We start from the raw sequence: 256,661 nt of genomic DNA, 5'->3' as shown, positions 1-256,661 counted from the left end.
GTCCTGGACAAGCCATTTTACCTTGCTGAGCCTCATTTTCTCAGTTGTAAAATGAAGATTAAAAAACAGGGTTTTAAACCCTAACTCAGGCACTTGTGCGTTTTAAGTTGTTTCAGTCATGTCTGACTTTGTGACCCTATGGACTGAAGCCCGCCAAGCTCCTCTGTCCAAGGGATTCTCCAGGCAACAATACTGCAATGGATAGGCATACCCTCCTCCAGGGGATCTTCCTACCCAGGCATTGAACCCGCGTCTCTTTATGTCTCCTATGTTGGTAGTTGGGTTCTTTACCACTAGTGCCCCCTGGGAAGCCCCCAAGCATTTGTACCACATAGACTTACTTTACCTTTTCCAGAAATGTCATGTAAATGTAATCATAGAGAATACATTCTTTGATATCTGGCTTATGTTTTTCCTCAGGTCATCCATGCTGTTATTATTTTTTATTTCTAAGTAGTATTTTTCTGTGTGGATATACCACAATTTATTTATCCCATTCACCTGTTATTGGATATTTTGGTAGTTTCTGGTTTGGTAGATTACTGTGAACAAAACTACAAGTCTGTGTATGTTTCATTTCTATCGGGTAAATATCTATCATGCTAGATGACTGCTGGGTCACATGATAAGGGTGGGTTTAACTTTAGAAGAAACTGTCAAACTTCTTTTCAAAGTGGTAGCACTATTTTTCATGCCCATCAGTAGCATATAAGGGTTCCATTTTTCCCACATCCTCACCAACGGTAGTTATTATTCATCATTTTAATTTCAAGAGCACAGTTTTAAAGTCAGACAAACTTTAGATTCTAGTTCTGCCACTTGCTACCCCTATAACCTTGAATAAATCATTGGTCTCATTGGGTCTCATTTTTAAAATGAGAATATTTTATTCTAATTTCATAATATTTATATTATGAAATATTAGAATATTAGATAATATAATATTAGAATTATATTATAATAATATATTATATAATATAATAATATTAGAATAATATTTATTCTAATTTCATACAATGAAATTTTATGTGGCAAGTGAAAATGAAAACTATGTGTTCAGACGTTTAGCACCTCTAATTACATTCACACTGCATTTACTCAGTATCAATTCTGAAGACTGGTTTGTCTGAGGTTCTAATTTCAGAGCTCTATCAAGATGTTTTTGTATAAAAATTACCTGAAATAAAGTGCAGCCTTATGCCATGAGCTCACCACAGTGGTCAGACAGAGGTATTGGGTTTGCCTCCACAACTGCCCCCAGGTAGAAAGGGGAGGAGACTATCCTCAAAATCAGGTGTAAAGACACCATTCTAGATCTTTCTCTCCAGCACTGGATAATAGGAAAATAATGGGACTTGGAGTCATTAGCCAATTTCTTAAACCTTCTGAGGCACAGACTCAGAAGGGCTTAAAATGGAGCTTATGATTCTTTACAACATCGTATTATTGTTGAAGATCAATATTCGACAAATTGTAAGTGCTATGCAAATGATAGTTTTACTTCCACTAGAGAGAGAAAAAAAAATCATATCCAGATAGGCACCTTCTTTAAACTAATCAAATGGCAATACAAATCCTCATCAACTCTTCTAGCCACACTGGAGATGGTGGATTTCTGTGCCAACGGGCAATTGAGGAAGATAACTACAGAGGGGCCAGTAACCTGGTATTTCCTATTGGCACCAGAGAGAGGGAAACTGGCCACCGGAGGCCAGACCAGAGAGGGGCAAAGGAGATATTGACCCTTGGCAATCTCAACTCAGTAGGGCTGGTGAGCTCCAGGAATCGCCATGTAAACAAGCTACCCAGTTGACTCTGATACACAGGTCTGGAAACTGCAGATAATAGTTCTCAAAAGGTGGTCCTCTGAAAAATAGCATCAGTACCACATGGGAACATACAAGAAATGCAAACTCTCAGGTTCTATCCCATCAAAAATTCTCGGAGTGGGGGGGTGGGGGCAGCAATCTGTGTTTTCAAAAGCCTTCCAGATAATTCTGATGAACATCCAAGTCTGAGAACCACCGTAGAAGATCAGTGACTATTGAAGTAAAGTGAAAGTTGCTCAGTCGTGCCTGACTCTTTGTGACCCCATGGACTACACAGTCCATGGAATTCTCCAGGCCGGAATACTGGAGAGGTAGCCGTTCCCTTCTCCAGGGGATCTTCCCAACCCAGGGATTGAACCCAGGTCTCCCACATTGCAGGCGGATTCTTTACCAGCTGAGCCATCAGGGAAGCCCAAGAATACTGGAGTGGGTAGCCTATCCCTTCTCCAGGGGATCTTCCCGACCCAGGAATCGAACTGGAGTCTCCTGTACTGCAGGCAGATTCTTTGCCTACTGTTACCAGGGAAGCTCACTGGGACTTTCCAATACAGAGGGGCTGAGGCCAGAGCAGGAGGAGCAGCAGGGGAATAGATCCCACGAAGAAAAGTCAGGAAGCATTGCTGGTTTCAGCCCAAATGGCTATGGTTACACATAGAACTCGGCCTGATCCAAAGAAACAAGGACTGACTGCACCCTACTCCACTCTGTCCCTCTGGGTCCTGCTCACTTGGGTAAAGAAGGTGGGCAGCTTCTGTCCTGGTAAGTAGAGAAAGGCTAGAGTCCCTAGGCTTTGCAGATCTTTTCTTCTGAATTTCAGTATAGTTTGGCACATTGATTGAGACAGGCTGCCAACGCCAGTGCATGAGACCCCAAACACTAGCTTTAAACGTGTTAGACTGTGATAACCAAGCTTTAAAAAAGCACTGGGGAAAAAAAAAAAAAAAAGGACTGGAAGGAAACATGCTGAATTCGAGATGAAAGGGTAGGCTAATCTTAAAATCACAATTCTGTTTTGTTCAGGTTTCTAACCCTAACCACCCTTCCTACAGCACACTCAGGAGGAGGCAGAAGGCCGGAGCCCCAATATGGAAGCAGAAAGCATTGCAGGGGTGTGCCACTGGCCCAGCTGAGCATGGGTTGGACTGAGTTCCCCAGTGTTCCAGGAGATGTTAACACATGTGCCAAGGGAAAAACAAAAAATGCTATTAAAAAAAAAAAAAAGTTTGGAAAACTCTGCTTTCTATAGCTCTCACCTAAATATTCACATTGCGTATTTGCACATTAAAGGTTCTGAGGACTCCTGTAACACAGGAACCTGTGTAGCTTCCTTTGATCCAGTATTTCCCATCTTTACTGAGCACAGACCCTGCTGTCTTGACACACTCAGAAGCATCCTAGGGAACGGTGTTCTGCAGACCGTCAGCTTGGGAAACAGCTCTACCAAAATCTGGCAGACATTCTTCCACTCCATCTCCTGCTTCTCTCACCGCAGTCCACTGGCCAGCTTGCCTTCCACAGTGGATTCAGACCAACCTAAGCACTTACACCCAGTTCTGTCTTGGACAGGAAGTCTAAAAACAGCCTCTGCCTAATGCAACCCTAGATAGTGTCTGTCTTGGTATTCTTGGTCTCTTGCGTAGACACTTTCTTTTTTCCAGACTGTTTGTTGCCAGACATGAATCACTGACAATTCTTCTTCAGAATTCTGGGCCTGGGTTCTGAAAACCCAGGCTCTCAGCTTGACCTGCCTCCTGCCCCAGCTCTTTCAGATCAGAGCCTGGCTTGCTGGGTGGTGCACCCTGACTGCTGCTCTCCACATCAGCTATCTCCTGGCATGACCTTGGACCTGCTCAGTTCTGTACCTGTGCCCTTCCCTCCAGAAGCATTCCTGCCCCTCCTCTGGGTGTTTCAGGTCCTCTTATTCAGATGCCAACTCAGCTCCCAGAGCACTTTGGGTAATTCTCAGGTGTTTTTCTAAAGAGTTGTATTTGGGGGTAATAAAATAAGGAATGACAGTTACTGGTAGTAAATCTGCCAGGACTTGGGTGGACTGCCCCCCCCAAGATACTCTGTTGGCTGGCGACACTGTGTATCCACAGCAAGTGACCCAAAAAGCACCAGAACTGGGGACAGACAATTTGAATTTTAGACCTAGAGCTGAGACCTTGAGCAAGTCTATTAACCTCTTTGAGCCTCAGTTGTCCCATCTATAAGATGAAAATAATAACACCTGTCCTGCCTACTTTAAAAGAAGGCGTCAGGAGGAATAAGATGAATAAAAGTCTCATGGGCTAATTGGAAGTGACCATTGCCATAACAATGGAAGGTGTTATTACCAGTGTTTTACAATTTAGCGTCTTTCTGCCCACATCATAGGCTCAGGATGGGAGCAAGGCGAAGGGGGCTATTGCCTTTTTTTTCCCCCCAAAGGTTGGCTTTATAAGCAGTTGTGAAGTGATAGTGACTTGCTGACCATTTCCCCATGTCCACCTCATTGAATTCAAAGCTTCAGTGAAGTGACCGTTCAGCCTGCTGCTTTGACACAGAAGCATGGCCATAAACAAATGGGATTGGTCACTGGACTCGGGGAGATTTGAGTTCCTGCTCTGGCTGGATAAGCACCATGCCCCAGAGGAGAATAAATGTGCCCTTCTCCATGGAGCAGGCCCTCCCTGCGAGGATAAAACCACAGGCTCACTGATGAGACTCCAGTAGAAGAGGCACCTGTGACCCCTTAGAGGAGACAATGAAACAGGGAGTGATGACACTTGGTCTGGAATCAGGGGACATGGATTTGCATTCCACCCTGCCACTTGGAGAAGGAAATGACAACCCACTCCAGTAATCTTGGCCTGGAAAATCCCATGGACAGAAGAGCCTGGTGGGCTACAGTCCATGGGGTCACAGAGAGTCAGACAAGACTGAACGACTAAGCACCTGACACTTACCAGCTCTGAGACCTCAGACATAGAGTGTAGTTTCTTTCACGCTTATCCTTTTTTTTAATACAGGTAATAGTGCCTACCACATAGGTTGAATGACAACACCATGAAACTACCAGAGCTCTACATGAGTACAAGCTAGAGGCAGAGGAGGAGGAGATGATGGAGTTGGTGTTGGAGAGGCAGAAGCAGAAGTGGCAGTGGTAGAAGTGAAGTGTTGGTGGGAACAGAAGTGATGGCTGTTGTGCACAGCTGGATTGGATTCCAGAGGAGAACTGGGTATGTGCAAAATCTCCAGAAGTTGTGGCTCAGATGGTAAAGCATCTGCCACCTGTGGGAGACCCAGGTTCAATCCCCGAGTCTGGAAGATCCCCTGGTGAAGGAAATGGCAACCCACTCCACTACTCTTGCCTGGAAAATTCCATGTACAGAGGAGCCTGGTAGGCTACAGTCCTTGGGGTCACAAAGAGTCAGACACGACTGAGCGACTTCACTTTCACAATGTCCAGTCTAGAAAGAGAGCCTCAAAGATCCTAGAACTCAGCCAAGACCCCTAACATGACCATGGGATCCTAGTGACTACATCCCTGGAATCCAGGAAGGCTTTGGTCACAAGGGGTGCTTGATGAGGCTGAGGACACAAACCTCTCCACTGTAGGGATGTTCCTGGGGGCCAGCAGTGTGAAGAGGGGAAATGCTTGCCTTCTCTTTCTGCCTGGTCCTGGCGCTAGACCACAGGGCTCAGGTCTGGCAGACAAGGCTGGGAACTACCTTCTTTTCGAATTCCAACCTACCGTCTTCTGCTTTCTGGTGAAGAAGACTTCAGCCTTTCTAATGACCTCTCAGTGAAGCCCAGGTGGGGATGTTAGATCAAATCAGTAGGTGACTGGCCAGCTTTTAGGAAGGATGAATACCTCTGCTCCAAGTGTGGCCCAAGGACCAAGAGGATCAGCATCATTTAGGAGTGTTAGAAGTGCAGAGTCTCAGGCACCACCTGGACCTACTGAATCAACATTTAAACTAGATTCTGGACTGAGTGATTTTTTTAGGGGGTGTCAGCTGGAGGCTAGGGGCGGGGTGATGCATGGAGAATCTACTTCTTTGCATTTTGCAGCTTATAGAGGCTACCTGTATTCCTTGGCTCCAGACTCCTTGCTGCATCTTCAAAGACAGCAATACAAGACTCAAAAAAAATTTCAGAAGTGCTCATTTAGTGAGCTATGTCTGGACTTAAGTCCTTCCTCAGTCTCTGGTGTCCTTTTTCACAGTATTCAATTAAATATTCATTCCTGTTAATGCAAGAGATACCCCGTATGCATCTACCTGGTACCAAGCGTTTACCAGACTCTGGAGATAGGGTGGGAAACAGCACCAGCATAGTACTGAAGAGGTCGTAGTGACATCTTCTAAAGGAATGGAAACCAAGGCCATGGTCAAAGCCAGTCCTCCAGGGCAGAGGCTTCCCTGGCTTCATTCTGGGAGACATCCAGAGCTCTGGACACTCACTGGAACGTATTCCCATGTGGACAATTCACCTTGCTGTGGACAGCAGAGCACAGGGCGTGTTTACGAGTGCAGGTGCTGGCCTCAGTACCTGGCATACAGTAGGGGCATACTATACACACAGAACCGAATTGCTCAATTCCAGCTGATCGCCTCTCCTCCCCCATCCTTCTCTCTCCTCCCCTTTGCTTTGTCCCCTCCTCTTCTCTTCTTTCTCCTCCTCCATAATTGTCCCCCTAAAGGTTTCCTTTCATGTGATTTTCCTCCCTACATCTTCCAAAAATCTCCATATTGCACTTTACCAATCTGTGTAGCAAAAACAGCTGGGGACCCAATGGCTCTCCAGAGTTTGTTTTAAGCCAGGATGACACACACACACGTCACGAACCCCTGACGCACAGCACTTAGGAACATTTATATTTTGTAATGTGACTCTTCCTTTTGAAGGCTCTTCAGCTCAAATGCATGGTTGGGGCAAGCCAATCACCCGCCCACAGGCGCCAGGATGCTGGGGTGCCTCAGCCACCCACTCCAGGAAGATTAGATGCAGCTGTAAGGCTCAGATATGCCAGGAGGCCTCGCCTCTCAATGACATTTTAAAGGGCCAAGGAACCACTCTGTTTTGACTAATAGCAGCAAATACAGCTCAAACTCAAGGGGAAACAGGAGGCACAGGTGGAACACAGAATAAGCAGGGCTGTTTGAAGAGAAATTCATTCCTGCAGAGAATGAAGTATCGGGTTGTTCCAAAGTGGTGGCACAGAGCAGATGGACTGTCCAAGTGCCCGAGGCCACACTCCACCCTGGCTCTCTCACCAACATGCAACCAGAGCTAGATAGACTCTGTGTCCACAATCCACATTGTGGGTGAGGCCCAGACCCCAGCCTTCCCTGTAATTGTGATGGATATTGTGTGACTCCATGCCCAGAGGACCGAACATGATCTCTAGGATAGAATATCCAGCATAGATTCCATCTTAGGAAAGAAAGAATGTTGCCTCTGGCTTTCCAAGGGAAGGAAATAGACTCTGTCTCCCCAACCTCCTGTTTACAGCAAAACTGACGCAGACGAGTTAAACTGTGTTTATGCAAGGCACTCACTCGGATTTGCAAAACACAAGGGGTTCAAGTCCCCTGTATGGGATGCAGGCTGGGACGGGGGAGCAGGGTACTTCACCCTCGTGACCTCCTTCACCCTCACGACTGCACCATTTGTGAGGTAGGCATGAGAAACCCATTTTAGAGATGAAAAAACTGAACCTCAGCGGATGAAGAGAAATTTCCTTGAAATTCCCAGATTAAAACCAGAGTTCAGAGCTGTTTGGCCCGATTCCAAAGTGCTTTCCTCTGCAACCCTCTTGGTTCCCCCCAGAAGCCTCCCCCAGGGAGGACAGTGTGGGGAGGTGGGGGGCGCATGAGTGAAGGCAGACTTGTCATTAAAGCTCGGAAAATCCATGACCTCCTTGGAAACTATCTAACTGATAATACCCCACGTCGTTTCCCAGCAATGGAATCTGGGCTCAGGCATTGACAGCCCCGCCTCCCCCTGCCCCCACACCTTTCCTGATCTGAAGCCAATCCCGGCAGGCATCCAGCCCTCTCAGCCCCCAGCCAGGACATTGACATCACCTTTCCAGGCGCACATCTGTTGCAACAGACACCCACATGTCCACTTACCTTCTCTTCTCTAACCATCCAGTCACCACTGAGTTCTTGGGTAGCTCTGCTTCTAGGCCTGGAGCACCCGCCTCCTCAGCTGGTCCCTGCTATGAGACCTTGCCCCGCCTCACCCAGCTCCAAACCTGATGGGTTTTTAGGTGGCTACCCCCCAACTCTTGCTTCCTTCTCCCCATGACCAAGAGACTCCCCTTTCTGTGTCCCACAGTTGGGCTCTAGCAAGCCCCATTGTATGTCAAAACCAGTTACTGATGTGGACACAGTAAGGTTTTGGCCACCTCTCTCAGAATCCAGCTCCACAAATGAGTGCCAACTTCCTCTCCACCCCTACCGCTAAGATCTCCGAATTCCTTCCAGCCCTGCCCACCTGAGCCACGACCTTCACAGGTGCAAACAGTAATGGTGATGTGCCTGCGAGGACTGGTGCATTATTTAGCATCAATGGGCAAAACATGGAGGCTGGAACGCTCACTGCCTGCCAGCAAACATGGAGTTGTGGGATTTAATTACAGCTCTGGGACAATTGATTTTTACCAACAACTTTTCATAAGATGATTTATTGATTTTAACATGACACATCTAACTCGGGCATGCCAGTCCCTGACCGCATGTAATATTGATATCCCATTCATCTTCCCGTCCCTGGAATGACAGAGCACTGGCAGGTAGAGATGTGAAACAGAAACCCGAAAGCCCAGAGACAGTGCTCGTGGTGCAACAGCCAACTGCACCCCTTCCAAGGGAAGTGATGCCCCACACTTCACCAGGGCAAGGAGCTGGAGGAGGATGGGTGACGAGAAGTGTGGGAAGTGCCAGGCACACTGTGAAATGTGGAGAATGCAAATTGCTCACTGACAGTGTTTGCTCATGCAAGGCAGCTATGAAGGTTACTGCCAAGTAATAGGGCAGAAATCAATAACTCACTAACAACCAGGCAGCCTAGAATCTTTGGCCGGTACCCAAGAGCACAAGTGAAAGTGGCCGAAGCCAGCATTGCTCTGGCCTGGCCCGCACATTAGGGCCTGGCGTCCCTAACCGGGCCTGCCTGTCCCAGCGGCTGCCCATCCTCCTTCGCAACGGAGTCCCGCCGGTTCCCTTACCTGTTATCTCTGGCTGCCAAGGTTCCTTCAGGATGGACCTCCTCTTCCCAGGAAGCAGCATGTACTCAACAGACACCTTAGTGGCTCTTCAAAGCCAACACCCCAAACAGGCCAGGACACACCTCACTAGCCTGCCCACCACTCTCACTGTAGCCCAGAGAGCCTGTCACCTCTTGCATCCAACCCTTATCACCTCTCACCTGAGCGCCTACGAGAGCAGTGTTTCTCGGAATCATCTAAAATTCAGATTGCTGCTAATTCAGTTAGCCTGAGGGAGTCCGAGAATTTGCCTTTCTAACAACTCCCAGGTGATCCTGATGCTGCTGGTCCCAGGACCACCTTTGGAGAGCCAACCACCGAGTTAGAGGAAGCCTGAGTGTCCTCTGAACCAGTCGAAGGCCCAGCAAAGGCTTTGTGCATGCGAGTATGTGCTCAGTCACTTCAGTTGTTTCTGACTCTTGCAAACCCGTGGACAGTAGCCCACCAGGCTCCTCTGTCCATGGGATTCTCCAAGCAAGAATACTGGATCGGGTTGACATTCCCTCCTCCAGGGGATCTTCCTGACCCAGGGATCGAACCCACGTCTCCTCCATTCGCAGGTGGATTCTTTACCACTGTGCCACCAGGGAAGCCCCAACTAGGGGCTTCACTATCTTGCAAAACTTGTCCTGAGCCCATGATGGAACTAGACAGAAAAACACGTCAACAGCCCTACTTTCCTGTTGAGTATAAGACTTCCTTCTCCCTGAGCGAGGCCTGGCTCTAATGTTGTCCTTGGGTTCCTGTTTGGGGGCAGTCAACAATTAAATGAGACCTTTATGGCACTTTAATAGCACAGTGTGTGGGATGGGCCCCGAGATAAACTTTTACTGAAGTCCAGGCAGCTGCAGATTACAGGTCCAGGCCTCCCATGAATTTACAAGGCTGGCAATGGACAGAGGCCAGACAGGCCTGGTGGGGTGGCCCTGCCTTCAAAAGGCAGGCTTTGAGGTTCCTCTTTGGGCTCGCCTGGAGGTGCTGCTGCCTTCTGAAGCTGGTCTCCAGGATTTCATTTATTTACAAAGCAAAGGAATGTGGAGCTGGTGCAGAGAGGTAGATGATTCAGCAGTCTTTCTGGCCTCCCCCTTCTAGGGAATAGACGGCTGGGCTAGGGGTGAAGGAATGCAGGCTCAGACCTGCTGAGTCCTAACTGAAGCACTAACTGATGTGTGACCTCAAGCAGCATCTCTACATCACTGAACAACTTATTTCTTCTGTCCAGGGGAAAAAATGTCTTGTCTAACTCATAAGGTCATGGCAAATGCATAATGATGTAGGACATTATTTTCATTATTATTGTTATTTTTCTTAGGATCTAATTCATAAGGTCATGGCAAATGCATAATGCTGCTGTAGGACATTATTTATTTTCATTAGTATTGTTGTTATTTTTTCTTGAGAGAGGATTATTTATCCCAAAGCAGTTTCTTCCCTGTTTTGGGACACTTTCCCGGCCCCTCCCTCTTATATATTTTTGCCGGTGGTATCTGTTTATTCGTCAAGCACTTGTTGAGCCCCTCCTCCTTAGCAAGCACTGCACCAAATACCAGAGCCCAAAAATGAAGCAGACAAGATTCTCAGCCTTAAAGAGCTCTCAGCCTAGCGGGAGTGATAGCAAGTGTCAAATAATCCATTCCAGTGAGACGTGCTGATACCAGGGAATGCAGAGGGCACTCCGAAACAGAGGTGAGGCCCAATATTCCTACCTAATATTTAGGCTTCCTTCTTCCTTGGTAACAACACTTCCAGTTTTTAGTACGCTATGCAGTCACCCAAATAAAGATTATAATTTTCATTCTCCCAGCAACTAGATTTGATAATGTAACTAAGTTCCAGCCAATGAGATATAATTACAAATGGTATGAGGATACTTCTAGCATGTGCAATTAGCATGTGCCCTTTTCCCATACCCCTTCCTTCATCCTGTTGCCTAGAATGCAGATATGATGGTTGGAACTCCAGCTGCAACTTAAAACCATGAGGATAGAGATGTCTTTGAGATGATAGAGCACTGAACTAGAAGGGGTCTGGTTCCCTAACAGTTTTGTGTACCAGTCCTGGGCTGCCTATCTCCAAAATTCATTCACGTGAGACAGAGTAAATAAACTATCTCATTTTAAAGCCACTATCATTTGGGGCTTTCTGATACATGCAGCTGAGCTTAATCCCAACTAATTCAAAGCTGGGTTGAATTAGTGGCCTGAGAACTTTTTACTTCATTCTATAGGCAATAATAAGCTACAGATAGTTTATAAGCTGTGGAGCAACTTGAGGTGGAAAGATAAAGGGAGAGATAAAGGGAGAAGATAAAGAAATGACCCAAGATATAAAGAGACTATGGAAATTTATTTCTGTTGATAGAAATGAGGAATTCTAATTTGAATGGACAGTAGGCGAGCATGGTTTTAGACTTGTGGTCTTTGAGGTGACTAATGATTCCATGTTAAAGAGTCCAAAAGGCAGCTGGGGTTGTAGATGCAAATCTTCAAAGAGAACTAAGGACTGAGCTTTAAGAATTCCTTGTATAAAAGAGCTGACATACTGCACCACAGATGAACTTTAAAAACATTGTGCTAAATGAGATAAGCCTGTCACAAAAGGACAAATACCATATAATTCCACCTGTATAAAGCACCAAAAGTAATCAAATTCATAGAGACACAAAGTAGCATGGTGGTTGCCAGGTGTTGGGAAGGTGAGCGGAGAAGGCAATGGCACCCCACTCCAGTACTCTTGCCTGGAAAATCCCATGGACGGAGGGGCCTGGTGGGCTGCAGTCATGGGGTCGCTAGGAGTCGGACACGACTGAGCGACTTCACTTTCACTTTTCACTTTCATGCATTGGAGAAGGAAATGGCAACCCGCTCCAGCGTTCTTGCCTGGAGAATCCCATGGACGGAGGGGCCTGGTGGGCTGCAGTCCATGGGGTTGCTAGGAGTCAGACACGACTGAGCGACTTCACTTTCACTTTTCACTTTCATGCATTGGAGAAGGAAATGGCAACCCGCTCCAGTGTTCTTGCCTGGAGAATCCCATGGACGGAGGGGCCTGGTGGGCTGCCGTCTATGGGGTCGCACAGAGTCGGACACGACTGAATCGACTTAGCAGCAGTAGCAGAAGCAGGGAAGGTGAGAATTGGGAGTCCATATTTAAAGGGGACAGAGTTTCAGTTTTACAAGGTGAAAAGACTTCTGAAGACAGATGGTGGTGATGGTTGTACAATATGAATATACGTAACACCGCTGAACTGAGCTACCCTGGTGGCTCAGTAGTAAAGAATCTGACTGCTAATGCAGGAGACTTGGGTTCAATCCCTGGATCAGGAAGATCCCCTGGAGAAGGAAATGGCAAACCGCTTCAGTATTCTTGCCTGAAAAATTCCATGGACAGAGGAGCCTGGTGGGCTACAGTCCATGGGGTTGTGAAGAGTCAGACACGACTGAGCAACTGAGCACATATGTAATATCACTGAACTGCTCACCTAAAATGGTCAGGATTGTAAATATAAAGATATATATAAATAAACAAAGGAAATATCTATTGACTTTTAAAAGTAATAGTCCAACCCCAAGAGTAGATGAAGTTTCCTAGAAAAGTGAGATAAAAGTGCTCACCGTTGAGGAACAGAAGAAGGAAGCTGATCTAAAGAGAGATAGTTGGTCTGAGAGATGGAAGGAGATGGAGGAAAGGCTTTGCATCACAAAAGGCAAAGAGGTAGAGAATTTGTGACATGATTCAGAAATTTTGGAAAGTGGCAATGCCAGGGGAAGAGAGAGAGAGGCTGTTCAGAAAAGTCTAACCAAATTGTTTGGTAACAAAAGAGTCTGAGTAAGCATTGCAGGCAAGACTGAAACTGCTGGTGGTGCCAATCTAAACTGGATATTTCAAAGCTGATCAAAGAAAATGTCATGTACAGCAAGACTGGGCTTGCATGAAGGGCAACCCAGGCACCCATTCCATTGTAATTATTTCCAAAGTCAAAGGGCTGCCTGCATGAAGTACAATGGAGAATCCATCCTATCAAAAGTCAGTTTCTGAGCCATGTTAGAGAAACCTGGGCTTCCTAGGTGGCTCACTGGGTAAAGAGTCCACCTGCAATGCAGGAGACGCAGGAGATGTGGGTTCGATCCCTGGGTCAGGAAGATCCCCTGGAGGAGGGCATGGCAACCCACTCCAGTATTATTGCCTGGAGAATCCCATGGACAGAAGCACCTGGAGGTCTACTACAATCCGTGTGGTCACAAAAAGTCGGACACAACTGAAGCGACTGAACATGCACGCACACGTGCTGAGAAGCCCAGAAAAGCAGGGTAAAATGCGCCAGCAGCATGCTGGGGGAAATGCCTAGGAAGAGGGAGAAAAATGGTCTCAGAGAGAAGAGGATTCTAGAAAAGTGTCTTCACTGTCCCTCCAATTTGAGTCAGTCAGGAGAGGTGACCTTTAACACTTGATCTATCTGTGATCGCTGTAAGAGTTAACTGAGACCAATGGGAGAAAAACTGAAAAACCCTTAAGGGCTGGTAACAGAATTCCCCTTAGGGCAGAAACTGTCCTCCCACAAGATAGTACCTTTGCTTTCAGACGGCAGGTGTGACCAGAGGCACAGGCTAGCAGGAGACAAACTTAAGAGGGAGAAAGTTAAACAGGGCTGCATCGGTGAGGGGATGGGAGTACAGAGTGGGGACCCGCAGGAATACGGAGTCACCAAAGGACTTCTGAAAATAGAGGCTCCTCATAATCCATTGTGTGCAACTCAGTAATGAAAACACACTCCTTCTGTCTCCTCAAACTTTATTCAGGTAGGAAAGTTTCGGTAAAAAGTAAGGAACAAAGGATGAATTCCCTGTTGGTACAAACACCAGGGTAGCAATAAAGGGAAAGGCCTACGGCCAGAGCAGAGAACAAGAACTCTTTGCAGACAGGAAGCTGGAACCAGAGGTCACCTTGAGAATGAGAGCAGGAGGCCTCCAGGCAACGTCTGGGGTAGATTACTGTGAAGGTCTGCCTTTGTGAACAGCTGTGCTGGAACTTGGGGCTATTGGAATAGCCAATCAATTTTGTAGTAATATACCACTTGTATCCTTATTCTGGCTCCATCCTGTCTCCTTCAGTTCAACATTGTTGTTCACTCACTCGTGTGGGACTCTTGGCGACCCCGTGGATTGCAGCACTCCAGGCTTCCCTGTCCTTGGCTACCAATTCAGCATAACAAGTTGCAAAGAGGAGGGGGTGGTTTACAATGTCACATGAAACCGAGAGAGCAAAGAAAAAGAGAACTAAGGAAAGGTCATCAGTTTTGATGACACTGGAAAGGAAATTTTCAGCAGAAGGTACCTGCCGTGGTATGGATTGTGGACTGCACCAAGGCAGCCCATCTGCAAGGCACCCTCCCCTCCTAGTCCTCACAGAGTAGATATTCATGACAATTCTCCACCCAAAGGGAGAAAAGTATCTCAAGGAATGGGTCCCACTCCCCGCTGTTTTGTTGACCGTGCCACAAGCAAGGCTTGCAGGATCTTTGCTCCCCAGCCAGAAATCAAACCGGGGCCCATGGCAGTGAAAGCACCAAGTCCTAACCACTGGACAGCCAGGGAATTTCAGGGTCCCTTTTCTTAAATGGCACAGGTGCCTAATGGGCCAGCAGAAGCCTTGGTGGGGACAGAAGGTAGATGGCACAAAGGTTATAAATGATCACTAGTGAAGAAATGAAAGCCGTGTATTCAGAACTCCTACGTGGGGATATATATTATTTATCTATAACTGCATAATCAACTACTCCAAAATTCAGCAGCTTAAAACAACAGATATTTATCATCTCAGTTATGTGAGTCAGGAAGCCAGGAGAGGCTCAGCTGAGTGGTTCTGGCTCAGGGTCTTCCGTAAACCTGCAGTGAAGCTGTTGGCTGGAGCTGAAGGATCCACTTAAGAGCTTTCTCGTGGGGAAGTTGGCAAGCTTCTGCTCTTCCAGTTGTTGGCCTGAGAGTCTCAGTTCCTCATTGCACCACATGGCCATTTCCATAGCGTTGCCCACAACATGGCTGTTTGCTTTCTCCAGTGTGAGTGATGCAAGAGAGAAGGATGGACAGAAGGGATGAGGAGAGGAGGGGAGGAGAGGGGAGACGAAGATGGGAGGAAAGTGTGGCTACATTTCTAATACAGAAACCATAGTCTTTTCATAACCTAATCTCAGAAGTGACATCCCATCCTTTTGCTCTATTCTGTTCTTAAAACAGGTCAGTAAGTCCAGCCCTCATTCAAAGAGAGGAGAGTAACCTAGAGTGTGAATACTGGGAGATGGAGACCACTGGAGACATCTTAGGGGAGGCCTGTCGGGATATCAAGGCTCAACCACTATTTCAGAGAGAAAGCAAAATCTCTCTCTCATCCTGGGGGTGAGATCATTAAGAGACAAACGGAAAAGTTCTAAGCTCACTCTCAGTGGAAACCAGCTTGTGCTGCAAGTTAGTGACATGGAACCTGAGTTGAGCCTGATGGCAGAAATCTTTGCCACTGGGCTGTCCCTTGGAAGGGACCTGGTCACTAGCCTTACAGGGATTTAAGCTTTGGTGCCCAAGCAAAGTTTTCTCTGCATCTACCTCACATGAATGTGAAGAAAGTTCGTGAATGCCAACAAAGGTTTCTAATCAGGAGAAACAGCCCATGCAAACATCTACAGAGGCATTCAAGAAAAATAAAGCACCTCACAGGCCAGCTTTGATTCTGTTTTCTGTGTGGGCAGACCTGTTATGCAGAAGCATAGAGGGAAGAAAAGGCTCATTAGATCTGCCAGTAACAGGCAACAATTGTTTCCCTCACCTTCACTATCAGGGGCCCTGTCCAGGCCACCTAGAAGGCTGGGCTTGAGGCTGCCAACTATGCTGGAGAATAAAAGTCCTATATGGAGAGCAGCCTCTTGTCTCATCCTGACTCACACCTTTGTGGGACTCTCTATGCTTTCTTTTAAACTTCTGGACACAGAGAAGCACAGGGATGAAAGAAAAGTCTTAACTTGGAACATACCATTAGATGACAGCCAGCTCTCCTGGATTCCTTTTTAGAAGTACCTGGAATTTCTGAACCACTCTGGAGTTGATTCAATTCACAATTATTTATTGAAGACCTGTTAAACGTGATGGGTCAGCTCCAGGCCATTGGCTGTCTTGGATGAAGTGGGTCAGGCACTAGAAGGTGGGTCAAGCTGGTGGGCATGGTGGCAAGAATTTGTCATGTCAGCAGTTACAGTTCAGGGGTCGGTTCATTGAGGAAGGAGATGTGTGTGGTAACCAGGAACCCAAACATCAAAGTCAAGGGCAGAGACTGACAGGAGATCAAAGGCCAGACACACATAAGACAGAATCTGGGTAAGAGAGCCAAGGCTAATGCTCAGCACTTCCAGGTGAACAGAGAAAACATGTATAGCCCTGGTCAGAGAGCAGAGAACAGGAGCCAGCATCCTTTCCTGGAAACAGGCTCCCTTCTGCCATGTTCAGCATCCTATCCATATCTGGCACAGTGATCCATTTAGGTGTTCAAGCCAGGCAGGAGAATACGGAGGTGTGGTCATCTGTGTGTGTGTGCTTAGTTGCCCAGTCATGTCTGGCTCTTTTCAACCCCAGATACTGTAGTTCACCAGGCTCCTCTGTCCATGGAATTCTCCAGGCAAGAATAGTGAAGTGTGTTGCCATTTCCTTCTCCAGGGAATCTTCCTGAGCCAGAGCTCGAACCCAGGTCTCCTGCATTGCAGACAGATTCTTTACCTTCTGAGCCACTAGGGAAGCCCAGTCATCTCTGTAGATACCTATAAGTCAAGGTTTGGGGTCTAAGATGGGCATCAGGAAACAAGCAGGGAAAATTGTCCAGACCCAGCAGCTAGGAAAGGCAGCTCAGGATCCAAAATAGGTGGGTAGGGCCACCTAAGAGCCCAGTCAAAGTATGAATGCTGATTCCAGGAAATTCTCAGGATTAATTATAGAATTAATTATTTTAAACAGGATTCTGCTGGACTGAGGACTGAAGCCACATCTGTCTTACGTATTGGGTATCACCAAGCTGGCACAGAGCCTGGCATGAAATACATGCTCAGTAAGTATGTGTGGAGGGAGCAACTGATCCCAGAGAAAAGAGGGATTTGCAAGGGTTGGAGCACAAGCCCAGGCCCCAGAGAGTCCTCACAGTCAGTGCAGAGGTAGAAAGGTTTTACTTCCAGGTTATAGGCAATGAGGTGAAGCCAAAGGAGCCCAGATTTCAGATTAAGAGCAAGGAATAAGGTGCCAATCTTCTATTTAATGTCCCTGTCACCCTCCTGGCTGTCCAGAATAGAGCAGAGGGTTTAAATGACAACAGCCATTCACCTTTCCCAGAGCCCAGTCTCCAGATAATGGACCTCCATAGGCAGAAACCAGGCTAACTCAACATGAGACTGTGAAATATTCCCTATACCCAAAACTAGGTTGGTGGCCTTGAGCAAGTCATTTAGCCTGTATCATAGCTTTAAACTCTTTCCTTATCTGTACTGAGCAGAAGCGTTTAAATTTGATGTAGTCCTGCTTGTCTGTTTTTGCTTTGGTTGCCTTTGCTTTTGGTGTCAAACTTTAAAAATCATTGCCAAGGATAATGCCAAGGAGCTTGATTTCTCTGAATTTTCTTCCTAGAGTTTTACAGTTTCAGTTCTTGTGTTCAAGTCTTTCATTCATTTTGAGTTGATTTTTGTATATGGTGGAAGATAATGGTCCAATTTCATTCTTTTGCATATGGTAGTCCATGTTTCCCCATTTATTTCAGAGACTATCCTTTTTGCATTGTGTATTCTTGGCCCCTTTGTTGAAAATTAATTGACCATATATACATGGTTATCCTTCTAGGCTGTCTATACTGGTCTATGTACCTATTTTTATTCTAGTACCACATTGCAGATGGTGACTGCAGCCATGAAATTAAAAGACGCTTACTCCTTGGAAGAAAAGTGATGACCAACCTAGATACCATATTGAAAAGCAGAGACATTACTTTGCCAACAAAGGTCCGTCTAGTCAAGGCTATGGTTTTTCCTGTGGTCATGTATGGATGTGAGAGCTGGACTGTGAAGAAAGCTGAGCACCGAAGAATTGATGCTTTTGAACTGTGGTGTTGGAGAAGACTCTTGAGAGTCCCTTGGACTGCAAGGAGATCCAACCAGTCCATTCTGAAGGAGATCAGCCCTGGGATTTCTTTGGAAGGAATGATGCTAAAGCTGAAACCCCAGTACTTTGGCCACCTCATGCGAAGAGTTGACTCATTGGAAAAGACCCTGATGCTGGGAGGGATTGGGGGCAGGAGGAGAAGGGGATGACAGAGGATGAGATGGCTGGATGGCATCACTGACTCGATGGACGTGAGTGTGAGTGAACTCTGGGAGTTGGTGATGGACAGGGAGGCCTGGCGTGCTGCGATTCATGGGGTCGCAAAGAGTTGGACACGACTGAGCGACTGAACTGAACTGAACTGAACCACACTGTTTTGATTACTATAGTTTTGTAATATAGCTTGAAATCAGGAAGTGTGATGCCTCCAACTTTGCTCCCCTTTTCTCAAGACTGCTTTGACTATTTGGGGGTTTTGTGTTTGCATAGATTTTAAAATTATTTTTTTCTACTTATAGGAAAAGTGCATTGGAATTTCTTTTTATTGTTTATTTTTACTTGGAGGATAATTGCTGTACAATGTTGTGCTGGTTTCTGCTGTACAGCAAGGTGAATGCCATAAGTATACATATATATCCTCCCTCTTGAGCCTCCCTCCCATCCCTCCCCCCAGTGGAATTTCTATAGAGGCTGCATTGAATCTGTAGATTGCTTTGGATAGTATGGATATTTTACCACTACTGATCCTTTCAGTCCATGAGCACAGAATATCTACAGGAAGCCATCACAAAATAAAAAGGCAACCTATGGAATAGGAGAAAATATTCACAGCCACATATCTGATAAGGGATTAATATCCAAAATATATAAGTAACTCATATAACTCAGCAAAAAAATAATAATAATAATAACAAATAAAAATGATCTGATTAGACATTTTTTCCCCAAAGAAGACATATAAATGGCCAACAGGTACATGAAAACACCCTCAACATCACTAGTCATCAGGAAAATGCAAATCAGAAAAAAAAAAAAAAAAACCACAATCATGCCGCACCTGTTAGGATGGCTGTTATCAAAAAGACAATAATACTGGCTAGGATGTAGAGAAAACACCTGAACACTGTTAGTGGAAATGTAAACTGGTACAGCCACAACAGAAAATAGTATGGCTGTTCCTCAAGAAATTAAAAATAGAACTACCATATGATCCAGCAATCCCACTTCTGGGTACATATACAAAGGAAATGAAACTATTATCTCTAAGAGATATCTGTATTTTCATGTTCATGGCAGTAATATTCACAATAATCAAGGAATTTAAACAACATAATGTCCATTGATGTATGAATGCATCAAGAAAATGTGATATAAAAATACAATGGAATATTATTCAGCCTTAAAAGAGAAGGAAATTCTATCACTTACAACAATGTTGGATAAAACTGGAGGAAATTATGCTATGTGAAATAAGCCAGACGGAGAAAGACAAATACTGCATGGTATCACTTACATGTAGAATCTTAAAAATAAAAAACATTTTTAAAAAAGATCAAAGTCATAGAAACAGGGAGTAGAAAAATGGTTGTCAGGGGCTGGGGGGAGGGGGGTAGAAATAGGGAGAAGTTGGTAAAATTGTATAAACTTTTAGTTACAAGATGAGTACAGTCTGAGGCTGTACTCTATGAAACATGGTGATGGTAGCTGATAACACTGTATGGTAGTTGATAACACTGTATTTGTGTAATTCAAACTTGCTAAGACAAGGGTGTGTTAACTAGACAGGGCAGAGCGGAGGAAGCCTTTCACAATGTACACGTGTTTCAAATCATCACATTATAACATTACATATCTTACCATTTTGTAACTTATACCTCAATAAATCTGAAAAATGAAAGAAAATTTTTTCCTCATCTGTAAAATTAAGGTATTCAACTAGAAGAAGACTCTGGTTTATTTTCTGATATTCTGTGATTCAATTTTTCTGGTTTTGAAGAGGACACGGGCCAGGATTGACCCACCATGAAAATTCAGGGTGGCTCATCAGCTACTAATGAGAACTGGAGTGGGTCTAGAGGAGACACCCGTACACACCCTCTGTGTTCCGTTTCCATGGAGTTTGGTTCTGGAACGCCGTGTCTGTGAAGAAGGTGAAGCATATTTCCTGTAGGCAGTTGCTTATGCTCCCTAAGCCCTCTGGGAAAGAGGCTGCATGACAAAGCTGAAAGCTTGTAGCCTTAAATATGAGAAGACCTGGATCCTGGTCCTGAACCGGGCGTGCAAGTCAGCAATTCATTCACACTCTTTGGGTCTCCATTTGCTCGTCTCTAATGGACAGAATGCCCACTCTGACAGCCTCACGAGACTGTGGAGAAAGTCCTCACCAAAACATTAAGTGCTAAAACAGGTGTATTGTTAGGAGAATCCTGTCAAATGGCTGGTGGGAAAGAATGAAGAATGTGTGAGGCAAAGAGTCCACAGTTTGGAGGCACAGAGGACTCCTTAAAGATTTGTACATTCTGGAAATTAAGATGAAGGCTGGACTTTGTGAGTCTGTCTGGTGAAAGGCAACGTGGCATAGCTGTCGAACCTGTAAAACTGGTGGATCTTGATTCCAACGTTGCCATTTATGAGCTGGGTGGCTGCAATAGTCACCTTTTTTGAGTCTCAGTTTTCTCATCTATAAAATGGGTATAATCTTTGGCCCTGCCTATTTCCCAAAGTCATCCCTTGATCAAATAAAATCGTTGTTTCTAAAAGTGTAGTTCACTAGAAAGGCCATCACATGCTGGGCATTGGTACTCCCGGGAGAGTCAGGCACTTAGCAGGAACTCTTAGTAATTAACCTTGCTGAGCACCCAGCAAGGCGGATCCAGGCTACGGCATCGGCTCCACCATGAGAGTAGATGGACGAGACAGACACTACACAAGACAGTTTGTGGGCAAGTATGAGACTTAATCTGCGTCCAAAACTTTCCCCTCCTCCCTAGCCTAGAGCCTTTCCCATCAGATTCACTCCCACGAAGCATATGCAGTTGAGAGAGAGCTCAGAGCCCAAGGGTGTCCAGGCAAAGGGCAAGTAGGGACTAGAATCCAACCTCAATTCCACCTGGCAGGGCCTGAGCCTGCCCAGAGGGAGGGACGTTTTTCTCTAATTCTCATGGACAGCCTGCCATATGCACCAGCTCATCCCTCCGCTGGAGGTTAGGAAACAAGTGATCAGGGTTTAAATGAACAAACATTCCCCTGAAATGTGAGTCACTCTTCCACTGCCTCCCTTTAGTAAACAGAACTCTGGAGAAATAAAATGCCAACTGGTGAATTCTGTGTGTGTGTGTGTGTAAACCTTAGTCCTGGAGGGTATGGCAGGAGAGGGTTGTATAATGAGACCCACCAAACCCAGTGTTGGCCCTGGGAGCTGGTAGATGTGGGCCACCGTGGGAGGAGTGAGCAGGGCAACATGGCACCCTAGGATATGGGGGGGTAGCTTGACCATCAGAAACTTGGCTGACCTCAGACTCTTGCTGAAGATCAGTGCTTCCAGGTTGGGCTGTGGGGGAATAACCACAGTGCGTGATATTACATGAGGGGTCCCAGGACTCCACCCTCTGACCTCTCAGGCGAGCCCTTAGCCTTCCGCCAAAGTGCATGCTAGAGCGTCTTCACCCCCTCTCCTCATTTTGGCAACATGGTAGACCTTGAGCACAGCAAGGTAGCCTCAATCCAACAGGAAGAAACAGTCAAGACCACTCCAAGGTCACTGCATCCACAAGGATTCTGGTGACTCCCTGCCCCTCCTTTCTCTCCAGATGAGACACCTTATTGTCTGGGGCGTGCCAGTCCTCCAGGGAGTTCTGGGAACTGGACTCTGGGCAAGACAATAAAGAGAGACGGTGGATTGTGCCATTGTGGGAAGGGAAGAACGTTTTCCTTCAGGGAGGGCAGCATAAAAGCGCAGGGTGTAGCTCCGTATGAACCTTGGCAGTGCAGCCTTGCAGCCAAGGGCACACTCACCTCATAGGCATGTCCAGCAGCTTTCTAGGCAAGCAGAAGGGCCACAGCAAAGGGTTTTTGCTTTGGTCTTCATTCCAACCCCTCCCCATGGAGTCCATCTTTCCTCACTTTTGGAGTCGAGAAACTTACCCATGGAGAAAAGGAAAAGGAAAAGAAAAAGGACTATCCAGGGCAAATTGCACACCTGCCCCCAAAGCTCCAGTTTTGAGGAATGGGAAGTAAAGGCTACTTATTATCAAAGACCTTGTTGGTATGGGAGAAGGCCTAGACATAAACACTTCAAGACATTTATTTATTAATTTATTTTTGGCTACGCTGGCTCTGCATTGCTTTCTCTAGTTGCGTCAAACCTGGGGCTACTCCCATTGCAGTGGCTTTTCTTGTCGTGGGGCACGGCTTCTAGGCGCACAGGCTTCAGTAGTTGCAGCCCGCGGGCTCAGTAGTTGTGGCTCTCGGGCCCTAGACCATGCAGGCTTCAGTAGTTGTGGCTCCCGGGCTCCAGAGCACCGGCTCAGTATTGTGACACATGGGTTTTGTGCTTTGCCGCATGTAGACTCTTCCTGGACCTGGGATCGAACCTGTGTCCCCTGAAATGGCAAGTGGATTCTTATCTACTATACCACCAGGGAAGATTCCTTCAATATTGATGCAAAATTGATCTGAAGGCCAAAGAATCACCTCTTTTCACAAATGGATATTATATTAATACAATAATGCAGTTGATTCTTCTAGCCCTTATTTACATCCCATTCACATTTCTCATACTGTTGTCTGTGCTTTTTGATATGTTTGAACATCCACAGAGCGTTAGGAGAAGCACTCAGCTATGTTCCCCCAGGTATCTCAGAGAGCAATGAATTTTCTTTTTTATCAGGCTTCCCCTTGGGGCTCTCATAATAGATCACTATGAAGAAGCCCACCCCTAAAATTTGTGGGGCCCAGCACAAGAATACAAATAGAGCCCCGTTTATGTAGATCTCCATTTATGTAGGTTTAATATTTAAAGGTTACAGATCAACCTAACAAATAAATAAATGTTATACCATCCTAACCAGGGCTTCCCAGATAGCGCTAGTGGTAAAGAACCTGCCTGCCAATTCAGATAGACGTGAGAGACTCAGGTTTAATCCCTGGGTTGGGAAGATCCCCTGGAGGAGGGCACAGAAACACACTCTAGTTTTCTGCCTGGAGAATCCCATGGACAGAGGAGCCTTGAAGGCTGCAGTTCACAGGGTCGCATAGAGTCTGACACTACTAAAGCCACTTAGCATACACGCACACCATCCTATCCTAATGAATACATGTCCACATTGACTCAGAAAGCCAGTTTCACATTTAGAACTCTTTTCCTCCTCAGAATTCAGCTACCAATGTAGAATTTACCCCCAAATGCTCAGACCTGGGCTCACGGACCTTTCTTCCCATCCCCCATCATCTGCCCATATCCTAGCCCGTATACACAAGCTCCCTCTACACACCCCACTATCAGCCTCCCATATGCCACCTTTTGTACAGACTGGCCATATTGGCTGTGACCTCTGCCTTTGGTAGGAAAAAACCTGGGAAAGAGACATGAAGAGGGCTGGAAACAGGCTCGGGATCATTTAGGCAGCAAATTCTAGGTACCATAGAGAATCTTTAGGTAGCCAGAGAAGGTTATAGAAGAGGTAAATGGGCTCAAGACAGTCACATTTCCTTAGTCCTACAGACTCCTTACCCATCTATACCCATAGAGAGAGGCACAGCTGAAAGAGGGTCATAGTGGGGGTCCTGTAAAGTCCAGGGTCCAGGGTAAGAGAGGGTATCTAAGGGCATTATTATTATGTAAAATCTGAATCCAGGAACTCAGTGCTCACCCAGATCACTCCCCATGACTTTGGGCAATCCCCTTCAACTCTCTGGACCCAATTTCTTCATTTATGGTTTGAACCAAGAATTTTTCAGTGCCTTTGCAGACGTCAAATCCTATGCATCCTCTCCAGAGTAAATTCCAGTAACACATGTGGAATACCTATCATGGGCCAGGTGAGTGCTTTTGTGTACATGGTCTTATTTAATCCATTATTACCTCACTGCACACCCACTTCACAACCAGACAAATTTCTGGAGCTGTGCCCAGGTCAACCCACTCCAGTACTCTTGCCTGGAAAATCCTATGAACAGAGGAGTCTGGTAGGCTGCAGTCCATGAGGTCACTAAGAGTCGCACATGACTGAGCCATTTCACTTTCCCTTTTCCCTTTCATGCATTGGAGAAGGAAATGGCAACCCGCTCCAGTATTCTTGCCTGGAGGATCCCAGGGCTGCCATCTATGGGATCGCACAGAGTGGGACACGACTGAAGTGACTTAGCAGCAGCAGCAGCAGCAGCACTCCAGGTCAAACATCCCAACGACTTTCAGAGATGGAACTAAAAATGATGCAATTCTAAGAGCATCCAGGAGGGAACCTAAGATTCAAACAAACCCACAGTACACCTACAGCAGCAACCATGAGGGGCTAGCAGAGAGGATACTATGAAACAGACCTGGGGGGAATGGGTGCCTCCTGCCTAGTCTACAGGTGGACAGCGAGCTGTTTAGGACTGTAGTGCAGACACAATTTCATACTCACAAAAGCAATTGAAAGTTCCTGGGTCATTCTATTTGTCTTTTTTTTTTTTTTTTTTTACTTTTTAATGGTGCCACAAGGCATAATGGGATCTTATTTCCCTGACCAGGGATCACACCCATACTCCCTACACTGGAAGCACATTCTTAACCACTGGACCACTGGGGAAGTTCCTCTATTTGCTCTTAAAGGGAGGTGTCTGGGGCAGGCAAAGAGAACAGCAGTGGAAGAAGGGAAGCTAAAATCAGAAGAGACATTAAAGTCAGTTCCAGGATTCTTGTGCTAAGACTTGAGGCAGGTCTGCAGATGTTTGGCAACAAGGTTTCCCATCGTTATTCTCTTTCCCTAAGATTCTCTAGCTTGTGAAACACCTCTGCCTGAATACCCCAGTTCTTGTGGTCAAGTTGACTCATGTACTTATTCTCCTTGGTTAGCTGGCCCTCCTCAGGTCACGACTATTTGACCTTGAGCGAGTATCTTCATTCTCCAGGCCTCAGTGTTCTCAACTGTAAAATGAGCCTTCAGAGGACTAAGAGATAGCACCTGTTACGTGCCTGGCATAGAGGATAAGCAGTCAGCAATTGTCAGATACTAGTATTATTATCCTTTCAAATGGGAGAGCAAGAAAAAGACAGAAGCCAGTTTTGAGCCGGTCAGCCCTGCTATCTTCCCTGAAGGACAGTGGGCCCCTTATTCCCCGAGGACATCGCTCTCTGGCCTGTCACATCAGGTGCAGGACAGCTGGTAGTCACACAGCAGAGTCGGTCAGCCAAGCACACCACACACCCGGGCCTTATCAATTATTGATGGAGTGTATAATGTCTTCTGAACACAATACACCTCTTCTTGAACGTGAGCCCGACCTTCTCTGACCCCAGAGGAGGGTGACAGCTTTCCATACCTCTTAAGCAGCTGTACATCTAGGGAAACTTGCCCTCGTCAGGTGCAAACATCTCAGAGTGTGTTATCTTTTCCATGGCAGGAGGGAAGCTCCCACTGCCTACTTTTAGGTTTTTCCTACTAGGGCAGCTCCCCAAGAAAGGAAGGGATGGAGATGAAAACTAATGTTGGAAGCATGTCTTCTGTGCCAAGCACCGTACAGAGGGCAGTGCATACATGGTCCAATTTAACCCAACAGGCCCCCTCTATAACATGGTTTGTAGTTGAAGGCAGTGTGATGCAAGAAGACTCACTGGGTAGCTCAAGCAAGACCATGACATTTATCCAGGGTGGAGCTGACATGTAGACTTCTGTCTAAGAGTGTGCTTCTGCTGAGAGTACTCAGGAAGTGAGGCCAGAGTCAGGAAGCCCCCAGGATCCAGGTGGATCTATTCCTGGGACCACTGCTCCAGCTCAGGCATGCCTGGCTGTGCAACCTTCCTCGAAGGCTGATCACAGAGTAAAGCCAAGTCAAGTAAGTTCTCTCTGTGCTTCCAGTGCAGGGCACTCGGGTTTGATCTCTGGGCAGGGAACTAAGAGCCCACATGCTGTGAAGCGTGCCCGAAACAAAACAATAAGACAAAACAACAACATCAAGAACTCCAAGTTCTACCAACTAGTGTTTACCAGGAGGGAGAAGGAAGCGGGTAGGCACACCGTAGGAGTAGAAGAGTAAGAGGTACAAACTATTAGGCATAAAATAAACTACAGGGACTTCCCTAGTGAGCCAGTGGTTAAGAATCCGGGCTTCCACTGCAGGGGGCAAGAGTTTGTTCCTTGGTTGGGGAGGTGAGATCCTGCATCCCATGCAGTGTGGCCAAAAATAAATAAAATAAACTACAAGGATATATTATACAACAGGGGAATATAGCCAATATCTTATGATAACTATAACTTTTAAAAATTGTGAATCACTATATTATACACGTATAACTTATATAATATTGTGCAGCAATAAACATTTACTTCTGCTTTATTGACTGTGCCAAAGCCTTTGACTGTGTGGATCACAATAAACTGTGGAAAGTTCTTCAAGAGATGGAAATACCAGACCACCTGACCTGCCTCCTGAGAAATCTATGCAGGTCAGGAAGCAACAGTTGGAACTGGACATGGAACAACAGACTGGTTCCAAATAGGAAAAGGAGTATGTCAAGGCTGTATATTGTCACCCTGCTTATTTAACTTATATGCAGAGCACATCATGAGACACGCTGGGCTGGATGAAGCACAAGCTGGAATCAAGATTGCCGGGAGAAATATCAATAACCTCAGATATGCAGATGACACCCTGGTGGCTCAGAAAGTAAAGCGTCTGTATACAATGCAGGAGACCCAGGGTTGGGAAGATGGATCCCTGGGTTGGGAAGATCACCTGGAGAAGGAAATGGAAATCCACTCCAGTACTATTGCCTGGAAAATCCCATGGACAGAGGAGCCTTGTAGGCTACAGTCCATAGGGTCACAAAGAGTCGGACACGACTGAGCAACTTCACTTTCATGCAGATGACACCACCTTTATGGCAGAAAGTGAAGAGGAACTAAAAAGCCTCTTGATGAAAGTGAAAGAGGAGAGTGAAAAAGTTGGCTTAAAACTCAACATTAAAAAAACTAAGATCATGGCATCTGGTCCCATCACTTCATGGCAAATAGGTGGGGAAACAGTGGAAACAGTGACAGACTATTTTGGGGGGCTCCAAAATCATTGCAGATGGTGACTACAGCCATGAAATTAAAAGACACTTGCTCCTTGGAAGAAAAGTTTAGACCAACCTAGATAGCATATTCAAAAGCAGAGACATTACTTTGCCAAAAAAGGTCCATCTAGTCAAAGCTATGGTTTTTCCAGTAGTCGTGTATGGATGTGAGAGTTGGACTATAAAGAAAGCTGAGTGCTGAAGAATTGATGCTTTTGAACTGTGGTGTTGGAGAAGACTCTTGAGAGTCCCTTGGACTGTAAGGAGATTCAGCCAGTCCATCCTAAAGGAAATCAGTCCTAAATATTAATTGGAAGGACTGATGTTGAAGCTGAAACTCCAATACTTTGGCTACCTGATGCGAAGAACTGACTCATTGGAAAGGACCCTGATGCTGGGAAAGATTGAAGGTGGGAGGAGAAGGAGACAACAGAGGATGAGATGGTTGGATGGCATCACCAATTCAATGGACATGAGTTTGAGTGAACTCCGGGAGTTGGTGATGGACAGGGAATCCTGGGGTGCTGCAGTCCACAGGGTTGCAAAGAGTCAGACACGACTGAGCGACTGAACTGCAGCAACTATATTTCAATTAAAAGAAAAAAAAAACTAAGTTCTATGGTTCCCTGTCAAGCAATCCCTGACCATGTCTCCTGACCTTCTGAACTGAACCTTGTTTTCAGATTCTTTGTAAATAAAATTCCATCTATTCTTTTAAAATCCTCATTGATAGTAGATATCTACTGAGGTGTCCCCTGTGATGGGGCCCTGCATAGGTTGGGGCAGGATGGGACAAAGGTGTGGCATATCCATTTCTCAGCACAACTTCAATCAGTATTTGCCTCAAGTTATTTATAATCGACTTACAAGTCATAGGGATTGTGCTGATAATCAATGGTATTTATAAAATGCATGAGAATTTAGAAATTGATTCCATATTAGGGCACCACTAAAGGAAGATTACACGTCTCCTGGGATCTTCATGACATCCTGTTGAAGTCATGGGGATTTTTATGAAAAAACCGAGTCAAAAAGTGTTCAATGACTGTCCCAGAGGTAGTGCTGCGCCAGGACTGGAACCCTGGTCTTTTTTTTTTCTTCCTTTCCTTTTTTTTCTTTGCTATGCCGTATGACATGTGGGATTTTGGTTCCCTAACTAGGGATGGAACCCAGGTCCCCTGCAGTGGAAGCGTGGAGTCTTAATCACTGGACCACCAGGGAAGTCCCCCAAGTCTGTCTTATAAATGATATTTAATATAAACCATCATTGTAGAGGGCTCTCCTGGTGCCTCAGATGGTGAAGAATCTGCCTGCAATGCAGGAGAACTAGGTTCGATCCCTGGGTTGGAAAGATCCCCTGAAGGAGGAACCCACTCTAGTATTCTTGCCCGGAGAATCTCCATGGACAGAGGAGCCTGGTGGGCAGCAGTTGATGGGGTCGCAAAGAGTCCGACACTACTGAGCGAATAAGCACAGCATAGCACATATTGTAGGGGCCAGCGATTTTAGAAATTAAACAGATAGTTGTTTTTAAAAAGACCGGGGCAAAACAGAGAAGTAAAGTGGAATGGCTTGACTCTGATCACACAGCTAGCCAGGATTTGAACCTACGCAACCTAGCTGCAGGGTCTGGTACTTAACCATCATATCTTCCTCTGTAACAATTTAATTTCTACACCAAGTTCCCTTCCACTGGGGAAGCAGAAACTACGTTCTGTCATTTTGTGATTTTTCTTCCCTTTTCTCTGAAGTGTGCGCAAGTTCTGGTGGCGGGGGTAGGGTGGGGGCAGGGTGGGGTTGGGGTTTGCCAAGTGCCAAAGGGGCATCTCATGCTGAGGTGGTCTGGGGCTGGCTGACCCTTCAGGGCCTCAGTCATCATGCCCCGTGTGGGTAGCCCTCACTGTCCACTGTCCCCAACTCCAGAGGGGTGCCATGCTCAGGGCAGGGAACTCACTCCCCTGTTCTCTGCCACGCTGGCCCTAGGAAGTTCTGTGAGGCAGGCCAAGGCGTAGTAGACCAAAGCTCACCACGTGGCCATCCCCTCTGTGGTCTGGTGACCTCCCCAGGGCTCCCCTGCAGGGCGCTGACAGTCTCTCATCCTCCCCTTCTCTTGCCCCCCAATTTCCTTATCTTGTGTTTCCCCCAACCTTTCTGTCTACACCTGTAGCCCCATCTGGCCTCCTAAAGGTAAATTTATGGGCCCCAAAGATGAGGGGAAAAAAAACCTTCCCTGGTAGCTCAGCTGGTAAAGAATCCGCTTGCAATGCAGGAGACCGCGGTTCAATTCCTGGGTCAGGATGATCTGCTGAAGAAGGGATAGGCTGTGCACTCGTATTCTTGGGCTTCCCTGGTGGCTCAGCTGGTAAAGAGTCCGCCTGCAATACAAGATACCTGGATTCGAGCCCTGGGTTGGGAAGGTCCCCTGGAGAAGGGAATGTCTACCCACTCCAGTATTCTGGCCTGGAGAATTTCAAGGACCATATAGTCCATGGGGTCATAAAGAGTCGGATGTGACTGAGCAACTTTCACTTTCACTTTCAAAGATGGGAAGGGGCTTCCTAGGTGGCGCTAGTGGTAAAGAACCCACCTGCCAAAGCAGGAAACATAAGACATGGGTTTGATCCCTGGATGAGGATGATCCCTTGGAGGAGGGCATGACAAACCACTCCAGTATTCTTGCCTAGAGAATTCCTATGGACAGAGGAGCCTGGTGGGCTAAAGTCCATGGGTTTGCAAAGAGTTGAGCATGGCTGAGCAACCAAGCACAGTGCACAGCACAGGTAATTATCTACATACATACACATATATATGGAGGAAGATCCAAGAGTAGATATAGTAAGGCTTCACAGTCTAACATGTATTTGAGCGTGATCTTACAGCAGGTAAACACTGATCAATCAAGAAGAGAGAAAAGGCAAGTATTCATATTTCCACCCAGTCAACCCAGGGATAATAACACCACCCTTCGCAGCGCCAGAGGAATTGAGGGGAGAAGGTGGTGAGTTGTTTCCTTCACACTCGAATTACAGTAAAGGCGAGACAATTAACTTCATTCATTCTTGAGCGCCTGCTATATGCCTGGTACTAGTACCTGATACCAGCACCTGGTACTGGGGATTCACCCAAGGGCAAAACTAACACACAAAACGTATAGCAGGTCCAGTGCCAGTAAGAGGCCACAAAGTCTAGCATTCCAGGTGGATGCCACGGCCATGCATCCTGAAGAGACATCAGCTCCCAGGCTGAGGGGTGGACACGAGGTCAGAGACAGAGGGGTCTTGGCAGAGAACCTGATCACAGTGAGCGCCCAGTAAATGCAGCTACTGATGGTCATTATGAGTCTTCCCCAGGCAGGAGCCATTGCTGTTTGGACTCCTGTGGGCATCTCCACTGTGGCCATGGGGCCAGACCAAGGAAGCCACATGCTCTACATCAGGCTTGGTGGCCCCGGGGACTGATGTCTCCAGTGTTGGCAATGCAGCCCCAGATGCTGGCTCTGGCACAAGCACTCCAGGCCCCTGAGCCTAGAGAGAAACCTGCTTCCCAGCACGACTCCCACATTCCTTCTGGGTGGAATGCCTTTATATGGCCAAGTCCCGTGGGCAGGGATTTAATTAACCCTTTACATCCCTTTGCAAAACTCCGCATGGGAGAACAATTCTTCCTCTATCCACTGAAAACGCTGATGCCAAGGGAATGTTTATATTTGGTGATTCTCCAGTCTCCTCTTTATGAGATCTTGCAGTGCCAGGTAATCAGGGCGGGGAATCTCTCTGAGCACCTCAGGGGCAGGACTGAGTCATTCCTGGGGGAGTGGTAAGAATTTGTTTAGTTGGTTTTGAGTTAGGCAAGAATGTTGCATGCCTACTGTGTGCAAAGCATGGTGTGAGATATACAAAGTTAGAAAAGATGTAACTCTTGATACAAGAGAGTAAATATATAGTGGTGAAAAAAGGGAACAAGTAATCTGGGTTTCCCTGGTGGCTCAGACGGTAGAGAATCTGCCTGCAATGCAGAAGACACAGGAGACTCGAGTTCAGTCAGGAAGATTCCCTGAAGGAGGAAATGGCAACCCACTCTAGTATTCTTGCCTGGACAATCCTACGGACAGAGGAGCCTGGAGGGCTACAGTCCCTGGGTCACAAAGAGTTGGACACGACTGAGGGACTAACACTACTTGCTACTACTAATCTGGAAGAAGCATGACCCTCCTAGACTATCCAGAGCTCAAAACCCCGAGTTTTAACACAGGGGTCTGACAGGAAAGGGAAAAGCCAGGGCAGCTATTTGATCCTCCCTCCCCGCACCCAAAGGGACTGGATAAGGTCAGTCTGTGAGAGAGGATCTCCACTTATCTGTGACGCACCCGCTGAACTGGCCTATGTAACCTGGCCACCTTATCAGAAGCCCTGTCTCGCAAGGCTAGTGAGGATCAGCACAGCAAGGAGGGTGGTGAGGTAGCTCCAGGTCCCCAAGAGGAAAATGAAAAAACTCAGGCTTCCACTAGACTGCAGAAGAGCCTTCTAGAAGGTCCTCTGGACACCAGGCACTCCCTACATCAACCTATGGCAGGTGTGATTTCCATTCTGAACTCTCTGAAGCCAGTAACCCATGTCCATATTGTCTGTCCCCTGCCCTAAACCTCCGGGAGGTTACGTTCTTACTGCCAAGCTCCTGTGTCAGCAACTCAGCCCAGCATCCCAAACCCCACCCCCGGCATCGACAGCAGGGACCCTTCCAGCCTCTCCCCAGTACTCAGGCTGCTCAGGCCACCTAGAACAGCCTCCCCTGCCTCCACCTGTTGAAATCCTGCCCCCTCCCTCAGGGTGACCTCAAATGCCCTTTCCCTCACAGAAGCTTCTCTGTTCCCCCAACCCCCACTTCCTGCCTGCCCTAACCCCACTCCTGAAACGCCCCTGCATGTCATACCTGCCTGGTGTCACGTGTCTCAGTCCAGCCAGGACGGGCCTCTCTTACTTCATTAACTTGGCAGCTCCTATCCCCTCCTTCTCCCTTCCCCAGAGCCCTTGCGGCAAAGGAGCTCTCTGTGCTCCTAGCTTCTCCATGATGTCTGCTGCCCCTGCTCCCCTGCATGAGCCATGCCTGCCCCGCCCTTACAAGGCGATGGTCAGGGCCACTGGAAGCCCGCTGGGGAGATCCTTTGTTGTTCGGCTTTGGCATTCATTCACATACAACCAAATTGCTATGAGGTCCTAATGGGCCCTTCCCACTCCTCCTTTCCTTGAAAATCTTGGTGTAGCATTTGGAATTTTTTTGCTTTAATTTTTGTTGGAGTAGAATTGATTTACAAAGTTGTATTAGTTTCTGCTGTCCAACAAAGTGAATCAGTTATACATATATATATATCTCCACTCTTTTTTAGATTCTTTTGCCATATAGGTCATTACAGAGTATTCAGTGGAGATCCTTGTGTTATCTATTAGTTACCTATTTTCTGTATAGTAGTATGTATATGTCAACCCCAATCTCCCAGTTTATTACTTCTTTCTGCTCTGGTAACCATAAGTTTGTTTTTCTACATCTGTGACGCTATTTTTGTTTTGTAAATAAGTTCATTCATATCATTTTTTTAGATTCCGTATATAAGCAATATCATATGATACTTGTCTTTCTCTATCAGACTTACTTCACTTAGTATGATAATTTCTAGTTGCATCCATGTAGCTGCAGATGACATTACTTCATTCTTTTTATGGCTGAGTAATATTCCATTGTATATACGCACCAAAAGAGAACTGACTAGAAAGCCTTTCTGTGCATTCTTTCAAAACTGACTTTTCACTCAGAATTTTCCACAGGAAAGAAGCCTACCCCAGAATCAAGGAAGCTTCATCTCTCCCAGCTTTCATGTGAGGCACCACCTCTGGTTCTCATCCTGCCTCTCTGATTATTCTGACTTCTCTTCCTGCAGCTCCTCAGTCCCTGTGGTCTCCAGCCCTCTTCCCTCCTTGATGGTGTCTCCCTCAGAGGATGGGCCCAGTGCTACAGCTCCTATGATCTCTTCGAAGTTGTTGACCTGAAAACTCCAGACCTCAAGTTCCTATGTCCCATAGCCCTCAGCATTGGTGCTTGTACATGCACTTAAAATCTTTGCAAATTTAAATCCCCAAGTGCAAACTCTACCCTCCTCCTGGACTTCTGCCAACACTACCTCCAAATGCAGGTAGGGCCTTCAAAACCCCACTCTGGCCCCAAAATGCTCAGTCACTCACAGAGATGGGAACTCTCAGAATTTACCCCTAATCTTCCCTTTCCCTCACCCACGTCTCTTTCCCCCTCCCACCCCCACCTTGCTGTGGTCACCCTTCCTTTTTTCAGGCCAATCCTCTAGCACCAGGCACCGATGGACCTTCCCTGGTTATCAGTCTTCTTGCTATGTCCCAGCCTCAGGCTTGGGTTCCCTCCTTCACCAAGACGGAGTAACAGACCCTCCTTCAGCCTGGTCCTGAGTCCACACACTGTTCCCTGTTCATAGAAGCCCCCACCAGCCTCGGGAACTTTCAGACAAATGCCATCTCTTGTTCAAGTTGCAAAGTCCAGGATCAGGTGTAACGCCTCTTGTCCCTCAGTGCCCACAGGCACTCACTCTTCTGCTGTAATGATTTGGGACTCTCCCTCTTTAGCTCCTTCATCCTTGTTTGTCATCCCGCTCAAACATACTAACCACGCTCCCTCTCCTAACAGGCTCCTGTAAGGTGTTGCCCCACTCCCATTCTAGAGTTCAGCACTTGGCTGTGAGTCTGCCTCCCACTACATGGTGAGGCTGGAGATGGGGCTCATCAATCCTGAACCCCTAATGTTGAGCAAAGGTCTCTTTATATCATATTCTGCTTAGTCACTCAGAGGAGTCACCAGGCTCCTCTCTGTCCATGGGAATTCTCCAGTCAAGAATACTGGAGTGGGTTGCCATGCCCTCCTCCAGGGGATCTTCTCAACCCAGAGATTTAACCCAGGTCTCCTGCACTGCAGGAAGATTCTTTACTATCTGAGCCACCAGGGAATAGGCGTTCCATAAATGAAGAATTGAATGAGTGCCTATCTGCCTTCCACGTGCAAAATCTGATGTGAAGTCCTAGGTGGACCCTGAACTTGCCCCCTGGGAATGGTTGGATATGGACATACAGAGGGATAACAGCAGCAGGACAGCAAGGGAGAGGTCCAGACTGAGTGCTGCTGGACTCCTGAGAAAGGAGAAGTGACCAGAGGCTGGAGCTTCAAAGGCATCTAGTAAAACAGGCAGACTTAGATAACTAGAAGAATGTGAGGTTAATGCAGGGAAGAGAATGGGGAACAGGAGAGAGGATTCGAGAGCCAAAATGGCACTTCGCTTATGTGAGCCACCAGGGAAGCCCACTTGGCTTATAAGAGACAGTAAGGAGACTTGTTTGGGGAGGACAGGTTGGAAAAGTGGGCTGGAGTTCAACTGCAGGGGCAGAAAAATACCATGCTAATAGCAATAACTTCAGTTCAGTTCAGTCGCTCAGTTGTGTCCGACTCTTTGCGACCCCATGAATCGCAGCATACCAGGCCTCCACGTCCATCACCAACTCCCAGAGTTCACTCAGACTCCTGTCCATCGAGTCAGTGATGCCATCCAGCCATCTCATCCTCTATCGTCCCCTTCTCCTCCTGCCCACAATCCCTCCCAACATCAGAGTCTTTTCCAATGAGTCAACTCTTTGCATGAGGTGCCTAAAGTATTGGAGTTTCAGCCTTAGCATCAGTCCTTCCAAAGAACACCCAAGACTGATCTCCTTCAGGATGGACTGGTTGGATCTCCTTGCTGGCCAAGGGACTCTCAAGAGTTTTCTCCAACACCACAGTGCAAAAGCATCAATTCTTCAGTGCTCAGCTTTCTTCACAGTCCAACTCTCACATCCATACATGACCACTGCGAAAACCATAGCCTTGACTAGACGGACCTTTGTTGGCAAAGTAATGTCTCTGCTTTTGAATATGCTATCTAGGCTGGTCATAACTTTTCTTCCAAGGAGTAAGCGTCTTTTAATTTCATGGCTGCTGTCACCATCTGCAGTGATTTTGGAGCCCCAAAAAATAAAGTCTGACACTGTTTCCACTGTTTCCCCATCTATTTCCCATGAAGTGATAGGACCGGATGCCATGATTTTGTTTTCTGAATGTTGAGCTTTAAGCCAACTTTTTCACTCTCCACTTTCACTTTCATCAAGAGGCTTTTTAGTTCCTCTTCACTTTCTGCCATAAGGGTGGTGTCATCTGCATATCTGAGGTTATTGATATTTCTCCTGGCAATCTTGATTCCAGCTTGTGTTTCTTCCAGTCCAGCGTTTCTCATGATGTACTCTGCATAGAAGTTAAATAAGCAGGATGACAGTATACAGCCTTGATGTACTCCTTTTCCTATTTGGAACCAGTCTGTTGTTCCATGTCCAGTTCTAACTGTTGCTTCCCGACCTGCATACAAATTCCTCAAGAGGCAGATGAGGTGGTCTGGTATTCCCATCTCTTTCAGAATTTTCCACAGTTTATTGTGATCCACACAGTCAAAGGCTTTGGCATAGTCAGTAAAGCAGAAATAGATGTTTTTCTGGAACTCTCTTGCTTTTTCCATGATCCAGTGGATGTTGGCAATTTGATCTCTGGTTCCTCTGCCTTTTCTAAAACCAGCTTGAACATCAGGAAGTTCATGGTTCATGTATTGCTGAAGCCTGGCTTGGAGAATTTTGAGCATTACTTTACTAGCGTGTGAGATGAATGCAATTGTGCGGTAGTTTAAGCATTCTTTGGCATTGCCTTTCTTTGGCATTGGAATGAAAACTGGCCTTTTCCAGTCCTGTGGTCACTGCTGAGTTTTCCAAATTTGCTGGCATATTGAGTGCAGCACTTTCACAGCATCATCTTTCAGGATTTGAAATAGCTCAACTGGAATTCCATCACCTCCACTAGCTTTGCTCATAGTGATGCTTCCTAAGGCCCACTTGGCTTCACATTCCAGGATGTCTGGCTCTAGGTCAGTGATCACACCATCATGATTATCTGGGTCATGAAGGTCTTTTTTGTACAGTTCTTCTGTGTATTCTTGCCACCTCTTCTTAATATCTTCTGCTTCTGTTAGGTCCATACCATTTCTGTCCTTTATCGAGCCCATCTTTGCATGAAATGTTCCCTTGGTATCTCTAATATTCTTGAAGAGATCTCTAGTCTTTCCCATTCTGTTGTTTTCCTCTATTTCTTTGCATTGATCGCTGAAGAAGGCTTTCTTATCTCTTCTTGCTATTCTTTGGAACTCTGCATTCAGATGCTTATATCTTTCCTTTTCTTCTTTGCTTTTCGCTTCTCTTCTTTTCACAGCTATTTGTAAGGCCTCCCCAGACAGCCATTTTGCTTTTTTGCATTTCTTTTCCATGGGGAAGGTCTTGATCCCTGTCTCCTGTACAATGTCAGTAACTTACTTAGCTAACTCTTTTTGAGCACCCACTGGATAGCAGACACTAATCTATGTTTGTTCATGAAATATCTTGCTTACTCTTTACAAACTTCTGAAGTAATTACTACGACTATGGCCATTTTACAGATGAGGAAACGAAGGCACAGTATGATTACATAATTTGTCCATCATAGGATGGTAATATTACAGTGTCAAGTGGTAGAGAAGGTTTGATGCCGTGTCTCACCCTCCTATCCATTATCCTCAGCAGCCTAAGGCTTGGTCTTTATCCTGAAGGAAGCAAGAAGATATTTTAAATGGGGGGTGGGGGTGGGGTGGGCAGGGAGAGGAGAGGGAGAAGAGTGTCACACATCCACTGGGGCTTGGGAAGTAATCATTCCACGAGCACCCTTTAGAGTTGATCTGAAAAGGAAATCCTGAAGTCTGAGGGGTTAATTCAGAGGAAGGGGACAAAATAGTGCTCTAGAAAGAGATCCTCAAATTTCATGAGAAAACATTCATTTGAAGTCTGTATCAGTACTTAAAAGGCAGCTTGGTCCTTTCTTAGGGACTCAATTTTCCCATTTGTAAATTGTTAGGGAGAGTTCGAGTCCCTTCCAGCTCTGAGGTTCTGTGGTTTTATAAATATGAGGATTTTTTTAATGTAAAGAGATGGCCACCTGAATTAATCCTTGGCATAGAATAGGGGCTTTCCAATTGGCTCAGTGGTAAAGAATCCACCTGTAATGCAAGAGACGTGAGTTCAATCCTTGGGTTGGCAAGATTCCCTAGAGAAGGAAATGTCAATCCACTCCAGTATTCTTGCCTGGGAAATCCCATGGACAGAGGAGCCTGGCAGGCTATAGTCCATGGGGTCACAAAAGAGTCAGATACGACTTAACAACTAAACAACAATGTAAAAGCAGCCAGTCCCCAGCTCCAGCCCCACACCCTTTATGGAGCCTTTCTGATATAGCCTCTAATTCATGTGCCCTTCTTGTCAGCACCCCACATAAGTCACTTAACGTGAACGGCCTCAAACCATTAGGGAACTTGGAGGGTTATGTCCTCAACCGAACCCATGGCCCCAGAGGTCAGCATAGTCTCATCTTAAACTTCCCTAGGCTCTTCCCTTAGCACCTAATTCTGTGCATATACACTACAGATATTCACTAAAGACATCCTGAATTTTGAATAACCTCCATGTGTGCAAGCCTAAGGTTATCTTGCCTGTTACTTACATCATGCACCAGGTAACCAGGACATATTCCTGTGATGGAGTTCTGACCTTGCCACAATCATAGACCCCTTCTCTGCACTCAAGACCCAGCAATGCTAATTTTGGCTGAGTGATTCTTGCTCTTTTTAGTGTCCCTTATCTATAAAATCAGACTAGGAATACCTACTTCATAACATAGTTCTGAGGATTAAATAAGACTGTATGTGTTAATGCATGTTGTAACAACGAAACGCTATCTAAATATAAAATAACGTAAATCATACAAGGCACTGAACCAGGTTTAAGCTCTGATTCCAAACTGGCCTAGCCATTTAATTTGGACTAGCCATTTTGTTTCTAGTCTCTTCCGTCCTCATATGCACTCTCTCCTTTGAAGCCCCCATCATCCTCTTGACCTGCCTTTTCCCACCCCTCCCCACTCCCAGGCTCTAGGGCTCAATTTCCTTCTCAGCCTTCAAGGACTGGCTTAAAATCCTAACGACCACTCAGGTCAGGATTCTTTTTTCTAGGTCAGTTTAGATGATTTACATTCTCCTGCAAATGGCTTCATCCTGATTATACATCCACCTTCCTCTCTAGACCAAGGGTCAGCAGACTTTTTCTGTAAAAGTCTTGATGATAATTATCTTGGACTTTGTGGGTTATGTGGTTGCAATGACCTGATTCCATGACTGTAGCCAGAAAGTCATCACAGATAATGTGTAACTGAATGGACTTGGAAGTAAGTAAGCTTTATTTACAAAACAGGCACAAGGCCAGAATTGACCCAAGGGCCATAGATTGCTCACCCTGCTCTAGACTGCCAGCTTCCTAAAGTACTGACAAGCTTTTCCTCTTCTCTCTGCATTCATGTTTAGCCTCAATGCCAAGCACAGAATTTAGCCCCAGGAGGTCTCAAATAATTTTTAAATGGATAAATAGCAGTAATAATAATAGCATCCTTTTACTGAAGCCTTATCAGATGCAAAATACTTGGAACTTTGTAAGAAAAGTATGGGAGTTGCCCTGGTGACTCAAATGGTATAGAATCTGCCTGTAGTGCAGGAGACCTGGGTTCGATCCCTGGGTTGGGAAGATCCCCTGTAGAAGGGAATGACAACCCACCCCAGTATTCCTGCCTGGAGAATTCCATGAACAGAGGAGCTTGGTGGGCTACAGCCCATGGGGTCACCAAGAGTTGGACACAACTGACCAACTAAAAAAAAAAAGGTATGTATTATTTCACTTTACAGATGAGGAAAATGAGAGATGAAGGACTTTGCCTGCAGAGCTGGCAAGCAACAAAGAATCACACCCAGGTGTGTGCAAATCAAACCCACCGGTGCCGTGCCGCGTGTGTGCAAATGTTAACTGCATTGCATCTGAGTGGTGCGGTTGAACTAGGTGTCATCTTGTTTTCCTGGCAAAGTTAGCCAAAGAATCTTCAAGTCCCAGCCTGGCTTCCCAGGCAGTCTCAGGCCGCTGCACTGTGGGGTGAACACCATCTGACTTGTTCTTTTGTCTCCTTCTCACTCACCCAGGGCCAGTCCCTCCATCTGCTCTGGCATGCACAACTCAGCCACAGGCACAGTGGGACCTCTCTGAGCATGAACACACCCTGCCTTGGGGGGTGGGGAGGAACTGGGCTGGTTGGTGCACCAAGAGCCTGGCCCCTCCCCCTGCCCATTCTCTCTCAGGAGCCCAGAGAAGAAGAACCATCGTGACGTCCTCCCAGCTGCTAAAGTGGGACCACCATCCCAGACTCTCCAAGAGACAGAGGGGATTTATAGGAGGGAGAGAGAATAGGAGATGGGGGTTAAGGGCCAGATCAGAGTTCAGCTACCTAACTTTGTGTTCCCCAGGCCTGTCTCAAATCAGCTTAGAATCCCAGGCCTTAAAAGGACAAAGATAGATAGGGAAGAAGCCGATCATTTTTAAGTAAATGATCTCCACGGTGTTCCTAGATTGAGAACAACGTGAAGAGTCCAGGTTGAAAGCAAGAGGTAGAAGCTGATACTCAGAAGCACACAACAGAATTTAATCTCTACACTTCCAGGAGCCACTATAGCATTGGCTCAAGCATGAGATTTTGGGAAAGTCCCTGAAGCAGTGGTCAGGTAGATTGGAGGAAACCAGCCAGGAAGCTGCCGTCTTGGGGGAGCTGTTCAGCAGCCCTGAAGCAGGGGATGCAGTGGGAATGGGGAAGTCCTGCCTTGTTCTTTGCTAGCGCTACCCATGCTCCCCACCTTCTCCTTCTCCTTCCTCTCATCTTTCATTCATTCGACAAGTATCACTTGAGCCCTACTATGTGCAGACACATGATAAACATGGATACACCTGTTCCGTTCTCTCTCTTCCCCGTCTTTTCCCTTTCTTTTCCTCCCTTCTTCATGCCTCACAATCTCTCTTTCCTTGCTTGCCTGACATCCTCTTTCATGCTACTTTTCCAGTTGGAATTCAGGAGTGAGAGCCTAGGGGCACCAGGGACAGGGGGCTGGCAGTCAGGGGGCTGCATGGATTTCCTGGAGGGAGACTGTGCACAGGGGGCCCTCGGAGCTCAAAGTGAGCATCATTGTGGTCTGGAGACCAAAAAATGGACCCAACCTCCCACCCACCCGGACTAAACATATACACCATGCACCTTACCCCATCATAAACCAGAAAAAGACAGGAGTACACTACCTCCGCCAAGGTGCACATCAGTGACCTCACTCCCTGCAGTGGGGTCACAAAACTCAACTAGTCAGGGTCCAACCAAAAAACAGAAAGCACTAAATACTTACCACAATAGGGATCTATTTAAGCACGAAATTAGTTACAGGAGTGACAGAGGAGCTGGTAAGTCTATCAGGGGATGATGAGGCAACCCTGAGCAGTTGGAAGCAACTATCACCCCCAAGGACCAGCGGGACCAGGAAAGAGAGAGGTAGCATTACCTGAGCCCAGGGACCTGCCAGAAACCAGAATAGTAGCAGGCCATCTGGCAGATACCCAAGACCCCAAAAGAGTCACTGCCAACAACGGCCCAGCTTCCCACCAACAACCTGGTCAGAAACCGCTGACACGAACCCTCTGGCGTCAGCCTCCCTGTGATTCAGAGCAAGCAAGAGATCTGGACATTAACGGGCTAGACTGGTTTGCCTTTGCATGTTCCCCTGCCGTGTACCTGTGCCAGGCCTCCGGAGGCCCACTTGGCTTTGCCTTTGATCCATAAGTTTGGGTCCCAAAGGTCTCTGATGTCTGGAGGCCAGACATCATCTGGGCTCCATTTCCCCACACCCTTGGGTCTTGCCTTCTGGATGTTCGAACTCACTTGTTTCCATCACATCTTCCTTCCTTTCTCCTTCCCTCCCTGCCTTCCTCCTATTCTGCCTCCATCTCTCTTCCTTCTTTCCAGTATCCCTCACTCACACATTTGGTGACATGTGGCTCACCACCTATGTGTCAGGCACTGTGCTGGGCACTGGCCACATGTTGGGGGATGAGAACTACTCCCTGCCCTCCAGGAGTTCACAGTCAAGGGGCAATTCCATCCATAACCCTCTGAAGCAAAGACAGGGGTGGTCAGTTCTGCCTGGGAACTGGTCAGGGAAGGTTCACAGAGATGCTAATGTTTAAGCTGATTCTCGAAGAACATTTCACAAGTAAGTAAGAAGAAGCAAGGCTTTCCAAGCAGAGGAAACAGCAGATTCAAGGATCTGGAAGCAAGAAAAAATTAAAATCCAATCCAGAGGATGTGATGGCGTGACAAAGGATGGGTAACATTTACTAGGCAGGGCTCATTGCTGAGTGGCCTTGTAGGCATACTTCTCTTGGGAGCTATCAAAGGATTTTAAACAAGAGAGGAAGCCTATGAGAACTGAACTCTAGAAAGAGTAATCTGTCTACAACATGGAGGAGGGACTGGGGTCAGACCTGAAGCTAGAAGACTGGGGAGAAAGCTGGTGTCCATGCAGGAGTCCAAGCAAGCCAGGCACGGTAAAACCAGCATCTCCCGGAGAAATCCACAAGGACCTCGTCATAGTCAAGGTCTGATTGTTTGAAAAGAAGGAAAAGAAAAGAGAAAGGAAGAAAAAGAAAACCTGCTTGGAGAAAGTCAAGCTTTTCTCCAGTAAATCAGTTGTCAGGGGTGCAGGTTGCTAAGCTACAGCCCACTCTAAAAGGAGCTTTGGGGGAGGGGGGTGTCATCAGTCAGGTTGCTCCCTCCTCCAGGCCCAGAGGAGGGGAAGGGGTCGCTCCACCTCCAGGAAGGACCCACAGGGTGCAAATGGCAGCAGTACAGCAGGCAGACGAGGCTGCAGGGCCTTGGGGCGTCTGACGTTCAAGCTGGGTGCGCATCTCATCAGCTACTCAGCATGGCTGCGGAGTGCAGGGCTCCAGGGCCAGTGAGCACAGCGCTATTTTGCTATGTAGGGTCACAAGCTTCCGTCTGTCTTCTAATCTGTTTTTAGGCCATGGAGGTATGGGTGTTTCTGCATCTCTCGTCTTGCAGGTTTGCCTGTGCAATCAAAGAGGCTTTCAAAAAAGAAAAAGTCAGTTTAATCATCCAATGATTTAACTACTATCACCTGTAGCTTCTTAAAATTCAGAGGATGGGGGTGGAGAGAGTGGAGGCTCAGTTTACTTTCCAATGTCTTAAATTGATGTATTTTCCCCTGGAATTCAAACGTGAAGCAACAAGGCCTGGGGTCTTGTAGGGGCTCCTCATGGGGTCTGGTCATACTGTGTGTGGCCTGCACATTCCTGAGACTTTGTTTCCCCATCCAGGCCCAGCACACATCAGCTTTGTGTTTATCAGGGGTGTTTTATTATTATTTATTTACTTATTTTTGGCTGTGCTGGGTCTTTGTTGCTATGCAGGCTACTCTCTAGTGGCGATGTGCGGGCTTCTCATTTCGGTGGCTTCTCCTGTTGCAGTGAACGGACTCTAGGCGCATAGGCTTCAGTAGTTGCGGCACATGGGCTCTGCAGTTGGAGTTCCCAGGCTCAAGAGCACAGCCTCAGCGGTTTTGGCACACAGGCTTAGTTGCTCTTCAGCATGCGGGGTCTTCCTAGATCGGGGATCGAACCCACGTCTCCTGCATTGGTAGGCAGATTCTCTACCACTGAGCCACCAGGGAAGCCCCCCATCTTTGTGTTTATAATAGTCACTCGGAGACAAAGTACTCTTAAAGGTCAATCACATCCTACCTCCCTCCTTCTCTGATTTCCAGATGTCCCCACATCAAATAATAAAACCACCTTGCCAGGGGTGTTGTAAGGACAGTGAGGCCATCAAGGTAAAGAGGACAACACAGAGCATTTACTTTTGATGACAAGACTGTCATCAAAAATCAAAAAGCATGAAATGATTCTGCTGCTTCTTCCCATTGCCTGTGGATCACTCACTGCTGTTTCCTGGCTTCCTGTCCACCCTGGGAAGTCATTTTTACCTCAATTTTTGAGATACCTTTGCTCACTCTTTGCTATTTTCTTTCCCTTTAGTTTCTACCTACTTCTAAGTTTCTAGTCCCTGTTTGCAGTTAGTGCCAGCACCTAGGCTTTTAGCTGGAGAACTGAAATACTGTTTCATTCCAAGGACCCATTCCAAGCCAAATATGGGATTGGGTAAAGCTGGTCTTTGACTTCTCTGACTTTGTATGCACCCTCTCTTTCCAGCCCCTGGTACCAAGTGTCCCTAGGTTCCCTAGGTTTTCTCTTCCTCTAACCAAAACTGATCTCTGGAAAGAATCTGAAATTCCTTCCCATTCATGTAAAAGCGATAGACAATCATTAATACTCTAAAGAATATATATATATATATATATAAGCAATGGCAACCCACTCCAGTACTCCTGCCTAGAAAATCCCATGAACAGAGAAGCCGGGCGGGCTACAGTCCATGGGGTCGCAAAGAGTCAGACACAACTGAGCAACTCACACACACACATATATATTTGGCTGTGCTGGGTCCTTGTTGCTGTGTGGGCTTCCTCTAGTTTCAAGCAGCAGGGGCTACTCTTTGTTGCAGTGCATGGGCTTCTCACTGGCTGGCTTCTCTTGTTTCAGAGCACGGGCTCTAGGCATGTGGGCTCAGTAGTCGTGGCACCCAGGTTTTAGTTGCTCCAAGGCATGTGGAATCCTGCCAGACCAGGGATCAAACCCATGTCCCTGCATTGGCAGGTGGCAGGTGGATTCTTATGCACTGTGCCACCAGGGAAGTCCGCAAGAGCATTTATATATTTTTATTTTATTATTTTTTTTTTTTGCCACTCTGCAAGGCATGTGGGATCTTAGTTCCCCAGTTAGGGATCGAACCGAGGTCCCCAGGATTAGAAGCACAGAATTTTAACAACTGGAAACCACCAGGAAGTTCCCAGCATTTATATTTTAATGACAATGAGAACCTTCTGCCAAACACTGAAATCTCCCTGCAGAATTTCAGTTTGGTGCGTCTCCAAAGTGTAGGGCCTTCCCTATACCATGCAGGTGGTTGGGACTCACCTATGCATCATTCAGGCCCTTGCAGTGTTTCTGGAATGTTTCCTTGCTTTGGGATCAGTATGTCACACCTATGACAGCTCTTATCTTTGTATCTTAAAGAGCTCTGGGAATGTTTAATTAATGCAAGATCTTCTGAAAAAGCAGACTTGCAGGCGGCAACCTCCAGCTACAACTGCAGTTCCTTTTATACTTTTATCCTTTTATACTTACACTTTTAGACTTAAGTCTCCATTAAGAACAAAATTCAAGGTTTCTAAAGCTCATGTCAGCCCTTGTTCTAGCAAAGAGGTAACATGCCTCGAGTGTTTTGGACATATTTTAGTTCCATTCCTAGCCAATTTCTAAAAACGTATTTCATTATTATTATTCCATTTGTATCAGGTACCGACCTCAGTATGCAGGTTCAAGTTCTAGCTCTGAACCCCAACTTCATGACCTTAGGCAAGTCCTTTGAGCTTTCTGTCTCAATTTCCTCATCTATAAAGTGAGATAATATTATAGTGCCTAATTCTGGGGATTGTTGTGAGCCTTAAATGAGATAATATCTGCAAAGTACCCACCCAGTTCCTAGTTCTTAGAGGCACTCAGTAGAAGTCGGTTCCTTTCTCTCTTCTTCCCCCACATCCCCACTCATTTGCTCCACAACGCTGTAGAGAAGTAAACAGAGAGATCCACTCAGGTTCATCCACACCATGTGGATGTACATTTGGTGATTAAAAACCTCAGACACACATCCTCTTTGTTTAAAGGCTTTTCAAGGAGGAATTTGTTAGGAGTTTGAGATTAAAATATACACCCTATTATATATTGGAGAAGGAAATGGCAACCCACTGCAGTATTCTTGCCTGGAAAATTCCATGGACAGAGGAACCTGGTGGGCTACAGTCCATGGGATTGCAAAGAGTCGGCCATTATATATAAAATAGATAACCAACAAGGACCCATGGTATACCACAGGGAACTATACTCATATCTTGTAATAAATAACCTATAATTGAAAAGACTCTAAAAAGGAATAAATATATGTGTGTGTATGTATGTATATATAAAACTGAATCACTTTGCTACACACTTGAAACTAAAACATTGAATATCAACTATATTTCAATTTTTTTTTAAAATGAGGTGTTTTGTTCTTTTTTTCGTTTTCTGGTTGTGCTAAGTCTTCATTGCAGCATGCAGCTCCCTTGTTGTGGAGCACAGGCTCCAGAGCATGAGGACTCAATAGTTGCGACAAGCGAGCTTAGTTGCCCCTTGGCATGAGGGATCTTAGTTGCCCCAGCCAGGGCTCAAACCCCTGTCCCCTGCATTGGAAGGCAGATTCTTAACCACTGGCAACCAGGGAAGTCCCCCCCAAAAAATTTTTTTAAGACTTTTCAAACACTCCTTTTTTACTTTTTCTCTCCTTTCCTAGAAAAGAGAAGAAAGAGTAGAAAGTGAACTGAAGAGAAAATTGTGGAAAGCTGTGCATGCTGATCATTAAGACACACCAAAATAAACAGATTGCTTTGAACAAAGAGATTATTTACAGTCTGCAAAGTAGAATTACCAACCTGGCCCAAGCTCCAATGTATTAGAAAGAAGCCAGCCAACTGTTTCCTCCTTTGGAAGCCCCATGACAATTAAACTGTCAGCTGGTATGGCTGGTATTCATCTGAAGGTTGCAATAACAAAATCTTGTCCAATTCGCTACGGCCTTCTTTAACCTGCTCTGGGTGCCTCCACTGTCCTAGATCCAGGTAGGTGGGGCAGGTGGATAACTGCAAATCACCAACATCTTTCTGATTTGGGATCAGAGCCAGGAGATCAAGGGCAGTGGTTAGATCTAAGAACAAATGTGAAGTTATGCTCAGGAGACAAAGCTGGAAGTTAAGAGACCAGGTCAGAAAATAGAATCACAAATTGTGGATGGATCCACCATGGGTGCTGAATAAATGGAACAGTCAGCATCAGATGACCCAAAAGTGCCAGGCACACAGCAGGAGCCAAATGCCAACCCTGAAACATGAAAGGAGTAGAGAGCAGAGACCAGGAAATAGCCAAAGGTGCAAACAAGTAGGAGAACAGGTTAAGGTCAGAACTCTGTGATCCCACTGCTAAATCCAAGAGTGAGTGACAGCAAGAACAGAGGCGAAGACCCAGGCTGAGGGCTGGTGCATTTCCACCAGAGCAGGACTGGAACACTCTGAGGGGAGGGACCCTCCCCTACCTTGGACACTGCCCTGTGCTCAGAGCCTGGAGCAGAGTTCAGCAAACCCACAATAAGAACTACATAAATCCTGGCCATTGACCAAATCAGCAGAAGCCAATGAGTGAGCAAGATGAGAAAGACTGGGAAGTCGACCAGATGGAAGGCACCGCACCTGAAATGGGCCTTTCTCTACCTGCCTTAGAGCACTGGTAGACAGCATCTTCAATGGGACACACCTCAGACCTTCCACTTTGGCTTCCTTAGTTCCCTGTGATTACCATAAAGAATTCTGACCAAGCTGGTGGCTTAAAACAGCAGAAAGTTATTATCACATGGTTCTGGAGGCCAAAAGTCCAAAACTGGTATCAATTGGCCAAAATCAAAGAGTCGGCGGGACCACATTCCTTCCAGAAACTCTAGGGGAAAATCTGTTCCTGGCTCTTCCAGCATCTGGGGGCTGTCGACATTACTTGTTTTATGGCTGCATTGCTCTAAGCTTTGCCTTTGGTTTTACATGACTTTCTGTGTCTGTATGTCTGTGTCTGTGTGTGTACAAAATTTCTCTCTGCTTCTGTCTTATAGGGGCACTTACAATACCATTAGGTTCCACTTGGATAATCCAGGATAATCTTGTCAACTCAAGATCCTTAATTAAATCACATCTGCCAAGACCACCCCCACCCTTTTTCTCTTACAAGGTAACACTTGCAGGTTCTAGGGATTAGGATCCAAAGCTTTGAGGGGCTTCTATTTTGCCCACACAGGGCCTAGGGCATCAGTGATTTGGACAAGATTCCAGGTTGCCCCTCCCTGGAGTGACTTCCCTGGGTGGCTCAGATGGTAAAGAATCTGCCTGCAATGCAGGAGACCTGGGTTTGATCCCTGGGTTGGGAAGATCCCCTACAGAAGGGAATAGCAACCTACTCCAGTATTCTTGCCTGGAGAATCCCGTGGATAGAGGAACCTGGCAGACTACAGTCCATCCCTGGAGTAGGTGGCAGGGCCAGCAGCAGAGCTGTCACCAGGGCAGAGACAAGACAAAGCAGGGCAGAGCAGGGACATGGGGGAGGCTGGTGCAGACCACCTGGCAACAGGCAGGGTGACCTCAGTGAGGCTGTGGGCCAGAGTACAGCTCAGCACCAGCGTCTGGGCAGGAGTGTGTTAATGGAAAACGTATTGAACACCTGGCCTGGGGAAGGAAGAGACCAAGGCCTAGCTGATTGCACTGCTTAGGTTCAGCGTATTGGTGGATGCTACTGGGAGCCTCAGGCCTGAGAGCCTGTGTCCAACCTCCCTAAACTGGGCCCAGCTGGTGAGTTCAATGAACAGGACCCAGTCCCTGGTGAGTTCACATCCTACTGGTGGAGGCAGGCACAGCTCCATCTTCCCAGGGCTGTCTTCCTCTGTGTCTCTTATAGGGAGGCTTGGCCTTGAATTGAGGCCCACCAAGATAATCCTGATGATCTCATCTCTAAATCCTTAACTTGATTACATTTGCAGGGATGCTTTTTCCAAATAAAGTCACACTCACAGTTTCTAGGATGTGGACATGTCTTTTAAGAGCTTCTCTGGTGGCTCAGACAGTAAAGAATCCGCCTGCAATGTGGGAGACCTGGGTTCGATCGCTGGGTCAGGGAGATCCTTTGGAGAAGGGAATGGCTACCCACTCCAGTATTCTTGCCTGGGAAATTCCATGGACAGAGGAGCCTAGTGGGGTACAGTCCATGGAGTCACAAAGAGTTGGACACAACTGAGCGACTAAGCACATAACTACATTCAACTCCACTTTCCCTGTCAAAATTTACCTGTCCTGTGGTTCATTCCTTAAGTCCCAATGTGATGTTAAATATTTTGAGCAAAAATTGTTAATAATTTAACGCATTACCTCTCTATTTCATCAGAGAAATCCTAGAAACTTAATGTCTGTCAAGAGACAAAGGCTCTCTAGGAACTTCAAGCTCTCTGACAAAGACAGGTCTGGGGAGTGGCTCTTTTATCAGCAGCCTTCTTATCAAATCACTGTTTACTGTGGATTTGCCCCAGTATCCCAATCACTGAAAATCTTGGGAGAGTTTGGAAATGCTGATTCCACCATTTCCTCTGCTAGCTTGTTAAATAAGGTTTACTTCTTTTTATTCCTAACCCTTCCCTTTCAAACCAGTAAATAGTAATTCTGCACGGTGCTAAGTAATTTACAAGTATCTTCTTTCCTGCTCAGAACATCTCTATGAGATCGAAACTATCAGTATTGCACATGTAGAAGAAGACTCTGCAACTTTGAGGATAAAAGGCAGAGCCCGGACCTGAACCTAGGCTCTCTCTTGCCCCAGATCCATAATGTTAACAATTCTCAACAGGAAACTCCTACAGACCTTAGAATGGTGTTGCTCTGGAAAATGGATTGTCAGAAGCATGATGGGAGTGGTCACGGGAGCCATGGTGGAGGGTGCTGGCTCTGTTTCCAGGAAGTCAGGATGAAGGAGAGTGATGGTAGACCCTTGGGGTCTGGAATGTGCATTTATTAGGACCACCATGACTGAGAGATCCCTTATTTTTAGTGGCATGGAACCTCAAATGGGCCAAGTTGAGAGGCACAAATGTGTGTGTGAAAGGATCAAACTGAATCCTTCTGCATGTTTACTTATGAGTATAGGGGGAGGGAAGAATGAGGAAGAAAATAGATTTGAGAAAACAAGTCTAATTTCTAGTGAGATGGGATGCCTTTAATACCTGTAAAGGTAATAGGTAGCTTTGTTGTGCCACCCCGAGCACGAAGAGACTTTGCCCCAGTGATGCTCTATCAGACTAAGCTGCCTTACCTCTCAGGAAGGAGGAAAATAGCATTTATTTGAACATGTAGATTTTTAGACCATTTTCCCAACATTATTTTACTTAATCCTAAAAATCATCCTCTGAGGAAGATGTTAACACCCTCAAGTTACATACGGGGCCCTCAGGCTCAGAGGGCCTTCATGGTTTGCCTAAGGTCACAGAGGACAAGGTCGCTTGCGGACAAGGCAAAGTGAAAGGTGGGCAAACAGCTGGGCAAGGCAAAGCCGTGACTCGTGCTCACATGTTCTAACTCCAGATTCGGAGTTCAGTCTTGCATTGTCACTCTAAGGTAAACCCTGGCGATACTCAGCCGCTTGTTCAGATGTGAAGAAGAAGCCGCATGCCTCACAGGAAGGTGGAATTAGGAAACCTGCAAAGACACAGCTAGTGTCCCTAACCTCACATGTCTCCTTATCACTCACCCAGACTTTGCCCACCTTTGCCTAGAAAACTCCTTGAACTTGAAGACTCACTTCAAATTGTCCCTTGGAAAGTTTCTAGATCCACCACCCTCTGGCTCCAGGTAGAACAACTATTCTTAGACCCATATAGATACGAGCTGTATGAATAGAGCACTTTGAATGTCTGCCTCTGCCAGTAAGATGTAAACTCGCCAGGGACTGGGTCCTATTCATTGTGGCCCACCTGGGCCCAGTCTAGGGAGATGGGGCACAGGCTCTCAGGTCTGAGGCTCCCAGAAGTTGTTGTGGTTAAGATTCCGTATTACCAATGCAGGGGGCCCAGGTTCCATCCCTGGTCAGGGAACTAGATCCCTCATGCTGCAACTAAGCCTATATGTGGCAACTAAGATCCAGCCCAGACGAATAAACAAATAAACAGAAATTTTAAAAAATAACAAGAGCTTATTATGGGCCAGGCATTGTGTTCAGCACTTTCCACACATCAATTTATTTTCGTCATCAAAGCAACTGCAGGAGGTAGGAGCCACTAGTAACCCCTTCCACAGACAAGAAAGCTACCACCAGTGGTAGAGCCAACCCCAAGCCCTGGGTTTTCGGGGGGTCCTGGACCAGTGTTACTTCCTCTGATCCATTTTGCCTCCTGCTCACACTAGCACACAGGCTATAATTTGACTTGGATGCAGTTCAGACTTCTGAAAGTTTTCTCTGTTGTCCCAAGTCTGGAGGACTTCCATCAAGTGTATGTGTGGAGCTTGCTTATTAGTTTCCAGAGAGTTCAAAACACCCACCGTGCTGAGAAGTATTCCACTGCCCAGACATTCACAAACACCCTGCCCACATTTTCAAAAGTCTCTCTACCTAGTCCAATCCACCCTCCTCCCCCTTCTCATTAGAAAAATTGAGAAAATTATAGGGTGTAATTAATATACCCCAAAACCCTGCAAAATATAAATTGTTGCAGCATTGATCATTACAACAATGATCATACAAAAAATAGGAAAGAAAATATTAAAGATTTCAGCAGATTTTTTATCCCAAGTCATTAAAAAAAAAAAAAAAAATCTTAATGAAGGCAGGTAGAGGAAAGAAAGCCAGGGAAGAAATACAATGAGATAGAAAGCAAGATTCTTCATATTCATAAATCCTGAATATCTGAATTGATTTATTTAGAATCAGTGGTAATTTGCACGCCCTCCTATGAAATGCTGAACAACTTAATTGAACCAGCAAGCCACACAAGATGGCCAACAGACAACAAACTGCTTTTGGAAGTGAATTAGGACTTCCTGCATTATTTTGGTTCTTTATGGGATTTTTGAGTAAAGAGAAGAGATGATTGGAAGGGTGAAAAAACTTGCCCATTATTGTCCACAGAAGTAGGATAATGAAAAGAGAACAGGACCAAAGCAGAAAACCTAGTTTCAGTCTTAGCTTTGACACTCATTTTCTATGTGAGCGTAGACAAAGCACTTGCCTTCCCTGGGCTTCAGTTTCTCATGTCTGCAGTTGATTTCTATGGTGCTTTCAAATTCCATAATGATATTTTAAAGTTATAGAATCACAACCGTGTTTTTTTGTTTTGCTCTGCTTTTGCTTTTCTCCTCACAGTTGCATAATCAAGTCAAAGACTGAGATGTGCTTGCTGCTGAACACACACATTTATCCAGAGGGCAAAGCCACACAGACATTTGATTAAAAATTTTCTGACAAAAGCTGTGTCTCACATCCAAATCCCAAGTTCAATAAAACTGCCTTGAGATGCCGGCCGGGGCAGCCTCTGCTAGGAGGAAGTCCATGGAGCCCTCTGAATTTCTTTCATTGCAACACTCCCAGAAAGTCAGCCCTGTCATTAGCCTGCAAAGTAAACACCATCCTCTGCAAAAGCCCGGTCAGAGTCACCTAGAGTCAACCTCGCTCTTTTAAAAAGAGAGCTTTCACCATTCATCACTCTACCAGGCCCTGCTTTAAAACATGAAAACAAGCATGGGGCTCCCCTAGGAAATCACCCTGGCCTTTCATCCAAAATCACGGAGGCTGTGGGTAGAACTCAGAATTACGTTTCACTGGCTGGTCCGGATCACAGTTTGTCTGGGAAGAAAAATCAACAGAGGGGAGAGAGAGGCAGGGTCCTGATGCTGGGGGTAAGAAAAGAGCCTCTCTGCTGTGATGCCATAGAGCTGTGCGTGGTATTAACACAGTCAGAACATTTTATCCAGAGTCTAGCATTTAGACTTATTAATAAGCATTTCTTTGAGGAATTTTTACCATATCATTTTGTTCTTGTTAATTCAGATTCTGCTTCATTACATTAAAGCTGCATCTTGTGTTATGTCTTGAATCCCCACTGAGCTAGAAAATTCTTCAAAGGCAAAGGAAGTTCCAATTCTTTGGTTTCCAAGCCCAGCAAAGAGCCCAGTGGTGAACTGAGCCGAGATAGGCAGACTGCCTGGGCCAGAATGCCAACTGCAGCTCTTCAATCTGCCCCCCAAGCCCTTCTCCCGCCAGTTTATCCCCATCCATTTCCGTGACTCACAACGCACTACTTCCTCACCCAGGTCTGAGAAGACTAAGGAGGGCATTGCAGAAAGCGCTATGAGGTTCCTACACAGCCCAGACTAGCCTATACTCCATCTTGGACTTTCTGAATAACGATTAATAATAATGATAGCTAACATTTATTGAGTACTTAATACGTGCAGGCATTGCCACGTGATTTCTTTTTGCCACACAACTCCTGACGACCATATGAAATAGCTACTTTTATCATCATCATTTTACAAATGAAAAAACTGAGGCCCAAGATACACACCTAAGAAACGGTGGACCTGGGATGCAGATCAGGCCTGTCTGACTTGAATCCTGTGTTTTATCATCTCAGATATATTGCTTCCGAAACTGGTTTGTATATGACTTAAGAGAAGAGATTCTTTTTTTTTTTTCTTTCCCTGAACCGTCACAGAACCTAGAGGAATTCTGAGCAGTAAATAGTAGACTCATGGTACATTCCTGGTAGCTGACTGATGGGAGACCCTTGCCCAGGGTAGTGAAATGCCAGAGACAAGAGTGACAGGAGGATAGACAGGGATCCTGCAGAGAGTCTGGAGAACTGCTTAAAGCCAGGCCAATTTAGGGTATGGTAATGTAGGCACAGAGACCCCTTGTAGGCAATACTCAGAAATTTCCAGAAAGCTCTGAGAAGGAAGATGGCTTTCTCTCCTCTGAGGAAGACTCTCCAAGGAATAATGAGGCATCCAGATCTACAGCTAGGGCATGGGGTGGCTACTGAACCAAACCTAATTCACAGTCCCCATCCATTGGTGGTTAGTAAGGAGCCAGTATTGATCTTTGCAAGCAACTGCTGATGGGCTATCCCAGCTGATATCCAGTTTAGAAAAAGTTAAGCGCTCGACAGTTTCTATGCTTTGGGTGGTGTGCAGAGTTTTTTTTCCTTTCCCTACACTAAAAATATAAACTTTAGTAGGGGACTTCCCTGGCAGTCCACAGGTTAGGACTCTGCACTTCCATGGCAAGGGGGCCAGGTTCAGACTCTGTTTAGGGAACTAAGATACCACAAGATGTATGTAGTAAAAAAAAAAAAAAATATATATATATATATATATATATATATATATATGTCAAGGAAACATATCGTTTAAAGAGTTTAGGATCTCAGATAGGTTCTAAAGGCCTTATTTCACCCATCGTTAATAGTACTGAGTTCAATGGTACATATCGGTTACAAAGAATCATGTTGGTATAAGAAAATACAATCTCAGTTCTTTATCAGCCTTTCAGGATCCCCTAGCCCTTGGAGTAAGGATTCAGGACAGGAGCTCTTCATTGGTTATGACTGATTTCTAGTCAAGAGAGGCCAAATATGATTATGACACACTGAATGAATGACGGTTTTACAGCTGATCGAACAGAGACAGATCATAAGAGGCTTGCCTCCTTATGTGGTCACACAGCACATGGTAATATAGGGATGCCAAATTCACAAGGACTTGCCCCTTAGGTACCATCCTCAGATTGGAAGCATTTACCTTACATAGACTCCACCTTTCTCTAGCCAGCATTGCATACCATGTTGACTCATCATTTTGAAAACTAGCTAATTGGCTGCTAAACTGCTTTAGTACCCAGTGCGAATTTTTAAGAAATAAAGTTCTTTACCATATCTCCTCTTAGCTATTTTTATTTTCTGATGAGTAATTACAAATATCCTCTAGAATCTTCTCATTTGCCTACCTAGAAGAAACTCAAAGTAACAAAACAGAAACCTGCTGGTTCAATCATATATAAGTAGCCCAGGAAACATGTTTATGAAAAAGGAAGAATCACAACGTTTAACATTAGAAAAAGTGGGAGAGAAAAAGCAGTACACATAGGAAGCACAGAATGAGATGATAGAAATAAATCCAAATATGTCAGTAACCACTAAATGTGAATGGACTAAACTGACCTATACTAGAGAAAGTATTAGATTGAAAAATATTATAAATCCAAATATATTTTAGAAGAGACTTATTAAACTGTAAGGATCCAAAAGGACAGAAAAAAGCATGAAAGAATATAGAGCTGTCAAATACTCACCAAAAAAAAAAAAAAGGTAATATGGTTATTATATCAGACAAATGAGTTTAAAACAAAAAAGTATTATTAGGGATAAAGTGAGTCACTACATTGTGATGTTAATTCATCAGGTAGGTGTAACAACTCTAAATGCATATGTACTTAAAGTTGACCTAGGAGGAATCATTGGAAATGTTCTTAAAGGATAAGTAGGAGTTCACCAGAAAGACAAGGGGAGAGGGCAGGGAGAAGAACATGCCAGAGAGAGGAAAGGTAAGGCACCAAAATGCAGAGAGGTAAGAAAATGTAGCATCGTATGGAGGTCTAACGCACTGGATAATTACACTGATGATATCTTTGTTTCTTTTACACTTTTATGTACCAGGAAGAACTAGACCAAGTTCCTCTTCAGCATAAAACCAAAGCCACTAGAAAAAGAATATTTACTTACACAGGGGCGAGAGGACTGAAAGAGTTATGGTTTCATTTTCTCTGGCAAGTCCTGCACTGCAGATTTGCAAAATCCCAGAGTAATTCGCTCTGGTGATGTCATTTTCACCCCGGATGATGACACATCTTAAACCGTCATGTGGCTGATACCCTCTGGCTGTCATGGAAAGGTCCAAACAAAACCAGCAGCATTGCTCAGCCTCAGAGTGCCAGCAGGCCTCCTTGGTTCCTCGCTTTCAAAATTACAACCTGACTTGCTACATGTAATAAAGAGGGTAAGAAAGGAGAAAGAAAAACAAGTGTGGAAACAATTTCATATTAATGTCATGACCTAATGCATCCATCTGATCTCAGTTGCCAAAGGAAGCAGAAGATCCAGTCTGACAAAAAAGATCCAGGATAGTTGCACAACGGGGTTCTGAGCTAGGATCATCTTTTATTTATTGTCAGTTTCTTTATATATTGTCAGTCAATCGCAAGGAAAACACCTCAAAGAGCAGCCCAAAAGTTTCACTAAGTAAGGCACACTTGACAAGGAATTGCTTTTTAAAATTTCAGATGATTTAGATAATTTGTGGCCTTTGAATTCAGACCCCATTTTTTGCTGATACTTTAAAGGAAGAAATTATCTAATATGTGATAGGAATTGGTGCTTATCTGGCTCAGTAAAGAATCTGACTGCAATGCGGGAGACATGGGCTAAGTCCCTGGGTCGGGAAGATCCCCTTGAGAAGAGAATGGCTACGCATTCCAGTATCAGTTCAGTTCAGTCTCTCAGTCGTGTCTGACTCTTTGCGACCCCATGAACCGCAGCACGCCAGGCCTCCCTGTCCATCACCAACTCACGGAGTTCACTCAAACTCATGTCCATCGAGTTGGTGATGCCACCCAGCCATCTCATCCTCATCCCCTTCTCCTGCCCTCAATCCCTCCCAGGTTCAGAGTCTTTTCCAATGAGTCATCTCTTCACATGAGGTGGCCAAAGTACTGGAGTTTCAGCTTTAGCATCAGTCCTTCCAATGAACACCCAGGACTGACCTTTAGAATGGACTGGTTGGATCTCCTTGCAGTCCAAGGGACTCTCAAGATTTTCTCCAACACCACAGTTCAAAAGCATCAATTCTTCAGCATTCAGCTTTCTTCACAGTCCAACTCTCACATCCATACATGACCACTGGAAAAACCATAGCCTTGACTAGACGGACCTTTGTCGGCAAAGTAATGTCTCTGCTTTTTAATATGTTATCTGCTGCTGCTAAGTCACTTCAGTCGTGTCCGACTCTGTGTGACCCCATAGATGGCAGCCCACCAGGCTCCCCCATCCCTGTGATCCTCCAGGCAAGAACACCGAAGTGGGTTGCCATTTCCTTCTCCAGTGCATGAAAGTGAAAAGCGAAAGTGAAGTTGCTCAGTCGTGTCCGACTCCTAGCAACCCCATGAACTGCAGCCTTCCAGGCTCCTCCGTCCATGGGATTTTTTTTTTTTTTTTAAGGACAAAGAAAACAATTTGAATAAACAGAAATACACACATAAGATTTTTAAGGAAAACATTTAAAACAAAAATATTGTCAAAGGATTTTCAAAATAAGAATTTGGTATTACAGAAAGAGATAGTTAAATGAAGTTAGCCATTTCTTAAAATGGCATCTATCTATCATCACTATTTATTTTCTTAAGCTCTATTTATTCCTTGTATATAGGTTTTTTAATATAAATATATTTATTTTAATTGGAAGTTAATAACTCTACAATATTGTATTGGTTTTGCCATACATGAGTGAACTCCGGGAGTTGGTGATGGACAGGGAGGCCTGGCGTGCTGAGATTCATGGGGTCGCAAAGAGTCAGATACGACTGAGCGACCGAACTGAACTGAACATGAATCCGCCACAGGTATACATGTGTTCCCCATTCCGAACCCCCCTCCCTCCTCCCTCCCTGTACCATCCCTCTGGGTCGTCCCAGTGCACCAGCCCCAAGCATACACACCAAGGAAACCAGAATTGAAAGAGACACATGTACCCCAATGTTCATCACAGCACTGTTTATAATAGCCAGAACACAGAAGCAACCCAGATGTCCATCAGCAGATGAATGGATAAGAAAGCTGTGGTACATATACACAATGGAGTATTACTCAGCCATTAAAAAGAATACATTTGAATCAGTTCTAATGAGGTGGATGAAACTGGAGCTGATTATACAGAGTGAAGTAAGCCAGAAAGAAAAGCACCAATACAGTATACTAACACACATATATGGAATTTAGAAAGATGGTAACAACAACCCTGTATGTGAGACAGCAAAAGAGACACAGATGTATAGACAGTCTTTTGGACATCCATGGGATTTTCCAGGCAGGAGTACTGGAGTGGGGTGCCATGCCTTCTCCGAATATGCTATCTAGGTTGGTCATAACTTTCCTTCCAAGGAGTAAGCATCTTTTAATTTCATGGCTGCAGTCACCATCTGCAGTGATTTTAGAGCCCAAAAAAAATAGTCTGACACTGTTTCCACTGTTTCCCCATCTATTTCCCATGAAGTGATGGGACCAGATACCATGATCTTTGTTTTCTGAATGTTGAGCTTTAAGCCAACTTTTTCACTCTCTACTTTCACTTTCATCAAGAGGCTTTTTAGTTCCTCTTCACTTTCTGCCATAAGGGCGGTGTCATCTGCATATCTGAGGTTATTGGTATTTCTCCCAGCAGTCTTGATTCCAGCTTGTGCGTCTTCCAGTCCAGCATTTCTCATGATGTACTCTGCATATAAGTTAAATAAGCAGGGTGACAATATACAGCCTTGACGAACTCCTTTTCCTATTTGGAACCAGTCTGTTGTTCCATGTCCAGTTCTAACTGTTGCTTCCGGATCTGCAAATAGGTTTCTCAAGAGGCAGGTCATGTGGTCTGGTATTCCCATCTCTTTCAGAATTTTCCACAGTTTATTGTGATCCACACAGTCAAAGGCTTTGGCATAGTCAATAAAGCAGAAATAGATGCTTTTTTGGAACTCTCTTCCTTTTTCCATGATCCAGCAGATGTTGGCAATTTGATCTCTGGTTCCTCTGCCTTTTCTAAAACCAGCTTGAACATCTGGAAGTTCATGATTCATGTATTGCTGAAGCCTGGCTTGGAGAATTATGAGCATTACTTTACTAGCATGAGAAGCAAAAAGCAAAGGAGAAAAGGAAAGATATAAGCATCTGAATGCAGAGTTCCAAAGAATAGCAAGAAGAGATAAGAAAGCCTTCTTCAGCGATCAATGCAAAGAAATAGAGGAAAACAACAGAATGGGAAAGACTAGAGATCTCTTCAAGAAAATTAGAGATACCAAGGGAACATTTCATGCAAAGATGGGCTCGATAAAGAACAGAAATGGTATGGACCTAACAGAAGCAGAAGATATTAAGAAGAGGTGGCAAGAATACGCAGAAGAACTGTACAAAAAAAGATCTTCACAACCAAGATAATCACGATGGTGTGATCACTCACCTAGAGCCAGACATCCTGGAATGTGAAGTCAAGTGGGCCTTAGAAAGCATCACTATGAGCAAAGCTAGTGGAGGTGATGGAATTCCAGTTGAGCTATTTCAAATCCTGAAAGATGATGCTGTAAAAGTGCTGCACTCAATATGCCAGCAAATTTGGAAAACTCAGCAGTGGCCACAGGACTGGAAAAGGTCAGTTTTCATTCCAATCCCAAAGAAAGGCAGTGCCAAAGAATGCTCAAATGACCGCACAATTGCACTCATCTCACACGCTAGTAAAGTAATGCTCAACATTCTCCAAGCCAGGCTTCAGCAATATGTGAACCGTGAACTTGAAGATGTTCAAGCTGGTTTTAGAAAAGGCAGAGGGACCAGAGATCAAATTGCCAACATCCGCTGGATCATGGAAAAAGGAAGAGAGTTCCAAAAAAGCATCTATTTCTGCTTTATTGACTATGCCAAAGCCTTTGACTGTGTGGATCACAATAAACTGTGGAAAATTCTGAAAGAGATGGGAATACCAGACCACATGACCTGCCTCTTGAGGAATTTGTATGCAGGTCAGGAAGCAACAGTTAGAACTGGACATGGAAAAACAGACTGGTTCCAAATAGGAAAAGGAGTACGTCAAGGCTGTATATTGTCACCCTGCTTATTTAACTTATATGCAGAGTACATCATGAGAAATGCTGGACTGGAAGACGCACAAGCTGGAATCAAGATTGCCGGGAGATATATCAATAACCTCAGATATGCAGATGACACCGCCCTTATGGCAGAAAGTGAAGAGGAACTAAAAAGCCTCTTGATGAAAGTGAAAGTAGAGAGTGAAAAAGTTGGCTTAAAGCTCAACATTCAGAAAATGAAGATCATGGTATCTGGTCCCATCACTTCATGGGAAATAGATGGGGAAACAGTGGAAACAGTGTCAGACTATTTTTTTGGGCTCCAAAATCACTGCAGATGGTGACTGCAGCCATGAAATTAAAAGACACTACTCCTTGGAAGGAAAGTTATGACCAACCTAGATAGCATATTCAAGACCAGAGACATTACTTTGCCAACAAAGGTTCATCTAGTCAAGGCTATGGTTTTTGCAGTGGTCATGTATGGATGTGAGAGTTGGACTGTGAAGAAGGCTGATCACCGAAGAATTGATGCTTTTGAACTGTGGTGTTGGAGAAGACTCTTGAGAGTCCCTTGGACTGCAAGGAGATCCAACCAGTCCATTCTAAAGGAGATCAGCCCTGGGATTTCTTTGGAAGGAGTGATACTAAAGCTGAAACTCCAGTACTTTGGCCACCTCATGTGAAGAGTTGACTCATTGGAAAAGACTCTGATGCTGGGAGGGATTGGGGGCATGAGGAGAAGGGACGACAGAGGATGGGATGGCTGGATGGCATCACTGACTCGATGGTCGTGGGTCTGGGTGAACTCCAGGAGTTGGTGATGGACAGGGAGGCCTGGCGTGCTGCGATTCATGGGGTCGCAAAGAGTCGGACACGACTGAGTGACTGAACTGAACTGAACTGAACTGAGGTGAGTGCAATTGTGCAGTCGTTTGAGCATTCTTTGGCATTGCCTTTCTTTGGGATTGGAACGAAAACTGACTTTTCCAGTCCTGTGGCCACTGCTGAGTTTTCCAAATTTGCTGGCATATTGAGTGCAGCACTTTCACAGCATCATCTTTCAGGATTTGAAATAGCTCAACTGGAATTCCATCACCTCCACTAGCTTTGCTCATAGTGATGCTTTCTAAGGCCCACTTGACTTCACATTCCAGGATGTCTGGCTCTAGGTGAGTGATCACATCATCGTGATTATCTTGGTTGTGAAGATCTTTTTTTGTACAGTTCTTCTGTGTATTCTTGCCACCTCTTCTTAATATCTTCTGCTTCTGTTAGGTCCATACCATTTCTGTTCTTTATCGAGCCCATCTTTGCATGAAATGTGACAGAATGTGTCGCATCTGACAGAATGTGGTCCACTGGAGAAGAGAATGGCAAACCACTTCAGTATTCTTGCCTTGAGAACCCCATGAACAGTATGAAAAGCAAAATAATAGGATACTGAAAGAGGGTCTCCCCAGGTTGGTAGGTACCCAATATGCTACTGGAGATCAGTGGAGAAATAACTCCAGAAAGAATGAAGGGATGGAGCCAAAGCAAAAACAATACCCAGTTGTGGATGTGACTGGTGATAGAAGCAAGGTCCGATGCTGTAAAGAGCAATATTGCATAGGAACCTGGAATGTTAGGTCAAGGCAATTTGGAAGTCGTCAAACAGGAGATGACAAGAGTGAATGTCAACATTCTAGGAATCAGCGAACTAAAATGGACTGGAATGGGTGAATTTAACTCAGATGACCATTATATCTACTACTGTGGGCAGGAATCCCTTAGGAGAAATGGAGTAGCCATCATGGTCAACAAAAGAGTCCGAAATGCAGTACTTGGATGCAATCTCAAAAACGACAGAATGATCTCCATTCGTTTCCAAGACAAACCATTCAATATCACAGTAATCCAAGCCTATGCCCCAACCAGTAATGCTGAAGAAGCTGAAGTTGAACGGTTCTATGAAGACCTACAAGACCTTTTAGAACTAACACCCAAAATAGATGTCCTTTTCATTATAGGGGACTGGAATGCAAAAGTAGGAAGTCAAGAAACACCTGGGGTAACAGGTAAATTTGGCCTTGGAATATGGAATGAAGCAGGGCAAAGGCTAATAGAGTTTTGCCAAGAGAACACACTGGTCATAGCAAACACCCTCTTCCAACAGCACAAGAGAAGACTCTACACATGGACATCACCAGATGGTCAACACCGAAATCAGATTGATTATATTCTTTGCAGCCAAAGATACAGAAGCTCTATACAGTCAGCAAAAACAAGACCGGGAATTGACTGTGGCTCAGATCATAAACTCCTTATTGCCAAATTCAGACTTAAATTTAAGAAAGTAGGGAAAACCACTAGATCATTCAGGTATGACCTAGATCAAATTCCTTATGATTATACAGAAGAAGTGAGAAATAGATTTAAGGGACTAGATCTGATAGACAGAGTACCTGATGAACTATGGATGGAGGTTCGTGACATTGTACAGGAGACCGGGATCAAAACCATCCCCATGGAAAAGAAATGCAAAAAAGCAAAATGGCTGTCTGAGGAGGCCTTACAAATAGCTGTGAAAAGAAGAGAAGCGAAAAGCAAAGGAGAAAAGGAAAGATACAAGCATCTGAATGCAGAGTTCCAAAGAATAGCAAGGAGAGATAAGAAAGCCTTCCTCAGATCAATGCAAAGAAATGGAGGAAAACAATAGAATGGGAAAGACTAGAGATTTCTTCAAGAAAATTAGAGATACCAAGGGAACATTTCATGCAAAGATGGGCTCGATAAAGGACAGAAATGGTACCCATTCCAGTTTGGCTACCCTTTAATGGCTACCCTGTTGCCTGGAGAATTCCACGGACAGAGAAGCCAGGCGGGCCACAGTCCATGGTTTCACAAAAGAATCAGACATGACTGAGTGATTAACACTTCCAAATATACATATATACCCATTTTTAACTTTGGTGATGAAAACTGGAAAATCAGAGGAGGAGGCAAGAGGGATGTGAGAAAGGATTATTTCTTTTCCTGGTTTCTTCTAAAATGTCCTTTTCTGCAAGGTAAATCTTGTTTTTCCTTTAATCATAGCAGAAAGCATTCTCCATATCAGAGAAAGTGAAGGGCAGGCCTTGAACTCTGTGCTCTATTTTCTCTCCAGCTATCCAGGTTTGTCCTCTGCCCTTCAAGGAGCTCTGTCCCTCTCTTCTCTTATTGATTCCTCCTTTCTTTGTTCATTCCTCAGTTTCTTTCTTGCCCAACACATAATGGGAGAACTTTTGCAACCTAGTACTTTATGTAGAGGCTGCTTTATTTCATTAATTTAGCAAGTGTTTATCAAGCACCTGCTGTCTGCCAGCACTGTTCTGGGTGCTGGAGATACCGCAATGAACAAAGCGGAAAAAAATCCTTTCTGTTACCAAGTTCCCTTAGGGGGCCGCCAGGGAAGGCAGCGCAGAGGAAGTGCTCTCTCAGCTGACATCTGAATCATGAAAAGGAGTGAACTCAGGGGAGCACACTTGGAAGAGGTTTCCAGCCAGAGGGACCAGACCCAGAAAAAACCGCTTTGAGAGGAGCATCAGTTCCATGCATTCCAGGAAAATGAAGGAATTCCATGAGCTATTCCTGGGATTCAGTCACCCACCCATGAAGGGCACTTGTAGCTGCTAGGTCACTGGACTAGAGCCATGTCAAGAGAGAAAGACACACCCTCTGCTCAAAGTGAGAAGTTCAGATTCTAAAGGGTGGCTTATAATTTCATTCCGAGCTATGGAGTTGGAGGTCAGGGTGGGGGATCCTGTGCTTCCAGAAAAGCAGTGTGATAGCTGTTGGCGATGGCAGAGTAGAAAGACTAGAGCCTGAGGAGCAGAGAGGGGAGGCCAGTGCAGCAGTCCGGTCTCCCAAGGTGGTGGCAAAGAACAAGAGAAAGATGAGGACTCTCTAAGAAAGGGAGAAGGGCGGGCACAGTGTCTTCCAGAGAAAATGTATCAGTTTGGATGAGGAAGAATGGGGGTTAGAAATATGAAACAAGGGAAATTAGCTTAGGACATTCTGCTCACAGAGTTTCAGAGTCGGATTAAAAGCAGTCTCAAGAGAGAGACCTAAACACCTGGGGGACCAATGGCCTGGAGCCAACACACAGATAGGTGTACTTACCTGTATACTTATCTGAGTCACACGTATAGTCACACACTCGTGCAGCCATCACAGGTGCCTTTTCATCGTGTGCCAGGTTGAGGGAAAGGAGCACAAATATTGGATTGGCCAAAAATTTTGTTCAGGTTTTTGTATAACTTCTTATGGAAAAACTCAAATGAGTTTTAGCCATCTCAATACCTTTTTTTATACAGAAGGCAGGAGGACCAGTTCATTCTTTCAGACTGCATCCTCAGTGCCTTTTAACCTGTGTTCCCCTTCAGTAAAACATGGAAGTCACAAGTGTGGGTGTGTGCTCAGTCGGTAAGTCATGTCCAATTCTTTGGGACCCCATGAACCGTAGCCACCAGACTTCTCTGTCCGTGGGATTTTCCAGGGAAGAACACAGGAGTTGGTTGCCATGTCCTCCTCCAGGGGATCTTCCAGACCCCAGGATGGAATGTACGTGTCTTATATCTCCTGCATTGGCAGGAGTGTTCTTTATCTGCTGAGACACAGTGGAAGCCCAAATGTCACACATTACCTCTCAAAGCTATTTGAAACTTCAAAGGAGAAATAGTAACCAGAAACAAACCAAGGTAATTTCAGAATGTTTCTTCAAGCTACATATATCCCCTCTGCCCAGATTTTGGTCTGCCCCTTTCTGATTTAGAGGCTTTCCATCAGGATCTCTGCTGAGTTGTTGAGACTGAAAGAGTGGCCACACCTGCACACCAGCCTCGGGCTGCGTTCATTAACACAAAAGAGAAAAGGAAAAGGCAACAACTTAGTGGACTGCCAAAGCTTGTCTTTAAAAATACGTAGATGGGTTGAGTCAGAGAAGGAGAAGGACCCTGGGGTAAAGAGAGAGCTTACCTGGCTTCAGAGAGCAAAGCTAGGACCAGGAACTAAAATTTTCAGGAAAAAAGTTTCCTGGAAAAAAAAAAAAAAAGATCTCACTAAAGATGCTAAAGATCAGAACTTTCTGACAGTAGATGAACTGCAGGTGGGCTGGGTTGCAAGCAGGAGCCTGCCCTGGGTCAAGGTCCCTTCCAACACTTTTGTTCTATTATTTGGTTTCTATCTTCACACCATGAGTGCAACACTGAGTGAGGGTGTTCACAAAGATTTTTGTTTTCTTTCTGTTCAGGAAGTCGATTAAAAAGAAATATCAGCTTCATTAGCCATTAGGGAAATACAAAGCAAAATCCCAATGAGACACCACTTACCACTCACTATGATGGTTATAACAAAAAAGATAGACCCTAATGAATGTTGATGAGTATTGTGTAGAAACCAGAACCTTCATGTATTACTGGTGGTGATCTTAGAGAAATAGCAGTGGGCGGTCCTGAACAGAGATCTTGGTTCCCTGCCCAGGACTTGAACCTGCGTAGCCTGTATGGAAAACCAAGAATCCTAGTCGCTAGACTACCAGGGGCTAGAAGCTAGAAGCAAAGTGGCCCTGGTCCTTGCCCCTGTTTGAAAGCAAGAATGTTTCAAGGAGGGAAAAACTGTTAAAACAGGTGTTGTTGTTCAGTTGCTAAGTCATGTCCGACTCTCTGCAACCCCTTCGACTGCATCACACCAGGCCTTCCTGTTCCTCACTATCTCCAGGAGTTTGCCCCAAGTTCATGTCCATTGAATCAGTGATGCCATCCAACAATCTCATCCTCTGTTGCCCTATTCTCCTTCTGTCCTCAATCTTTCCCAGCATCAGGGTCTTTTCCAATGAGTAAAAGCAGGTACAAAGTTTCTTATTAGAGATAGAGCACAAGAAATGGGAGCATATACAGAGAAAACAGTTTATTTAAGACAGAAGCAAGGCAGAAAAACACACCCCGAGAGAAAGGGCATGGGCGTCCTCTCTAATGAGGAGGAACACAGTAAAGAGGCAGTTAAATTATTTATATAAGACAGTTCTTCTGGGTATTTGTTTACCTTTCGCCAATTATCTCACTTCTCTTTTCACACCTGAGTGGTCCTGGAATCCTTCCCAACATGCATGTGCTACTTTTTGCTAAGATGGCTCCCACTGCAGAGGCCTGTGGCAGTATGTCCACACTTACTATGGGGTGGTACTCCCTACCTTTTTGACGCCCAAGGAGCCTTCCTGCACATGTACAGACTGGGAAGTGTTCTTTGACCTCGGGTGTGGTCATCTCATCTCTTTACTTCAGCTGAGCTCAGCTCCTGCCATTAACTTTGTCCTTGGAGTGTCTGGGGAAAACGAAACTTCAGTTTTACTCCACTTGACAAACATCAGCTGTCCGACCGAGAGGCCCATCTGTCTCCTACCTCAGTGGGAATGTAAGATGGTATAGCCTCTTTGGAAAACAGTCTGGCAATTCCTCAAAATGTTGAACATAGAGTTGTCATATGACTCAGCAATTTCATTCCTAGGTATATACTTAAGAGAAACGAAAACATAAGTCCACACAAAAACTTGTACATGAGTTTTCATAGCAGTATTATTCATAATAACTGAAAACAACTCAAATATACATTGGAAACAATTGAAATGCCCATCAACTGATGAATGGCTAAATAAAGTGTGGTATATACATATAATGGGATGTTATCCAGCAGCAAAAGGGAATGAAGTCTTGATACATGTTACAATGTCGGTGAACCTTGAAAACACTGTAAGTGAAAGAAGCCAGTCATGAAAGACCACATATTATAGGATGCCAGCTATGTGAAATGTCCAGAATAGGCTCATCCATAGAGACAGAAGACATAAGTTGATTAGTGGTTGTCTAGGTCTGGGGACAAGAAGGAAGGGTGAAGAATAGAGAGAGAGGAGTTGGAGAGGAAATAGGAAGTGACTGCTAATGGCTACACAGTTTCCTTTTGGAATAATGAAAATACTCTAAAGTTGATTGTGATGATGGTTGAGCAACTATGCAAATAAACAAACAAAAAAACCCTCACAGCTAACACAACATTGTAAATTAACTATTGTTGTTGTTGTTGTTTAGTCACTAAGTCATGACTAACTCTTTGTGACCACATGGACTGTAGCTCACCAGGCTTCCCTGTCCTTCACCATCTCCCAGAATTTGCTCAAACTCATGTCCATTGAGTCAGTCATGCCATCCAACCATCTCTTCCTCTGTCATCCTTAAACTGCCTTCAATCTTTCCCAGCATCAGGGTCTTTTCCAGTGAATTGGCTATTTGCATCAGGTGCCAAAGTATAGGAGCTTCAGCGTCAGTCCTTCCAATGAATACTCAGGGTTGATTTCCTTTAGGATTGACTGGTATGATCTCTTTGCTGTCCAAGGGACTCTCAAGAGTCTTCTCCAGTGCCACAATTCAAAAGCATCAGTTCGTGCTCAGCCTTCTTTATGGTCCAACTCTCACATCCGTACGTGACTATTGGAAAAACCATAGCTTTGACTATACAGATCTTTGTCAGCAAAGTAATGTCTCTGCATTTTAATACTCTGTCCAGGTTGATCATAGCTTTTCTTCCAAGGAGCAAGCTTTATACTTTAATTTAAAAAATCACATGACATTAAAGAAAGAAATTGATAAATTTTTAAAAATTGACAAGTACACAATGATAAAAATGTATAGTATGTGGATTATATTAATATCTCAATAAGACTGCTAAAAAAAAAAAAAAAAAACAAACAGAATGCTGTCACCAAGTTCAAAATGCAAATTGATTGATGTATCCCAGACCAGTTTAGATTTCACTGTCAATACATAGGGGGCAGTGGGAGAGATAGAAAGAGAGGATCAAGAGAGAAGGAAAGAAAGAAGGGGAAGAGGGTATAAAAGAAAAAGAAAAAAGAACTATTCTCACAGCACAATGGGAAGTAGATTTTTAGCATAAATATTATTTGTAATTTGCTAATTAAAGCAGGATCTTTATCATGTAAATATGTACTTCTGAATTCTGACACCAGAGGTATTTTTAAGATGACTCATTCTGAGTTTTCCCCTGAGACCCAAACAACAGAGCACTCTGAGCTGCACCTAGTGTTTAGCACATGTGCGCACACACACACATACATACAAACTTAATGAAAGACCGTCCCCAAGGAAAAGAAATGCAAAAAAGCAAAATGGCTGTCTGAGGAGGTCTTACAAATAGCTGTGAAAAGAAGGGAAGCGAAAAGTAAAGGAGAAAAGGAAAGATATACCCATTTGAATGCACAGTTACAAAGAATAGCAAGGAGAGATAAGAAAGCCTTCCTCAGATCAGAGCAAAGAAATACAGGGAAACAGCAGAATGGGAAAGACTAGAGATCTCTTCAAGCAAATTAGAGATACCAAGGGAACATTTCATGCAAAGATGGGCTCAGTAAAGAACAAAAATGATAGGGACCTAACAGAAGCAGAAGATATTAAAGGAAGTGGCAAGAATACACAGAAAAACTGTACAAAATAGATCTTCACCAGATAATCACAATGGTGTGATCACTCACCTAGAGCCAGACATCCTAGAATGTGAAGTCAAGTGGGCCTTGGGAAGCATCACTATGAGCAAAGCTAGTGGAGGTGATGGAATTCCAGTTGAGCTATTTCAAATCCTGAAAGATGATGCTGTGAAAGTGCTGCACTCAATATGCCAGCAAATTTGGAAAACTCAGCAGTGGCCACAGGACTGGAAAAGGTCAGTTTTCATTCCAATCCCAAAGAAAGGCAATGCCAAAGAATGCTCAAACGACCGCACAATTGTACTCATCTCACACGCTAGTAAAATAATGCTCATAATTCTCCAAGCCAGGCTTCAACAATATGTGAACTGTGAACTTCCAGATGTTCAAGCTGGTTTTAGAAAAGGCAGAGGAACCAGAGATCAAATTGCCAACATCCACTGGATCATCGAAAAAGCGAGACAGTTCCAGAAAAAAAATCTATTTCTGCTTTATTGATTATGCCAAAGCCTTTGACTGTGTGGATCACAATAAACTGTAGAAAATTCTGAAATAGATGGAAATACCAGACCACCTGACCTGCCTCTTGAGAAACCTGTATGCAGGTCAGGAAGCAACAGTTAGAACTGGACATGGAACAACAGACTGGTTCCAAATAGGAAAAGGAGTTTGTCAAGGCTGTATATTGTCACCCTGCTTATTTAACTTATATGCAGAGTACATCATGAGAAACACTGGATTGGAAGAAGCACAAGCTGGAATCAAGATTGCTTGGAGAAATATCAATAACCTCAGATATGCAAATGACACCACCCTTATGGCAGAAAGTGAAGAAGAAATAAAGAGCCTCTTGATGGAAGTGAAAGAGGAGAGTGAAAAAGTTGGCTTAAAGCTCAACATTCAGAAAATTAAGATCATGGCATCCGGTCCCATCACCTCATGGCAAATAGATGGGGAAACAGTGGAAACAGTGTCAGACTTTATTTTTCTGCACTCCAAAATCACTACAGATGGTGATTGCAGCCATGAAATTAAAAGACACTTACTCCTTGGAAGGAAAGTTATGACCGACCTAGACAGCATATTAAACAGCAGAGACATTACTTTGACAATAAAGGTCCGTCTAGTCAAGGCTATGGTTTTCGAAGTAGTCATGTATGGATGTGAGAGTTGGACTATAAAGAAAGCTGAGCGCCGAAGAATTGATGCTTTTGAACTGTGGTGTTGGAGAAGACTCTTGAGAGTCCCTTGGACTGCAAGGAGATCCAACCAGTCCATTCTAAAGGAGATCAGTCCTGGGTGTTCACTGGAAGGACTGATGTTGAAGCTGAAACTCCAATACTTTGGCCACCTCATTTGAAAAGCTGACTCATTTGAAAAGAACCTGATACTGGGAAAGATTGACGGAAGGAGGAGAAGGGGACGACAGAGGATGAGATGGTTGGATGGCATCACCAACTCGATGGACATGGGTTTGGGTGGACTCCGGGAGTTGGTGATGGACAGGGAGGCCTGGCGTGCTGCGGTTCATGGGGTCGTAAAGAGTCGGACACGACTGAGCAACTGAACTGAACTGAATTAAAGCAAGATCTCTATCATATAAATATGTACTTCTGAATTCTGACACCAGAGGTGTTTTTAAGATGATTTATTCTGAGTTTTCCCCTGATACCCAAACAACAGAGCACTCTGAGCTGCACCCAGTGTTTAGCACACACGCACGTGCACACACCCACACACACACTAATGAAGAAAGGCCTCTGCCCCCGACTCCCCAAGATCCATCACTTCATGCTGGCTCAGCGCAACCCATGATGCTAAACATTTCTCCTTGAAATAACACTATCCTGAACTCACGGGACCAGTTCTGTACCTCTTTTCCTCTCTGTCTTCTAAATAAAAAGTTTGTGTGTTGTTGCGCTGCCCATATTAGAAATAAAAACTACTTTGGGAAGATTTGAGTGTCAGAAGCTCTAAGAAAAGACGAATTAAGTTGTCAAACCCTTCTTTTCAGAATATGAATGCAATAGATTCTTGTATAATGAAGTATCATTATCCAGGGGTGCTGAGAATCCCTTTTCTTTCTCCTCTTTGTTTTCCGTCTCATAGTCCTGGAGGTACTTGAGAATTATATGACACTTGTAACAATTGTACAGGTGACTGAAAATATTTCACAGAAGCAAACCATTCATATTACTTTAAAAATGTAAATATGTAGATGTAGCTGCATTAAACATAATACTGATTCTTTATATTGATAACTAGATGGGTATGGACAGAGGAGCCTGGAAGGCTGCAGTCCATGGGGTCGATAGAGTCGGACACGACTGAGCGACTTCACTTTCACTTTTCACTTTCATGCATTGGAGAAGGAAATGGCAACCCACTCCAGTGTTCTTGCCTGGAGAATCCCAGGGATAGGGGAGCCTGGTGGGCTGCCATCTCTGGGGTCGCACAGAGTCGGACACAACTGAAGCGACTTAGCAGCAGCAGCAGCAGATGGATATTAAACACAAAGATTGCAATCATTTAAATTTATAAATATATTTATTAAGATTTAATAAAATATTCAGTTAAATTTAAAAGTTCAACTATATTTAAATAATTTTATTTAAAATGGTGTATTCATATATTATTTTCACATTTTGACTTTAATTTTAACAGATAATACAAATAGTTTAAAGCAGTCACTTTTTGAAAATATTCAAAGTAATTATAATTTAAAATGTACATTCATTTTAAATTACATTTTGATAACATGTACTCAAATTTTGAACATTTTGAATGAGATTGCACTTTATTTTTAATTTGTTATTACTGTCAGTTGAACACAAATTACATGAAAATCTTTAAGAACATAATTGGGAATTCCCTGGTGGTCTAATGGTTAGGATTCTGAGTTTTCACTGCCCTAGGCCTGGGTTTAATCCCTGGTAAGGGAACTAAGATCTCGCAAGCCATGCAACATGGCCTAAATAAATAAATAAACAAACAAATAAAATATGGCTCTATTTTTTATTTTTAAAACAAGAACATAGTAATTTTGCTGAAATCAAGAAAATGTTGCAAAATAAATGAATGATTTATGGATTACTTATGTCTTTTGTCACTCTTACAAAATGTCACTAGCTCATCCAAACTCCTTTATTAAACTGTTCCATCACAGCTCAGTTGGTAAAGAATCTGCCTGCAATGCAGGAGACCACGGTTCAATTCCTGGGTCCAAAAGATCCCCTGGAGAAGGGATAGGCTACCCACTCCAGTATTCTTGGGTTCCCCTTGTCGCTCAGCTGGTAAAGAATCTGCCTGCAATGTGGGAGACCTGGGTTCGATCCCTGGGTTGGGAAGATCCCCTAGAGAAGGGAAAGGCTACCCACTCCAGTATTCTGGGCTGGAGAATTCCACGGACTGCATAGAGTCAGACACGACTGAGCAACTTTCACTTTCACTTTACATGCCAAAGCAGACAAACAACATACATTTTTTAAACACCCACATTTGAAAATTCTTCTAGGTACAATCCACTGTAATGTATAGCCAGCAAAGCAACCATGACATCCCCTCATTTTCTTGGCTAAATTTAGGAGCATATATTTTCAGAACATGAAATTAAATTACACAGGTCATAGGACAAATGAATAGTATGCCATGTGTGGTTAATTACACTTAGTTCTAAAGAACAAAGTCATCCTAGCCTCTGTATAAATTTGTGTGTATAGTTATTTCATTTTGAAATGTCAAAGGGTTACTTGGTTTCAAGAGGAAAATGGATAAGCACAAAGATATTTATGTAATACTGGAAAAAAATATCCCTTAAGAGAATGTAATGTTTAATTCTTTATTGCTTTCTTTTGTCCTGTGGCTGGCTTATAAATATGCAATGCACAATTCTTTGTGCCACTGAAATTAAGGGTTCACAATATTTTTAGTCTTTTCAGAGAAAAGAACCAAATAATTAAGATACAGAAAAGATATGATTGTTTCCCAACAGTTACGAAATCTGATGAACCATTATAGTCATAAGATACACAGAATTACATTTAATCTTTTTCCATGAGATAACCTGTACTTTTAACTTCAAACCAGATGCTGTTTTCATCTACCCTTAATACTTCAGACTTCAAAAGGAAAACATTTCTGAAATACTTGAATCAAAGCCACTTGTCTGCCTAGTTTTTATTTCTACTGTAATTAAAGCAAGGAACTTAATTGTGAGTGGACTCATTCTAATACTCCAATAAGACAAAAATAAGCAAGCAATATTGTTAACAGCAATGATCGAAGTGACACCTCTGGGCAGTCTAGCAAATGCTTACCTGTGACTTGGAGTGTTCACCGGTTTTGAGGGAAATTCTGCTCTGCCATGTTCTGGGAGATCAGAGACAGTTTTCCTCTCAATATTTTTTTCCTCTGTTGCCCTAGGACTTATGTTCTAGCTTATTCCGGTTGGTTTAACAAGCATCACTGGACCCTTATTGTCAGACACTGTGCTGAATGTTAGGAATTCAAAGATAAAGACTACAGTCTTTGGGGTCAAAAAGCCCAATCTAGAGGATTCAGATAATGGGAATACTGTGTGATATGTATTCTCTGCTAGAGGCATGAGTATGGTCTAGCCCAACCTACAGATTTTGAGTCCAGAGGAGGGAATCATTTACTTCATCTGGATAACTCCTCTAGGGTCCATTCAAACTATAAAATGTATATGATTCTAGTTGATTTATATGTATATGATTCTAGGTTTCTTATTATTTCAGCTGAGGCATTTAACAGACCTTCTCCAGTGCTGACATCAAAATTGGTCTTACAGCCTCTTCCAGGCTTCTCTTAATGTTTTCCTTATGTTATTAACCTGCCTAAAACCCCACAGTTACTTTTTATCCAAAGAGGGCTGTTTTGAGAGTGCAGTACCCCTTCAGCCTGATTTGGTGGAGTAAATCTTTGTCATCTTACTCAAGTTACTTTCCACAGACTCAAACTTTAAAGACTTTACTTGTCTTTGATTCTTTTTAAATGAATACAAGTCTGAGACTTAACTCCTGTCTTCTATTTCGGAAAGGAGAGGCCTTAAATTGGTTCTATCCTGTGATTTGTTGGGCAGCTTCTTCCAGTGTCTGAGGCTGGTCACAGTCTCAGTTTCTTGGTTTGCATCATGCAAGTGCATAGGGTTTGCTGATTCAGGAATCATTCTGTTCTTTGTAGCCCTTCTGCTGGCCACTTCTAAACAAGTAGAACCATCTTCCAGCTTGAGTTGTAAAACTCACATTTTGTTTTGCTTTCTTGAGGAGTTTTCAAGAAGACCCAAGGTAAAATGAGATGAATTGTAAATCAGTGAATTTCAAATGGGAGTAAGGAGGGATAAGAGCTTTTTCAAACCACACAGCACCCCTCTGCCCATCCCTGTCCACTGCTGCAATCTGAGAAGAATGACTGCTGGAGAAAGTGATAATAGCAGATTAGAACCTGGAGGCCAAGTTTCCTTTACATTTCTGTCACCAGCTCCCCAGATGTTCTGTGATCCTAGTTTGCCTTCTGGTCAATAGACTAATCTGTTCATCTCTATATTTTGAATTCAAATAAATAAAAATTTTAAGTGAAATCTCAAAGAATGAAATATATATTGAAAAAGCTATCATAGAAAAAATATATGTACTTCGACTGTCTACTGTACTTAATCCCCAAAACAAATGGCAGAGTTGGTTGAATTGGGTTCATTCAGTAAGCCTCATTTCCCCCTCAAAGAAGCAGACATTCAGTTGTAGCTGGAGGATGCAGTTTCAGAATGATGCCATTCATTTCCTGGGATGCATTTTGAGGTGTGTTATCCAAACTCCAAGGGCATATATCCCTTTACCCAAGGGATAGTAGAATGCTGACAGGGCCCAGCAGAGCCAGGCAGTTACAGACCCACAGTGGGTGAGGGTGTAGCTTGGAGACCCTCATGAAAAGTCTCAGAGAGCCTTTGAATTTGGTACTCTCTACCAGTTACCTGAGTTCATCTCATTCCTGGCCAAAGGCATTTTTCTCCTTAGCTTTCTCTAAAAGTCTCACCTTGCCCTGCCTCCCTCTCCACTTTAGTTCTAAAAATCCTTGTTCTCCCTAGTGTTCTAAGAGACAATAGCTCTTGTCTGGCCCCTGAAATCCTTGTTCCTCTCTCGGACCTGCCTATCTTTATGGCTTTGTTGCTGTTCAGTCACTAAATCATGTCTGACTCTTTGAGACCCCATGTACTGCAGCACACCAGGCTTCCCTATCCTTCACTATCTCCTGGAGTTGTTCAAACTCTGTCTATTGAGTTTGTGATGCTACCCAAGCATTTTATCCTCTGACACCCTCTTCTCCTGTCCTCAATCTTTCCCAGCATCAGGATCCAATGAGTCGGCTCTTCACATCAAGTGTCTGACTATCTTTATGGCTAGCAAAATCTTATTTATTATCAGGCCATTCACAGAAAAGAAATGTGTCAACCCATGGTCTAAAGCAGCCATGGCTCCTCTGCAGGGATCCAGCAACACCATCACTCCTGGCCTCTCATCTTTCCCTTGTTCAACATCCCCTCAGGAAGTCATATGAGCTGTATTACTGTTGAACTTGGGAGAAGGAACAGAGCTTAGGTCAGCCCTTATTTCCACAGAGCCAGCCTGTCACAGCAGGATAAATTCTGGTCTATTCTCTGCTATGTAGTACAGGGCCAACAATCACTCTGCTCTAGAACTTTGTCTCAGGATAGACTCCAACTAACCCAAGCTCATAGAGACTGCTATATAGCCAGAATTCAAGCTTATTCCATTTTAGTGATAAATGTAATCAGCTAGCCAATGGCCCCTCACATCAGCAGATTGGGGCATTTGCTCCCTGTAGTCAGGGAGCAAAGTGATTTAAATTCTGTATTTACAGCATCACAACTGAACAGGGAGAAGTAGGGCAATGATCTATCAAAGGATACATTTGCCACAGAGACTAAAGAGCTCATATTCTTGGCCCAAGGCCCATTCTCTCCCAAAGAGTATTTGGGAAGCTGCTACCAACTTTGGTTCCCTAGGCTTTGGTTTTCTATGCTATAGGCTGACCGCACCTCTGCCCACCACCTCTGTTCATCCAGGTTTTCTCCAAACCATCAATTAATTTTACACTTGTTAAATTAACAGTTACTTTCTGGTGCTTGCTAACCTGAGATTACCCCCTAGGTCTCCTTGGCTGAATTTATAGGTGTTTCCAAAGTTTTCAGTTACATACTGATTATCTATCATCTTACTTCAATTGACTTACCACGATCTGTGTGTGTGTGTGTCTTACTCATTTAACTCCCAGAGGCAACCTCATTTCCTACTTCCAGGTTTCCTTGGAAGCCATTACTCCATTTACTGCCAACAAAGGCATTTTTGAGCTCTCTGGAAAGAAAGCTTCCAATGTAATTGTTTTATTATACTTTAAAACTTAACTACCTGAATTCAAGCACTTAAGCAGTTTTTGCTGATTTCATATTGTAATAACTTATTATAATATGAGCTAATGATGACAAATACCTTGTAAAGCCTCTCAGTATAACTCATCTGGTTTTTAACCACTGTTAGTCTTATGCCATAAACTCAGCACATCTCTGAGATCTCTGATTTGTTTCCAAAGAAGATGGATAAAAATATTTGACTCTTGAGCAAAGAAAAGCTAGCTGGATGCCTTCTACAATCAGAATCAGTCTCAGATCAGAAGCATCTACCCCCACTGTCTCCCTTTTTTTCCTCACTAAAAGGCACTGTAGCTTTAACAGTGAAAACATGATAGATTGTTCTTGACCTAATGGGTCTTGCATTCTAGTTGAGGGAGACAGACTATAAAAAAGAAAAAATAATAAATATGAAAAATAGCAGCACCTGGTAATTGCTACAGAAAACAAAACTGAATAATGTAATAGATGGAGGTCATCAGTTTAAGCTGAAACCTCAACAAAAAGTAGGAGCCAATTATAGGAAAATAAGGGTAAAGAACATTGCCAGAGAGGAGACCTGAGATAGGCCTGAAAGGAGAAACAGACTTGGTGAGTGAGGGAAGAGAAAGAAGGCTGGAGGGTGGCTGGTGAGGAGGAGAGTGGGAATCAGAATAAGACTTCCATCTAGAGCACAGAATGGGGAATGTGTCAAGGGCAAATACCGTGATAATTTCCTCAGTTAGAGGGACTGTGGAAACTGTAACTGCCTTACCCTGCCTTATGTTTTCACTCTATCTTAAAAATATGTAATAAACAAAATGTGGGTGTATAACATGGGTTTGTTCAGTCTCCATAGCATTATCTCTGGCCAAATTCATCTGTAAGTCTTCGTAAGATTTATCAGATGATACCCATGTTCCAAACAAATGAAATGATGTTTGAGAAGAGCAAAAGGGCAAGGATGTTAAAAATTCATCATCATGGCCCTCAAGATCTCAGCAGTCACAGGTGGTTAAAAACCAAGTGCAGAAAAGTAAGGCCCAAGTGAATGACTTGTTATGAATTGTTTCACTAAATTTGATGAAATTATTCCTTTGTGGAGGGATGGAGGTATCAGGATTCTGGGTCCCAGAATGTGTCTTCCAGCTCAGTGGGACCAAGGAAAGGATAAGTCAGGCCTCAAAATGTATGTTGGCCCTGAAGTTTGCAGGTTTGTAAACTCATTGTTCTCAGTTCATTTGTGAGAGAGCTGGCTCTGGGGAACTGATTCACATTAATCAGAGTTATAATAGACTAATTAATAAAGTATAATGCCATTTATTCATTACCTATGAGAGTTATAACTACCAACTGAAATTCATATATTTGGTCAGCACACACTCTTCCTGGTAGAAAAATCTATTTAAGAAATCAAATTAAAGTCAGATGGCTAAAAGTTAAATATGGAAGCTGAACAAATCGAGTTGGATATTTGGAAAGGCAATATTCATTAAGGAGTGTTTTTTCTTTACAAGGACATACAGTCCTAGCTGGGCAAATGATCTACTGTTCAGCTGGACAGGGAAGGCCAGTGTTGGAGAAACACTGGCAAATTTCTACTCCCAGTCTCTCTTTTTTTCTAGAACTGGGCCACTGATTCCCAGAGGGTGGTCTGAAGGCCACCTACAGAAAGTACTCCTTGGGTAGTTATTAAAAATGCATATTTCAGGCCCTGTCCCACACTTCTGAATCAGAATCTATAGTCTTGGGCTGGGAATACTGATTTCAATTATTTTTCTGTGGAACTGTAAGCACATCAAAGTTTTGAAAACCACTGCTAACTGCTAGGCTATACAGCCTTAGGTAAGTTAGTTACTTAACTTCTCCAAGACTTAGTTTATTTGTCTGTAAAACAGGGATAATAATAGGTCCTATCTTCCAGAGCTATTGCAGGGATCAAATGAGTCAAGATATGTAAAGCCCTTAGAACAGTGTCTGGCACCTAGTAAGCCCTTGGTACCCGCTTCCTGTCATCATTATTACCACGATTATTGTCATCACCTTCATTGTCATTATTTGGCTTGCCACATTCTTGTTTGCTTACCAGATTTTACTTTTTTTTAATTAAGCAAAGCCAAGTTTATTGGTTATTATTGGAAGGAAGACCATACCCTTGACAGAGTCTTAGAAACATCTCCCAGATTGTTTTTCAGTGATGACAGTTCAGGATTTCTGCTTCTTAAATGATGGAAAAGATGGTATCCTAAGCCACTTCTAAATCACGAATCAGTTCAGTTTAGTTCAGTCGCTCAGTTGTGTCCAACTCTTTGCGACCCCATGAATTGCAGCCTCCCTGTCCATCACCAACTCCTGGAGTTCACTCAGACTCATGTCCATCGAGTCAGTGATGCCATCCAGCCATCTCATCCTCTGTCGTCCCTTTCTCCTCCTGCCCCTAATCCCTCCCAGCATCAGAGTCTTTTCCAATGAGTCAACTCTTCGCATGAGGTGGCCACAGTATTGGAGTTTCAGCTTTAGCATCAGTCCTTCCAAAGAACACCCAGGACTGATCTCCTTTAGAATGGACTGGTTGGATCTCCTTGCAGTCCAAGGGACTCTCAAGAGTCTTCTCCAACACCACAGTGCAAAAGCATCAATTCTTCAAGCGCTCAGCTTTCTTCACAGTCCAACTCTCACATCCATATAGGACTACTGGAAAAGCCATAGCCTTGACTAGATGAACCTTTGTTGGCAAAGTAACGTCTCTGCTTTTGAATATGCTATCTGGGTTGGTCATAACCCTCCTTCCAAGGAGTAAGTGTCTTTTAATTTCATGGCTGCAATCACCATCTGCAGTGATTTTGGAGCCCCCCAAAATAAAGTCTGACACTGTTTCCACTGTTTCCCTATCTATTTCCCATGAAGTGATGGGACCAGATGCATCAGGGTGGATTTATTTTCCAGAAAGTTTCTAATGGCATCCACAGTATTTGAATTCAAGTTTATTTTGATCTCAGAATTTGGTACATCCTTGCCTCTGCTTTGAAAGTTAGGTTGCATCTTACTTGGGGCTAAAAGTTATCTGTCCACTGGCAACAGCAACATATCAAGTTATATAAAGTCATTTCTTTAAATGTTGTCACTTACCATGAATTACCCTCATCTTTACACCTTCCTTTACAAAATGAACACAATGTAGAAACAGAGTTCTCTCATCTAGAAATTGTTGAGTGAAATCTCTTACAGTATGGAGGTCTTAAAAATCTAAAAACAGAATCTAAGAATAGAACTATCATATGACTGAGCAATTCTACTCCTGGGCATATATCTGGAAAAGATGAAAACTCAAATCTAAAAGGATACATGTACCCTAATGTACATAGCAACATTATTTACAATAGCCCAAACAAAGAAACAACCCAAATGCCATCAACAGATGATTGGTTTAAGAAGATGCGGGATGTGTATGTGTGTACACACACACACACACACACACACACACACACACACACACACAATGGAATATTACTCAGACATAAAAAATAATGAACCATTGCCATTTGCAGCAACATGGTTGGACCTAGAGAATATCATTTTAATTGAAGTAAGACAGAGAAAGACAAATATTTATATGATATCACTTTTACGTGGAATCTAAAAAATAATACAAATAAATCTATATAAAATAGAAACAGACTCACAGACATAGAAGTCTGTTTACCTTATGGTTACCAAAGGGGAAGGAGTCGGGTAAATAAACTCAGAGTATGGAATTAAGAAGACTGCCATACATAAAATAGGTAAGCAACAAGGGTTTACTGCGTAACACAGGGAACAATATTCAATTTCTTGTAATAACCTATTATGGTTATTACAAGTGGCTTCCCTGGTGGCTCAGTGGTAAAGAATCTGCATGCCAATTCAGGTAGACACAGGAGACACAGGTTCAATCCCTGGGTCAGGAAGATATTCTGGAGGAAGAAATAGCAACCCACTCCAGTATTCTTGCCTGGGAAATCCCATGGACAGGGGAGCCTGGTAGGCTACAGTCTATGGGGTCACAAAAGAGTTGGACTTGACTCACTGACTAGACGACAACAACAGCAAAACTATAATGGAAAAATAATTTGAAAGAAAAAACAATGTACATATACAAAACTGACTCACTTTTCTGTATACCTGAAACCAGCACGGTCCTGTAAATCAACTATACTTCACTTTAAAAAGATAAAATAAAGTTGTTGAAAAATGAATACATTTTTGCTAAAACAAAAGCTGAGTCTAACCTGGTAAAGAAAAAGGGAAGGTATACTCTGGGTTTAGCCAGGGCTTAACTCCTCTGACTTCCTTTATGTCCAATCTGCTTCCCAGGGCTGGGTCTCTGCCATTGTAATCAGTAAAGATTCTCATCCTTCCCTCTCACTTTTACGCACCAGTAAACTGTGAGCCTACACTACCCACTGATCTGCAGTGGAGGGAACAGCCTGAGTTACTGATGACAAGCATGGGCTCAAACAGCTTGCTGAGAGCGAGCCATGCCTACCAGACTCGCAGTGCTCCACTTGGCTCTCCCCCATGTCACTCACGTGCTGGTTTCTGCTAAACATAGCCCAGTTCCCAGGTCACCAGCTGGCAAGGCTCTGAACTATTTTTAGTTGGGTCCAGGGCTCAGGGCACTAAATTGGGATAGGTAGCTGAGATACCGCTCTGGCTTTTAAAAATAATAACTTCTATTTTTCTCTTGTTACAATTTATCATGACTTCATTTTAGACTTTTTGGAAAATATTCCTGAGGAAAAGGTGAGAACATTGAAAACACGTAGCAAAAAGAGAAAAATTAAAATTTCCCTGATTTTAGGGCAATACTCTTCATTGAGGTGCTATATCTATACATAGTAAAGCATACTAATCTTAAATGTACATTTTCATTCATTATGTAAGTGTGTACTTCTCTAACCCAAACCCAGATCAACATTACAGATATTCCAGCATCCCAGAAAGTTCTCACTTGTTCCTCTGCAGTCAATGTCCCTATGCTTCACACATCTATAATTCCTATCTTTTATTGCTTTTGATTTATCTATTTTTGATTTTCATATAAATGGAATCATATAGTATATACTTTTTTTTTTTGGCCACACAGCACAGCTTATGCAATCTTAGTTCCCTGATCAGGGATCGAACCTGCACCCTCTGCATTGCAAGCACAGAGTCTTAACTACTGGACCACCAGGGAAGTCCCCATCATCATGGTTTTCTTTTATATCTCTCTATATATAGGAGAAGGGAATGGCAACCCACTCCAGTATTCTTGCCTGGAGAATTCATGGACAGAGGAGGCTGGCAGGGTATGGTCCATGGGTTGCAAAGATTTGGACACAACCGAACGACTAACACACACACACACACACACACACATAATTTTTACCTATTTATTTATTTTTGGCTATATTAAGTCTTCGCTGCTGCATGGACTTTTCTCTAGTTGCGGTGAGCTGGGGTCAGGGGGGCGGCGATCACAGCCTACTCTAGTTGCAACGCGTGGACTTCTCATTGCGGTGGCTTCTCTTGTCGTGGAGCATGGGCTCTAAGGTGCACAGTCTTCAGCAGCTTCGGCATGTGGGCTCAGCAGTTGTAGCTACCTGGCTCTAGAGCCCAAGCTCAATACTTGTGGCACAGGGGCTTAGTTGCTTTGCAGCATGTGATGTCTTCCCAGACCAAGGATCAAACCCATGTCTCCTGCATTGGCTGGCAGATTCTTTACCACTGAGCCATCAGGGAAGCCCTCATCATGGTTTTCATTTGCATTTCCCTAGTGATTAATGCAGAGAAGGCAATGGCACCCCACTCCAGTACTCCTGCCTGGAAAATCCCGTGGACGGAGGAGCCTGGTAGGCTGCAGTCCATGGGGTTGCTAGGAGTCGGACACGACTGAGCGACTTCACTTTCACTTTTCACTTTCCTGCATTGGAGAAGGAAATGGCAACCCACTCCAGTGTTCTTGCCTGGAGAATCCCAGGGATAGCGGAGCCTGGTGGGCTGCGGTCTATGGGGTCGCACAGAGTCGGACACGACTGAAGCGACTTAGCAGTAGCAGCAGCAGTGATTAATGATGCTGAGTACTTTTTCAGACACTTATTGGACATTTGAACAATCTCATCTGAAAAATGCTGGTTCAAATCTTTGGCCCATTTTAAAAATTGAGTTGTTCGCCTTTTTTCTTATTGGTTTATAGAATTCAAGCTATTTGTTGGATAGTTGGATATCTATCTATCTGTGTCTCTATCGATCTATTTCCTCTTGGTCTGTGACTTGCCCTTTCACAAAACTTATTAATTTTAAGGAAGTTAAATTTATCAGTCTTTTCTTTTATGATTGCTGCTGCTGTTGCTGCTAAGTCACTTCAGTCATGTCCGACTCTTAACGACCCCATGTACTGCAGCCTATCAGGCTCCTCCGTCCATGGGATTTTCCAGGCAAGAGTACTGGAGTGGGATGCGATTGTCTTCTCCACGTTTTATGATTACCTTTTCCATATCTTGTTTAAGAAATATTTGGGGAGGGGGGTTCAGGATGGGGAACATGTGTATACCTGTGGCAGATAGGTTTAAACCGATACAACAGTATATTCATATTCTTTTGACCTATGGAGATAATTACCAAATAAAATAGCTAAATATTAAATGTGTTTGCTCTTGAGGTGTAGGTCTTAAATTGTCAAGAAATAATTTTTAAAAGAATAGGCATTTCAGGGATAGGTCTTTTAACCAGTTTTATCTAATAACACATTTATTTCAAATAAATACTAATTTTAAAAGAAAAAAAAAAAAAGAAATATTTGACTGCCCTGCAGCCATGAAAATTTTCTCCCACGGTTTCTTCAGAAGCTTTATTGTTTTACCATTTAAATCTATGATTCAGCTGAAGTTAATTTTTTGTGTATGGTATGAAGTAGAGGTCAAAGCTCTCTTTTTTTTTTTAAATAAAACTATCCAATTCCTACAGAATTGTTTACTGAAAAGACCATTTTCCCCCACCGCATATGTGTAAGTCTTTTTCCGGACTCTACTCTCTTTGTCTATTCTTGCACCAATGCCACATTACAGTAATTCCTGTAATTTTATATCAAATATTTTAATTTGGTAGTTTGTGTTTTATTTGTTCAGCTGTGTCTGACTCTTTGTGAGCCCCCTCCCTGGACTGTAACCCATCAGGCTCCTCTGTCCATGGGATTCTCCAGGCAAGAATACTCAAGAGGTGTGCCATTCCCTTCTCCAGGGCATCTTCTCAACCCAGGTCTCATGCATTGCAGGCAGATTCTTTACCATCTGAGCCACCAGTGAAGCTCTTGGTAGTATAATCCCCAGCTTTGTTCTTTCTCTTCAAGGTTGTCTTATCTGTTTTAGATTCTTTGCATTTCTATATACATTTTAGAGACAGCTTGCCAATTTTAACCACCTCCTGAATGCCTTGAATCTATAGATTAATTTGGAGAAGACTGATATCTTATTCTCATTTTCTCAATTCATGAACATAATGCTGCTGCTGCTGCTAAGTCGCTTCAGTCGTGTCTGACTCTGTGCGACCCCACAGACGGCAGCCCACCAGGCTCCCCCATCCCTGGGATTCTCCAGGCAAGATCACTGGAGTGGGTTGCCATTTCCTTCTCCAATGCATGAAAGTGAAAAGTGAAATTGAAGTCGCTCAGTCGTGTCTGACTCTTAGCAACCCCATGGACTGCAGCCTACCAGGCTCCTCCGTCCATAGGATTCTCCAGGCAAGAGTACTGGAGTGAGGTGCCATTGCCTTGTCCGATGAACATAATACATAGATCCATTTATTTAGGTCTTCTTTAATTCTATCCTACTTTTATTTTAACTTAGAAAAAAATTATGCATAGGGTTTTCCCTCTGTGTGTGTGTGTGTCTGTTTTGTTCTCTTTTGATTTCCTTCTTATAGCTCTCAGACACCCATCAAAACATACACACACACAAAGTATAGTACATGGTCACTGGAAGGTGACTTCCATGTTTCTTCTCATGCTCTGAGTAGTTTAAACATTATATTTGAGTATCTCATGACTCAAGCAAAACCCATTCCACACAGGAATAGCTGGAATATTTTTTTAAACTAAAAAAATTTTATTCATTCAAGCTACAGGAGAAAATTTGGTCTTCAGTTCAGTTCAGTCGCTCAGTCATGTCTGACTCTTTATGATCCCATGAATCACAGCACACCAGGCCTCCCTGTCCATCACCAACTCCCGGAGTTCACTCAGACTCACGTCCATCAAGTCAGTGATGCCATCCAGCCATCTCATCCTCTGTCGTCCCCTTCTCCTCCCACCCCCAATCCCTCCCAGCATCAAAGTCTTTTCCAATGAGTCAACTCTTCACATGAGGTGGCCAAAGTACTGGAGTTTCAGCTTTAGCATCATTCCTTCCAAAGAAATCTCAGGGCTGATCTCCTTCAGAATGGACTGGTTGGATCTCCTTGCAGTCCAAGGGACTCTCAAGAGTCTTCTCCAACACCACAGTTCAAAAGCATCAATTCTTTGGTGCTCAGCTTTCTTCACACTCCAATTCTCACATCCATACATGGCCACAGGAAAAACCATAGCCTTGACTAGACGGACCTTTGTTGACAAAGTAATGTCTCTGGTCTTGAATATGCTACCTAGGTTGGTCATAACTTTCCTTCCAAGGAGTAAGCATCTTTTAATTTCATGGCTGCAATCACCATCTGCAGTGATTTTGGAGCCCCCAAAAATAAAGTCTGACACTGTTTCCCCTTCTATTTCCCATGAAGTGACAGGACCGGATGCCATGATCTTCGTTTTCTGAATGTTGAGCTTTAAGTCAACTTTTTCACTCTCCACTTTCACTTTCATCAAGAGGCTTTTTATTTCCTCTTCACTTTCTGCCATAAGGGTGGTGTCATCTGCATATCTGATGTTATTGATATTTCTCCCGGCAATCTTGATTCCAGCTTGTGCTTCTTCCAGCCCAGCGTTTCTCATGATGTACTCTGCATAGAAGTTAAATAAGCAGGGTGACAATATACAGCCTTGATGTACTCCTTTTCCTATTTGGAATCAGTCTTTTGTTCCAAATAGGAAATGTTGTTCCAAATAGAAAATAGTACTGTTTATAAGTATATTTAGTGACTTATAAATGTAGTAAGTCACTATATGGAAAAATGGAGAGGCTTGTTAAAAATGCAAATTAAAATGGCACTAGTGTATCACCATCTACCTATTATACTAGCAAAAATAAATGGAAGTTATAAAAGCCCAGTAACAGCTATACTATGGAAAAGTAAGGTATTTATTGGGTACATAATATTTTGCTACTCAAAAATGTCATTGTTTAATGAGTTTCCTAGAGTTGGGCATTTAAATTGTCACAGGACAAAATTTAATGAAGAGCAACCTGTGAATATGTATAAAAGAGCTGTAAAATTGTTTATCATTTTTACTGATGATGGAAATTAAAATTTAAAGTTTTTTAAAATATTAATAATAGTATTTTATTAATAAAAGCTTGGGCACAGTCCAAATCTTTCAATGAGGAAAAAATTAAATAAAAGAGGAAACAAAGTCTTAAAAAAAATAATTTACTTATATCTCTGTTCAACAAATGTTTAAGTAACTATTTGGAGGAGATAGAAGATTTAAGAAAATCTTTAAGACTAAATCCCTAGACTCATCCTTTAAGGAGCTCAAACTCAGGGAGACAGATGTAATAATTTTTAGATATATTAACTCTCAATATTCACGACAATCCTGTGAAGTGGATATTATTATTGTCCTGAAGCACAATGATGAAGTAACATGCTCAAGGTCATGGCATTCTAGTTTAGGGAAGTATCATCCTTTATTTAATTAATTTCTAATCATTAGGCCCAGCTGTTAAGTAACAGGGCTGGGATGAGGATGGAGGTTGGGTGGCTCCAGAAACTGAGCTCTGAACTCCTGCATCAAATACCTTGGTATTTTTATACAGAAATAATGGGAGGTAAGTATCAGTAGGTACGAAGTGCCTTGGAAGCACGAGGAATAAAACTGTGGACTCGGCAAGGGTGGAGGATGGAGAGTGGGGCCAAAGATGGGGGCAAGTCAGGGAGGAAAGTCTATGGAGAGGTCAGCAGAGGCAACATGGACAGTGCAAGACCAGCTCAGGTGTTTAGATTTTTATCCTGGAGATGTTGTGGCCTGAAAGATGTGAGAGCATAGGTTGGAGGATGGGGAGACCGGCTGGGAGGTTTCTGTAACTATCCCAGGGAAAGGAAAGGCACATCTGAACAGAGGCAAAGGAAGGAAAAGAACCAACTGTCCAGAGTTGTGGACTCCACCAAAACACAGAAGTGTATTAATGGAATATATAGGCTGGCGGGTAGGGAAAGGGGCCGAAGAGCACAAAATGACATATGTGGTACTGATCCCTTCTGAAAATGTGTAGGGACATGGCCTGAACTCCAAGGGTGCAAACAGAGGGAGAGAATGAGCCCAGACTGAGGGCTCAGCATTGTTCTGAACTAGGTTCTCTCTGAGTGTATACCTCATTCTGTGCTCCCAGCTCTACCAGGAAGGTGTCAGCATTACTATTTCACCGTCAAGGGGACTGAGAGCCCCAGGGTTTAGGTGGGCTGCCTGAGTGGTATGACTTGTCCACGGTGGAGACTGTGAAACCCCCAAATGCCTGCTCTTGCTACCATGGAACCCTCCTCATTCCAGGAGAAAACTTCATGATCCCTGAAGTTTGGATCAGGACAATTGAGGGAGAAATTCAAACTAGGAAAACAAGTGTGTGAAAGACTAGCTTGTAATCATCTTTGATTCATCCCTCTCCTTCATCCCCCTGTACTATCCTGCACCACCAACTTCTGTTAATCTCATCACCAAGGCAACTCTAGATGTTTCCTCCTCTCCACTCCCAGTCCCTGCTCAGCCCAATCCTGCCCAGGCCCATCTACTTGAAAGGCATTGTATACTACTCTCTCTCTGATCAAACATTTGGAGAAGGAACTCTTTAAGACTTTCAAATGACACTGCTTCCTAAATGGTCTTCCTGTTTCCGCTCTTATTTTCCCCACATTCTGAGCTCTGTTGTGTCTCTGTTCTCAGCCCTCCAGGACCTCCCATCACACTCAATATAATCCAGGGTCCCTGACAAGGCTCACTCTCTTGGGACCCTCTCTGCTTCTGACTCCTCCTCTCAACCTGTCAAGGCTGTTCTTTCTTCATCTGTGCCACGCACGTTGCCACCTCAGGGCCTTTACATGGTACTTCTCTTTGTTATAAATAATCAACTCTCACCAACCCACCCTGAATATTTACATGGACCCGCTCTCATTTTATTCAGATTGCTGCTCATTTATCACATTCTCAGAGATCCTCCCTGACCACCATCTCTAAAAAAACATTTTTCTTTATCCCCAGGCTCTTACTCTGCTTTATGTTTCTTTATGGCCCCTGAAAACTGAGAGTGAAGTTGCTCAGTCGTGTCTGACTCTTTTTGACTCCATGGACTGTAGCCTGCCAAACTCCTCCATCCATGGGATTTTTCAGGCAAGAATACTGGAGTGGGTTGCCATTTCCTTCTCCAGGGGATCTTCTTGACCCAGGGATTGAACCCCAGTCTCCCACACTGCAGGCCGACTCTTTACTGTCTGAGCCACCAGGGAATCCTTTTATAGCCCCTAGTACTACACATGTATGCGCATGTGTACTCCACATCCCAATCACTGTGCTTTGCCCAGGGGGTCCCTGGGCCAAGGCACCTTCAGTGTTAAACCCAGACAGTCCCAGGCAAATCAGGATGGATTGATCACCCTACACTTGCCCTACCAGAATATAAGCTTGACGAGGAAAAACTTTATTTTGTTCTCTGCTGGATTCCCAGCACATCATGCCTGGCACTGAGCAGGTTCTCAATAGTCGTTGAAGGAGAATATATGAACAGTTTCCTGTTTCAAATAGCTCTAGGTTTAAACTTTCCTGCCCAGCATTCTGGTTCCTCCTAGACTGCTCACCTTAATCACTCCACCCTATTTCCTATCACTCCCTGTGGACACTCTCTGCCCCAGGCACTCCAGTCTCTTTATACTTCTGCAAACTCCACCAGAAATGATCCCTTCCCCTGAAGAACCCTCCCTTGGCTCTCCTATCTGAACCAGCCTCTTTGATATGCTTTGTTTTATTTTTTGCAATCTATGCCAGTGGAAAATGGAGGATGGATGTCTGGGCCCCTATCAGAACTTCCTAGGGGATTGTTCCAAAATCTACTCCTCTCCTCCCAGTGCTGAGAATTATTAACAGATAGGACTTCCTAAGGAGAGGAATTTGAATTTGAAGTTTATTAGAATTTTAGTCTGTCCCTATGGTTGCAAAGAGTCGGACACGACTGAGCGACTGAACTGAACTGAACTGAATAAGGATATTGAATACTCTGGGAAGTCTTTGTTTTGTTGTACTCTTTTTCATCAATAAGAAATCATTGGTTTGCTGTTGTGTGGTGGTATTTCCAAGTGCTATGAATTACTCTAAGGCATTTGACTTTGGTCTTTTGCTTTTGGTTTGAGTATGGGGTAAATGGGCTTCCCTGGTGACTCAGGTAGTAAAGAATCTGCCTACAAGGCAGGAGACCCAGGTTTGATCCCTGAGTTGGGAAGATCCCTGGAGGAGGGAATGGCTACCCACTCCAGTATTCTTGCCTGAGAATCTCCACGGACAGAGGAGCCTGGAGGGCTACAGTCCATCAGGCAGCAAAGAGTTAGACATGACTGAGTGACTAACACTTTCACTTTCAAGGGGAAGAGGGGAAATCAAACACTGGTATTTTCAAAAAGCTCCTGATATGATTGACAACAAACCTACAGCACCTTGTTGTAAACCCCACAGCACTTCACAACTCAGCTCCAGCCCCTCGGCTGCACTTGTGTTATGGTCTTACCTGCCCTCTCCCATTCTAAAAGGCTCAGAATCTGAACCACATTCCCAAGACTGATCCTGGGGGCCTGGCGTAACATGTGGACAAATCAGGGTTGCATATGTGGGACTCTTGGTCTCGCTTGGGAGCCCTCTCAGGAGGATGAGTCGGTCATTTCCTGCCCTTCCCCAGCCACTGATGTGAATGGACCTCTCTTCCCTCTCTGGAATTCTCTGCACTACTGAAAAACCACTCACCTTCTGCCTACCCGCATTTCTGCTGTGAGTGAACTATCCCTGCCATCAAAGCAGATTACAGCCACTGCCAGGGCCCACCCCCTCCTCACCTTCTCTTCTCACAACCCTGTCCCAGAACCGGCCTACCGAACCAGCCCTGACCTCTAAGTTGTACTGCGTGGTTGTTCCAGCCAGGTCTTAGACGTCAGACCGAGATGGTGACTCAAGGTAAGCCAAAGTCTTTGAGCTTTCATTCCCACGTCTATACAGGGAAACATACTGACCTCACAGGATTTTTAGGGGGATTAAGTGTGATAATGTCAGTGAAAATTCCTAGCACAGGGTAGGAACCCACCCCCACCACCCCTCCCCGGAAGCCTTTTTTTCTGACAAAGGAGCAATGCCTGTCACCTGGACATGGGGACAGTGGTTCTCCCAGCCAGTCTGGGTTCTGTCCTAACAGAAACATCACTACTAGAAGTACCCCATTGTCACTAGAGTTTGGGATTACTCCAGCTTGCTCTCTGGATGGCTTGTTCAAACCTGCACTGGAGTGTGAGAGGCTTCTTTTGAGCAACTAGAGAGTCGTTCTTTGAGCTGGTGGCACTGTTACACCACACATGGGCAAAACAGAAAAGTGCTTGCTGATGGTTGAGCAGGCTGTCCTGGAAGACCAGGGGATGAAAAAGAGGATGAAAAAGAGGATGAGGATGGGGGTGGGGTGCAGGCTTCTAGGGATTCCAGTGCAGGAAAGAGGGAGGTGAAAAGAGCCAGTTCTTGCACAGCATGGTAGCTTTCAAGTAAAAATCAGGGGGAAGGGGAGGGAGTGGGGAAGGAGGCTGGGGCTGGAAGGAGTGTAAATGAAGAATTCTAAGTCTCCGTTCAAGTCCTAGTTTTGCTAAATGCAGTGCAGCCTTTTTAGATCTCAACTTCCTCAACCACAAAGTGAGTGAGATCGAAACAATTGTATCTTTTTAAAAAAGTTCCCAGCACATACATGTTCATGCCCTTATTTTTATCTTCTACCCTTACATTCTCTATCCTTTGGTTTGGAGCCAACTTCTCCCTAGTAACAAATCTCCAGAAGCCATGAACTATCTTCAGCATCCCCCCACCGCTTTATGAGATCAGAGGTACCAGAGCCTCCCTCACTCTCCATCTGCCACTCCAGCCTTTGTTTCACATTTGGGGCTCAGGTCTGCCTGTAAATTAGAACTAGAATTGCTTCATGCCTACTGCTTCGGATAGTGGAAAACACTGATAGATGTTTTCTGCCATGCCAAGTTAGAATACTCAATGGCTTTTCCCATAAACTTTGTTATACGTAATTGGTGGTTGGAGTCCATATTACCATGGATACTCTTCTACAGTTACATGAAGGATTAAATTGATTTTGCAGACGGATCTGGGATTTAACCATCACTTGTATCACAGTCTCTGTGGGAAAATATATTCTGTGTTCCAAACAATTGACCTTTTGGAGTTGATCCAGTTCCTAAGTTGGGGACAGCCTGTACCATATTATGTTACATTTTGGATTTCAGTCTTGTGTCCTAGAATCAAAGATTTGTTAGAGCTGGAAGAAGCTTTGGATATCTAATGGAACTAATTTTGTAGGTAATGAAGCCAAGATTCAGAAAGACAGAGAGATTTGTTTAAGGTTATTCAGCTACTTTGGTCTCCCACCTTCAAGCCAATGCCTTTCCCACTAGCCAAATCATTTTGTGGTCAGTTTCCCAAACAGCCATTAAACCACTTGAAAGTTGAGAAGATCATGCCTTCTTCAGTGCAGTATCAAATATACCAAATATTTCATAAATACTGAATGAATTCATTATTCACTTTGTTTTAGATGTCTATTTGCTGTAAGATGTCCTCAAATAACAACATGAGGGCATTTGAATTAAGAATGTATTAATAGTAGACTAGATTTGGTTTAAATCAAAATAACTCAAAAATAACTTAAAAAAAAAATCCCAAAACAAACAACCCTCAAAAATATTCTATTTAACTAGTGTTTCCTATATAAAAGGGTCTATTTAGTGTTGGATATCACTCCAATAACTATTTTTCACAGCTTACAGGCACATCTGGTTTTAGTTTTAGGAGATACATGCCATTAATTTTAATGTGGCCTTAAGGGAGGGCCACTACTTTATAACTACATTAAAAAACTTAATAACTCTTTGATTTATTTATGAAAGCCAACTGAAACAGAGACTAACATCATTTGGATACAATAAATGAGGTGAGCTACTGTCATTAGAAACAAAACATTTAAACTGTTTTACTTGTAACAATCTTTCCATTTGGTATGCTTTTCCTTACCAGCACACACAATGAGTTATTTCTTGAATATCCTTGAATGAGGAGAATGGGAGAGCCTGAAAGAGAAACTATGTTATATATGTAGATATCCTGGCTTTATTGTAACAAACTATGGCATGACCTAAATAGACAGCTGGTCCTGTAATCTAATTGCAAGAAGAAGAAAAAAGAGCCACAGATCAACTCTTCAAATATTAAATAGCTATCCTTTGTGATTGTTGCCCAACCGACTTTAGTTGTCTTAGAGTTAACTGTTCTATGCAGCCAGTTAACTCCATCAATTCATAGGCATTTACTTTGTGATCACAAAGGATATACCAGAGAGTTACTTTAAGAGACAGCACTCAACAGAGAGAGAGAGTTAGAAGTCAGGAAGGGGAAGGTTTGAGACCAAGGGTGGGGGAAGAGGCATTTGGTTATACCTGGCTTTATAATTTGGGGGGCTAAAATGACTGAGGACATGCCTTATGACTTAAATGATCACTTTGGTGCTTGATTATTCTCTCATATGGGTATTGAAATGAAACCAAAAGTAAATCCTAAGCAAAATTCTTGGTCCTGCCTGGGTGTACACTGAAGCTTGGCTCTGTATGGATAGAGGTAGCCTCCTACTGATATGTGTGTCCTGACCTGGTTTCTCAATATCCTTGAAGTAAGCTGACTACAAAAACCTGTGATATTTGACTACAGAATGGCTGCCCTCAAGGTATGTCTAGTAAAATTTAAAACTTACTGCCATTTAAGACTTATTCAAGACTTGATTGAGAGGAATCGTATTCATGGAAGGACAGTTTGATGAATGTTGATTCATTCATTTCTAAGCTATCTTGGATTAGTCAAGGCAACAAAAGTCTATATGTCATTATCACAACCTTCAAACTTTGCTACCTAAACCTACTCAGCTTCACACCATATTGGCTATTGACCAATATCAAGAGGCATATAAAATGTGCCTATGAAAGTCTGTGCTGTGTTTACTAAAAGGAATCATGAGGCTACTGCTCAATGTGTTCTAAAGTGCCTTCTTTGAGGGCAATCCACAGGGACATCTCTCTGGTTTCAGTACAGTGATAGCTGGGTTTCTCTGAGCACTGGTCTACCCCAGGCAAATAAGATCATGAGTTTATTGAGACCCTAAATCATGATTCCCCAAGTCCTATACAATCAGGAAGTCCAATTTCCCTCCACAGACATTTCTGGAATTACCCAAGGATATTAACATGCATGTTGTCACTCCTAAGCCCAGTGGCATGGTGGTAAAAATGTTGAACAACTAGTTTTCTAGTGGAAAGAAGCTCTGGATTTATAGCATGTACTGATTTCCTTGGTGTAAATATTCCTCCCACCTTGGCCAATATAATGTCACTGAAAGTAGAGTTGGAAAGTGATGCATAATAGCATTTCATTATATAGTATTTCCACCTTATGGATACATGTTAACAACTTTTAGGCTATACATAATAGTAAGATGTAGCAACATAAATAGAATGTGATGAATCTTGAGTAATTATTACCTTTGTCTGTGTTATATTTATTGTAAGTCTATATAATTTACTTTTTAAATAATGATTGTTTGACAACTAGCTTGCAAAATTCCCTGAAATTTTAACAACTGGGTCTGACACGCCATTATCTAAAGCCCTACTGGGTTGAGAGTCTAGCTAATGGTTTGCCCTTTAGTCTATTATTAATAGATTAACAATCCTGGTCTCACCAGGAGGAGGACCTTAGCCTCATCCTTTTTCTAAGTCTGGCCACATGTCCAGAAAGAAAGATAGGCAGTTTTCTGCATGCAATCAGGACTACTACCTGCTAGTCCCCTGCTCTAAAATCTGCTGGTCTCCAGGTTCAGGTGCTCTTCAGAGACCACCAAATATTGTTAGTGCTCCAACTGATGTCTCCTATACCACTGGCAGCTTTCTTGTGTCTCTAAGCTGCTGACTTCCCTAACTGGTGATCCCATTCTGCCCACAGGTCACTGCTCATACTCAGGCCAAGAAATTCGTCAGTGTCAGTATGTGCTAAATGAGGTTTCTGTCTCTTTGGGACTACCTACCCTTGATCCTCACAGTGGCTCCAACTGCCTCTATTGCTGCTGCTGCCGGCAGCACTCTCTTGTCTGGTCTCCAGATCTCCACCTCTTGCCTCTTCCTCTGTCCTCAATGTCTTGCCTACATTTTAAGGTCTAAATTAACTTTGAAAACTTAGATTTACATAAATGTGGCATGAAAAATCACTTAACAAAGTAGGATGAAATGGAAGTGAAGCATGATCAGTTTTATAAAATAGGCATTCATCTATCTCTTCCCTGCTTTAAGAAAGTTCACTTTATGCAACTTTGACTTTATGAAAGACTTACATGAGTATCTTTTCCTGCTAACTGAAAGAAATCTAAAGAGGACTTTCATTTTTACAAAAATGTGAGAAGCAAAAATAGTGTTTGCCCTTAGTTCTCCAGTGGGCTGTGATGGAGGCAGTGCTCACACCAGGCACCACCAAGCTCTTTCCCTAGGAACTATACTCAGCATCTCAGAATCAGGCTGCCACAACTTTGAATTGTGTCTGTGAGCATCTGTGCTTTATCTGATTTATTTTGTGTGTCTGTTAGCAAGATATGTCCTAGGGTAATTGCATAGGAATGCTCTACTTTCAGATAGCAGGGGAAACCCACTATATATGTATATATAGTAAATATATTTATAAAATAATTATATATTATATAAATAAGTATATATATATATATATATATATATATATATATATATATATATATTCAGAAGGGCTTCCTAGGTGGTGCTAGTAGTAAAGAAAACAAAAAACAACCTATCTGCCAATGCAAGAGACATAAGAGATGAAGGTTCGATCCCTGGGTTGGGAAGACCCCTTGGAGGAGAGCATGGCAACCCGCTCCAGTATTCTTGCCTGGAGAATCCCTATGAACAGAGGAGCCTGGTGGGCTACAGTCCATAGGGTTGCAAAGAGTCAGACATGATTGAAGCAACTGAGCACTCATGTGCATTCAGAAAGAAAACAGAAAATGGTTATCTATGGCTGGTGAAATTATAGGTGATTTTATATGCTTTCTTTCTTTTCCAAATTTCCTTTGACCTAAACTAACATGAGGCATAATGTAGTCTTTATTTACCTTATATGACATAGATATTCATATGATTTTCTTTAAAAAAAATTTCAGTTTACAGTGAGCTGTCCCAAAAGCTGCAGAAGTGTTTAGTAATATATATAGTATACACACTAGTCAAACTTCAAAATCTGAAGAAATCTGATTTTAATTCTCATGTAATATTTTTGGAGGGAGATCCCACAGGAAAGTTGGTTGGGCCACTGGTAATATAGCTCTTTCATTTCCATAATAGTCCCTTCTTACCCAGGATTCTAAGACACTAGAAAATCTGGTGATGGTAGGGGTGAAGGGCCATCTTCTACCTATAGGCAGTACTCAGAACCACTCTCCAAGCCCTTCTGACTTCCAGAACTCTGCTGAGACTGGACTCTCTCTGCCCTACTCCACTTGTAGTATTTTCTCTAAGGTGCTCACTTTCTCTCTGTATAATTCCGTTTACTTTGGGTGTTCCTTATCTGTTACATGTATCTGCATATATTGGACCTTAATTGAGGACAGTGTTCAAAGTTCTCTTTCATGGGGGTTCATTCAAAAAACTTAGATCATGACATCCTGTCCCATCACTTCATGGCAAATAGATGGGGAAACAATGGAAATAGTGACAGACTATATTTTCTTGGGCACCAAAATCACTGCAGACAGTGACTGCAGCCATGAAATTAAAAGACATTTGTTCCTTGGAAGAAAAGCTATGACCAACCTAGACAGCACATTAAAAAGCAGACACATTACTTTGCCAACAAAGGTCCGTACAGTCAAAGCTATGGATTTTCCAGGAGTCATGTATGGATGTGAGAGTTGGACCATAAAGAAGGCTGAGTGTCAAAGAATTGATGCTTTTGAACTGTGGTGTTGGGGAAGACTCTTGAGAGACCCTTGGACTGCAAGGAGATCCAACCAGTCAATCCTAAAGGAAATCAGGCCTGAATATTCACTGGAAGGACTGATGCTGAAGCTGAAGCTCCAATACTTTGGCCATCTGATGCAAAGAGTCAACTCACTGGAAAAGACCCTGATACTGGGAAAGATTGAAGGCAGGAGGAGAAGGGGATGACAGAGGATGAGATGGTTGGAGGGCATCACTGATTCAAGGGACATGAGTTTGAGCAACCTCTGGGAGATGGTGAAGGACAGGGAAACCTGGTGTCCATGGGGTCACAAAGAGTCAGACATGACTGGTCAACTTAACAACAATGGGTCCCATGAAAAGTGGAGGATAAAAAGACACTTATTTAAGTATTCTAAAGGATTGTTACTCTTACAGGCTTGTGGAGAGATCTGGGAAAGAGGCATCCAAGTCCATAATCAGGTCTACTCAAGTTCCAGATCCAGTTCAGCCAGAACACTTACTCCTCTTGCTGCTGACTGATTGCAATTTTCCCTGGTCACTAGAAAGCTTAGAACCATACTTGTGACCTATTCCTAGCAAACCAAAAGGACCTTATGCCATGCATTTTGCATACAATACTGCTGGTTTTACCATTATCTCTCCCTCAGCTTTCTTTTCTGCGATTATTCTCTGTACTTATTTTAATTGATCACATTGCACTTATTTATATAAGCTACTTTAAATCCCTTCTTCTAGAATAAAACAGGTATAAATTAATGTTCATTAATAAAGAGTTTGATGAGGATCCATTCCTTCACCCCTAAAGGCCCCAGGATGAACTGGCAGCAATAAGAGTCAATGAAAACTACTTTCGACAGGATCACTCTAATAGATTGTCACCTGGTCTGTGTTCACCACCAATGTACATGCTAAATCTTGAAATGGAGAGAGAGCTAGATAAAATGGGATTCAGTTCAGTTCAGTTCAGTCACTCAGTTGTGTCCGACTTTTTGTGACCCCATGAATTGCAGCACGCCAGGCCTCCCTGTCCATCACCAACTCCCGGAGTTCACTCAAACGCATGTGCATCGAGTCAGCGATGCCATCCAGCCATCTCATCCTTTGTCATCCCCTTCTCTTCCTGCCCCCAATCCCTCCCAGCATCAGAGTCTTTTCCAATGAGTCAACTCTTTGCATGAGGTGCCTAAAGTATTGGAGTTTCAGCCTTAGCATCAGTCCTTCCAAAGAACACCCAAGACTGATCTCCTTTAGGATGGACTGGTTGGATCTCCTTGCTGGCCAAGGGACTCTCAAGAGTTTTCTCCAACACCACAGTGCAAAAGCATCAATTCTTCAGCGCTCAGCTTTCTTCACAGTCCAACTCTCACATCCATACATGACCACTGCGAAAACCATAGCCTTGACTAGACGGACCTTTGTTGGCAAAGTAATGTCTCTGCTTTTGAATATGCTATCTAGGTTGGTCATAACTTTCCTTCCAAGGAGTAAGCGTCTTTTAATTTCATGGCTGCAGTCACCATCTGCAGTGATTTTGGAGCCCCCAAAAATAAAGTCTGACACTGTTTCCACTGTTTCTCCATCTATTTCCCATGAAGTGATGGGACTGGATGCCATGATCTTCGTTTTCTGAATGTTGAGCTTTAAGCCAACTTTTTCACTCTCCACTTTCACCTTCATCAAGAGGCTTTTTAGTTCCTCTTCACTTTCTGCCATAAGGGTGGTGTCATCTGCATATCTGAGGTTATTGATATTTCTCCTGGCAATCTTGATTCCAGCTTGTGTTTCTTCCAGTCCAGTGTTTCTCATGATGTACTCTGCATAGAAGTTAAATAAGCAGGGTGACAATATACAGCCTTGACGTACTCCTTTTCCTATTTGGAACCAGTCTGTTGTTCCATGTCCAGTTCTAACTGTTGCTTCCTGACCTGCATACAAATTTCTCAAGAGGCAGATCAGGTGGTCTTGTATTCCATCTCTTTCAGAATTTTCCACAGTTTATTGTGATCCACACAGTCAAAGGCTTTGGCATAGTCAATAAAGCAGAAATAGATGTTTTTCTGGAACTCTCTTGTTTTTTCCATGATCCAGCGGATGTTGGCAATTTGATGTCTGGTTCCTCTGCCTTTTCTAAAACCAGCTTGAACATCTGGAAGTTGATGATTAGGAAATCCTATCTCTATAAGTCATCTGAACCATCATAAAATTCTTGTTTGGACAATGCTTCACTCCCCTGCCACCCCCCCCCGCCCCCCCACCGCAAAAAAAAAAAAAACACCTATGATTTCTGTTCTCAACGTTTATGATACAGCACACACATTTTTAAGCATCTCAGATCACAGGGGGAGTATATCACAACTGTTGACAGTGCAGACACTGGTGCTAGATGCCTGAGTTTGAATCCCAGATCTGCCACTGAAATGGGGCTAGGTAGTTAATCATTCTGAGTTTCAATAAATCCCATCTACAAAGTAAAGACAATAATAGTACCTACCTCATAGGGCTGGTGTAAGGATTAAATAACACATGTTGTATAACATTTAAAACCGTGCCAGAGCACATACAGGGATCTCAAAAATGTTAGTTATTATTAGTGATATGAGAGTGGGGGGAGCACTGCCCTGAGCTTGAAACAGCATCTTAAGTTTCTGGACAAACACCTGAGGAATGATTAAAGACTTTGCCACTGACCACTTCTGAGAACAGGCCAAAAACTCTGGCTTATCTAAATCTTCTGTGTGGCTACTCTTCCCCCTGCTTTTCTAGAGGCAGAATTATGTGATGGAAAGAAAAGGCGGGCAACCAACCTTTCTGAGCCTCAGTGTTTCTTTGTCCCTCTCTTATACATTACCAGATGTGGCAGGAGCTGAAAGCACAAAGATAAACTGCGTTTACCGTGTAACTTCTCAGTCGACTTCCCTGCTGGCTCAGATAGTAAAGCATCTGCCTGCAATGTGGGAGACTTGGGTTCAATCCCTGGGTCGGGAAGATGCCCTGGAGAAGGAAATGGCAACCCACTCCAGTACTCTTGCCTGGAAAATTCCATGGACAGAAGAGCCTTGTAGGCTATAGTCCATGGGGTCGCAGAGTCGGACACGACTGAGCTACTTCACTCACTCTCAGTCGAGTGTAGGAGATAAATGCAAAATCACACGGTAGATGATTAAGCAATATAGTGAAGGTATTTTTCTTGTTGTTAAATGCACTGTGGAAAACAGTATCCACAGAATTTAAGACGTAAGGTATGTGAAAGAGATCTAAAGAAAGCAGACAGCGGGAACCATGTGAAATATTTTTATTGCTGACCCTCCCAAGGCCCACTTCATTTCATCCACGAACACTTAGCAACGAACCTTGTGGAACCGTTGGATTATAAAACCCTTTATTTGCAAAGTCAAACTTTTCCAGTAGAATAATCCCTTCTCGTTTTCCAAACGGACAAATCCAGCTTCAAACATGGGTAACAGCAGTCCACGTTTCCCGCTTACTGAGGAATTGCTTGTCAAATCAGGGACTGAAACGAAAAAAAGAAAAGCGAGGCGGGAACAGCCACAACCGCGTATGCGTAGCGCCGGAGCCTGGCCAGCTGGGAGGCGGGAAGGTCAGCACTGCCTACGCGCGCTCTGCGTAATGGGAGCTTCCCCAGCGCAGCAAACCCTGGGAGCCTCTGGGGCGCTTGCGCAGCCGCCGAGATTCAGCGCAGTGGAACTGGCGAGGAAGGGCGACGCACCTGCGCGAAGGGGGCGGTGCGGCGCGGCGGCGGTGGTGGCGGGAGAACCGAGTCCAGTGCGATTGCGCGAGGGCAGGGGGTGGGTGAGGCGGGGACGCGCGGGGAGTACGCCGTGCGCCTGCGCGGGGGGCTGCGTGGCGCGGTGGCGGGGCAGGGCGGTGTGGAGTGAGTGGCGCTGCGGGTGGGGCCGTCGGCGGCGCTGGTGAGCTTTGCGGAGTTGGGCGGTGCCGAGGAGGAGGAGGAGGAGGAGGAGGTGGCGGCGGCGGCGGCGGCGGCGGCTGGGTCTGACGCGGCCCGGTTCGTGGGGGGCTCCGCTTGTTTATTTATTTATTTATCGTGGGTGCCTCCGAGTGTGTGCGAGCTCCACTGCTAGGTGGGGAGGGGGTGGGGGGAGGGCCCGGGGGAAGGGGGAGTTGGAGTTGGGGTCGAAACGCCGCGTGACTTGTAGGTGAGGGCACGCCGAGCGGTCGCCGCAGACTCCGCCGCCGAGAAGCCCTTGTTCCCGCTGCCGGGAAGGAGCGTCTGGTGCCGACAAGATGGCGGACGGAGAGCTGAACGTGGACAGTCTTATTACCCGACTGCTGGAGGGTGAGTCGGGGCCCGGCGGGCCGCGGGGAGGGGACGCTTTCCCTTATCCCTCCTGGTCCCTCAGGCGCTGGAGCCCGAGGGAACACCCCCCCCCCAATCCCCCCACCCCCCCGACGCCCGCTTCCCTGCTTTTCCCGCCCCGAGGCGGCCGCCGAGGATGGGGGCGAAGAAGCTGGTGGGCCAGGGGAGCGGCCTCCGGGAGAGAGGCCGGGCGAGAGGTGCTGTCCCCGCGGGCGGGCAGTGCCCCGCGGACCTTCGGGGACCCGCACGGCGGCGCGCGGCCGGGGCGTGGGGTGACCCTTTCCAGAAGGAGGGGGTCGGGATGCGTGCTCCGATGCATTGTATGCCCGCGAATTGTATGTTTCTCCTCTGTTCTCTTTGTGCCTTGCCCTTGGCTGCCTCCCGATTCTTGTTCTGGGAGTGAAAAGAAACAAATTTTTTTTTAAATCTTTGTGGGAAAACTGATCGGTTCAGCAAATTTTACATGATCCTACAGGGCGAACTATTCAGGGAGAAGATAACACTAGCGAGAGTACCTCCCATGTCTAATTTAGCTTTGAAAAATAGTAAAACAGGTCTGACCGAGGCGAAGAAGCACGCCAGAAATAATGTAGACACACGTTTGCTGTGGGGATTAGTTTCCGGATTTGAGAATTTTAACAGGTTTGAGCAGGGTTTAATTTCTGCACAAACTTAGAAAAGGTCGATTGTAAAGCCTCTGTTGTGTTTAAAGGGTCTTTACAAGTCTTCGCAGCTTTTGAAGTTTCTGGGCCCTTCTGTTTTTATTGGATAGGTTTATGTTAGGGTTGGGGATTGAGGGATAAGGAAGAGATGGAGAGGCTAGGATATTACTCAAAGTCCATCGCGGTCTTCTGCCCGCGAATGCCTTTATCCCAACATTTGCGTCATCACTAACTGCTTTGTGAGTGTGTAGAAAACAAATTAACCCATTAAAAAAAAAAGATTTAGAGTCCTCTCTGTCGGAAACCGTGGCAGGATTACATAGACGTTGTTACTTGCTTTCGAATTTCCTGAAGATAATTGTTTTTCACAGTGAAACAGTATGTACTTACTGTGATGGAAAAGCATCATACAAGATTGTATGGTTGGGGGGCGGAAGGGAGGGCGCTAGTTCCTTTTTTTGGCCGAAGTGTCGGTATCTCATCAGTTTCTGTGTATACCGGTTGTGTAACAAACTACAGTAAATTTGCTGCAGATGTGAGACTGAATGTCTTTTAAGACTGAATAAGAAGCAAAGTTTTACCAGGAACTCTTACTTACTTTTTCCTTTACTATCAAGTTATTCCTGGGAGGCCCCCTGGTGCCTGCAGTCAGTGTTCACTGTTTAAGACTTGGTGGATTTTAACAGATGTGAACATCTTGCTGGGTGTGAGACATTTGCTTTAGGGGGGAATTTTTTTTTTTTTTTAATTTGTTGTTTGTTCTGAGAGGGAAATGTAGCTGTTTAAAATTTTTATTATCTTGTTAACTTTGGGAGAAGTTTATGCTCACCATGAACTTGGCTTGTAAATTTAAATATTTAAAAATCTGATGCTTGTATCCAACTTGTTCATTTTTATTTTCCATATACTTATTTATATACTTTATAGGCATAAGACAGAATAAACTTATGTATTTTTAAATGCTTGATGTGGGACGTCTTAAATCAGATGATTTTATGAAGTGATTGTTTCTGTGAATTTGAATTACATCAGTGTTCGGTTCTGGTTTTTGATGATCATTTTCCAGACATTTTCCCCTTTTAAATTAGCAAGAATTTATTGACCTGCTTTGTGCCAGTCACCAGGAGTGCAAAGACAAGACACTGTCTCTTCATTCAGGGAATTCCCAATTTAAACAAGTGATTTTCAAGCTTTTGCAGCCTGCTCTCTGTCAGTAAAGGGTACCATTACTTGCTCCTTAATCCTGGGAAGTATATTTAGTTTTGACAGTGCCTCCCTGGGATTCTTAAATTCTCCAGGCTCCTTTCTCCTTTGCAAAATCTAGACCTGTCCAAAGACATCCAAAACAGACTTGGATTTTCTAGTAAGTAGTTATTTTTAGTCTTGAAATAATTTTTTTTTTAGTTTCCAAATAAAAATTAATTGATTTTCAGTGACATTACATTTTAATTAAATTTAACTGAAATTCAAGTGAGGTTGCTTAGCAGAATAGCTGTAGTTAAATTTTTGGTTTGTCTTTAGTATTAAATGAAGGTACAGAACTTGATCAGCAATACTTGATCTCATTTTAAAGTGTTGATTGTAGTTCCATAACATAGTCTCGATTTTTTTTTCTTTTTATTACATCAAATTACCAGTCAGCTATAACACTTTTAGTATAAATTTTTATGAGTTGCTTTGTGTTTTCTTAGGTGGGCAAATCATGTGAATTGCCAAAGCACCATTTACATTTAATTTTTTTGTTGTTATTATTTAATGCAAAACAGTATACTGATTTATTGTTTGGACAGTGCATATTCCTCCAATATATTTTCTTGATTCAGTTTTACTTACTACAAAGCCAGAGATTCCTAACACTCAGCTGTAGTGACCCTGATACTACATTGTTGTGGGTTTATCATCGTGCTTTTGACTGGTTGTTTAAATTGAAGCTAGTTTCTGTGAGTATCCTGAGAAATCCACTAAAAGCTTTTTTACTTTGATGAGCAGTTCCAAAAGGACTTAGGATGGCAGTGGGAGTATAGAGAAATCACCTGGGGAGCTTTATTCAGACTGTCAATGTTGAGTTTACTTTGGAGGAGTTGAAATAGGATGAGTAGAATCTGCTTGTTTGGGAATCTGCTTCTGGGTGGTTAAGATTGTGCTAGCTTTGTTCCCAAATACAGACATGATCCAAGTGTTTAAAAACTGGGCTGTATCAGCTGATGATAACTAACATGTGCCCATTATATATTTGATTATGTATGTGTATCATGTACATTTAAAACTGAGTGTCTGGGATATGCTTTTCTGATTATAAAAATAAGCATTCTTATTCTTACAGGAAAGAATTTCTTATATGAAACAGTGAAGAATTAAAACCAGAGTCCTCCCCATAATTCCATGATCCAGAGATAACTTGTTGAAATTTCGATGCATTTTTCTTTCAGATACTTTACATCTTTAGAATATTGTTTATGTAGCTTTATGAGTTAATTTTTAAACGTTTTCTTACAGTTTTTTTTTTTTTTTTGCTTTGCTACAAAGCTAAACTTAATATTACAAGATAAATTGTAGACTGTTAGTATCATGTTAGTAGACTGTTAGCAAAAACTTAACAGAATATGATTGTGTTTGTATTTTTGGCCTGGTATTTATGAAAATCTTGGGATGTGTGTATTTTTGTTTATAAATCCGTTTTTCACTTAATCACAACCTATCAGATGTCTAAATTTGTGAAACTGCTGTGATTATTTTTAGTTAAGCTGGAAGACTAAGCAAATAGGAAGTTTATGTCTTTTGTGTCCTTTTGAACGTCAAGAAAAGGAATGGATTTGGAAAATGAAGATTAATGAAACCATATTAAAGCCCTACCCCCCACCCCTTTTTTTAAGCTTTATTGTTGTTTTTTTGGCTGCACCACACAGCTTGTGGAATATAAGTTCCCCAGCCAGGAATTGAATCCTGGTCCCCTGCAGTGAAAGCACTATGCCTCCAGTTACTGGATCGCCAGGGAATTCCCAAGTCTCTCCTTTCTCCTTTTTAAATAATAGTTTTATTGAGATACAGTTCGCATACCATGCAATTTCACCTTTTGAATTGTATAATTGAGTGGTTTGTAGTATATTCACAGAGTTGTGCAACCCATCAGTCACCACCATCAACATTAGAAAGTTCTCCCCATCATTCTCAAACACACCCCTGTTCCCATTAGCTGACAAGTCCCTTTTCCCTTCACTCCTCTCCAGCACTAGGTTATCCCTAATCTACTTCCTGTGGATTTTGCCTGTTCTGGACATTTCATGTGAATGAAATAATGCATTATGTGATCTCTTGTGATTGGCTTGTTTTTAATGTTTTGCAAGTTCATCTATATTGAAGCATGTGTCAGTATTTCGTTCCTTTTATGGCTAAACAGTATTTCATTGTATGACTGTACTACATTTTTATTTGTCTGTTTGTCACTTGATGGACATTTGAGTTGTTTCCTGCTTTGGGCTGTTGTGAAAAATACTGCTATGGATGTTTATGTACAAGTGTTTGTGTGGGCATATGTTTTCATTTCCCTTGGGTAATATAACTGGGAGTGGAATTCCTTTGTCAATGGGTAACTCTGTTTAACCTTTGGAGGAACTGCCAAACTGTTTAAAGCTTCTTTTCTGATTCAGTTGTTTAATTATGACCCAGCAGTCTAAAGGTTAGGCAGTTTTGAAGGAAGTGCTAGTTGATCTTGGCAACCTCAGCTTCTGCAGGGCAAGTGTTATGTGTAAACCCAAGGCCAGGTCTCTTGGAAAAAGCAGGTTGAGGAATAGGGGAGATAGGCTGAAGGTTGCTTTCTCTCCTCTTGCTTCTTTTTAGATGAAAAGCTGGAGAAGGCATAAAGATGGTTCATTGTTCAGAGATTGAGTATTTAAATGGTTTTCCTGTTAGTTCCAGGTGAGGGAAATTTTGACAGTTTGAAGAAGTAGTCCGGAGTGTTATTATTGTATTTGAATACAGGGCTTTTCTGATAAATGTTCAAATCCAAGATTAGGATTTATTGGGATTTAGAAATCTATTTACATTTGAGTCTAGAGACAGGATTATATTAAGATTTAGGATTAGTGAGGAAGATATTAAATTTTATCAAGTAATTTTTTTCCCTCTGATGTCTTATTATCCACATTTATTGTTTTGATAGAATATCTGTTCTAATATCCTATGTTCTCAAGCAACTCTAACAGGTAAAATAATGCAGCTGTTAAGAATGTCAAAATATTTAGAAATAATTAAAATCTCAGTTTCTGAAACAAAGGTTATCCTAGAAGTCTTGGGCTCTAGGGATGCAAGAAGAAATGGTTTGCAAATGTCAGTAGGCTTACTGTGGTGTGGTGGTGGAGGATATGGATTCACAGTTGAATCTTCTAGGATTTAATTTTGAGTCTATACAAATTTATACCCTTGGACAGCAATCACTGCTCTAGTGGCTAGAAGTAGTCATTTCAAGACTTACTGTTTCTGGGAAAATAGAGGATCAGTGAAGACAGGAAGCAGAGAGATGGAGGTTACAACTCTCCTTTCTTTTTGTAAACTCTCCACCTTCCCCCAAGATTGCATATGGTTACCTTTGAAGTCTTGGTTATTAGTAGGTGAAATGCAATTTTTTTTACACCTCATCCTCTGTAATACACTGCACCTCAGATTTTTCTCTGTTAGATAACATGAAAATGCTTTAATGGAAATTAAGTCCTTATTCTACAATTAGTGAGGTAGGAGGCTAAAAATGCAGAAATTCATTCTGAAGTTAAGTATATGTAAATAACCAGTAGGCACTAGCTTGATAGAGGAATTCAGTTCCTGGTCTAGGTGGGTATTTGCCATACATAGGGAAAATAGATAAAGGACAGGGGCAGTTGTCCTTTAATCTGCCTATCCACCTGTGTATAGCAGAGTGATTTATGAGGACATACATAACCTTCCTAATAATCACTGACCTCAGGGCCCTCCCTTCCCAGATTTTCCTGCTTCTGTGCAAAGACTAGGTTTATTTCATCATGAAAGAGTTTAAGCCTTGGGCTGTTCCTTAGACCATGCCTGAGTTTCCATCTTAGTCAATTACCAAACTATTGATAGAAACATTTTCTTGATTTGAGTGCTTGCCTTTTCGGAGAAGGCAATGGCACCCCACTCCAGTACTCTTGCCTGGAAAATCCCATGGACGGAGGAGCCTGGTGGGCTGCAGTCCATGGGGTCTCGAAGAGTCGGACACGACTGAGCGACTTCACTTTCACTTTTCACTTTCCTGCATTGGAGAAGGAAATGGCAACCCACTCCAGTGTTCTTGCCTGGAGAATCCCAGGGACGGGAAGCCTGGTGGGCTGCTGTCTATGGGGTCGCACAGAGTCAGACACGACTGAAGCGACGCAGCAGCAGCAGCAGCAGCTAACACCATTTTAACTTTTCCCTTAATCCTGCCACCTATTTTCAACATTTAAAGAAATCAAGTTACTTTTCCCCATAAAAGAAATTTAAAGTGAAAGTGAAGTGGCTCAGTCGTGTCGACTCTTTGCGGCCCCATGGACTATAAGCTTCCGTCCATGGCTCCTCCGTCCACGGGATTTTCAAGGCAAAAGTACTGGAGTGGGTTGCCATTTCCTTCTCCAGGGGATCTTACCAACCCATGGATTGAACCCATGTCTCTCACATTGTAGGCAAACAAATGCTTTTACCATCTGAGCTACCAGGGAAGTCCAAAGAAATTTAAGGACTTCTATTAATATAGCTTTCTCTAATGTTGTACTTAGCAGTTACGGCTCTTTTATTTTAAATGGAAAGCTGAGAAGAAAACTTTATAGATACTTTTAGGTTTTTCTGTGATATTTGAATATTTATCAAATAATTGAGCCAGAGTAGTGAAAGAAAATGACTAGGCTTCTGAGTGGAAGTGAAAGATCTAAGTTACATAATGACAGAGAGGAGGGTATTTTATGAACATCAGACCTTAGCTGCAATTGTTATGTGAATCCTAAATAAAATCAGGTGTACATTTGTTTACTCAAGGTGTATCTAAGTATTGGTACATGCTGATACTTGTTAAAGATACAGGTTCTACATGTGTTACAATTTCAGCTTATTCCCAGTTTCTTCTGTATTTCTGGGATGATAATAGGTACCTGCTTCATAATGTATCTATTTGTAACAATTAAACCGGTAAAACACTTTGAACATAATAAAAGCTCCGAAAATGTTAGTGTTCTTGTTTAGTGTAAACCTGAGCCAAGATAAGGTAAGAGAGGGCTTCTTAATGCTGGTGAGCCCTGGACCCTCTCCACAGTAATTTTTGAGAAGGTTTATTTCTAGTGAGGATCTAACAGACGTGCGTTGTTTGTTGCATACAGCCACGTATAGAACTGTGTGTGTGTGTAAAACATTTCTTTCCTATTACTGTTATTTGGCATTTATAATCTGGTTTGACATATTAATGTTGGTGCTGAGGGGGAGAGAGATTTTTAGGCAGAATAAAGTGGTGAAAGGTGATTTAAGGAGATTTGGTGTATGCTTTCTTTTGATTAGGGACTAGAGAGCAGTGGATTTCAAACTTTGAATCTTGAGACTACTTTATATTCATAAAAAGAACTGAGGACAAGAGTTTTCGTGTGAGTTGTTTATCAGTACTGTTAGAAATTAAAACTACGAATTTAAAATTTTGATAACCTGTTCATTTTATGTAAGTAGAGTTTGCTTTCTACAACAAAAATATTAGGGATCAGCACATTTCTTTAATGTCTAGCTTTGTAGAAGACAGAAGAATTCTCATACCTTCAGTTTGTTTTGATAACATTGTTTTGGTTGAAGTATCTGAAGAAAATCTGTACTTTTACAGATAAATCAGAAAAGGAGTATTTTAAAAGCATTTATAGATAATGGTGGATATTCTTTAATAGTATAATAGAAATTGACAAGTGGTAATTTCTTAAAGGTTAGTTGTAATGTGGAATCTGAAATGTTCTCTTACATCAAAATCCATTGATCTATCTTGCATTTTAAATGGATCTTACAAATGATTTTGTAACATGCCTTGGTTCTTTTAAAATCACTGGTTAAGGTGATTTATGCAGATGTTAAAAGTTGACACATTTTATACAACATTAAAGAATCACATTTGTTAATTTAGAACAAGGTATCAGATGAGTCCTTAAGTATGAAAAAGCTGTCAAATTCATGGTGCTGGATACAGAGTTTCCAAAATTTTAATTTTCACTAGCAACAAATGCTGTCAATTGTTTCATTTGAAATGACAGGCTCACTTTGTTCATTTTCAAGCATATCTGTTATATATCTTGAGTGAGTAACTATAGTTTGTTAGTTGTGCTTTCCAGCAAAAGAGATGTTCTGTGAAAGAAAAATTAGCTGGATCACTTTGGTACTTCAACAGTCACTCTAGAGCTTTTCTTGAAGACAGCCATTGTACTAGAATATGCAACAGGAAAGCTTCATGGATACTTTCCATTTCCTCATGCAGAATATTAGAAAGATGTATACTCAGTGGTGGAGATTTAATAAAATTCATCATTTTTACTGCTTAAGGGCATTTTAATTTGAAACTGGATCTTTCTGTTTCACTGTAAGCGCATGGCACTTCAGTGCCACTGACTTGGTTTCTGCTCAGGTGCCTGCATTTTAATCATCGTTTTCACCATGCATATGTCAATGCAGTAAAAAAGAGGATCACACTCTGAGAACCCACAGGCCTACAGCACTCCCTTCTAATCCTGAAATGTCTAGCCTGCCCCTGTATCTGTTAAGTTTTCTTCTTTACTCTTTTTTCATTATCTGTTTGTTTACTAGTGTACCTGAAATGATACAAGCAGTTCACAGACTCCTCTGAGAAATCGTGAAAGCCCTGGGCCTTCCCCGAAAAATATGCATGTTTATATACACAGTACTACAGACAGGGGGATTACAGAGCTCCTGAAGGCCATCTGTAGACTCAGATCATATTAATAATTACTATCAGGCAAACTTAAGATAAAATTATGGCAGCTGCCTAGTTCTTTCATTTAAAACCAAAATTCCACATTCTAGCCAATTGTAAAAATTTTACGTTTTTAAGTTAACTTTGCTGTTTAGTATGTAACCTTGATTGAATCATTTTAGTATTGTAGAAATTAAAATATTAAAGGTTAATGAAGATTACTAAGATTTCATGGGGCAAAAATAGTAATGGAATTATTCTCTTGACATTCTTTCTGTTTCAGAGAAGACAGTTATTAGTAAAAAACTTGCTGGAAAAAAATTGCATATTGTTATTGAAAATAAAATTTAGCATACACACAACACAGACATACATATCATGCACCATTTGTAATTTAAGAGACAAACCTGCATTGAAAAGACTTTTAAAAGAATTTGAAATATAGTGATTGAGTATAATTTTTTGCAGTCATGAGAAGGGACTTCTTTTAGGGGAGAAGACAACATTTTGTTTAATTGAGGTTCAGAGTTGGTGTTCTGTATCATCAAAGTCAATGGAAGTGTTTGTCTATTGTTGATCTATAATGAGATTTTATGTATTTTATCTTGGAAGCTGTCTTAACACAGATAGGTACTGCCAAAACTAGTATCAATCTACAAGCATATGGTTTTAGTTAAGTGATTTTAGTCATCACTTGGAAGGTATTTATAGGATTTTATTAGTCCTCTCTTGATATCTGCCTTTTAGCATGTCATTACATTACAGATTAATCAATTCCAGTAATAGGTTAGGTGGAAGCTTCTCACCTGCACAAATAAATGAATTTTGATATATTTTGCATTAGCACTAAGATCTGATGAATGCTGTTAGAACTGTGGTTTGAGCTTAGAAAATAGTATTCAGTGCAAAACTTATGAGGGAGTAAAAATCTCACTTGTTTTAACTTTTGACAACCCTGAAACTGTATAAAGCAACCTGACATTTGCTTGTGACCCAGGCAACGTTAGTTGTTAAAGTGACTTAATATAGTATATGTTTCACATACAAGGTTTTTTGTTTTGGGGGTTTTTTTGCATTTTAATTTTAGGTTTTAACTGAGAAATATTATTAGGTTTGTAGTAAAATCTAATTTATAAAACCTACTCTCTGTTTGATAGTAGTGATTGGGGGTTACTCTTCTCATTCAGAAAAATTTCAGTATCAGCCCTAAGCCTTAAAAAAATCAGTAAAACTTCATCACTACTGAACTGCTCTGTGCTAGGGCAAGTCAGGATATTCAGCTTTTGTTTCTCACAAACATTTGTGGACCCGACCATGGTTAGGTTTATGAGAACTAATGAAGTATACCATTGGTATCGCTGGTTCAACGGTGTGATTAGAATCTTTTTCCACTCAGTAACTGCACTATAAACTTTAAATACCTTCAATTTTTACAGGCTTTTTAAAATTATCCAACTAAGTCTTTTTCTGCTCCATGCATAGTTTTACCTGCATCATTGTTGTGGGTTTGTTTGTTTGGCTTCTTTGGAAAAAAATTTTTTTTTTAGGCCGCACAGTGTGGACTGTGGCATCTTAGTTCCCCCACCAGGGTTTGAACCATGTTGCTCCCCACTCCCTGCCGTGGAAGCGTGGAGTATTAACCACTGAACCTCCAGGGAAGTCCCTCTTTGAAAATATTCTTGTCTGTGGTTGTTCCACTCATACTGTTCATGGAGGCTAACTTTTCTGTCATTTCAAATTCAGTATTGGCTCCTCAAATAAGCAACAAATAAGTATTGGCAGTATCTGTGAATGCATTCATTAAGAGCCAATGAAACCACTCAAAATTGTTCGTTTTTTTAACTCATTATTGATGTTGCTTCCAACGTTGTCAACTCTTCAAGAGCTGTTTTTACAGAAAGACTTCAATAAATACATATAGTTTGGGGACATATTTCTTTGGCTTTTCCAAACAAACATGATTTAATTAAGTCACCATTAGTAAATGGCTTTCCTCACTTGCTAATACATGAATCAGTTGGAAACTTACTTTCATTGCAGCCTCATTTCTATTTTTGTGCAGAAATTCTGCTGTGATGAGATTCTGTTAAAATTTTTTTTTAAAGTTTTGTTACTTCCTGTGAGTTGGGAATGTTGTGACAAGTGCTCAGTTTCCTAATGTTAACACATATTTTATTCTTTTAGCTGGAAAGTCATAAATATAATGCCTGATAGTCTAATCCAGTAACAAAATAATCTACACTCCATTGTGCCTTAGACATTCACATTCCACTTTTCTTCCTTTAACATGATGAGTATGCACTAGTAATAAAATTAAAATAAAATGGCACTCAATACATTGTTGAGTTATAGCTGTATCTCTGCAATTTCTAGAACCTTGGGAAACAATGCAAAGCCATGAGGGTACCCCATGTACTCGCTGCTACAACTACTCAACTCTGCCATTGTAGCGTGAAAGTACCTGTAGGTATTGATAATAACTAAATGAATGAGAGTGGTTCTGTTCCAGTAAAATTTCATTTTTGAATGCTAACATTTGAATTTCATGTAACTTTTATGTGTCACAAAGTATTATTTTTTCCCACCTCCCCACCGTTATTAAAAATATATAAAGGACCAAATTTCACCTTGGACCTTAGTGTTTTCCCCCCTTTCTGTTGTAAACATGATTTTGCAGAAAGCTTGCTTTATCAGGAGTCAGGTACCTTGGTGCTCACACCCATGTTGCATGACTGATTCATTCACATAATGTATGGAGTTATGGCCCTTAATGTCTAGTCCTTGGCAAGGTATTTCTCAAAATTCTTTATAAAATCATATGAATTTCTAGTGTATACCCAATAATCATATTTTGTGTACTTACTATTTTCACTTGAGCAGAGGGTTTTGATCTTGAAGTACCAGTGAGTTCACCAGTCACTCCTAGAGGCATAGGGGAATAGACTCCAAATAAAAAGTGGCAGTCTTACTGGAGTAAAGAGGAGAGGTGGAAGTCTGGGGCAACTAAAGCAGTTGAAACTTAAGTCCTAAAGAGGAGAGAATCACATAGACTCTAACCTCAGAACCTGTAGTCGACTCCCGCTAAAGTCGAGGACTTCCCTGGTGGCTCAGACAGTAAAGCGTCTGCCTACAATGCGGGAGACCCAGGTTCAATCCCTGGGTCAGGAAGATCTCCTGGAGAAGGAAATGGCAACCCACTCCAGTATTCTTGCTTGGAAAATCCCGTGGGCAGAGGAGCCTGGTAGGCTACAGTCCATGGGGTCACAAAGAGTCAGACACAACTGAGCGACTCCACGTTCATGTTCTCCCTAAAGTCATTGACTTCTAAGATGCACACATGCAAGAGAAGATTCTAAGAAGTGCAGAAGAATCTGAGCAGAGATTACAGCGTTGTCCAGTACCTGCGTGGCAAAACTTGACGTTAAGACTTAATAAAGTAAGAGAGACTATATTGTACCCTGAGTTTTCTGTTGAGACCTCCATCATGGCCAAGATTGAGGGCAAAATGAAATAGACCTGCCCTCAAGAAAATGTGGGTGCATTATTGCCACACTTGCTGCTGCTAAAGGAAACAACCCTCTGTGGAGAAGATGTCATAAAAAACTACTACAGTTATTCATCCATAATCAAATATTTCTGTGAAATACTACAGGAATGCTAACATGATCAATTGACCAAAAAAAAGAAGAAAAAGTATAAATCCACCTTGTATAATTCATATATTAGAGATGTCACACAGACTTTAAGATAACTGATTTAATATGCTCAAGGTAAAGAGGAAAGGAAAAATTTCATCAGAGACCTGGAAACTTTATAACCAAAAAAATACGTTAACTAAAGTTAAGAATTTCGTAGTTGTGTTTACATACTTGCAAATTAAAAACAGCAGAATAGAGGAGTAGTAAACTAGGGGAAAATAGTTGAGTGGAAATTCTGCAGTGCTGAGAGAGAAAAAATAAAGGGGGAATACAGAAAGAAGGCAGCAGAAGACCATAGAAAAGTTTAACATGTCACCTTACACCTGTCAGAATGGCTGTTATCAAAAAGAGAACAAATAACAAGTGTCAGCAAGGGTATGGATGAAAGGAAATGCTGGTGCACTGTTGGGGGTGGGGGGTAAATTGATGCAGCCACTACAGAAAACAGAATGGAGGTTCCTCAAAATATTAAAAATAGAACTACTGTAGGATCCAGCAATTCCACTTCTGGGTATGTATCTAAAGAAAACAAAAATACTAATTTGGAAAAGATGCACCTTTATGTTGCAGCATTATTTACAATAGCCAAAATGTGGATAAGTGCCCTTTATCCAGTGAATGGATAAAGAAGATATGGTGTGTGTGTTTGTATTGTGGACTATTAGCCATAAAAAAGAATGAAATCGTATCATCAGTGACAACAGGAATGGACCTAGACAGTATTTTGCTAAGTGAAATAAGTCAGACAAACAAAGACAAATACTATATGATTTCACTTGCATGTGGAAGCTAAAAAAACAAAACAGGTGAACAAACGAAACAGAAACAGTCGTAGATAGAACAAACAGATGGTGCCAGGGAGTGGGGGCTAAGAGAAATAGATGAGGAGGGTTAAGAGGTACAAATCTCTCAGTTGAAAAATAAATGAGTCAGGAGTGTGAAATGTACAGTCTGCGGAATGCAGTCAGTACCTTTGTATGGTGACAGATGGAAACTAAACTTATGGTGATCATTTTGAAATGTATAGAAATATCGAATCACTCACTGTTGCACCAGCAACTAACAGTGTTGCAGGTCAAGTACACTTCAAAAACAAACTTACTTGTGGGAAACAAAGATCAGATTTGTGGTTACCAAAGGTGTGGTTACCAGAGGAGGGGAATTGATTGAAAGTAGTCAGAAGGTACAAACTTCCAGTTATGAGATACATACTGGGTATGTTATATACAACATGATAGTTATAATCAACACTGCTGTATGTTATATATGAAAACTGTTTAGACAGTGGATCCCAGGGAGTTGCCTGGCAGTCCAGGGCTTAGGACTCTGCACTTTCACTGCAGAGGCCCCGGTTCAGTCCCTAATGGGGGACCTAAGATCCCACAAGCTACATGCACAGCCATAAAAGAGAAAGAGTGGAACCTGGGAGTTCTTATCACAAGAGAAAAAAGCTTTTTTTCTGTTTTGTTTTGTTTCTATGTGAGATGATGGCTATTCACTAAACTTAATTGTGGTAATCATTTTGTGTTATTCTCCTTAAACGTATTCAGAGGTGTATGCCAATTATATCTCAATAGAACTGGGAAAAAAATTTTTTTAAGGGGGAGAAAAAGAATTTTGACCTTTATTCTATACCATACACAAAATTAAGGTAGATTATTGAATGAGTTAGGCTAAACAATAAAGTATCTAAAAGGTTTAAAAGTAAACATAAGGAAATACTTAGGAGAAGGCAAACATTTCTTGAACATGATGTAAGACACCAAAAAAAAAAAATTCAAGATGGATTTAAATACATTAAAGTATATCAGTTTTATCAAAGGCAGCAGTAAGAGAATGAAATTTTCTTGGGCCCCAAAATCACTGCAGATAGTGACTGCAGCCATGAAATTAAAAGACACTTTGGAAGAAAAGCTATGACCAACCTGGACAGCATATTAAAAAGCAGAGACATTGCCAATGAAGGTCCGCCTAGTTAAAGCTGTGTTTTTTTCAGTAGTCAGGTATGGATGTGAGAGTTGGACCATAAAGAAAGCTGAGCGCCAAAGAATGGATGCTTTTAAACTGTGATGTTGAAGAAGACTCTTGAGAGTCCCTTGGACAGCAAGAAGGTCCAACCAGTCCATCCTAAAGGAAATCAGTCCTGAATATTCATTGGAAGGACTGATGCTGAAGCTCAATACTTTGGCCAATACTTTGGCCACCTGATGCGAAGAACTGACTCATTGGAAAAGACCCTGATGCTGGGAAAGATTGAAGGCAGGAAAAGAAGGGGACAACAGAGGATGAGATGGTTGGATGGCATTACTGACTTGACGGACATGAGTTTGAGCAAGCTCCAGGAGTTGGTGGTGGACAGGGAAGCCTGGCGTGCTGCAGTCCATGGGGTCACCAAGAGTCTGACAGGACTAAGCAACTGAACTGAAACTGGGAGAAGATACTTACAATGTATCTGACAAAGAATTCATCTGGAATATGTAAAGAATTCCTACAGATCAGTTAAGTCCAGTTTTAAAGAATGAACAAAAGACTCAAAATGAACTTCACACAAAAAAAAGGATGTCCCAGTGGCCTATTGAGCATATGAAAAGGGTAATGCAAACCAAAATCTCACTGAATATCACTACACCCAACAAATTGACTAAAACTGGTGACAAAGAGGTAGAGCAGCATTGCTGGTGGGATTGTAAATTGGTTTAACCACTCTAGGAAACTGGTGGTATCTGCTTCTTAATAAAGCTAAGTCTTCCTGTGACCCAGTAGTCCTCCTGTTACATGTATACCAAGAGAAATGTACATGAATATTCAAAGCATTCATAATAGCCTCAAACAGGAAATGACCCAAATAGAGTATATAAATATATTTTGGTGTATTCGTATGAGAAAATACTTCAAATGGCTGCTAAATACAGCATGCATGAATCTCACGTGACAGTGAACAAGAGTGTATACTATTTATAAATTTATACTATAAATTTCTATTTAAAATTCAAAAACATTAGACTAATCTATGCTGAAAGAAATAAGAATAGTAACCTTGGGCATTATTATTGAATGGTTAGGGCTTAAGGGAGCCTTGGGCTGCTGGAAGTATTCTGTGTCTTGATCTGGGTGGTGGTTACCTAGGTGTATACATAAACCGTACTTTATATAATAGCTCAATTGATTTTTAAACATTAATAGTACAGTAGATATTTGCTGTAACAGAATTTTCACCTGGCTTGCATTTATTACCTACTGAAAATTTTTGGGGGGGAAATTTTTGACTAAAAAAATTTTTATGAGGTGGACTAGAAAGAGTATTGATTTTTTTTTTTTTTTGGTTTTTTGAATATTGAGTTTTAAGCCAGCTTTTTCTTTTTTTTTTTTCTAATTTTATTTTATTTTTAAACTTTACATAATTGTATTAGTTTTGCCAAATATCAAAATGAATCCGCCACAGGTATACATGTGTTCCCCATCCTGAACCCTCCTCCCTCCCCATACCATCCCTCTGGGCCGTCCCAGTGCACCAGCCCCAAGCATCCAGCATCGTGCATCGAACCTGGACTGGCAACTCGTTTCCTACATGATATTTTACATGTTTCATTGCCATTCTCCCAAATCTTCCCACCCTCTCCCTCTCCCACAGAGGCCATAAGACTGTTCTATACATCAGTGTCTCTTTTGCTGTCTCGTACACCGGGTTATTGTTACCATCTTTCTAAATTCCATATATATGCGTTAGTATTCTAAGAGTATTGATTTTTGAGTTTGAAGACCTTGTTCTGAATTCCTTTCTGCTGCTTTTTACTCCTGTAGTAATCTTGTGCAGATTATTTTAATCTCTTTCTGTTATTGTAGAATGTAGGTAGTAACTTCCCTTTTTAATTCTCGGGATACCAAAAGGATTAAATGAGATGATCGATGTGAAGTTGCTTTGCACTAAATTAATTATGCAGATATGTAGTATGTTCATAATTTAAAGACACTTGGGTCTAGATGCATAAACCCACATTCTGTAATTCCTCATGAATATTGTGATAGTGATCTAGTTCCCCCGTGTAACAGATTGCCTAGATTTATTCCCTTTTATCAGATAACTGAGAATTTTGAAGTGTTCTTGGAAGCCTTGGAGTCTGCACTGGTGGGAGCATGACTTTTACATTGAAAGACAGTGGGATTGCCCTGAGCAGTTTACCCTGTTCTCCCAATCATTTTGCTGATGTATCCTAAAATTTGGTCACGTGTCAGAAGCTTAACCCTTGGAAGAACCTTTAACTTCATCAACTTTTAGAAGTGATTGATTATGAAAGTCGCTGTTTTATTTGCCTGTGGAGGGTAGGGCAGCTATTACCAATTACAATTTTAAGAAAGTACTGATTGCAAGGTATCTCCTAACTTTTAGAGATATTAATTGGGAAAAAGCATGCAGTGAAATACAAGAAGTTTTGGTAAATTTTAGTTTCTGTGGATTAGCATGACTTAAAAGTTGAAGCATTTTTAGCCCTGTAAAAATGTTAGTTGAAGTGTACCTAACTGTAACTTAAATTACTTGCATGGGAGGCCAGAATTAAAGATGGAGCTTACAGAGGAAATAAAGCAAATTATGAGATAAAATATTCACCACTGGAATTTAGACACTTTAACACATCAAAGTGACCCACACTAGTCTTAATTTGCTTAATAATCATTGCCATCAAATTAAAACTAAATTTTGATAACCAAGAAGTGTTTTATTACTACAGAGTCACAGCAGAAATTGTGGAAACTTCTTTGAGAGCCCAAAGTATTTTGTTTGTATTGTCCATTGCTGTTATCTCTAAATAATTACCTTTAGGTGTGTGTTTGTCATCTGAAAGCCCCCAGAAACCTTTAATCCTTCAAGGAGAATACTTTTTACCTCCTAAAACTAAAATAGATAGGTATTTGATGTACTGATTGTAAAACCTTTTTTGTAATCATCATTTCCCACATTTACATTTTTGTACCAAGATTAATAATTGTTCCTATTGCAGGGCATTGAATCTAAGCTAGTATTTTAGATACTTAGAGGAAGATAAAAAGTTGTGTGTTTCTTCATCTTTAAAAAATTCACGTGTTTCAAGAAAGTAGGTAATTGAGAACTAGTACTTAAAAGGCTAAGTTTCCATAGTAAAAGCAGTTCTGATCATGGTTTGGATTTCAGAAATGGTCTTACTGTCATATTTGCTTAAAATACATTTCAACATTGTCTCTTTGTTATATTAGTATATTAATGGATTATATATATGAATAGGCTTTTGCAGGGTTAGAGGCTTTTTTTTTTTTTTTAAGCCTCTTTCAACCTGACAAAGGAATCCGCAATTTTTAGCAAGAAATGTATGGATTAAAATGTAAATGGGAAGTCATGGGTGTATATAAAAATGTAGTCTCTGTTTTCTTTAATAAATGCTGTCAAAGTAAGATTGGCAGCTCACAGTGTATTTAAAGAGAAGGAGCCAGTAGGGAAGGTAATAATGAGAGGAAATGATTAGAAGTTCAGTTCAGTAGGGCAAGGGCTTCCCTTGTGGCTCAGCTGGTAAAGAATCCACCTGCAATGTGGGAGATCTGGGTTTGATCCCTGGGTTGGGAAGTTCCCTTGGAGAAGGGAAAGGCTACCCACTCCAGAATTCTGGCCTGGAGAATTCCATGGATGACTGAGTGACTTTCACTTCATTTTCAATAGGGCAAATAAGGGAATTCTCCATGGACCGTTCCTCCCCACTCCATCCCAGAAGTTATTGGGAACCGTATTAATTAATGAGTTTTAATCACTTGAACTGCAAGGCCTCAAATTGACCACTGGAAAACAAAAAAGACCACATTTCCATGGTAGCAGCCTTATGGCAACCCACTCCAGTACTTCTGTTTGGAAAATCCCATGGACGGAGGAGCCTGGTGGGCTGCAGTCCATGGGGTCGAGAAGAGTCGGACATGACTAAGTGACTTCACTTTCACTTTTCACTTTCATGCACTGGAGAAGGAAATGGCAACCCACTCCAGTGTTCTTGCCTGGAGAATCCCAGGGACGGTGGAGCCTGGTGGGTTGCCGTCTATGGGGTCGCACAGAGTTGGACACGACTGAAGCGACTTAGCAGCAGCAGCAGCCTTAAGGAGCATTGGAAACCACCAACAGTGAAGATAGAGATAAGCCAAAGATCATAGAATAACCTACTGTTAGCCATGGAACACAACAGGGTATCTGATAGTTTGCTGCCTGTGTGAATCTTCTGATACTCAGAATATAGGCATGACTCCTTTTTTTAGAATTAATATTTTATGGATAAATTTTAGAAAACTGACCATTTTATTTACTGTTTACCAGTACGAGGATGTCGTCCAGGAAAGATTGTACAGATGACTGAAGCAGAAGTTCGGGGCTTATGTATCAAGTCTCGGGAGATCTTTCTCAGCCAGCCTATTCTTTTGGAATTGGAAGCACCACTGAAAATCTGTGGTATGTAAATGGGTAAAGTTGGCAACAATCTCTTTTGAATTCACTACACTGAAGATGAGTTAGAGAAAACATCTAAAAAGTTTTGTGAAAAAAAGGTTTGCTAGGTTTTATTACATACAATTGTAGAATTTGAGACTTTGAGAAAATGACAAGTTAGAGATGAGAAGAAAATGTTTGCTATATATACAGCAGATTAAAAGATTGCTGGTCACACTGTTACAAAGAGTTCTTAGAAATAAGAAAAAGACAATACAATTTAAAAAAATTGAGTGGGAGCAGATTGTAGAAGAGATTCAAATGACTAGTAAACATAAGATTCTCAGACTCACTTGTAATCAGTGAGATGCAACTTAAAAACAAATCTGGGACTCTGATGAAATTGGGGGGAAAAATGTCAAAAATTGTTATCTATTGTTATCAAGGATATGGATTCGAGTACACAGGTATAGAATTTTGGGGGTCGATATGGCCATATCCATGGTCTTCTAACTTAATTTTGATTGTTTTATTTTGAAGATTATATAACTATACAATTTGTATTTGATCTTTCAAATCTTACAGTGGCTTTTGGCCAGAGGCAAAAACTTAAACCTTAAGTTAACATTGTTGCAGTTGGAAAAACTGTTGGCACAGAAAAGCATTTTTCTATAGTTTATATACAGTAGGATGTGGTATGTATAATGTACTGACTTTTGGTTTGATAATGCAGTTTTTCTTTTAGTCGGAGAAGGCAATGGCACCCCACTCCAGTACTCTTGCCTGGAAAATCCATGGACAGAGGAGCCTGGTAGGCTGTAGTCCATGGGGTCGCTAAGAGTCGGGAACAACTGAGCGACTTCACTTTCACTTTTCACTTTCCTGCATTGGAGAAGGAAATGGCAACACACTCCAGTGTTCTTGCCTGGAGAATCCCAGGGACGGGGAAGCCTGGTGGGCTGTCGTCTCTGGGGTCGCACAGAGACAGACACGACTGAAGCGACGGCAGCAGCAGCAGTGTTTATCACATAGCTTTAATGAACTTAACCATCAGCTTTTGAAGAGATAGTTGAAATTGTGTGGAAATAATCAATCCCTTCTATGAATTAAATGAAGCAAATTAAAAGTCATCTTAAAATTTAAGTGACTCAATAGTCTCAACAAGATAGTCTTTACATGCTTTCGTACAGAAATAATTTGAAAGTAATAGAAGTTATTTATACTAAATATTTAGTTTTTGCTGTTTGCTCACTACTAGGCATGAAAAAAGTGAACCTAAGTTAAATTACCAGATAATGAATGTAACTGTATTAGTATATAACAAATTGCCCCCAAACTTTGTTATTTAACAACATTAATTTATCATGTCACAGTGTCTGTGGGGTAAAAATTCAGGCAGAGCTTAGTTGGATCCTCTGGTTTTGAGTCTCTCACAAGACTACAGTCAAGATGCCATTTGAACCTGTAATCATCTCAAAGCTCAATTGTGAAAGGATTCAGTTCCTTATGGGCCAGTGGACTGAAGACCTCAGTTCCTAAGGAGCTGTTGGCCCATGGCCTCCTTTAGTTCTTTATTAGGTTTGCTTCTCCATAAGGCAGCTTAATCATCGAGCATGAGAGATGGCAAGAGAAAGTGCAAGCAAGATGGGAAGCTACAATCTTTTGTAACCCAGTCTCCGAAGTGACAGCCCATCTCACTTTTGCTGTATCTTTTTCGTTAGAAGTAAGTCACTAGTTACAGCCCACATTCAGGAGAGAGGATTACATAAGGGTATAAACAGTGAGAATCATTTCATAGAAGCTGCTTTACCACAGTAACCATAAACTTTCTCAAACTGGCTTTTTCTGTTTTTAGGAGATATTCATGGACAGTATACAGATTTACTGCGATTATTTGAATATGGGGGTTTCCCCCCAGAAGCCAACTATCTTTTCTTAGGAGATTATGTGGACAGAGGAAAGCAGTCTTTGGAAACAATCTGCTTGCTATTGGCTTATAAAATCAAATACCCAGAAAACTTCTTTCTCTTAAGAGGAAACCATGAGTGTGCTAGCATCAATCGCATTTATGGATTCTATGATGAATGTAAGTAAAAATAAAAGCATTTCTTTTTAATTGGAAATTCTCTAATAGTTTTCCATTTCAGAAGAATTCTTTCAAGAGTTTTAAAAAATATGATCAAGCAGAAGCCCAAGAAGAGAGCCTTTCATGGAAGAGGAACCTGAAACTGGGAAACATGTTATTAGTTAAATAGGTTGCTTAGGACCTCTTCGGTCATGTTGTTTCAGGTTGGCTGCAGCTTACTCAGCTGAAAGGCCCTCTTATAATTAGTTTATGTAGTAAAAATATCCAAGTGGAGCAGAGGTCACTATAGATAGTAAGTAGCCTGTTTCTAGTCTCCATTAAGGTTTTAGTTTTCTTGTGATATGATAAAAACTCTTATTGAGCCTGTGTCACAAAAAAAATTGAGAAGTTCTATGAAATTATTTAAAATTTGAAGTTTATTAGAATTTTAATCTGTACCAATAAGGATGTTGCGTACTCTGGTCCTTATTTTGTTGTACTCTTTTTCATCAGTAGAAGTCACTGGTTTGCTGTTGTGTGGTGGTATTTCCGAGTGTTACAGATGACCCCGTTACATATCACTTTGGTCTTTTTGCTTTTTGTTAGGTTATGGAAGTGAATGGGCTTCCCTAGGTTGGGAAGATCCCCTGGAGAAGGGAATGGCATCCCGCTCCAGTATTCTTGCCTGGAGAGTTCCATGGATAGAGGAGCCTAGTGGGCTACAGTCCATGGGGTCGCAAAGAGTTGACGCGACTGAGCAACTAACTTAACAAGAGAGTGGATGAACATATGTTTGATTAATTAAAAGTTAGAACCAGTTAACAATGATGTTCAAATGGAATTTTATTTTTCAGTGCTGAATTCTCCATTAGAATCTATTTTTGCTTTTCTCCATGCTTAATTACAGTAGAACTATTAGAACCCCTCTCTCTTTGTTTCATGTAATCATTTATTTGACAAACTTTTGAGGATGTATTATATGCCAGGCACTATTCTAAATACTAGGAATGCAGCAGTGCTCAAGAGAGATAGATGATCTCTATTCTTACGGAGTTTAGATTCTAGTTGGAATGATTTTATATTGCATTTTTATTTCTAAGGTGTAGTGTATGGTTTCAGTTGTTTAAATCAGACCAGTAGACAGGAAGTGGATTGTAGTACACCAAGCTATAACCACTTTTCTGAAGCTATATCAGAAATAGAGGTGTATTATTAAAGGATAAAATATGGACTTGAATACTCTTAAGGATAGAGAAGAAATCAAATGAAATGTATGTGAGAGCAGCTTGTAAACACTTTCAGTTATGCTTGTTCATTGAGAGAAAGGTTATGGCATAAAAAGCAGAGGAAATGAGTGCTTTGTGTCTGTTATTCCTCCTCTTGGTTAGTTGCAACTTACTACCAAATTCAGAAAACTCAGTAACTCCAAAAAGGTAAACATGCATTTAAGACTGTCTTCATTGTAGTTCTTGATGTTAGATTACAGGAAAATTATAGCCTTTGTGTCTCTATTTATCCTTGCTGTGGTGCCAAGTAGAAATTTACTCAAAAGTTAAGCACCTGGAAATTCTCCTTTCTTGGCAACAAGTTTATACCATGTTACCAATGCATTAGAGTTGTACCAATGCATACCTCTCCAGAGGCACTCTTTTCACTTCTGCTTACTTATTTGGCTAGGTATTTAACATGTTGAACGGAAAAAATTAATAATCTGTTAGCTTGTTTAGAGTTGCTATATTATAGTGATCTTAAAAGGCAAAAATGTTTTATTTGTTTCATAAAACACCTGGCAAAATCTTTTTAGTCTTTGTAATTTTACTGAAGGTGCTGAATGTTTATTGTATGTATTACCAAGTGACATTCATTATAGAAAAAAACAAGTGCTAGGTGAAACATAAAGAAAATTGGAATCATGTATAAGTCTGTGGCTATTAGAATAACTAATGAGAACAGTTTTAGATTTGTTCTGTTTGTTTGTCCTTTTTTTAGGCAAACGAAGATTTAATATTAAGTTGTGGAAGACCTTCACTGATTGTTTCAACTGTCTGCCTATAGCTGCCATTGTGGATGAGAAGATCTTCTGTTGTCATGGAGGTAGACTAGTAAATCTGCTTTATGGGCTTTTCTTTTTTTCTTCCCTTATTTAGAAAGGGCCTGTGTTTATTGAGGTGCTGTGGGAAAACAAAGCAGTGCTTGTTTGAAAACTCAAGTGATTAAAACTGTTTTAAACATAGCCAACAATACCTTTTAATAACTAGAAATTTGTGGTGGTTTATACATAATGAAAATGCAGATTTAGTACTTGTCTTTAAAGAGTTTCATATATGAGGAGGATGACCAGAGTTTTGCTTGAAAAAAATGTCTTTCCTTTGCCTCAGTTTTGACAGGAAACTATCAGTGAAAATGCAAGGATCATGACTATTTTCTTGTCTCTATTAAATGCCTTTCATCAGAATTCACATATAATTGAGTTTAATATTCTCACATGCCAAGAGTTCTAGGCTTTATGTACTATGTCTGCATTAGTCCTAAAAGTAATAATAGAATGATAAATATATGACAGTTTATTTGAAAAACTAATATGTGTCTAGCAGTTGGCTGGATACCATGAAAAAATATAGGTAGTGTATGATCTGGCTATCTTGAAGCATTTTAAAACCTGTTGATAAAACATTTTCAAAACAGATAATTCAGTAATGAAAGGAATTTGTCAGAGTACTTGTTGACAGTAATTATAATGAAAAATCAGGAAAGGAGAGAATTGTTGGGCAAACATTTACGGAAGCTTGGGTTTTGGAGATGAAAAGGACGTGAGAGTCTTTCTAGTTGAAGGACTATGTGAGGGCTGGCCCAACTAAGATGTCAAATACATTTTGGAGAACAATGGGATCAGATTTTGGAGATGTGAGTACTGGGCAAAGGAGTTTGTTGAATGGTTTAATAACCATTTTGTACAGGGAGATAATTTAATGAAAATAGTTTTTCATCAGTGTGCAGGAAGAATTAAGGTAGAAAAATGCTAAAAGATAGATGCATGTGTCTTAGCCTGAGGTAATAAGATGTTTATTCTTAGAACATAATTTACTATGTTAGTTGAAACATTGTATAGGAAACACTAGACATTTAGGAAATGTTTAGGATTAAGTGGTAAGAAGTGGCCAGACTTCTTAGTAGGAAGGACTAGAATTGAGGTGCCTTCCTATGAAGAGCAAGGAGTGGTTGGAAAGAAAGAAAAGTGGTAGGATTTTTTCTTTGAAAAATCTTTTGAAATGAAAAGGACTTTTATTTCTCTGATAGGGAAGAATAGGGAAGACCTAATCATAATGTTCTTTTATGTCAAGGTGGGATTCTATTTAATAACCCAATGAACATTGAAAGGAATGCTTGAAAGTATCTTTAATTTCACATAGGGAATCTACTTTGATTAAATGCTTTTTATTTGGAGTGAAAATTTTTTAGATGTCAGTACTATGAGTCCTGTTTTCATTCATAGGACTGTCACCAGACCTGCAATCTATGGAGCAGATACGGAGAATTATGAGACCCACTGATGTCCCTGATACAGGTTAAGTATATAGAGAAGTTTAACCTTTAGTGTGTGTGTGGTCATACCATGCAGCATGCAAAATCTTAGTTCACCAACCAGGGATCAAACCTGTGCTCCCTACATTGGGAGCACCTGGGAAGTCCCTTAATCAATTTTTAATGTAAAATGTTGACATATATGAACTTTATTATATTTAATGAAGGTAGGACTGTATTGTGTAATAAATAGAGCTTTGTTTTAGTAGTCAATAAGCTAACTACAGATTACTTGGAATAATACAAAATATTTCACTCTCCACTAATTCCCCATAGTACAGAAGTTTTAGATTTTATTATAACTGTAATATGGTTCTATCAAACTTATTTTTTGCCTAAAATCTTGCCAGTTTTTGCTCAGTGTACTAAAGCATACTGAGAGCATAATGATATCACTCAGAATGCTACTCATACTAAACATCAACCATATAAACAGTTGTATAGATGCTCTTTTATCAGTAAGCCACTGACATATTGCAGTACATTGTCTCCTAACAGAGTACCACTGTTTTTGTGTGGATTATTTTTTTAAAAATGCATTTTGCCAGATTTTGACTGTAATTTAGAATATATTTGACTAAACCTAATAGAAGCTAGTACTTAAGTAATAATATTTATTTAAAATAAGGTACAATACAAATTTTAGGTGATTACATCTTGAGAGTTCCTGTTGATGGTATAGTTCAGGCATAAATCAGTTTCAAAGATGGCATGTTAAGTTTCTCTTTCCATAATATTTTAATGGGAATTTTTGAGATGCCATGAAATGGCCATTTTGAGCTTTCATATTGTCCGTCATATTTAGAAATTTATTTTCTAGAAACAATAGCCTAATGATTATAATACTTATTCATTAGGGCATGGATTATAAACATTAAACCTTGACTGTTGGATTCTTGTCTTGATTCCATTAAGGTTGAAGAATGCCACATTGTTGTTGCTACGATTATTTTATTTTGTATGCATCCAGGCGGTTGCATTTTCCAGATAGTCCCGAAAGCCAACTACATTTTAGTTATTTTGTCATATAAAAACCATAGAATAGTATCTTAACCTCCTCACTGCTCCTTTTGTGGAAACAGACTGGAAACTATGAGCATTATAGAGCTGTGTGTGTGTGTGTGTGTATTTAAAGAATCAGCTTCTGATTCTTTAGCAACCAGAAAGAGCTTGTAAATTGAGACCATCATAGTGGATTTGTTATACTGGTGGATTTCTTATGACAGGAGCTTAGGAAATGATGATAGAAATTAAGTGTACATTGCCACCATTTCTACAATATGTTTTAGGTACTTCACCTACCAAGATAAGCTATGCTACTGCTAAGTCACTTCAGTCGTGTCCAACTCTGTGTGATCCCATAGACGCCAGCCCACCAGGCTCCCCCGTCCCTGGGATTCTCCAGGCAAGAACACTGGAGTGGGTTGCCATTTCCTTCTCCAATGCAGGAAAGTGAAAAGTGAAAGTGAAGTCGCTCAGTCGTGTCCGACTTTTAGCGTCCCCATGGACTACAGCCTACCAGGCTTCTCTGTCCATGGGATTTTCCAAGCAAGAGTACTGGAGTGGGGTGCCATTGTCTTCTCCGAGATAAGCTATATTGTGACTCAAAATGAAGCGCTCCTTTTGTTATAAGCTATATTAGTATATGGGTTATCAAAAAAAATCTTTGACCCCAACTCATTCTAAAACAGTCTTCCCTTAGCATTTATTCATTGTACTTGAAGCTTAACCATTTCGTACTTCGGAGAAAGGGCAATGGCACCCCACTCCAGTACTCTTGCCTGGAAAATCCCATGAATGGAGGAACCTGGTAGGCTGTAGTCCATGGGGTCGCTAAGAGTCGGACACGACTGAGCGACTTCACTTTCACTTTTCACTTTCATGCATTGGAGAAGGAAATGGCAACCCACTCCAGTGTTCTTTGCCTGGAGAATCCCAGGGACAGGGGAGCCTGATGGGCTTCCATCTATGGGGTCGCACAGAGTTGGACACGACTGAAGCGACTTAGCAGTAGCAGTAGCAGGTTAATTCTTACCCTTTAAGGAGAGCTGCTATTCTCTCTTCTTTTGTTTTGACAATACCTTTCCAATACTTATTGCTCATTCCTTCTCTGCCTGCGTATTAGATGTTTGATTTCTCAGAGTAGATTTATTGGTCTTCTTAATTTACATTCCCAAGATGGTCTCAGTGGATGATGGAGATGTTGTTGTCGCTAAGTCATATCCGACTCTTTTTTTTCGACGTAATGAACTGCAGCATGCCAGGCTTCCCTGTTCTTCACTATCTCCTGGAGTTTCACTTCAATTGCTCAGTTGTGTCTGACTCTGTGACTCCATGGACTGCAGCACGCCAGGTCTCCCTGTCCATCACCAACTCCTGGAGTTTACTCAGACTCATGTCCATTGACTCAGTGATGCCATCCAACCATTTCATCTTCTGTCATGCCCTTTTCCTCCCACCTTCCAGTTTTTCCCAGCATCAGGGTCTTTTGAAATGAGTCAGTTCTTTGCATCGGGTGGCCAAAGTATTGGAGTTTCAGCTTCAGCATCAATCCTTCCAATGAATATTCAGGACTGATCTCCTTTAGGATGGACTGGTTGGATTTCCTTGCAGTCCAAGGGACTCTCACAAGTCTTCTCCAACACAGTAATTCAGAAGCATCAATTCTTTGACACTCAGCTTTCTTATAGTCCCAACTCTGACATCCATACATGACTACTGGTAAAACCATAGCTTTGACTAGACAGACCTTTGTTGGCAAAGTAATGTCTGTGCTTTTTAATATGCTGTCTAGGTTGGTCATAGCTTTTCCTCCAAGGAGGAAGCATCTTTTAATTGCATGGCTGCAGTCACCATCTGCAGTGATTTTGGAGCCCTAAAAAAATATAGTCTATCACTGTTTCCATTGTTTCCGCATCTATTTGCCATGAAGTGATGGGACCAGATGCCATGATCTTAGTTTTCTGAATGTTGAGCTTTAAGCCAACTTTTTCACTCTCCTCTTTCACTTTCATCAAGAGGCTCTTTAGTTCTTCACTTTCTGCCATAAGGGTGGTGTCATCTGCATACCTGAGGTTATTGATATTTCTCCCGGCAATCTTGATTCCAGCTTGTGTTCATCCTCATCCAGCCCAGCGTTTCTCATGCAGTTAAATGATCAGGGTGACAATATACACCCTTGACGTACTCCTATCCCTATCTGAAACCAGTCCTGTTCCATGTTGAGTTCTAACTGTTGCTTCCTGACCTGCATACAGATTTCTCAAGAGGCAGGTCAGGTGGTCTGGTATTACCCTGTCTTTAAGAATTTTCCAGAGTTTGTTGTGATCCACACAGTCAAAGACTTAGGCATAATCAATAAAGCAGAAGTAAATATTTTTCTGGAACTCTCTTGCTTTTTCAGTGATCCAATGGATGTTGGCAATTTGATCTCTTGTTCCTCTGCCTTTTCTAAATTCAGCTTGAACATCGGCAAGTTCAAGATTCATGTACTATTGAAGCCTGGCTTGGAGAATTTTGAGCATTGCTGTGCTAGTGTGATAGATGAGTGCAATTGTGCGGTAGTTTGGGCATTCTTTGGCATTGACTTTCTTTGGGATTGGAATGAAAACTGACCTTTTCCAGTCCTGTGGCCACTGCTGAGTTTTCCAAATTTGCTGGCATATTGAGTGCAGCATTTTGACAGCATCATCTTTTAGGATTTGAAAGTGCTCAACCTAAATTCCATCACCTCCACTAGCTTTGTTCATAGTGATGCTTCCTAAGGCCCACTTGACTTCACATTCCAGGAGTTTGCTCATACTCAGTGTCCATTGAGCCAGTGATGCCATCCAACCGTCTCATCCTCTGTCACCAATATTTAAATATTTTCAGTTCTATTTTTTTTTTTAAGCCTGAAAACTATAAAGTTAAGGATTTGATCTGATTTTGTTTCTCCATACTTTATTTAAATCTTCCAGGCTTTTGTAGAAAATATTTTCTTCCCTCAAATTGATCTATAGATCAGAAATAGTTACAATGAAATCTCAGTTGGATTCACAGAATTAGACAAACTGATTCAGAGGTTTATATATAGACGAACAAAGGATTAAAAGTAACCAAGACAGTCCTGAAGAAAATTAATGAGTGGGGATAGATCTACTAAATGGAAAGATTTATTTAAAAGCTCTGGTGTGTTGATGTCTCAGTGATAAAATAGATTAATGGAATAGATTATAGCACCAGAAGCAGGATTGGTAGCTCTGTAAGGAAAGGATGAAATTATTCAGGAAATGCTGCTGAATCAGTTGGTATCCATACAGAGAAACTATAGACAAAGATGAAGAGCCTTTTCCAATATCATGTTTAGAGCATTCTGTGCATATATTTCTTACCTGTTTAAAGGGCTGGGGAGTACTACCTTAAGCCAGGCAACATTGTATATGTGTGGTTACTTTAACAAAAAATGGCTGAGTTTTATAGGCCAGGATACTAGGGGGCAATGATTGGCAGTATTTATTAAAAGGTAGGAGGACAGGAGAAGAAATGTGATTTAGATATACTTTATTTTATAAATTCTGTCTTTTCATTGCTGTGTTTTTATCCTTTAAAGGTTTGCTCTGTGATTTGCTGTGGTCTGACCCAGATAAGGATGTGCAAGGGTGGGGAGAAAATGATCGTGGTGTTTCCTTCACTTTTGGAGCTGATGTAGTCAGTAAATTTCTGAATCGTCATGATTTAGACTTGATTTGTCGAGCTCATCAGGTATGAAATACAAAACTTTTGGATGTTTTGGTATTTATTAACTTCATCCAGGTCTATGCCATTTTTTTTTTTATTTTGAGAAAATCGAGATCTAAGGAAACTAATTATTACAAGGAAAACAGAAGAGGTAAATCATCAAATGCATTGTATGGATTTTGATAAGAACAAACCACACTCTAAAAAGACACTTTTAAGATCATTGGGAAGATTTGATTATAGACTGTGTGTTAGATACCAAGGAGTCATTGTTAATTGTTTTAGCTGCGATGAATTGTATTGTTATGTAAGAACGATGTCCATATTTTTCAGAAATGCATGCTCAAGTATGTAGTGGTAAGATGTTTTGTTTTAAAATACATCAGAAAAAGGAGCGGGGAGATAGATGAAATAAATGTAGAAAAGTCTTGGTAATTATTGAATCAGGGTGGTAAGTAAATATCCAGTCCTCATGCTCTCTAGAACATAACTGATTCAAAATACACTGAAAAGCATTTTTTAAAAATCCTTTTAAGCTGCTCTTACGTATTTTAAATTTGTAAATATTTAAAGATTCCTTGTTTATTAAGGTAAAATTTATTGTTATTTATATGCTATATATACTTACATAGTTTTTTTCTGCAGCTTTGTGCCCCATAAACCTTGACTGCTTCTACCTCTTTATGCGATCCTATGTGATAACACAGATGACAGGCTTCTCATTTTCTGTACATGTTGTATATCACATGCCCTTTTTTTCTGTTAAAATTTTCTGGTTCAGTTGAATGAAGTCATATCCCCAAATTCTTTGCTTTTGGCAAAGTTATCTTTTAATCAGTGAGCATTGTGTTTATATAAGATTTCTTGTTGTGTTGTTCGGTCGCTGAGTTGTGTCCAACTCTTTGATCCAGTGGACTCCAGCACACCAGGCTCCTCTGTCCTCCACTGTCTCCCAGAGTTTGCTCAGATTTATGTCCATTGAGTTGGTGATGCTGTCTAACCATCTCATTCTTTGCTTCTCTCTTCTTTTGCCTTCAATCTTCCCAGCATAAGTCTTTTCCAATGAGTCAACTCCTTGCATCAGTGCCCAAAATATTGGATGCTGGCTGAAGCTCCAATAAAGGAGCTTCCAAGGAATATTCAGGGTTGATTCCTTTAGGATTGACTGGTTTGATCTTCCAGGACTCTCGAGAGTCTTCTGTAGTACCACAATTCCAAAGCATCAGTTCTGCAGTGCTCAGCCTTCTCTGGAGAAGGAAATGGCAACCCACTCCAGTATTCTTGCCTGGAGAATCCCAGGGACGGAGGAGCCTGGTGGGCTGCTATCTATGGGGTCCCACAGAGTCGGACACCACTGAAGCGACTTAGCAGCAGCAGCAGCCACCTTCTCTGCTTTCTGATATTCTATCTAGGTTTGTCATCACTTTCCTTCCAAGGAGCAAGTGTGTTTTAACTTCATGGCTGCAGTAATTTTGGAGAAAATAAAATCTGTCGCTACTTCCACTTTTTCCCCTCCTATGTCCCATGCCGTGATGGATGCCATGGTCATTTTCTAGACACCTCCAAATCCTGTTCTGCTTATTTTCAAGCCTGTTATCTCTAAAATTAAGAGTCTTATGATGGGAAATAACACAGAGTTTCCTTTAAAAAAAAAAAAACAACCCTGTTCTTTTGGTAAATATGTGAATAAATAAACATATGAACAAGCAAACTAAGAACTTGTAAAAGGATGTACTGAATGCCAGGCAGTATGGTGAACTGGAGTCGATAATGTGGCCAAGGTTTTAACAGAAAAGTTTATTACCTAAATTTCACCATGAAGTAATAACAACAGGAACATGTGCCTGATATCTAGGTAGGAATTATATAAAAATGTGGATGGTTGTGGAAGTGCTTTCTCCAAGTATTGTAGGATAATTTTGCTTAATCATAGAATACATAAAAGACTTCAAAATGTATTTTTACCTGTTCTGTAAATAAATAGAAAATGTTTACATGTCATTGTCTACCTCTCAGAGTTGTAGATCTGAGAAACATAAATTGTTTAATTCACTGAGGAATTGACAACAGATTCTAGAAATCATTTTAAATCATTAAGGAAAAGAGTTATACACATAAAAATCTATCGGCAGCTAATTTGTAGTAGCACCATCTGTAAATTAAGCTCAGCTTAGTAAAGTTTTCAATGTTTGTAATACTAATAGGAAATTACAAAGTAGAAGAAGAAAAAATTCATAACATAATCTGTCTTTCATTGTCTGATTATTGTTCATTGAATTAAGGATTTTATATTTGGATCATAATGCCATTGTCTAAGAAGTATTTGGTGTCTCAACTCCCTTTAGACACTGTTCTAGGAGAATGGTAGTAGAACACTTGAAAATGGTATTTTTGAACTTCAGTAATCATAAGTTTATTTCATTTAAGCTAAATTCTTGCCTTTATAGAAAGGGAAAGCCAATTTTAATATTTTCTCAGGTAAGTTTAAGAATAAAAATCAGGCTTCCCAAACAAAATAGGGGTTTGTATTTTTTCAGGTCTTTGTCACATTTATCTTAATTAGTCCTGATGGTTGAAAATTTTAAAAGATACATAAATGTTTTTTCTTTTGACTTTTTCTCTGCCAGGTTGTGGAAGATGGATATGAATTCTTTGCTAAGCGACAACTGGTAACCCTGTTTTCAGCCCCAAATTACTGTGGCGAGTTTGATAATGCTGGTGGAATGATGAGTGTGGATGAAACTTTGATGTGTTCATTTCAGGTATGCTATATGTATACTTTTGTTTATTCTCGTTTGTTCTCTTTTTAAATATAAATTTTTAACAACTGGAAAATTGTTTTAATTGAAGTATAGTTGATTTACAATATTGAATTAGTTTCTGGTGTACAGCAAAGTGTTACATACCTATTCTTTTTAATATTCTTTTCCATTGTGATTTGTTGCAGTATATTGAATATAGTTCCTTGTGCTGTATAGTAAGACCTTGTTATTTATTTAATTTATATATAGTGGTTTGTATCCCAAACTCCTAATTTATCCCTTTCCTACTCTTTTTTCCCCTTTGGTAGCTATAAGTTAGCATCTAGAAATCTAATTTAAAACTATTGTCAGAAGAATTTTCTTTCAGATTTATTTTCTTTCCTTGAGGAAGTATAGGAAATCAGTTTAATTCAGAAGTAATTATCACTCTTGGACTCCCTGTAGATTTCTATTTTCATTCACAAATACTCTAGTCTTTGAGGTATATATCTCGTAATTAGAGTTTTAGGAATCCTAATTCATGTCATTCATTCTTGATGGCATGTGTTTACATTGGAAATTCCTGTATGAATCCTTACGTAGTGGCTTCGCTACTAAAAGAATGTGAATTCAGATTGTGTTTTCTTTTGCAAGATGCATGGATGGGACAGGCGTTGAGTAGAAAGAGTTTATGAATTCTGATGAAAATAATGTAGAATATTTACCTAGAAAAACCTTCCAAATAATCTTAAAGTATCCATTTGTGAATATAGAAACATTTACATTTAAAAGAGAGACCAGCTTTAGCATACTACTTAATCATTCTTGTTCATGGACTAAAATAACTTTTTGTCCTTGACACAATGTTTTTCTCTTAAAAAATGTAAGAGAGGTTTCCATTACTATCAGCTAATAACAATTGAATGCTAAATGTTTGATTTCTCATTCAGAATTTAAATGTAGTAACCATAACCAGGCCATATCCTTCAACAAATAGTTTGTTTTTTTGTTTGTGTGTTTTTTTGGTTTTTTTTTTGCTATAACCAAAGTGTTGCTGGGGATGTGGAGAAGTTGGAACCTTACATATTGATAGTGGGAATGGAAAATGGTTTGTCAGTTCTTGAAAAAGTTAAACATAAAAAGTTTCTGTATGACCCAGTATTTCCACTCCTAGGTATATACCTGAAAGAATTGAAAACAGTACTTAAGTACATGTATATATACATATTAATAGGAACATTATTTATAATAACCAAAGGTAGAAACAACCCAAATGTTCATCAGCTAAAGCATGAATAAACAAAATGTGGAGTATCCATAAAATGGCATATTGTTTGGCAATTAAAAGTAATAAAGTACTCATACGTGCTACATCAAAATCATTATCTCAGTGAAAGAAGCCAGTCACAATAGCACAAATTGTCTGGTTTCATTTATTTAAAATAGCCAGAAAAGACAGTTCAATAGAGGAAAGTAAAGTAGTGATTGCTTATAGAGTTGAAGGGGGTTAGGGCAGTCAATAATGGAAATAGTGAGTGAGTGAGTGCTTTTGGGAACAAGGTTTCTTCCTGGAGTGACAAACATGTTCTAATGTTAGATTATACCAGTGGTTTCATAGTTGTAAATATGTTAAAAGTTGTTGCCTTTTCTACATTGTAAATGGTGAACTTTATGATACGTAATATATATATAGCTTTTTAAAGTGAAAGGTCTGTACACACATAATAAATGAAGATTGAAGAATTTGTGACTAATTACCCTCTAAAGAAATAGAATTATGATGAGAACCTGGGTCTTTTGACTCTTAGTGTTTTTTCCTCATCACAGATATATACTAGTTTGAAAATTTTTATACTTAGATCTAAGGATTGAATAGTTGATGGGTTTTGTGTACTTGAGCTTTTGTCACTAAATTGTCAATGGAATGACCAATAATAGTAATATTCAGATATTCAGACATTTGTACTTTTTACTTATTTTTTGATACTTTTTAAATGTGAGAAATGATTGTAGAACTTTGCTATTTTTTTCCTACAATTTTACAATTGATGTCATTTATTGAGAAGCCTACTATGTAATAGTAATCTCTTTAAACTTATTGTAATTGAAAAAGGTAACGTTGTTATTAAATTATTTACTTTAAGATTTTGAAACCATCTGAAAAGAAAGCTAAGTACCAATATGGTGGACTGAATTCAGGACGTCCTGTCACTCCACCTCGAACAGCTAATCCACCGAAGAAAAGGTGAAGAAAGGAACTCTGTAAAGAAACCATCAGATTTGTTAAGGACATACTTCATAATCTTTAAGTGTGCACTGTAAAACCATCCAGCCATTTGACACCCTTTATGATGTCACACCTTTAACTTAAGGAGACGGGTAAAGGATCTTAAATTTTTTTCTAATAGAAAGATGTGCTACACTGTATTGTAATAAGTATACTCTGTTATAATATTCAACAAAGTTAAATCCAAATTCAGAATTACCCATTAAAGTTACATCTTCACGTATCACAGTTTTTAAAGCTGAAAAGCATCCCAGTTAAACTAGATGTGATAGTTAAACCAGATGAAAGCATGATGATCCATCTGTGTAATGTGGTTTTAGTGTTGCTTGGTTGTTTAATTATTTTGGACTTGTTTTGTTTTTGTTTGTTTGTTTTTGCTGAAATAATGGCAAATTCTTTAAATTTTTTCCCCAAACATTTTAAAAAGTGCAATGTGGGAAGATTTTTGAAGACATTCATCAACTATTAATTTTCCATTGCTTATTTACTTATGTACCTGTTTGATCTTACTAAGAAAATTTATGCCTCATTACAGTAAAAAGGAATTTAGAGATATTTTTTAAAATATGCAAACTGTCCAATCGAGTGATTTAATCAGTTTGGGCAACTGTTACAGCTGATAGTGAATATTTTGCTTCATACAGAAATTGCCACTGATTTGAGTTTGTGCACTCTAATTTTAACTTATTGATGCTCTATTGTGCAGTAGCATTTCATTTAACTTTAAGATAAGGCTCATTTAGTATACCCAACTAGTTGGTAATGTGATTATGTGGTACCTTGGCTTTAGGTTTTAATTCGCACGAAACACCTTTTTGGCATGCTTAACTTTCTGGTAACACCCTCACCTGCGTTGGTTTTGTTTTTTGGGGTTTTTTTTGTTCTTGTTTTTTGTTTTTAGATCCACAGAACATGAGAATCCTTTTTTGACAAGCCTTGGAAAGCTGACACTATTTTTTCTCCCTCTGTACGAAGGATGTATTTATATGAATGCTGGTCAGTGGGACATTTGTCAACCATGGATATTGGGTGCTTGACTGTCTAATATTGCCATGTGAATGTTGTATACGATTGTAAGGCTTATGTCACTAAAGATTTTTATTCTGATTTTTCATGATCGAAATTCATATGATATTGTATAGACATGCTTTGTAGTGAACTATAGTAGCAATAATTTCTGTACATGATCAAGGGTTTATTGCAGCCTTTCTTTTCCTGTTCTCTTTTTTTTAAGGGTAGTATTAACAAATGACAGGAGTAGAAGAGTCAACATAAAGAATTTAGGAGAACTTACAGGACACCGATTTGTAATTCTTTGGGTGCAACACTTTTGGATGTGATTCTAAAAGCTATTATTGAGCATTGTCAAATTTGTAAGCTTCATAGGGATGGACATCGTATTTATAAATGCCCTCCTATAAGTGCTACCATAGATGTGAAATTCTTGACCTTAATATCGTCTTTGAAAATGTAAATTGAGAATTCTATTAACTTAAATCTTAAGAATTGGCGTATTGTATTACTGCAGGAGATTTGATTTTCAGCGCAGTGCAAAGTTCAATCAAATGCATATGTCTTTTTCTTTTCTAATTCCATTTTGTTTTAAAGCACATTTTAAATGTAGTTTTCTCATTAGTAAAAGTTGTCTAATTGATATGAAGCCTGACTGGTTATTTTAGTCCTTGTTTTTCCTTTACAGTAAAACATGTAAACATTTTATTCAAATAGATTTTTAATATCTTTCATGATGAATTGGTTCTTTTTAAAAATTGTTCATATACTGCTTATGATATATTAGGTCAAACAGGCTTTTACCTAATGTGATTTTAATATCTTTCCAACTGAAGAGTAAGTTGAACAATTTTTAATAGAATTTTAGCTGTACTCTTAGTAGTCACAGTGTGAAGGGGGTCTAGAAAATAAGCCTTTGGGAGGAAACAGAGCAGTCTTTTATTAATCTTAGTCAAACACATTAATTTGAATCCTCTGTACTGAGTTTTTATAATAATTTAGTCAGGTTAATACTGAATAGTCACTAATTAAGCAATTTAATATTGGTCATTGAATTTGAAGAATGGAAATTATCACATTTTAAAATTATTCAGTCTTCAAACCACTTTTAACAGCTTCTTTTCATATACTGTGTTCATTACAAATATTATTTGCTTGGTAACACTGTTACTTGAAATAAATAAAACTTTGTTTTTTAGGAGAAGAGTATCTAAAATTCTAGTGTCACTAATTTCTATTGTTCTTCCCTGTCACTAATTTATGTCATTTTTCCTCTCTGAATTTTAATAATTTTCTATGTTCAAATTTATCTTTATTCTAAATGTCATGACATTCATAGTCACTGAACACACTAGGTAACTGTGATAATGTGATTGATCACATGGATTATGTTGGTCAGTTTCTATTCTTGAATGGAAAGAATCAACTACAAATATTTGAAGCTTTAGCATTCACTATTTTAATTTTGCCTAGGGACCAGTTTTAATCATGATCAACAAGACTGGTTTATTCAAAATGTTGGGTCAAAATACCTGCAAGCAGAATTTAAAGTTTAAAAAAAGTGACTAATTGGAAGTATAAGAGGTTATAGGCCTTTTAAAGAAATTCATCTGAGGGAAAATCAGGAGCATCATGAGATGTCTCTTAAGATGTCTCTTAAGAATATGTAAATGTATATTATTAATATATTGAGCCCAAGAACTTAAATATATCTCCATTTATAAGTTCAGATACATTCCTTTTTCTCTTTGGCAACTGTAACTTTTGAACCAAAAAAACCCCCAATTTTTTTTTTTCACATTCTAAAAAATGTGTTTAGATAAGAAGGAAAATAGGCAAGCTTACTCTACTCTTGTTACCGTGACTTAATCCACCTCTTCTGTTCCTTGTAAATCCATCTATGAATAAAAACTGTGCCTGAAAAGATACTTAACAGCCTCACTGTACCAGTTGCCTGACCTAGAAATACTGTGTCCCTCTTTGCTAATAGAGTTTAGTGTTTTATAACTTCCTTAAACAGCTAAAAAGTGGTTAAAAGGACTGTAAAGTGACAGCATACCTAGCAAAGTGAACAGTAGTTAAGATGTAAGTTGATTCCATGTAAGTACATACTTTAAAGCTTTATTATCTTTATTCTCTTTATAATGTTTCAACAAAAGTGAAATTTAGATGCAATGTAGAAATTTTGATCTCTTGTTGAAGTTTTACCTATACATTTGAATGCCAGAATTTCTAAATAAATCCATTGATCAGAAAATTTTTTTAAGTCAAAACTTACTTTCTTCAGCTACCACCTCTTCTTACATTGGTTGACTTATTAAATCATAACATTCTTTAATTTCTCATTGTTACTTTCTTTACAGGTGGTCAGTGTTGTATTAAACCTTATTTTTACATTGTTGTTTAGTTGCTTAGTCATGTTCAGCTCTCTGTGACCCTAAGGACACTAGTGCTCCAGGCTCTTCTGTCCATGGGATTTTCCAGGCAAGAATACTGGAGTGGGGTGCAATTTCCTTCTCCAGGGCATCTCTGCCCGCACCCCCCCACCCCCCCCACACGCACACACCGGGGATTGAACCCAGGTCTCCTTCATTGCAGTTGGATTCTTTACTGTCTGAGCCACCAGGGAAACATTTATTTTTTATTCTACTTTATTCTTAAGTAGCCATAAATCTTTGCTTTTTTTCTCTTAGGGATCTTTGCCAACTAATGTTACAAAATCTTATTTGTAACACATTATTTGGGGTATCAGTAGTGTGGAAGGTTATAAGTGTGTTGTGCGGTCTGTGTTGTACATATGTAAAACAGTGAGAATAAACTGCCTGAAGCTCATAGACTCAGCATTTCTTTGATACTATGTGCAAAAAGGTGGGAACCTAGATCTATCCCTAGAGGTTTTATTTTAAGCCTGGCCTGAGCTCACCAAGTAAGATATACATTAATTTTTGCAGCTTTCTAAATCTGAGTAATTCAGTGGATGTACAGGCCAAAAAATCTTCCTGAGAGAGCAGTAAGACTACAACTAAACATCTGAAATTATATTATTATACTAATTATTACTAGTTATTAAAATAGTGTCTTTTAGTATACTAATTTATAGTCTTATATAAACACGGAGTTTTGACAAAGTCACAAAGACGTAATATAGAGCAACAATAAAGTAGTCCAGAGAAGTCCTTAATACATGTAACAAGTTTAATTGGAATAACTTGTTATATGTAACAATAATAAATAATAATCTTAAATATTTCTTCGGAGGGGGAAGGGCAGAGGAAACAAAACTGGGGTGGTGTTGATATAAGGTAACCTTATATCAGGCTACCCTCCAATATGTAATTCTCAAACTGATACCGGCACCGTTTGAAAATGCATTCACTCACCAACAGGTTATTAACAAACTGACACCTATCCTACCATTCTTGTGCAAACATGAGCTCTGTCTCTATAGCTTTCAATATAATAAGGATTCCTGAAAAGGCAGGTGTGAGGGGTGGAGTCACCTTAATCATATTCTGGTAGAACTCAGGAAACTACTCAATACCTCAGAAAAACTTAATGTGAGGCCTAGGGCCCCATTCTTAGCACATGTATCTGTTACGCAGTATATGCCTTAAGTTTTAGAAACAAATCCCCATCTTCCAGGATAATTGCCCTCAGGTTTTGTAGCCCATCTTAGTTGGGGCTTGGTCATGCCACTGAAAATCAAATTATCTGCTGTACAGATCCATTAGTATGTTGGGCACTCCTACAAAAAGTTCTTTTTGGTCCTTAGAAGCCTTTGGGTCTAGATCAGTCTCATTGTATGTGACTAGAATGTAAACGCATACGGACCAGAGATTTTTGTCTCTTGTTCGCTGATGTGTTTACAGCTCCTTGTGTAGTGCCTGGCACATAGTACGGATGCAGATGTTGGTTTAATGAATGACAATTGAGTTTCAAAAATTACTCTTACTGGTTCTGTTTTGACACTGATCTTTTGGAGAAATTAGTCAAAAATAGTTCCAGTTTTTATCCTCATCTAAATGCCTTTTCTGTCTTACAAGAATGCTGGAATAGTCTCAGGAGAAAATTGATTTGGGTCTGTATGGCAAAAATAGTTTGTTGTCAGAACTATAATCCTTATTTGGTAAAACGTTGGTAAATAATGAGAAGTCAGTGTTCAGTTGGTTGAAGGAACATTTCTCAGCTAGTTGCTGACAGGCACATTGGGGAGATTGTCTCTTATTCAGTATCAAACTTTCCAATATCCTTATGGTTACTTTCTTGGCTCCCCTTTGCTGCATTTTATTTAGGTTTTATTTTATTGACCTTAAAATCATCTTTGTTGTGAGCCACTTCAAACATTTTTAGGAAAGTGATGTAGTTTTGTGTGACACTTTGTCTTTCAAAAGTCAACCTAGTAAATGAACACTTAAAACTGAACACTTAAAACCAGGAATCAAAACTTGAAAGTGGACAGTCTGTTGCCTCAATTTAACAAATAAGGATTATGTCATAAGTAGAAGCTAGAATGAGGAGAAATAAAAATAGATATTTTCATTACTGAACAGAAAAGTGAAGTACAGTGGATAAAACTGGAGAGAGGTTTTATCTTTTTGATTACTGCTCAATGCTAATACTTCTGAAGAGTTTTTAACCTCTACCATATAAAAGAGCAATTAGCCATACTTGGTCATAGAACAAAATTCCAGGAAGTGAATTTTGCCCAGCTTGTATCAGTGGCTGGCCCTTAAGATTAATCTTTGTCACACAAAGTCTGAAAACTTGATGTTGGTAAGATGTTGACAAGTGGAAACTCTTACATAAAATTAGTACATACAGCTCATTGGCAAATGAATTTAGTTAGCATTGATAATCCTGCTTAGTTGAAAATGTGCATACACCAAAAGCCCAACAGTTTCACTTTAAAGCATTTATAGGAAAACTCCATGTGTCCCCCATGGGGCATACATACATAAACAGAAGTAGTATTCAAAATATTTGACTTTAATACATGTGCACTGATCAGTCAACCAACTAATCAGAGCCTGTGCAAGCTATAAATAACTTAAGTGGCCTTACAGAGACAGCACAACAGATAACCAGGTCTGTGTATGGGAATACTCAGAGCAGTCATAGCAAAAAATAACCCAAATGACTTGACAGAGGCATTGATTATGGTATATTTATAGAACAATCTTATACAGAATGAAAATGATTCACTGTCATGCATTAGCATGTCTAAGTCTTAAAAGTATGGAGAATAAAGAGAATGTTTTCAAACAAGATTTATGTTTGGGAATATGGTAAATCTAAAAAAAATGGAATGGGGGAGTTCCCTGGCAGTCCAGTGGTTAGGCTTTCAGAGCCCCTGGGAGGAGGAGGCGTATGGAGTGGGAAAAACAGAAGTCACCTTTTCTAGGAAGTAAGGGAAGGGAGGAGGAGTATACAGAATCTCAACAGTATTGTGTTCTGTTCCTTGAGTCTTAGGTTTCATGCTTTTTTGGTGGGTAGTGGTTTCTTGACTGTTTATTTTATGCTTAGCTTGCATATATATTACTAATATTTTTGTACATATCAAATATTTCATTTTTAAAATTTATATGCAATCCCATTTATGTAAAAGATGCCTGGAGTTTGATTTAAAATGGGAGACATCCACCTCTACCTTTCACTTAAACACTGTGGAGCCGCTGTAAAACCTTAACTGGCCTGATGTCAATTTTGTTGTGTCTCAGGGAAAAGGCCCAAGGAAAGGGAGTGAGATGAGTGAATGGCTGGTTAGTGGAGCAATCAAAACATTTATAGATGGGCTTTTATGGGCTCCCTTTGTGGCACCTCAAAATAGTAACATCAAAGATCACTGATCATGGGTCACCATAACAATAATAATAATAATGAAAATGTTTGAAGTATTGCAAGAACTACCAAAATGTGACAGAGACATAATGTGAGAAAATGCTGCTGTTAAAGCCACGCTAACAGACTTGCACAGGTCTGTTAGGGTTGTCACAAACCTTCAATCTGTAAAAAAGAAAATATAGTATCTGCAAAGCAGCATGCCTGTAGTAGACATTCAGTATTCAGTAAACATACTGTACCCAAGGCTGGAAACTAGTAATCACAGAAAACCGTGATATCTTGGGGAAAAGGGAACCACCGGAGAAAGCGGGATGAGGCTTCAAGCAGTGTTTTTTCAAGAGACTCAGTATTTAAGGTTTTCACAGTTTGTTTCTTGGTTCATTCAAGAAAATATCCAACATGCTTAAAAAGAAAAATGAATTCCCAGATTGTATCCTCTTACATGTAGGTGGTTTTTGCCATCCTCTAAAAGGGTGAGAGCCCAAGAAAGAAGGGAACTAAATCGTTCTTCAGAGTTGCTGACTGAGGAAGTACTCAGTTTTGCTAGGAAGTACCATAAATAGGGGGCTTCCCAGGCTGCTCAGTGGTAAAGAATCTGCCTGCAGGAGATTCGGTTTCGATCCCTGGGTTCAGAAGATCCCCTGGAGTAGCAAATGGCAACCCACTCCAGTATTCTTGCATGGAGAGTACCATGGATAGAAGAGCCTGGTGGGCTGCAGTCCATGGGGTCACAAAAACTTGGACAGGACTGAGCTTGCATATACCACAAATAGGCAAGGCCAAATTTCTTTTTAAGTGTACATGAAATTAGAAGCAGTGGCTGACTTTATTTTTGGGGGCTCCAAAATCACTGCAGATGGTGGCTGCAGCCATGAAATTAAAAGATGCTTACTCCTTGAAAGGAAAGTTATGACCAACCTAGACAGCATATTTAAAAGCAGAGATCAGTCCTGGGTGTTCATTGGAAGGACTGATGCTGAAGCTGAAACTCCAGTACTTTGGCCACCTGATTCAAAGAGTCGACTCACTGGAACAGACCCTGATGCTGGGAGAGATTGAAGAAGAAGAGCGTGACAGAGGATGAGATGGATGGCATCCCCGACTCAATGGACATGAACTTGGGCAAATTCTGGGAGACAGGGACAGGGAAGCCTGGCGTGCTGCAGTCCATGGGGTTGCAATGAGTCAAGACACGAGTTCTCGACTGAATAACAACAACAATGGTGGTAGCTGAAAAAAGGTTCCTGTAGAAGTTAGAACAATAGATTTAACAGGATAGAAGAACATTACCCCTTCTCACAGTGAGCCACAGTATTCACACATTTTTCAGTTTAAGTTGCCTTTTCCTCTGTTTCTGTAATTATTTAACGTAGCAGCAATTTATAATTACTGCTGCAAAGTTCCTCTCTGATTCTTCGTCCTCCCACTACTGATGTCTCCATTTTTCGCGTACCTGCCAGTGTATAGGTTTGGTGTGGGGCAGAATTCCCGGCCCAGTGGTGCCTCTCTGTCTCGCTGGAGGGGAGATAAATGGCTCTAATCCAAGCCTGACTTTGAAATGTTCTCAGGGGAAAGGGGTTGTATTAGAAGGCACGAAGAGGCCTGGTAGGGTCCCGCCTTTTTACCAGGCCCTTTTCGGGAGGGGAAGCAAGTTCAGTTCAGTCTCAGTCGTGTCTGACTCTGCGACCCCATGAATTGCAGCACGCCAGCCCTCCCTGTCCATCACCAACTCCAGGAGTTCACTCAAACTCACGTTCATCGAGTCCGTGATGCCATCCAGCCATCTCATTCTCTGTCGTCCCCTTCCCCACCCCCACCCCCTGCCCCCAATCCCTCCCAGCATCAGAGTCTTTTCCAATGAGTCAACTCTTCGCATGAGGTGGCCACAGTATTGGAGTTTCAGCTTTAGCATCAGTCCTTCCAGTGAACACCCAGGACTGGTCTCCTTTAGGATGGACTGGTTGGATCTCCTTGCTGGCCAAGGGACTCTGAAGAGTCTTCTCCAACACCACAATTCAAAAGCATCAATTCTTCAGCGCTCAGCTTTCTTCACAGTCCAACTCACATCCATACATGACCACTGGAAAAACCATAGCCTTGACTAGACGGACCTTTGTTGGCAAAGCAATGTCTCTGCTTTCAATATGCTATTTAGGTTGGTCATAACTTTCCTTCCAAGGAGTAAGCATCTTAATTTCATGGCTGCAATCACCATCTGCAGTGATTTTGGAGCCCCCCCCCCCCAAAATAAAGTCTGACACTGTTTCCACTGTTTCCCCATCTATTTGCCATGAAGTGATGGGACCAGATGCCATGATCTTCGTTTTCTGAATGTTGAGCTTTAAGCCAACTTTTTCACTCTCCACTTCCACTTATCATCAAGAGGCTTTTTAGTTCCTCTTCACTTTCTGCCATAAGGGTGGTGTCATCTGCATATCTGAGGTTATTGATATTTCTCCCAGCAATCTTGATTCCAGCTTGTGCTTCTTCCAGCCCAGCGTTTCTCATGATATACTCTGCATATAAGTTAAATAAGCAGGGTGACAATATACAGCCTTCACGTACTCCTTTTCCTATTTGGAACCAGTCTGTTATTCCATGTCCAGTTTTAACTGTTGCTTCCTGACCTGCATACAGGTTTCTCAAAAGGCAGGTCAGGTGGTCTGGTATTCCCATCTCTCTCAGAATTTTCCACAGTTTATTGTGATCCACACAGTCAAAGGCTTTGGCATAGTCAATAAAGCAGAAGTAGATGTTTTTCTGGAACTCTCTTGCTTTTTCCATGATTCAGCGGATGTTGGCAATTTGATCTCTGGTTCCTCTGCCTTTTCTAAAACCAGCTTGAACATCTGGAAGTTCACGGTCAAGCAAGGAAAAGTAACGGTTAAAAGGTCGGCAGGCGTCGCGCGCAGCCTCGGGCTAGCCCCGCCTCAAGGGGCGGGCTCCGGGCGCTGATTGGCCTGCCTTGGCCTCGCTCGGGTTGGCGGGAGGTCTCGGGGCCCGCGGTGCGGCGGTGGAGCGAACTGCGAGTAACCGTCTGGAGCGTTCGGCGTCTGTGAAAGGCTGGCCGTCGGTCCGGCCCTCGCTCACCAGCCTCAGGTTTCTGCAGGTACCCTCCGCTCGCTCTCCGGCTTCGGGCCTCACCGGCGACTGTACAGTTTTGGTTGTGTCTGGTCCCTCCGTCCCCTCTTGCCTCCAACCGCGCCAGCCTAAATGTGTGAGGCTATGGCGGCGGCGGCGTCTCGACCCCTTCTTCAAACTTCAGCCCTTGAGTTTCCTCAGGTGCCGGTGGGGAGGCGGAGGCGTAGCGCTAGGACTGCGCAGAGCCGGGAGGAGCGGGATGGAGGACGACGGTGCAGTAGAGAGAGGAGGCAGGGCGCTCCCCTCGGCTGTGTTTGTTGGGGTTTGCCGCACTTTGCTCACCAGCTCAGCTGGTTGTGCTCACTAGTCGGCGGGGGAGAGGACAAAGGAGACGCGTCCCCAAGGGCTCAACGTGCCCTCTCAGCGCGCGCTCCCCCCTTCGGAAAGGAAGGCCTTTAGGAAAGAGCTCGCGCCTCCCCGCAGCCCGCCCTGCTTTATACAGCTGAGCGCGGGATAGCAGTGTTTTTAATTCATTCTGCCTCTTGTGTCCCATTAAACGCATCTTTTTTTTCCAGGAGCATCTGCACCAGAATCCTGAGACCTGAGTTGCTGTATCTCAGGGCTATGCCCTTAGCCCATTTATCAAAATTTACAAATGTCCTTTCCTAACATTTCCAGTAAAACTGTAGGCCAGCTAGCTTCAGTTAAAAAAAAAACAAAAAAAAAACCACTTTAGAAGTAATTGAGAGCCTGTCTCTTTACAAACTTTATTCTTTATCGTAAGCACATTAAAATGTACCTATGGTGCCTGTTACCAATAAAATTTTAACATTTAAATTACGTTATTAGTTGAGGTGAAATTTGGTTATCTGTCATATTGGGACTCTTTCCTTCAAAGACCTCTTCCTGTAAAAACGATACAGTAATAGTGCTGCCATAGGTTGAGTTTTTGCCAAACATTGAGCACTGTGCATTATGTATTATAACAATACCTGATAATAGGTAACTTTAAATGAATACTTACTATGTACCAGCTTCTAAAAAAAAAATAAGTGCTTTTATTATCTCAGTATCACAAGTGAGAAAAGGGAGACTCCCAGAAGTTAAATAACCTAAGATCATATCACTGGTGAGAATCAGGTTTTAATCCAGGTCTTTTGTCCAGTATTTTAACATTTATTCTCAGCCAGTTCTGTCCCTTTGACTTCAGTCATACTTTAAAATCCTGTCTTATATATAGTATGGAGATTCCTTTAAAAATTAGGAATAAACCACCATATGACCCAGCAATCCCTTTCCTAGACATATACCCTGAGGAAACCAAAATTGAAAAAGACACATGTACCCCAGTGTTCATTTACAATAGTTAGAACATGGAAGCAACCTAAATGTCCATTGACAGATGAATGGATAAAGAAGTTGTGGTACATATACATAAGGGAATATTACTCAGCCATAAAAAGGACTACATTTGAGTCAGTTCTAATGAGGTGGATGAACCTAGACCTTATTATAAAGAATGAAGTAAGTCAGAAAGAGAAAGATAAATATCGTATACTAATGCACATATGGAATCTAGAAAGTGGTACCAAAGAATTTATTTGCAGGGCAGCCATGGAGAAGCAGACATAGAGAACAAACTTACGGACACAGGGAGAGGAGAGGAGAGGAGAGGAGAGGGTGAGATGTATAGAGACAGTAACATGAAAACTTACATTATCATATGTAAAATAGCCAAAGGGAATTTGCTGTATGTCTCAGGAAACTCAAACAGGGCCTCTGTATCAACCTAGAGGGGTGAGAGGGATGGGATGGGGAGGGAGATGGGAGAGAGGTTCAAGAGGGAGGGGATATATGTATACCTATGGCTGATTCATATTGAGGTTTGACAGAAAACAAAAATCTGTAATTATCCTTCAATTAATAAATTTTTTAAAAGAATTATTAAAAAATTAGCCTCTGTCTTAAAAAAAATTCTCATTTGACTATTGCCATTCTCTTAGTATGTCTAAATGAAGAGCAAAAATTGAAGTTACCTAAGGTTGGAATTTGAACAAAAATTTATCGTTAATACCTTCTCTCCTTAAGCTCCTTCTCCATAACTCTTTTGCCAGTGTTTGCTTATTAATCTCAATGAATCTCTACTGGGGAATTTCCTTCTGTTTCTCTTTTCTCAATTTTTATATGAAGCAGAATAATGTAAAGTGTGGTCATTATTTTTTTTTATAGAAAATTTGCATTCTGTCATCATATATCCCAGGTTGTTTTAATAAAGCAACACTATCTTACGTTGCTTAACATTAAGTAAAAGTGATATTCTGGGAGAAGTGCTACAGTTATTCTGTTTTCTGGCACATCTGTCCCTCACTCCCTAAGCCTAGCCCTCACACCCCAATGTGAGAAGCATGACTAGTTTTTTCCATCTAGATTGTAAGGCTGCTCTTTCTTTGAGGGGAAAAAAAAAGATACAGATGAGGATCTAGGAAGAAAGAGGAGTGGAGAGGAGGGAAGCAAAGTAGAGGAGAAGGAATTATATATAAAAGTAATTGAATATAACTTACTCTGCCTGGTTCTTCATAATCTAGCCCTGTGCTGTCTAATATGGGTAGCTACTAGGCATATGTGCTTATTAAACAGTTGAAATGTGGCAGGTGCAACTGAAGAATTTTTACTTTACAATTAAATATTGAAGGAATATAAAATATTTTTCCCTTACCTCCTAGATCATTGTTTTGGCAAGACTACATTTCACTAACTGTTGCAAATTTTAGCATTCAAAATTGAGATATAAGTATAATACAAACCAGATTTCAAAGACTTAGTATAAAAGAAGAATGTAAAATGTATTCTTAGTTTTTATATTGATTACATGCCAAAATTATATTTTGGATATATTCAGTTACATAAAGTATATTTGTAAAATTAAATGACTTGCTTATTTGTGCTTTTTAAATGTGGCTTTAGAAATACAAAGTTATGTATGTGGCTTACTTTATATTGGACAATTCTGATCTAGACTCAGTATATCCAATTTTATTTTCCATTCCTTCCTTCAGCAGGGAAGTTTCTGAGGGTCAGGAAGGAGAATCTGTACCTAACTCACTGAACATTGAGGGAGGCACGACTGTCTGGGTCACTGTTAGTTATGGATTCAGAGATTCTCATTAGGGTCTTAAAGTAGTTTGCTGCTTTTGCTATTGATAACTGCATTTCCTAGTACCCTATAAATACTTTGATCATAAAAGTAATACTAGTAATTATGTGAACTAATTACCATCAAATGTAGTAGTGATTATGCATATCATTAAATACTGATGGATTAACTTTCAATTTTTATTAGACTAAAGCAGTTTACATTCATATACACTGGTAATCAGCCACTCAAATAGCATAGTCATACACTCACAACTTTAGAAATTAAAGTGATCAATTTATGAGAATCCCTCAATGCATGCATTTGTTTGCTAGAATTGTTTTTAACATTTCAAAAATATCAATAAACACTTGTTGAATCAGTGAGTTTTATAACATATCCAGGAATTAACCAGTTAGAAAATGTTTGTGTGTATGTGAATTGCTTTTTAACATAATAATGATATTGATAATAAATTAGTTCTCAAAGCAGTTTGCCTTATTCTATAAAAAATTTGAGATGACAGTAAACATATAAAATTATGTCAGTACAAGCAGAATAAAAATTATCAGGAAAAAAGAATACCACAAATAGATTATAAACTCAGTACAGTTTCTATAATTAACTTTAAAATTTGGTTTTTAGTTCCCTAGTAGTCAAAGCAAAATAGTATGCAGTATTTTATTATTTGGGAATAGAGGCATACTAGACCCAAAGGAAACATAGCTTTTCTTGAAGTGAACAAGAGTGTGATAAATAACTTTGTGTTTTATTTTTACAGGAATCGTGGGAAACCAAAATGAGACATAATCAGCTGTGTTGTGAGACACCACCTACTGTCACTGTACATGTAAAATCGGGGTCAAATAGATTGCATCAGCCTAAAAAACCCATTACCCTGAAGCGTCCTATTTTTAAAGATAGTTGGCCAGCATCTGAAAAAAATGCACATAATAGCAACAAGTCTAAACGCCCCAAAGGACCCTGTCTAGTTATACAGCGTCAGGAAATGACTGCTTTCTTTAAATTATTTGGTAGGTTTAAAATATTGTAATAGAGGTAATTATAAAGTACTTAAAATGAGAGAATGTAAGTTCTGTTTTATCATTTTCATGATAATCAAAAAGGATGCTGTTATTTTCTGTGTCAGATTTTCCATCTCCAACCAAATTTGTTTTTGCCTTAGTCTGTTGTGTTTTTTTTTCCCCCCACTGCTAGATTTTTGTTTGTTTTTGTTACTTTTAGAGTAGAAATTCTGACTCATCTAGCTTCTAGTCTACTTAATTCAAGTGTCAAATATAAATTCTGGGCAATTCAAGGTCATAGCATGAGTTTTGTTTGACCTAAAGTAAATACACAGAAAGTCTCAGGTGAGCTAACTGACTCGTGTCACTGAGCTGGAGGGGTTTCCCAGGACTCAGTGCTAAAACTGAGCAAACTGGCAAGGTTAGTCAACTTAGAGAAGTTTCAGTATAATCTCTGGGGAATATTATTAAAAATTAACTATGTTTTATCATAATGTTCATATAATAAAATTGAATTTTGTTCAGATCTTGAAACAGTGCTGCTTTGCTGATAATCTTAAAAATAACCAAAAAGAAACTTTGTAGTATTTCTCCTGGCCCAAGAAAGAGGACCTTTTTTTTTTTTTTTTTGAGGTAAGGTAGTAAGGTAGACAGAATAAAAGGTTGGATAGATAGATTCTGGTACTTATCTGTGGGACTGAATCAAGTAGCTATCACAGACTGGTAGATTGAGGTAACAACCTTCCTTGCTTATAAAGGAAAAGAGATGCATAAAAGAAGAGAGAGTTAGGGACAAGAGTATTTGCCCTTCTGAGAGGACAGAAGTCTTTAAAAAATGGGGGATGGGGGTTCCCTCTCTATTAAGAGTAGAGCAAAATTATTACCCAGAAACTTTTTTGTTATTCATAACTGAATGTGGGAAATAAGGGAAAATACATGGCTCTACCATTTTAGGTAATTTAAGAAATAGAAATGGAATTAACAAGGCAGAGATTAATTATTCTCAGAAAGTCGATACATATTGGAACTTTCCATTTATTTGACTACACTGATAATATTCCTAGGATGTAATAAAAAGTTATACTTAGTTATTTAACTAAAAATGAAGGGAGAAATGGAAAAAAGTGGATTTTTTTCCAAATTATTTTCTGACAGCTACACATATATTTTGGTATTATGTATTTGAGTCTTTGTTTGAAGTGAGTGTTTTTTACCTATTTTTTGGATGTTATTCTTTTTAACAGTACTTTTTTCTGTTGATCTTTTTGTCATAACACTGTCTTTCCAAAATTAAATGTTATAAATAACTAATGAATTTTAAATCTTCCTTACATAGACATTTTCATGTGTATTTGGATAATAGATAATTGGACAGAGATGAGATAAATATGAGGATAGAAAAAGAACCCAAAACTAAAAATACCCTATACCTAAAAGGAGAAAGTGGTTAAAAAAAAAAAAAAGATATTTAGAAAACAGAGTATTCATTGAGTCATTATTTCTTAATGACTGAGTTATTTTTTATCAGATTCCATTTCCACCTGTTAAAGATTTGTTTTGGAAATTAACAAAGAGCCCATCTAGAGCTACCCAAAACATTCCTAAAAGAGCTACTGGAATATTTAGTAAATCAAACACTTCTGGCATTCCCCCTCTAGTCTGGGCTATATATTAAAGCAAATCAGGTAGGAAGAAGCCAAAAAATAAAGTGGTAGTTTTCTGTACAGTGCTTGCAGTGGTAAACACACTAAAGAACCAAAAACTATACTTTGTACAATACCAGTCCAGCCATTTTGTGTGATTTATAAGCATTGTTTATAATCTCATGTAAAAATTAATTCTTCAAAAGGAAACCTGTTTTCAAAAGACAAGTCATAGCCTTCTTTTGTTGTAGATGACGATTTAATTCAGGATTTCTTGTGGATGGACTGCTGCTGTAAAATTGCAGACAAGGTAAATTTGATAACAGTATAATCATTAACTAGCATTTTTATGTTAATGGACTGTCTAATGAACCTTATAATGATTTTCTATCTTATTAATTAAGGTTAAGAAAAGAACTAACTTAACGTTGCTCCTTCAAAATGGAATCCTTATACGTTAGTATACAACATACATTTATTCCATCTATACTCAAGGAATTGTAAAGTATTATTGATTTAGGTTCATATGATCTTAAACCCATATTTGTTTGATTTAAAACAAGAATCAATATAGACGTAATATGTTTTTTGTTTGGTTGGTTGGGTGCTTTTGGTTTGGTTTTGCTTTTGATTCTTTTTTAATTGAAGTTCAGTTGATGTACAGTACAGGTGTACAATATGATTCACAATTTTTTTAAGTTATACTCCATTTATAGTTATAAAATATTTGCTGTATTAGGCTTAATATGTTTTGATCAGAATTGTTACCTTCTATAAGGTAATAACATCTGATAAAAGTGGTTGATTATACATTTTAATATTTTGTAGATAATTTAAATGAAACAAATCCCAATAATCTTGTAGAGTAAAATTAGTTTATCTTATTCTTTGTATAGGAATCAGTGTTTCATAAAAGAACATCATGATGCTGATTTATACAGTAGGGATTGTGATGTCTCTGTACTCTTTAGGTTTAGCCAAACAGTTAGAATTTCAGCTTTATAAATGTCATCTTAGACCAGTTAGTCATATCAGAAAATGCGACATGACTTCATATCACATTTAAGATAATGTGCCAACCAACAGAAAAGGGAATTAACAGACTACCTCATGATTAAATACCCATTAACTTAATATTGATGTAAACTCTCTTATTTTAAGCTTAAGATAACAAAAATAAAATTGGAGGTTTTCTTTTAAAGTTTGAAATTTTAATTTTATAAAATTTCAAACATGCGGTAGTACATTTAAAATTATAATAGAGATAATAGAACAAAGACCGTCTGTGTACCTAAGCTAAAACAGTGATTAACTCATTGCCATTCTTGTTTCTTCTCATTTCTGTCCCCAAAACTGGATTATTTTGAAGCAAACCCCAGACAGCCTAACATTTTATCCATAAATATTTAAAGATGTACTTCTAAAAAGTGAGATCTTTCTAAACATAAGCAGTGTCACTAATACCTTTAAAAATTAACAGTAATGCCTTAATATCAAATATCCAGTTCATGTGGACTTCTAAAGTTTAAATTTTAGTTTTAAGTGCCTTATCGGTAATTAAAGTTGTTGGACAGCAGGGGGCAGTGCCTCTAAAGTAACTAACCAGGAATAGTGTATCTTAACAAACTAGTATCGAGTCCTCTACTGAAAGTTACCTTGAAGAACTTGGAATCACCTTTGTGGTCAAACCTGCGAAGGTAGGATGAATTAGCTATTTTATGAAAGGGAGTCTAATATATTTGTATTGTAACTTGTTTTTAACTTGAACAGGCAGAACCTGGCATGGGTCCTAATAACAGGCTAGACATGTCTTCCTAGTAATACATTTAAAACACTTTTCCCAGTGAAAATAGAGCCATGTGATTCTAATTTTTGGTTAGAAGTTATTTTTTAAATTATTTTGAGTATGGATGTCTACAACTAACTCAAAGAGTTGAGGCAGGGAAAATTGTATATACACACACATCAAGCCAGTGTGGCAACAGAGTAACAGTTGATGAATCTTGGTAAAGGATGTATGGTTATTCACTTGATTATTATTTCAGCTTCTTTATATGTTTGAATAATAGAAAAAAAAATGCGTTTGGGGTTCAAAAGATATTGGCAAGAATAAAATTTAGGAGTTGATTCCAATTATGACTTAGTCATAAGTGATCCAGAACTATTTCTCACTGTTCATATGGATTAAAGGAAGCCAAAAAATAAGGACTCAAATAGGTATTTCTATAATAAGGATAAATAATGCTTTATTGTTTTAGCATAGAAAGACAGCTAGTTTAAAGCAGTTTTACTTATGAAAGCAAAACATTAATTTTAACTTTTAACTTTTTTCTCTATAGTATCTTTTGGCTATGACCTTTGTTTATTTCAAGAGAGCTAAATTTACTGTAAATGAGCATACCAGGATAAATTTCTTTATTGCTCTGTAAGTATGCTTTCTACTAAGTGGTAGTTTTTATGGTAGTTATTTATAAGTCGTGTCTGATTCTTTGTGACCCCATGGTCTATACAGTCCATGGAATTCTCCAGACCAGAATACTGGAGTGAGTAGCCTTTCCCTTCTCCAAGGTATATTCCCAACCCGGGGGTGGAACCCAGGTCTCCTGCATTGTGGGCTGTTTCCTTATCAGCTGAGCCACCAAGGAAGCCCAAGAATACTGGAGTGGGTAACCTTTCCCTTCTCCGGAGGATCTTCCTGACCCAGGAATTGAACCAGGGTCTCCTGCATTGCAGGCAGATTCTTTACCAACTGAGTTATCAGGGAAGCGCAATATATACAATACCTTATTTAAAATAGAGGCTGTTTAAACCCTGGTATATATCTTTGAATAGGCCTTCCTGTTTAAAAGCTGTATGTTTTTTTTTACTTTAATAGGATTTTCTTATGTTCTTTTCATTGATCTTATGCCTAAGATTTATTTTTTAATATTCCACTTGAGTTTGTATTGTACTTTTCACATTGTCATACTTTATATAGTGTTCCATATAAATTATCCCCAAAATTTCTTCTTTTGGACTTAGAGACTTGTCAAAAGCCAGAATATCCTCTTTGAAATTTAATATTTAGTAAAAATCATTATAACTATTGCCCTTTTAAGTTGAACAGTTTGTGGAAAATACTCTAGACAATCTCAGTATCAAAAGCCCAGTACCTGGATACAATGCTACAGTTTGAAATATATGAATATAATTTTAAGTACCTAACTAAGGAGCTACATATAAACATATTGAAGTTAAATATCACAGCAACTATTAGCAATGAAGAATTTAAAGTCTGCTTAATTCAGAATGCAATTCAAGAAATAGGACTAGAAGAAATTGATCTTTGCATGTTTTCAGGAGATACATTTCCCCATGCATAGGAAAAAGTGAACTCAGTATAAAATTTGATGATGATTGCTAAATTGGAGGAACATAATAGTATTTGCTAATTTAAGTATCATGTGCGAGACACCAGAAAAATGTTTTCTATAAACTCATTTAATTTTCCTATGAGATATATTTTTAAATTATCTCCATTTTACAGATAGGAAAAATAAAACTTAGGAAGATTAAGTGCTTTCCAAGATCACAAAAGTTAGTAAGCAGTGGAACTGGGACACAGATTTAGGTATGATTTGCCAGTGGCCACATCCAGCCATTTGACACTAAGCTGTATTGTTGTTAATGTGTCTTTTAGTATTATATCTGTATATTGATGCAATATCTATTTTGTAGTTTTTTTCTCACCTGAAAATTGAAAACAAGCCAAAATAAACTTTATTTAAATGTTACCACATGCCCAAAATTGGATTTGACCAGCTTTGTAAAATTATTACCAGCAGAGCACTTTGTTAGCTTACACTGTGTAGTAGCATGTCAGGTTTTATTGCATGTTGTATTATAAGCTTCATATTAAAAGTAACATGAATCATAATTTCCATTTTTATATCTAATTGTACTTTTGATATAACCCCACTTAATGTGAAGTAAAGTGATAGTCGCTCAGTTGTGTCCGACTCTTTGCAGTCCCATGGACTGTAGCCCACCAGGCTTCTCTATCCATGGAATTTTCCAGGCAAGAATACTGGAGTGGGTTGCCATTCCCTTCTCCAGGGGATCTTCCTGACCCAGGGATCAAACCTGTGTCTCCTGCATTACAGGCAGATTCTTTACAATCTGAGCCACAGGGGAAGCCCACCCAACTCAATAGTTCTCATTAAATATTTTCTCAGCCACGGTTCTATTTCAAGTTATTTTCTTTTTTTTTTGAATTTATTTATTTATTTATTATTTATTGACAGCTTTTTCAGCACTTTTTTTTTTTTATTTGATAAATTTAACGCCTTTTATTGCCATACCTCATTTTACTGTGCTTTGCTTTAGTGAACTTTATAGATACATGTTTTTGTTTTTTTTTCCTTGTTAATTTTCTGTTTAGTTGATCTATCCATAAGTGTGAGTGGGGTATTAAAGTCTCCCACTATTATTGTGTTATTGTTAATTTCTCCTTTCATACTTGTTAGGATTTGTCTTACATACTGCGGTGCTCCCATGTTGGGTGGATATATATTTATAATTGTTATATCTTCTTCTTGGATTGATCCTTTGATCATTATGTAGTGACCTTCTTTGTCTCTTTTCACAGCCTTTGTTTTAAAGTCTAATTTATCTGATACGAGTATTGTGACTCCTGCTTTCTTTTGGTCCCAATTTGCATGGAAAATCTTTTTCCACCCCTTCACTTTCAGTCTGTATGTGTCCCCTGTTTTGAGGTGGGTCTCTTGTAGACAACATATGTAGGGGTCTTGTTTTTGTATCCATTCAGCCAGTCTTTGTCTTTTGGTTGGGGCATTCAACCCATTTACGTTTAAGGTAATTACTAATAAGTATGATCCCGTTGCCATTTACTTTATTGTTTTGGGTTCGAGTTTATACACCATTTTTGTGTTTTCTGTCTAGAGAATATCCTTTAGTATTTGTTGGAGAGCTGGTTTGGTGGTGCGGAATTCTCTCAGCTTTTGCTTGTCTGAAAAGCTTTTGATTTCTCCTTCATACTTGAATGAGATCCTTGCTGGGTACAATAATCTGGGCTGTAGGTTTCAAGTTATTTTCTATGTATTCTTTTAACACACTGAACTTCTACTATTATTTTTCTATATTCTTTTTTAGTTATGTATTTTTTTCATGTTGCCTTTTCTACTTGACTATAAACTCCTTAAAGGCAAGGAATGTGTACCTTACTTTTTTTGCATACCTCAATGGCTAATGTAGAATTTCTTAAGTCTTTATTTGAATAAATATAATTAACCTTATGCAAAATAAATGGACTCTGCTCCAAGAAAAATCTATTTCAAATTAGAAGACAACTTACATGTGTAAGATACAGACATTTCATTGCATGGAGCCTGAAAAATTGTTAATGTAGAATGAAATCATAATGTGGTCCTATTGAAAAGTGAAAGTGAAGTTGCTCAGTCATGTCCAGCTCTTTGTGACCCTGTGGACTGTAGCCTAGCAGGGTCCTCTGTAACATAGTGCATTATCAGTTCAGTTTAGTTGCTCAGAAGTGTCCAACTCTTTGCAACCCCATGGACTTCAGCACGCCAGGCTTCCCTGTCCATCACCAACTCCCGGAGCTTGCTCAAAATCATGTCCGTGATGCCATCCAACCATTTCATCCTCTGTCAACCCCTTCTCCTACCCTCAATCTTTCCTAGCATCAGGGTGTTTTCCAGTGAGTCAGTTCTTCGCATCAGGTGACCAAAGTATTGGAGTTCCAGCTTCAACATCAGTCCTTCCAGTGCATATTCAGGACTGATTTCCTTTAGGATTGACTAGTTGGATCTCCTTGCTGTCCAAGGGACTCTCAAGAGTCTTCTCCAACACCACAGTTGAAAAGCATCAATTCTTCGGTGCTCAGCTTTTGTTATAGTCCAACTCTCACATCCATATGTGACTACTGGAAAAACCATAGCTTTGACTAGACGGACCTTTGTCTGTAAAGAAATGTCTCTGCTTTTTAATATGCTACTAGGTTTGGCATAGCTTTTCTTCCAAGGAGCAAGCATCTTTTAATCTCATGGATGCAGTCACCATCTGCAGTGATTTTGGAGCCCCCCCAAAATAAAGTCTGTCACTGTTTCCACTGTTTCCCCATCTATTTGCCATGAAGTGATGGGAATGGATGCCATGATTTTAGTTTTTTGAATGTTGAGTTTTAAGCCAGCTTTTTCACTCTCCTCTTTCACTTTCATCAGTTCTTTATGAAACTTTAGTTCTTTGCTTTCTGCTATAAGGGTGGTGTCATCTGCATATGTGAGGTCATTGATATTTCTCCCAGCTTGTTTTCATCCAGCTTGGCATTTCACAGGATGTACACTGCATATAAGTTAAATAAGCAGGGGGAACAATATAGAGCCTGACATACTCCTTTCCCAATTTGGAACCAGTCCATTGTCCCATGTTCAGTTCTAACTGTTGATTCTTGACCTGCATACAGATTTCTGAGGAGGCAGGTAAGGTGGTCTGGTGTTCCCATCTCTTTAAGAATTTTCCACAGTTTGTTGTGATCCACAGTCAAAGGCTTTGGTATAGATGTTTTTCTGGAACTCTCTTGCTTTTTCTATGATCCAATGGATGTTGGCAATTTGATCTCTGGTTCCTCTCCCTTTTCTAAATCCAGCTTGAACATCTGCAAGTTCAAGATTCACATACTGTTGAAGCCTGGCTTGGAGAATTTTGAGCATTGCTGTGCTAGCATGTGAGATGAGTGCAATTGTGTGGTAGTTTGAACATTCTTTGGCATTGCCTTTTTTGGGGATTGGAATGAAAACTGACCTTTTCCAGTCCTGTGGCCACTGCTGAGTTTTCCAAATTTGCTGGCATACTGAGTGTGTCACTCAATATGTGCATTATAGATTTTTCATAATCAGCAAGCATGAAAGGGGCCAACCTCTTCCAACTCTATCTACAGTTTACTAACAATTATTAGGGATACTAAAGTGAGAAATTACTTGATGTAATTTCACAAAGGACACAATTTGATTCAAATAACTGAGTTTAACAATGAAGTGCTTTATGATATTAATAATACACATATAATGTAAAATAATACTAAAATATATAATTATTTTAAGGGAGAATAAAAATATATAAGTACTCATATTAATGTAACTAAATATGAATGAGTACTTTTCAGGTGGCACCAGTGGTAAAGAACCTGCCTGCCAGTGCAGGAGATGCAAGAGACGTGAGTTCGATCCCTGGGTCAAGAAGATCCCCTCGAGGAGGGCATGGCAACCCACTCCAGTATTCTTACCTGGAAAATCCCATGAACAGAGGGGCCTGGTGGGCTACAGTCCATTGAGTCACAAAGAGTTGGACACAACTGAGACACACATACACATACACAAATATGAATATGTGCATGGTTAAAAAGACTACATAGGAGTGTATACAATTAAAAGTAAGTCTTCTCGTATCTCAAGATCTTGATCTCCCTCCTCAAGGATAATTAACGGTTTCATATGTATCTGTCTAGAAATAATTCTCTATATATGAACCAGTGTGTATGTTACTGGTATTCATACTGTGTATGAATAGAAATGTACTCACACTTCTGTGTGTGCTTTTAAAATTTTTTAACGTGAAATATCTACAGAAGAGTGACTGGAGTGTATATGTATGTGTGTGTGAAAGAATAAAAGCAAAACAAACATTCATGTACCCCTGACTTAAGAACAGAACATTACCAGAATCTTAGAAGCTCACAGCACAGTTTCCCAGTTAGAGCCTCTTCCTTCCACAAGTAATCATTTTTTTGCTTTCCTTTGTTTTATGTATATACCTCTAAATAATATATTATTTGGTTATTCCTATTTTGGGGCTGTACAATAAAAATTATATGTACGGTCTTCTGTAAATTCCTTCTTTTGCTTTATGATATTATTCTGAGGCTAATTTCTGTTGATATGTGTAGCTGTAGTTCACTTTCACTACAGAAAAAAATACTCTTGTTTCTTATATATTTGCATTTTTTCCCACCATCTTGTTTTGTACTTTGTAAATACTCCATTTTTTTTTTCCTGTTTCTTCTTTCCCCCCTACTTTTATCTTTTTTTTAATTGAGATTAAAATTTTTTTACCTTTGACACCTTTTTTCCTCTACTTCTTTGGAAATCTTACATTCTACACCTATTCTTTCAGCAATTACCCTAGTTATTTTTAATTACAAGACCCAACTTATGTTCTCTTATCTTACAATTCCATTAGTTCTACATGATGCTCTCTAAAAAGTCAGACATTATTATTGTTGTTTTATAAATTCAACATTTGTTTAGATTTGCCCACATATTTATGTATCTTTCATTACTGTTACTTCTTGTATCTCAAACCTTCCACTTGGGATCATTTGCCTGCCTTTCTGTTTGCCTTTAAGACCCCCTTTTATTGGGTGTTTGTTAATTACAGTATCTTCACACTTCACAGCCTGTTTCTGTTCATTTTGCCTTGTTTCCTTATATGTTTTATAAATCTTTTTATTACAAGTTGCCTTTTTTTCCCTTAGAAAATCATCTATGGAGCTTGCACTGTTACCAGTGAGAAATCTGCTTCATCCTTATCTCTATTCCTGTGTAATGTAATGTGTCTTATTTTTTTCTCTGACTGCTTTTAAGATTTTCTCTATATCACTGAAGTGAAGTGAAGTCACTCAGTTGTGTCCACCTCTTTGCGATCCCATGGACTGTAGTCTACCGGGCTTCTCTGTCCATGGGATTTTCTAGGCAAGAGTACCGGAGTGAGTTGCCGTTTCCTTCTCCACGGGATCTTCCTGACCCAGGGATCGAACCCAGGTCTCCTGCATTGCAGGCAGACACTTTACCCTCTGAGCCACCAGGGAAGCCCTCTATATCACTGGCCCTAAGCAATTAATTATGATATGCTTTGGTGTAATGTTCTATATGTTTTGTGCTTTGGAGTTTATTCAACTTCTTTGTGGGTTTATAGTTTTCATCAAATTTCAAAATTTTTCATTAATTATTTCTTCAGGTGTTTTTTTTTTTTGTCCACCCACCACCCTTTAGGGATTCCAATTTCACCTTTATTAAGCTACTTGAAGTTGTCTCACAGCTTACTGATGCTCTGTTCATTATTTTTGTTTTGTTTTCTCAGTGTGTTTCATTTTGGATAGTTTATATTGCTATGTCTTCAGTGCACAAATCTTTTCTTCTGTGACATTTAATCTGCTGTTACCCTCACTCAGTGTAATTTTCTTTGTACACAAAGTTTTCATCTCTAGAAGTATACTTTCAATGTGTCTACTTGTCTTTTTGAACATCTGGAATAATTGTAACTGTTTTAGTGTCTTTGTCTATTACTTCTACCATATATCAGTTTTGATTGGCTAATGATTCTTCTTCTTATCTGTCCTGTTTTCCTACTTCTGTGCATGCCTAATCCCCTCAGGTATTTGAGTGTAAAGAAAGACCATAAGAAAAGGTTAGAGGGAACACAGTGCCTAACATTCACCCATGGCTCAAATAGTGCCTGTTCGCACCAGCCAGACTGAAAAAACTTCCAGTTCACACTGAATAATTCAGTACTGAGTAGAGTACTTGGAAACATCTTGCCCTAATGGGGAGTAATTAGCCCCAAACTGAACATTGCTCCAGATCTATCTAACAAATCATGAAATCAAGACTTGAAAGGATCAGACTGTTTCAATAACTGCATACTAGAACAAAGCTCAAAATTTATAGGAATATAAAAATATCCAGAACTCAACAATGTAAAATTCATTGTATCTCTAATTTTTATATACATTTCTTTAATCATTCATAAGGCTTGAACATCTGTTATTGTGTTTATAAACAAGCTGGGTTTTTTGTATGTGCATAAACTCTCTTCCTGTCCTTTACCCATTTCTTTTTTGAGTTGTTGGTCTTCTTTTTTAGGTATCTCGCTAATACAGTTGAAGAAGATGAAGAAGAATCCAAATATGAAATTTTTCCATGGGCTTTAGGGAAAAACTGGAGAAAATTATTCCCTGACTTCTTAAAGTTAAGGGACCAACTCTGGGATAGAATTGACTATAGGGCTATTGTAAGCAGGCGATGCTGTGAGGAGGTAAGATTTTTAAATGCTTTATATATATAATCTCTGTCTTCTCTTTATGTAATTTTCCCTGTCTTGTTTTTTAATGTGCTTCTAATGCTTCATTTTTTTTGTAAATGAAGGGTAAACTGTTAACCTTGATGATTACCATGAGTACAACTTGTATATTAAAATGTTGATATTTTAAATTTATAGCACAATAATTAAAAAGTGTCATTTCTTTTTTTCTGAACAGACTACTTCCATAGAAAGTATTTTTTATTTTAGTGTATTTCTCTTCTCTAAAGGATCACCAATATATTAGGAAGAAATAGTGTGCACATTCCAAAGTACCTCAGGGTAATAACATTGGAGCTGAATAATAATTTCCACTAAATTATCAAAATTTCACATTCACAAGGTTGAAATATAAACAGTGTGGTATTAAAATTTAAATAAATTTAAATAAGCTTAAAAACTATACCTCTGTTCATATAGCATACATAAAGTAAGTTTCCTTGATGACAGATTCTATTAATGTAAAGCAGAAGGACACTAAATTAAAAGATCAGTTATTTTATCTGATGTTCTGGTTTTCAGTAAAGAAAGTTAATGTTTCAAACTAAAAATATTGGAGTAGAAAATTAATGGAAGGCAGTAACTAGTTCATGTAATTAATTAAGTTCATTAATATAAGCCAGAACTAGTTCAGAAAAGTTTGGGCAGATAATGCTGTAATTAAATGAAGTCATACCTAGTCATATCTAGGCCAGAGAAGCCAATTAATGGATTAGTATCTAACCTGAGAGAAGACTTTAGAAGTGTGTCACAGAACTCTGTCCAGAACTAATCTTGTTAATTATATTTATTAATGAGATGAAGTTATAGAAGTTATACATGGTTTTGGATTAAATTAGAATTGTTGAATATTGGGAGAAATGCAAAGATTCCGAAATAACTTAGAAGACTGTATAGCACATGATTATATTCAGTAGAAAAATATGAAAGGATGAGTATATATGACTACCTCTCTTCCATTAGTGGATCCTCATTAATGAATTTAAAGGACTCATTTCAATTACAGGGCATTGAAAAATTCCTGTCTTGTTATTTTTTGTCACTGCTTCCCCAGGTCAGGAGTGGGTAATTTGTGTACCTGTTGCCATCCTTGGTATAATGGTGCCCTTATTTGAGCACTTCGGTTTTATCAAAGTAAATGCTTCAAGCTCCATGGAACACTCAGCCAAGTGCATGGAGGAGGCACTGGAGGCAAGAGGTCAGGATAGGCAATGCTTACTCATGGTAGACTGCCCACCACTCCTAAAATAAAATGACTCACATTTTAACTGCAACAGTTTTATTCTGTTGGATCTGGAATTACCTTGGTTGCTGGCACCAGACTGTTAGAGAATGATGTGGCTTATAAAAGACTACAATGTTTTAGACACCTGAAAAGTCAGTTGTTGTAATGACTTTTTCACTGATTTTTCACTGACTTTTTCACTCATTTCATTGACACTGAAAATGTCAGTGGGATTTACAGAAAAGTTCAGTCTCTCAAGGCTTCAGCACTGAGAACTAACAGAGTCCTCCCCTAATTCCAGATTGGCATATCTAACTTCCTACTTCATATTTCATTATCTAGTAGATACCTCAGACTTAACATGCTGAAAAGTTTTTGATTCTCCCACACAGACCTCCACACTTGCTCCTCCTACAATCTTCCACATGTCAATAAACAGTAACTTCATCATTCTAGTTGTTGGCCAAAAACTGTCACCCTAGGGTTTTTTTTTTTTTTTTTTCAGATCTATATCTTAAAGAAATATCCAGCATCCCACCATTTCTCACCTTCTCCACCACTAAACCCTACTTTGTCATCTCTTGCCTCAACTATTTCCATGACGTTCCAAATAGACTCCCTCACAGTCTTTCTCTCCTATAGTTTATTCTTCACAGCAGCCAGAGTAAATCTTTTAGGAAATCAAATCATGTCTCCTCTACTCACAAACCTTCAGAGGTTTCTCATCTCACAGAGTAAAAGTCAACCTCCTTATCTTGCTCCACATGGTCTGCCAGCTCTCCTCCCTTATTTCATTGACTTTATCTCCCAGATTTGTTCACTTCACTTCAACGACACTGGCCTTCTAGCTATTCCTCAGATTTATCAAGGACCGTCCCACCTTGGAGTCTTTGCACTTGCCATTCCTATTATCTGGAATGCTTTCTCCCAGGTATTAGTTAGTATGCTTCACTTCCTCACTTCATGCAGAACTCTAAGTGTCACCTCAGAGAAATCATTCCTTACCCCTATATTGCATAGTATCTCCCTCAATGGAATAAAAATTGAAGAGTCCAGAAATTTATGTTCAATTGACTTTTGGCAAGGGTACCAAGAAAACTCAGTGGGGCAAGAATAATCTTTTTCAACAAATTGTGCTGAAGCAACTGGATGTCCACATGCAAAAGAAAGCACCTGGACCCCTGCTTCATATTATATATAAAAACTAACTCAAATGGATCAAAGACCTATATTTAAGAGCTAAAAACTATAAAATTCTTAAAACATAGGTGTTAAATCTTCATGACCTTGGATTAGGTTTCTTAGATGTAATAACCAGAAGCACAAGCAAGAATAGAAAATACAGATTAAAAAATTAGCATCATCAAAATTTAAAAATTTCGTTCTTCAAAGGGCACCATTAAAGTGAAGAGACAGCCCAGAAACTGGAAGAAAATCTTTGCAAATCATCTGTCTTATAAGGTACTTGTATCTAAAATATATAAACAGCTCTTAAAACTCAGAAATAAAGAGACAGACCAATGTTCTAAAGGGCAAAGGATCTAAATACACATTTCTTCAAAAAAGATATTCAGATGGGCAAAAAAGCACATGAATAGATGTTCAACAGCCATCAGAAAAATGTAAAATCAAAATCAAGGAGATATTTCTTTACATGCACTGCTGCTAAGTCACTCAGTCGTGTCTGACGCTGTGCGACCCCAAAGACAGCAGCCCACCAGGCTCCCCTGTCCCTGGGATTCTCCAGGCAAGAACACTAGAGTGGGTTGCCATTTCCTTCTCCAATGCAAGAAAGTGAAAAGTGAAAGTGAAGTCGCTGAGTCTTGTCCGACTCTTAGCGACCCCATGGACTGCGGCCCACCAGGCTCCTCCATCCATGGGATTTTCCAGGCAAGAGTACTGGAGTGGGGTGCCATTGCCTTGTGTGTTACATGCACTAGGAAGGCTATAATTAAAAAAAAAAAAAAAGACTGATAATAACAAATATTGACAAGGATGTGGAAAAATTGGAACTTTCACTTCTGGTGGGAATGTAAAATCATTTAGTTGCTTCGGAAAACAGTCTGGCAGTTCCTCAAAAAGCTAAACAGAGACCATATGACCCAGCAATTCCACTCTTAGTTTTATACTCTAAAAAAATGAAAATTATATTCACACAAAAACTTGTACATGGGGCTTTCCTGGTGGTCCAGTGGTTAAGAATCTACCTTACAATGTAAGGGATCCCAGTTTGATCCCTGGTCCAGGAAGATCCCACATGCCATGGAGCAACTAAGCTCGTGTGCCACAACTACTGAGCTTGCACTCTGCAGCCCAGGAGCAGCAACTACTGAAGCCCATGTGCCCTTAGAACCTGTACACTGCAACAAGAGAATCCACCACAACGAGAAGCCCATGCTCCACAACTAGAGAGTAGCTCCTGCTCACGGCAACTAGAGAAAGTATAGCAATGAAGACTCAGCACAGCCAAAAATAGATATTTTTTGAAAACTTCTACATGAATGTTTATAGCAAGCGGCTTTATTCATAATAGTCAATAGTTGTAAAAACAATTGAAATGTCCAGCAGTTAATGGATGATAGACAAAGTATCAATACAATGATATATTACTTGGCAATTAAAATGAATAAAGTATTGATACATGCTACAAAGTGGATGAATGCTGAAAACCTTATGCAAGTGAAAGAAGCCAGTCCTCAGAGAGCCACGTAGTTCATTTACATCAACTGTGAAGAATACATAAATACAAAATCATAGAAAGTGGTTGCCTGAGGCTGAAGGGAGGGGGGAATGGAGTGTGACTGCCTTCTCTATGAAGTGATGAAAATGTACTAAAATTGATTGTGGTAATCATTGTACTACCCTGAAGATATCAAAAGCCATTGAATTTTGTACTTTAAACCAGTGAATTGTATGATATCTGAGTTACATCTCAATAAAGCTGGTAAAATAGCAAGTAGTACGTCCCTCTATTACTCCCTACTCCTTTTCCTGGTTTTCCTCACAACACTTAGCCATTGTATAACACTCTATTTTACTTACTTATCTTGCTGATGTCTATTCCTCCTACTAGAATATAAATTCCAATAAGGTCTTTTTTTTTTTTTTTTGGCTGCATTGTGCAGGTTGCAGGATCTTAGTTCCCTCAACCAGGGATTGAACCTGAGCCCTCGGCAGTGAAAGTGTTGTGTCCTACTCACTGGACTGCCAGGGAAGTCCCCAAGAGGGTCTTTATTCTGTGCTTATTACGTGTACAGCATCTAGAACAGTGCCTGACTTGTAGTAGGTACTCAGTAAATACAACTGACTGACATAATCAAACTTAAAGCTTCCATTTCTTTTTCATACTTTCTTATCCATGAAAACCAACAAGGACTTCTACTGTATAACAAGGAAACTACATTCAGTATCTTGTAATAATCAACAATGGAAGATAATCTGAGAATGTATACAACTGCATCACTTTGCTGTACACCTGAAACATTGTGAATCAACTGCACTTCAATAAAAAAACATTAAAAATAAACAAGACTTTGGAACAATTCTTTACTGAGTAGCCTTGGCACTGACCCTTATCCAGATATCCAGATATATAATTTTTTTGGGGGGTGGGGGTGGGGATACATGCTAAGAAATTTAGTTAAGTGTTCTATGCATTTGTTATTAAGAGCCCAGTACTGGCACACTGCCAACCCATTTTTTAGTCACATATCTGAAAATAAATGCAAGTTACAATACTAGCTACAAACTGGCTTACAATAATTATACTATACATTTGCATTGTGCTTTACAAATTTATATTTTCATATAAATTAGCTTCTTATCCTCACAAAAGTACTTTTGAGGATTGTAGCATTCTCATTTTATAACTGATGAAACTGAGGACCACGGAGGTTGAAATTTACTCAAGATGATACACAGTTAAATGGCAGAACCAGAGCTTGACTTCACATCTGATGGTTTCCCAATGTTCTGTGTTCTCTGACATCTGTCATTTCATTAAGTGATGTTTCAAGTTTGGTAGTAGATAAAAGATCCACAATGAAAGTAATGTTAATACTTTCTGAGCACTGGTCTCAGTACTGCACATGTATTAACTCTCACAATTCTTACAGCTAACTAGGTAATCCAGATAAGGAAACAGGCACAGAGAGACTAACTAAATGACTTCTCCAAGTTCACACAATTAGAAAAGCAGCACACCAGTATTCAAACCTAGGCAGTCTAACTCGAGAGTCATTGCTTTTAACACCTTATATTATACTGCCACTTGAGATCATAGAGAAATAGAATGTATAGAGAGCAAAACAGCCAAATATTAAATTTTAAAAACGCCAAAGCCCACTTCCACCCCCCACCAAGAAATCACTAAAAATAACAGAAGAGTGAGATAAAGTAAAAAAAACTAGGATAATGTTTCTGATAGGTCAAGTGCTACCAATGCTTCAGAGAAGTCACTTTCATAGAATTGTAGAATTTGATAACTCTTAAGTGATCTATTTGCTTATATATAAAAGGCCTGTGGCTGAGAAAGTTAATGAAATTTACCTAAGGTAATAGGAACTAAATAGAATTAAGACCAAAATCTTGCTTTTTTGACTGCGGTACAGTTTTCTTTTTAACTCACTGTTGTTATCACTGTAACATTCTAGTGTGTGTGCAAAATATGGGTAGACCTCATATATATTTAAAAGAGTGCACTTGCATGCACTTCTCTGGTTTAGCATGTGGAGAGACTATGATGCCTAATTTATTGCAGAAAGAACAATATCAAATCTTCTATATTGTGCCCTTTGCTTCAGAGTTCCCTTTACTTCATAGTTTCCTCTGCTTTCTTCATTAGACTTTGCTGTAGGGTTCCTACAAAAGTTATATTGTTGAAGGCTAGTAATGTCAGTGGCCTCTTAATTTCTTATTTTCATCTATCATTAAGAAATATTTAATGACTGTGTACTGTTGTGGAGAAGGGAACTGGCTACCCACTCCAGTATTCTGGCCTGGAGAATTCCATGGACTGTATAGTCCATAGCGTCACAAAGAGTCAGACACAACTGAGCAACTTTCACTTTCACAGTTGTGGAGAGGGCATTTGAGAGAGAGATGTACAAGAAGCTGTTCCTGTCCGGAAGGGGTTACATGCATAAAAAGATGTATCTGAGTACTAACATTTATATGCTAAGTCCTAATATAGGATTAACAATAAAACAAAATTTGAAACCTGGAGTTTCTAGAAAGGTGGGATTTATGCCAGGCATTAAAGGAAAAGCAATGCTAGGACAAATAAAGGGAAAGGCCATTCCAGGTATGGGAAATAGAGAAATACTAAGGAAAAATTATAGATAAATTTGGAAGGAATAAGGAAAACTGACATTTTACTTCCTCACCTTGTGTATTTCTTAAACAAATTTTACATTGTCATAGAAATATATATGTTTACAGTTAACATCTTTATTTACTTCTGCCTTTTAAAAGATATATAACTTTAATTACATGTCTTTGGTTGAAAACTTTTTTCAAGGATTTAACAAGTAGATTATAAAATAAATCCAATCCTAAAGTACACTTTAAAAATTAGCATAGCTACATGGAACTCTGCTCAAGTTATATGGCACTGTGGATGGAAGGGGAGTTTGGGGGAGAATGGATACACATATATGGATGGCTGAGTCCCTTTGCTATTCACCTAAAACTATCACATTGTTAACTGGCTATACCCTAATACAAAATAAAAAGTTTAAAAGAAATGATCATAAAGTTAGCATAGCTAGTATTCTTTATTCATTGCCTTGAATGAGACAATAACCGCAAAAACCCTATTTTCTGAGGGATTCAGCTTTAACCGGGACTGGGGGTGGGAGATGCAGTTAAGGTTTTCATTCTTAACAACAAAAGCTTCTTTCCAAAACAATTTTATATGATCTCCCAAACTGAGGTTCTCCAAGCTGCTCTGTCTTCCCTTAGCCCCTCCTGTGATCCCCAGCATTGTCTGTGAAACCAAGGGCTCCTCAAACCAGTCTGAAAAATCACTTGACTAGGCAATTAATAAAGCACTGTCTATCTTTTTGAATTATAGTTTTGTCCAGAAACTTAAATGTTTTTTAAAAGCACTGTCTAGCTCTCAAATTCTACAATTCTAATTTACCTTGGGTCATTGATAACTGCAACTAAACATTTTTTTTGTGTTTAGAAGTAACATTCTAACATTCTGTTTTGAAGTTTTAGACACCATGAGGTCAGCAGGTAGGTACATTTCCCTAACTTGTCTTCTTAAATGACTGTCATTTGCTTTCATTGGCCAGATGTTTACTGTGTGATAAGGATTTTATACATATTTACCCTTCAGGACAATCCTATGAGGCAGATAGTATCCCTGGTTTTAGATATGAAGAAATTGAGGCTCCTAAAGGTTAAGTAACTAGCATCATACAACTAGCAAGTGGCAGAGCTAGGATAAGAAACTAAGTCTATCCCAACTCTAAAGGCAGTATCTTATCTAACACACTTTAGAGAACAATGTCTGACATGTAGTGCAGAATCTTCAGTACTTTCTAAATAATTCCTCATCTATTACTTGCAACAACCTGCTAAAATAGACAGTATTATTCTCCCCATACTACAGACAAGAAAACAGGAACAGAGAGGTTAAGCAACTTATCTGTGTTCTCATTTACCATATCTCTTGCTGTTATTGCAAACATGCTGATAAACATACGTAGGTGGAAACCTCAATTAAAAATATTCTCAACCCAGTACATTCCAAAGTTAAGAATGATGTATTATTTGGGGGGCATTATCTTTCCCAAACCTAGAATATCTGAGCAAAACCTGGAAAGTTGCTTCAGTTCTATTTCCTGTTAGAAATAATTCAAATATTCTACCAATTATCTTAAGGATCCAAGCAATGCATCACTTTATAGGTAATACTGCCCTATCTGGAGATACTTTTTTTTAAACATTTTTTTAGATCTAGTTTTAGAGATACTGTTCTTAAGTTATAATTTTTGTTCTTTAACTAAATTTTAAAATCTTATTAAAAATTCTAAAAGAAAGCTTTCCACTATAGGTTATGGCCATTGCTCCAACCCATTATATATGGCAACGAGAACGCTCTGTGCATCACAGTGGAGCTGTTAGAAACTACAACAGAGATGAAGTTCAACTGCCCCGGGGACCTAGTGCCACACCGGTAGATTGTTCACTATGTGGTAAAAAAGGAAGATATGTTAGACTGGGATTGTCTTCATCATCATCTTCATCCAGTGATACACTAGAGGTGGTGGAGAAACATTCTCAGGAATCACACAACTCATTCTCAGTGGACAAAATAGTTGATACTTCTCAAGCTTATAGCTATTCTCAAGGTATGATTTAGCAATATGGCAGATCTATGTGCCTTACTAATGAATTGAAGTTATCTATTGACCTGTAGTCCTTGTAGGCAGCGGTACGTAATAATTTTATACTATAACAATATGAGTTAAATTAGTATTGAAAAATTTCCCCTTTTCAGTTGCTACTTTTTGTTTTGGTATCTGTTTTGTGGTGGTTTACCTAAACTAAGATTTTTAACGTGACTTTTGTTAAAACCTAATTCACCATGGATCCCAAGTATTTTAAGAGCCTGAACCATTTTCTTTGAAGTGTTTATTTTATTCAAAGCAAGTTTTAAGAAGAAAATAAATTTACTTCTAATTTTACCATCCAGCTTTATCAGTGAGTAACTGGTTTCTTTTACACACTTTTAAAAACTAAAATAAAAGTAACATGTAACATTGTATTAGTTTTAGGTGGATGACATAATGATTTAATAGATGTTGCAAAATGATTAACACAATTGTAGTTAACATCCATCACCACACATAGTTTGTTTTTGTTTTTTTCTTGTGATTTTTAATTTTAGGATTTTCTTAGCAACTCTCAAATATGGGATTTTGTCAACTATAGTCACTGTGATGTACATTATATCCCCAGAACTTACTTATCTTATTAATCAGTCAGTTCAATCCTCAGTCGTGTCCGACTCTTTGCGACCGCATGGACTACAGCACGCCAGGCCTTCCTGTCAATCACCAACTCCCAGAGCTTACTCAAACTCATATCCATTGAGTCTGTGATGCCACCCAACCATCTGAACCTATGTCATCCCCTTCTCCTCCTGCCCTCAATCTTTCCCAGCATCAAGGTCTTTTCGAATGAGTCAGTTCTTTGCATCAAGTGGCCAAAATACGGGAGTTTCAGCTTCAACATCAGTCCTTCCAATGAATATTCAGGACTGATCTCCTTTAGGATGGACTGGTTGGATCTCCTTGCAGTCCAAGTGACTCTCAAAGAGTCTTGTCCAACACCACAGTTCAAAAGCATCAATTCTGCGTTCAGCTTTCTTCATAGCCCAACTCTCGCACCCATAAATGACTACTAGAAAAAACACTGACTAGACGGACCTTTGTTGGAAAAGTAATGTCTCTGCTTTTTAATATGCTGTCTAGGTTGGTCATAGCTTTCCTTCCAAGGAGCGTCTTTTAATTTCATGGCTGCAGTCACCATCTGCAGTGATTTTGGAGCCCCAAAAAATAAAGTCAGCCACTGTTTCCACATCTATTTGCCATAAGGTGATGGGACCGGATGCCATGATCTTTGTTTTCTGAATGTTGAGCTTTAAGCCAACTTTTTCACTCTCCTCTTTCACTTTCATCAGAGGCTCTTTGGTTCTTTGCTTTCTGCCATAAGGGTGGTATCATCTGCATACCTGAGGTTATTGCTGTTTCTCCCGGCAATCTTGATTCCAGCTTGTGCTTCATCCAGCGCAGCATTTCTCATAATGTACTCTGCATATAAGTTAAATAAGCAGGGTGACAATATACAGCCTTGACGTACTCCTTTCCCAATTTGGAACCAGTCTGTTGTTCCATGTCCAGTTCTAACTGTTGCTTCCTGACCTGCATACAGGTTTCTCAAGAGGCAGGTCAGGTGGTCTGGTATTCTCATCTCTTTCAGAATTTTCCAGTTTATTGTGATCCACACAGTCAAAGGATTTGGCATAGTCAACAAAGCAGAAATAGATGTTTTTCTGGAACTCTCTTGCCTTTTTGATGATCCAGCGGATGATGGCAATTTGATCTCTGGTTCCTCTGCCTTTCCTAAAATCAGCTTGAACAACTGGAAGTTCACGGTTCACACGGTTCAACCCAGGCTGAAGCCTGGGTTGGAGAATTTTGAGCATTACTTTACTAGCATGTGAGATGAGTGCAATTGTGTGGTAGTTTGAGCATTCTTTGGCATTGCCTTTCTTTGGGATTGGAATGAAAACTGACCTTTTCCAGTCCTATGGCCACGGCTGAGTTTTCCAAATTTGCTGGCATATTGAGTGCAGCACTTTCACAGCATCATCTTTTAGGATTTGAAATAGCTCAACTGGAATTCCATCACCTCCACTAGCTTTGCTAGTAGTGATGCTTCCCAAGGACCACTTGACTTCACATCCCAAGATGTCTGGGTCTAGGCGAGTGATCACACCATCATGGTTATCTGGGTCATGAAGATCTTTTTTGTATAGGTCTTCTGTGTATTCTTGCCACCTCTTCTTGATATCTTCTGCTTCTTTTAGGTCCATACCATTTCTGTCCTTTATTGAGCCCATCTTTGCATGAAATCTTCCTTTGTATCTCTAATTTCCTTCAAGAGATCTCTAGTCTTTCCCATTCTGTTGTTTTCCTCTATTTCTTTGCATTGGTCACTGAGGAAAGCTTTCTTATCTCTCCTTGCTATTCTTTGGAACTCTGCATTCAAATGGGTATATCTTTCCTTTTCTCCTTTGCTTTTCATTTCTCTTCATTTCACACCTATTTGTAAGTCCTCCTCAGATAGCCATTTTGCTTTTTTTGCATTTCTTTTTCTTGGGGATGGTCTTGATCCCTGTCTCCTGTACAGTGTCACGAACCTTTGTCCATAGTTCATCAGGCACTCTGTCTATCAGATCTAGTCCCTTAAATCTATTTCTCACTTCCACTGTATAATCGTAAGGGATTTGATTTAGGTCATACCTGAATGGTCCAGTTCATAGAGTGCCAACAAATATCTATATAGTCAATGCTATGGTCTTCCCAGTGGTCACATATGGTTGTGAGAGCTGGACCATAAAGAAGGCAGAATACCAAAAAATTGATGCTTTCGAACTGTGGTGCTAGAGAAGATTCCTGAAAGTCCCTTGGTTAGCAAGGAGACCAAACCAGTCGATCTTAAGGGAAGTAAACCGTGAATACTTGTTCAAAGGACTGATGCTGAAGCTGAATCTCCAGTTATTTTGGTTATCTGATGTGAATGGCTGATGTGAATGTCACTGGAAAAGTCCCTGATGCTGGGAAAGACTGAGGGCAGAAGGAGAAGAGGGTGTCAAAGGATGAGATGTGGATGGTATGTGGATGGCATCACCAATGCAATGGACATGAACTTGGGCAAGCTTCAGGAGATGGTGAGGGACAGGGAGGCCTGGTATTACAAAGCAATATTAATACAGTATGATATTTGTATAAAAACAGACACATAGATCAATGGAATAGAATGGAGAGCACAGAAATAAACCCACACATATGGTTAATTTATGACAAAGGAGTCAAAAACACATTGGGAAAAGACAGTCTCATCAATAAATGGAGTTGGAAAAACTAGATAGCCACATGTAAAAGAGTTTAAAACTGGACCAGTATCTTATACCATGCACAAAAATAAATGGATTTAAGACTTGAAACCACAAAACCCTAGAAGAAACAGAGGGTAAGGCCCTTGAAATTGGTTTTGGCAATTGCTTTTTGGATTTTATACCAAAAGCAAAGGCAACAAAAGCAAAAATAAAGAGTGGAATTCCATCAGACTAAAAAGCTCTCTATGGTATAGGAAATGATCAGCAAATGAAAAGGCAACCTACAGAATTGGAGAAAACATTTGCAAATCTTATATCTGATAAAGGGTTAATATCCAAAACACATAAAGAACTCATAAAACTCAACAGAAAAAAAATCCAATCAAAAGATGGGAAGAGGAAATGAACAGACATTTTTCAAAGACATACAAATGGCCAACAGGTACATGAAAAGGTGTTCAACATCACTAATTAGCAGGGAAATGCTAATTAAATCCACAATGAGCTAACCTCTCACACCCATTAGAATGGTGGTTAACAAGAAACAAATTTTCATAGGGATGTGGAGAAAAAGGAACCCTTGTGCACTGTTGGATACAGTCACTACAAAAAATAGTATACAAGTTTCTCAAAAAATTAAAAATAGAACTACCATATGATCCAGCAATTCCACCTCTGGGTATTATCTGAAGGAAACAAAACCAATATCTTGAAAAGATATCTGCATCTCCATGTTCATTGCAACATTATTTGCAATAATAATTGCAATAATTGCAATATAATAATAATTCCATTCCAAGGAATGAAATGGAAACAACCTAATTGTCCATCAATGGATGAATGGATAAAGAAAATAAAATGAGAATATTTTACACACACACATCTTTAAAAGAAGGATATCTACTATTTGTGACAACACGGATGGACCTTGAGGGCATTGTGCTAAGTAAAATAATAAATGAGATAGTGAAAGGCAAATACCATGTGATATATGTGGAATCAAAAAAAAGCCTAACTCATAGATACCCCATCAGGTGGTGGTTGCCAGAGGTGGTGAGGAAAGGGGCAAGGGGTGAAAATAGTGTAAAGTATAAACTTCCAGTAATAAGATAAATGACGGTGTCTTCCTGGCCCCTAGCTGACTGGGCCCCTTTTCCTGTAGTGCTCTTGAATCTGATATGGTGGGACAACTCACCCCCACCATGGGAATGAGCTCATGATAGAGTTTTGCCAAGAGAATGCAGTGGTCATAGCAAATACTCTCTTCCAATAACACAAAAGACCCTACACATGGATATCACCAGATGGTCAACACCAAAATCAGATTGATTATATTCTTTGCAGACAAAGGTGGAGAAACTCTATACAGTCAGTAAAAATAAGACTGAGAGCTGACTGTGCCTCAGATCATGAATTCCTTATTACCAAATTCAAACTTAAATTGAAGAAAGTAGGAAAAACCACTAGACCATTCAGGTATGACCTAAATAAAATCCCTTATGATTATACAGTGGAAGTGAGAAATAGATTTAAGGGACTAGATCTGATAGACTGCCTGATAAACTATGGATGAAGGTTCGTGACATTGTACAGGAGACAGGGATCAAGATCATCCCCAAGAAAAAGAAATGCAAAAAAAGCAAAATGGCTATCTGAGGCTTTACAAATAGCTGTGAAAAGAAGAGAAGCAAAGAGCAAAGGAGAAAAGGAAAGATATACCCATTTGAATGCAGAGTTCCAAAGAATAGCAAGGAGAGATAAGAAAGCTTTCCTCAGTGACCAGTGCAAAGAAATAGAGGAAAACAACAGAATGGGAAAGACTAGAGATCTCTTGAAGGAAATTAGAGATACAAAGGAAGATTTCATGCAAAGATGGGCTCAATAAAGGACAGAAATGGTATGGACCTAAAAGAAGCAGAAGATATCAAGAAGAGGTGGCAAGAATACACAGAAGACCTATACAAAAAAGATCTTCATGACCCAGATAACCATGATGGTGTGATCACTCGCCTAGACCCAGACATCTTGGGATGTGAAGTCAAGTGGTCCTTGGGAAGCATCACTACTAGCAAAGCTAGTGGAGGTGATGGAATTCCAGTTGAGCTATTTCAAATCCTAAAAGATGATGCTGTGAAAGTGCTGCACTCAATATGCCAGCAAATTTGGAAAACTCAGCCGTGGCCATAGGACTGGAAAAGGTCAGTTTTCATTCCAATCCCAAAGAAAGGCAATGCCAAAGAATGCTCAAACTACCACACAATTGCACTCATCTCACATGCTAGTAAAGTAATGCTCAAAATTCTCCAACCCAGGCTTCAGCCTGGGTTGAACCGTGTGAACCGTGAACTTCCAGTTGTTCAAGCTGATTTTAGGAAAGGCAGAGGAACCAGAGATCAAATTGCCATCATCCGCTGGATCATCAAAAAGGCAAGAGAGTTCCAGAAAAACATCTATTTCTGCTTTGTTGACTATGCCAAATCCTTTGACTGTGTGGATCACAATAAACTGGAAAATTCTGAAAGAGATGAGAATACCAGACCACCTGACCTGCCTCTTGAGAAACCTGTATGCAGGTCAGGAAGCAACAGTTAGAACTGGACATGGAACAACAGACTGGTTCCAAATAGGAAAAGGAATACGTCAAGGCTGTACACTGTCACCCGGCTTATTTAATTTCTATGCAGAGTACATCATGAGAAATGCTGCGCTGGATGAAGCACAAGCTGGAATCAAGATTGCCGGGAGAAATATCATTAACCTCAGATATGCAGATGACACCACCCTTATGGCAGAAAGCGAAGAAGAACTAAAGAGGTTCTTGATGAAAGTGAAAGAGGAGAGTGAAAAAGTTGGCTTAAAGCTCAACATTCAGAAAACAAAGATCATGGCATCTGGTCCCATCACTTCATGGCAAATAGATGTGGAAACAGTGGCTGACTTTATTTTTTGGGGCTCCAAAATCACTGCAGATGGTGACTGCAGCCATGAAATTAAAAGACACTTGCTCCTTGGAAGGAAAGTTAAAACCAACCTAGACAGCATATTGAAAAGCAGAAACATTACTTTGTCAACAAAGGTCCATCTAGTCAAGGCTTTTGACTGGTTTTTCCAGTAGTCATGTATGGATGTGAGATTTGAAATATAAAGAAAGCTGAGTGCAGAAGAATTGATGCTTTGAACTGTGGTGTTGGAGAAGACTCTTGCGAGTCCCTTAGACAGTCCATCCTAAAGGAGGTCAGTCCTGGGTTTTCATTGGAAGGACTGATGTTGAAGCCGAAACTCCAATACTTTGGCCACCTGATGCGAAGAGCTGACTCATTTGAAAAGACCCTGATGCTGAGAAAGATTGAGGGCAGGAGGAGAAGGGGATGACAGAGGATGAGATGGTTGGATGGCATCACAGACTGAATGGACATGAGTTTGGGTAAGCTCCGTGAGTTGGTGATGGACAGGGAGGCCTAGCGTGCTGCGGTTCATGGGGTTGCAAAGAGTCGCACACAACTGAGCAACTGAACTGAACTATGAACTGGAAATACATGGAGTCAACCACATTCTAATTTCCATTTAAATTATATTTATAAAGGTTGTTTTTCTCTGACATTTCCCAATTTGAAACAGAACAATATTCTAGCAGCAGTGATCCTTTTTACTCATAGTACTTTTGTCCCAGATTTTCACCCATCTGAAGATAGGACTGGCAATTTCTTATGGCTCATTATTTCAGAATTTCACCTATTTATTTTTACCACATCCTTATAGCAGTAGCTACTGAAGTTTTACTAAAAGAGAAACTAATCTTTTAAGACTCTTGAAGGTAGCGGGTCATGCCTGTCATTGTTCCCTTCCCTGCTCAGACGGTAAAGAATCTGCCTGCAATTTGCGAGACCTGGGTTTGATCCCTGGTTTGGGAAGATCTCCTGGAGAAGGGCATGGCAGCCCACTCTAGTATTCCTTCCTGGGACAGAGGAGCCATGTGACCCATGGGGGTCACAAAGTTGGACACAACTGAGCAACTAAAACTTTCATTTTCACTGGCCATAATAATCACTAAATATTTTGACTGATTCTTTAGTTCTTTTCCCTTGTAACATCTTCAAGCATAATTTTTATTCATTCACTCATATTGGAGGGTAAATAGTATCTACCATAGGCTAAATTATAAAATAAGAGTTGCCTCTAAGTATCCCTCTCCTCTCTCCCAGCTCTTTTTGCTTACACTCTTTTATCCTCATAACAGGTAAGATTTACTAGATGTTTAAAATGTTCCATGCAATATGCTGATCGTTTTACATTCATAACCTCACTTAATACTCACAGCCAAGCCTAAGGTAAATACTAGTATTTCCACTTTGTAGATAAGGAAGCAGAAGCTTAGAGAGGTTAAATACTTTCCCCAAGGTGATAAGAGTGACACTTGAACCCAGGTCTGAATCTACTACAGCCTGAATTCCAATGATGCTATACTGACCTCTTTGATGAAATCCTGCCTTCTGTGGTAAAACTAAGTTACCACAGAAGTCCTAGCTGACTGCCAAGGACTAAGGAGATGGTGAAAGCATTCAGAACAAAGTCCCTGATGGAAGGCTGTATGAACTAGAAGAGAATTCCAACCACAATTTGAACAAATATTTAAAGAAAGAGGAACAGAAGCACTTATATTTTATTCAAACTAGCCCCTCAGATATCAAGAGTAGTCACAATCTATGTTTTAGACGTTGATATTTCAACAGGAAATCAGAGTGCACCAAGGGAGGAAGAAGCTCTGCCAGTCAGCTTGCTTCAAGGAAAGGAAAAAAAAAAAAAACCAAACAGGTCTTTGAGGATTTTAGTTGAAAAGGGGGGCACTTGATTTAGGGCAATTGTAAATGGAATTGTGCTTTCATCTGTTTATAGATGAACACCCTGACACCTGGCTTAGGATATATAAGTCCTATATAGGAAGAAACAATTACTTTCTTATTTCTGTTTTGTTCTCAGTATTAACTCAAGGCTAATGTAAAACCTATTGTTTCAGGATGACAGAGGGTACAATACAAAGAAAAATTATTTTCTTTCTGGCTTAGTTCACTCTGTATAATAGGCTCCAGAGCCTATTAAAAAGAAATGTATTCTTTTTAATGGCTGAGTAATACTCCATTGTGTATATGTACCACAGCTTTCTTATCCATTCATCTGCTGATGGGCATCTAGGTTGCTTCCATGTCCTGGCTATTATAAACAGTGCTGCGATGAACATTGGGGTACACGTATCTCTTTCAATTCTGGTTTCCTCGGTGTGTATGCCCAGCAGTGGGATTGCTGGATCATAAGGCAGTTCTATTTCCAGTTTTTTAAGGAATCTCTACACTGTTCTCCACAGTGGCTGTACTAGTTTGCATTCCCACCAACAGTGTAAGAGGGTTCCCTTTTCTCCACACCCTCTCCAGCATTTATTGCTTGTAGACTTTTGACTGGCATGCAGCCATTCTGACTGGCATGAAATGGTACCACATTGTGGTTTTGATTTGCATTTCTCTGATAATGAGTGATGTTGAGCATCTTTTCATGTGTTTGTTAGCCATCTGTATGTCTTCTTTGGAGAAATGTCTATTTAGTTCTTTGGCCCATTTTTTGATTGGGTCATTTATTTTTCTGGAATTGAGCTGCAGGAGTTGCTTGTATATTTTTGAGATTAGTTGTTTGTCAGTTGCTTCATTTGCTATTATTTTCTCCCATTCCGAAGGCTGTCTTTTCACCTTGCCTATAGTTTCCTTTGTTATGCAGAAGCTTTTAATTTTAATTAGGTCCCATTTGTTTATTTTTGCTTTTATTTCCAATATTCTGGGAGGTGGGTCATAGAGGATCCCACTAATGCCTATATATGGAATTTAGAAAGATGGTAATACACAGAAGAACTGTACAAAAAAGATCTTCACGACCAAGATAATCATGATGATGTGATCACTGACCTACAGCCAGACATCCTGGAATGTGAAGTCAAGTGGGCCTTAGGAAGCATCACTACAAACAAAGCTAGTGGAGGTGATGGAATTCCAGTTGAGCTATTTCAAATCCTGGAAGATGATGCTGTGAAAGTGCTGCACTCAATATGCCAGCAAATTTGGAAAACTCAGCAGTGACCACAGGACTGGAAAAGGTCAGTTTTCATTCCAGTCCCAAAGAAAGGCAATGCCAAAGAATGCTCAAACTACTGCACAATTGCACTCATCTCACACGCTAGTAAAGTAATGCTCAAAATTCTCCAAGCCAGGCTTCAGCAATACATGAACTGTGAACTTCCTGATGTTCAAGCTGGTTTTAGAAAAGGCAGAGGAACCAGAGATCAAATTGCCAACATCCGCTGGATCATGGAAAAAGCAAGAGAGTTCCAGAAAAACATCTATTTCTGCTTTATTGACTATGCCAAAGCCTTTGACTGTGTGAATCACAATAAACTGTGGAAAATTCTGAAAGAGATGGGAATACCAGACCACCTGACCTGCCTCTTGAGAAATCTGTATGCAGGTCAGGAAGCAACAGTTAGAACTGGACATGGAACAACAGACTGGTTCCAAATAGGAAAAGGAGTATGTCAAGGCTGTACACTGTCACCCTGCTTATTTAACTTATATGCAGAGTACATCATGAGAAACGCTGGACTGGAAGAAGCACAAGCTGGAATCAAGATTGCTGGGAGAAATATCATTAACCTCAGATATGCAGATGACACCACCCTTATGGCAGAAAGTGAAGAGGAACTAAAAAGCCTCTTGGTGAAAGTGAAGAGTGAAAAAGTTGGCTTAAAGCTCAACATTCAGAAAACAAAGATCATGGCATCCTGTCCCATCACTTCATGGGAAACAGATGGAGAAACAGTGGAAACAGTGTCAGACTTTATTTTTTGGGGTTCCAAAATCACTGCAGATGGTGACTGCAGCCATGAAATTAAAAGACATTTACTCCTTGGAAGGAACGTTATGACCAACCTAGATAGCATATTCAAAAGAGACGTTACTTTGCCAATAAAGGTCCGTCTAGTCAAGGCTATGGTTTTTCCTGTGGTCGTGTATGGATGTGAGAGTTGGACTGTGAAGAAGGCTGAGCACCGAAGAATTGTTGCTTTTGAACTGTGGTGTTGGGGAAGACTCTTGAGAGTCCCTTGGATTGCAAGGAGATCCAACCAGTCCATTCTGAAGGAGATCAGCCCTGGGATTTCTTTGGAAGGAATGATGCTAAAGCTGAAACTCCAGTACTTTGGCCACCTCATGCGAAGAGTTGACTCATTGGAAAAGACTTTGATGCTGGGAGGGATTGTGGGCAGGAGGAGAAGGGGACAAGAGAGGATGAGATGGCTGGATGGCATCACCAACTCGATGGACATGAGTCTGAGTGAACTCCGGGAGTTGGTGATGGACAAGGAGGCCTGGTGTGCTGCGATTCATGGGGTCGCAAAGAGTCAGACAAGACTGAGCGACTGAACTGAACTGAACTGAACGATAACCCTGTATGCGAGACAGCAAAAGAGACACAGATGTATAGAACAGTCTTTTGGACTCTGTGGGAGAGGGAGAGGGTGGGATGATTTGGGAGAATGGCATTGAAACATGTATAATATCATATAAGAAACTAATCGCCAGTCTAGGTTCAATGCAGGATACAGGATGCTTGGGGCTGGTACACTGGGATGACCCAGAGGGATGGTACAGGGAGGGAGGTGGGAGGGGGGTTCAGGATGGGGAACATGTGTACACCCATGGCGGATTCATGTTGATGTATGGCAAAACCAATACAATATTGTAAAGTAATTAGCCTCCAATTAAAATAAATAAATTTAAATTAAAATTAAAAAAGAAAAATTATTGTTTATACATACATTTGACTAATAAACATTTATATTCATTTTCCCTCAGGTTTAACAAGAGAGTGAGCTAATTGGGGCTGGGGAGGTTTAAGGATAACATGATATTATCAAGACAGTGGTCATTCTCTTACTGCCTTAGCAGTTGTTGATGCCAGTAGTGGCCTCTATTCAGCGAAATTCTCTTCCTCCAGTTCACATAAGGTTATTGGAATCACCTAAGGTTTGTGGTTGCAGACAATTCATTCTCCAGGAGAGATACAAAGAACTGATGCTCTGCTCTGGGCTTTTATGCTAAAACTAGCAATAGATGGTATCCATGCTTCCATCCTTCTTTCAAATACAAGCAACTTCTTGCTTTTCAGGTTAAAATCATGTTTTTCTACCTTAACATTTTTTTTTCTCAAAACAATGTGTTCAAGAAACAAGTTTATGTAAACATTTATAACATTTATTAAGAATAAAATAGTTGATTTTGATAAGGTTGTGGGAGATAGATGAAGCTTTCTGTACAAATTTACATGCATCACAATCACCAATCATGTACTAAGCTACCTTATAAAGGTTTAAACAAATAATTTTTCCTCAAAAATAAATCCTTCTCATTTAACACTTGACTCCACCAAGAAATCCTGAAGTGGCACTATGATATTCATTTTACTGCTGAATAAACAAACTCAGAAAAGTCACAGTTGCATAGTAAAACAGCAACAACAAAAACACCAAGATGGAACCCAGTTTTATCTGAAGAGATAGTACATGTTTATACCAACTAAATTACCTATTTTAAGCCTATGGCACCTAGGCTAATCTATCTGAAACATGGGTACATATTATTATGTATTATCTGAGGACTCCCCAGAGTTTAGAGTGAAGTCAAGGGAAAGAAAGCAATACACCAGACCTTACTCCTGGGTCATGTAGACAGGCATGAGACATTCCAACTGCTATATAATCTAAAAGCAAATAATTTTCTCTCAAAAATAAATCATTGTCTGAATTTGCTTATTTACTTTTGTCATTACCACTGTTCTAGTCATCCCATTTTAAAATCCTTAGTGAAGGCATAATCAGGGCTTATAAATTACCAATGCTAATTATATAATCAACATTTACAAGCACAAAAGATTTCAAAATTAACTCTGCAGGGTAAGAGACATAGTGAAGGCTGTTCCAAGGAAGTAATTTATGAGCTGGGTGTTGACTGAATCCTGTTCAGCCCAGAGAAATAAGGGAAAGGGCTTCGGAACAGTGGATGAAAGTTTGAGTATATATAGCTTCTCTCCCTTTACATCCAGTGAACCACCAGCTTATCTGGTTCTTCCTTTACAATAATTTTTTAGATTCTCTCCTCTTCCACCATTCCTAGTTGTATATTACTTCTAATGACCTCATAGTTGTACACTATGTATTAGTATGAAATTTCCCATTTAATGGTTTTTCCTTCCTTTAAATACTCAGACACTGCTAACAGACTTTTAAAAAATACCTGCTTTTGCATAAACACGGAAACTGAAACTTAACTTTCCTACTGATTCTGAAGTAAGTTCAAAATCAAAGTTTTCCACAGTCCATGAGCTATATACTTACATTTCCCCCTAGAACAACCAAGTCAACATTGATGAAATAATACCTGCTCCAGTGTAGGCTTCAAAGCCATCAGCAAACTTTTACTGACCATTTACTGGGTAGAAAAGTCAGGACTTCTGGAAGTTACTAGGAAGACAGTTGTGAGTCAGTCACAGATCTTTAGGAGTATTTTATGGTAAAATGAGGGGCAGACATGAACCGAGAAAACTAACTTTAGAAGAGGGCATCTGTCCTACAAACTGAATTATAAAGATGCTTAGTATTCAATGAACAGATGGATAAAGGGCTTAAACTGGACTTTGATTAAATATACAAATAAATGTTTATTTTCTTCTGTAGTTTTGTTTTCAACTCATTATTAGAATCGACACTGTTAGGTCTTGTGCAGTTCAACGTCTACTGAGCAGTGTACCAAACCAATTATTCTACATGAAACAGGAGAAAGCACAACTTTTCTCTCTTCTTTAAGTCATCCCCTTCTCCAAAAAGTACAATTAGGGCCTGCGTTCAAAACAATAAATGAAGGACAGAATTTCACTAGCAGTTAAATAGAAGGGCAGAAGAATGGGGAGTATTCCATGATGGAATTTAAAAATGTATATTAGAACTTCTATACACCTGGAAATGTTATAAAAACTTTAAAGCCATTATTATTATATGAGTGTTCAGATACCACACAGAAATAGTATGAGAAGACTTCTCTGCTTGTGATTTAATCAGTTCTCTAAATGCAACCAAAGTGATTTTTTTTCAAAACACAGATCTAAGCATGTTACCCCTTACTTCACTAAATCCTTCAGTAGCACCCCATTTTTCTTGGGTTAGACCAACTCCATAACAGGTTTACAAGATCCTGCATGGCTTGACCCCTACCTTCTTTTCAGTCTCTTTCAGTCAACTGCAATATCACTGACCCTTTTTGTGCTCATTTCCCTTGCTGTAATTAACTCTGTAATTACCCTTCAGGTCTTGGCTCAGTTGTCACTTGCACAGGTAATTACTTTACCTGAGCAAAATCTCTATTGTATCCTGTACTTTGCTGAAGCATTTATAACAGTTCTGGTTTTATATTTGTGTGATTTTCTTTAATGTCCATCTCTATGATAAGGTGTAAAATCAAGGCAGAGATTTTAGACTAGATTTTTCCACATAATGAAAAGTATGTAAAATGTTTTTTAGGATATGTATATTAAGTAGTTCTAGCCTAAGAGATAAGTAGCATTTATCCTTACAGGCACTACTACTTCAAAACCTATAAAAATCTATATTTAAACAATAACCATGAGCTTATGTTTATCTGTAAAATATGGATAACCTCAAGGATGAGCAACACATATTAAATAGAAAGACATTATAAAGTCCTTAAGACATGTAAGGCACATGGTAAATGCTAAATGACTGGTGCCTATGAATAATAAAATCTAGTCCTAATTAGTTCATATTTATAAAGTGTATCTCTCCAAACTTTTTTTTAGCTGCATAATGCAGCTTATAAGATTTTAGTACCCTGACCAGGGATTAAACCTGGGCCATGGCAGTGAAAGTGCCAAGCTCTAACAACTGGACCACCAGGGAACTCCCCAAACATTTGACTTATATAACAACAGAATAATTCTGATGTTCTTTCAAACTGTTAAAATAATTCTGTGAAGGGCAAAAGAGATTCAAGAATTGTGACATCTTTTGTTACAATTTTAAAGATAGTGATATCATTATCAGTTTTTTTCTTTATTATTTACTATAGCCTAGACTTGTTATTTTTTAAGATACAAGCCATTAAGGTATATATTTAAAATACACAGATACATAAAATTTACCTCAAAATGCATATTTTATTTTGGTAGCCAATGACCATCAATCAAAGAAAGAAAAGAAAACTAATTTCATGAAGAAAGACAAATCTATGGAGTGGTTTACAGGAAGTGAAGAATGAAATGGCTCAACTAAACCAACTTGGAATCATTTACTACAAAATGCCAAACTGCAAGACAAGTGTCAAAATGGGACATTTAAGCAGTTTTGAAATGTTACATGTTTCTCCAGCTTTTATTACTTTTCAAAGTTACATGTAAAAGTTATACAAATCATAGTGATAGTTAAAAATACCAATCTATGAAAGTAGTGATTTTCAATAAAAAGTTCTATTTTGATACTTTTCAAGTCTTCAAATCAGTTGTTATCTGAGGTACTCAGTTAAGTTGTGGTTTGCACTTCCTCAACTTGACAAGAAAAGCTAAATTAAGGGGAGAAAAAGGTAAGGTGATTGCAATAATGAGAAGAAAACACCATATAATATAGCCTGAAAAAAACTACTCACCTGTATGACCGATTTGCCAGTGTATAGGTCTAGCAATATAGGGAAATGATCCATAGGGAAAATCAGAATGTGATTCTTCTGTTATAGAACAAAATACGTATTATAAGCTACATAAAATATTTGACAGTTGGTTTACAAAAGTGTTAAACAACAAATTACTGTCCCTTTCTTGTAAGTTTTTTCTCTCAGTTTTTTGTTTTAGTATAGTGTTTGTTTTGGAGCTATTCTGACAGTTATCTTACAGAAACAACTTGTCGAGGATTACATGATAAACTTTATATATGGTTTTATTACCAAATGAATAAGCTCATATCATAAATCTATAGATGACTGAAAACTTGTTTATAGTCTAAATAATGTGTACATACAATAAGGAACTAAATTTAGTTCTTGGAAAAATTCCAGCAGCATACTAGAAGTTGCATTTTGGAATTTTAGCTATTTGCATACCAAGTCCTATTGAATTCTTTCCCTTCAGTGATAATCACTGATCTAAATTTAAAACATTCTTTAGTGTATTTCATAAACCAACCCCCTTGTCACAAATATGAATATTTTAAGAAGTTCAATTCTTCAAAGGTATCAGAGTTTTACATAAAAGGCAGGAAAAGTCATGATTCTTTCTCTTAGAGATTTTAACTTAATAGAATAAATACATTTCAATTTCCATAGGATAAAATAATAAATTCCTGAGAAATACTTTTATAATGTATTGCTCATACACTCAGGAATATATTCTCCATTTATTATTGCAGACACATGCATAAAATAGAATTGAAGCTCACCATGGTCATCATATTGAAACATCTCACCTTCAATTCTAATTTTTTCTTGAGAGTGTGCTTGTAAGTCTGTGTTGATTTTAGGTTCTACTTTTTGAGCTAAAATTCCATTTTTCTGTCTTGCAAGGCAAACCAACCAATCTCTGACAATAACTTCACTTATCTTTTCACATGAGAGGGCAAGTTCACAGATGCGAATTCCATCTAAAAGTTCAATAACCTGTGTGATGCTTTCAAAAAAGTGAAAAAGTACTTTAAACTTCTACTACAGCAATAACTTTAAGTTCACTATACCTCTTATCCCAATTTAAATGCTATACTTAAATCAAGACAGGAGGAAAACAGTAACAATGCAAGTTAGGGCACAGAAGAGAATACTAAATAAAAAAATATAGATTACACTTTTAAAAACTTTTCTTCTAAATTGTCAGAAGAAATAGCCATCTTATATCACTGTTTATGTAAAGGATGATTTAACCAGAAATATAACTAAATTTGGGACATATGCTCTTTCATAACAGTTTTATGAGATAAAATATATATCTAACTCAGTTACAAAATGAACATTTTAGCCTAATATTTAAAACAAAAGTGTGTTTAAAATAACATTTAACTATGGCTGATTTATGCTGATATATGGCAGAAACCAACACAATATTGTAAAGCAATTATCCTCCAATTAAAAATAAATTAAAAAAAATAACATTACAAAAAAGAATAGTCACATTACTCACTTTGCTAGATATACAGCACATATACCACCCTGTTTAAGATTTGGGAATAAAACAGGCAAAGCAACTTGAGGATTCAACATATCCAAAGCTACCTATAGTGGGTAAAGAGAATCAGACTGAGTTTTGTTTAAATAAAGCATGTATTTTCTTTTCTTATTGTGGTGAAATGATACACTTTGGGAAAGCAGTTAAAATAGCCAGTTAAAGTATTTCACTTTTTAGAATACAGTACTGATGATGATCATTTTACTTCTCTCAAAAAGGCACATTTATTATTATACATTTTATCATAATTCTTGACTACATAAAAACTGTAATGCCAAGTCTTGTACTTGACAATATTGATAATACAGGAATCTTTAGCTACTTTTATACATACACATAAACACACACAGAGTTGCCCCTTGAACAACATGGATTTGAACTGCGCAGGTCCACTTACACAAGGATTTTTTCAATAGTAAACACTACAGAACTACACGATCTGCAGTTGGTTAAATCTGAAGATGTAGAACTCTTGGAATGGAACTATGGAGAGGTTCAGTCCTGACTGTAAGTTATACTCAGATTTCTGACTGCAAGCAGGATTGTTGCCTCTAAACTTTGTGTTGTTCAAAGGTCCACTGTATATATAAAATTTCAATGCTTTATTTTAGCCTTTTGCAATAGAAATTCACACTATCTCAAATATGTATTTTTATGTTCAAAAGAAAACTTCTGAATATTAGAGATTCTAAAATATAAGAATCATGTCCCTTATTTCTTTACTCTTCATTCAATTGCAGAATACAAGGCTATATACTCAAAAGATGTCAAATGAATACAATGAGTAAGTGAAATTTTCAAAAAAATTTCATTGAAAACAAAAATAAATAGCCAAAATAGAAAACAACTGACTTACTGATAACTCCAGAAATCTAATCTAGTTGGTACATCCTTAAATTTACTAAATTAGAAAGTATTCTGTTCACATTTTTTTTAAAATAATGGGTCATCATTCATTAATAATTTATTAACCAAATATTTATTGGGCAACTTCCATGTGCCAAGTATCTTGCTAAGTGGTAAAAATAAAATGGGAGCTTATGTTCTATTTTGTTTCATAGGAACTTATATTCTAATTAAGGGATAGGCATTAAACAAAAATTCAATAAATATGTAATTCAGAGAGTAATGAGTGACATGAACTACAAGATTATAAAGGAGAAATGAAGGATAGAGTGACAGGGCAAGGAAAGGAAGTGCTATTTTATACATAAGCTGGTCATGGAGAGACCTGAAGAAAGTGATTAAGCTCACCCTGTGGAAATTTAGGGGGGGAGTGTACTCCAGATGGAGAGAAGAGCAAATACAACTGCTCTGAGGCTGAAGCGTATTTGATGAGTCTGAGAAGGCCACTTTGGAAGGAATGATGCTAAAGCTGAAACTCCAGTACTTTGGCCAGCTCATGCGAAGAGTTGACTCATTGGAAAAGACTCTGATGCTAGGAGGGATTGGGGGCAGGAGGAGAAGGGGACGACAGAGGATGAGATGGCTGGATGGCATCATCGACTTGATGGACGTGAGTTTGAGTGAACTCCGGGAGTTGGTGATGGACAGGGAGGCCTGGCGTGCTGCGATTCATGGGGTCGCAAAGAGTCGGACACGACTGAGCAACTGAACTGAACTGAACTGAGAAGGCCACTATCGCTGCAGTGGGGACAAAAGTGGGAAAGTGGCAAGAGAAGAGTTCTCAGATGATGGGGATGTGGTGGAAATGGGGGAGGGAAAAATTATGCAGAATTTTACAGACTTTTAGCTTTATTCATGAAGAGAGAAGCCACTGGAGAGTTTTAGACATGGTCTGACTTTTTAAACTTTTTTGAGTGTGGTAAACATACCATAAAACTTGTCATTTCAACTGTATAATTCAGTGGCCTTACATATATTCTGACTTGGGCAAGGAAAGCCTTGCAATAGCAAATAGCATTGAATGTGATAAGACAGAGCCAATTAGAATTAGGATTGGCTGTGAGATATGAGAGAAGTAAGGATAAATTCAATGTTTTTAGCTTAAGCTACTGAAAGAATGGAGTAAATTTTCCTCATTTACTATTGAGGAAAATGACTAAGACAATGGGAAGAACAAGCTTGGGGAGAAATATTTGAAAATTCAGATTTAGACATGAGTTTAAGATGCCTATTAGATATCCAAGTAAAGATCTCAATGACTAATCAAGGGGCCAACACTGTAGACATAAATGGATTTCTTTGATTGTAGTCTTATTATATTATTGACAAGGACCAAAAGTCAGACTACCAAGCAGCCTGCCAATCCAAAGCTCTTATTTATACTCGGCCAACAATATTACCATTCATTAGCCACTCAAATCAGAAATTTAGAGTCATTATTTTCTTTACCTTGAATTCTCTTTTGAGAATCTGTAGGGTTATGATGCTTCTGTTTGGATTAAAATTACCCAGTCCTACAAATCTATCTCTCAGTATTTCTCAAATTCATCCTACTGCTAATGCATAGAAACCAAACTTATGGTTACCAAATGAGAAACAGGTGGGAGCGATGAAGTAGGAGTTTGGGATTGCCAGACACAAACAGATTAGACTACTGTATAACACAGGGAACTATATTCAATGTCTGTTGTTGTTCAGTAGCCCAGTTGTGTCCAACTCTGCAACTCCATGGACTGTAGCACACCAGGCTTCCCTGTCTCTCACCATCTCCCAAAGTTTGCCCAAGTTTATTCACTGAATCAGTGATGCCAACCCCCATCTCACCCTTTCTCACACTCTTCCTCTGCCTTCAATCTTTCCCAGCATCAGGGTCTTTTCCAGTGAGACAGCTTGTTTTGCATCAGGTGGCCAAAGGATTGGAGCTTCAGCTTCAGCATCAGTCCTTCCAATGAGTATTCAGGGTTGATTTCCTTTAAGATTGACTGGTTTGATCTCCTTGCTGTCCAAGAGATTCTCAATTGTCTTCTCCAGCACCACAGTTCAAAGACATCAATTCTTCGTCACTCAGTCTTCTTTATTGTCCAGCTCTCACATCCATACATGGCTACTGGAAAGACCATAGCCTCGATTATATGGACTTTTGTTGGCAAAGTGATCTCTTTGCTTTTTAATACACCATCTAGGTTTGTCATAGTTTTCTGGCCAAGAAGCAGTCATCTAATTTCATGGCTGCAGTCACCATCCACAGTGATTTTAGTGCCCAAGAAGAGGAAATCTATCACTGTTTCAAATTTTTCCCCTTCTATTTGCCATGGAGTGGTGGCACTGGATGCCATGATCTTAGTTTTTTTAATTTTGAGTTTTAAGCTGCCTTTTTCACTCTCCTCTTTCACCCTCATCAAAAGAATGAAGTTCCTCCTCATTTTCTGCCATTAAAGTGGTATCATCTGCATATCTGAGGTTGTTGATATCTCTCCGGAAATACTGATTCCAGGTTGTAACTCATTCAGCCTGGCATTTCACATGATGGACTCTGTATATAAGTTAAACAGGGTGACAATAAACAGCCTTGTCATGCTCCTTTCTCAATTTTGAACAAGTCAGTTTTTCCATATAAGATTCTTACTGTTGCTTCTTGACCCGCAGACAGGTAAGATGGTCTGGTATTCCCATCTCTCTAACAGTTTTCCAGTTTGTTGTGATCCACACAGTCAAAGGCTTTAGCATAGTCAATGAAACAGCAGTAGGTGTTTTTCTGGAATTCCCTTGCTTTTTCTATGATCCAGCAAATTTTGGCAATTTGATCTCTGGTTCCTCTGCCTTTTCTAAACCCAGCTGTGCCTCTGGAAGTTCTTGCTTCACATAACTTTGCAAGTTACAGTCCATGGGGTCGCAAAGAGTCGGATACAACTGAAGTGGCTGAGCATGGCACTCATGCCACAGGCACATTTATTAACAACTCTGGCACCTAATTCACTATATATCTCTGCCCTAAATCCCACCATGATATTAAAGGAAAATATTCCCCCCACTCTTAGAAATGGAAATGGGACAAATAACGAAGATCCTTTTCCATACAAAAGAAGTGTGGTCTTTGTTTTTTTTGTACTCAGTATTAGGTAATATCATAGGACCCACTTTAGAAAACTTACCGCATCAAATGTTAAAGATTGTATGTCTTCGGTTGCTCCTAAAATATCCTTATGAATAAAATCTACATTGTCTGGCCACTCTTCTACATGACTTATTTTCCATGAATCACGCCAGTGTCTATAATTCTTCATAGCCAGTTTGTGGTGGTCCTTTCGAATTTCAAAACTTATGACTCGTCCTTGTGATCCAACTTAATTTAAAAAAAAATTATGACAGTACATAGTATAAGTCAGTTTATTAAAAATGTCAAAAATTTATTTTTCAAAGATATTACATGGATGTGAAAAAATAATTCAAATGGTTCAAGGTTACAAAAGTCTCTATCCTATCCCAAATCCCCAGTCAGTCTCCCTCTTCAGAGGCAACCATATCACCACAGTTATTTACCCTTCCCAAGATAGTCGGTGCCTCTACAAGTGTGCAAGTATCTCTTTTTCTGTTTTTAACACAGGTTCCCATCATACATACTGTCCTTTCCCATCATACATACTTACCTTTCTTCTTATTTACCAATGGCATTTCAGTGATTAACAATCTATTGAATTTTTTAAAAGAGCTATTATGTTCCCTTGTACGGCTATGTTTTTTAACCAGTCACCTGCCAAAGAACATTTAGCTTGTTTCTCGTCTTAGCTATCACAAACAATATCGCAGTGACAATTATTTTGCCTAGGTCTTTGTAAACATAAGCCATTTATATATATAGGATAAAGTCCTAAAAATGGAATTGCTAACTCAAAGGATATGTGAATTTTTTTTACTTTGAAAATTATTACCAAATTGTTCTCCAAAAAGATGATACCAATTTACATTTGACCAATAATGTATTAAGAGTGCCTATTTCTCCATACTTCCTCCAACAGAGTTATCAAACTTTGTATCAACCTAAAAATTGCATACAGTTTATCACTGTAGTTTTAACTTGCATGTCTTTTGTTAGGATGAAGTTAGGCCTTTTGGATACTTAAAAATACTTGGGGCTTCCCTTGTGGCTCGGCTGGTAAAGAATCCGCCTGCAATGTGGGAGCCCTGGGTTCAATCCCCGTGTTGGGAAGATCCCATGGAGAAGGGAAAGGCTACTCACTCCAGTATTCTGGCCTGGAGAATTCCATGGACTGTATAGTCCCGCTGCTAAGTCACTTCAGTCGTGTCCGACTCTGTGTGATCCCATGGATGGCAGCCCACCAGGCTCCCCCATTCCTGGGATTCTCCAGGCAAGAACAATGGAGTGGGTTGCCATTTTCTTCTCCAATGCATGAAAGTGAAAAGTGAAAGTGAAGTCACTCAGTCGTGTCCGACCCTTAGCATGGACTGCAGCCTACCAGGATCCTCCGTCCATGGGATTTTCCAGGCAAGGGTACTGGAGTGGGGTGCCATTGCCTTCTCCCTGTATAGTCCATAGGGTCACAAACAGTCAAACAAGACTGAGCCACTTTCACTTCACTTTCAAAGATACTTGTATTTTTGTGTGTGTCTGAGAAACTTTCAAACTATCATAGTAACACTGCAGTTTCACAGAAAACTACTACATTTTAAATACAGCAATTAATTTTCTATCCTTCTCTATATGAGGTGATTTGATTTGGAGGCTGTCCCAGGTCAATCAGTCTATAGTTAAAATGAGTTTAAATTCCAGCACGTGTCTTTAAAAATGTAAGTCCAGCTGTAATTCATCATGTTCTCAAGGGATACAAATTAATGTTAATAGCAGCATAAGCTAACCGTTTAGAAAATTATGGAGCAAAAATATCCATCCTGAAGGTAAACAGCAATGGTTTCTTGATCATTCATAGGTTGGGATTATTCATGCTAAGTGACACTCCTCCAACACTATAGGTATTAGAAATATGGATACTCCTATCTCACAAACTTTTATAAATTCACTTTGTCAAATGCATTTAGGAATCAGTCACAGACTGTGAAGAAATGGCTGCCTTTAACTATGCACAGAAAAGAGTACAACAAAAGATGTGAGGAGCCCAAAATGAATTTCCTCACCCAGTATAAGCTGGATTATGTTTGTATGTGATGACATTAGGTAAAAAAACAAAAGGTTTAAGTTTAATTCAGTATATGTCTATCTGTAATCTTTATAAAATCTACCCTACACCTACATACACCTACATACATACATATAAAATCTACATACACCTACAACTGCTCTAACAATGTTTATTAGCTAAAAAAGAATGCACTAATAAAAACGTGAATGATCTTTTTAAAAAAAATTTATCCAAAGAGAGTGCTGTCTATTATTAGGTGAGAAAGGGAACAATGCAGAGGCAGTCAAACAAGCCAAAGCAACCTTGACAATCAGAGGAATTCAGTGGCCAGAAGGAGCAGTAATCAGCTACAACAACAGTAACCAGAATTCAAGTGGAGGTAACATGAACAGATATGTTTACTATATACCTCTTGATTTTTGACCTTCAAGCAGTACTTTAACCAACTGACAATTTTTAGAGACTTTCTCTAAGAAAGGAAAATTCTTCATGATCTAGTTTTAGTAATAGTTTAATTAATTTATTCATGAACAATGATAATTCTTTGCCTCTAGTAGTATATGACTCTTCCCCAGCAGCTGACAGCCCTTTTCCCCCTTCTATAGTTTCTGATACTGAGTATTCATTTGGCACTATTATCAACAAAAACATGTACACGTTTGTGTACATGTGTACATGTACACAAGAACGTTCAGAGGAGCACTGGAGCACTGTTTACAACATTCAACTCAACTGCCCATCAACAGCAGAACGGATAAACTGTGCTTTACTTATAAAATGGCAACTAAAATGAAATAACCACTGCTACATGCAGTGACTGAACCTCACAAACAGAATGTTGAATGAAAGTAACCTGATTCAAAAGAATACAGTACTAAAGGATTCCTTTTATGTAAGATTCAAAACAGGCAAAACTCATCAATGGTGATTAAAGTCAGAGTAGTGGTTACCTTCTACCTTTGGATAGGATAAGGACTGAGAGGGATTTGAGAAGGTTTCAATAGTACAATAATATTCCCTATCTTGATCTGAGTAATAACTACATGAGTGTGAGTGAGTGAGTGAAGTCATTCAGTCGTGTCCGACTCTTTGCGACCCCGTGGACTATAGCCCACCAGACTCCTCCGTCCATGGGATTCTCCAGGCAAGAATACTGGAGTGGGTTGCCACTTCCTTCTCCAGACATGAGTGTGGTCACTACATAAAAATTCACTGAGGTATACACTAATGATCTGTGCACTTTTCTGCAGCTGTGTTATGTTCTAATAAAAATTTCAGTTAAAAAAACAAAAAGCATGGAAGGGGCAAATAGAAAGCAGAGAGAGGGTTAGACAGAAAATGACTTGAATAAATGTACAAAATAGAAAAATCATTGCTTACATTTGATTTCAAGGAGAATGCTCTCTATCACAAAGTTACGTGAACATTTTCTGAAACATCTGTATCTATTTAACTTTCTGTTATTATGAACAGATTGAATGTTTTCTTTGTCATCTAAATTCAATTCATTTACCCTAGTCTCTTACCTGCTTTGGATAAAAATAAGCTCATTCCACCAGAGCCCGAGCCAGCTTCCAAAACAGTATCACCTGGGTGGATATTCATCATCGACAGTATCATATTTATATCCTATGATTGAAATACAGCAAGGGTGATTGTGTGGCCAATAAATACATACTAAGCACCTACTCCTTCAAATACCATGTTGGGCTTGGAGAAAAGTGGAGGGGGAAAAAAAGGATTAAACTTTGGCCCTTTCTACCAAAAGTTTATAGTTTACTTGACAAAATGAGAGATTGAGGAATCAACTAGCAAATACAGAAGGACTTAAGTATAATATTGAAATTACAGACAATAAGTAACATTGAGAGCTCTGAGAAAGAGAAATCAGCAGACTACCCTAGCTTAAAGACATAGAAAATGTAAGGAAACAGTCACAAGGTAGGGACAGCTTTCAACAAAAAAGAGGTAGAATAAAACACAGTTTGCTTATCTGAATCCAGGCTAAAGCATTTAAACTTAACATGGTAAGTAACTAGGATGTGTCACTGAGGTAATATAAATGGCACTTTATAAAGATTAATCTGTCAGGGCAATATAGGATGTACTAGAACTGAGAAAAATTAGAGGCAGAAAGACAAGTTAGGAAGTTATTACATAATCTGCATTAAATGATGAATTCTCATTTAGAATTAGGATACCAGGAACAGACAGGACATATTTGCCAAACTTTATAACTAAAGAATTGTTTTGTTAACAGGAATATCATGGATGATAGTAGTAATAGCTGTTTATTGCAACTTCACCAGGTGCCAGGCTTCTGTTAACTACGCAAACTGCTTTCAAATATTATCTTGTTTAATCAGAATAATAATGAGAAAATGGTCACCATTGCCATTATAAGGATGAGAAATCAGAAAGGTTAAGTAATTTGCCCAAAGTCACACAGCCAGGAATTAAGTGGGCAAGTAACACTGATGCTGAACTCCCAAACAGTTATAACAGTTGACTGTTATACTATTTGTTATAAATGCTATAGAGAGAAAAATGTAAATGTTAGCATTTATTTCATCATTCCCCCCAAGAGCAAACCTTTCGAAGTTGCTAATAAGTAACATATCAATTAAGTTTTTACTATCTTTTTCTTCTCTGGGAAAAGCTGCCGTGAAAATTCTAAAAAAAATAGGATCCTCTGTTGAATCACAAAAAAACTGTGTATTAAATATGGGTTTGGCTGCATAAGAAACTATTAATATTTAACAGGTACAGTGGTCCAGCTGAAAGCCAAAATGTATTTTCTGAAATGATGGACTAAGACTTGAAGCAAATGATGCATAGACACATAATACTTAAGGTGTACTCCTGAAAAAGTTTCAGTCACAAATTCAAAGTCTTTCAGACACACATATCCTTTCCCATTTGTCAGGCACATGGGAGCAGAGGTGGGAGGGGGCACAAATAATTTCACACAGGAGTGGGAGGCAGCTCCAGCAATCATTTCAATGAAATGCCCACGAGAAGCAGTTCTGTTTCCTTGGCTCTTTCATATAAGACATAGAAACACTTCATTATATATCACAATGTAATAATGATAGAAATAAATGCACGATAAACATAATGTGCTTAAACCAACCTGAAAACACTGCCTCCCACCCCGCCCCCAGTCTGTGGAAAAATTGCCTTCCATGAATCCGGTCCCTGGTGCCAAAAAGGTTGGGGACCATTGCTCTAGGACATATGGTCTATGTTGAGAGCAAGGACTATAGTTCACCACTATACGTCCCTAAAATAGTGCCCTGAATGTATAAAGTTGGTGGTTACTTGCTGAAGAAATAATGAATGATTCTTCATCTAGGACTGGAGGAAGAGTTGCTATAATTACAAATGAATATTCTACTCAAGGACAGTGACTATGATGAATGATTAAAATAATCCACTAGCAATAGATATAAGACTGTAACAAGGAATTGGTAGGTAATTTCCTTTAAAGAATATCCCTTTTATGTTTAGTGTCTAATTTTAGCTGTTTTAATACAAACATTTTTCCCTAATGATAAAAGCATTTTTTGTTGATAAAATATATTTTGGTCACCTGATGTGAAGAGTGGAATCATTGGGAAAAAATCCTAATGCTGGGAAAGATTGAGGGCAGGAGGAGAAGGGGGAAACAGAATGAGATGGTTGGATAGCATCACGGAATCAATGGACATGAGTTTGAGCAAACTAAGGGAGACAGTGAAGGGCAGGGAAGCCTGGCATGCTGCAGTCCGTGGAGTTGCAAGGAGTCGGCCACAGCTTAATGACTGAACAACAACCTCTAATAACTTACCTCATTAAGTATGATGCTTAAAATATCACCAGAGATATCACCCCAAGAGTTCAACATTCTCTTGAAGGCTGAACCTGCAAACTTAAGTATTATGGGGAATAAATGTACATTCTTATTAAATGCCTAGTAAGTCCACATCACTCCATAATAGTAAGTCATTTTACAGATCAGAGAATCAAGGCTCCCAAGTTAAAATTAAAATCTGGCTGTTTCTTCCTAGAATTAGAAATCAAAAATATGCAAAAGTTACAGCCATTGGTTTAAAAAAAAAGTGAGAATAGAAACTTGAAATATTCTGAGAGGTGCTTTAAGTACATTAATCAGGTCTGTAGTACTGCATCCGTTTTGCTCTTAGTAACTCCCATGGCATTACCTTAGGATACGTTATGGCAGGCCCTCTTTGCATCAGTAACACATAATCCTCCAATGCCGGCCTCCTCAGCATGAAGTGCTTACCAGAGGAACTCCTCAGAATCTGGCCGGGGAACTTACCCACGATCTCGCTGAACGGGACTGTCCCCCAATTACTATTTAAGTGTCCGGCGTTGCTCAACCTAAATAATTTTTTAAATTGTGTTTCTCTCTTCCCAGTCTCAGCTAAAATCAGCTCCCCAACCCGAAAAGGCACCACTCTGGAAGCGGACCAGGAAGAGGAGACGTGAAGGATTTCGTCCTTGGTGGCAGGCTGGACCAAGGCGGGCACTGAGGGACTCCTGGATCCCGGGTGTGCAGGATCCGACTGGCCCTGTTCTCCACTTGAGACCTCGCTCTCTTGAGGGGGTGACTCCTCTCGCGGAGTCGGGAGTCCGAGGCTTTCCAGAGACGACAGACATCTGGTCCCAAGTCCCCGGACGCGGGAAGGGACAGATGGAGGCGAGTCTGCGCCTGGGGCTTTCCTCTGTGCCGCCTCGCTCTCTCTTTCTTCATTTCCCGTGTCTCTAGGTGAGGCCTTAAAACACAGTAACCGGCCTCTCTCGAAGGACTCTCGCCCAAGGCGGCGCAGGAAGAGACAGGTCCTAAATCCTGGAAACCTCTGGAGGAGCCGCAGCGGTAGTAGGACCTGACCCACACACCTCGTTGACAGCATGACGATCCGCGCAGGCGCAGTCGCAGGCGAGTGACGGAAGGCCCGGCGAGGCTCCGCCTCTCGCTGCGCGTAGCAGTGACGCAGCCTCCCGCGGCTGGACAACTATTGAGCGGGAAGAGCTCGGCTACCGCGCCTGTCTCCAAAGGGCGCGAGGTGGCCGCCCGTCCTCGCTGACTAACTGTCCTATGAGTGTGTCCCTTTCCTGCGCGGGGGCGCGTTTTCCTCTTTGGAATGTGTTCAGACTAAACAATTGACCGCTGACACATCTCCACCAGCCTCGTCCGGGTACAAGAGGATTAACAGAGACACAAGCTGTCAAAGCGCTGTCTAAGCTGAAGTCTTGTATCAGAGTTAGCTCGCTAGTCATCAGGAACAGGAACGTCGCTCAGTAAAACTGGCCATGAGATGTGTTTTTACAGATTGCATTTGTACCTACCACCTGCTGACTGTCTTTCCTTTCCCCGCTGACCACCTCCTTCTTCCCCTGGTCTTAGAGAGTCCCTTTTGACTGGGCTCTGACCACTTGAATGTCCTCCCCAGGCCCTGGGAACAGCCACCCTAGATTACAATGATTGTATCCACCGTGTGCTCATTTAACAATTGTTTTCAATAACTATAATACTAAAAGTATTTTACCCTCCTCAAAACTAAGCAAAATTTTAGTGTCTTAAAATGGGAAAGTGAAAGTGAAATTCACTCATTCAGGTCTGACTCTTTGTGACCCCCATGGACTTCTGCATGGAATTCTGCAGGCCAGAATACTGGGGTAGGTAGCCTATCCCTTCTCCAGGGGATCTTCCCCACCCAGGAATGGAACTGGGGTCTTCTGCGTTGCAGGCGGAGTCTTTACCAACTGAGCTATCAGGGAAAGACCTTTGCTAAAACAGGAGTGGCAGAGTAGAGGGGTGTTACAGGCTACATTTCATTCCCCACACCGCCCCACCCCCCACCTCCAGCCCGCTAAATTCATGCACTGATGTCCTAACCTTAAGTACTTAAGAATGGGACTGTATTTGGAGACAGGGTCTTTAAAGAGGTAATTAACTTAAAATGCCATTAGAGTGAGCCCTAATCCAGTATGACTGCTGTCCTCCTAAGAAGAGATGAGGATCCAGATGGAACACCATGTGAAGACATAGGCCGAAAATGGCCATCTACAACCAAGCAGAGAAGACTCAGAGGAAACCAGACCTGCCAACACCTTGATGTTGGACTTCTAGCTTCCAGAACTGTGAGAAAATTAATTCAATTGTTTACGAAAAAAGAAAAAGAGAGATTGACTGTGCTTTCTAATTCTCTCTTGCTGAATCTCTTTAAAAATTTTTATTTCCAGGTTTTGGCACCCTCCCCCCTCCGTTTTTAAATAAAAATGAATTTAACCCTAAAAACTAAACAAAATTAATAACGGGGGGAAAGTTATCTATGGAGTCTCATAGACATTTGAGACTATGAGACAAACAAAACAAAATCTCATTTGACATTAAATATCACTAACTTGTTTGCTTAATATTAATTCAGTCGGTAAAAGTTCATTGAGGGTTCGGCATTACAAGGTACATCAGATATTTATTTCATATAAATTTATAACAATCCTGTGTCAGAAATAAGTATTCCAGTTTTACGCATAAGAAAACTGACCCAGGGAGATTAAATGATTTGGGCAATAGCCCACAGCTGACAAGTGGCATGACAGGGTTCCCTATCTAGGTCAGTCTGGTTCAGCAGTCCATGCTCTTTGTACTGTAACACCCCTTCTCAAAGACCAGTCAACAGTACAACTGAATTCAGAGCTAGCATGGGAATACGTTCAGAGAGCTACTAATTCAATTTAAATTTGAGAAAATAAGTCTTGTTATTACTTTCAAAGACATAAATCATTTTTAATCTGTGCTTTCTAAAACATCAACCATTGTAAACTCCATCATCAAGACTTCTCTCTTTTAATCCTAAACATGAAAAGACAAAACAGCCCTGCTCTTCCGTTCCCAACTGCACGTGTCACTTTTGGTTTCGATTTAAGAAAAGTTCTTTTTATTATCACTGCTAAATATGGGTCTGAGTTGGAACCTTCTGAATCTTAAGCCTTACAATTGTTTTAAAATTTATCATTCCTACTTTATTATCTCTTAAATGTTATTTAAGATATTTGGATGTTATTTCAGAAGGAGTAAGAATTAGAAGGTACATTGACAAAATATGGGAACTACATTTAAATACATAATTTCTGAAATTGTGAACAGTAAATAGCATTCCTTTCTTTCTGTTGTTTGAATAACAAATACAGTGATATAAATATTTTGTCCTACATACATCTAAAAGTACCAATATTGAGTATGTCTGCTCAGCCTCCAGCCGTTTCATCCCAATTCTAGTCAGTAAGAAGGGAGAAGCGGGAAGAAGGTCATGCCCTCTTTCTTTAAAAACACTTTGCTAAAAACACATATACATTTCACTCACCAGAACTTAATCGCATGGCCAGATCTAGCAGCAAGGAAAGCTGAGAAATTTAGTCTTTATTACAACTGAATATCAGCCTAAGAGGGAAATGGATTTGAAGGCAACTAGTCAGAGAAGGCAATGGCACCCCACTCCAGTACTCTTGCCTGGAAAATCCTATGGATGGAGGAGCCTGGTAGGCTGCAGTCCATGGGGTTGCTAAGAGTCGGGCACGACTGAGCAACTTCACTTTCACTTTTCACTTTCATGCATTGGAGAGGGAAATGGCAACCCATTCCAGTGTTCTTGCCTGGAGAATCCCAGGGACGGGGCACCCTGGTAGGCTGCCGTCTCTGGGGTCACACAGAGTCAGACACAACTGAAGCGACTTAGCAGCAGCATTTTCTCTCCCAGGTTCATGCTAGTGAAAAAGCTGGCTTAAAACTCAACATTCAGAAAACGAAGATTATGGAATCAAGGCCCATAAAGGAAATCAACCCTGAATATTCTTTGAAATAACCGATGCTGAAGCTAAAGCTCCAACTCTTTGCCACCTGATGGGAAGAACCAACTCATTGGAAAAGATCCTGATGCTGGGAAAGATTGAGGGCAGGGGAGAAAGGGACAACAGAGGATGAGATGGTTGGATGGCATCACCAACTCAATGGACATGAGTTTGAACAAGCTCTGGGAGATAGTGAACGAGAGGGACGCCTGGTGTGCTGCAGTCCATGGGGTTTGCAAAGAGTCAGACAACGACTTTGTGACTGAACGGCAACAGTGAAACAGTGAATGAATTAGGGACCAACTGTTTGATAACTGGTTAGCACTGACTTCCCATGTGAGGTTTGTGATCAATTTAAAGTAGATTAAGAGTCATAATGGAGAAGGAAATGGCACCCCACTCCAGTACTCTTGCCTGGAAAACCCCATGGACGGAGGAGCCTGGTGGGCTGCAGTCCATGGGGTTGCTAAGAGTCGGACATGACTGAGCGACTTCACTTTCCCTTTTCACTTTCATGCCTTGGAGAAGGAAATGGCAACCCACTCCAGTGTTCTTGCTTGGAGAATCCCAGGGACGGGGGAGCCTGGTGGGCTGCCGTCTATGGGGTCTCACAGAGTCGGACATGACTGAAGCGACTTAGCAGCAGCAAGAGGCATAATAAGGTGGTTGTGGCTTTCCTCTAGTCATCTTCAGTTGTTTGTGGGTGGAGAGTTAGATTTTACCAATTTTACCAGGCTTGTGTTGTTGTTTTGGCCCCACCTTGCAGCTTGTGGGATCTTCTTAATAGTTCCCTGACCATGGAGGCAATGCCGAATAATGTTCAAACTACTGAACAGTTGCACTCATCTCAGTCAATCAGTCAATTCAGTTGCTCAGTTGTGTCCGATTCTTTGTGACCCCGTGGACTGCAGCACGCCAGGCCTCCCTGTCCATCACTATCTCCTGAGTTTACTCAAACTCATGTGCATTGAGTCGGTGATGCCATCCAACATTCTCATCCTCTGTCATCGTCCCCTTCTTCTCCCACCTTGAATCTTTCCCAGCATCAGGGTCTTTTCCAACGAGTCAGTTCTTCGCATCCGGTGGCCAAAGTATTGGAGATTCAGCTTTAGCATCAGTCCTTCCAATGAATATTCAGGACTGATTTCCTTTAGGATGGACTGGTTGGATTTCCTTGCTGTCCAAAGGACTCTCAAAAGTCTTCTCCAACACCACAGTTCAAAAGCATCAATTCTTCGGTGCTCAGCTTTCTTTATAGTCCAGCTCTCACATCCATGCATGACTACTGGATAAACCATAGCTTTGACTGGACAGACCTTTGTTGGAAAAGTAATGTCTCTGCTTTTTAATATGCTGCCTAGATTGGTCATAACATTTCTTCCAAGGAGCAAGCGTCTTTTAATTACGTGCAGTCACCATCTGCAATGATTTTGGAGCCCAAGAAAAGAAAGTCTGTCACTGTTTCCATTATTTCCCCATCTATTTGCCATGAAGTGATGGGACCATTTGCCAAGATCTTAGTTTTCTGAATGTTGAGTTTTAAGTCAACTTTTTCACTCTCCTCTTTCACTTTCATCATAAGGGTGGTGTCATCTGCATATCTGAGGTTATTGATATTTCTCCCAGCAATCTTGATTCCAGCTTGTGCTGCAGCCAGTGTTAGTTCTATAAGGTTGTATGTCTTCACAGAACCATTCAACTTCAGCTTCTTCAGCATTACTGGTCGGGGTATAGACTTGGATTACTGTAATATTGAATGGTTTGCCTTGGAAACAAATAGAGATCATTCTGTCGTTTTTGAGATTGCATCCAAGTACTGCATTTTGAAATCTTTTGTTGACTCTGATGGCTACTCCATTTCTTCTAAGGGATTCTTGCCCACAGTAGTAGATATAATGGTCATCTGAGTTAAATTCACCCATTCCGGTCCATTTTAGTTCGCTTATTCCTAAAATGTCGGTGTTCACTCTTGACATCTCCTGTTTGACCACTTCCAATTTACCCTGATTCATGGACCTAACATTCCAGGTTTCTATGCAAGATTGCTCTTTACAACATCGGACTTCACTTCCATCACCAGTCACATCCACAGCTAGGTGTTGTTTTTGCTTTGGCTCCGTCTCTTCATTCTTTCTGGAGTTATTTCTCCACTGATCTTCAGTAGCATATTGGGGACCTACCAACCTGGAAAGTTCATCTTTCAGTGTCCTATCTTTTTGCCTTTTCATACTGTTCATGGGGTTCTTAGGGCAAGAATACTGAAGTGGTTTGCCATTCCCTTCTCCAGTGGACCCATTTTGTCAGAACTCTCCACCATGACCAGTCCATCTTGGGTGGTCCTACAAGGCATGGCTCACAGTTTCATTGAGTTAGAAGGCTGAGCGCTGAAGAATTGATGCTTTTGAACTGTGGTGTTGGAGAAGACTCTTGAGTGTCCCTTGGGCTGCAAGGAGATCCAACCAGTCCATTCTGAAGGAGATCAGCCCTGGGATTTCTTTGGAAGGAATGAGGCTAAAGCTGAAATTCCAGTACTTTGGCCACCTCATGCGAAGAGTTGACTCATTGGAAAGGACTCTGATGCTGGGAGGGATTGGGGGCAGGAGGAGAAGGGGACGACAGAGGATGAGATGGCTGGATGGCATCACTGACTCGATGGACGTGGGTCTGGGTGAACTCCGGGAGTTGGTGATGGACAGGGAGGCTTGGCGTGCTGCGATTCATGGGGTCGCAAAGAGTTGGACATGACTGAGCGACTGAACTGAACTGAACTGTGGTCCATATTATGAGATTGATTAGTTTTCTGTGATTGTGGTTTTCAGCCTGTCTGCCCTCTGATGGAGAAGGATAAGAGGCTTATGGAAGCTTCCTGATGGGAGAGACTGACTGAGGGGGAAACTGGTTCTTGTTCTTATGGGCGGGGCCATGCTGAGTAAATCTTTAATCCAATTTTTTGTTGATGGACAGGGTTGTATTTCCTCCCTGTTATTAGACCTGAGGCCAAACTATGGTGGAGGTAATGAAGAAGATAATGGAGACCTCCTTCAGAAGATCCCATGCGTGCACTGCTATACTCAGTGCCCCCAACCCTGCAGCAGGCCACCGCTGACCCACACCTCCGCCAGAGACTCCTGGACACCCACGGGCAAGTCTGAGTCAGTCTCTTGTGGGGTCATTGCTCCTTTCTCCTGGGTCCTGATGCACACAAGTTTCTGTTTGTGCCCTCCAAGAGTGTTTCCCCAATCCTGTGTAAGTTCTGATGGCTCTATGGTGGGGTTAAAGGCAACCTCCTCCAAGAGGGCTTATGCCATACCCAGGTCTACTGCACTCAGAGCCCCTGCCCCTCACCAGTCCACTGCTGACCGGTACCTCCTCAGGAGACACTCAAACACAGTTCTGTCTCAATCTCTGTGGGGTCTCTGGGTCCTGGTGTGTACAAGGTATGTTTGAGCCCTCAGAGCACGTCTGGCAGGTATGGGGTTTGATTCTAAATGTGATCTCACCCCTACTACTGTCTTGCACTCATCTCACAAGGTAGCAATGTAATGCTCAAAATTCTCCAAGCCAGGCTTCAACAGTATGTGAACTGAGAACTTCCAGATGTTTGAGCTGAATTTAGTAAAGGCAGAGGAACAAGAGATCAAATTGCCAAATCCGTTGGATCATAGAAAAAGCAAGAGAGTTCCAGAAAAACATCTTACTTCTGCTTCATTGACTATGCTAAAGCCTTTGACTCTGTGGATCACAACAAATTGTGGAAAATTCTTAAAGAGATGGGAATACTAGACCACCTTATTTGTCTCTTGAGAAATCTCTATGCAGGTCAAGAAGCAACAGTTAGAACCAAACATGGAACAACGGACTGGTTCCAAATTGGGAAAGGAATACATCAAGGCTGTATATTGTCACCTTGCTTATTTAACTTATATGCAGAGTACATCATGCGAAATGCTGAACTGGCTGCAGCACAAGCTGAAATCAAGATTCCAGGGAGAAATATCAGTAACTTCAGATATGCACATAACATCACCCTTATGGCAGAAAAGGAAGATGAACTAAAGAGCCTCTTGATGAAAGTGAAAGAGGAGAGTGAAAAAGTTGACTTAAAACTCAACATTCAGAAAACTAAGATCATGACATATGGTTCCATCACTTCATGGCAAATAGATGGGGAAACAATGGAAATAGTGACAGACTTTCTTTTTTTGGGCTCTAAAATCACTGCAGATGGTGACTGCAGCCATGAGATTAAAATATGTTTGCTCCTTTGAAGAAAAGCTATGCCAAAACTAGACAGCATATTAAAAAGCAGAGAGATTTCTTTACAGACAAAGGTCCATCTAGTCAAAGCTATGGTTTTTCCAGTAGTCATGTATGGATGTGAGAGTTAGACTATAAAGAAAGCTGAGTGCTGAAGAATTGATGCTTCTGAACTGTGGGGATGGAGAAGACTCTTGAGAGTCCTTTGGACAGTAAGGAGATCCAACTAGTCCATCCTAAAGGAAATCAGTCCTGAATATTCATTGGAAGGACTGATGCTGAAGCTGAATCTCCAATACTGGCCACCTGATGCGAAGAACTGACTTGTTGGAAAAGACTCTAATGCTGGGAAAAACTGAAGGTGGGAGGAGAAGGGGCCAACAGAGGATGAGATGGTTGGATGGCATCACTGACTTGATGGACGTGAGTTTGAGCAAGCTCCGGGAGTTGATGGTGGACAGGGATGCCTAGTGTGCTGCATTCCTTTGGGTCGCAAACAGTTGGACACGACTGAGGGACTGAACTGAACTGAACTGACCATGGAACTAGGGCCCCAACAGTAGAATTGTGGAATCCTAACCACTGGCCTGCCAGGGAACTCCCAGGCTTGTGATTTTACCAAGACTTTGATGAGGGAAAGAGGCAAGGGAGTCGAGGGTTGTAATGAGAGAATTTAGGATAAATTAAGAGGAAAGTGCAGCCATCAGGGAGGAGGTATGAGGGCTGGTGAAAAGACTATGCTATGCTATGCTATGCTACGTCACTTCAGTCATGTCCGACTCTGTGTGACCCCGTAGACGGCAGCCCACCAGGCTCCCCTGTCCCTGGGATTCTCTAGGCAAGAACACTGGAGTGGGTTGCCATTTCCTTCTCCAATGCATGAAAGTGAAAAGTGAAAGTGAAGTCACTCAGTCGTGTCCGACTCTTAGCGACCCCATGGACTGCAGCCTACCAGGCTCCTCCATCCATGGGATTTTCCAGGCAAGAGTACTAGAGTCGGGTGCCATTGCCTCAGGATGAATGAATTGTTGGTCTGGTCGGGTAGAAGGACCGGCTGAATGCTGGGAGTCAGAGGGAGTGAGCTGAAAAGATCGGAGTTGGTGGTATAGACTGGTGTGTGGAAACTGAGATTATGAAAGAGGTGCATTTATTGCATGGCAAGGTCTGGGACATGATAGTGGGAGTGAGTGGCTGGTGTGGCATAGAGATCATTGAAAGGGAGGAGGTCAAGGAATTGATATGCTTGGGTATCAGAGGGTCATCTATATAAACCCTACATACTCATTGGGTCTGGTTGTCTGTGCTCAAGCTTTTCCTCCATTGCCCAGCTCTACATGTCAATTTCTTATCAGAAAGATGTAGATGTTGATAGTTTCTACATCCTAAGGCTGTTGTGAGGACTAAATGAATTAATACACACTGAGCACCTAGAAGACTGCCTGATGTATAATTCGTGCAAAACAAGCTTTTATTTTCATTTATGACTAACAAGTCTGTAACTCTAGCTCAGACCTGTCTTTAAGAAGACTAGCACAAGCTCTTTTATAACAAAAATCCTAGAAATAGCTGTCTATACTTTTCTGCCCTTTCTCACCTCCCATTTCCCGCTCTATTTTCCGCAATGAGTTATTCCCCTACCTCTGTACTAAAAATGTTTTTGAAAAGCCAACAATGATCTTGATCTTGCCATTGATTCTCAGTCTTCATCTTACAGAATTTGACATGGTTTTGATTATGTCTTGCTTCTGAAATCCTTATAAAATTTTTGGTTTTCAGGGCATCTCATTCTCCAGGGCTTTAATCACTGTTAACCCTTCTTAATCTCCTTCGCTGGGTTCTCTTTCTGTTCCTGACAGGTTAGCACATTTTGGAGCTAAGCTTTTTTCTCTATTTATACTTACACTCTAGATGATCTGACCAGTCCTACAGTTTCAAATAGCATCTGAATACTAATGCATGCACAATTTATATCTGTGATTTCCTCATATATCTGACTCCCCACTGAGTAACTCTATTTGGATGTCTAATGGCCATCTCAGCCTTAACTGTCCAAAACAGAAGTCTTTATTTCCACTCCATCCAGACCCACTTCCCCAGTTCAGCTAATGGTTATTTATTCACCATTCACTTATCCTCTCAGGCCTTAGAGTCATCCTTCACTCTTCCTCATCCTTCATAATCAATCCATTTAGCAAGTCTTGTTGGCTCAACTTCAGGCTATATCTGAATCTGGACCATTTCTCACCACCACAATCCACCATCCTCCTTCTTTCTTGTCTCTTTGCTTTCATTCTTGCCGCTCTACTGTCTCCATGAAACATGCAGGAGGCCTTTTAAAATGTAGATCAGTTTATGTCATTCCAGATAATATAAAATGCAGATTTTACCATGACTCTTTCTACTTATAAAAGATTCAGAGTCTCCTATAGCCCTTGAGGGCAGTGGGTTTCTTTTGTTGTGTGTGTGTTTTTCCTGCTGATCAATAAATTCTGTGTGGCTGAATAGTACCTGACATTTCTTGAATCAGAAATTTGGTGAAATGTTATGGAGACATTAAAAACTGAACATTTGGTGCGGTAACATGGGATAAATCTTGACCAAAGAAGACTGAAAAGACTCTCCCTTTACTTTAATACTATTATGACTGAATAGATTATTAATGTGAGCAGGATTACAGATTTTAAGTGGATAAGGAAAAATGGAAAGTGTTGTCACAATCACGGAATTATAGCTGAACGCTTGTTTCAAACATCTCGTTCAATCATGTTATTTAAATTAAAACAAAAAACACCTTTTCCTTTTTTTTTTTAAGGCCAGAGTCCTGTCATTCTCCTCCACTCACTCGTCTCCAGAACAAATTAGCACTGAGCCCACCGGGCCACCGTCCATGGGTAGGCGGTCCAACGCTCGCTCGCATCTCGAAGAGATACTCCCTCTGCTCCCTGAACTCCCTCCGCCCCACTTCCTCCCTCCAGGCCCCGCCTCTCCCCGATGCGCCTGCGCAGGGCCGAACACGTGGCTGCCGCGGAGCAAGAGCAGCAATGGCGGCGGGTGGCGGTGGTGTTGCCGACCCCCTGTCCCCCGCGGGGGTCCCCTGCGCTTTCTCCCCGCAGAGCCAGGCCTATTTCGCTTTAGCGTCTGCCGATGGTCACCTGCGAGTGTGGGAGACAGCCAACAACCGGCTACACCAGGAGTACGTGCCTTCCGCGCACCTCAGCGGTACCTGCACCTGCCTGGCCTGGGCGCCAGCGAGGCTGCAGGCCAAGGTAAAGTGAGCAGAACGGCGCGGGGCGGGCACTCTCCCAGGCTCGGCATTATTGCCCCCCGGCCCGGCGGCGCGCGGTCTGGCATCGCGCGTTGCCCTCGGAGGCCCGGAGCGAGGAGGCACCGAGCGCAGTGGCGGCGCAGGGTGGGCCCACGCCGCCACCCCCGTGCGCGGCCTGTCCAGAGGGCAGAGAGAACGGGTGCGGCCAGATCCGACGGGCAGTGGACTTGAGCCCTACCGGTGGGCTCCGTGCTGTCTGGGCCTCTCGTCGCCGGGGCCGCCATATTCGCCGAGGCCCCAGGCCCCCCAGGGGCGGCTTCCTGCCGCCCGGCCGGTTCTCTTGGCTTGCGCTCTTCAGAACTGTGGGTTTTGACAGAGCCCCGCTTTGGGGCAGTACTATTCTCCGACCCTTACCGAGCTCATCGACTTTGCTTTGGGCAGTTAAAATGAACAAGTCTGTTTCCTTGCTTCCGGACACCCCCATCCACCGCCCCCCCCCCGCTTGGGTGCCGGCTCACCACGTGTTCTCTCCCACGTCTAGGATGTGAGACTCTTGAAAGTCCTAACTTTCCCAGCCTGGGTTCCATTCTTAGCCATTTGAACCTTCTTGCTTTTAAAATTTTAACATCTGCACGCCTCGCCCTTGATACATCCCCTTTTCCCCAAGTCTGAAGTCTGCATTAAGACATGGAGGTAAAGTGAAATTGTAGCTTAACGAACATGAGTCCAAGTGAAGTTTCTCTTAGACGGGGCTACTGCTGAGTTAGGGAAAGCTTTTCACTCTTAGGGACCCATCTCAGGTAAGATGCCATTCACTTTTGAGTCACTCGACTACGTCTGCACTAACTCAGACGCACGTGGGTACTGCACCTATAAGGTAGCCAGCCCGGATCAGTGCAGTATGATTTGAAAATGTCAGTATTGAGCTGTGTGGGGTTTAGCTAACACTCTGTTTCAACCTTAAAAAGTGTTTAAACACAAATGCACTAAAAAGGGGAAAAAAAACAACAACTGTTTGGTACAGATCTTAACTCCCTCTGACTATTCCAGGAAACTTTCCTCTAACTTTTTAGGTTGAACGTCGGGATATAACTAATTTGTTACACTTTGCATGAGTATGCTTAGATATTTTTCAGATATTAAGCTAGGTTTTTATACTTTCTAGATGAAGTAACTCCGATTGACTATTAAAGAAGCCGTATCAGTGCACAAAACTAGGACTTAAAAAAATCACAGTTGTCATCAAGATTACAGCACTTTGCATATTTCTCCTTTTCAGATTTCTGTGTTTGTGTTTTTTTTTTGAATGTATATTTTAAATTTTATATAATTTTTAAACTTTACGTAATTGTATTAGTTTTGCCAAATATCAAAATGAATCCACCACAGGTATACATATGTTCCCCATCCTGAACCCTCCTCCCTCCTCCCTCCCCATACCATCCCTCTGGGTGGTCCCAGTGCACTAGCCCCAAGCATCCAGTATCATGCATCGAACCTGGACTGGCAACTCGTTTCTTATATGATATTTTACATGTTTCAATGTCATTCTCTCAAATCTTCCCACCCTCTCCCTCTCCCACAGAGTCCATAAGACTGTTCTATACATCAGCTGTCTCGTACACCAGGTTATTTGTGTTTTTTAACAGTCTTGTAAATGATAATAGTTCCTATGGTGATAGGAAATGTGGAGCAATGATTAGATGCAAGGACCCAAACTAAACTCCTGGCCTCCCTATGGTGATAGGAAATGAGGAGCAATGATTAGATGCAAGGACCCAAACTAAACTCCTGGCCTCGAATCCAGGCTTGGTGTCTTTGTATTTGTGCCTCTAGTTCCTCATTTGTAAAATAGGAGTAATAGTGCTCACCTCAAGAGTGGTTGTGAAGGTTAGTATTACTTAATGATGCCTAAAACGTCTAGAGTAGTTCCTGGTGTGTAAGTGCCGCAAGTATTAATTGTTACTGTCTCTTATTTGCATGGTTAGTCCTGCACGGTAGATTAAAAACTAACTTTTTGCTTTGTTCAGGAAGAAGAACCAGGTTTTGGAAAATCAAGCGACTTGAAAAACACCAAAAATAGAACCAGGACTAGAATACCAGTGTTTAGAGCTCAGCTCTTCATTATGAGCAACAAATCGTTACTATTAGGCTGGCAGACATTTGTCACCCACTTGATTTTCTCTTGCCTTGCAATCATATGTCTGAAGAATAAAACTTTTACCTAGTCTTAAACTTACTGTTAAAATCAGTTTGGGATTGTTTATAGCACAATGATACGGTAGAAAAATGGGTTTGGTTTCATACCCATGAACCAAACTTGTTTTGTCACATTGAGCAAGTCACTTTACTTTTGGAGGCCTCCTTGAAAAAGAGTCAGGCTGCATTAAAAAAAGTTCTTACAGGCTTCAGTATCCATTTACTCGTATGCTCTCACTTTAGCCAGCTGACTCTATGAAATACCCTAAAGTCACATTTTTAAAAACTTGAGAGTCAGAACTAAGAACGTTTAACTGACTTCACCGAAGCCTTAATAACCAGTGAAGTAGTTGTGGCCATTAGAGTCGAGGGCATTGACTGCTGATCCAGTGCTCTTACTTGAACCTTAGATCTTGAGTCATAGAATTGCGAACTGGGAGCAATGTAGAGACATCCAGTGTTCATCTTGGGATTGTATTCTCGTGGAGCATCAATTTCACTTGAAAATTAGGAAGAGAAGCAATTTTCCTGTATTACACTTGCATGTGTACTTCGTAAAATTGTAAAGTCAGGTGATTTTTAAAGATAGTGGTTGCTGCAAATCTTCATTTTCTACCTTTGCTCCCAGGTCCCTGGGTTATGATCCTTGCCACTTAAGTTCTAACATGTTTTCATAAGCTTTTATTGTAGATTTATATTATTTTATAGGAGTATTCTCTGGCTTAGTAATTGGCAGTTTGCCACCCAAGGACAAATTTTGGTGACATTACACTTATTAGTGGAGAAAAACGATTTGGTGCTGGGTTTCTTGGGTGACAGGAGTTAAAGCAGTGGTTCATAAATTTTTAGAAAAATTAGACTGTTGCTGCTTGTTTTTGGTCACAAAATGATGATAATTCTTGGCATCTTTGTCACAGTGGTCTTTAGGACTTTTTTGTATGTATTATGTAGCTAAGCATTTTATTTCAGTGATGGAGCCTGGAGGAAGAGGACCGCAAATGATGATGAGGAACATGCAAGGAGACAGGTTGAATGACTGGGTGAACGCTTTTTTTAGAGTCTCAGGTTTATGTGTTTAAGGCTGAGATGTTAGATGATATGCCAGAGGCACACATTAAGTGGCTGAGCCACCTGCTATTTCATTGCTCCTTTAAGATCCAAACTTTTCAGTTTTTCCTTCCTTAACTGCTGATAAGTCCTGAAGAAACGGACTGGCTACCACAGTAAATGCATTTATGTTGCTTTGCTGTCACTGCAATTAAAATGACCCTGCATAGCTTAGTGCTTATTGAATGAAGCACATGGCATTTCAGGCTTTGGACAGGGCAGGCACAGTAGCATTAAGCATGTTTCTGGGAAAGACCTGAGCAACCCCAGTCCTAACCCTTAGAGAAGAAGCACAGTTTACTTATGTTACGATATAATGCTCTGTCCTAAGGTCTCTCCAGTGTTTAGACTTAAAAAGAGTAAGGTTTGTGTATTAGATCTTATTGGCAGAAATAAATTAAGATTTATTTTTGATGTACATACTGTATGTAATTACATGTAAAATGCACACATTTTATTCGTTGTTACCCATGAAATTTGAGCATTTGCCAGAGTAAGGGACAGCTAAAATAGGCCAAGAAATGGTGGCATAGGAGACCAATTGCAGAATGAAACTTGAAACTTTGCCATGATTTTCAGTGACTAGAGGTCAGTATTTCTCAAAAATAGGTTTTGAACTATTAGTGGATTGTGAAATAGATTTAGTGGATTGTGATAGCATTACAGAAATGGCATAGACAATGTAGAGTGTATTTTGCATAGTAAAGTTTAAGTTTTTTGGTGAAACTTGTTTCAGCTGTATACACACATGTTTTTATGAGTGTGTATGTATGTAAACTCTTCTTACTCTAGGATCTCAGCCTAAAAAGTCAGTGCTTAATTGATCAAAATCAGACTTCTCATCACCTGGTTGTGCTTTTTCTCTCTGTCTTCACATCTGTACCATGCCTTGCTTTTATGAATCATGCACATGCAGATTCTCACTCAGCCTTCCGATTGCCTTCTAGATCAAACACGGCTTTCTTGAGACTGTTGTTTGCATTTATTGCTTACCTCAGCCAGCCTTTCACATTGGCAAAGACTCTGTAGTCTAAGTAATAGACCCTGTCCTTTTGGTCTTCATTCCTGGTACCTTCTGGAGCTCAGATTTTCTTCTCTCTCTTTTTTTTTCCCCACGCTTCGTGTGGCTTGTTGGATGTTAGTTCCCTGACCAGGGATTGAACTGGAGTCCAGCAGTGAAAGTGCCAGAGTCCTCACCATGGAACCACCAGGAAATTCCCTGAAACTCAGATTTACTGATTACAGATAGATGAACTAAATTTTTAGCCTACCTTTTCCATTACTTTATATATTTACACATGTCATTAACATGCACATGACATGAAACAAAGCAGTATGACTAAGACATTAAAGAAGAAATAAAGACAATTCAGATATACTGTGTCTGTAATGCAAAGCAGAGTATGACTTGAGTCTTAAGAGAAAGAGGAGATTTTTGTGGAGAGAACATATTTGAGGTCGACCCTGAAGCATGGATCGAGTTGTTTTTTTTTTTAACCAAATTGAAATTTGAGATGGGTAGAAAAAGTTCTCTCCAAAAGGAGGGACAAGCCAATGGGAAAGTGTATTCGTGACTCTGGTGGCTCAGATGGTAAAGAATCTGCCTGCAGTGCAGCAGATCCGGGTTAGATCCCTGGGTTGAGAAGATCCCCTGGAGAAGGGAATGGCAACCCACTCAAGTATTCTTGCCCAGAGAACTCCATGGACAGAGGAGCCTGACAGACTACAGTACATGGGCTTGCAAAGAGTCGGACACAACTGAGCAACTAACACACATTCTTGACTAGGGAGTGTAATGTAAGGATGGAATTGGAAATGAGACTAGAAAAGGTGGGCTGGAGGGAAATTGTGGATGCTTTTGAATGCCAAACAGTTGTTTTTTTGATTTACTCTTCTCTGAGGAGTCATTGAAATTTTTGATCACAGAAATAATAGGTTCTAATAGAAAATGCCAACAGAAGTCTGTCATGATCTATAATCATTAGTCCCATTACACTCTTGATTTCAGAAGTATATAGTAATGGGGTTAAAATATTCAGTTCAGTTCAGTCGCTTAGTCGTGTCCGACTCTTTGCGACCCCGTGAATCACAGCATGCCTGGCCTCCCTGTCCATCACCAACTCCCGGAGTTCACTCAGACTCACGTCTGTCGAGTCGGTAATGCCATCCAGCCATCTCATCCTCTGTCATCCCCTTCTCCTGCCCCCAATCCCTCCCAGCATCAGAGTCTTTTCCAATGAGTGTGGCCAAAGTATTGGAGTTTCAGCCTCAGCATCAGTCCTTCCAATGAACACCCAGGATTGGTCTCCTTTAAGATGGACTTGTTGGATCTCCTTGCAGTCCAAGGGACTCGCAGGAGTCTTCTCCAGCACCACAGTTCAAACGCATCAATTTTTCAGCACTCAGCTTTCTTCATAGTCCAACTCTCACATCCATACATGACCACTGGAAAAACCATAGCCTTGACTAGACAGACCTTTGTTGGCAAAGTAATGTCTCTGTTTTTAAATATGCTATCTAGGTTGGTCATAACTTCCAAGGAGTAAGCATCTTTTAATTTCATGGCTGCAATCACCATCTGCAGTGATTTTGGAACCCCCAAGAATACTGACACTGTTTCCACTGTTTTCCAATCTATTTCCCATGAAGTGATGGGACCAGATACTATGATCTTTGTTTTATGAATGTTGAGCTTTAAGCCAACTTTTTCACTCTCCTCTTTCACTTTCATCAAGAGGCTTTTTAGTTCCTCCTCACTTTCTGCCATAAAGGTGGTGTCATCTGCATATCTGAGGTTAATGATATTTCTCCTGGCGTTTCTCATAATGTACTCTGCATAGAAGTTAAATAAGCAGGGTGACAATACACAGCCTTGACGTACTCCTTTTCCTATTTGGAACCAGTCTGTTGTTCCATGTCCAGTTCTAACTATTGCTTCCTGACCTGCATACAAATTTCTCAAGAGGCAGGTCAGGTGGTCTGGTATTCCCATCTCTTTCAGAATTTTCTACAGTTTATTGTGATCCACACAGTCAAAGGCTTTGGCATAATCAATAATAAAGCAGAAATAGATGTTTTTCTGGAACTCTTTTGCTTTTTTGATGATCCAGCGGATGTTGGCAATTTGATCTCTGGTTCCTCTGCATTTTCTAAGTCCAGCTTGAACATCTGGAAGTTCGTGGTTCACGTATTGCTGAAGCCTGGCTTGGAGAATTTTGAGCATTACTTTACTAGCGTGTGAGATGAGTGTAATTGTGCAGTAGTTTGAGCATTCTTTGGCATTGCCTTTCTTTGTGATTGAAGTGAAAACCGACCTTTTCCAGTCCTGTGGCCACTGCTGAGTTATCCAAATTTGCTGGCATATTGAGTGCAGCACTTTCACAGCATCATCTTTTAGGATTTGAAATAACTCAACTGGAATTCCATCACCTCCACTAGCTTTGTTCCTAGTGATGCTTCCTAAGGCCCACTTGACTTCACATTCCAGGATGTCTGGCTCTAGGTGAGTGATCACACCATCGTTAAAATATTAGGTTTCACTGAAACACACATTGGTTATATAAACTTATCTGGTTGCATGTGTTACTTGTTTGGACATACGCATCCTATTGAATGAGAAGTTAGTTTTTAAAAAGATCACCCAACTTGGAGAAAACTTATGTGAGTTGTTAGTTGTTTGAGGTTAACTAATTGGATTATTATTTAGGTTTAGACCAATGATCCTCAAAATTGGGCATAATTTCTGTAATATTCCTACCACTAGCCTTCGCTTGCTTCTCCCCAAAATGGAGATTTTGCTGATAGGTAAATGAGGGTTTTGAATGTTAATGTTTAATTTCTAAAATTTCTTTGTGCTTTAAAAAAAATAATTTATCTATTTTTGGCTGTGCTGGGCCTTTGTTACTGCCCAGGCTTTTCTCTGGTTGTGGTGCGTGGGCTTCTCATTGGGGTGACTTCTCTTGTTGTGGAGCACAGGCTCTAGGGCATGCCGACTTCAGTAGCTGGGGCTCTGGGGCTCTGGAGCACAGGCTCAGTACTTGGGGCCACAGGCTTTAGTTGCGCTGTGGCATGTGAGAGCTTCCTGGGCCAGGGATTGAACCTGTGTCTCCTGCATTGGTAGCCGGATTCTTTACCACTGAGCCACCAGGGAAGCCCTCTTTGTGCTTTTTAATGCAGATGCATATCTACAGAAAAACATACACATATTTGGATCAGCCCATGTTCCACACGTTAGAAACCTCAGTGTAGGTAATTTTAGTTTGATTTAAGGAAAACCAAGAATAGAAGAAATACTTTCTAGAATCTTTCAGAGAAGAGTTTTCTGATGAGGTAGTATTAGGTTGGTACACTTTCCCCTGCTTCCCTTGCCTGAAATTGGTGTCTGTGTTCATAACCTTACGCAGAAGCCACATTTGCCCTCTGGGATCATTCAGAGGTGCCTTTAGAAATTCATGTAACTGAAGGTGGAGCTTGGGACAGTTCTTGATTGAGTTTAGTGTTCAGTCAAATTAAATGTTACTGATGAGACCATCAGACTTAGACTTTGACTCTTAATTTTAACTTCTCTTTTGGGTTTATTAATGTAATACATTTCTCAAGACTTGTAAAATGTGCATTATTTTTTCCATATTTAAAGATATCTTATTTTTTGTTAAATCTTTCAATTTTTTGTTGACTTAGTATGTCCAGTGAATCAAATTCTTCAAATGTAACATCTCTGTAGGATAACTAAGAGGAGAAAAAGAGGAAAATGCCTTATAAATCTCTTCCTTGATAGTCTGTGTACTGCTAACATCAGTTTTCTTGGTGGTTTTTTGGGTTGGGCAGATTTTATGTATCGTGAACTGCTTTTTATGTGCTGTAGAGCAAAGATCTTGCAGTATTGAAAAAAAAAGTTATCTTTTTATGGTTTTGGTCTGTTTTACATGAAAAGAATGGATTTCTCAGAATTTATGTTAAAACATAGGCTAACAAGCTTTAATTTTAAAAAATTATAAATATATGGAAGAAAAGTTACAAAATTATAAATTATTATTTGGCATTATAAACTCTAAAATAGTACTCTGAAGTTGTACGCACTGGTTGTCTTCTTGATGGACAGATAGAAGCTGTTAGTTTCATTTTTTTTTTTTTACTTTCATTTTTTGAAGTAAGTCAAAGAAGGCTTGGACTCTTTGACACTAATCACAAACACAGCATGGAACTTTCAGATTGACCCTTAATCAGTCACTGGAGCAACTTCTCTGATGTGTGCTTTGCGCTTCTCTGAGAGTTCAACTATTTTTTGACTCAAATTGAAGTAATTGTATGTTTATAAATGTAAAAATATTTGAATCCCATTTCCTGAAAATGAAGCCACAAGGCAAGGAAAGATTTTGTGGGTAAAGGGGAAAGTATTGGCTGCTTGTATATGGATCTGTAATCTTTTTGCTTCGGAGTGGAGACTTCGCTTGGACTTGTTGGGAATGGTTGGTTTCTGAGAAGTCGAAAACAGGCTGCTTGGAGCCCTTAGAACCCTACCAAGAGCATTCTAAGTTCTCCTATTTCAGAGGTAGGAGACAGGGACAGGTATTAGAAGTTCTTCCTGTGGAGTGATTATACTCTAAGTAGTGAAAAAGAAATCATCTGAGAGCAAATCCCATCTCCACTTTAAAAAAACATTTTTTAGAAGCAGGCACATTTCATTTGTGGGCTCAAGGGCATTTGCATTTATGCATTAATGATGGTTCAGTGTTTGAAATAATAAAATAAAAAATTGTCTTTTTTTCCCCCCAGGAAGGTCCACAGAGGAAAAAAAGGAAATCAGAAGCTATAGTAACAAGTAACCAGGCTGACTTGTTGGCTCTTGGTACAGCAGTTGGTAGTATTTTATTATACAGTACAGTAAAAGGAGAATTACACAGTAAATTGATAGTAAGTACCTATCTGTATGTGTGTTTTATGTAAAAGAGTGATGTTGGGAAACTGATTATGAAAAACAAAGCAGTTCAGGATATGCTATAGGATCTGTAGTATAAGGGCATTTTCTGCCCCTTCCATATTTAAAATTTTGAACAGTAATATTTGATAATAGCTGTGCTAGGTAACCTTGTCACTATTATAGGTCAGAATATGAAGAGTGTGAAGAACTGTTGCGTAGGCTTAAAATAAGAAAGGATAAGAAGAATTCTGGGTATCGCAGACAGTAGCTGAAGGAAGGAGCACACCACGTCCAGGGCTCGGGAACAAGGGAAGCTGTGAGATTGTTGCTGAAACTCAGACCTTTGTGAAGCAGATGTTGCTCTCTGTACAGATGATGTCTGTCGAGGGAGATTGGCCCTATGGACTTGAGGTCCAGACTTCTGGGAGGAGGGAGTGGGCCCTAGCTGGCTGCTGGTATCTTTGAAAGGAGCTGATGAGACAGGTTCTCCAAGTGTTGAAAAAACTGCATCTTAAGTTCAGCTGCTGCTGAAAGGATTGCTCCTGCTGGGTTGAAGAAACGCTGGGGTGATGCAAACTGGGAGACAGGAAGGTAATAAGTCCCTTGGTCTGGAGCCCACTAATGATCCCACTAGCAAAGCAGAAATGGGGTTTGCAGAGCCCCAGCCCCAGCATCCAGAGCAGAGAGATGTGGGCTTGGTGCTGCCAGACAGTAACTTAATTGGCATGATTTGTTTCAGACTGTTACCTATTACAGTATGCTTTTGATGTTCACTTAATTTCTATCTGTATATAGGAATGCTTTCTGTATTTATAAATAAAAGACTGTTTTCTCTTTTAAGTAACATCTATCCATAGTAATTTGGAATACCTGAAGTTAGGGAAAAAAATTGTACCTAAATTTTAAAAATTAATTTATTTTAATTGGAGGCTAATTATTTACAGTATTATAGTGGTTTTTCCATACATTGACATGAATCAGCCATGGGTGTTCATGTGTCACCCATCCTGAACCACCCCCCCCCACGTACCTAAATTTATCAATGAGAGATCCTCTGTTGATAGTTTTAGTCAGTCTATTTTGTATCCTGATACTTCCCATTATATTACAGCTTGAGTAATTTTTATATTTGTTCAGACCTAGTTGCCTAAAGTCCTATAAATTGGATAGTCCCTTGGTGGTGTTACTGACCATTGAGGTAGTTTCTGATTTTTTTGTTATAAAACTTTTTTTTCTTACATGGGTTCCCACAATTACTAATCTATAACTAATGAGTCCAAGGTGTGTGTTAGGTGTTTTTATACATAGTATAAATTTTTTCTGAAAGTTTTCCTAATTTGTCCTTGTCTCAGTGGTGGCAGGGTACCTGTGTTTCAGCAATGTTTTTGTCATCATTGATTATTCTATTAAAACAACAATGAGACCAACCAAAAACCCAAACTTATTTAATAGGTGAAAATTTTTATTTGATTGTTAAATCTGCATTTAAAAATATATCACTTGTTTTTATATTAAATACTGTAAAAATAATATACAAATGAAATAAAAACTTTCAGAAGTATATGTAAAGGGACACTCCCTTCGTTCCTCCTTCCTCTGCAAGTTGAGTGTAGGCCTCATGTTTGCTTTTACCCCACTATACCCTGGATCCCATCTTTTGATTTGGTCAGTCTTCTGTGATCAGCAGGGACCTACCATTGGGTACACGGTGGTACTGTTTCAGTCAGTTACAGACGTGATACTGATGGAGGCTTGAACTCCTTTTTAGGTCATTTTGATACCTCGCAGGATTATATATAAACCTTTGGCAAGGAATGAGTTTATTAGAAGTAATTGGTATTGAGTCAATGTTTGTTGAATGAGTAAATGAATGAATGAGTGGACAGTTGCTAGATGCTTTCCAAAAAGGTATGCTGGCCCTCTAGCGACATGCGATAGTGTCGTTTTCACTGTAGCCTCACCAGGATGGATATTACAGTGCTGAAAAATAGGTAGATGAACACACTGAAAATGTTGCTTTGTTTTGCTTTGTATCTCTTGGATTACTTACTGAAAATTTTTTAAAAAATTTCTTACTGAGTTCTTTCAGTGGAATTTATCCGTTCATATCCTTTGTTCAGTTTTTTGTGTGCGGTTATGAAGTAGGGCTTTGAGTAGATAGCTGTTAGGAAGGAAGGGAAGTAATTGAATTTAACATTTAAAATTATTTTTCTTTTTTGGTGGGAGCAGTCTGTATGATAGTAGTAGTGAGTTTACCTTTATGCTTAGCGTAGATATGTATACAGTCATGATTCATTGTATGTATATTTAATTAATGTGAATTTAGGTGGAAAGAGTGAAAAAACAGTAATTGCTCAGAGAGTAGGTTTTATCCTAAGATTTAACACCTTACTCTGCTGAATGAGCTTGTTCTGGGATGTGTTAGATGGGAGACTTGAACTTGTCTTTCCGCAGTTAATGTGTCCATTTCTATGCGGTGCCTCTGAGTAAGCAAGCATTTTGCTATGCTAAGTATATTTAAACTTACATCTGTATGGTATGAGCTGTGACACATGGAAACATTCAATGTTTCCCTGAAGAAACAATGATTTTTAAAATTGAGAGAGTGTTTGGTACTTTTTTTGTAAAGGGATTTTCAAGGATAGTTTTAACTAGAAGTGAATTTTACCTTAAGTGCTGACTTTAAACCCTTTAAGATTTGACTTTACTAGTTCACTCAGGTGTCCCAGACTATTGCCACTATGCATGAAGTATTTTATCATGCTTAGTGCTGGCATTCCTATCAAAAGCAGCAGGCATTTAGGACTTTGACTTATGATGTATGTTTTTCCAGCAGAGGGGAAGAGAAAGTTAATATTTGATAAAGTTATAGCAGATTTATCTCATTTTTAATGTTGGAAATGGATACTCATTTTAATTAGGTTAATGGGTAGGCCTTTTTATTAGGTTAAGGCCTAACATTTTAGTTAAGTGTTCAGTAATGAATCTAGGGTGCATATTATACATTATACCGGATGAGCTTTTTTTTTTTTTAAACTTTTTTTAAAAAATCTGCAGAATGGCGGACATGACAACAGAGTCAATTGCATACAGTGGCATCAAGACAATGGCTGTTTGTATAGTTGTTCAGATGATAAACATATTGTGGAATGGAACACACAGACATGCAAAGTAAAGTGGTGAGTAACATTGATACTTTTGGGATAGCTCGATGCCTATTTGGGAATGCATTAATGTTTTGACAAATCATGGCTGTATTCTTGATATAAGTAAAGTTGGGTATTGGATACAATGGGGAATGTAGACATTGGTAAGGTTATAGACTGTTTTCAAGGAATTTTTAATCAAATTGGACATAGAGGATTTTAATACATAAAAGTCTATGTATTAGATACATAAAAATACATAATACATAAAAGAGGATTTTAATACATAAATAACGGTACAGGAGTAAAATAACTGCATAAGAGATGCCATAAGGTAGCATGTAATTCGGAGAAGGCAATAGCACCCCACTCCAGTACTCTTGCCTGGAAAATCCCATGGACGGAGGAGCCTGGTGGGCTGTAGTCCATGGAGTCGCTAGAGTCGGACATGACTGAAGCGACTTAGTAGCAGCAGCATGTAATTACTGGTCAGATGAGTAGGGTGGTGTTGGGAAGGCCTGGTGGAAGAGAAGAATTTTAGCTGGTCTTCTTAAGAGAGGTAAGACGGATAGAAGAGGGCAGGAGAATCTTTTTGAGGGTGGGGAAAGGAATGTGGCATGGAGATATGGCAGGAGCAAAGGCTAGGAGAAAGAAAAGTGAAAGATTTACTTGGAATGGAGCAGTAGAATTTAAGAGGAGGGCCATGCTGGGGAATAATGGCTGGTAGAGGATATGAGCCAAAGTATCTGTATAAGAGTCTGGCCGTAAGTTTTTGATAAAAATCTCAGACAATCTTCTAGTTCAAGCACCTAATCCTGTGAGTGACTGTATAGTAGATGCTTAGTGAATGTGGACTGTTGAATGTAGTTGAACTTAGGCAGATGAGGATCCTAAGGGGGATAATGATACTCATAGTCTTAGAACTAATAAGTGGCAGGGGAGTTCTAATCTTGCTCTCTTGAATTCTGGCACAGTGTTTTCCTGCTGTACTAAAACTACTTTTTTTTAGAGTTTTAGATGTTTGATAAGCAGGAGACACTGAAGGTCAATGTCATGGGAGCAGAGTAACCCAAATAATGTTTTAGGAAGACAATTTGCTAGGACTGTGTAAAATGTATGGGAAGGAGCTAGTTCAGAAACAGACAAGCTAGTTCAGAGGCAGAGAAGCTAGACCCAGCAGAAGGGGTGGTGAGAGAGGCTTAGAATTTTACAGAAGGTTTGGGGCTGGTGGTGCAGTGAGTCATCTGCCTAGAGGTTTAGTGCATTCCAATAACCACACTCATGGTTGTAAAGAGACACCTGTGGAGATTCTTGTCCACTAGGTCAGGGTGGGGCCCATGCAGCTATACTTTTAAATGCTGTCTAGATGAGAGTTCACCAAGCCAGTCCTTCCAGGAATGACTGATAATGTTCAAGGCACTGTTCAACATGTTATACACAGTATTGTTTTTGTAACACTGCAAGGTGGTCTCCGTCCCAGTTTTGACTTAAGAGAGAGGTTGAATCAGAGTCTAAACTTTCACCCAGCTACGCTCTCTCATACAATATTGTGTTTACAGTTTCATTCTTGGCATTCTTATGCTATAGTTAATTGATTTTATTTTCCATTTTAGGAAGATGAGGATTTAGCTCTTAGTCCCTACCTTTTTCTATCTGCATTTCCCCAGTGTTGTAATGTCACACTTTGATTAAACAATATTCATTGTTCACGTTATACCTACCTAAATACTGTTTTAGATGAAACTTGGACTCTGCTGTTTGTATTATCTTTGGGCACAAAATTTTGGGGTGTATTATTGCTTCATTTGCTTAGTTTTGTGTATACTTGTCATTAGTTCAGTCTCATTCCTGCAATAGTTTAAATTTCACATATTTTCAGACACATCAGTTGATGAATCAGTAATTTAATTTTTGTAGGCTTTTCTCCAGTTTCATTTATTTCTTGGAGGACTTCTCTGCTCTATTCTAGTGATTATCCTGAGATTTCCTTTCATTATCTTGAAAATTATCTTGTCAGATGGAACCTCTGTTTCCTAGACCCCATTCTTCTCTTCGTTGGTTTATTTCTTCTTTTTGGTGACACACACAAATTGGTAGCTTCCTGGAAGACAAGCAGAATCTCAATACATTTACCATGCATGTCTTCCAGTGTCTTTATTTCTGTCCTCACAGTTGATTAATAATTTGAAGATACAGACTTCGAGTTGGAAATAATTTCCCCCAGGATTTTGAAGCATTGGTTCATTTTTTTGGCTTTCATTGTTAATTATTCTTATACACTGAAATATTCTGTGTTTTGTTTATTTTTTTCTTCAGTCAGTGCATTGTGTTGGCCCTTGAGGGACCATTTAGCCTGGGAATTCATGTTTTTCATTCTTCTTGTACTACAGATCTGATAATTTAATTCCCGCTTTTTCCTTTCTCTTATACTGCATACTGTTATTTAGATATTGTGTCTCCTGGACCAATCCTTTAAGTTTCTTACTGTATTCTCATTTTAACTCTTTTGTCTTTTCCTTCAGTTACCTGGGAAATTGCTTCAATTTCACCTTCTAAGTCTTGTATTGAATTTTTAAGTTCCTCAAACTAAATTATTAACTTCTGGGAGTTATTTTATGTTCTTTGAATATTTCTTTTTCGTTCTGTCATGTTTCTTTCATGCCTGTAATATTTTCTAATTCTCTAAAGTAGTGCAGGATTTAAGTTTTTTTTACTTATCATCTCCCTCTTGAGGATGTGTTTTGATTTTTGTTTGATTTTGGTTTCTTTCATGTTAAAGACATTCTTCAAGTGACTGGAGATCCTTGACTGCCTGTTGTTTTTTGAAAATGAAACATTAAAAAGCTGATTGGAAAGCCTGTGTGGGTGTGTGGCTCAGTTGCTGGGCTCATTTGTAAAGTGGTTGGGAGGCCTTCAGAGTTAATATTGTAGGTTACTCCTCTGGAACCAGTCACATTTCCTATTGCTTTTCCATCTTTAAAGTGCACATTATGCTACTTGTGTCTACAGGTCTGATTTAGTGGGTCTAGGTTGGAGCTTCAGAATTCACACAAGTTCCCAGGTACTACTGATGGAGGGAGGTTAACAGGTTGCAAAGCTCTTAATGGGGAGGGGGGCGGGCTTTGGTGGTGGTAGCTCTATGCTGGCGTTTTCAGTGCTCAGTGGTGAAGTAGATTCAGAAAGCTTGTCAGGATGGTGATCATGTCCTTTTTTTCTTTAAAGTCTCTCAATTCAATGACCAGATAGTAAATAAGGAATATAGGTGAGTGCTAAAGCTGTGGGATTTGGTGAAAAATTGTCAAGAATGTTTGGTACCAACGAGAGTAAAGGAAAAGTTCTTGCTCATTATTGCAGCATTTCCTTGATTATTGGTGAGATTGAGTTTTTCACGTTTACTGACAAGTTGCCTTGCACAGACTTCTCATTGTGGTGGCTTCTCTTGTTGAGGAGCACGGGTTCTAGGGCTGTTGGACTTACTGCTTCAAGGCCTGTATCTTCCCAGACCAGAGATTGAACCCATGTCCCTGCATTGGGAGGTGTGCTCTTAACCACTGGACCACCAAGGAAGCCCTTGTCTGTTTTTATTTTGGGGTTTTTTTTTTAATCAAGGAGTTTTTTCTTTATTTGTCTTTCTAAAAATGTTTATTTGGCTACACTGGTCTTATTTGCAGTATGTGGGATCTAGTTCCCTGGTCAGGGATTGAACCCAGGCCCCCCACATTGGGAGCATGAAATCTTAGCTACTGGACTACCAGGGAAGTCCCTAGGAGTTCTTTCTTGAGTATAAAGAGATATTTATGTATTCTGAGTATTAATTCTTTTTTTAAATTTTAAATTTATTTTTTAATTGAAGGATAATTGCTTTATAGAATTGTGTTGGTTTCTGCCAAGTATCAACATGAATCAGCTCTAGGTATACATATGTCCCTTCCCTCTTGAACCTCCATCCCCATCCCACCCCTCTAGGTTGTTACAGAGCCCTGGTTGCCTATTTATTTTTTGTATCTTTCCCCCCCAGGCTTTTGCTTTTAATTTTTATGACTTATTTTGTGGTAAGAAGTTTTATTTAATTAAATTTGTTTGTTTGTTTGTTTTTTCTTTGTGATTCCTTATTTGTAATTGCTTTGGAAGGCCTTTTCTAACCCCAGAATTATAAAAACATTCTCATAAACATTTTTTTATTTTTCATCAGTTTTGATTTAATTTCTAAAGGTCATTGTATGTGTATTTTAAGAATCTAATTTTGGTTTTCTTGTTTTTTGAAAACCACTTATCGTTTAATGAATTTCCCAGCATGTCAGTTCAAGCTACCAGTACACAAGCTGCACCTATAGCCTTAATCTTCGCCTTAGCTCTTCTGCTGAAGAGTTTGGCCTTCACAAAGACAGGCTGCCTTGGGAGCTTTCCCTTCCCCAGAACTCTGTAGTAACCCAGTCACACCACATCAGTGATAGGAGCAGCTCCAGTCTTGGTCTTGGCAGCATGTACCCATGTCTGTGTACTAACCAGGGTCCATAATTTATCATGGCTGGTAGTTGGGCAGAAACCCTGGTTCCTCTTTAAGTGGTACTGCCTCATACCAGCTTTCCCAGAGTACCCTGGGTGATGTTTTTGAAGTTGATTCTGTGGTGGTACTTGCATTGCCTTGGCCTTGTGGTGTTTCCGGAGGCGACTGTGGCCGTGGCTCACGTGCTCCCAAGTTTCGGGTCTCCCTTAGTTCGGATGGCATGTTGGCAGCCTAGACAAAAGAGTAGTTTTGTTTTTCTAAATGAGTTATTTGACAGTTCCAATATGACTAGCAGAGCAATATGTTTTCCACTTTAGAATTAACCTTTTTTGGTAGGAAAATTGCTGCTGTTATTTCTTATTATATAAGTGAATGGCCAGGCTAAGCTCCTTGTTGCTTATAAAAGTTTGTTAACGTGTGTGACAGTCTGCAGACACTCTTGCTGCTGATCGTATTTGTGATATTAGAAAGGGATCATCGATACCTAATTTAGTTTACTCTATCAGATGGGGGCATATCTGTGTGCATTTGGAATAGAAATAGCCTTTTTGTACCATAGGTTGAGAGATCATTTGTGCTACCAAGTACATTCTCAACCTTTCAGAGAATGCAGGAACTTTGGAGGGGATAGTGGCTTTGCAGGGGTCCAGCCAGCATGCCCAGTTTCCTGGGTATTAATAAAATCCACCTCATGGATCACAGGATACACAGCTACCCATTGTACACTCTCATAGCTCTTACCCATTTCCTGGTACCTCTCCAGATTCTCTGTCCTGTTGGGGAGGCAGGACCTTGGAGATCTGTCCAGGGTTGGTTACTTGACTCAAGATTCGGAGGATTGTCATTTGGCCTAGAATCTTAAGTGGCATTTTTAAGGCCTGATTTGTTTTTTGTTTTTGCTCTGAGTAAAGTTTCCTCCCCATTTACTGAGATGTTTTTATTTCTCTTCAATACAGCAAATGGAAAGGTGATAATAGCAGTGTCAGTTCCCTGTGTATCAGCCCAGATGGAAAGATGTTGCTTTCAGCTGGTCGAACAATCAAACTATGGGTTTTGGAGACCAAAGAAGTCTACAGAGTGAGTGGATCAAATTAGTCATAAGCATAACAGTGGACTGGAGCAAGTATGGAGAAAGGCAGAAATCTGAACAAGAGAATATTGTTTTATAAGATTTGTTACTTTGAAACATATGAAATAGTAGATTTTTAATAGACAAAACTTAGCCTCCAAATCTGTTAAAATAAATTAGATACATCTATTTCACATGCATTGCAAAAATGAATATAAATGGAAGAAATGAGTAGAATTTGAATTAAATCTCTGTTGATAATTATAATTGTGTAATAATGATAGTAATTTTTAATTTCTAGCTTGCATCCAGTATTTGGTACACTTTTAGTATTTAACTAAGGAAGCTTAGAATTAACACCATACTTAACTGTGGAGATACAGACTTACGATTCAGTGTACTTGGGTTACTGAACTTTTGGTGCTATGATGATGCCTTAAAATTGTGGTTTCGACTCACTGAGAGTAACATGAAGACCTACAATTCCTTGGCTGTGTCTGAGCACCCAAGCACCCCTTTAAAATGGGTAGAATGAAGTGAGTCTTTAGGGTAAAGATGGAGGGAAAAAAGATTATGGGATAGGGTCATGGGAGTTGGAAGGGACATCTTTAATGTTCAAATATTTTCAGATGAAATTTTTTAAAGTGAGAGGAATATAGCACAAATAATTAGTCTGGAGCTCTGATTTCAGATATGTATTATCTATATTGTGTTTGGTACATGTGAACTCTTAATTTTTGTTACTGCTTTATATCCATCTTCTCCTAAATGAGATTTAACTTTCTCTAGCACTTCACAGGACATGCGACACCAGTTTCATCACTTACGTTCACTACTATCAGACCTCCTAATGAGATCCAACCCTTTGATGGAATTACAGGTCTTTATTTCTTATCTGGAGCAGTCCATGACCGGTTACTTAATGTCTGGTATGTAGTCTTTTGGATTTGGGAGGTAACATTACCTTGAAAGGATTGGTCACATTTACATGGTTAATATAAGTGATGAATATGAGATTGGCTTTATTGTATCTAGTGTTAGATTTACATTGACTTATAATGAGAAGTTAAGCCTGCCTAAAAATCAGATCTTTATGAGAAAAATTTAAGAGTGTTACATTATAGAACTTCCTCTGTGCTTGTTTAAAGGTACACTAGGCTGAATATTTTTGTGACTGGGCAGTTTAAAACCTTGAAAATTTTTTTTTTTTTTTAGGAAAATCTCTGATTTTGTTGAAAGAAATGACTACTGGATTAGTTCAGTAATGTCTTTTTGCTGACGGTTTAATACACACATACATAGGTGATGAACTTATGTTAAATAACAGTTTATCGAACTCAGACACTTTCTCCATAAGAATATCTTAGCCCTTTTACTCTTAGGGATACTAGGCTTCACTTCAGCATTATTCTTGGGGGCCATTTTAAACAGAAGTCACCAACCAAAAGCACAGGAGCAAAAAGTGTGGCACTAAGCAGGCTGTGAAAAGAATCCTTAGTGTGAAAGCTGCAGTACAAAGGCAGAGCATCGCCTTGTTTAACCTCATGGGTGTTGGGCTGCTCATAGTCTTCACTGCTCTGTGTATACCTGTTAAAGACCATGAAATCACCGCAAATACTGATTTTGGGGTCTGCAAATAAATTTTAACAAGTAGGCATATTCTCAAATAAGGAATCAACAAATAATGAGGTCATTTATCTGTTTATTTCTGGACTCTGTTTTCTCAATATTACTATGATGTTAATTCTCCTCGCATTAATCTATAAATTCTGAGTGAACCCAGTCAAAATGCCAGCAATGTGATTTTAAAATTCAAGTGGAACTGCAGAGCACTTAGAGTGGCCAAAATGACTTTGAAAGAGAAGTTGGAGGACTCACTTCAAGACTTGCAAAGCTGTAGTGATCAAGAAAGTGGCATTGCCATCAAGATAGACAAATGGTCTGTGGAAAAGAAGGTTGTTCGTTATTTAAGTCTGCCACAAACACGTTAGTGCTTTCTTTTTTCCCATGCAACCATGGTACATGGTAGTGACACAAATATTTTGCTTATTTTTGTCTTTAATTACCTTATTTAGCTTTCAAAAGATGAACTGCTCTTTGGCCCCCTTTTTCCCCCCTCCCAGTGTCTTGCTGTCTAAACCTTGGTTTTATTATCTAGGCAGGTCCGGTCAGAAAACAAAGAGAAGAATGCAGTGATGTCTTTTACAGTTACAGATGAGCCTGTCTATATTGACTTGACTTTGTCAGAAAACAAAGAGGAGGTAAGCGGCTAATTTTTTTTTTTTTGTGAATTTGTTTTTGGACTTCACAAATACTCTTTTTAAATCGGGATTTTGACAATGTGATGGTTCAGGAAAGAGAGAGAATGAAGTAAAACAAAAGTCTTAGACTGCTGGAAGTGAACATTGGGTTCTGTGTTAAGTGCTCATGAGGGGAAAGGCCAGGGCGTGGTGGCGCTTTCAGTGATCCAGACACACATGCTGCCGGTTCCCTGTTGTCAGCCAATGCACTTGGCAGGAACTTAGTGCCTCTGAACCTCCAGGCTGCATGGTCATTGACTACGGTCTTCATAGTCTAAACTTCTGTTTATAAGCTTGACAACTTCTATTTGAATTGTTCTTTTGATGGCAGTGATAATTTTTAAATTCAGAAGTTGTCCATCCTTACTGTTGTGTTATCTCTGGTTACTATTTGAAGGGTGGAGAGGGTAGTTGGATTTTCATAAGTAATTATTAGAGTAAACTGAATTATATTTCCTATTAGAGTAATGTTACGTTTTTGTTTTAGCCTGTCAAGTTAGCTGTTGTTTGCAGAGATGGTCAAGTTCATCTTTTTGAACACATACTAAATGGGTAAGTAAGAAAGTTCTCAAGTCAGAAATTTATTTTCTTTCTGTGACTTGCTACTGTTTATTTATACTCCCACCTCAGCCTTCTTTGCTTTGTTACTTTTCAGTAATGTCATTCTGAAAGCTTTAATTCTTTGTCTGTATGAATACATACATTCCCATGAAAACTTGAGTTTTGGAGTTGTGGCCTATTTCTTCATATTTCTGGTTAAAGAGGGTGGCTTTTTATGCTGTGTATTTAGTAAATTTTGTTAGTTCTAACATAAATTTTAAAAGAAATTGGCTTAGTAGGAAAACTTTGTTGTGAGCTTTGGTGAAGCTTTAATTTCTAATTTTGATAGTGTTGCCCTTGTCACACAGTGGTGGGTCAGTGAATGCTTGTTTGTGTTCTGGTGGACAGAGAGGAATGTTGCTGATGTTATGTACAATAGTCATAGAATAGGAATCAGTAAATTATGGCCTGCAGGCTGCATCCAGTAGAGACTATATGTGGCCCCCACCAAAGCAAAAACATTTACTATCGGGCTCTTTGTAGAAAGTTTGCCAGCTCTTGCCATACGCTGTGAACATGGTCTGAGACTCAGTCAGTGTGCATAATGATGTGAAACTTTAAAATCGTTTCAACTTTTTATTGTCAGTTGGCAGCTTCCCTTGTAGCTCAGTCAGTAAGGAATCTGCCTGCAATGCAGGAGACCCGGGTTCAATTCCTGGGTCAAGAAGATCCCCTGGCGAAGGAAATGGCAGCCTACTCTAGTACTCGTGCCTAGAGAGTCCCATGGACAGAGAAGTCTGGCAGGCTACACTCCACGGTGTTGCAAGTCAGACACGGCTTAGTGACTACACCACTACCACCACCGCCCTTTCTTTTACAATAGGAAGTATGAAAGCAGTATAATTTATTTTAAAACATTCAGGACACATAGACGGTTATAAAACCCAAGTCTCTGGAGCTCCATTGAGTTCCACTCCTTAGAGGTAGCTGTTAACCTTTTGGTGTGTAGCCCTCGAGGCCTTTGTTCCCATAGTCATATGTGTACGTGGAACGTATAACTGAGGGCCCAGAAGAGGGCCACAGTAAGGACTGGGCATTTCTTCTTGGGCAGTAGCCTACCATTAAAGGGTTTTAAACTGATAATTGATGGCGTTTGACCTAAATTTTAAGACATTGCAAAGAGAATAGGCCATAGAAGGGTAACGGCCAAAGCAGAAGCCAAAAATCCTGGCTGGAGATGGTTGTGGAGTTGGGAAACTAGGAAGAGAGAGTTGGAAAGCTAGTGGGGTGCTTAGAATTGGAATTATTTATGGAGGATGTGTACTTACCGGTGATAAGATGTCTGTGGTGTGAGTGTGTGTGGCTGAGATACAGGGACGGATAAGGTTGTTGGAGGCAAAAGGCTTAGGACTGAGGTGGGGGGGCGGTGTCAGAAGGATCATCCGTCTGCACGCCATGTGTGGAAGTCACCAGGAAGGGAATTCTTCAGCAGAATTGTTGGACAGAATGACAGTGAGCCACTCACATCTTAAAGAAGGGCTGAGTGATCCAGAGGCCACAGGATTAGCATTAGCTGGTGACGACAATTTCAGTGGTTTTAGAGATGGTGGAAGAAGAGACTGCTTGTAGTGAATGTTAGTGAAGAACAAGGTGCACACTTAAGTCATGGCGAAGGCTCCTGGCACAAGGTGAGGGGAGCTCTGAAGTTGAGGATTTAATTTCATTTATATTTTACTGACTATTTTGCCCCTGGAAGTGTGTTGCAGAGGTCATGATGAGTGTTCGGAGATTGGAAGCGTTTAGAGATGGGCCTGAGGGGAGTAGGGGTGTGGACAGAGCCATTTCGGTCTGAAAGCTCATGGTGGTGAGAGAGCACTTGGAAGCTTGGGGCCTTTTGTGGGGATAGAGCAGGTGTACCTAATGGCAGATTTTGGTGGTGAGGTCTTGAATGTTGGCAGGGTGGGGACAGATGACAGAAACACTGGCGCTCTGGGGACCCTCTCACTCCTGGTGCTGACATGGAGGCCAGTGGAGGATCCCATTTCTTTACTTGACACCAGCTTCAAAGAATTAGTGTGAAATGCTATCTCACATTTTCTTTTTTTATATTTAATTAATTTATTTTTGGGCTGCACTGGGTCCTCATGGCTTTGTGCCGGCTTTCTCTAGTTGTGGTAAATGGGGGCTACTCTTCTCGTGGTGTGTGGGCTTCTCATCGTGGGGGCTAGTCTTGTGGTGGTGTGTGGGCTTCTCATTGTGGTGGCTGCTCGTTGCAGAGCATGGGCTCTGTAGTGTCCCGGCTTCAATAGTTTTGGCTCCCAGGCTCTAGAGCACAGGCTCAGTAGTTGTGGTTCATGGGCTTAGTTGCTCCTTGGCATGTGGGATCTTCCCAGATCAGGGATTGGATCCATGTCCCCTGTATTGGCAGGCAGGTTCTCACCCACTGCGTCACCAGGGAAGTCCTCTTTTCACATTTTCTTATCTATTTGTTTTTCCATTTCTAGGTACTGCAAAAAGCCTTTGACTTCAAACTGTACAATTCAGATAGCAACACCTGGGAAAGGCAAGAAATCAACACCAAAACCTATCCCTATTTTAGCAGCTGGTTTCTGCTCAGACAAAATGTCATTGTTGCTCGTATATGGCAATTGGTTTCAGCCCACCATTGAGCGAGTGGTACGTACATGCTCCTGAAGTAAAGTAGTGTAACATCAATACATCTCTGTAGATGATGATTGTGAAAGGGTACACTGTGCTTATTGGAATACTTAAGAAGATGTCATATATTTCCCTTTAACTGAGGGACCTTTCAGTGGGTGGTTTATTTTAACTTGTGAGAGCTTTGGTTCTACAGTTGATCCTTAAACAACACAGATTTGAACTGTGTGGGTCCACTTTTACATGGCTTTTTTCAATAGTAAGTACTGTACTACTACACCATCCAAGGTGGTTGAATCCACAGTTGCCAGAACTATGGATACATTATAAGTTATAAGTGATGAATTTTCGATTGCATGGAAGGTTGGTGCGCCTAGGCTCTGCATTGTTCAAGGGTCACCGATGTAATTTTACTTAACTCAGTATATCCAAAATAATATTTTAATCCCGAGTTAATATAAAACATTATTTGAGATGTTTTACTCTCCTTCCTTTACTTGGTATTATGTCTTTGAAGTCTGGCATGTATTATTCACTTGTAAGCACATACCACTTTGGGCTAGTCACATTTCAAGTGCTCAGTAGCCACAGGTATGGGTGAATGTTGCCCAGTTACCCAAAAGATAAATAAGATTTCATGGTAATACCACACATTGAATATTCCAAGTAGAAATGTGATAGGTGGGGCAATGATTTAAAATTTTTGATTACAAAAGTTTCTTGAGGACTTCTGGTATGTAATTATGAGCATATCCAGTAGATGAGGCTGTGAGAAGGCGGTGGCTTCTCTTGTTGCAGAGCGTGGGCAACGTGGGTGAGAGAATATTTCTTGCTCAGGCAATCTGTTGTTGATTCGATTTAAAACTATTTACTTACTTTTAAAAAACATAATACATGGATATGATATAAAAAAGGGGAGAGAAGTGTTAAGCTGTGAACATAAGTCTCTTACCATATGTGACTCCTTTAATAATCCCACTCTCCAGATGCAGCCTGTTACCTGTTTGCTTTGTGTCTTTCAGATATTGATTATGTGGATATAGGAAATTACCTATAACTTTAAAGCCTTGTAGATACATAGGGGTTTTGCTGCATAAACTTAACTGTTTATTACTGTATCAGGACATAGAAATTCACCTTTGAGCCACTGCTTGTCTTTGACTAGCCTGTGGAAGGATAGCAGTAGGAAATTTTAGAGTAGGACAAGTCTTTTTTAGCAGATTACTCTTTACAAGGGCAATGAGCTGATAATATTTTCTTTAAAACTTGTTACATTTAAAATCTCAATCTTTTGAAGGTGCACATGTGAAAACTTAGAGCAGTTCATAACTAAGGAAAGTAGACATTATGTTTGCTGTCTTCAGAGTTTATCCGTTTTCCTCAAATGCCCCCAGTCTGAATGATGATCAGTCTGAGTGACCAGGAGTTTTTTCTGGAAACCTTCTATACCTTTTTGTATTTTTATAAATATGCACAAGTAGGCATTTCTTTTTCACTTTATTCTTACTCCCAATTACTCTGTTTAACAGTTTTTTTTCCCCCCTCTTCCACCTTCTGTCCCCCTTGAAAATCCCGTCCCCAGGCTTTGAATCCCAAAGAACCTCATATGTGTTTAATAAGAGATATTTCAAACTGCTGGGCCCCAAAAGTAGAAACAGCTATAACAAAGGTGAGTGCATTGTATATTAGAAGTTAAGAAAAAAGATATTTGAATTGAATCGTTATGTAATACTATGTTTAGACTTTAAATATTATCTTTATTTGTGATCTTGTCTTAACTTTGTGGGATTAGGTTTTAGATATCAAAATTATAAAACTTTATTCATTTCCGTGTTCTTAATTTGTTGAATGAATCAGTGGATAGGTGACTAGAAGTTGAAAACCTTGGATTTAATTCTTCCTCCTCTATCCCCCCATGCAGTATCACTGAATAAATATCAGATTTGTTGATAAATTATTTTTATCAGTTTCTGTACTTAAAAAGCACCATAACTTTGTTGAGAGGATTGTTGTATTTCAGGGTGAAATAAAACTTGAATCCGTGATGGGGCTGGAATTAAATACCATATATAAGAGCGTTATTGTGATGCTCTATTTTGAATATAATGTGGCATCTACATGTAGACTTGTGTTTGGCAGTCTAATGACCAAGATATGCTATGATGACATCCATACGGTTTCGCTTCTGGCTGAGTTTCAGAGATGACACCTTTCTCTTGGCTGTCTGAGCATTTCTGGCAAAGATCAATTATTGAAGGTAGTAGTAAAAGGGACAGCTTCACTATTAACATTTTTAAGTCAATGTGTCATTAGGTAATAGGTAGATTTTTGTTTTTCTTGATTCTTTCTCTTACCTGGTGTTGAAAGCTTTAAAACCATGAATGTTCAGATTGTACTTAAATGCCCATATTCAGTTAAAATGTACCTTTATTTCATATCCTATTGAGTTAGTTGTATTAAACTTTTCAGTAGAAAAACCTTTTAAAATCTGTTAGTTTTCTCACTGGGGATAAATGTTACAAGGACTAAAGACATAATTTCCTTTGTCACATGCTTCCTATTCCTGTGTAACAGGTGAGGACACCAGTGATGAATTCTGAAGCAAAAGTTCTGGTGCCCGGGATACCTGGTCATCACGCAGCTGTCAAGCCGCCTCCTCCACAGACCAAGGAAGTAGAGAGCAAGAGGAAATTGGGGGAAAAGGAGGTAATACAATCCTTCTGACCATGTTTTAGTTTGAAATTTAAGATGACTTGGGAGAATCTAATGAATGTATTGGAAGGAGCCAAAGCTGAAGACTTCAGAAAATGGAGAGGACAAAACTCTGTTAACTAAAGAGGGTGCTCTTCTGGCCATGTGTTAATTTTTAGCTGTATAAGGTAATTGTGGTTTAAACCAGGACTTGCTGTGATGATTTTCATTGGGTTTCGCATGTTGCTGAGTTCCAATGATGCCTTTTCTCTTGGCTGTCTGAGCATTCCTGGCTGGTTTAGGGCCAGTTAGTCTTTAAAAGTGATCATCGTTATAATCTTTTAAAGCACTTATAAGTTTCATTCTTTTGCAACTTTTAAAACCCTCTTATGGTTTACTCTTCTTGTCAATGAAAAGTCCTCTTTTTTGTCTTCCATTCACTTGTCACTCTGATCTAAATAATCTAAAATTTTAACTGTTGTATTGTTAGAGAAAGAATGTTATGTTTCTTTACCTGATTTTAAATGTCTAGCTTTATTCATAAAAATTATTACTCAATAACGTGGTATCTGTATGTAAAAATAATGGCCAACTCTCTCTAGCTTGGCCTGGATACAACCCTTTAATTTCATCCTACCTTTTAAAAATTGTTTTTCGTAAAACATATCCCAGACAGGAGGCTTTACCAAAGCATATTTGTTTGTTTTGGTAATAATAGATCATTTGTATTTTGATTCATTTACCAAGGGGCTGGCAGAACATAGTTGTTAGATTTGCTTTCAGAGGGATTGGTTAAGTACAAGTCAGTTTCTGTAGCAAATAAAAAGGAAAATAGGAAGACATCTTATAAATTTGGGGGAGAATCTGTGCTCTTTCGATAATATTTGTTAGCAAGAGATTTGAGGTTGATGGCAAGAGAAGGTTATACTACGGGGAAGCTTTTATAGAAAACTATAGAAGGGGGAAATTATAGGTTTTTTCTTAGGCTCTAGTAATCAGATTTCAGACCCTTCTCTTTTTTGAATCTTACAGAGGGATTTTTATGAATTAAATTCTCAAATTGTGATTTTTCAGGTTTTTTCTCCCCCCCCCTAAAATCTGTGAACGTGGACTGTAGTTGTTACACTCGTGTGCCGCATTGGCTTTATGGTGATGAGATTCTATTGGAATGAGAAAGAGCATGTTTGTGTTTTTCAGTGTTGAGGTGTAAATCAGTTAGAGCTTTTTGTCTCCTGAGACATAAACACAGAGTAATTTGACCAAACTGGTTTAGGTCTTGTCTGGTGCAACATTAACTGGTCATTTATGTTCTGTAGGTTAGCATTGAAGAACGCCTGGGAGCCCTGGATATAGCTTCAAAAAAAGAAAAGGACAACCTTCCACAGACAAATAGTTTTCCAGTTCTCCTCACACAGGGCTTAGAAAGTAATGATTTTGAAATTCTAAATGTAAGTATTATAGCAGTTTTTAAAGGAATAAGATGGTTAATTTTTCTTAGAAGGCAATTGACAGCACATTTACAGAGTGAATAGTCATGTACTGTCTTGAATTTACTGTTTTGTGAGTTTAGTCAAATGTCTGTCTCTTGGTGGCACTATACAGACAGTCACCAACCTACAAAGGGATTGAATTGAGTTATTTTGAACCTGGAATGCATTTTCTCATAGAAATATTGTTGTGACTTGTTACTGGGTTCTTAGGCTTTAGTTCACAAAAGCCTTTATAAACGTTGTGTAGCTGAATTATAATACTCAGCATTCTAGATCACAATTTATATTTTTTTCTGTAGGAAAATGCGTTCCTGAGTTTTTACTCTGGATTCCAGAAACTTATTTCCCCCTGGCCGTGAGAGGGGGCGGTGAGGTGGAACCTTGGCAATGGATAGGAGGTTTGAGGGAAAAATTCAAGAGGGTTGGGGGTATATAAAAGGGAGGCATTTGCTATTTTTGTGTTTGTAAGTTGGTGACTGCTTGTATGTTGCTTAATTCGGTCCTCTTAAATTCCAGAATTTGAAAGTGGTCTGTAGAGAAAATTTAAGTGTAAAAAAAAAATGGGCTTAAGCACTACCTGATTAGATTAAAGCAGGTTTCCATTTGCTCAGCGCATTTGTTATTAGTGACTCTTGGTGCCACTTAGTATAGATGTGACTTGAATAGGCAACCCATGAATAGTGTTTCTCTGCTTTATATTTTGATCTAAATGGGAATGTCCTATGTTTAAGGTGATTTTGTAAAATGAGGGGGGAAACCAGACATATGTGAAAACCTAAAATCACTTTCAAAACAGTTTGTGAGCGTATGTATCTTGGGAGATCAATTTTAGTCTAACATGGTGAAGAAACCTCGGTGAGGATTTGGTGAAAAATAAGCTACAGAAAACAGTGTTTTAAAAAAATATAACTTATTTGCCATCATAGCTTACTTAATTGTGCTTTGAAAAATTCCTTAGTAGTACAAGTGAATCAGTTATCTTTTTTTTTTTTTAAAGAAACATCTCGTAATAGTACAATGGGCCACAGTGAACCCATCACTCAGTTTCAAAAATTATCAACACTAACCAACCTGTTCTTGTTTTATCTGTTTGCCATGCCCCTCCCCCAGATTATAGTGAATCAAATTTCAGACCTATTATTTATTTCAACCACAAATATACCCCTGTTCAACTCTGACAATAGCAATTCCTTTTAAAAACATAACCACAATCTGTTATCACCTAAAAAAAGGAAATGATGATTCCTTAAAATTATCAAATATCCAGTTAATACTTACCTCTGGCTGATTATCTTGTAAACTTTTATTTTTTCTCTTTCTTTAAAACTATATTCCAACAAAATCCACACTTAGGGAAATATTGGTCCCTTGGATTTAATAAAAAATTAAAGCTGCTTTCTTGAAATGGCACTGTTAAGATAATGAAAAGGCAAGCCATAGGTTGGCAAAAAAAAGCGACTTATGTATCAGACAAAAAACTTACATCCAGAATTTATAGAACTCTTTTAACTTATTTGTGAGACTCAAATAAAAACCAATTGGTAAAGGTGTGAACAGATATTTCACAGATACTCCAATGGCCAGTGAGTGCATATAAAGGTATTAAACATCATTAATCATCATAAATGCAAATTAAAGCCACAATGAGATGACAGCTACCTGTCCGTTACGATTTATTAAAAGTTAAATAGCAGTACCGTCCGTTGGGGAGTATGCAGAGTAACTGAAACTCTCATGTCTTGCTGGTGGGAGGTAAAATAGTACACCTGCTTTGGAAAACAGTTTGGCAGTTTCTTAAGGACACATCTACCACAAGAATGTGCCATTCTGTCCTTAGGTATTTACCACAAGAACCAGTGTTCATACAAAGACTTGTACAGGAATACCAGCCCCAAGCTGGAAAGAACTCTCCACATGTGAAGGGATAAACAAACTATTATCTAGCAGTGTAAGGAATGGGTATTGCTTCATCAACAACATGGATGAATCTCAAACTTACGCTATGAGAAAGAAGCCAGGCAAAAAAGTACATATAGCTTGCTCTCAGTTATATAAAAATTCTAGAAAATGCAAACCAAATATATAGTTCAGTAGTAGTTGCCTGAGGGAGGTGGGTTGAAGGGAAAGCTAGAAGGTAAAGAGTCCAAGGAGTAAATGTCCTGATAACTTGCCGACTATACTTGTCTGATAGCCATAAGAAATAGTGCATTCTTCATTTAATCCCAACCTTTATTTGCTAAAATTCAGTTGGTTCTTCATTGTGTGGTTTTTAAGATCATTTTTACTGACAGTATTTCCTGTAGTGTCCTTAGTTTCTGAGTATGCTTATTTATATTTTTTTTCCCCCCTCACAGAAAGTACTTCAAACTAGGAATTTAAACTTAATAAAGAGAACTGTATTAAGGATGCCCCTGCATGCTGTTATTCCGTTGTTGCAAGAGGTAACTGAGTACACTTTTCATTCTAAGGTCCTAATGCTGTGACTCGAAGATGAAAATCCAGACATGGATTTGCAGTATGTAAGCGAGCAGGGTGCTTAAGAGTGGGTGATAGATGACCACTAGATCTCCTCAGCCAAAAGTTTCCTAACCTAGATTTTTTTCTATATATTTTAAAAATTGAGATATAATTTACATACCTTTAAAGTGTACAGTGTTGTATAGTATATTATAGACTGTACAACTGCCGCACCAAAAAGAAAGCCTGTACCCATTAGTCACGTCCCATTTGTCCTTACTCCCCAGTGTCTGGCAACCGCTAATCTATTTTCTGTCTTTGTGTCTGTTTTGGACATTTCATTCATAAATCCTAGCCTAGATTTTTATCAGATAATTACTGTTATTTTAGGAGTGTATTCCTAGATGATGTTAAATTGGTCAAAACATTTAGGAGTTAGGAAACAAGAATAATGATTTCCTAATATGGCTGTTCTTTTCCTTTGGTTCTCTGGATGTGTTTTCGTGTGAATTGATGGGAGATTGGCTGGCTCTGAAGTACTGTGACTAATACTGTTTTTCTTTTCCTCAGCTTACAAAGAGATTACAAGGACATCCTAATAGGTAAGACGTTTGGGCAACCTAAATTGCTTTGATATTATAAATATTTTAAATGTGATTGTTTAATAACAGCAATGTCTTACAGCATGTTACTACATAGTAGGTAGCCCGAAATTCTAATAAAACTCTTTTAAGTGTGAAATATTGATCTCTGCACTTACTTTAAATTAAATGATTCTTATTTCCAAGATTGTATTGGAGTTTTTTTCCTTTCTTTTAGAAAACAACGCAGGCCATTTAGTGGATTAATTTTTAATGATTTAGGCCTAATCATGATGTGTAAAACTGGCCATTTGTAGAACTTGTTCAGTCTCTGGTAGTTGCTAAAAGACACTATAAGGAAACAATTTTATATAACTAAATCTTACGAGTCATCTTTTGTTAATTTGATGATTAAACATTTAGATAGGATGTTGATGGGCCTCCTCAGGTGGTGCCAGTGGTAAAGAACCCGCCTGCCAGTGCAGGTAGATGTAGGAGATACAGGTTCAATCCCTGGGTCAGGAAGATCCCCTGGAGGAGGGCATGGCAACCCACTCCAGTATTCTTGCCTGGAGAATCTCATGGACAGAGGAGCCTGGCGGGCTACAGTCCATAGGGTCGCAAAGAGTCAGACACAACTGAAACAGCTTAGCACACACGCAGGGGATGTTGATTTCTCAAAGATATTAAGCTTGTACTATGGAATCAAGATTGCCGGGAGAAATATCAATAACCTCAGATATGCAGATGACACCATCCTTATGGCAGAAAGTGAAGAGGAACTAAAAAGCCTCTTGATGATAAGTGAAAGTGAAGAGTGAAAAAGTTGGCTTAAAGCTCAACATTCAGAAAACGAAGATCATGGCATCTGGTCCCATCACTTCATGGGAAATAGGTGGGGAAACAGTGGAAACAGTGTCAGACTTTATTTTTCTGGGCTCCAAAATCACTACAGATGGTGAGTGCAGCCATGAAATTAAAAGATGCTTACTCCTTGGAAGGAAAGTTAGGACCAACCTAGATAGCATATTCAAAAACAGAGACATTACTTTGCCAACAAAGGTCCGTCTAGTCAAGGCTATGGTTTTTCCTGTGCTCATGTATGGATGTGAGACTTGGACTGTCAAGAAGGCTGAGCACTGAAGAATTGATGCTTTTGAACTGCGGTGTTGGAGAAGACTCTTGAGAGTCCCTTGGACTGCAAGGAGATCCAACCAGTCCATTCTGAAGGAGATCAGCCCTGGGATTTCTTTGGAAGGAATGATGCTAAAGCTGAAACTCCAGTACTTTGGCCAGCTCATGCGAAGAGTTGACTCATTGGAAAAGACTCCGATGCTGGGAGGGATTGGGGGCAGGAGGAGAAGGGGACGACAGAGGATGAGATGGCTGGATGGCATCACTGACTCGATGGACGTGAGTCTGCGTGAACTCCAGGAGGTGGTGATGGACAGGGAGGCCTGGCGTGCTGCGATTCATGGGGTCGCAAAGAGTCGGACACAACTGAGCGACTGATCTGATCTGATGGCATCATCAGTGTCTATAATATATTTTTTCTTTTCTAAGTTGTTTTTCCTGATAGACTCCATTAGACTTTGGAGCTCACAGAGGAAAGTTGAAGAGTTCATTAATTAGGGCCTGACTTACATTTGTGGCCCATGTTTGTCTTCATGCTGGTTTGGAAATCTTTTGCTGTTTGTACCTTATGATGAATAGATGGGCTCAGATACATGAGCATAAAATGCAGTGTCAACTGAGCCCAGTTTAGTGCCTTGGTATCAGCTAATTATGAAGTAAAACATTAGTTTTATATCTGGAATTGAATTATTTTTAGAGGAAGGGGTTTTTGTCCTGTTACCTAGTCCATCTTACTCCCCTCTCCCTTCCCCAAGAGATTCCTATATTACACAGACCTCAAATAGACCCAGTGAAAGGATGAAAGGACTGTCATATTCAATAGTGGTTGACAATGGCACCCCACTCCAGTACTCTTGCCTGGAAAATCCCATGGACGGAGGAGCCTAGTAGGCTGCAGTCCATGGGGTCGCTAAGAAACGGACACGACTGAGCGACTTCACTTTCACTTTTCACTTTCATGCATTGGAGAAGGAAATGGCAACCCACTCCAGTGTTCTTGCCTGGAGAATCCCAGGGACGGGGGAGCCTGGTGGGCTGTCATCTCTGGGGTCGCACAGAGTCGGACATGACTGAAGCGACTTAGCAGAGTCATTTTCTAGATCTTTATAACTCTGTTGTATTTACTTTTGGATTTGTGAATGTTAGTTGATTTGTTGTTTGTTTGTTGTTTTTCAGTGCTATTTTAATGGTTCAGTGGCTAAAATGTGTGTTAACGGTCCATGCATCCTACTTATCCACAGTAAGTCTGTTCGTTTGGAGTTGAATAGTTTGGATTTGCTAAGGATTATGAAGTGATGGCTTAACAAAAACCATCTGCCCTTTGACTGTCAGCCGCTTCTTTTAAAGGTTTTGTTTTTTCCCAGGTGCAGTATCATACTGTCATTGTTGTTAACTTTTGTAAACCGGTCTTTTGTTGACCCAGGTTTTAGAAGTAATATATATTCTGTAGAGAAGCTTGAAAAATGCAGAAAGGAGAAAAGTTACATAGGAGCCTTCAGATGTTTTTTTATATACACAACCTGTTTAGCAAAATTATCTTTACATTGTATGTATCTCTCCACCTCCTGCTAAAAAGCTTAGTAACTTTTAAAAGTTTATATCCCCCGTGTTAACATTTCTGTTGTACATTGCCTCAGGAGGCTAAATGGGTAGTTTGTGATAAAAATTATATAAATATTTAATACCTGACGTTTCGCTGGGGCTACTGTCAGCTCCTTATTACCTGTACAGATGTAAGGGAGGGAGTGTAAAATCTTAAAGCAGCACCAGAAAAAAAAAATAGTTCTATATCTCATAATAGAAGTTGTGTTATTACCACATCATTAATTCAGAAATGAATAAACTAGAAATAAAATCATGCAGTTGGCATTTTCCTCCTTTTATTTGATTATCTAGCATCTTTCAGTAGGTTTTCTTGAAAGATTTTAATGGAGAGTTGAAAATTCTTAATTGCTGTTTAAACTATAGCTCTTCCTTTCTTAACACAGTTTCACTCAATTCTTGCCTGATCACTGTCCCTTGTTCTCAGGCTCCTTTTCCTTCAGGAGTTTGAGATAGGAAAGGCTACTGGATAACCTGTTTTGAGTTTGGCAGTTCATTCTCTGTATGTCTGTGGTGATCTCTGTCAGTGAGTAAAAATGGGGGAAGAGACAGGAAACAGAATGCATATTGGTGTTCTTAGCTTACAGAAGCCTTGGGAGATTGGGGGGTGGTGGTTGAGTGGCATGGTGATGGGAATGGAGAGATCACCACAAGCATAGTACAGCATTTACTTTGTGACCTTGTTGAATTGCTTAGAGGTGAAAAGAGCCTTAGGAGGACTTGAAGTGAATCCCTTCTGGATTCAACCCTTCAGTTATAACTACGGAATGGTAGTTGTGTAACGTAGGTCAGGGCAGAATAGACTGTGGAAGTACAGTATGGGGTAGGCTCTGCAGCCCAAAACAGTCCTCTTTCCTCAGAGAACAGTGCTTTTCTTCCACCTTGCCTTAATTTCTTCCTTATCAGGTATCTTTAAGCACTTTCTCTTAAGTCAAAGATTGCTAGGCATGGGGGCTTTAGTAATGTACACACACTCATTTTCACTGTTTAAAAATTTAACATTTGAATGAAATACTCTTATTTACTTTAGTGTCAGATAGGAGGGCAAGTAAAGGCTAGTTAAAGGGCAAAGAGTAGGGTCCCTATTTCTACAGCTCTGGAGGGACGAATAAAATAATTTCCTGCTTTAATTTCTGAAGCATAAGTCAGAGGAAGTATGTTTAACAGGAAGTATGTTTGAAATACTCTAAGGTCAGCTTTGTAGTCTGTCACTCTGTCCAGTGGGTCTCTGGAAGCTCTGAAAAGCTTCCTCTAGCTACTGGGACCTAATGGTAGAGGTTGATCCTGTGATATCATCAGAGAGGAAGTTTCAGAGTGAAGTCCTTTTTAAGAAATATGTGGTTGAGGGTACTTTTTATTTAGTGTCTCCTTTATATTGATGTTCTCAAAAATAATATGATCAGCACAAAGAGGCCCCAGCCTGCAATTTGTCTTGCCTTGCAGTTTCTCCTGACCTTGTATCATTCTTTTTTAAAAATGTATTATTTGTTTTTGCCGTTAGTACAGTAAAGGCATCTGAAAGTTTGAGATTTTGCTAGGCTATGTGACAGGCTGCCACTGCCGCTAGAAGTGCAAGCATTTGCTTGGGGCTGAATCTGCAGGCATATGTGAGCATGATTTATATATTTGTTATCTATGTTTTGTTATGATAGTGTCAAAGTATCTTTTTTATTGTCGTCTTTCTGTAGTTGCCTGACTTGGTACCCCAGCTGGGGACCCTGTACCAGTTAATGGAAAGCAGAGTAAAAACTTTTCAGAAGCTCTCCCACCTTCACGGAAAGCTTATCCTTCTAATCACACAAGTGAGTAGATCAGATTGTTTTGTGCCAAACATTTGAATGTGAGAGTAATGGAGAGAGGAATAAGGATTGTTTGCCTGGCTGTTGAAAGTGCCCCATTTCAGTTAAAACAAAAACTGGTAGATGAAGACCTAATTTTTAACTAGGCAGTGCTATGTATTTGATAGTAAGTAAGCTTTGTTGTACTTGAGTCAACTTTAGCTCATCACCATCAATGTTTGAACTTAATATAGTTAGAGTGGTTGTGGTGCTGTGAGCAAGAGTTGCAGGGTATTGCTGCAGCTTTTGGTCACAGAAGGAAATCTTAACCTGAGAAGCATTTTCAGAGTAATTACACAGAGTAATTCTTTCTTGGATTTGATGCACTTGCCTTTTGCCTGATATTTGAACTGCATCATGTTAAGGTCATCCATTTCATGGATGAGGGTGAGGGTGAGTTTACTGTTGGGGAGGTTGTGTGATACTTGAGATAAATTTACATTCCACTTCACAATAGCACTTGATTGTCTTTCAGGTTACAGCGTCAGAGAAAACAAAGGAAACGACTTGTCCTGCTCAGAAGGCAAAGTTGGTGTATGAAGAAGGTAAAGACTTAGGGTATATGCTTAACAATTCATTTTCACATTGGCTCAACTCTGTGACTTGTGAGTAAGATCGTGCTTTGGCACACCTTCCCTGATAAAACGGACAAGCCCTTGGCGAAACCGGCAGAAATGTGATCAAATGAAAGAGAGGGCACAAATAGAGTAACAAAAAAGAGCATCAGGTATGGAAGAGATTTAAATAGAACACCATGAACAGCCATGCACATACAGAAAACCTGGATGGTATAGGTAATTTCTTGGGAAGCTTCAATGACCAAATTGACTTAGAGAAACCTTGAAGTAATAGTTTTGAATTTACTTAATCAAAATCTTTCCTCACAAGGTACCAGACACAGGTTTTATAAATGACTTTTATTAGTCTTTTAAGGAACAAGTCATTTTTGTCATATATGAACAGTTCAGGCATTTTATGAATCAGAACCAGAAAAATGTAGTCAAAATAGCATTTTAGGCCATCCTCAAATATCCTAAGTAGCAGATTAATTATAGAAATAAAATCATGTTTCATTGTCAAGTAGAATGTATTTAAAGATTATAACATGATTTAGCGTCAAGAAACCTTATCACTGTAGTTATTACCACATTAACAGATTACCATGAGCACTATATATTAAGCAACCTAGGATTTTAAGTAAGGGAGTTTCCTTAATAAATCTACATCAGACATAAGGTTTAGAAGCATTCCCATAAAGTCATTAACAAGACAATAGTGTACCTTTTATTACTTCTGGATATCCTGCCTTATACTTTATGAAAGAAATGAATTCTAGAACATTGGACCTTGCAGTTGTTTTTCTTCTCCACATAGAAAATACAGCAGAATCTGCAGTTGCATTGTTATTAAGATATGCAAATAGTCAAGCTTACTGGATACCAAGATCTAGCAAAAAAGGAATTGGTAGCATTATTATGTCCCAGTAATTGTATGTCCATAATGTCCTATTTAGAAAATGTATTAGGAAAAAAGATCCCTTTCACAGCAGCATCCAAAACTATCTAGAAATACCTCTAAAAAATGAAGCAAAACCTTTATAGAGAAAGCTATAAAACATAACTGAAGAACATAAAAATGTACCTGAATTAATTACACTTCTTGTGATCCCACCTTTCCTCCCCCCTTTTGTTGAGATATAATTGGCATAACATTGTGCTTCTTTTAGAAGTAGAACATAATCCTTCTTAGATGGAGGACAGCTAAATACATTTCTAAAAGTAAATTCAGGAGTCTGATTCCATTTATTAGCTTTCAGTGCTATGCCCTTTGCTTTGATCACAAAATTAAAACTAGGTTTCCCTCTTCTTATAGAATCTTCTGAAGAGGAATCTGATGATGAAATAGCAGATAAGGATTCTGATGTGAGTAATTTGTTTCCTGGTACATAAACATGCCTTATATCCTTGTACTCTGTAAGACTGAGGCCTTCAATCATGCTTTCTTTGCTTACTATTTCCACCAGGATAATTGGGATGAAGATGAGGATGAGAAAGCAAGTGAAAAAGATGAGGATGTTGATGAAGAGAATGAAGAGGAAGAAGGGGATGATGAAGACAAAGATGAAGAAAATGGTGAGGACAGAGATGTGGCAAGTGAAAAGGAATTAAATGGAGATTCTGATTTAGATCCTGAGAATGAAAGTGAAGAAGAATGAACAGAAAAGAACAGGCCAAATGAACTGTGTAAACTGGCTCACCTTACCCACTGCTGCCGAGTTCTCCTGGGGAGGGTTGTCTCTGACAGATGCCAAGGACCGCTGCACATTTCCAAATTCCTAATGGTGGTTCCTATGCCACTTTGCTGTCCTGAACACCCCAGACCTAATTGTGTAAATAAGAGAGTTTCATTCAAATGTTAATAAACTTTACACAGTAAATAGACACATTTTCTGCAATGTACTGACATGAGTGTCCAATATATGGTATATTTTTATAATATAATATCTTCGTATGATTGGTTATGCCAAGGATTGACATAAATGAAAAGACATTTCCCATGTAAGGGTTCAAGAACTGGACTTTAATGAAGGAGTCAGCTCCTGTCTCAGGTTGGTATCTTTCATCACGTCCTGATACGAAGCAGCACTAGTGAAACAGTTTGGTACATTTTCATAAAACATGAAGGGATAAACTAAAAACGAGTAAAAATGATTGTGATTAAAAAAAATAAAATAAAATCACCAGTTTTCCTGGCTTCTCAACTGTGGTAATCTGATTTTAATCAGATTGAATATTTGGAGTGCTTCCCCAAAACAACCACTTATTTTTCAAGCTGTCATGTGAAATATTTTTTTAAAATACACAGAAATCATGATGATTAAAAAGTAAAGAATTAGCCATATTAAGGATTTTTCTTGACTGCAGGTTGCCTGTAAAGAATCATCAGTGTATGGATTTAGAAGTGCTCATTACCCGCAACTTTTTAAAAGATTCAGTTACAGCTGCTTTTGAAGAGGTTTTCATTTTTATTTAAACTACTAATGGATCAAAGAACAATTGTTTATTTTTTTCTCTTTGGTTTTAGATATTAATGATAACCTTGTTGGAATTTTTTTCCAAAGAAAATATTTTTATAATTCCGTAATTTAATGTGTTCCTTTTCATCATCCACTCTTGGCAGTGTTAGGCTATGTTTACCTTAAAATAAATCTGACTCAAGATTTTTTATGTATGTATAAAGAAGTATTTTGTGTGCTACAAAAGCCTTTTCAAATTATCAGTAATTTTTTTTTTTTAAAGAATGAGCCAGTATTTGCTCAGTGCTCTGTAGGGAACATGCAGATGGAAGCTCAGCTCTTAAGAAAGGGCTGGGGAGATGGGTTTATTTTTCCCACCTGTGAATATGTAAAACATAAAACCATTATCTCTGAGGGACTTCTCACTTCGGTGGCAGATTTCCGTGCTCAACTAGTAGAGTTGGAGCCATACAAGCATCTTGGGAAAGTTAGAGTCAGCTACTGGTGTAATGTATAGTTATATTTGTCTATAAATGGAGCTGTTTATGGCAATTTAATACCATTCTCTTTGTAAAGTGAATAAATATTCATCTTTACCCAGTGCTTGTCTTGTGGTGTATGTAGGGGGACACAGCCACAGGTTTGGGCTTGTGGTGTGAAGGTTTTTTAAAAAAGGATCTTGTTCCACGAGCATTAATAGGCACATGCTTTCAAGGCTTTTTGGATAATCTAGAATTTGTATCAAAGTGAAGAAACCAAGAACTTTCAGAAGCCAGTGGTGGTTCCTTGATCCAGTCCCACCTGGCTGGGCCATGCTCCTGCAGACAGAGGCTGCTGCGATGGTCAGGGGTGCATGTGGTCATGCGTCAGGCCCTGCTCAGTGGTCTGAGTCAGATTTCCTCTCTGCCCGACTACCTAGAGAACTGTGGTGGATGCTCACTATTTCTTGTTTTAGACAAATCCAGAGTTAAGTCCCAAACTTACTAAGACTGTTTCCTAGTTTGAGAGTATTCCGCTCCTAATCCAGTCAAGAGTTTTGAGGATGTAGTGGTGTCTTTTTTTTTTTTTCCCGAGATTAATATTTCTTGGCTTTTTTATTTTGAAAAATTAACCCTCTGCCCTTGATCAAATCAAGGATCACATACTGTATTTGGTTGTCATTGCTTTTTTAGTCCAGAATATCCTCCCTTGTGTGTTTCATGATTTTGATATTTAAGTAAGTCCACATAATTTAAGCTGTGTTATAGAATGTCCTACATGCCCTTATAGAAGGTCCTTATGATTAGATTCTTGTTTAAATGTTTTTGGTGAGAAAACTAAATAGGTGACAATATTTGAGATTAATTTGTAAAAATTAATTCTGGGTATGGATGAGTGTATTCGATGAAAGTAGATGTGAGGCTCTAGGTTTGGGACTTTTGAAGCCCTTATGAGGGTTGGAAATGGGATCTATGTAGTGAGATCATTTTGGGTACATTGATATATATGTATATATTATATATGTATTTACACACATGAAGAAGTGAAGTCGCTCAGTCGTGTCCGACTCTGCGACCCCATTGACAGTAGTAGCCTACCAGGCTCCTCCGTCCATGGGATTTTCCAGGCAAGAGTACTGGAGTGGGCTGCCATTTCCTTCTCCAGGGGATCTTCCCAACCCAGAGATTGAACCTGGGTGTCTTGCATTGTAGACAGAAGCTTTACTGTCGGAGCCACCAGGGAAGCCTGGCTGTTACAATTCTTGTGGAAGTGAATTCTCAGCATGTACATTTAATCACAACATACTGATCGCCTACTCTGTCAGGGATTATTTAGTTGCTTGTTTATTCTCATTCAGTTACATGATACAGAGCTGACATTCTATCAGAAAAGTACAGGGACTTGCCTGGTGGTCCAGTGGTTAAGAATCCACCTGCCGATGCAGCGAACACAGGTTCAGTCACTGCTCCTGGAAGATTCCACATGTCAAGGGGCAACTAGACCCATGGGCCACAACTGCTGCAGCCTACATGCTCTAGAACCCTGTGCTCTGCCGCAAGAGAAGCCGCTACAATGAGAAGCCCATGCACTGCAACTAGAGAGTAGCCCACGAGCAGCAACAAAGCGCAGCCAAAAATAAAATATTTTAAAAAGCAGTAGACAACATACGATGTGTAAGGTATACAGAGGAAGTAATTCTATTCAGTATATTAGAAGATACTGTGACTGGGGAAGAGTGAAAGTGAAGTCACTCAGTCGTGTCTGACTCTCTGACCCCATGGATTGTGGAACCCCATGGAGCCACAAGAGTCCTCATTCCATGAAATTTTCCAGGTAAGGACCTAGGGGTTGAACCTGGATCTCCCGCATTGCAGGAAGACGGCTTTACCGTCTGAGACACCAGGGAAAGGAGTAAGGACATGAGTTGGTATGGGGGAATACAGTTGCATAATTAAAACACATGATCAGTGTAGGGCTTATTGCGAAGATGAGATTTGAACATAGACTAGGAGGAGGTGAGGAAGTTAGCTAAGTGGGTATCAGTGGAAGAGTGTTCAAGGCAGAGGAAATGGCAGGAGCAGAGGCCAGCATGTGTCCTGATGTGTTGAAACCATGAGAGGAGACCAGTGTGACTGGAAAAGAATGAGAAAGGGAGAATGTAAGTGAGAGGTGATGGGGACTTAGGCTAGGGTTGGTGATGATTGGTTGTTTCAGGATTAGTTTAGAACTAATAGGATTTTGGTGAGGTGTGAGGAAAAGAGAGGAGTCAGGTATGACTTGTTATGAGGAGACCAGGATGAAGCTGTGGGTGGAGTTGATTTGGGAAGGAAGATCAGTAGCTGGATTTGGGACATGTTAAGTTACAGATACCTGTTGGGAATGTAAATCCATTCCCAGCTGATTTGGCAGTGGGGAGGGGCGTGGGGTGGGGAGGAGGGGATGAGTTTGGGTGGAGAGACAGATTCATAAGTGTCAGTAAAGCCACAGGACCACGTGAGCTTCTCCAGGGAGTGAATGCACAGGAAGGGACCCGAGCATCATAGTTAGGAGAAACCCCAAGGGACACAAAGAGTGAAGGTGAGGTAGGCGAAATCGAGATTGGCTTGCTCTTCCATTTTCTTTGAATTCATGACATCCCCCAGCTATAGTTTCTTTCAGCAGTAATTGATATTCCTGGTGGGTCCTGCCAGGGTTTTCGGATGTCCTTCCTATGGCTGCTTGTTGACCCTTTCTTTGAAAGCAACTCAGGCGTAAAATATATTTTCCTCTTAATCTAGTACAGTGTTGTTCAGTGGCCCCTCAGCACCGGCCCTGGTGTCCAGGTTGTACGCTGGATCACAAGATAGGCAGAAAGAAAGACCACAGCACTGTAAACGGACTAGCAGGCATCTTTCAAAAGGGAACAGTGTGGAGGAAAGCGTAGGCTGGGTGGCGCCCTCTCTTCTGTACGGGGCGGCTGACTTGGTGTGAGAAAGTGAAATTGTACTTGTCAGCAGTACAGTGAATATTCATGTGTATGTGTGGGTCATTTTTAAATATGAAAATAGTTCTGAGAAGAGCAGGGTGATTATAAACCGCACTTTATGGGGTGAGGAGTGTCAAAGGAAAAATCCCCAAATTGAAAGTCATCACTTAGAAAATTGCCTGGCATATTCTTTCTAGGTAATAATGGCTCAAAGGGCGAGGAGATACTATACTTCTTGGAGGCTGAAGTTTAAAAGGGATTTCCTAATGGAAATAAATGTGAAGGAAAACATCTTGTTACAGTCTTGCCTTTGGCCTTGTGTATTTTGTTCCAGTTTGAAAGAGGGGAAGGGTCCTGGTTGCCTGGCAGTGCAGTCTCTGAGGTCAGGGACAACTGGGCAGCCGCCTCAGCGGGCCCTGTGTGGATGTGATGGTCCGGAACCGGGCCACAGCCTCACAGGTTCAGAAACTTCATTTTGTCCTCCATGGAGTTGTTGTAATTTCATACAGTCAGAACACTGGCCAGGCTTCCAAGAGAAATTGATATTTAAATGGTGTATTTATTAATAGAAATACACTACATCTCTCAAGTGGAGCAGTGCTCATATTGGGTGGTGACCTGCACAGAAGAGTCACGCAGTAAAAACCAGTTTCGTAATGGGAAGACTGTCTTTGTGCCAGAGCGTGGAATTGGAATGGAAAAATGAACTGGATGGTCTTAATAGCTGAGGGTAGCGGCCCGTGGGTCGTCTGTACTGAAAGGGTCAGAATTCTTCCCTGCGTGTTGCTCTGGTCCTTCCTGTAATAAACAGGACTGTCACTGTGGGTGGAAGGTTGGTGTTGGGGTCTCCTCAGGCACCTACTGAGGGCTGCCTGTTAGGGTGCATTCCAGTGGTTCAGGGACCATGAGCACCACAAGACCTGGTTACAACTAAGAAACAAGCTCACTATTGTTAGTCAGTTCAGTCACTCACTTGTGTCCGACTCTTTGTCACTTTGTGGACTGCGGCACGCCAGGCTTCCCCGTCCATCACCAACTCCCAGAGCTTGCTCAAACTCATGTTCATTGAGTCGGTGATGCCATCCAACCATCTCATCCTCTGTCGTCCCCTTCTCCTGCCTTCAGTCTTGCCCAGCATCAGTCTTTTCCACTGAGTCAGTTCTCCCAACCTGTCAGAGTCTGTGCTCCCCCTCACTTTTTTTCTTTTGTTATGGTAAAATATACATACCATTTTAACCATTTTTAAGTGTGTAGTTCTGTATCATTAAGTACATTTACATGCTAGTTCAACTGGCAAAATCTCTTAATTGGTGATTTTTGTGGAAGGATCAAATCCCAGAAATGAAAGAGCAAACTAATACAATCCATCAGTCTGTTGTGGAGACACTGGATTTGAGACCAGAAACTCCGATGATGAGTCTACACTGCAGCATGGTGACGATAAACCTCTCTTTTTTTTTTGGCCTGTGACAGGAGAGTAAGGGCAATGTGGTTTGTTGCAAGGATGCTGTGAGCACATACACTGGAGCACAGCGCCTGGCAGAGGGCTGAGTTTTGGAACAATTAATTGTTGGGCATTCGCCCTTATGGGAGAGGAGGAGGGGCACATGTTCCAAGGGAAACCCCTTTCTATCTCTGGCATTTAAAAAAAATTCAGACAAAGTAAGAACAATTCCTCTTTTCCACGGGTAAGAAAGTGAACTTAAATCTTTTTAATGTATTTTTAAAACACATAAATGCATTTCATACATTAAATTTTTTAAAATACATTGTAAAATACAAATGGAGGTCCAGTGGTTAAGACTCCATGCTTCCCAGTGCAGGGGGCACAGGTGTGATCCCTGATCGGGAAACTAAAATCCTGTGTGGCATACAGTGGCTTAAATAAGTAAAATGCTAGGAATATTTATTTAAAAAAAAAGAAAAATAGTTAAAAGATATAGATACAATATAACATTACAAATGGTTCTCTCTCTTAACGTTTTATTTTCCTTCTTTATGCTTTTTGATATGTTCCAAAGTTTACTCAATGAATGTCATTATTTGTAAAACAGATTTTAAAAATACATTAAATGTATGTTAATACATTAAAAAAGTTTAATGTATTTTAATAATGCATTTGTATTTAAAAATGTGTTAAACATTTTTAATGTATTAAATTTAATGTATTTTTACATTACATTAATGCAGGAGACTTAAGAAACGTATTTTTACATTATATCCAATGCAGGAGTTGTAAGAGATATGGGCTCCATCTCTGGGTCGGAGGATCCCCTGGAGGAGGAAATGGCAACCCACTCTAGTATTCTTGCCTGGAGAATCCCATGGAGAGAGCCTGGCAGGCTATAGTCCAAAGGGCCTCACAGAGTTAGACAGGACTGAAGTGACTTAACACAGCACTTTCTCGTTAGAAGGATGTCAATGCAGAAAATAACCACTAGGTGTCAGCCTGGCTTTGTGCAAATTTCTTATCGCAGTCCAGGCATCTTGAGGAAAAGCTTCCCTTCTTGTGTAAACTCCCATGACGCTCGCGGGGCTTGTGTTTTCTGAACCCCACCTCTGGTCTTGGCCCAGAAAGGCTCTGAGGTGCTTCCAGCTCTCTTTTCTGGTGTCCTGGTCCCAAAACAGAACCTTGAATGTCTATAGCCCAGTAGCATGTATCATGAGAGGGACCAAAAGTGAATTCAATTCAGAGGAGATAGAATGTCTAGGCTGTGGGCCAGTACCCCCAGATACAGTGATTTGGCAGTGCCCATGGAGCAGGCAACTGGTCTACCTCCATCCTGGACTACCAAACACCAGTCTGACAATGGGCTCAGCTGACAGGGAAGCAGCAGCAGCTCTTAGTCTCTGAATCCCAGAACATGAGTATAGAAAGTTAGTCGCTCAGTTATGTCCAACTCTTTGTGACCCCATGGATTCCTCTGTCCATAGCATTCTCAAGCCAAGAGTACTGGAGTGGGTTGCCATTTACTTCTCCAATGCATGAAAGTGAAAAGTGAAAGTGAAGTCACTCAGTCGTGTCTGACCCTCAGGGACCCCATGGACTGCAGCCCTCCAGGCTCCTCCATCCATGGGATTTTCCAGGCAAAAGTACTGGAGTGGGGTGCCATTGCCTTCTTCGGTTCCAGAGCATAGGAAGCTTGAATTGATATTTCCCTGCATTTCCTTCAAAAATGAAGTAATAAGAATAAGGCAAAATCAGAGAAAAATCACAATACTGTTCATCAACTACATTAATTTCCCAGTAGACTTTGTCCATGAAAACCAGGACTTTACATTGTCAATGTCAGTGTGGAGGCAAAGTTTTTTTCCCTTAACTTCTTTTCCCACATTATGAAAATTTCAATACACAGAAGTTAAAAGAATAGTATCATTATCTCTATGCACACTGCTTAGATTGAACTGTTGTTAATATTTCACTTCATCTACATTTGTGTGTGTGTTTATTTTGGCTGATCTTTTAGAAAGTGAATTGGAGATGTCATGACACTTTACTCCTAAATACTCTAGTGTAAATTTTCTAAAAATTATGACCTCTAACATTATCACAATACCATATTACACCAAAAGAATCAAACAGTGATTTTTAATATCTTATATCTTTAATATCTTAATACTTAAATATTTTAATATTTAAGTTCATATTCAGTTTTTCCCAATCATTGCCCAATTATCTTTTATAGTCGGCTTTTCTCAAGCCAGGATAGTTAAAAGCACTCATTGGATTTGGTTGTTAAGTCTTCTTTTTTGACCTTGCTGCTTAGCTTGTGGGAATCTTAGTTCCCTGACCAAGGATCGAACCTATACTCTCAACAGTGGAACTGCAGAGTCCTAACACTAGACCTTCAGGGAATCCTCTATTAAATCTTCTTTGGTTACTTGAGACTCTAAGACTGAGTCCTCCTCTTTCCCCCTTTAGTTTTTTCTGACGTGACACATTGAAGAGACCAGGTTTATTGTCTTGTATTAATAGAATGAGACATGTGCTGGATTTGTTTCACTGTTGTGGGTTTAATTCATTTCCCTCTCCCTGTATTTTCTATAATCTGGATATTATATCTCAGTATTACCCAACAGAACTTTCTGTGATGATGAAAATGTCCTTTGCAATGTCCAATATGGTAGTCACTAGCCACATGTAGTCACTGAGCACTTAAAATTTGCCGGTGTGGCTGAGTAACTGGATTTTACATTGTATTTAATTTGTATGCATTAATTTATATTTAAATAGCCACACGGAGCTGGTAGCTGTGGTATGGAACAGCATGGATCTTAAGGCTTGATTAGATTTAGCTTTAGTAGTTTTGAAGACACCAAAGGTGATGCTGTGCATTTTACATTGCACCTCATCAGGAGGCAAGAGAGTAACACACTGTCCCGCTAGGAGTAGAGTAGTTTTTTGAAAAAACTTTATCAAGGTCTAATTTACAGTCAATGAAAGCATTCTAAGTGTATAGGTAAATAGGTTTCAGCAAATGTTTACTCCCGTATAACCATGACTCGATCCAGATATAGGAAACCTCTATCACCCCAAATGGTTCCTTTGTGCCTATTTCCAGTTGACCCAAATGTGCCCCCTCCTAACAAGTCTGGGGCAACCATTGATGTGCCTTCTGACACTATGGAATAGCTAGCTATCTTTCAAAGAGCTTCATATAAATAAAATCAATAAATGTACTCTTTTTCTTTTCTTTTTTTAAAACTTTTACTTTGTATTGGAGTATAGCCGATTCATAATGTTGTGATAGTTTCAGAGCAAGGTGACCCAGCCACTGCTGTTGTTCAGTCATGTTTGACTCTTTTCAACCCCATGGACTGCAGTACGTCAGGCTTCCCTGTCCATCACCAACTCCCGAAGCTTACTCAAACTCATGTCCATCGGGTTGGTGATGCCATCCAACCATCTCATCCTGTCATCCCCTTCTCCTCCTGCCTTCAATCTTTTCCAGCATCAGGGTCTTTTCCAGTGAGTTGGCTTTCACATCAGGTGGCCAAGGTATTGGAGCTTTGGACTCTTATGGACTCAGACATACACATGTATGTATCCATTCTCCCCCAAACTCCCCTCCCATGCAGGCTGCCACATAACACTGAGCAGATATAGCAGCAATATTGTGTTGGTTTCTGCTGTACACTAACATCCTAAAGGAGATCAGTCCTGGGTGTTCATTGGAAGGACTGATGTTGAAGTTGAAGCTCCAATACTTTGGCCTCCTGATGCAAAGAGCTGACTCATTGGAAAAGACCCTGATGCTGGGAAAGATTGAAGGAAGGAGGAGAAGGGGAGGACAGAGGATGAGATGGTTGGATGGCATCACCGACTCAACGGACATGAGTTTGGGTAAACTCCGGGAGAAGGTAATGGACAGGGAGGCCTGGCATGCTGTGGTTCATGGGGTCGCAAAGAGTCGGACACGACTGAGTGACTGAACTGAACTGAACATGAATCAGTCATGGGTACACATATGTCCCCTCCCTCTTGAACTTCCCACCCCATCCCATCCCTCTAGGTTGTTGCAGAGCCCCCCAGGACGAGCTCCCTGCGTCATACAACAAATTCCCATTGGTCATCTATTTTACATACAGTAACGTATATGTTTCCACGCTGCTCTCTCACTTCGTCCCGCTCTGTCCTCCCCCTACCGTATCCACAGTCTGTTCTCTCTGTCTTTGTCTCCTTTGCTGACCTTCCAAGGAAATATACTCAACTGAATGTTTTGAGATTCATTGATGTTGTAGCATGTATCTATGGTTTGTTCTTTTCATTGCCAAGTGGTATTTCACTGCATGGATATGCTACAATTTGTTTATCCCTTCTGTTGATGGAGACTTTGTTGTTTCCTATTTAGCACTGAGAGCTAAACTTTCCCTCTCAGTGCTCCTTTAGCTGTATCTGACAAATTTTGATAGGCTGTGTTTTCATTTTCAATCAACACAAAACATTCTCTGATTTCTCTTTTCTCTTAAGAGCTCTCCTTTTTAAAACCTATAGTTGATTTACAATATTATATGTTTCATGTGTGTGACATAGTGATTCAATATTTCTATAGACTGTACTCCATTTGAAGTCATTATAAAATATTGGCTCAATTTGTGAGTTCTCCTTTGACTCGGGGATTACTTAAAGTGTGATCTTTAACTTCTAAATACTTGGGGACTTTCCAAAGGTTTTTTTGTTAATTTCTAAGTTAATTCTGTTGTGGTAAGAGAAATTCCTCTCTGTAAATTATTTTTAAATTCTTCTTAAGACTTATTTTAGGGCCGAGTTATATGATCTATCTTGGTGAATGTTTCTTATTCACTTGAAAAGAATGTGTATCTGCTCTTGTTGGGTGGAGTGTTCTACGTTTGCGTTTGTTGTTTGGTTGCTGAGTCGTGTTCTACTCTTTTGTGACCCCACGGACTGTAGCCCACCAGACTCTTCTGTCCATGGATTTCCCAGACAAGAATATCGGAGTGGATTGCCATTTTCTTCTCCAGGGGATCTTCCCGACCTTGAGATTGAATGTGTATCTTCTGCATTGCACGTGGATTCTTTACCACTGAGCCACCAGGGAAGCCTGGATTGTTCTGTAAATATCAATTCAGTCAAATTGTTTGAGGGGCTTCCCTGGTGACCCAGTGGCTAAGACTTTACACTCCCAATATAAGGTGTCTGGGTTTGATCCCTGGCCAGGGAACTAGACCCCACATGCCTCAGTGAAGATCCAGCATGCCATAACTAAGACCCAGTTCAGCCAAATAAATAAATATTTAAATAAGTATATACCCCTTAAAAATTGTTTCATAGTGTTGTTCAGGTTTTCTACTTTCTGTGTCTACTTTCTTATTGATTATCAAAAGAAGTCTATTGCAGTATTAACTATAAATGTGGATTTGTCTGTTTTTCTTCAATTCTTCCATTTTTCTCTGTATGTATATTAAGCTTTGTTATTTCTTACATACACATTTAAGATTGCTGTATCTTCTTGATGAATTGACCTCTTTGTCATCATGAAATGTCCTTCATACCTGGTAATAGCTCTTATCCTAATGTCTACTTCATCTAATATTAATGTAACAACTTCCGTTTTTTTATGCTTACTGTTTGCACAAAAATCTTTTTCCATCCTTTTACTTTTAACTTCTGTTTTAAATTTTAAAGTGTATCTCTTGTAAGCAGCATGGGCTTCCCTAGTAGCTCAGTTGGTAAAGAATCTGCCTGCAATGCAGGAGACCCCTGTTTGATTCCTGGGTCGGGAAGATCCACTCTGGGATAGGCTACCCACTCCAATATTCTTGGGCTTCCCTGGTGGCTCAGCTGGTAAAGAATCTGCCTGTAATGCGGAAGGCCTGGGTTCGCTCCCTGGGTTGGGAAGATCCCCTGGAGAAGGGAAAGGCCACCCACTCTAGTATTCTGGTCTGGAGAACTCTGTGGACTGTATAGTTCGTGGGGTCGCAAAGAGTCAAACACAACTGAGCAACTTTCATTTTCATTTTGTCAGCAGCATATACTTACATCTGGCTTTTACCCAGTCTGACTCTCTTTTCCTTTTTTTGAATGTTTAGACTGTTTACATTTAATGTAGTCATCAGTATGATTGGGATTAAGTGTACCACTTTGCTAATTGTTTTCTATTTGTCTCCTCTGTTCTTTGTTCCTTCTTTTCTCCTCTTTTTGTGACTTTTGGGTGAATATTTTAAAAATTCCACTTTATCTTCACTACTCACTAATTTGCTCTACTTCTCTGTTTTATTTCTTTAGTGATGGCTCTGGGGTTTGAGATATTCATCACATGGTCCTACTGAATTCCCTAGTGAATGCCCTGAGTTATCATCAACAAGGACTCTCTCCTTCCTGGTTAGTTAAAACTTAAGCGCTGTGTAATTTCTGGGAGCAGTTCAGCTCAGTGTTTCTTGGTAGCTCTTTAACCTGGAGTTTCATTCTACATGTGAGCATCTTGTATTCAGTAAAGACTCAAGGGCACTCCTGGGAAGGTGTTTTTTTTTTTTTTTTAAGCTGTTTTTCTCCCTACTTCTCTCCATCAGAACTCAGTCCTTCAACTTCCAAACTTCCAGGTATCTCAGCTTCTCTGAACCCCCATCTCTGTCTCCTCGACACACTGGCTTGGGGTTCTCTGTCCTTGCTGTGTGGTCTGGAGGGTGCCTCCAGGAAGAAAGTAAGGACTCCTACCAGCCTAACTTCATCTGTTTCCTTTCTTTAGGACTCACTGTGCTACCTGTTGTCCATTGTCTGAACAAGTGTTTCATATGTTTTGTTTTGTCTGGTTTTCTAATTGTTTATTGTGGGAGGGTAAATCTGGCCTATGTTATTCTCTTACGTCATAAAGAGAAGTCTCATTTAACTTTTGATTATTGATCTTTATTATGTGGCTACATAATCTTCATTATAATAATTTAAAAATGCATATAAATAATCTATGTTCATAGCAGAAAATCCTTGAAATGCCCATTGAACTAAAAATCATCCACAATCTCCTCTATCCTGAAGTAAGCATAAATAATGTTTTAGCATATATCTTTCCAGACTTTTCTATGTGCATATGTATCTATAAGTATGAAACTAAGACTATACTATCCACTGCGACGATGGTTTATAACGGCTGCCTGGTCCCCAGGAACACAGGAGAAATGGCAACTATTTTTTTCCATATTATGACAACTCATGAGTTTTATAGGAGAGCCTCCTACATTTCAGACACATTTGTAAGACTCTGGATTTGAGAAATTTCACATGTAAAAGAAAACTGTGTGTACATGTATATGTATATAAAATTCTGCAAGTCTGCAAATGTAAAATTTTGAAAGAGAAGGAATTTTATATAACCTCCCCCCCCAAATAAAAAAATTACAGATTTAGCATCATATTTTTAGGCCTCAAAAGGGTTTGTCATCAAATGCACTGTTTGAGTGGGCAAAGACCGAATTTTTTTTATGGATTGTCAGATTTCAAGAATTTTGTTCAAGTCCGGACTGTTTATTAATTTGGACCTTTTAAAGTTAAAAAGAAATAAACCAAATAAGCCAGCCTGCTAAAAAAAGAAGAAGGTACAAATTAAAGTTCTGTAGCTCTTTTCAGAAAATGCCCTCTACTAGCCAGATCAGAAGTGGCCACCAGTCAGCAGGGAGTGAGCATAGCAAAAGCTTTGAGGTTAGAGTCGTGAGGACCCAGACTCTAGCTGCAAACTCTGGCAATTTCCTCATCCACAAAATGAAGATAAGTGTGACTCAGAGGCTGACTGTGAAGACGAAATGAAATAAAATTTGTAATGTGTCCAGTGACCAAAACCACACAGGTGTTCAGTAAAAAACCTCAGAGGTATTGCAAAACCAGCTCCAGATCATAGAGCCAGCAGAGTGTCAAGTACAAAGTCACCTTCTCCAGCCCTCAGTGTATTTATTCCCTTTATCTTCATATATTTTTCCA

At 40.5% G+C, this 256,661-nt stretch overlaps 4 protein-coding genes, 3 non-coding genes and 1 pseudogene across 9 annotated transcripts; 6 read left to right on the top strand and 2 right to left on the bottom strand.

The window, feature by feature from the left end:
• The first annotated feature begins 98,285 nt into the window (after positions 1-98,285).
• On the top strand, positions 98,286-135,977 carry PPP1CB (protein phosphatase 1 catalytic subunit beta). Of its 3 annotated transcripts, none has more exons than XM_027555765.1 (9): positions 98,286-98,388; positions 98,758-98,897; positions 117,537-117,668; positions 119,500-119,730; positions 121,699-121,803; positions 123,203-123,274; positions 127,883-128,034; positions 130,638-130,772; positions 132,896-135,977. In XM_027555765.1, exons 2-9 carry the CDS (start codon positions 98,846-98,848, stop codon positions 132,998-133,000), a joined length of 984 nt encoding a protein of 327 aa, XP_027411566.1. In that variant the 5' UTR covers positions 98,286-98,388; positions 98,758-98,845; the 3' UTR covers positions 133,001-135,977. The 3 variants fall into 3 exon arrangements, with proteins under 3 accessions (XP_027411566.1, XP_027411565.1, XP_027411564.1); XM_027555764.1 differs by lacking the exon at positions 98,286-98,388 and adding an exon at positions 98,416-98,606; XM_027555763.1 differs by lacking the exon at positions 98,286-98,388 and adding an exon at positions 98,424-98,511.
• Positions 135,978-142,680: 6,703 nt separating this feature from the next.
• Positions 142,681-182,362, top strand: SPDYA (speedy/RINGO cell cycle regulator family member A). Its single transcript, XM_027555762.1, has 7 exons — positions 142,681-142,999; positions 146,886-147,138; positions 149,024-149,082; positions 151,112-151,197; positions 158,708-158,879; positions 167,213-167,510; positions 182,057-182,362. The coding sequence occupies exons 2-7, from the start codon at positions 146,904-146,906 to the stop codon at positions 182,143-182,145; spliced, it is 939 nt and encodes a 312-aa protein (XP_027411563.1). The 5' UTR covers positions 142,681-142,999; positions 146,886-146,903; the 3' UTR covers positions 182,146-182,362.
• Positions 182,025-195,435, bottom strand: TRMT61B (tRNA methyltransferase 61B). The gene is made up of 9 exons (XM_027554460.1): positions 195,358-195,435; positions 194,355-195,170; positions 193,982-194,062; positions 191,679-191,781; positions 188,149-188,339; positions 184,046-184,137; positions 183,342-183,541; positions 182,530-182,607; positions 182,025-182,445 (listed from the first exon to the last, which is right to left on the bottom strand). The coding sequence occupies exons 1-9, from the start codon at positions 195,433-195,435 to the stop codon at positions 182,402-182,404; spliced, it is 1,683 nt and encodes a 560-aa protein (XP_027410261.1). The 3' UTR covers positions 182,025-182,401.
• A 9,837-nt stretch (positions 195,436-205,272) lies between these two features.
• WDR43 (WD repeat domain 43) lies at positions 205,273-244,387 on the top strand. The gene is made up of 18 exons (XM_027555760.1): positions 205,273-205,532; positions 214,613-214,750; positions 217,815-217,936; positions 223,367-223,487; positions 224,269-224,408; positions 225,638-225,740; positions 226,267-226,331; positions 228,824-228,995; positions 230,560-230,646; positions 231,552-231,683; positions 232,985-233,116; positions 235,513-235,599; positions 236,186-236,217; positions 238,507-238,570; positions 240,621-240,734; positions 241,246-241,315; positions 242,643-242,692; positions 242,794-244,387. Exons 1-18 carry the CDS (start codon positions 205,308-205,310, stop codon positions 242,983-242,985), a joined length of 2,046 nt encoding a protein of 681 aa, XP_027411561.1. The 5' UTR covers positions 205,273-205,307; the 3' UTR covers positions 242,986-244,387.
• On the bottom strand, positions 222,021-223,360 carry LOC113901424 (annotated as a pseudogene).
• LOC113901966 lies at positions 223,900-223,984 on the top strand. The gene has a single exon (XR_003513622.1). It is a non-coding gene; the product is annotated as a small nucleolar RNA SNORD53/SNORD92 (small nucleolar RNA).
• On the top strand, positions 231,132-231,209 carry LOC113901964. The gene has a single exon (XR_003513620.1). It is a non-coding gene; the product is annotated as a small nucleolar RNA SNORD53/SNORD92 (small nucleolar RNA).
• Positions 231,880-231,955, top strand: LOC113901965. Its single transcript, XR_003513621.1, has one exon. It is a non-coding gene; the product is annotated as a small nucleolar RNA SNORD53/SNORD92 (small nucleolar RNA).
• Positions 244,388-256,661: the final 12,274 nt, after the last annotated feature.

This window comes from Bos indicus x Bos taurus, chromosome 11 (genome assembly GCF_003369695.1).
Source record: "Bos indicus x Bos taurus breed Angus x Brahman F1 hybrid chromosome 11, Bos_hybrid_MaternalHap_v2.0, whole genome shotgun sequence".
NCBI classification, from domain to species: domain Eukaryota; kingdom Metazoa; phylum Chordata; class Mammalia; order Artiodactyla; family Bovidae; genus Bos; species Bos indicus x Bos taurus.
This window is presented reverse-complemented; position numbering and strand designations above follow the sequence as displayed.

Coding starts and splice junctions, on each gene's coding strand:
- PPP1CB (XM_027555765.1), top strand. CDS start 98,846: ATGGCGGACGGAGAGCTGAACGTGGACAGTCTTATTACCCGACTGCTG. Junction 128,035..130,637: donor TGATTTGTCGAGCTCATCAG/GTATGAAATACA, acceptor TTTCTCTGCCAG/GTTGTGGAAGATGGATATGA. Junction 130,773..132,895: donor CTTTGATGTGTTCATTTCAG/GTATGCTATATG, acceptor ATTTACTTTAAG/ATTTTGAAACCATCTGAAAA.
- SPDYA (XM_027555762.1), top strand. CDS start 146,904: ATGAGACATAATCAGCTGTGTTGTGAGACACCACCTACTGTCACTGTA. Junction 147,139..149,023: donor TGCTTTCTTTAAATTATTTG/GTAGGTTTAAAA, acceptor CTTTTGTTGTAG/ATGACGATTTAATTCAGGAT. Junction 158,880..167,212: donor GCAGGCGATGCTGTGAGGAG/GTAAGATTTTTA, acceptor TTTCCACTATAG/GTTATGGCCATTGCTCCAAC.
- TRMT61B (XM_027554460.1), bottom strand. CDS start 195,435: ATGACTAGCGAGCTAACTCTGATACAAGACTTCAGCTTAGACAGCGCT. Junction 188,340..191,678: donor CTTATTTTTATCCAAAGCAG/GTAAGAGACTAG, acceptor TTTTAAATTAAG/TTGGATCACAAGGACGAGTC. Junction 183,542..184,045: donor TGTGCTGTATATCTAGCAAA/GTGAGTAATGTG, acceptor CTTTTTTGAAAG/CATCACACAGGTTATTGAAC.
- WDR43 (XM_027555760.1), top strand. CDS start 205,308: ATGGCGGCGGGTGGCGGTGGTGTTGCCGACCCCCTGTCCCCCGCGGGG. Junction 226,332..228,823: donor TTTGAACACATACTAAATGG/GTAAGTAAGAAA, acceptor TTCCATTTCTAG/GTACTGCAAAAAGCCTTTGA. Junction 231,684..232,984: donor GGAAATTGGGGGAAAAGGAG/GTAATACAATCC, acceptor TATGTTCTGTAG/GTTAGCATTGAAGAACGCCT.